The 245,983-nt window shown below is 34.4% G+C and overlaps 27 protein-coding genes, 1 non-coding gene and 2 pseudogenes across 57 annotated transcripts; 17 read left to right on the top strand and 13 right to left on the bottom strand.

The window, feature by feature from the left end:
* Positions 1–10,095: 10,095 nt before the first annotated feature.
* LOC140840006 (protein SUPPRESSOR OF K(+) TRANSPORT GROWTH DEFECT 1-like) lies at positions 10,096–15,583 on the top strand. Of its 2 annotated transcripts, XM_073207071.1 has the most exons (8): positions 10,107–10,739; positions 11,663–11,768; positions 12,847–13,045; positions 13,698–13,766; positions 13,868–13,942; positions 14,038–14,136; positions 14,230–14,385; positions 15,122–15,583. In XM_073207071.1, the coding sequence occupies exons 1-8, from the start codon at positions 10,268–10,270 to the stop codon at positions 15,245–15,247; spliced, it is 1,302 nt and encodes a 433-aa protein (XP_073063172.1). In that variant the 5' UTR covers positions 10,107–10,267; the 3' UTR covers positions 15,248–15,583. The 2 variants fall into 2 exon arrangements, with proteins under 2 accessions (XP_073063174.1, XP_073063172.1); XM_073207073.1 differs by lacking the exons at positions 13,698–13,766; positions 13,868–13,942; positions 14,038–14,136; positions 14,230–14,385; positions 15,122–15,583 and having other exon boundaries at positions 10,096–10,739; positions 12,761–12,892.
* A 3,001-nt stretch (positions 15,584–18,584) lies between these two features.
* On the top strand, positions 18,585–22,860 carry LOC140839307 (subtilisin-like serine-protease S; annotated as a pseudogene).
* Positions 21,785–27,389, bottom strand: LOC140840004 (pentatricopeptide repeat-containing protein At2g27610-like). 9 transcript variants are annotated; one of them, XR_012119828.1, is made up of 5 exons: positions 24,463–27,389; positions 24,073–24,150; positions 23,719–23,794; positions 22,870–22,933; positions 21,793–21,905 (listed from the first exon to the last, which is right to left on the bottom strand). XR_012119828.1 is itself a non-coding variant. In XM_073207070.1 (1 exon), exon 1 carries the CDS (start codon positions 27,167–27,169, stop codon positions 24,545–24,547), a length of 2,625 nt encoding a protein of 874 aa, XP_073063171.1. In that variant the 5' UTR covers positions 27,170–27,389; the 3' UTR covers positions 24,423–24,544. The 9 variants fall into 9 exon arrangements, 1 of the variants encoding a protein (XP_073063171.1); XR_012119827.1 differs by having other exon boundaries at positions 23,719–24,150; XR_012119829.1 differs by lacking the exon at positions 23,719–23,794.
* Positions 27,390–31,189: 3,800 nt separating this feature from the next.
* LOC140840003 (serine/threonine-protein kinase AGC1-5-like) lies at positions 31,190–34,702 on the bottom strand. Its single transcript, XM_073207069.1, has 2 exons — positions 34,001–34,702; positions 31,190–32,092 (listed from the first exon to the last, which is right to left on the bottom strand). The coding sequence occupies exons 1-2, from the start codon at positions 34,603–34,605 to the stop codon at positions 31,294–31,296; spliced, it is 1,404 nt and encodes a 467-aa protein (XP_073063170.1). The 5' UTR covers positions 34,606–34,702; the 3' UTR covers positions 31,190–31,293.
* A 5,507-nt stretch (positions 34,703–40,209) lies between these two features.
* LOC140840002 (serine/threonine-protein kinase D6PK-like) lies at positions 40,210–44,465 on the top strand. 4 transcript variants are annotated; one of them, XM_073207068.1, is made up of 4 exons: positions 40,210–40,637; positions 41,455–42,070; positions 42,356–43,086; positions 43,483–44,465. In XM_073207068.1, the coding sequence occupies exons 2-4, from the start codon at positions 41,627–41,629 to the stop codon at positions 44,300–44,302; spliced, it is 1,995 nt and encodes a 664-aa protein (XP_073063169.1). In that variant the 5' UTR covers positions 40,210–40,637; positions 41,455–41,626; the 3' UTR covers positions 44,303–44,465. The 4 variants fall into 4 exon arrangements, with proteins under 4 accessions (XP_073063169.1, XP_073063166.1, XP_073063168.1 ...); XM_073207065.1 differs by having other exon boundaries at positions 41,455–43,086; XM_073207067.1 differs by lacking the exon at positions 40,210–40,637 and adding an exon at positions 40,656–40,974 and having other exon boundaries at positions 41,455–43,086.
* A 2,847-nt stretch (positions 44,466–47,312) lies between these two features.
* LOC140840001 (histone deacetylase 9-like) lies at positions 47,313–54,027 on the bottom strand. Of its 4 annotated transcripts, XM_073207060.1 has the most exons (15): positions 53,959–54,027; positions 53,791–53,858; positions 53,591–53,703; positions 53,388–53,505; positions 52,054–52,128; positions 51,755–51,974; positions 50,924–50,987; positions 50,168–50,260; positions 49,976–50,084; positions 49,768–49,817; positions 49,599–49,689; positions 48,506–48,576; positions 48,182–48,280; positions 47,565–47,631; positions 47,313–47,441 (listed from the first exon to the last, which is right to left on the bottom strand). In XM_073207060.1, the coding sequence occupies exons 2-15, from the start codon at positions 53,825–53,827 to the stop codon at positions 47,356–47,358; spliced, it is 1,293 nt and encodes a 430-aa protein (XP_073063161.1). In that variant the 5' UTR covers positions 53,828–53,858; positions 53,959–54,027; the 3' UTR covers positions 47,313–47,355. The 4 variants fall into 4 exon arrangements, with proteins under 4 accessions (XP_073063161.1, XP_073063160.1, XP_073063164.1 ...); XM_073207059.1 differs by having other exon boundaries at positions 53,791–54,023; XM_073207063.1 differs by having other exon boundaries at positions 53,647–53,703; positions 53,791–54,023.
* Positions 54,028–61,364: 7,337 nt separating this feature from the next.
* LOC140840000 (pleiotropic drug resistance protein 2-like) lies at positions 61,365–68,361 on the top strand. The gene is made up of 19 exons (XM_073207058.1): positions 61,365–61,973; positions 62,251–62,371; positions 62,473–62,561; positions 62,656–62,740; positions 62,826–63,116; positions 63,200–63,290; positions 63,393–64,293; positions 64,468–64,628; positions 64,743–64,846; positions 64,926–65,082; positions 65,181–65,362; positions 65,742–66,074; positions 66,158–66,448; positions 66,534–66,617; positions 66,708–66,841; positions 66,954–67,181; positions 67,261–67,432; positions 67,520–67,774; positions 67,861–68,361. Exons 1-19 carry the CDS (start codon positions 61,603–61,605, stop codon positions 68,131–68,133), a joined length of 4,323 nt encoding a protein of 1,440 aa, XP_073063159.1. The 5' UTR covers positions 61,365–61,602; the 3' UTR covers positions 68,134–68,361.
* Positions 68,362–69,895: 1,534 nt separating this feature from the next.
* Positions 69,896–70,348, bottom strand: LOC140839306 (uncharacterized). Its single transcript, XM_073205945.1, has one exon. It carries the CDS (start codon positions 70,346–70,348, stop codon positions 69,896–69,898), a length of 453 nt encoding a protein of 150 aa, XP_073062046.1.
* A 779-nt stretch (positions 70,349–71,127) lies between these two features.
* On the bottom strand, positions 71,128–72,641 carry LOC140839305 (uncharacterized). The gene is made up of 3 exons (XM_073205943.1): positions 72,509–72,641; positions 71,597–71,992; positions 71,128–71,471 (listed from the first exon to the last, which is right to left on the bottom strand). Exons 1-3 carry the CDS (start codon positions 72,639–72,641, stop codon positions 71,128–71,130), a joined length of 873 nt encoding a protein of 290 aa, XP_073062044.1.
* A 7,369-nt stretch (positions 72,642–80,010) lies between these two features.
* On the bottom strand, positions 80,011–80,640 carry LOC140839304 (ethylene-responsive transcription factor ERF024-like). Its single transcript, XM_073205942.1, has one exon. It carries the CDS (start codon positions 80,638–80,640, stop codon positions 80,011–80,013), a length of 630 nt encoding a protein of 209 aa, XP_073062043.1.
* Positions 80,641–85,425: 4,785 nt separating this feature from the next.
* On the bottom strand, positions 85,426–86,337 carry LOC140839303 (uncharacterized). The gene has a single exon (XM_073205941.1). It carries the CDS (start codon positions 86,335–86,337, stop codon positions 85,426–85,428), a length of 912 nt encoding a protein of 303 aa, XP_073062042.1.
* Positions 86,338–95,534: 9,197 nt separating this feature from the next.
* LOC140839999 (arogenate dehydratase 3-like) lies at positions 95,535–97,234 on the top strand. The gene has a single exon (XM_073207057.1). The coding sequence runs from the start codon at positions 95,623–95,625 to the stop codon at positions 96,940–96,942; it is 1,320 nt and encodes a 439-aa protein (XP_073063158.1). The 5' UTR covers positions 95,535–95,622; the 3' UTR covers positions 96,943–97,234.
* Positions 97,235–110,199: 12,965 nt separating this feature from the next.
* On the bottom strand, positions 110,200–111,301 carry LOC140839997 (uncharacterized). Its single transcript, XM_073207056.1, has one exon. The coding sequence runs from the start codon at positions 111,221–111,223 to the stop codon at positions 110,312–110,314; it is 912 nt and encodes a 303-aa protein (XP_073063157.1). The 5' UTR covers positions 111,224–111,301; the 3' UTR covers positions 110,200–110,311.
* A 1,308-nt stretch (positions 111,302–112,609) lies between these two features.
* Positions 112,610–113,664, top strand: LOC140838041 (uncharacterized). The gene is made up of 2 exons (XM_073204124.1): positions 112,610–113,184; positions 113,285–113,664. The coding sequence occupies exons 1-2, from the start codon at positions 112,776–112,778 to the stop codon at positions 113,467–113,469; spliced, it is 594 nt and encodes a 197-aa protein (XP_073060225.1). The 5' UTR covers positions 112,610–112,775; the 3' UTR covers positions 113,470–113,664.
* Positions 113,665–115,590: 1,926 nt separating this feature from the next.
* LOC140839996 (splicing factor U2af small subunit B-like) lies at positions 115,591–119,734 on the bottom strand. 3 transcript variants are annotated; one of them, XM_073207054.1, is made up of 6 exons: positions 119,386–119,734; positions 118,029–118,115; positions 117,867–117,948; positions 117,573–117,699; positions 117,044–117,479; positions 115,591–116,929 (listed from the first exon to the last, which is right to left on the bottom strand). In XM_073207054.1, the coding sequence occupies exons 1-5, from the start codon at positions 119,620–119,622 to the stop codon at positions 117,092–117,094; spliced, it is 921 nt and encodes a 306-aa protein (XP_073063155.1). In that variant the 5' UTR covers positions 119,623–119,734; the 3' UTR covers positions 115,591–116,929; positions 117,044–117,091. The 3 variants fall into 3 exon arrangements, with proteins under 3 accessions (XP_073063155.1, XP_073063156.1, XP_073063154.1); XM_073207055.1 differs by having other exon boundaries at positions 115,591–115,923; XM_073207053.1 differs by having other exon boundaries at positions 115,591–117,479.
* A 103-nt stretch (positions 119,735–119,837) lies between these two features.
* Positions 119,838–119,920, top strand: TRNAL-UAA (transfer RNA leucine (anticodon UAA)). The gene has a single exon. It is a non-coding gene; the product is annotated as a tRNA-Leu (tRNA).
* A 7,908-nt stretch (positions 119,921–127,828) lies between these two features.
* Positions 127,829–132,750, bottom strand: LOC140839995 (glucomannan 4-beta-mannosyltransferase 2-like). Its single transcript, XM_073207052.1, has 9 exons — positions 132,090–132,750; positions 131,870–131,968; positions 130,919–131,171; positions 129,426–129,536; positions 128,963–129,099; positions 128,767–128,880; positions 128,472–128,671; positions 128,163–128,366; positions 127,829–128,045 (listed from the first exon to the last, which is right to left on the bottom strand). Exons 1-9 carry the CDS (start codon positions 132,417–132,419, stop codon positions 127,886–127,888), a joined length of 1,608 nt encoding a protein of 535 aa, XP_073063153.1. The 5' UTR covers positions 132,420–132,750; the 3' UTR covers positions 127,829–127,885.
* A 3,533-nt stretch (positions 132,751–136,283) lies between these two features.
* On the top strand, positions 136,284–137,237 carry LOC140839302 (uncharacterized). The gene is made up of 2 exons (XM_073205939.1): positions 136,284–136,577; positions 136,794–137,237. Exons 1-2 carry the CDS (start codon positions 136,284–136,286, stop codon positions 137,235–137,237), a joined length of 738 nt encoding a protein of 245 aa, XP_073062040.1.
* A 5,642-nt stretch (positions 137,238–142,879) lies between these two features.
* Positions 142,880–152,552, top strand: LOC140839994 (DDT domain-containing protein PTM-like). Of its 4 annotated transcripts, none has more exons than XM_073207051.1 (10): positions 142,880–144,293; positions 144,673–145,371; positions 145,562–146,741; positions 147,129–147,420; positions 147,569–147,693; positions 147,822–148,273; positions 148,362–148,390; positions 150,371–150,847; positions 150,968–151,167; positions 151,225–152,552. In XM_073207051.1, exons 1-10 carry the CDS (start codon positions 143,446–143,448, stop codon positions 152,023–152,025), a joined length of 5,103 nt encoding a protein of 1,700 aa, XP_073063152.1. In that variant the 5' UTR covers positions 142,880–143,445; the 3' UTR covers positions 152,026–152,552. The 4 variants fall into 4 exon arrangements, with proteins under 4 accessions (XP_073063152.1, XP_073063151.1, XP_073063150.1 ...); XM_073207050.1 differs by having other exon boundaries at positions 142,881–143,069; positions 143,231–144,293; positions 150,968–152,552; XM_073207049.1 differs by having other exon boundaries at positions 142,881–143,079; positions 143,231–144,293; positions 150,968–152,552.
* A 3,240-nt stretch (positions 152,553–155,792) lies between these two features.
* LOC140839993 (putative phospholipid:diacylglycerol acyltransferase 2) lies at positions 155,793–159,567 on the top strand. The gene is made up of 6 exons (XM_073207046.1): positions 155,793–156,658; positions 157,037–157,259; positions 157,579–157,862; positions 157,943–158,276; positions 158,410–158,684; positions 158,881–159,567. Exons 1-6 carry the CDS (start codon positions 156,231–156,233, stop codon positions 159,362–159,364), a joined length of 2,028 nt encoding a protein of 675 aa, XP_073063147.1. The 5' UTR covers positions 155,793–156,230; the 3' UTR covers positions 159,365–159,567.
* A 1,350-nt stretch (positions 159,568–160,917) lies between these two features.
* Positions 160,918–167,809, top strand: LOC140839992 (magnesium transporter MRS2-11, chloroplastic). 2 transcript variants are annotated; one of them, XM_073207044.1, is made up of 14 exons: positions 160,918–161,355; positions 161,484–161,556; positions 162,447–162,558; positions 162,906–162,991; positions 163,090–163,175; positions 163,408–163,476; positions 164,019–164,099; positions 164,194–164,356; positions 164,464–164,509; positions 164,953–165,033; positions 165,649–165,731; positions 166,791–166,834; positions 166,929–167,040; positions 167,390–167,809. In XM_073207044.1, the coding sequence occupies exons 1-13, from the start codon at positions 161,005–161,007 to the stop codon at positions 167,022–167,024; spliced, it is 1,371 nt and encodes a 456-aa protein (XP_073063145.1). In that variant the 5' UTR covers positions 160,918–161,004; the 3' UTR covers positions 167,025–167,040; positions 167,390–167,809. The 2 variants fall into 2 exon arrangements, with proteins under 2 accessions (XP_073063145.1, XP_073063146.1); XM_073207045.1 differs by having other exon boundaries at positions 160,920–161,355; positions 162,447–162,517; positions 163,085–163,175.
* A 489-nt stretch (positions 167,810–168,298) lies between these two features.
* LOC140839990 (uncharacterized) lies at positions 168,299–173,090 on the bottom strand. Of its 2 annotated transcripts, XM_073207043.1 has the most exons (4): positions 172,640–173,089; positions 170,515–171,489; positions 169,319–169,366; positions 168,299–169,171 (listed from the first exon to the last, which is right to left on the bottom strand). In XM_073207043.1, exons 1-4 carry the CDS (start codon positions 172,859–172,861, stop codon positions 168,659–168,661), a joined length of 1,758 nt encoding a protein of 585 aa, XP_073063144.1. In that variant the 5' UTR covers positions 172,862–173,089; the 3' UTR covers positions 168,299–168,658. The 2 variants fall into 2 exon arrangements, with proteins under 2 accessions (XP_073063144.1, XP_073063143.1); XM_073207042.1 differs by having other exon boundaries at positions 168,299–169,366; positions 172,640–173,090.
* Positions 173,091–175,413: 2,323 nt separating this feature from the next.
* Positions 175,414–177,993, bottom strand: LOC140839989 (uncharacterized). 4 transcript variants are annotated; one of them, XM_073207039.1, is made up of 7 exons: positions 177,804–177,993; positions 177,594–177,665; positions 177,419–177,482; positions 177,101–177,289; positions 176,382–176,453; positions 175,876–176,054; positions 175,414–175,770 (listed from the first exon to the last, which is right to left on the bottom strand). In XM_073207039.1, the coding sequence occupies exons 1-7, from the start codon at positions 177,902–177,904 to the stop codon at positions 175,653–175,655; spliced, it is 795 nt and encodes a 264-aa protein (XP_073063140.1). In that variant the 5' UTR covers positions 177,905–177,993; the 3' UTR covers positions 175,414–175,652. The 4 variants fall into 4 exon arrangements, with proteins under 4 accessions (XP_073063140.1, XP_073063139.1, XP_073063141.1 ...); XM_073207038.1 differs by having other exon boundaries at positions 177,594–177,634; XM_073207040.1 differs by having other exon boundaries at positions 177,419–177,487; positions 177,594–177,634; positions 177,804–177,963.
* A 1,134-nt stretch (positions 177,994–179,127) lies between these two features.
* Positions 179,128–195,914, top strand: LOC140839988 (uncharacterized). Its single transcript, XM_073207037.1, has 25 exons — positions 179,128–179,561; positions 180,910–181,071; positions 181,776–181,850; positions 182,288–182,366; positions 182,983–183,047; positions 183,659–183,748; positions 184,697–184,786; positions 184,918–185,004; positions 185,134–185,217; positions 185,833–185,952; positions 187,387–187,418; positions 187,575–187,707; positions 188,517–189,053; positions 190,408–190,949; positions 191,037–191,100; positions 191,234–191,336; positions 191,476–191,648; positions 192,070–192,195; positions 192,546–192,616; positions 193,218–193,280; positions 194,171–194,243; positions 194,976–195,095; positions 195,187–195,264; positions 195,419–195,469; positions 195,556–195,914. The coding sequence occupies exons 1-25, from the start codon at positions 179,310–179,312 to the stop codon at positions 195,655–195,657; spliced, it is 3,372 nt and encodes a 1,123-aa protein (XP_073063138.1). The 5' UTR covers positions 179,128–179,309; the 3' UTR covers positions 195,658–195,914.
* Positions 195,915–203,275: 7,361 nt separating this feature from the next.
* On the top strand, positions 203,276–204,260 carry LOC140838040 (uncharacterized). The gene has a single exon (XM_073204123.1). It carries the CDS (start codon positions 203,333–203,335, stop codon positions 204,089–204,091), a length of 759 nt encoding a protein of 252 aa, XP_073060224.1. The 5' UTR covers positions 203,276–203,332; the 3' UTR covers positions 204,092–204,260.
* Positions 204,261–205,852: 1,592 nt separating this feature from the next.
* LOC140839987 (uncharacterized) lies at positions 205,853–212,465 on the top strand. 3 transcript variants are annotated; one of them, XM_073207033.1, is made up of 15 exons: positions 205,853–205,985; positions 206,669–206,859; positions 206,966–207,077; positions 207,149–207,259; positions 207,728–207,832; positions 208,288–208,371; positions 208,462–208,577; positions 209,295–209,396; positions 209,490–209,603; positions 209,708–209,761; positions 210,023–210,089; positions 210,232–210,285; positions 210,480–210,554; positions 211,823–211,858; positions 212,140–212,465. In XM_073207033.1, the coding sequence occupies exons 2-15, from the start codon at positions 206,840–206,842 to the stop codon at positions 212,230–212,232; spliced, it is 1,143 nt and encodes a 380-aa protein (XP_073063134.1). In that variant the 5' UTR covers positions 205,853–205,985; positions 206,669–206,839; the 3' UTR covers positions 212,233–212,465. The 3 variants fall into 3 exon arrangements, with proteins under 3 accessions (XP_073063134.1, XP_073063137.1, XP_073063135.1); XM_073207036.1 differs by having other exon boundaries at positions 205,876–205,995; XM_073207034.1 differs by lacking the exon at positions 205,853–205,985 and having other exon boundaries at positions 206,024–206,859.
* Positions 212,466–214,297: 1,832 nt separating this feature from the next.
* On the top strand, positions 214,298–222,757 carry LOC140839986 (uncharacterized). Of its 3 annotated transcripts, none has more exons than XR_012119825.1 (4): positions 214,298–214,670; positions 215,089–215,153; positions 215,491–215,630; positions 222,341–222,757. XR_012119825.1 is itself a non-coding variant. In XM_073207032.1 (4 exons), the coding sequence occupies exons 2-4, from the start codon at positions 215,127–215,129 to the stop codon at positions 222,527–222,529; spliced, it is 363 nt and encodes a 120-aa protein (XP_073063133.1). In that variant the 5' UTR covers positions 214,298–214,670; positions 215,089–215,126; the 3' UTR covers positions 222,530–222,757. The 3 variants fall into 3 exon arrangements, 1 of the variants encoding a protein (XP_073063133.1); XM_073207032.1 differs by having other exon boundaries at positions 215,089–215,160; XR_012119826.1 differs by lacking the exon at positions 215,491–215,630.
* Positions 222,758–225,454: 2,697 nt separating this feature from the next.
* LOC140838038 (uncharacterized) lies at positions 225,455–226,532 on the top strand. Its single transcript, XM_073204122.1, has 2 exons — positions 225,455–225,585; positions 225,716–226,532. Exons 1-2 carry the CDS (start codon positions 225,529–225,531, stop codon positions 226,409–226,411), a joined length of 753 nt encoding a protein of 250 aa, XP_073060223.1. The 5' UTR covers positions 225,455–225,528; the 3' UTR covers positions 226,412–226,532.
* Positions 226,533–229,330: 2,798 nt separating this feature from the next.
* Positions 229,331–233,435, bottom strand: LOC140839985 (DNA ligase 1-like; annotated as a pseudogene).
* A 3,064-nt stretch (positions 233,436–236,499) lies between these two features.
* LOC140839984 (protein SOSEKI 3-like) lies at positions 236,500–240,747 on the top strand. The gene is made up of 6 exons (XM_073207031.1): positions 236,500–237,248; positions 237,451–237,520; positions 237,625–237,740; positions 238,087–238,999; positions 239,880–240,182; positions 240,294–240,747. The coding sequence occupies exons 1-6, from the start codon at positions 237,038–237,040 to the stop codon at positions 240,358–240,360; spliced, it is 1,680 nt and encodes a 559-aa protein (XP_073063132.1). The 5' UTR covers positions 236,500–237,037; the 3' UTR covers positions 240,361–240,747.
* Positions 240,748–245,983: the final 5,236 nt, after the last annotated feature.

The following is a 245,983-nucleotide window of genomic DNA, read 5'->3' as shown; positions in this document are numbered from 1 at the left end:
CAATTCATGGGCTCGTCCTTAAAAAAAACACACACACTCTCCTGCATTCATTTTGATATTTTCGAAGCTTTGCTTTGCTTGGTTGTTCCGTTGTATCCTGAAAAACAAGACATCCGAGTTCATCCTCGGAACACATACTGGAGGGGACAAATCTGTTTTAAGGATATTGTATTTAATACAAGCCTCGATTTGCTTTATTTTAAACATTGTGCTACTATTTTGTTCACAATACTAGCTCGCTGTTTTTTCCGTGTACCTTTCTGTTTTCACATATATTTTGTAACAGATAAAATATATTAACTGCAGCTACAAAATATATCTTGTAATAATTGGAGGGGAAAAAGCAATTTCTATCCTATTTACGATAAACACGCTTAAATTAGATTTTACCCTTTAATTGTAATTTGGCTGAAAATTCAAAAGAAGATTTATCTTATCCGCAAACCCATTTTAGCAGCCAGACCTTTCGATACTGTTTATTTGATCAATTATTCTCTCCCACAATCGCAATGTAAGAATTTGGTTCGGCAATAATTTAATAGGAGAGGTTAGGATTTATACAAGAAAAAAAATAAATTTATTGGATATATAATCATTACTAGATGATATTTTCGTATTTACATGTTTCTAGTTGTATGCTATCAGTCAAGCCAGACAACCTTATATTCAAGATTTTTGCTGGACTTGGCTGCATTTATACTACTAGATCAAACTGCTTCCAAGACTGCAACCAAACTAAACAAAAAAACTCAAGTTGAAGTTTAATCTCTAGCTGATATTTTTGCACAACAAGTCGTCATTATGTGTACATATCATATAGCGCATTTACCCGAGCCACTACTAAACAGACTAATAAACATACAATATTAAACTTAATAACAACAATTAAACAGCGGAAACCAAATACTTAATCATCTTACAACCCAAACGAAAACAAAACAATAACGACAGTCTTAAACATTAATACAACCATAACGAAAACATAATTCTGAATGAGATAACGATAAACCACAGAAAACCTCCACTGGATCACCACCGAAAACCCAACGTAACTACCTTAGCCACAGCCCTGGTCGTCCGAACCGTCCAACCTAAGACATGCCCCGTGCAATGGGGTGCCCAAGATGAAAATAAGGACGTGAGCGACAATCGCCCAATACGAGAATGTACGAGTATACAAACTGATATGATGCATGCAAAATGCAATATGCTCACACTACAAGAAAAATGATTTTCCGCAGCACGTCATCAACAGCGTGCATTAAAAGCACGCTGCGAATACTACTTTTCACGGCGTGCACCCATATGTGCGCTGTTAATAGTGTTGCACTTGATACTATTAACGGCGTGCATTAAAAGCACGCTGCAGATATTACTATCGACGGCGTGCATTCAAAGCACGCTGTGGATACTAACTTCATACTATTAACGGCGTGTATTAAAAGAACGCTGATGATATTACTATCCGCAGCGTTCATTCAAAGCACGCTGCGGATATTACTATGGACGGCATGCATTCAAAGCACGCTGCAGATACTAACTTGATACTATTAACGGTGTGCGTTAAAGCACGCTGCAGATATTACTATCGACGGCGTGCATTGAAAGCACGCTGCGGATAGTAAATCATTTTTTAAAAAAAATCGTGTTAAGACATTAACGGCGTACATTAATCGCACGCTGTCAATAATATTATTCACGGCATGCATATTATTAGCACGCTGTGGAAAAAGAGTTCAAATTTTTTAAATTAGCGACGGTTTGTAACTAAACCCGTCGCTAATTAAAAAAAGTGACGATTTTGACGTCAAATTTAGCGACGGTTTAAAGAAAGTCGTCGCCGATCCAAATCGGCGACAGTTATCAGTAACCGTCGCTAATAAACATACATCGGCGACGTTTTATTATAAAACCGTCGCTAAAAAAATCGCATATTCACTATTTATATCCGTTCCTCCCACCACTTCAAACACTTAAAATTTTCTCTACTTATACGATTTTAGTTTCGATTTAGATACATGTTTTTGTTTTAATTTTTTGTTAATTTTTTCATTGTTAATTATAATCATTAGTATTATTATTATAGTTGTATGGTACATTTTATAAAAAATTATTAAATTATTAAAGTAAATTTTTTTTTATTTTTACGCAAAATTTAGCGACGGTTTAGTAACCGTCGCGAAATTATTAAAGATCACTAAATTTAAAGACCGTCGCTAAATTAGCGACGGTTTGGTGGATTTTATTCGTCGCCAATAAGCGACAATTTATCGAAAACCGTCGCTAATATTTTATTTTTTTATGCCTATTAACGGCGTACATTGCACGCTGCGAAAAGTTGTATTAACAGCGTACACATGCACGCTGTTGATAATAGTATAAACAGCGTGCACGTGCACGCTGCGGATAATCCTGAACTTTTAACGGCTTGGAACTTTGCAGCTTGCAATGTGCGCTGCGGAAAGCCTATATGCGCGCTGCGGAAAGCCGTTTTTGTTGTAGTGTCAGACATCAAGGATCAAGTCAAGAATCTCATGCTCAGTCTAGAGGCGCCTGAGTGTGTAGTCTTTGATCTGTTCTAGGCATGTTTTGGCTCTCACACTCATCATCAAGACGTGGACCTGCAATGTCCAGGTCATCAGAGCCCGCGGGTCCCGTCGGACACTGTAGCTCTCGATGACCAATCGTCCACAATACAGAATAGGGCTGAGCGGCTCCAAAAAACGAGGTATATCTCAAAAGATATCAGGCTCAACATGATATGTCATGTATAATATGCCAAAGCAGTAAAACATATATCATGCAACAGATAAATATGCATCATATAAGTGTATATACTACGCTTGGATATCTCAGTCAGTACATCACGTACCTCACTAAAACAATCTGACAGAAAGCTCTGAACCTATACAATACCAACATAATGAAATCACTAACAAACCAGATCAAACATACTACAAAGATCTCCCTAATGATCCTTAAATCACTATCTAAGGATTTAGGATTATACCTGCGTCCGTCGTCAGCCCGCTGATGATGTCTTGACCTCAGTTCACCGACCCTCCTCGAGTCGACACTAGCTCCGAAACTTCCCGACACCAAAAGTGCCCTAGAAACTGGCTAGAAAATCTAAGGTACAACTAGAATTCTCTCTGAAGAATGCGGTGAAGGAAACAAAAGAATTGGCTTCCATTTATAGGGTGCATCCGGACTATTTCAGAAAATCCGAACCAATCTTATCTGCCACGTGTCAGAATCTCATTTGTCTAGTTGGATTTCTCGAGATAATGTAATCTGAAGTAGATCGGTTTATCCTCTTTTAAATTCGGTGGATACCAACAACTTGATCTCGATTTATCAATTCCTTAAAACTTAATTAACAACTCATTAATTAATACTTCATTCAAAACAAGGATTCGGGTCATTACATATCAACACGGCATTTTAGAAAATCTTTTGAACAATCACTGAAAGTTATCCGACATCTCCAATTTCCCAATAATGTATCATAAAAAGACCAGGATATGCGCATGTTTTTTCTATATAACGAATCGACATTTCACAAAGTTGTTTATTGTAATTACATGCCAAGGTGCATTAATTGTGATATACTATGAAGAGAAATGAGACAAAATGCAGTTTGTTTTTATGTCGGCTATCAGTGCAAGTATCCATTTTGTTGAAGATCTTATGGTTGAAGGAGTTTGGATAATTAAATGCATGATTCAAGAGTGACGAGACTATTGAAGCATTCACAATATGTATTTCAAGCACTCGTTATTATATTATCTTCAAGTTGCTTTATAACAAACACATGTTGTTCATATATGTTCATTAATGATTAAATTGTGATGCCTTACTAAGTCTAATTGTTCAAGCTATTGGTCGAAGAGTAGTATTTGTATATGTCTTAGCTTAAGATTCAATAGACAGTTTGTGATCGCATTTGTCTAGAAAATATTTTAATCGTTTCAGTACAGAAATAATTGGATAAATCCTAACTGAAGTGTGTTGTTACAAGTTATTGTAAAACAAAAATCTTTTGGTGGATTCATTCTTTAAATAATAAAAGGGGAGACGTAGAATGATATAATACTAGTCTATTACTCTATTATATAATCCATATTCTTTGCCTGTGAAAAATCATTTTCAGTGGTCTAGCTGCATCTAGCCATCAAAAAATATGCATTAACAACTGACAGCTATTACAAGTTCAAAAGAAAATTTTAAAGAGTTTATGCACTTCTCTCTAAACTATATCTTAGATTCCAACACTTTCGAATTTTGGTTATGAGTTTTCTAATTTTTTTTATATGTATGGATAAATTTATGGAATTTATAAATTAGGTTGAAATCTATGTACGTAATTGATTGGAACGAAACCATATTATAATATAAATTTGATCTAAAGTTTTGTGTTTTGTAATAAATAAAAATAAAAAGAATTAATTGGTCTAATACAACGTACTACAAACGAGATATAGTCAATAAATCGTCGAGAACGTACTTTTTTTCTTGTCCGAACAAATTGTGTTTGTATTCTTTTTTACACAACAAAATATTTTTATGCTCTCTCGAACCACATTTTGCCTCGTATAAAATTTGGTATAAAACTTTAAAAATATATATTAATATATGATATTTAAATATCAAATATTTCAAATATGAAACTAATATATAATTTTTGAGTACTCAAACATATTTGACAAATATTGTTATTAATAAGTAATAACTCATGTTTTTTCCGATATAATATTTTAGTACCAATGTTTCATATATAACACTAACATATAACTTTTTTAATACCAAACAATTATTGATATCAATGACATGCATCTTTTCTCTCATGAAATTCGATACAAAACATATGAAATGTGATATTATTATATAACATCAAATCTTTCAAATCCGGTATCAAAATTTTCAAATCTGATATAAATGAGTACAAAAACAAGTGTAACAAATGTTGTATTTATATAGATCCTCCAATTTTACAATCAAAATCTTATCTTTTGTCCTAGATTTAAAATAATTAATACTCAAATATCATTTATTAGTTGCGATCGGTTTCACTTCTACTCTTAATAGCGTAACCACAAATTCGATGTATAGAAAACCATTCCTTATCCGATGACAAATTTTTCCAATATAGTGATGCTAAAGTCATTTTGAAAATATTAATTTAATTCGTTTCGTAGCTTGACTTGGACTAAAACAGCTCGTACCTTGAATTTGATACAATTTTGGCTAAAAGAAGATTTATCCTTCCCATTTGAATATTTTTTTTATCACTGCAAGTAAACTTTTTATAATAGAGACGAAGTACACGTAAAAATAAACAATGGACAAGTTAAATAGCTAACACGGAAAAAAATCAAGACTAATGTTTAGTGTTTACCTATAAAAAGGGTTTCCATTTGAATTCTTTGAAATGTGCTATTTTTATTAATAACTTAGTTGCTGTAATTAGTTGAAAAATCAACGTAATCATTCATTTTATGATAGACATAATTTGAACCTGGTCATTTATTATTTTAAAAAAAAATTGTAATCAAATTGGAATTTGATTGTGCAATTGGTGACGTGTGTCTTGACTTTTGGTAATTAACAAGTAAAAAAGTACATTTTTTCCTTGTAACTTTCAATTTTCATTTTATTCATGATTTTGGTCTAATGTTTTGTATCGACTAAGTTCGTGAGTTGAAGACTTTCTTTCTTTAATTTCCTTTCTTTTTTTTAAATAAATTATAAAAAAAATAGAATGTAAATAGCAGCAGTCAAATACTTTTAAATGAGACTAATCATGGAAAAATTGATTTGGTTTTCTCGAAATCAGCAAATCCCTCTCTATTTATGGTGAGCTAATTGACCGAACCCTTTCCACTGCAGTTGGGTGGGACCTAGATGGCTGGTGGATAAACGATGAGTCGTTCAACCAAGGATTTAAGCCCTTTCTTTGTTTGCATTTCAGGTTGGTTGGAAAAATGGAATTAGACGATGTAATAGTCTGATAGGCCCTCTTGTCCGATTACTCGTTAAGACAATTCCTCGCACATAATTAAGGGAGACATTGAAAGGATATTTTTTTTCCCTATAACTTGCATTTTCCATTTCATTCCTAATTTTGGTCTACTGACTCACCATTTTTTTTCTTCGATTTTAATCATTTTTTTATCGAATGCTGATGTGCTATCGATCAGACACATAAGCAATATGCTCGTCGCCACGTCATTATTTTCTAATGATATGTTAGCTTTTCGATTGAAAAAAATTAAAACTCGAAAAAATGCACATTAGTTGATTAAGACCGTAAATTGACTTACATCAGTAAAAAAAAAAAACCGGTAAGTTATTGCAATTTTCCACTTAAAAATAAATTTCAATTCAAGCTATTATCAAATTAAAAGCGAAATAGTGTCGCTTGATTTTTATTCCACTCACTTGTAATAAAAACTCCCAATTCGAGAAGTAGTTTTATCTTTATCAAATGACAATCTTCTTCTTCTTCTTTTTCCTTTTTTTTTCAAATTTCGTGATAAAATTCATTAAAAATATAATTTTAATCTTTAAATCACATTAAAACCAAATAATTTAACTGAAAATTCAGGAGAAGAAAACAAGATTTAATTTATCTTAGACGCAATCCACTTTGAATAATTTAAAAAAAAGGATTTTTTTCCATAACGACGTAGAGAAACCAATATTTGAGGGGGAATATTTCTGTCTAAAGTGTTATTTTTTAAGGTCCATTTATTTTTATTATGATTTTCAATGATGGATAGATAACTAATTAAGTGATGTATTTATTACTCGAGCATCATTAGGATAACTCATTTTACAGACATAATTTGAACCTTAACCATTGATTATTTTCAAACAATTTGTAATCAAATGCAAATTAGATTGTAAGATCGGGACACATTTCTTACTTTTGAATTTTCTTCTTAAGAAGTAAATTTCAGTTCAAACTGTAATCAAACTTGAACCAAAATTTGTATCTATATGATTCTATTTAATTTTTCAAGAACTCTCAATTCCAAAAGCAGCCTACATTTAGTATAGAAAATTTCAAATTATAAATATTTCAACTTGTTAAGATCAAACTTGGATCTATGTTATTGTATGATTGTTAGGGATATGCAACAGTCAGTTCGATTCTGTTCGGTTCTATTTTTTACAATATGATTTGGTTCAATATGGTTTGAGAAACAAATTTAGTCATATATCAAGTTTTATATTTTACTAATGATGAATTACATATAAAAATTTCAATACTCTTTTAAAATATCTAAAAATATCGAAGTTTTAAAAATTAAATAAAATAAGTAATTTAAAACAAATATAATCAAAATTCATAATCCATAATCAAATATCAAGCTTGTAATTTATCTCACAAAACATCCGATTAATATCTTCCATTAACTCCATCTCATCTCATGAACATTTTGAATAGACAACGACATATTATTATATTAAAACATACTACCTAATACGATAGAAAACCAAAAATTCACAGTCTAAAAATATAAATTATCATATGGGAAACATTAAAAATATCAAAAGAAATATGAGTTTGAATAGTTTATGATGGACGTGGAAAATCTAATTAAAAATATTTTTGACTATTTATTATTTATTATATATAAAACGGTTATTTCGATTTTTACGATTTTTTAATTTTGAAAATGAACGTAGAATGGTACTTGTCGAAAACTTAAAACAGAAACCAATCGAAAAACCTTTTAAATCGAACCATAAAAACCGATATTTACGATCATATCGGTTTTTTCCGGTTTTAATGAATATCCCTAACGATTGTTTCACTTGAGACTCATATTTTTTGTCTAGGTATCACAAAGTATTTGTACTCTGCATTTTAATAATACAATTCCAATGGCTGCTTTCGTCTTTTTTCTAAAACAAAAATAGCAAAAGGTTAGGCTAATAATTCGGACAGGCCTCCCTCTAAAGTCTGGTAGATATCATTTTATTTATGTGGGCATTATTTTCACATCATATCAATATGTAAGATCTTGACACACCTACAATTTTTCAAAAAAAAAGTGAGTCCTATATATGCATGGGCAAATCTTGGTTATCCATCCTATAATGAGTACAATGTCCACATGAGTAGGATGAAATAAACCCTAAAGTCTGGGAAATGGTTACTTTCGTCTTTTTCTAAAAGTTAGGATAATAATTATGATTGACCTCCCTCTAGGGTTAAAATCATATATATATATATATATATATATATATATATATATATATATATATATATATATATATGAATCTTGTCCATCCAAACCATGTGAGGACAGTGGCCCCACGTAGCATCGAACGAACCACTCTGGACCGTGGCAAGAGGGCCTGAAAAAACGACGTGTGTTCACTTTGAAAAACAAGTTTGGTCCTAGAGGCCCATGATAAAGGAAACAAAATCACATTATTGGGCCTCCAAAAATAAATCGATCACGAGGCGGAAGTATCCAAACATCAAAATAATGGCCCGTTAGAGCTCCAACCATGGGCTGGTGCTATTTGCTGCACTGCAGCTGCTTCAATTCTATATTGCATTAGTACAACATAATTTTCCTTTTTTTCTATTTTTTGGGTTTTTTTTTTTACTTGATTAGATTGAAACTAAGGAAAATTTGAAATTTTCCATTCTGGATATTGTTAATTAATTTACTTTCTATCTTTTGATTTTTTTTCAATGTTAGTTGTATTTCATCGGGAGAAGTGATATAAAAATATACACATGAAGTGTCATGTTGATATCAGGTTAGCAACCGTAAGGGAAAAACCGAAATCGTAAAAAAAAAAAAATTTGATTAAGATTGAAGTATGACAATGTAACCAAAATTGTAAGAGACCAATTTATCATATCAAATGTGTGATTTTTTATTAAAAGTAAGTGAGCAAGTCTGATTTAAGAAAATTTCGCGGAGCTATATCTATGAGACGAATCGACTCGATTTATATTGGAGCGATAAGTAATATATTTTGCGTAAAAAAATTAAATTTGTATGTGCAACGAGTTGGGTAGGATATCATTTTCACAAAATTAACATATGAGACGGAATTATATAAATTTTTGTGAAAGTAAGTTAAACAATAATTTATATTATTTTATAAATAATAATTATTTTTGATAAAATTATTATTTTAATTATCTGTGATATATTTGTACATGGTATTTGAAGTATTAATATTTTTAATAACTACGAAGGAAATAAAGTAAATATTATATCATTTAACTATTTTTAATCAACATGAAATAAATAAAATAACTAATATTTTTAATAACTATGAAGGAAATAAAGTAAATATTATATCATTTAACTATTTTTAATCAACATGAAATAAATAAAAATGTTATTTGTATTCCCTTTCCTATATTTTATACATCCGACACTTATTTTTTTTATCAAACGTAAAAATTATAACATGTTTATTTATTTATTTCATGGAAATTATGGATAACTTATATTTCAATGTCAATTCACAATGCTTATAGGATAATGTTAGGCAATGGTCTCGCATCTATTTAATTCTTATATTATAAGAGTGGGTCTCATGTGAGACCGTCTCACGGATCAAAATCTGTGAGACGGGTCAACCCTACCCATATTTATAATAAAAAATAATACTTTTAGCATAAAAAGTAAAACTTTTTCATGGGTGACCCAAATAAGAGACCCGTCTCACAAATACGACCCGTGAGACCGTCTCACACAAGTTTTTGTCATATTATAAAACATAATAACAAGCATAAGTCAGATGATGATAGAGGCTATGACTATGTGTGCCGGAACCACGTCGTATTTTTCAATATAAAACATAATATTGGTCGTCTTTTTTACATGTTTTTAGATCCATATGCTTCAAATTTTCCTAATTTCAAGATTTTTTTATTGTTTTTATTTCAGTGATTAAATAAATAAAACCAAATTTATCAAGGAATCTTAAACATTCATTATTTTAAAGGTCAAAATTGGTTCAATTTCAATAGGTAAAAAAAGGTAATATAAACAAAAATGGAAATACTTGACTCTTACGAAGCCACAAAAGCGCTTTTGTATTTCCGGTCCTCAAGCAGAATCGTGTCAATATACAATTCAATTTCAACCTCAAACAAAAATTGAAATCCGCGACTGGATCAAAAATATCAACCCTAAAAGTCTCGATTTTCTTCCGATCCACGAATTCCAGCGGAAGAACGTGAAATCATACGTACGTGGTCAGATATTCATGATCGGAGACGATGTATAGCAATTTCAAAGAACAAGCAATCGAGTATGTGCGGCAGGCAGTGGCGGAAGACAATGCAGGAAACTATGCCAAAGCCTTCCCTTTGTATATGAACGCTTTAGAGTATTTCAAAACCCATCTGAAGTACGAGAAGAATCCTAAAATTAAGGAAGCCATCACGCAGAAGTTTACGGAGTACTTGCGGCGGGCCGAGGAGATACGGGCCGTGCTCGACGAGGGCGGGTCGGGCCCGATATCGAACGGTGATTCTGCTGTGGCGACCCGGCCGAAGACCAAGAAAGATGGGAAAGATGGGAATGATGGGGAGGATGGGGATAAGGAGAAGCTGCGAGCTGGGTTGAGTTCTGCTATTATTAGGGAGAAGCCGAATGTTAAGTGGAATGATGTTGCGGGATTGGAGAGCGCGAAGCAGGCTTTGCAGGAGGCTGTGATTCTTCCTGTGAAGTTCCCACAATTCTTTACCGGTATAATTTACATTTTTTTCCACCTTTCTTTGGTTTGGGGGATTTTTTATTAGCTTTTGTGCTTTCGTGTTCTCCTTTTTTTTGTGTAGATTGAAAAAATTTGGTATGTGTTGAAGTTGATTTCTCTGTGGTATGGTTTTTATTGTTAGTGATTGAGGTTAAGTTTCAACTTTGTTTAGAATGACTGATATATTTCGATTCCAGTCTCGTATCTCTTGTCATGCTGATGGGAATGGAAATAAAATTAACTTGCTGAGCCTGAAATAGAGTTGCAGGGCAGCAGGAATTGTGAGACATGCCTATGTTTCCTTCATTCAGTGCATGATTGGATGCCTATTGCTTGGTGGTTTTGCGTTTCCAGGGCATTTTCCTTTTGCTGCTGAGATATATGGACTTTTTCACCAACATCGTTTTTTTATTTGGATTATTGATGTGTTTGTGCTGTAACTATGTGGATTAGTTTTAATAATTGATGTGAATACTTGACTTCAAAATGGGCTTTGTTGTGATTGCTGATGCAATCTCATGTTCAAACTTCTAAGTTCTAACATTATTTAAGTTGTCACTTGAAAAGATTTCCTAATATAACTTTAACTAGATGATCATGACCTAGAAAGTAGCTAGTTCTTCGAAGTGAGAAGTTGATAAGAGTAATGGTTGGAAATGTGTTGGTGTGACCTCATTGACACTTTCTATAATAAGAATCTGCAAATATATTGTTTGTTTGGTGCCAAATGCAACAAATGTAAAAGTTTTGGTTACAGGATGCTCATTTTTATAATCTTCTTCTTTTCGTTGCTTATTTTAAGTTGGGGCTTTGAATGTAAGCGAATTAAAGATACAATGTGAGGAACCAAAAAAGTTTGTGGTGGTTATGTCATTTCATACTTCAGTTTGTATACAAATTAATGTCTCTTTTTTAGGCAAGAGGCGCCCATGGAGGGCTTTTCTTTTATATGGTCCACCTGGAACAGGAAAGTCATACTTGGCCAAGGCTGTTGCAACTGAAGCTGATTCAACCTTTTTCAGGTTACTCTTCTATCTTTATGGCTCTAATTTTTTGTAAATATGAATTTAATTCCTTCAACTGTAGTAAATTCTTGTAGAGAAACCTACCGTTTTATTGATTATGCGATCTTCCAGTCGTCTGATGTAAAAATGTCAATATACTTTCTGCCTGTTGGATATCATTTCCCTGGAATGGGGTCTACTGTTTCATTTTTGCATTTGTTTGATATGCCTCTTGATTGTATTGTTATGTGTTGCTTTTCTAACTTTGAAGAATATGTTGGGAGTTCATTTGAAAAAATTGTTGTCTTACTTTTTTATTTTGATCTGTATTCTGTTTGAGATCTCTTTATAATGTCTTTCACTAATACAAGTATGTCCTCAATGGATGAATAGCTGAATAGTTAAATCTACTCGGGTTACTAGAACTTAATTTGATCGACATTCGGCTCGAGAGATTTTTGCATTTTTGCTAGACCTCAGTTTTCTAACATAATGATCCGAGCCTGAGCAATTTAATCGTTTGATAATTTGATGATTTAAGATTGCCCAGATGAGCCAAGAAAAAAGAACATGATATTGAAAACTATATGATTCTCAAGCTTGTCTCATGTTCGATCCTTCGAAATTTGTTACTCAGTTAAAAGTTAACCAATTTTAAAGATCAAACACAATTTAGAATTTAGTAATCTCGGAACTTCAACGGTCTTTGAGCTCCACATAATAGGTCTTGTGTGAAAAACAGATATGAAGTGCTGTATGGTCACTGGTCAGGAATGACGACAGTTACTTTATTGAACAACACTCCTGAAAAAATTATTTGGTGATCAATTATGTCATTAATAATATCAATTTCCAAGGATCAAAGCTGAAAATAGTTATTTAAACCACTGTTTTATGTAAGGATGGTTTCTCGCTGCTCTCTGCTTTCAGTTTATGTTGTTTGTGAGGATAATATTAGACTTCACAAATTTATTATCACTCTAGAACAAGGCAATATTTTTATCATGCAGATTTAATATGCTACCTTCCATATATCATTTTTAATTATTGAGTACCGGGGCCTTAAAGTTGGTGAGTTCCAATTGCTGTTTCCCAGCATTTCTTCTTCAGACTTGGTTTCGAAGTGGATGGGTGAAAGTGAGAAACTTGTCTCCAATCTTTTCCAAATGGCTCGTGAAAGTGCTCCCTCTATCATATTTGTTGATGAAATAGATTCCTTGTGTGGCCAACGTGGAGAAGGAAATGAGAGTGAAGCTTCAAGGCGTATTAAAACAGAATTGTTGGTGCAGATGCAGGTAATTATTGTTGCAAACTATGGGACCACGGCTTAATTTCTTTTGTGACTTGAAGAAATTTGTGTAGTAGAATACACCCTTGTAATTGGATTTTAATGTCATGCTCCAAAACTTATTGTCCAATTTCTTTTGTGACTTGAAGAAAAGTTATGTTTCGAAGTTATGTGTAGTAGAATACACCCCTGCATTTCTACAACAGACCAATTTGGTTTGTATAATCAATCACCAGATTAGACTATACCCTCCAAAATTGATCGATTTTCGTGTTAAAGATTTACCAAAGTGGATAGAATTCACCCTTGTAATTGAATTTTAATGTCATGCTCGCCTTATATTTTGCCTGGTTTATTTAGTCACAGTTGCCTTTGTGATACCTGTTTCATTACAAATATAATTGTGTAGAAATATTTTTTTATTAAAAAATTAAATACGATCCACCACTTGAAACATAGCTTAAATATTACTTCAATAGCTTTTTAGTTTGTAATCATGGGACTACCATTAACATTTAGGTATCGAAATATTTTATCTTTTCATCCCTGGTCCTTGTTTTTTTCCATGTGCTTGGTGTCACTGGACACTGATATTTCTTCTCTGATGGAGAGAACTTGGATAGCTTACCACTTTACTACTATCTAATACCAATTATCAGGGTGTAGGCCACAATGATGATAAAGTTCTTGTTCTTGCTGCCACAAATACTCCTTATGCTCTTGATCAGGTAACATTCAGTGCCAAGTGGGCAGAATTTTGTCTGATAAATGTACACTAACTATGAATTTTGACTGATGAATGTACATTAACTCTGAATTTTATATGTAGGCTGTTAGGCGACGATTTGATAAGCGCATACATATACCTCTCCCAGATCTGAAGGCACGACAACACATGTTCAAAGTAGGGAATTTATTTTTTTCTTTTGTCCGGAGAAAGAATTGAATAAAAAAATGCCATAGTAATGTCGTCTCATATGTATTACCACACTTGTGCAGGTGCATTTAGGAGATACTCCTCATAACTTGACTGAAAGTGACTTTGAATTCCTAGCTCGTAAAACTGAAGGCTTCTCTGGTTCAGATATTTCTGTCTGTGTAAGTGCAATTGCTTTATCAACTGAATTTTCATGATTAAATTGCACATTCTGGCTCCTTCACACTTCTCATCTTTTTCATGAATTTAAATAGGTTAAGGATGTTTTATTTGAGCCTGTACGTAAAACACAAGATGCCATGTTCTTCATTAAAGCTTCTAATGGTACATGGATGCCATGTGGACCCAAGCAACCAGGCGCTGTACAGATATCCATGCAGGAGCTTGCTGCACAAGGACTTGCTGCAAAGGTATTAATTTGGTCTCACACAGATTCTTTGTATTCTTAACACGGAATATGAAGTTGACGTTTTTTACCTTTGAAGTTTTTTTTTATTTTTTTACCATGCGTCTCTTAGTAATCTGCTTTGATAATTACTGTTCTACTCTGGGTTCACGAAGCAAACATTTAGCTTTTGTATGGGAATGAGGAGTTAGTGACTTGAGATTTCGTATCCTGTGTAGTCAAATATATGTAACAGAAATCGGAGATAGAAATTAATGCACGAGTTGTAAGTAGACGAGGGCATAATTCCATTGGAGTTTATTGAGCACATAATCAATCTTGTGTAAAATGCCTCGTTACTGAATAGACGAGAAGCAACTGTCATATATGGCATTTGGAGAGTTAAGGATGATATAAAGAATGATGACACGCTGAAGTAATCTTTACGCCAGTGAGTGGGAACAAAGAAGAGCCAAATGATAAGCTCTTATATTAGAAGGGGCTGAGGTATCTCGGTCTCAAGTAATCTATAGCTTTTGTGTTTAATGCTCCATATTAAAACCCAACTGTAGTTTTGATACAGGATAGAACAACGAGTTCGATAGTGTCTTTTTACAGAGATTCGTAATTAAAAACTTAGCACGTCCCTACCTGATAGATACCTGTATAGAGATTAGCAACAAGTGCGTCATAGTTCTGATTGATTCCTTTGTAAACATTAGCAACTGATTGCTTCGTACTTCCGATTCCTGCTTTTGTAGATCATCCCTCCTCCCATTTCGAAAACAGATTTTGACAAGGTTCTGGCGAGACAGAGACCAACAGTTAGTAAATCTGATCTCGAAGTGCATGAACGATTCACAAAGGAGTTTGGTGAAGAAGGTTGATGAACTTGATATGCGGACTATTCGAGGTGTTGGTGTAATTTGCTTGTGTTGTTTCTTCATGGGCTGTCATAAACCCCATTAAGCAGGATGGAATTCGACACGCTATCGATCATCGATATTTGGCAGAAAATTAGCTACACTTTCAAATTTCATGTAATTTATAGTGCTCACTACATGAAAACGATGTTCAGAAAAGCTGTTATTATATTGTGTATTCCGTGTGCAATGCTTATTGCATTGAAGTTTTACCTAACCTTTGCTTCATTGCAACTTTAATTTGCTTAGAGAAATTATGATTTTAGTCATGTTATATTTGAGGATTTGCGATTCGATCTACTATGTTGTCAAACATTATTCTTTATTATTATTATTATTATTATTATTATTATTATTATTATTATTATTATTTTGCTATTTTAGTCAATTTTTTGGATATGGTGCGGACGTGTGTGGTGTTATGTAGGTATTTTTGCGAGAAAACGATTGATTTTGTAAATATACATGGTGAAAATTGAAATTTCACAAGATAGAAAGGACCAAATTGTGAAGAACCAAACATGTAGAAATTTGCTTACGTATTTGGGGTGGCATTCTGCTATATTTCACACGTAAATTATTTTTAAAATTAGCATTAGATACAAAATTGGTGACCACTTATTAATTAATTATGTATGACCTATCAATTAATAATGTGCAACTTTTGAGATACTAAAAAATAAGTTCTTTACACATAGGTTAAGAAATTCATTGAAATTGTCAATTATATAAACCATTTTTAAATTTTACCTTTGTTTGATGTCTATTTATATAATGGTTTGTTATCTTTCCAATAGTTAGTTAATTACAATACCCTAAATTAAATAAAGTTATATTAGTAAAGAGTAGAAAAAATATTGTTAAATGTGTTATGTGGTTATATATTTAGGATAAACAAAAAATAATACATGACCAATATAATTTGACAGAACGAGTAATTTGAAAATCGACATATCTATATGTATTTGTTTATATAAATAAAAAATTTTGTAATGAGGAAATCAGTTTTCATATTACAAAGCTCATTGGTCCTATCAATTTTTTTGAGATAAATATTGCATACATTATAACTTTTTAAATTGTACCTGATTAATTAATTTAATACAATTATTTCATAATTACTGTTTATATTTTTTCATATATATAAGTACCTTTTTTTTCATGATATGAGAATCGCAGTCGCAATCTTTCGGCGTTTATTGGGTAAATCCTGAACTAACGCAATAGTCTGAAAGTCACGTTAATCAAGTAAACCACATTAGATAAATAAGCTTTGTTTGTTCAATCTGTGCAGTAATGAAGATATTCTCTACGCCGTAGATGCTGCGATACATGATGATGCATATATTATATCTCTCTCTCGGGGTACCAGGTCTTCCCTGCCTTCATACTTCAAAAATGCTATTTCAATTGGAAGTTTCCATGCATTTAAAAAAGGAGTCGCCGTCTCTGCATCTGCTGGGAACATTTTTTGCCAAACACTGCAACAAATGTTGCTCCTTGGATCCTTACGGTGGCAGCAAGCACCATAGATCGAGACATCCGATCTAATATTTATCTAGGAAATTCAAAAATCATGCCGGCATGATTATTGGAGCTCTCTTAGTAGAAAAACTTTTCACACATAATACAGTCTCTTATGATTTGAGGACTTGAGTTCTGCAGGGCTTCAGGATAAACCTAACCAATATGGAGCGTTTTTACGTATTAATTGCTGGAAGTGCCGCCGCAGCCCCTAACATAACCTCAGGAAATTCAGGCAATTTATTTCATACTAAATAGAATTCAATCATGTTCTGAATAACATTATATGTGAACATTCCATTTTATCAATCTCTCCATATCATGTCAGTTAGACTCTATGTTTTTCATATCATTCGTGAAATCATAAACTGCAAATCTTTTACAATTACTAATCAAATAACAGATACGCGTGCTCCCTTATCTTCTTGGCACTGTCCTTCACCGTAAACACCATGTTTCAGGATAACATAACTATATCTTGTAATGATAAAAAAAAAAGTGACTCAAATTTAAATATAACTGCTTCCTTAAATAAGAATTATTACACATTTGAGCCTCGCCTTCTTGTTTCAGCCTGATATAACCATCCTAGGAGTGAACGTTCTGGCAGCATGGTCACCGTTGGCCACTGATTTCACTGCTGGAAGATCGATTGACTATTACACACTATCAGGAACTTCCATGTCATGTTCCCATGTTGCTGGAATAGCTGACATTGTTAAAGCATCTCATCCTTCGTGGAGTCCAGCAGCCATCAAGTCTGCTATAATAACAATAAGTAACTTTCATTCGATAAAATACATCAGAATTTATTAACATTTTCCCTAATTGCTATATATGTGCTTATGTTCAGCAACAATCCACAACAACAATAAAAACGCAATGGTTTGACTTCCGAATGGTACTCAAACTTCACCTTTTGACTACGGTTCCGGGCATGTAAATTCAGCTGCAGCAACTGACCCTGGACTAATATATAATTTTGATACAAGTGACATAATTGATTTCTTCTGCAGCACTGGTGAAATGTTACATATGTTCAAGTGATCAAGCATTAATTTCAGCTAGAGGTCTAACATCGAACAAAAGAATTTTAATGAAGGGGACTACTCCAAAAAGATGCAATTTGCAGAAAAGTAACAGATCACACAAGTTATATACATTTATCTTTTTCTTCGAGACAGAAACGTGATTCTGAGCTGTGCAAACTTCTCTCAAAAAATGCTCACTGATCATTTGAATGAATCTGTCAGGGACGCAATCCATGGGGACAACCCAACTCAAACAAGAATCCAGCAGCAAAAATCAAAGATGTGCTATATCAAAGGTTTACACATGGAAAGTTTAGGAAATAAGGGATGAGATTGATTGAATTCTGTGTACTTTCCTTTAACAAATGCTAGAATCTAGAGCTTAGATAGAGGAATAATGGGCATAATTCTTGGATGCCAATTTAATGCTTATCTTGTATTTAAGGGGTTGCTGATCAAAGAAATAAAGCATTCAGTTTTCCTCAAAAATATAGCTAATATTGAGATCGAGAGGTTCTCTCAAACGAGCCTCGAACATCCAACAAAATAGGTAGACAAGGTAGAAGAAGCTACAAACAAATCTCAGAATTAAACGATCAACCCCTTCACCGACCCATAACACGATCCTTTACCCGTACTCATAACAGAATCATGAGGTTGAGTTGCAAGAAATTGCTATCATACACCAATCAGTTTGAACACAGAGAGATAGTAAGACATGAAAATGTGTATTTTGCTAATTTATTACAAGGATACCAAGAGACTTAACTCTGAAGTTTGATTGTTTTTCTTTGAATGTGGGAGGTGACTCTGTTCTGTCTTTTTTTGAGAGCAAGCCAAATGTGATCCATACAACACATTCATGGGAATTTCTGGGCCTAAACAACATGCAACAATATGAGCAGCCATCAACATCCAACATAATTGTTGGTGCCATTGACAATGGTAAACATTTAACAGATATGTTTTCTAAAATCTTCCACCAATCTTATTCCCATGTGTGAACTAATTATATAACCACCGTAATCATCTATACTTCAGGAGTTTGGCCTAAATCCAAGAGCTTCAAGGATGAAGACCTCAGTCCCGAGCCATCCAAATTCAAGGGCGAATGTTTGACTGGAGAGAACTATACATTGTCAAATTGTAACAGGTAGCAACTCCAGCTCCTGACTCACTCTCTACCAAATTACTTCAAAAGATACACACACTATACAACCACATGATTATTACTTCTAGAATGTAGATGACGCCGTTTGAATCCAAATCACAGAAAAATTGTAGGAGCTAGATCTTACCATAAAGGGTTTGAAGCAGACCTTGGGCCTATTGAAACATGGAATAGAACATATTCCTTATCACCACAAGATACCTATGGTCATAGAAACCACAATGCATCCATAATTGCTGGCTCAATGGTCCCCGATGTTAGCTTATATGGAATAGGAAAAGGCACTGCAAGAGGAGGTGCACCGGAGCCAGACTTGCAATATACAAAGCTTGTTGGTTCTACATCTGCAGAGACACAGACATTCTCTCGGTCTTGGATGACGCGCTATATGACAATGAAGATACCATATCTATGTCCCTTGGATCAGGTCCTCCCGAGCTTTAGTGCTTCGATCATGCAATTGCAATTGGAAGTTTCCAGACATCTAAAAAGAGTTTGTCATTTCTGCATCTGCTGGGAACAGGTTTTTGCCCAAAAACTGTGACAAATGTTGCTCCTTTGATCTTTACAGTGTCAGCAAGCACCATAGATCGAGACTTCCAAACTAAAATTTATCTAGGAAATTCAAAAAATCATACAGGCAATTGTTGGAAGCTCTCCGAGTTCAAAACATTATCATATAACATATTTTCTCTTGTGATTTGAGGACTGACTTACTGCAGGGCTTCAGCATAAACCCAACAAATATGGAGGGTTTCTATGGGTTAATTGCTGGAAGTGCCGCCGCAGCCCCAAACATAACCTCAGGAAATGCTAGGTATTTTATTTAACATTAAAAATAATTCATTTACATTCTAAGTAACATTCAATGTGTTGATGTTTCATTTCATCAATCTCTCCTTACAATGCCCACTGGATTCTATTTTTCTCATTTCATTTGATAAATCATAAACATCAAATATTTCTATTCACTGATTACAGAACAGCTATTCATGTTCTTGCATCTGCTTGGCAACATCCATTCCACCAAAAACACCATGATTAAGTAAAACTTGCAAAATCTTCTATTGAATATTTCTCTCTAGACATGAAACTTAAATGGCTTGGTTCAAATTCGAAATCGGACAGAATTGTCTTTCAAGCTGGGTGTGACTGTTAAAAAACCAAGGTTAAAACACACTTTAATGGAGGCAAACACGAGTCAAGCGGGCATAGCTTGATAATTGGAGCATCCTCAGTCTGTCCAGTTCATCATGAACCATCATGAATCTCAAGTATATCGATTAGCTTTTAACCTCACTCAGAATTTCCAGTATTGATAAATTATGCAAGTTAGTATTCAAACCTTCAAAGTGACTCGGCTTCAAAACTGACGAGAAATTTAATGAGCGATTGAGAATCCCTGAATTTCTTTTAATACTGTAGTATTTATTATTTCTCGGCAGCAAAGTTATTTTTTATTACCGAGTGTTCTTAAATAAACAGACACAAGATCCTTTATTTGAGTTGGTACAATCTAACATTTTATGTTAATGCCAGGGAACTTGTCAAACCTCAGATCATGAATCCATCTTACATATTTAGCTATCCATCTAGACATTTAAATGGACTTTCACATATGATCAACACTACAACTTAATCACTTCATTCTGAAATTTTCAACTCACCGTTTCTATTATGAAAACTCTCTTTCAGAAACTATACTTTTATTCTCACTTTACACACACTCACAATTGCTACAATGTTATCGGCTTGTTATAAAATTTTCAACTCTTTGTTTTTTATCCGTCAGCATTCGTAAAAGAAATACCTTATATTCCACTTTGATTAATGGAAACATCGTCATCTGCTCACTTGAGGAGATCCTTGGTGACCGTAGAGGACAAGCCATTTCCGTACAGGATGATGGTGGTGTGGGAATTATTCTGGTTGATCCACTTGCCAAAGATATCGGGTTTCAGTCCGTGCTACCAGCCACGGCAATTGACCTTGAAGAAACTTAAGAGCTATATACATATATGGAATCAGAAAAGTATGTAGGAACTTCTGGTAAAATTTACAAGAAAAAGTTAACATAACATCAGGGATTCCAGTGCCAAATATTAACTTCACCTGGCAGTTGCACGAACCCAGTGGCTAGAATATCCCAGGCAACGACAATTATACCCTCTAAACCAGTAGATACTGCTTCCTTCTCATCAATGGGTCCAAAGGCCATCAGTCCAGATATAGTTAAAGTATCAGAGAACTAAATTTCAGAAAATGATTTCTTGTGGAGTGTTTATGTGGAATGCAACTACTAAATTTATATAGCACACACGAACTGTAAAATGATAAATAAAAAAAAATGAAAGTGAATTCAAAATAAGTACAACTGCTTCTATAAACAAGAATGATTACACATTTGGGCCTCACCTTTTTTTCAGCTTGATATAACCGCCCCAGGAGTAAATATTCTGGCAGCATGGTCACCATTGGCCACTGACATCACTGCTGGAAGATCAACTGACTATAACATAGCATCAGGAACTTCCATGTCATGTCTACATGTTTCTGGAATAGCTGCCATTGTAAAAGCATCTCATCCTTCGTGGAGCCCAGCAGCCATCGAGTCTGCCATAATGACAACAGGTGATTTTGAATTAATAAACATTCCAAAATTTACCAACATTTCCCCTAGTTGTTTTCTGGATGCTTATATGTTTGACACAGGAACAATCCACGAAAACAATAAAACTTTAATTGTCAGAAATCTGAACGGCACTCAAAGCTCGCCTTTTGACTGGTTCCGAGGAATGTGAATCCAGCTGCAGCAACTGATCTTGGATTAATATATGATTTTGACACAAGTGAAATAATTGATTTCCTCTGCAGCACTGGAGAAACCCCTGTTCAACTGAAATACATCACCATTAAAATGATATATTGTAAGAATACCCTTCCACCCTCCAATGATTTCAACTATCCTTCAATCAGAGTCTCAAGTTTGAGAAGAAGAGTATCAGTGCGTAGAACAGTGACATATTATGGAGAAGGGCCCACTGTTTACAAGGCACAAGTAGACCGCCCTGCTGGTGCAAATGTTTCAATTGCTCCAGCTGAGCTATGTTTTGAAAAGATAGATGATAAAAAATCATTTAAAATTCATCTAAATCCTTATAAAACCAGTAAAGGAAGTTTCGTCTTCGGGGCATTGACATGGACGGACAGAATCCATGTGGTAAGGAGTCCAATCGGTCTCAATGTAGTTTCCTTGTAGGAATCATTTTATGCGGGAGGGGTATTCAAAGAATCACAATTCACAAGTACATAACAAATCATGATACATGAATCACTTCATGCCAAAACTTTTAGTTCACATCACAATATCGCATCTTATGGCACTCAGCAAATGGTTCATTACTATGATGAATAAGATATTTCCAACTGATTACTGCTGGCTTCTTATATTTGTATTTGTAATTTCCTAAAATTGTTCATATTTGTCAAACTAGAGAAAACCTCAGACTCCACATCATCGTTGACCTAACTGGCACAGTTGCTTGGTTTTTTCATTTCTGATTCACAATTTTTCTATGTTGGAAGTATACACATTAATCCAGCAGTGTGTGCCTATTTTGATAATAACATTTATTTTAATTTGACATGAAATCGAATGGATAAAACATCTAGTTAGCCTAATTAATTCATGAGAAAACAGCCTCTAATAATTTTTCGTTGTTTTATTGCATTCTTAAACTTAAAAGATTGTACTTACGACGACAGGATCAAATTGATGATAAATTGCAAAATTATTAAAATTAAAGACCACATCTTGTTTTGTAAGAGTGAAGAACAACTCAACTAATGATGTGCAGTACCTTCATTTTGTTACTCTATGCATAAATTTTCCTCATTTCAACGGCTCAAATTTGTCCGAGGAACCTTCTTATGTCATGTGATTAAGGAGGTCAATAGCGGGAACGAAAAGTTAATATTATTGAATAAAACTGAATTTTCAGTTACGGTATACCCCCTTAGACTTAGAGTTCCAAGTAAAAAAAACAGAAACTATGAGAAACAGATTTTGGAACCAAAAATGTGAAACTAGATTAAATTGCGTTTTGAGAAACGGCAAGGAAAATGAGATAAAAATGGCTTAGTTACATTTTGGGTATAACATTAAAGTTGCCAAGAATAGTAAAATGTGAAACTAGATTAAAATGCATTTGGAGAAAGAATATTGAAAAGCTGATAAAAATTGGTTGATTTTTTTTTTCAAATCTAGGCTATATATAAGCATGAAAATGAGATAGGAGATCTTTGGAATACCTAATACATACTGCACCCACAGATTTCTCATATAACATATTAAAAGTAAAATGAAGATTTTTTAATCCAAAGTTCCTAATTCCTGTTTCTTTTTGTCTATATAATTATTTATTATTATTTATTTTACAATAATTTTTGTTCGTATTTTTTTACAAGAAAAAATAAAACAATTCGTTTGTTAATTAAATAATATAATGACATTACTTCCATTTAATAACTGGTAAAAGCAAAAATTCAAAGGACAATGGTGTCTTTTAGCATTGAATGCTCGTTCCAAAATCTTGAACTCTTTGTTTCTATCATTGATCAGCTTTCATTGTAGCAATACCTTAGAATTGACTTTGACCAAGAAAGATGTATGCACCCTTGAGAAAATCAATGCTCACTGTCAGGTTTACCTGGTATGCGTGATTTACAGACTACTGCACATATCCGAGCTCTACCTAGTGCATACCCAAAGGGTAGTTGCGGTTCCTTTGCATGAGAAATTAGGTATCATATCAACCTTAAAGGAGCAAATCGAGTTTCATATATCTTATATTTTGAAATTACTCCCCTATCATAAGGCCCTAACATAATCAAAGCAATTGATGGAAAATATAACGAATGCTTTGAATCAAAGAAGATAATATCCTAATCAGTAAAAATCTTTTCTCAAAACAGCCCACTCATTGTTGCAAATAAGTATAATAGGACTTTTCAGAGCATTCTTGAATATCATTTTTATCATTACTAATGGAAACTGGTCTCACCCATTTATGCAAAGTTCAAGCCATCCAACGAAACATAGGCCTCTGTACATAACTCTGGTGAGCATCCTGATTCCTGAACTGTAAGCATGAAGAAATTCTCTTTACATCGAATTTGATTAAATTTACCAAGATTCGGTAAAAGCACGGAATGAAATACACAGGCATCTAAAATATGAAACCTTCAATGTACTTATAAAAATCAAAAAAGTTAAAACACACAACTAATGCCCCAGATACATATGAAAGCTGTCAGTCGCCGTGCGAATGTAATTTTTCACTGGCTGTCATCATTTGGGATTCAATTTTGGTCTTGCCGAAGGAAACCAAAATTAACAGAACCACCCTTCATGTTTCTCATCGATAAATATTAGAATTATACTTGCCACTTACATTTACATGGCTTTCTAGTTCAGGATCAAAAGACTCTCCCTTTTCTGTAGAATGAAAACTTGATCGCTCACAATTTAACATGCTACCAGTAATCCTTACAAGAGCATAAGCCTTCTTTAAAGTGATGGAATCGATTTGAATCTCGAACAATAATTTCTCTTCCTTCCATTTTTGATATGATCTTGATAACAGTGTGGCAGTCAACACAGACTCTAATATTTTTTATGATCTGTATGGGAATTCCTTCAGGTACAGAAATCAATCCAAATGCAATTGCCAGTCTCTCACTGTGACGAGAAAGGATGGCTTCTTTTTGTTCCTCTTCAATATCATGGAGAACATAGTTTGTGTCTGGCTGATATCCAGCATCCCTCAAACGAACACTTAATTCTTCCAGCTTCATATAAATGTGATCTGATAAAGGATGTGAAACATCACCAGCCATGAATGTGTAGGTCTTGTTCTTCACTTCAATCCAGCTAAAACCTGTTTCCTTTTTAACTTGTCTATCATCCATCAATTTCCTCACTTTCGCCCTGTCTCTCCACTGACCAGATGCAGCATATAAATTAGCGAGCAAGACATAGGCGGCTGAATCCTGGGGTTGATGTGAGATTAGCTTTTTGGCGGCAAATTCACCTAGCTCTAAGTTTCGATGAACTCTACATGCAGCCAAGAGAGTACGCCAAACAGTTGCACTGGGAGGAAAGAGCATTCTGTTGATAAGAGCCATAGCTTTGTCCAGCATCCCAGCTCGGCCATATAGGTCAACCATGCACGAATAGATCTCCATTGTTGGAAGGATTTGAAGATTATGTACCATCATGTCAAAGAATATTTGACCTTCACGTACTAGTCCGGCATGAGTACAGGCAGAAATAACACCGATAAACGTAATTTCATCCATTTCCAAGTTTCTACTTTGCATTTCCTCAAATACCTTTAATGCTTTTTCCCCATAACCATGTTGTGCGTACCCTGAGATCATTGAGTTCCAAGAGATTAAGTCTCTTTCCTGCTGCCTCTTGAAGACTTCATTAGCACTCTCAATATCTCCCTTTTTTGCATACATGGTTACCAGGGCACTACTGACAATCATGGCATTATTACAGCAAAGTTTAATTGAGCTTGCATGAAACTGTTTACCTTGTTGTGCTGCTGCTCTGGGCATACCGCATGCATTGACTATGCTAGAGAAGGTAAACTCATTTGGCCTGATACCATCCCTGGCTAACTGGAGAAAAATTGTTACAGCTCCCTTGATATCCTCTTCTTGTGCATATCCAGCTAACATTGCAGACCAAGCAACAACATCCTTCTTTTCTATTTGTTCAAACACTTTTGCCGCTTCACTGTTCTTTTGTATCTTAACATAAGCATCAAGCAAAGCTGTTCCAACTGGAGGCGAATTTTCATAATTGGATTTGATAATAACAGCATGAACTTGAAACAAAGCGGTAGTGGAAAGAGCTGCTAGTATTGTTGAATAAGTGAAATGATTTGGTCTAACACCTTGTCTTCTCATTTGGTGAAATAGATCTATCCCTTGTGACGCCTTACCATTCTGCAAGTATCCTCCAATAATTGCAGTCCATGAAACCACAGTCTGAACTACATCCTCAGCTGAGAATATCTTAAATGCATCATCCACTTTACAAACTTTCATATAGGAAACTGTAAGAGCAGTTCTAATATAATCATGAAACTCAAAGCCACTCTTGACAACTTGAGAATGGATCTGTCTTAAAAAACCCAGTTCTTTGAGACTAGCACACAACTTAATCGCTGTGGCAAAAGTCGATTCCGTGAAATTTACACATGCAAGCCTCATCCTATAGAGCATCTGAAGAGATTCTAACTCAAACCCATTCACAAAAAGAGCTGAAATCATCACATTCCAAGAAACCGCATCTCTGTACTCCATACCATCAAACACATGTTTAGCCTCCCTAAATAAACCACATTTATTATAGAGATTGACCAATGAGTTTTCAACAACTCTGCTTGTATCAAAACCATGCTTAAAAACCAAAGCATGCATTTGAGCTCCACACTCTACCACCCCCTCATCCGCTAAAGCTCCAAATATAGTTGCAAATGTACAAGGGTTCGGCTCAATTCCCTCTAAATTCATTAAGCCAAAAACTTCCATGATCTTGTAAATCATCCCTTTCTGTGCATAACCTGTTAGTAATGAAGTCCAAGTAACTACATTTCTATCTCTGATATCATCGAACACTTTCTTCCCGTCATCCAAATTCCCACTCTTAACATACATATCAACAACTGCAGTTCCAACGCTAACATCCTCAAAAAACCCATTTTTAACACACTGACAATGTATTTGCTTACCAAAAACACAATTGCCCAAGCTAGCAGAAACTTTCAATATACAAGAAAGGCTACATCCATCTACTAAAACACCTGAGCGATTAATAACACCGTAAATATTCACGGCTTCTCGATTCAAACCGTTGCGAGAATATCTAAACAGAAAATGGTTGTAATATGCGATATCCTTGCACGTAAATTCATCGAACAGGTTGTACGCGTTATGCTGATGAGCTAAACTTAGAGGCTCACACTCATCACTGATTTCAGGATTGAATGCAACCGCAGAAGAATACCAGCACCCAAAGACCTGAAATGGGCTCCAAAAATTGGACAGATATCTGTGGTTTCTTACAGTACATCTTGGAACGAGCATCGTGGATTCTGCGGATTTCTAACATGCATCATGCTCCAATAGCACACAAATGATTTAAAACACAAACACAAAAAGAATGATAACTCTTTCTCGATAACAGCTCTCGTAACATTTTTGCGAAGAATTATGCCGGGAAATCTTTGTATGGTTGCAAATTTTACTGCATAACTGAAATTTAATTTTGGTGCCAACCCAAAAGCTTCCATGCGAGTCCGTCAGAGATTTGCTTATGTTTAATTTAATATTTTTTAATAATTTCGTATCAATTAATTTTTTATTATTATTATTATTATTATTATTATTATTATTATTATTATTATTATTAATTTCCCATCAAATAATTTAGCAGCTGCAACATTCGAAATTATTATTATTATTATATTCGCATCAAATAATATTTTTGTGCTTTGTCCTTTTACTGAGAGTTGTTCGTAAATTTTCAATTTTGTATGTGTTATTATAATACAAATATAATAGACTAATCAAGTACATAAATGTTTCTATTACAAATTACATTTAAAAAAAAAAAAGAGGAAAAATAAACTAATATTACACTAAATTAATAAAACTACAAATACGATTATAAATCAAATATGTAGATTTCAAATCAAAACATTTAACAAAGACCCGAATATTGTGTTCATTCTCTTTATTTTTCTATTTATTTGTTCGAGATATTCTTTTTGGTTCTCGACTAATAAGTTTATAACTACATGAAAACCCTGATTGGCGTAAATAGTCACGAATATTGTGATTTCATAATTGACAATAAAATTTCTTTGAGATCGTGTAACGATCAATTTTGTAATACGGGTATGTTATCCTACCCAACACATAGAAAAATATTATTTTTAACATAATATGCTATTTTTCCTTACCCTATTTATCGGGTACCCCAACTAAAATTACCCGAATCTAACATCTATACATGTGATAAGTCAACTTGTATCTCTAATTTCCTCACAGCTAATTGCTATGTATTAGGACGCGAGAGAGGGGCGGCGGCATTAATTTAAGATTTCAATACATCGATACGGATTATAAATGGACGATAAATTTTTGATTGATATGGAAATTTAACATTACAAAATATAAAAAATATTATTTTTATGTAAGTTTTTACTTGAGAGAGGGGATAACTTTGTCGTATATATATGTAATAGGTACATTATAACTTCAAATAAGTACTTACTCTTATTCTATTATGAGTGAGGAACTATTATTTTAAAAAAAAAAAATTAAATGATATAAAAAGTCATCTTAATATTTTTTGCATGCAAAGACTAACAATGATTGAATTTATATCGATCGTTCGAAGATAGATTATTTTCTTAAAAATTTGGATATTCAAATAGTCAAATCAAATGTTGAAACCCCGAAATATGTATTTTTTAGGTCAGAATATGTACTTTTTTCTTATTCCATGATAAGGGATGAAGTATGTTTTTTTTAAAAAAATAAATGACATAAATAAGACGTCTTAATGTATTTTCAATGAAAAAACCAAAAATGATTGAACTTATGATAATCCTCGAAAATCCAGTATTTTTTGCTTGTTTGGAGTATTCAAATATCTAAATCAAATATATGGAACTCCAAAATAAATATTTTGCGAGTCAAAATAAGTACCTACTCTTATTCCATTGTAAAATGACAAAAGATGGCAAAAATTTAAACTTAAATTTGTGTGGAGTTAAAAATAAAATTATGACATTGTTAGGTACTGATTTATAAAATATTATACCTAGTACTGAATCTTAATTTAAAGATGGAAAAATATATTTTACTCAAATTTACCTTTAATTAGTTCATAAATAAATAAATATTTTATTAAAAATAAATAATAAAGCTGAGAAAAACCCATATCATAGTTTTTAGTCAACCCAATCTTATAGGAAAATAAGGCCCGAATAAGGGCCCCAGCCTCCCAAATGGGTCCACACCTTCAAGCCCAAAATCTATCGAAGGTATGCTCACAATTCCACTCATCTCTTGGTTTTTGAGTAAATTTCCAGATGTGATCACTGAATTGAGCATTGAAAAGTTTTGTCAGACATCTCTCGACACCTCTAACGTTGTCCATGGCACAGAGAACAATCTGCAAAGCTTGCTTGCTTCTTAGGAGCATGGAAGTGTCAAGTGTATCCCTGAACTAATCGACCACCCGAGTTGATTATCTATCCAAACTCTTTCATTTCAGTAATTTTATCACATCCCAAATAAATAATTGAGATGTAGATTTGATAGCACACAATGATAGTCGACTCCTTCTAACAGGATGATGTTGCTCCCTGTTAGCATTAAAGACTGCACCGATCTGGATCCTTAAGGGAAAGAGACTAAAATCTCTGTGAATTCCCTTTAAGCTCGCTAAAAGCTTGGTCCAAATATCAAACCCACACCAATAAACTTAGTAAATTGAGTCTCCGGGGGGATCGCCACTACTATTGACATAAGTATAATTTTCTGTTACCTTCAGAAGTCATTTTATTTTTCTACTATATAAATCAGCTGATATCGAGACCCGACTCGACCCGACCCGACCCGACCCATCATCATCTAGAATAAACGACCAAAACACAAGAGGATGTTCGAAAAACCAACGAACCCCAATTTCTATTATTGCAAAATTTTTAGAATGGAGTCGATGAAGACAACTGAACCCCACATGCATTCTTCCTTCAAATGTACCCCGAATCACGTGGGGGTGGGATAGCTTGCTTTCCGCCATAGGATCTGTAATGCCATGGATGTTGGCTTGATTGTTTACATGTGTATTGTCGAGATCTCTTAAACTAACTGTAAGGCATTGACTTTTGAGGGATAAGAAGCTGAAACTTATGGCTTTAAATCAGTCCCATTAGGAAACTTTCTCTTGTCCCCCCAACCTTTATTATTATTGCAAGAAAGCAGCATTGGCTACCAAACAATTTTATATTTTATACCATTTCCGGTGGATGGACTCACCCCAAATAGTGACAGATTTAATGCGTTCACGAACTTTGATATCAGATGATACGAATGTTTCGATCATAAGATTTGTAACTTTGAAACTACGCGTTAAAGATTACGTAGAAAATGATCAAACGAAAACGCTTGAGTTATGCCATTTGCTTAATGGGATGTTTGGGTTCATTTTCATCGTTGGCTTGACATATTTGTCCACAAGTATCTGTGAAAGCTCTCACGTGAATTTCGTTTTGATAGCCTATCCAAAAGAAAACGCATGGTGGAGCCATGGCCTTATTGCCGAACATTTATTATGTATGTCGTTCTATGCTATATCGATCGGGTGTTACTGTAAAAATATAATGGATGGTGCAGTTTATACGTATACGTGTATGCATGTCAATTGAGAATCATAAAGACTAAACTGAGTAAAAATGTTATATGACTTCACAAATTTGGATTTAATTTAGGACAATAATGAGAAAATACATTATAGAATGATAAAACAATTTCTAACTAATATTTCCAAAAATCAATGGTCTTAGGAGGAAAATTTTCAAAATATTTTGTTTTTCTAGCAATCTTATTTTTTAGTAGAAAACATTTTGTTTTTAGAGAACGGTAATCAACGCGAGAAACAAGGTCTATCTTGTATTTGTTTGTTGGTTATTTTATTTTAAAAATGTTAAACTAATTTCATGCTGAACATCGTACCAAATTAAAATTTCAGCATTTTTATTTTATTTATTTTGAATCAATTCTTCTTTATTATGAATAGACAAATAGTATAATTTTTTTGCGCAAAACCTTATGTGAAACAGTCTCACGGATCGTTTTTTTTTTTGTGAGACGGATCTCTTATTTGGGTCATCCATGAAAAAGTATTATTTTTTATTGTAAGAATATTACTTTTTATTGTGAATATCGGTAGGGCTGACTCATCTTACAGATAAAGATTCGTGAGACCGTCTCACAAGAAAATGAAAATTTTATATATCGATCAGTGACAGTGATTAATGGGAAGACGTTTTTTCTTATTTTGTTTTATTTTATAAATAAAAGTAATTTTATTTATAAACACACATTTACATATTTGAAGAAAAACATCTCCCCATGGAGTATGATAAATTTTTTTAAAAAAATCTCCTCAAAAAGCATAATTACATTCAATTTGACTAGTAATAGTCCACAGGAGGTTCAGTGCAACATTCATCAGATAGAAAATCTTTGCTAAATGGAGGAGGAACAAAAGGTGGACTTGTGCATCTCAACAATGCCCAATTCACTCCTTGGAAAAATGGGTGGTGTTTGATGGCTGATGCACCCATGGTTGATCCAGTTCGTCGCACCGGATCCTTTACGAGCAATTGCGATATCAAGTCCTTGGCCGCAGCTGGAATCGCCACCTCTTTCGGGAACTCGAGCGCTCGAGCGATGATATTAGCCAGTGTTATCTCGTGGTCCATCCCACGGAAAGGCGTCACACCGTAAAACAACTCAAATATGAATATCCCTAGCGTCCACCAGTCCACTGCACTACCATGCCCTTCTCCCGAAACTATCTCCGGTGCCAGGTACTCGTGCGTCCCGACAAAAGACATCGAGCGAACATCAATGGGCTCAGCCACGAACTCGGGACCCATGTGGCGGGTCGACTTCTTCTTGCGCTTGCGCTTAAGATGGAAGCATGATGCAGCGGGGACAATACAACTGGGAAGAATGCAGGAGGTCGAGCTGAAGGGAGGCGGGTCGAGGGTGTACTCATTCGACGGTGGGGCATTGGGCGGATTTTGGCTGGAAAATACTTGAGCAGGGGTGGACGTCGAGTCGTCGCATCTAAGCGAAAGGTCGAAATCGGTGAGCATTATATGGCCATCCGATCGAACTAACACATTTTCCGGCTTAAGATCGCGATATACGATCCCCATCATGTGAAGGTACTCTAGAGCTACCACAACCTCAGATGCATAAAACCTGTTGACACCATCAAGTTATACTCGGAGTTCTTGATAGCTAATATTAGAAATTTGTATACGTATAACTTGTGTTTTTAACTAAATCGGCTAAACTTTTTCATGGATTGAAATTTGGCACTCGTGAATCTTTACGTAACTGATTTGAGTTAAAATAACAAGCAAGATCCATGAATTACGTTCCATCATCCTCCTTAAATTCCTATTTTTTGTCCTAATATTTTTCAATTTCTATATTGACAACTACTTCCCTAGGCTTAAGTTATCAAGAAAACGAATCGGGTAGGGACACAAGGAGAATGGTGAAAAAGTAGGTCAATTTCAAGAATCCCCAAATTCCGCATAAGTTAACGGAACACATTTTATGGGATTTTTCTGTCATCTTGTAATAATATAATAATAATGTTTATAAATATATATATAATATATATATATTTATATATATTATTAATAATCATATAAATGTGTATTATGTAACGACAAAAATAGGAAGAAAAAAAAAAGGCCCACGAAACTTTCTACCAAAAATGACTGCCTAGTGATTAGTAGAAAAGGAGCATACTCGAGAAATAATCACAGGCCACGTGCATTAGATGCATCCTACAAGGTCAACCATAATATATATGACAACAATAATATTTCCATTTTTTTTTTACATTTGTTATATTTGACTGTAACTACCTTTTATCAAACAAAAAAATTATAATATATCGTGAAGATAAGTGTCAAGTTTAATAATATATTTTCACATTTGCATAATATAATCATAAATACAATAATAATAATAATAAAAAAGTTCAAAAACAAGGAAAGTCCTTAAATGAAGCCATTGTATAAACCAATAATACGTTGTATTATTAAAATAACTATTTTTGTTAGTTTTTTAATGTCCTGTATATTTTATAAAGTATACCTCTCCCAAAATGTATAAAATAATAGATATATACTGTTTTTAAGCGACAATTAAAAATAAGATATATTATATTAGGCAAATACTTATATACAAATAAGCTGGTGCCTTATAGGACGGTGATATAATTGTTTATTCGTGAGACAGATCAATATTGTTCATATTTATAATAATAAGTAATATTTTTTTCATGGATGATCTAAATAGAAAATATATCTCACAAAATTGACTCGTGATATCGTCTCACTAACAGTTTGTGTATACTAAAATCATATATGTAAAGGATCATTGAAATTTCTCATAATAATTATCCATCTATGTCTAGACATATTTCCCACAAAATGCATATTACTATGATGTTGACTTAATATATTAATATTAATTAATATGAACTAAATGCACGTAACATGTGCTCTTAAATCTTAATGTACGATGCGGTTGCATGTAGAAACTCAATTAAAAATTAATTCATTTCGCAAAAATAGTTTTACAATATTTCGATATATTTTTATAGTATTTAAAAATGGAAACAAAGTTTAGAGAAAAAAAATGAAAATATAATATTTCTAATAAAAAAACATTTATTGATATTTTAATAATAATACTATCAAGATGGACAGAGATTGAGAGTCTCTTACCAACCGAACAGAAATACAGTAAATTTCAGTTTCTCCATTAATTTAAAGACTGTGAACGCATCAATGGAAGATAGAAAAGGTCCCCCATTAATGGCCAACGTCTCCGCCAGGTGTTGGCCCCACCTCTCAAGTCTCAACCATCACCCGTCACTCTCTCAACTTTCAATTTCAAACTCAAACTCGAAACTTTTTGAAACATCCCACTCATTAATGGCGACTGGACTGGATAGACAAATCTTGGTGTGTTTTTAGAGTAATTAAGGATCCAGCTTGGATTGGATTGGATTTTATCATTGGATGAATCTGTGATAAGTGCATGTTTGCAGGGATTGATGCAGTAATGGAGAATATAGTGGCGTACCTTACGGCGGATTCGGGGAAGCGTTTGCACGGTTGGAGCTGGCGGAGGACGTGGAGATCTCCGCCGGGGCAGAATTCCGTTAGCAGGCACGACCATTTCAGAGACTCGATGGCGGAGTAGAGCGTCGGCAGAAATGGATGGTCCAACATTTCGAGGATTTCCTTCTCCGTCCTCGCTCGGCCCTCCTTATTACGGCTCGCAATCTCCCTCTTGTCCATCACTTTCGCTGCGAAGAGCGCCGTGGATTTGGGTTTCGTAGTCTCCGCCCCGGATGATGCCGGCGGCGGCGGCGGCGGCGGAGTATATGGAGACTTCAGCTCGGCTAAGTACACCGAGCCGATATCTCCCGCGCCGAGGCGATGGAGGAATCGGAGGTCGGAGAGGGAGAGACACGGGAAGCGGCGGACGGATTCCCAGCAGGGGTCCCCGGAAGGTGCCGTGGAGGATGAATGGAGTCTGACGGCGGTGGAGGGAGGGAAATGGGCAGAGGCGGAGGTCCAGTCGGAGCCGGAGCTGGTGGAGCGATGAATATCGGTGGCGGTGGTGGTGGAGTTGAAGCTCATGCTCTGGAGGTCGTCGGAGATGTCGTCCACCCATGGCTCCATTAAGAGTGGCTAATTGGTTCAGTGTGGGGGAAGGGAAGAAGTAGAAGAGTTCATTGGGTAACGTGGGGCTTTGTTCATTGGGTATTGAGGACGATTGACTTGGAAATATAAAAGGGTGCATTGAGCCCGGAATTCATGTTTTAAAATCTTCTTGGACTTGCAAAAGCACAGGCCCAAATTGTACTTAAAATTAAGAAAAATCAAAGAATAATTCAGTGATAAATAATTGACTAACTTGACTTAATAAATTAAAACTAAACAAAAAATATGAAATAATGTATAGTTTATTTCTATTAACAAATATTAATGATTTTAAAATTAAATATTGTATTATCAATAATAATATTTTAACTATTAACAATTTTTTAATATCGTTTTTATGAGATTGAATTTTTTTTTTTGCTTAAAATTTTTACATACCAACAAATTTCTAAATATCAAATTTAAGCAATAAATGTGTGATGTTAGTGGTCGTTCTACCGATATTTTCAATAAGGAGCTGCATTTGAAAAAATACACTTTTATGAACCTCGTGAAACAAGATTCTTGTTCTCATCTGATCTAATTTGAAAAAAAAAAAAAGTGATATGGACATTTATTTCTAGCATGATACAAGACAGAAAAAGAACAAATGAACATTCTGTTAAGGTACAAAACTAATAGCATATAGACATTAACCATAAATCACTACTTCATTTATTTGAGAAATGAATAAAATCTACAAAAAGTACGAGGAAGCGAGCTCTATGGCTAATCCAACAGCAATAACGGAAGCAACAAAAATCAGCGAATTCATGATAACTTCCTCCTATCAATAAAAAAAATGATTAATAATACATTCAACCAACAGATTGACAAATTAAAATGTATTCAGAATTTCTGATAAAACAATTTTGCAAGGTTTTTCAAAAGCTTTACTGCACACTCGTCTCATCTGGATTTTAGCACTTGGCATGTCAAAAATCACATATAATTTCTCACTTAAAAAAATACGCTTCGTTAAAACATAATTTACTTGTCCGATGCATCGGTGCTTTTACGAAACTCTTTGGCACAAATGCATTGCTAAAGTCCAACTACTATTACGTAACTCTTTGGCACAAATTCATTACTAATGTCCAACGTACTATTTAGCTTTGATTCAGGTTTTGGGTATGTAACATTACTGCATCACTTCTCTTAAAAACAGCACAAGTATAAGATATGTTTAGACGTAAATTCGGCATATCCAAAATATAGTTTATTGAGTAAAAAAAATTATTCGTACATTTTGAGCATTCATTTCAATTAAAGGTATTATATCTTAAAAAAAACTACTCAAGAACATGTTTTAGATATATCTCAATTGAAATCCATATTTTCAAGAGAATATTAGAGATGATGAAAATACATATTATAATAAACATTTTCATATTTTTTTTTTCGTTTTAATGGAATTCTTAAATGGTATCGACTTTTTCACACCAATTCTTCTCATGAATCCTTTTCCTTATATCATGGAAGGTCATATTGAAGATGTCCTGATACAACCATTGTTATCTTGGGTCACTTCTGTCAAACGCATTTCCATAACCTATTTAGTTGGATTACACAATGAATTATGCACCGAAGGGAAAGTTGACGGGTGGACAGATGCCTCGGTGGCCAGCCTTACGAGCATCATATAAAATTTTCTATATCGTAATGTATTTTCTAGTTTAACATCTTCTCCGACTTCATTGTCCATATAGTCGTGTACAACTCCATCTAAATATCAACCCAACATATTCAACTTATTTCTCACAGAACTAATTAACATCAGCATATTCTTGGAGGTTTTTGGATAATAATACTTTTCGGTCAACTCTTCTGGTTCGACATAATCCATTGTTGAGGATATTAGATATGTTTGAACACGAAAATCCTGCAGAAATTCCCAAACCGATCCCCCCTCCTGGACAGTGTAATGTCATATTAGCCACAGTATACACAAACTCAACATCATTAATTGCTCACGTGCATTGAATTTTCAAGAAATCCTTTCATGAAAGAAATGAAATTTGTACAGTTGATGGACATCGTCGCATACAAGCTTTCAAATGCTAAATTGATCGCCAAACACGAACTCCATAACCACATAAAAACTCGGTTATTTGTTATAAAACTAGTCAGAAACAACACTGAAAGGAAATATATGTTCGTGTCCGTTATCAGTCATATGAAAAATTGGCATATATACAATTAACACGAGTCAGAAAACTCACATCTGCAACCAAATATAGTAGCACGAGCCACAAATCCGCCAGCCATTTTATTAAGAATGTAACATGCTAGAAGAAGAAAGGAAGCTGATCAACAGTTTCCTGCCCTGATCGATTGTGACTCGTGAAAGAAGAAAAAGGCGGAGAAATGTTGGCAGATGCCGCACCATCTTAAAATTGGACTGTTGCGTATATGGGCTTGTTTGTCCTCTAAGAAGATATGTGGGCCTATTACAATGGGGCCTGGATTGTTTCATATACGGGCTTCATTTTTATATAAAAAAATTCGGTCCTCCCATTGCTGGAAAAAAAATTGTAAAATAGACAATTTGCATGCACATGATAGATTATAGATTGTGCAAGGTTAATAGCTGTCGAGTTAATAACTTACATTAGGAGTAAAGTGAGCAGCCAAAAAAACATTTGACAAATTAATCAATCATTGAAATGATATAATAATAAATATTATCATATTTAATCATTAAAGTGTGTATATATATATATGTTTGAGGCAAAAATTTGTGTGAGACTGTCTCACGGTCGTATTTTGTGAAACGGATCTCTTATTTGAATCACTCATGAAAAAATATTGTTTTTTATACTAAGGCCGCGTTTGGTTCGGATGATTAGCCGGGATAGATTATTTTATCCTACCTAGTCAGCTGTTTGGTACGCGTGATTATTTAACCAAGTCAATCCCTCCTATGAATGATTAGGTTATATTAGGTAGGTTAAAATAATACCTCATCATCCCCTAGGATTATTTATCCAACTCTTAATACCTCCTATTTTTCCAATTTTACCCTTCTCTTATATTCAAACTCACCACCACTTCCCGCCACCGGCCGACCGCCGGCCGAGCCCCGGCCGACTGCCGCCGCCGCCGACTATTTCCGGCGCCGATCGACATTTCCGGCCGGCCGTTTCTGGCCGCCGCCTCCCGCCTGCCGTTCGTCGCCGCCATCGCGAAGGGGAAGGTCAATTTTGTCTTTTCATTAAAAAATTCAAAATTATCCTACACTTAAAAATCTTACCAAACATAATATTATTTTACACCATATATTACAATCCTACCACCATCTATTTATTTATCATTTACATATTAATCGTTAGTTTATCCTATCCTTCTAACCAAACGCAGTCTAAGAATATTACTTTTTATTGTGAATATATTTAGGATTGACTCGTCTCATAGATAAAAATTCGTGAGACCGTCTCACAAGAAACCTACTCTATGTTTGAATATGTTTTTCTTCCAACCATATTTGAGAAGGTATTTTTTCACTTCCCTCCTTAAAATTCCCTGATAGGGTGAAATTTGGTCGATTTAGGTACAAAAATGGACCATTCCACAATTTAAGAATGCCTTTGGCTTTAAAAAGTTATTATAATAATAATGTTAATTATTAATAATCTATTTGAAATCATTACATAATTTAACAACATAATTACATTCCCACTACATAATTCAAACATTTTCCATTCTGATATTTTTTTGAATTTTGCAAAATTAAACTATTTTCTTACTATGTTTTAGGAAAGTATCGAAAATAATTTTTTTTTTTTTTAACATGAAAATATGTTAAGTATACACAACTCCTCAAAAAGACGTAAAAAACGAAAAATCAACATGTATGAGACGTGAATTTGAAACTTTTCTAAATTAAATTCAATCAATTGAGTTCGAATGAATTTGACGGTCCACGATTTCAAAATTTTCAGTCCAAACATGATTCTAAGAGTTTGAAAACTCGATTCACCTCAACTTCGATTGCTCATATAATCGTGTTCGAGACTGATTGCAACAATCTTCGTGCTTGGGGCAAAAAACCATCAAAATTATAATAATACTAACTGAAAATTTAGGGTCCGATTCCAGCAAGTGACATTAGCCTAAACGCAGGTTTCGAATTTGTCCTGAGCCTGAAATCACTAAGTAGGCCATTAGAAGGGGGACATGAAGGTGTCCCGGCATAACCCTCCGATGTTCAAGTCAGAGACTGAGGATATAAAAGGGAGCAATTAAGAGTGCTGCTGAAAAATAATATAGTGAATAAATCAGTTACACATCTGAACCTGGTATTTATAGAAGAATATTTGGATATGTGATGGACCTGTCTTCCATTTAGATTAGAGATAGGCCAGTGATAGTAGGTCATCCATAGGGTATGACATAAGTTTAGGAGTTGGGACTTTTTTAAGAATAAAAAACAAGATGTGCCAAAATAATAAAAATCAAAAAATATGATGAAAAATAAGGCATTATCCATGATTAATAATATTTATTCTATAATTTTTCAATGGAAACATTAAAGTGAACCAACCCCCAACCAACACCACAAACACCCAAAAAAAAAAAGGAAATTAATCTTTTTTTTTAAGAAAATAAAAGGTTATTCAAGAAGGAAGAGAAGAAGGTATGCCATCAACATAAGTGGTGTCATCTCAATTCAATGAGCGTGCTCAAAGTAAAGCTACCCGTTTGATTTTTAGAGCCTAAATTTATTTATTTTAAATAATAATTACAACTTAATATTAATTAATGTTATTTAGATAATCAACATCAAGTTAGTAAAATTAACTCAATATTAAAGTAGAATAGTCGACCAAAAAATTGAGCTTATTTTTATATTGAAAATAATATAATTTCCTTATGAACTTAAAGTATTAATCTATTTTATTCGATCGTATTTATCAATGTGATATCACTCACTTATTAGATGTATAATTAGATAGATACGCTTACTTCATCATATCTCATTGATAGGACGGTAAAAGGACAAAATATCAAAATTATATATATACTCATGTGAATGTGAGTTGACAAAATACATGTCTTATATCATGTGGGATCGTATTAATAAATCTTATGGATGAGACATGTTTCAAAATGGTAAATTTCGTTTTTAATTGGTTTGAATGACATTATTTTGGTCTTATCTTGTATGAAATGTGTCAAAACATCCATGGATTTATAAATTTCAAGATGTTTTTTTTAATCCACGATGTTTAATTTATTGCCAACAGCTAAGGGAAAAAGACAACATGCAGAACCCTGCAAAAATGGTCTCGTTGGAATTAGTTTTTAATGATGAATCAGTGTCGAGAACCAAAAACATCTAAATTTTATGAGTCGGGTGACCTTTCTTATGTACTAAAAGCAGTTTCAAAATATGATCTCAGAAGATCATGGAGAAAAAAAATTAGAGTAAGATCAAGAATAAAAAAAAAGACTGTAAATATTTAAATAACGTACTTATACAAAAAAAAAAAAAAAATTGTGAATTATATTTTTTTTTATATATTATTTTCAAAACAGGAAGACCAGAAAATCTATTTGGAGTAACCTATACATGGCTGACACAAGTCTTGATTGATTAGCGACCATTTTTCAACTCGACTTTTGCGCCAATATGGTGCCAACACAGCACATCGAGACCATCCTCAGTTCACCAAATTCATTCATCAAACAGGAACAAAGAAAAAGAAACAGTGCCGCTTCTCGTGATCTACCTCAAGAAATCCTCAACGCTCTTGTTGATTTTCCCTCTGCTTTACAGATTACACTGCTTTCTACTCTCTGTTTTCTTTTTTTTTTCTAATTTGCTTCACTTTCTCGTGTTCTTTTATTTGAAGTGAAAATCACGATCTTTTTCGATTCTCGGTCTCTTGTTTGTTTTGTTTGTTTGTCCTCTGTTCTTCAGTTTTATTTCAGTTTCAAATCATGTAGAGAAAAGGGATACGTGGAGAAAGGTTGAATCTTGGTTCTTGATCCTTCAATCCCTTTAGAAGGTACCTTCTCCTGTTCTTTTTTGTATGTTATTATTGGTCTATTTTGGTGCATGTTCGTTTGTTTTTGGTGTATACGGTAGATTTTGTTTGGATTTTCTTGTTTAGTTTCTTGCTTATTTTGTTTTTTCCCTTTTGTTTTTGATAGTTGTGGGACAAGTGGTCCACGTTTCTTGATTTATCAGTGTTAGTGGTCTGGTAGTGAAGGAGACTACATGAAATAAATTCGACCGATTAGTTTCTTTCTTCCTTTTTCTGTTTTATGACGAAGTATGAAAAATAATTTAGATGGGCTCGCTGTCATGTTTAGATTTTCAATACTCTTTTTTAATCAACGGAGGTATCTTTTCTTATATGTCTCAGATTTATTTATTATTATGATTTTGTTTTTGGGTTTTGATAGATTTCTGTTGATTTTCTTGAACTGCGCTTGTTCTCGGCTTAGTTCACTTAAGGATTCTTGAATTTTTGTTGTAGCAAAAATTCATTTTTGAGCTAGGGGATGGGTGTTTACTGTTCTAGACCTCTCCCATATTTGCCAGAGGCGCTGCCTTTCATCAAAGTTCTTAGATTTGTTCAATACGTATCGGGAACAAAGTTGAATCCTTTTATCTGAAAGTATGAAGTCTAGATTCTAAGTATCCATGGAGAACTGCGGTTGCTATTCTTATATTCATGTCTTAACAATAAAATTTTCTTGATGGTGGAGTGTTCTATTACTTCTGCTTTTCTAATCTTAGTCTAGTTGTGAAGGTAAAGTCACTTCCATGTAAAAAAATTTTTACTTCACTTAATCGATTGTTCTGTGAAATGAATTCAGCTGACAAAAAATTGCTACACCGTGGACTTTATCCTCTGCAATGCGTGATTAAGGAATCTCGTGGGCATGTTTGTTTGGCTTCCATGGCTGGATCTCTTCGTCTTGTGTCCATGTCAGAGAACCGGTTAAGATAATAAGCTTTTACTGCTGCATCAGATTTTTACTGGCGTAGATGTCTCTTACCCATGGTGTGTCGCCTATTAGCCATGAAATAGTAGAGCTGACAGAAATATACGATTCCGATTCTAGAACCAGCGAAAATGTTGAAAAACATAATGCAGGGAAGGGTTTAAAGAAGTATTCTATCGCGGATGACATCAACAAACTTTTTGAATCTATAAATATTGGGAGTTCTCTTCAAGATTTAGGTCCAGACGAGCGAAGATCTAGAGATACTTTGCACAAAAGTGCTATGAAAAGACCAATGAGAGTAAGCCCTTCTCGAGTTGTGGGTATTGGAATTACAGAACCGGTGAGTTTGAAACAGGCTCTGAGAGGATTATGCATCTCTCAAGCATCTGAGATGGCAGCAGTGAAGAAACGAATATTTAGACCATCAGCTTCGCCGGGCCAACCACTTGATGATGCAAAAGGGAATTCAGTGGCGATATCTTTAGTACCTGAAATTAGACATGAATCTGCAATTAAAATTTCAAAAGCTGAATTGGAGCAGAACGGGAAATTGGATTTGCCATATTCATCGACCAGGACCAGATTTAAGAATAAACTCTCAGATGAGAGTATGGTTATGGAGAGGGGAAAGCACAAGGTGCATCAAGACAAGCTACAACATTTTTCTTTATCATCAAACTTCAATGAGGAAAGCAAGCTCATCAAACCTTTGGACCAAGGTTTTGGTTTTAGCAAACAAGGTTCAAGAAGCCAGATCTTTGTCAAAAAGAAGACTGTGAATGAGACAACTTTGGTCAGCAAGATTCGCAAGGCCGATTCTATGCTGGAAAACGGGTGTGAAGAATTGGACAGAGTAAGAGCAGAATCAAGTAGTAATGCAAACCCGGTATTTGGTGCAATATCTGTGGACTCTAACAAAAACAAGAATGACTCTAATCCTCGTATCTTTCGGAAACGAAAGATTGTAGTGAGAAAAGCTGATGAAAAATCAAAGTCAAAGGATAAAGGAGAGACTTCTCAAAGCTCCAAAAGTAGCCTCGGGGAATATAGCAGCACAACTAGTCATAGTGAAGACAGCTATATAAGTGCATCTAGTCGCAGTGGCTATCGACCTCACATGTCACGGGACATGAGATGGGAAGCCATAAACTTGTTTCAAAATCAGCACGGAAGCTTGGGATTGAGTCACTTCAAGTTGCTGAAGAAGCTTGGAGGGGGCGACATTGGCATTGTATACCTTTCTGAGCTAATCGGTACAAGCTGCCTCTTTGCAGTGAAAATAATGAATTTTGATGCTTTGGCTAGCAGAAAAAAAATTTTGAGGGCTCAAACAGAAAAGGAGATACTGGAGATTCTGGATCACCCGTTCCTTCCTACTCTTTATGCTCATTTTACTACCAATAAATTTTCGTGTTTGATTATGGAACATTGCCCCGGTGGTGATCTTCATGTTCTCCGTCAAAAACAGCCGACCAAGAGCTATCCCGAGGAATCCGCAAGGTAAAGTTTTGAACTCCTTCGGGTGAATCAGCTTCTTGCCTAAGTGAATGCGCGATATTTATCTGATAGAAAGAGTTTTTGTGCATATTTGTATTGAGATGTAATCTGTCACTTAATCCAAACTTCAGGAGGCACACTTTAGAAATCCAAATGGAGAAATGGTTAGAGAAGGTTATGTCAAACAGTTCTTTTAACACGGCTGTTTTATCACCTTTTCGAAATTCGACTTCGTAAATACACAACACATCTTACCCTTACATAAGCTGAATGGTTCGAAATTTTATGGAGTTTAAACATAATATTTCTCCTGTTAATTAATGTTGAATTAGGTGTTAAATACTTAAATCATGATCGTAGTTATAATTTGAATCATATAAAGAAGTGTATCGTATACAGGTTCTATGTTGCTGAAGTCCTTCTCGCACTGGAGTACCTTCACATGCTTGGAGTAGTGTACAGAGACTTGAAACCCGAAAACATTTTGATTCGAGAAGACGGCCATATCATGCTCTCTGATTTTGACTTGTCTCTCAGATGCAATGTTAATCCAATGCTACTCGAGTCATCTTCCCCAATAATTGAACCGCCAAAGAAAACACCGACTCCACTCTCAGCTTCCAGCTGCATCGACCCTTTTTGCCTCCACCCGAACTTGCAACTTTCTTGTTTTACTCCGAATTTTTTCTCAACAGTGGCCACAACCCGAAAACTAAAATCCGAACTAAAGTCCCAGATCATTCCTCTGCCACAACTTGTAGTTGAGCCCACTGATGCGCGATCCAATTCCTTTGTAGGAACTCATGAGTACCTGGCTCCCGAAATTATCAAGGGGGAAGGTCATGGAAGTGCCGTGGATTGGTGGATGTTCGGAATCTTGCTCTACGAGCTATTATACGGTAAGACACCCTTCAAAGGATCAAGCAATGCGGATACTATATCAAATGTGGTGTCCCGATGCCTGAAGTTTCCCGACTATCCAACTATCAGTACTCATGCTCAAGATTTGATCACACGGTTGTTGAAGAAGGAACCGGAAAGTCGGCTCGGCTCGGTAAAGGGTGCACTTGAGATTAAGCACCATCCATTCTTTGAGGACCAAAACTGGGCTTTGGTAAGATGTGCAACACCTCCAGAGGTGCCTAAGTTGTTTGATTTGGGAGGCTCGGTTCTTGACAGCAAGAAGATCAAGTATGAGACAGAATTTGAGATGTTTTAACTGTGGGAGACAAATAAATAGCTTAGATATTCTTTTTTAATGATATATAACATGTGTAAATGTATTAGGATCATGTAAACACTGAGAAATTGTTGAGAGACGTGAAAATCGAGGAAATTTGTAAAATAAACACTCGAAGAGTTCATTTTTTTTAAATAAATAATTGATCAAGGATAAAAAAACAAAATATTCCCGTGAAAATCTCAAAGTGATCGTCCAAAAGTTTCAACATATTCGAACTATATTATTGTTAAACATATAATTCTTGTAACTTATGTCTCGATTAGTGGGAGAAGTGAAATGTATCACCATTTGCCAAGTACAACAATTTGGAATTGATTGATGTCCTTCAAATTCTCCTCCATGCAAACATTTATTCCTTGGCATGTAATTTTTACCCTCTTTTGTATCTTTTTTTAAAAATATATAATAGATAATTCTTATGGTGAACATTGACATTTTGATAAGATTTTTTTTATAGTGTTTGTTTAATTATATTAAGATGGGTTTTGTATAAACAAATTATTGGAGTTTAGTTAGTCTAAAATTGAAATATATATGTTTTTTTTTGTATTTATTTCTATCGTAACGAATAATGATGAGATTTGCTAATGAGATAATACAACGAAAGTTTTGCACACATTACATGTCAAATGCGAATCATCGATAAAACATATGGATTCATGATTGAACAACAATTTTTTGAAACAATGATGATTGTTATATCTACTCAAGACAGGTTGAAATCAACCAATGAGATTATGCTTTTTTACGGAATAACAGTCATAATTGTATTGATTTTGGAAAGTGTGAATTAAATTTGGGAAGACTCATCCAAATTGTAAGAGTATTAATCTAATGAGCTAATTTGTGGTTTCGACTTGTATTAATTTTTATGTAAAATCAATGTTTATTTTAATAATATTTTACGGTTTTATCAAATTCTGTGATTTATTTATTTGTTAATCATGCAAGCTTGCAGAAATAAAGTCAATGAATATACAGAAAGTAACACAAGGTTCGCATCTCAACGTAAGATCATGAAACTCATTATGAATCATATTGTATATTCTAAACATGTTCCTAATCGATTCAGTCGCCTAAAATAAGGATAAAAGTCATTTGAGCTTAAGATTAATATATGTGATGTAAACATCATGTTTCATTGATAAGGACATTAAGATGTTCATTCATACATATGTGTGATCATTTGATGATACAGTAAAAAACCATCACTCAGACTTTCCAAGTGTTATCACTCATCGAGTGAAATAATCTGTGGTTATTGTTGTACAACATTAGTCATTTGACTCGAGTCAACGTGGGTCGTGGAGACTCTACGTACTAGCATTCACTTTGATCCGTTGAGGGCCATTAGGTGGCAATGTTGAATGTAGTTTCGAAATACTTAGATTCAATGCATCGTGGTCAGAGATTCACCACTTACCGACGAATGAAGATACATATATGATCTAATGAATTAATAATACAAAAAATCTCCGGTCAGAATAAGACATTTGCATTTTGGAAAGTATTTCCTCAGTTTCACATATCATGTCACTGTTATTACTAAAAAATACATCACATTATTGTCGAATTTATTTGCAACTCTCGATACATCAACCATAACTTAATGTTCTTGCAGGCACTGTTAGTGATACCTAGGGATCACGAGTCGATGTTACTAAATGCTCTTACCATGATCCAATAAATGCAACCAGACTTCAGTTCTGACGTTCTTGATCAAGTGATTGATAAAAAGAATGAGGCTAATTAGAATAAGTTCGAATATGAACAAATGTTGTTCTAGATCACATGAATTTGTGAACTCACGGCTAGCTATATCCCTAAACCATTAAGGGTAACACAAGTATTGGATCTACACAAATTTTTTAAACTCTCGTTGTTCCTTAGTTGCGAGAAAATGATACACCAATAATAAAAACAACTTTTAAGACATAATTTTAGATTCAATTCAAAATATAGAAGGGAAGGCGAAAAGTAACATAATCTTTTATAAGTTATAATCATAATATAATGTTACATCTAATTATTTATCAAACAATTAATTATAAATTTTATTCTTATGCAATCAAATATATATTAGATTTAATCATTCTATTTTATTTTTTTCAGAAACGTATTCGGAACGATCGAGAATTGATCTACGGGTACGGTTCGAAAGCCCATCAAAAATCGTTTTACCAGTCAAACTGATCAAGAATCGATCGAACCTATTTTGAACAGATAAACAGATTAAAAATCAGTTAGACCGGTTCACAATTTTTTATTGGTTTTTAAAATATTATTTTTTGTTGTATTTATGATTATTTAGATTTTGAATTTTTTAAAAAATATTAGAGTCTATTTGATTTTTTAAACATTGATAGATATATACTTTTATTATTTATACATTTAAGATTTTAGAATTTAAATATATTATTTATTATATTATATTATTATTTTATATAATATAACAATGTTTCGAACCGCAATAAAACCAAGTGAACTCATATTTTAAGATAAACAGATTGATCACCTATCAGATTATGAAACCATTTGATTCATCTTTCCACTAACGCAATCCACGAGTACTGCCATTTTCAATGAATCTAGATCGATCTTTTTCACAGAATAAAATCTCGTAGTTACTGACAAGACCCATCAAACATAATACTTTTACCACTGAGACCCAACGTATGTCCGTTGACGAAGTGAGGCCCTCGATTTATCATAGAATCCCGTTGTGATGTTCGAGTCATCTAATATTTTGTTTGATATAACATTTGAAAATACATTTCCTAGCATTTGGTGCTGTTTTGACCAAAGACTTTGGTAACATAATTTGGACTATAGACATCACATTTAATTTGACAGTTCTGTTAATGCAAACGTGAACACCACAAGATGCATAAATTCTGTTCTACTTCTACAGTAACTAATTGTGGATGAAATACCCACAAGGAGAGTTATGGCAGAAAATGTCTATACACTATAAATTGGGACATAGCACTCTCAATGCATAAAAATCATCAGAACCGGCGTTACGCTTCTCATGTATCATCCATTGTCTGATCATTGTCATTGTCGCCTTCATAATATTCATCATCTCGCCGGATTTGCTTGTCTCGTGTTTGTTCTAGAACGACATTACAGTCCAGCAGAACGGTGCCACTTAGTATGTTGATAAAATTATATTAATACAAGATTAAAAAAAACGAATGACTATACTCTATTTTCCAACATTACAGCAATTACTTACGATGTATACGTTCATCGGGATTCTGCTCATCTTCATTGATATCAGGGATGTAAAAATCAGGCGGCACCTACAACAGGTCATACAGATTTCAGTTTCCAATCCTCGAATGATTAAACAGTCGTAGCAAATACCATTCATATTTTAAATGGTTCAAAATGCAGTTATATTCATCACGCATCAGGTGCTTCTATGATCTAAAAAATGAAGATGGTTTGGAAACTGCAACCATAGATAACCATGCTTGTCAGATAAAGACAGACACTACATTGAATATTAAAATCTATAACTATTTCGCAGTCAGCCAGAATGTGACATCTCACCCTAGTTAATAAATAATTACTACAAAATGCGGCTATTAAATACAAAAAACGTCTAATAGAAGTAACGAGGTAGTCAAAGAAACAAATCACATATTCTAGTTAAGAAAGAAATAGCAAAAGTTACGAGCATAATGTGCTCTTCAACATATAATTACATTAAGAATTGGATGTTACTAACACCAGTAAAATCATTTGTGCAAATCAACAGCATTCAGTATCCAAGCATGTTAAAAAAATAAATTTACCTTGAAAAACTAACAGTAGTTTTGAGTTCGAAGATATTGTTAGCCTGCTTACCTCGTGCATCTGTACACCAGGAGCATGTTGGATGGAGCTGAGATTTTCACAAACTTGCTGTCTGATTGAGTTGAGATAAGATTTGGTGTTCATATTCTCCTGTTCAATCAAAAATTTTCATATAAGATATTAAAAACCACAATGTCATTGCTTCCTTATTCGAACCCCAACGCACATTTCTTGTGATCAACAAAAACATGGTTGAAACAGTATATAAAACAAACTTAAAGGTTATATCCATTAAAGCTTCGTGTATTAGCTGGTACAAGTTGATCAAGTAAGTAGCAAGGTATATGAATTAATTAGAACAGCCGGTTTACTTACCATGTGCCCACTTGGAGATTTCAATGAGTAATCTGGAGCAAAATATTTTATATAATCATTTTCTGGGATCTCTGTAAAATTGAAATTACGTTATTTTGTAAAAGATGAACAAAGAAGTTCTGCCCAGCAGTAAAAGACAAGATAATGATGGCTCAGTGAACAATGTCCCGCAAATGCTTACGTATTTCAGAGGCTAGTCATGCTACAATAACATATATTAGCATAAAGCAGTAGACTAAACAAGAAAATAGGCATGGAGTCCTTATAAATAAGAAGGAATTATTAGTCTCATTAAAGTGACCAAAGCTCATCAAAAGATGCCTAAATGATGTTTCTTCAAAACAAACAAATATAATTTCCATGTGGTAAATGAAGCAAGTATGTTGCATTTGTGAGATTAGCAAGTCAAATTTACAGAATTCCACGTATAGCATGGCTACTTGCCTGCGAACCAAGACATTGTCAAGAATCAAGATACAACTAGGGAGAAACACATCAGCATATGCCCAGCGGAGGAAGAGAAAGAATGGACACTTGACATATCAAATTTGGCAAAAGAAACAAGAACATGAATAAACTGGGTCATTGCGTTATTGCTACAGTAAGAAAACCCATCCCTCAAACTTGAGAACTATAGTGATATTTATAGAACAGTGATGCCACAGAAGAACATGATGGCATTTGGTTGCACTTTCAACTCAATTCAACTACATTCAATTTCAAAGTTGTGTAACTTTTTCTCGGTATTTTGATATAAAGTTTAGACGTCCATTTGATATGTAATCAAGCAATATTGCTTTAACGATTGAGTGAAAAAGGCTAAATAAAAGACTCATTGCTTGGAATAATATGTGATTGTGTATGAACAGTATTTTGACTAATTGATTTATAGTCTGAGATTCTGAAATAATAATTTGATACATCATTTTGAAAAAAAAAATTGCGTGAAACTATGACGAAGGTAAAACTTAAAAAATCTAGTTTTGAATTCATCAGTGTTGGATGGCCGTGAGGGTCCAAGGGGTCATATGCACTTCAAAAATACAAGTAACCAAATACACAAAGTAAAATAAAACAAAATCCATAGACATACCATTAGGGAGCTCCACGCCTAGAAGAGCTCCCGTCTCCACAGTCCAACATCTAGCAACATTCTCTTTAGTGTATCCTCCACCTCCAGTTACCTGTGAAAAGAAAACAATTTTATATTCAACCTGAAGTCCCTGCAGAACCATTAATTTTATTTTAAGCAACAAACCTACCAGCAAAGGCAAATTGAGCTGCTTCACAAACTTAACACAAGCTGCATGGCCTGTTGAAATAATTCCATACAACTAGTAAATACCCAAATAAATTGCCAATTTCGCGAGGAAAATGGGTGATTCATAAGACAGAGCACATAACAAAATGATAAATGACAATAAACAAAACAGGTAAGAACAAAAACTGTTTCAATTACAAGCAGAGCACCATCAATCGAAAGGTTGAAGCAGCCCAATCGATCCCCAGCAAGTGAATCTGCTCCACATTGAAGAACAATTGCTCCAGGAACATAGCAGTCCATAACCTTCGTTATAACCTGTAGCACTACAGATTAGGAACCCAAAATTTATCGATTCCTAATAAGGAACTTCTCATTACTAAAGTTTACAAAAATGTTACCGTCTTGAAGAGACGTAAAAAGCTGCCATCATCTATTCCATCCTTGAGAGGGACATTTATAGCATAAAATTTGCCTTCTCTCTCCCCTACATCCTTCGAAATTATGTCAACAAATGCATTAAACTTCTTTAATAACAGCATACAAGTCTTAAATTGGCTAAAGGAATCACTGAAAGCATCCTAAAAGCTTTTAAAGCCATCTATGGACTACTAAGCCAATGGATTTAAATAATAAGAGTGTAAAAAAACTACATTTATACACAACACAGACTACAGCTTCCAGCTTCCACGAGTCACATTGGGGTAATTCATTTGATACTCGAAGTTAATTTTCCAATTCAAACCTGAGGATAATACACATTCAGGACACCTTAATGACATAAATATTTTTACTATAGGATACCGTTAGAGATTCCGCAGACAAGCATGGAAAAGACACATTTTACATTTAATCTGCAAGAGTGTGGGTGTGTATTAAATAGAGAAGGCATATTTCATTTTATCAATGCTGGTCAGGCTCGCACCCAAGATTTCATCGTGGTAGACAACAGATGAAAATGTGCAACTGCTGAAAGTAGCCAGGTATTTAGAGTACTCGAGACACTGAATATATGAAGAATGAATGGAAAGATCTTCTGTGGAACTAAATTATCAAAATTTTCAAAATACATCGCATTCAGTATACTGTATATTCTGCTGAACAAAATGTCTGCACATGAAAGGGAATACCCAAAGCTCAAACCCTAGAGGAAGTACCTTAACATCACCTGTTCCAGGAAAGAACAAATCTCCATATTTATGAAAACTGACAGTCATTACCCTGCATGTGCAAGTGTAATTGAAATACCAAAAATTGGCAATGAGACAAATCACAGGTCATATCTATATTGGTGCATTAAGTTTCCCAAAAATGAAAGGTTTACATCAAAGTTGGATACGCGTCATATTATGGAAATAGTAGTTTCCAAAAGCATAAGTGTGCTCAAACAGAAATCAATGTCAGGCCCTTTAACAGTTTAAAGAAACACCCAAAAATTTGGAACACCCAAAAATTCGGACCTATTTACTAAAGAATAACAAATCACAGCAGAAGCAAAGAAAATAGAACTCATCAGGAGAACGTTTCCATTCTCATTTCTTTCCTCATCCCCCTCGCATTAATCTTAAGTATCATGTAATCCACCTTCTGTAGTTCAGTTCAATATCTGCTAATGTGTAATTTTAACCAATTTTGATAATATTATCAAGTAAGAATAAACGTAGCCATGTTATGTTAACTTTAACACTGTTTTCCCTGTTTCGTAGGATAAGTTGGAAGACACGACACACACGGACGTTAGCTCAGCTTCCCTCAATTCACAAGGCATGTACTATTCATAAAAAATGTATACTTTTTCCCAGGGCCAACATGCTACATTGGCGCCAACAGCATTAATGGCATGGCACTCGTCCATCAATTAAAAAAATCTCCTCATGAGGTCATCTTCTCTCCGACTGAATTATGCATGAAATATTCAACATTCATAATATGGACATGTTGTCAGCATCTTCATTTGTAACGTTTACAAGACTGTCTTAGTCTTAAACCTGTCAGTAAAATAAAAGGCGTCTTCAACCCCGTCACCATGATGCACATCGATATCAATATACAGCACGCGAGCATGATACTTCAACAGCTCCAAAATTCCCAAAACTAAGTCATTGATGTAACAAAATCCAGAGGCCTCACACTTTTTGGCATGGTGCAATCCACCAGCCCAATTTACCGCAACGTCACAGAGCTGGTTATTTAATCTCCGGGCAGCATCTGCCACAAAAATCAACCAGGATCAGTGAGGTTTGTTCGACCTCAAACTCTAGGTGGAAGACAATTACATCCTGATTACCTATAGTTCCACCCGCATAAATTTGGCAAAACTCAAAAAGGTTGTCAAAGACTGGACAATCTTCTCCAAGATTATCTACAAGAGAGAAAAAAGTAAAAGTCAGAAAAATTCATATTAAGCAAATCTATTTTAACAATTAAAATCAGGCAGAAAACTTGTGATCTGAAAGGTAAGCAATTATCCAGAAGTTTTTGTTCCAGGAGTTAGGAAATCAAAGAGTGTGTTCGCTTGTTTAAGTTAAGTATTTGTTTTCTGTTGCCATCCTCCCAACATAAAAGCAATAAGTGATATCTCGTTTTTATTTCCTCGAATAAATTTTCCCTTCTTTCAACATTTTCAGCATCATCATTACTTTTAACTGAATTTTCCATCACTAAATATTCTATAACATATAAAATTTGAAATATTATGATTTATCAGATAAGGTCTGACATGACTTGATACAATAACAAGTCTATTCCTATTTCCTCCGAAACAAAATGAAATTTTGTTTCCCCCAAATATTTCCCCAACAATCAGGAAACAAACCTGTTATGTCCTAGCCTCAAAAACCAGCTACAGTAAATAATAATTGTGCAGCAGTTATCCAACTATGATAGTACGAAAAATTCCGGCAGTGGACATTAAGAATTCTAGATAGAGGATACGAAATCTAAAACTCAACTTTTCAGCAGTGTTTAAAATATCAATATATTTGTTGATTTCAGAAGTATTTTCATTGAAGATAAATGATATGAATCCAATATAAGTGTTCCTAAACATGGATTATAACACCTCTCCAATTAACCTTATCTCAAACCCTCCCTAAAAAGAAAAACCATGAAAAAAGTTTTGCATCTCATAATGCAATTTACTCTGATGCTTATAATCATACGCATAAAAAAAATATACCACATGCATCCAACGTCTGTCAATTTACTTGATCTCTCACAAATGCAAAGTAGAAGATGACATTAAAATTAAGGAAAAATAAAAAAAAAGTTGTTAATATGACTCATAGACGAGCACATCAGTTCCAAATATATGATGGAGAAATTAGAAATACAATGCATTTAAAGAATAAAACATTAAAACACGAGAAATATGGTGTGTCCGTGTGAGTCTAAAAGCAATAACACAAACAAAACGCACATGTAACTTATATTTCCTAAACTCATGACTTATGTGAAGTAACTCAACCTGAAATATGTGTGTAAAATCCCACTTCCTAAGATTTCCTCAAATACAAATAAGACAGCATAGTTTTCGTATCCACAAAATGATGATGTCTTTCGACTATTTCAAGGTCTGCTACATTCGCATGCGGTAAAATCAATACAAATCTAAATATTCACATTTTGTCATCTCATTCGAGAACAAATTCTGAGTGTCTGGGGTGATTCGCTGAAGAAACTCCACATAATCCGGAGAATGAAACTGAGCTAGCTCTACTGGGTATGCTTTATGAGGCCTCTGAATATTAAAACAAGATTTGATCAATATAAACCAATAAAATAACATATAAAAGCTAAAAGTTAGTGGAAATGTTGCCACGAACATAAATTTCCATCTTCTTATGGAGCTCATAAGCGAGAACCAAATGGTGAGTCATACATAACCGGTGCGGCTTCATTGGGTGATTCGTCCCAAAGTACACGTTCCCCACATCCCCTGCAGTTCAAATGAGTACATTTCACTTCTTTTATAACAAATACACATCAAAGCATGAAAGAAGAAAATGAGAAAAGAAACAGAAACCGTCGTAGAAGTAGGAGATTTTGTCCTTGCTGCGCATGCTAGAAGTGAGGCCTGATCACCGCTGAACACTGATTGAAGAGTGATGTTTTTATTCACCGAGATTTCTTTAACAAAAAGTATAATTCGCCACTTCTATGGCAGAACGTTCAAGAGAAATTCGTAACTCACTTGTGCAAAAACGAAACCCTAGTTGTTTTGGGAATTAGGTTTTCGGCAAGTGTATCCATTATAGAGAAAATATATAAACTAGCGGTAACTGCTTGATGCGTTCATATTTTCATATATTTATTTGATTTAATTTAATTGATTAATCAATTGAGATTAGGAAAATTTAAATGGTTTAAATTGATTTCATACTTTTTAATCATGATTTTTCAGTCGTACATTATCGAAAGTGATGAAATCGAGTTACAACGTTGTAAAAAAAGTTAATTTGGATGAGTCCGTCATAATCTTTAATTTCAAAGATGTTGATCGTAAATTATAATATTGATTACGTAAAAAATACACATACATAACAACTATATAAAAATAAGAATAATTTCGAAATTGTTTCAAGCAGACACTCATAATATTAAGAATGAGTAGTTCAATAAGACAGTTTGGATCAAATAGGTTTCGACGATCAGCGAATGTAGTTGTACACTCGATCGCTTCTTTTGTTATTTCTTCCTCCTCTCATTTTGTGTGGGAGATTGTAGATTTTCTTATTTGGTTTATTCGTCTCGCAACAAATGACATTTTAGATTTTCAATAAAGTACAAACATTGACCTTAAAAAAAATCCAAAAGGGAGACTCATTGCTTAAAATAAATAAAGAGTATTGCTACTAAGCTTATCTATTTGGGCCTAATAGCCCGAATAGCAATGTTTACCACGTGCGACATTGATCAAAATATTTCGTGTTTGTTTGTTTGTTTTAAAAAATAAATTAAAATATTGCATTTATGGAGGGAATATTTAGAATATAATATTATATTTTTAAGTAAAAATAATAATAAAATGTTATGAATTTTTTTTTACAAATACAAAATTGTCTCTTTCTCTTAAATATCGATACAAATTATAGGTTCATCCACGTTTGTGAGAATTTTGGAATCCCTGGATAATTGAAGGACAACATTAAAGTAATTAATGATTTTAGCTTGACTAAACGCACTCATAAAAGTTACGCTTTTATGGGGACCGCATTTAATTCATAACTAAAGAATTCAATTTTAAAAGTTTACACAGTTACATAACCGAAAACCCACTATATTTCAAGCCAAAAAGATAAAAACATGTGTGATACGGTCTCGCGAGTCGTATTTTATAAGACATATATCTTATTTAGGTCCTTCATAAAAAAATATTACTTTGTATGCTAAGGCATAGTTTGGTACACATGATATGATAAACATGTGATAAATAATATAAGGATAAGTTAATGATAAATAAGATGTATGATATTATATTTAATGTTTAGTATGATTTTAATAAGAGTGATTAAATTTATTTATTAGATTGTAATGACAAAATTAATCTTATCATAATAAATTTTATAACTTCAAAGTTGTTGCTTGAGTTCATATTTCTTATATGTTCATGTACCGACAGTGTTGTATGATTTATTAATTTTTACCTAATTTTATATATTATATAATATGATAATTATATAATATATAAAAAAATTAAATGCATTTAAAAAAATTTAAATAAATAGATATCAAACAACCAAACCAAATTTATTTGTCGACAAAAATATCATATATAAAAAACCAAAATATGGAATCTAGTATACAAGTCTATGAAAAAGCTCACCAAAATAAGGAGGGACATTTGTAGTGTATTTTATCATTATATTAAAATTTCACACCTAATAAAAGAAATATTTTATCCTACTAAAAAATTATTTATCAAATGCCCATGATATTATCATAGGCTTTTTAAAATGGTACCAAACGTGGGATAAAGAGGATTATTTATCAATTTTTCCCTTATCTCATGTACCAAACTATGCCTAAGAGTATTACTTTTTATTATGAATATTGATAGGGTTGATCTCATCTCACGAATCGAGACCGTCTCACAAGAAACTTACTCAGCTAAAAAAGTAATTTGAATAAAATCCAATTTATTTAAATTAATTCTTGAGTGAAATACTTGAGATATCATAATATTAACTATTCTTTTTATGGAAAAATATTTAGAGTTCATCGTTATGCTAAAAATATTGCAAATGTTTTTTTAATAATCAATAAAATGATTCTGACTTGAAATTTTTAATAAAATATTTAAATTTACTGCATTAATTAAATCAATTTTGTATGAATAGTTTGTTTTATTCTATTTGGAAAAGAGAAAGTTCCATGTAATTTGAATTTTGTTAATAACCATGAGTTTTGATACACGAGATCGATGACGTATCACCTACCGATGTTCATAAATATATTTTTGGAATTCGAAATGAATATTTAATGTAAATATTTATATATAAGTATTTATAGTCAGCACACAAATTAGATATTATAATGTAAAAATAAAATGTTATATGTGTTATACGTGATGTGTAACTAGGGGTGCAAACGAACTGAATCGAGCCGAATAATAGTAAAAAAGTCAGGCTCGAATTCGGCTCGAAATAGGTATATTCGAGTTCGAGCTCGATTCGAAGTTCGATAATTTCAAATATTTGGGCTCGAGCTCGGCTCGAAATGAAGTTCGAGTTCGAGTTCGGCTCGAAATATTCGAATATATTCGTGAACTATTCGAATTATTGCTCGGATATTAAGGTTTGAAAGCTCGAAATGCTCGAAATATTCGAAATGTATATATATATATATATATATATATATATATATATATATATATATATATATATATATATATATATATATATATTATATTAATAAAATATTAAGGCTCGCGAACTATTCGCGAGCTATCGAACAAAATAATTTGGGCTCGAGTTCGGCTCGAAAAAAAGTTCGAACGTGTTCGAGTTCGGCTCAAATTCGATAAGTTCGAATACGAATCGAATATTTATCGAGCCGGCTCGAAAAACTCGCGAACATGTTCGGTTCGTTTGCAGCCCTATGTGTAATGGCCTAATTAAATTGGCCAATGATGAGTTACAACCCAAATTTCTTACAAAGGCAAGCGTTAGATAGTCGTTAAAAATTTTATAAATAGAGAAAGACTATCGTTATTCGATGTACACTCTCATTTTTCTTACTTGAGCTCTCAAACTTTCGAAAAATATATTTGAATTTTTTTTTGATTCGAGTGTTGAAATGTTTACGTCAGATATTTATTCGTGGGCAAAAACTTGTGTGAGACGGTCTCACGGGTTATATTTGTGAGACGGATCTCTTATTTGGATCATCCATTAAAAAGTATTACTTTTTATGCTAAAAGTATTACTTTTTATTGTGAATATGGGTGGGGTTGACCCGTCTCACGGATTAAGATCCGTGAGACGGTCTCACATGAGATCTACTCTTATTCGTGACGTATATGACAACTCACAATAATATCTGTTGTTCACTGGACACTCAAATCCGTTTATATATTTCCATGTTGGTCTAAAAGCAACCTGAGCAATTACATTTGTTTTTGCTACATCAATATGTAAATAATATTAAACCTAAAATTTTAAATTTTGAAAGAATTCCACGGAAGTTTTTATTATTAAAATCATGATAAAATTCAGAAAAATATATCGAATTCTAACCACTTATCGGTTGACTAAGAAAAATTAGTGATTTAGTTTTCATGATTTTTTTAACAAAAGCACAAAATATATAAAATAATTTTTTTTAATAATTTTTCAAAAAATATACGGATCGAACGTTTGTCATTTTATAAATAATTATAATTATTGATATTAATCCAACTAAATAATTTAAATCATAAAACAACACAAACATTATATTTCAATTGTTTTCGCACTGAAAGTTGAAATTGGTTACGAATCCAAATTTATTTTAAAATAATTGCAAAAAAATCTCGATTTCATGATTGATATTGACCGGCCAACTTGCTAGTGACACATCGCCAAACTAAATGGGAGGATCGTGGATTCTTATCACCACAAAATCTAACCAAATTGCCAGGAAATCATCAACTTCTCGCCAATTAAGATATTGAATTGAAATATCCACGCGTTGTGCTTTTTCAGTATTCGTGCAATATAAAGTATATGCTATACAAATAGATCCATACTAAATAATCTGATTATATATATGATATTCACTGAAAATCTGGTTTGGACCTGATCTTAATGGACTTATTCTTGAAGTATCAATCTAGTTAAAACTAATCATTGTCAAAATTTCCCAAAACCATACACACACATATAGATTATATGTGAAATGCATGACAATCAACTCGTGATGTGTGACCATTTTTTGGTAGACGAAATCACACAAAAATTGAATAAATCAGGCCATCCAGAAGAACAAAGAAAAAGAATATAAATCCTTCATCTATTGTCTACCCACCAATGCCGTCACGCTTCTGAATGCCGTTACGCTCTAACTTTGCTATCCAGTTATGTATCTCACATTTTTTTATATTTTATTTTCATATATTTCAATTACAATTTTAAAAATTACTAACTTTTATTTTAAAATTTTAAAATAAATAAATTTCATTCACTAATTTTTTTTATGAAACACATATATCGCGTGTGTCACGATTTACTAGTATACATTATATGAGATCGGCTAGATTAATTCGCTGCCTGAATGAGTTTTTTTTTTTACCTTAACCTTATTGGTCGTTATATAAGTAGTAAACATGGATGGGAGGCTGGCTTTTGGTTCTTGTGAAGTCAAATAATTTGACAATGTTTTATATATATATATATATGTATTGTCGTGTCAACTATTCTTCGAGGAAAGAAGACTTTGTATTTGTTGTGAGGCATATGAATTGTCAAACTCGAGATTGAAAATCTATTCGTATCATCTACTTACTATGTTAAATTTTGAGGATTAAAATAAGTAAAGACAAAAGTTTGAAAGAAAGTAAAAAAAAAAGACTTGTCATAAATATTTCACTTCTTTAGTTTTGGGTACATTCGAATCTGATCATATACTATCAAAGTTTTGAAATTCTTGATTTCAAATTTCATCTGATTTGGTTGTATGCAATTAAGGTGAATTATCAACTTTACCTTTTTTATTACAAGGAAAAAAATAAACTTCGTCGGTTAAGTTGACTTGATCATCGAATTGGTCAATTAATTTATTTTTTTAACATTAAATTTTTTTTTCTTTGCACTTTTAGGTTTTTTTCTTCAACACTACTGGAATTAGGTTTATTTATTTTTTTGATAAAAAAATATTCTACTTCCTTCCACGGATATCAACAATGCTTCAAGTAATTGGATAACAATAATGTCACTCTTTTTTACTTACTTTTTGGAATGTCGAGTTATTATTTGTTAAAGAACGAATGCTTAATTAATGGCCAAGGTTGAAACATATTAATTAAAGAACTATTATAATCATTATTTAAATTTATGAATTTGAGATATACGAATTTAAATCCTATTGAAATAAGAGCATGTATAACGTCAGACGTATCACTGATCTTTAATCGTGAGACGAGTCAACTCTATTTATACTTACAATAAAAAAATAATATTTTTCATGGGTGAGTGTATGACTTAAATAGCAAATTTGTCTCACAAAATTGACTCGTGAGACCGTCTCACATGATTTTTTGTGTTGAAATAAATCCCCTCGTATTTTTATTTATTGTGTGTTCCGACTAAAATACTTTATCTCTTGTTAATTAGTTAATGTTCAAGAAAATTAGAAAATATATATAATAAATAGTAATGGAACAAAATTAGTGTAATCGAATAAATATGTTGTAGAATAAAAAGTAATTTGTATCAAACAATCAATGCTTAAATATAGTTAAGTAAATCAGAGAAACATAACTAAAAGTAGTATTGTTATTTACGAAATGAGTGAGTCTCATGTGAGACCGTCTCACGGATTATAATATATGAGACGGGTCAACCCTACCCATATTCACAATAAAAAGTAATACTCTTAGTATAAAAAGTGATATTTTTTCATGGGTGACCCAAATAAAAGATCCGTCTCACAAATAATACCCGTGAAACCGTCTCACACAAGTTGTTGCCTTACGAAATAAAAACTAATATGTCACATAAACCACATAATTTATTTTTTTTTATTATAAACAGAGCTATTATTTATGAAATAAAAAATTATTTAATTTCTTATATTAATAGTTGCATTCGATTTTAAATTCATGTCTACCAATATTTGATATAGGAGGAGCCATTTTATTTATACTAATATTCTAATTTCAAAAATAAAATAGCTCCTTCAAACCTTGAAAGCACTAAATACTAAGTGCAAATCTTGGAATAAAATTTGTCCTAGATTTTTTGTTTAAAAATAAAAATAAAATATTGAAGAATCAGGCACGTTTGAATTGAATTGGGATAGGTTCTATTTTAGGTGAAAGTACCATAGTTGACTATATAATATGTTAGACGCATTATTTATAAGCTAAAAATTTATGTTAGAAGCATTATTTATAAGTCAAAAATTTGTGTTAGACGGTCTCACGAGTCGTATTTTGTGAGACTGATCTTTTATTTGGTAAGAGTATTACTTTTTATTGTAAATATCAGTACGGTTAAGCCGTCTTACAGATAAAGATTTATGAGACCGTCTCACAAAATACTTATTCTATTTATAAATATTCTCATTTGAGGTCTCTACTCGAAAACAAGTCTATATGATCACATAATCATATAAAAATTTGTTTTGATAAGTCTTCAAAAAAGGGTTGGCAAGCGATTAATTAAATTAAAAGATTTAAAAGGTTGGCAAGAGGGAGAGCAAACGAAAGTGCGACACGCGCCGCTGTCTGTGTGAACATGCAAGAGGGTGGGCCACGCGCCACCGAACATTTGACGAAACAAAAAAACAATATGGAACAAAAAGTAGGTGAAAATGAAGTCAAATGGTCAGCTAAATACCGCCACAAATCCAATCTCTCATTACAGCAAATTTATGTATTTATTGGTCAAAAATTATAAATTTTCGAGGTTTTCACTTTAAATAATTTACCCCTCCTTCATCTAGTATTAATTAATTATTGAGTAAAAAGTCTAGAAATTATGTTTTTCCTTAATAAGACTTTTTAATATAGTTCATTAATATTTTTAAATTAATGTTTTCTAGTGATTATTTAATTTTGTTAAATCTGGATTCTAAAGTTTCGAAGCTACATAATAAAATTTATATTATATTAATTCCGAAGTGGAACATTATTTATTTCAAAATCTTCCATCTATCCGAATCAACGTCCCAGAATTTCTCAACCCATTACCGCATCCGAATTCCGATCACTCACCACCTTCTGAATATTTAAACTTCACTTTTCTCCTATATTTTTAACCTCGCAACCGCAACCTCTGCGTTGGCTGCCTAATTTTGACCACCATTGAACCCTTTTAACACTAGCCCACATTAATTAATCAAATGAAACTTTTATATATATATATATATATATATTATATCCGTGTGTGTGTACATAAATGTAAATGATGTCCAGACCAAGAAAATTTGTACGCGCCAGCCATGTTCATCACTTTCAACGAAATTGAATGATTTTGAAGCTACAAACAGTCATCATTCCGTTATTTCATTTTTATTGATTTATTATTATATTTATAAGAACCATCTTTATGCTGAAACAAGAAAAGGGCTGCTGCAGAAGGAGCTAAAATTCAAGAAAATATTTGAAAGATATAGCAGCAGTTAAATATTGATCACCATGGCTGCGGCGGCGTTGGCTGGGGATGATCTGTCCCGGACAATGAGCAGCACGCGGAGCTGGAGGTCGCAAAGCATAAGGGAAGTGTGGCAGGGGCCGCCGGATGTGTTCTCAAGGAACAGCACGAGGCGGCAGGCGTTGGACGACGAGGAGGAGCTGAAATGGGCAGCAATCGAGCGGCTTCCGACGTACGATCGGCTGAGAAAAGGGATGCTGCAGCAGGTGATGAGCAATGGGAAGGTGGTGCATGCGGAGGTGGATGTGGCGAATCTTGGTGTGCAAGATAAGAAGGTGTTGATGGAGAGTATTCTTAAAGTTGTCGAAGAGGATAATGAAAAGTTTCTTCAGAGGCTGAGAAATAGGACAGACAGGTGCACGTTTACACATGTGCCTTAATCTAAGTAAAATATAGTGAATTTTGCTTTCTATGTCACGAAAAATTTGAATTTTCCGTTGGCTTCTCATCCGTTTTTCAAGTTTCTTGATCTTCAGATGAGAGAAAGGCCTGTAAGTTGGTTAAGATTTCGAATAAAAAACCATGGTTACTCTAAAACTTGGTTATTTCAAGAGATTTCTATAGTGTTTTTCTGAGTTGATTGATCATGTTTTCAAGAAATCTGACAAAATAAACTGATCATCTTTCAACAGGGTAGGAGTTGAGATTCCAAAGATTGAGGTGAGGTTTCAGAATCTATCCATAGAGGGAGATGCTTATGTTGGAACAAGAGCCCTACCAACTCTGCTCAATTCAACACTCAATACAATCGAGGTATTGATCTATTTATTTAATATCTTTCAAGATTCTTAATTAGAAAAGACTGTTATCGATAGATCTAAGGATTAGCTTATAATACTTCATGATTCCAATAGGGAACTCTTGGAATGATTGGCCTTTCTCCATCAAAAAAAAGAGTTGTTCAAATACTTAAAGAAGTTAGTGGAATTATAAGACCATCAAGGTATGCTCGTACATCCTTCATATATCCCCATTTGATTCAGTATATAATTTTTTCACTGCTGGTTTTATGTAAATTTTTTGGTGTTTCATTTCAGGATGACCCTTCTGCTTGGGCCACCGGGTTCGGGGAAAACAACACTTCTAAAAGCACTTGCAGGAAAAGCTGATGATGATATGAGGGTATATGTTCAAATCATCGTTTCCAAGATCCTGCCACAGTTTTTTCTTACTTAACATGATTCTGACCTTGAGTGTATCATGGCAGGTGACTGGAAAAATCACATATTGTGGGCACGAGTTTCATGAATTTGTCCCTCAAAGAACCTGTGCTTATATCAGCCAGCACGATCTTCATTACGGTGAAATGACAGTTCGTGAGACATTGGATTTCTCGGGCCGATGCTTAGGAGTTGGAACAAGGTATGATTTGCTGACAGAGTTATCAAGAAGAGAGAAAGAATCAGGTATTAGACCAGATCCTGAGATTGATGCTTTCATGAAAGCCACAGCTATGGTTGGTCAAGAAACAAGCTTGATTACTGATTATGTGCTAAAGGTCCGTCGTTTCACCCCCTTTCATTGCATCCAAAGTTTGTTCTTTATATTAGCAGAAATGGTTAACATACGATTTTTCAACAGATTCTTGGATTGGATATTTGTGCTGACATTATGGTAGGAGACGAAATGAGAAGGGGAATTTCAGGCGGACAAAAGAAACGTGTTACCACTGGTACGTGATTCCACAACAATTTTTTGGTGAAAGAGTTGCTGTTTTTGTTGTCTTATATTGATGAAAAGTCGGTTCTTTATTCGATTTTTTGGCGAAATTTAGGTGAAATGTTGGTAGGACCGGCAAAAGCATTCTTCATGGATGAAATATCAACAGGACTGGATAGCTCCACAACTTTCCAAATCGTCAAGTTTATGAAACAAATGGTTCATATCAATGATGTAACCATGGTCATATCTTTATTGCAGCCGGCTCCGGAAACATATGAACTATTCGATGATGTTATCCTTATTTCAGATGGTCAGATAGTTTATCAGGGTCCTCGTGAAGATGTACTCAATTTTTTCGAGTTCATGGGATTCAAATGTCCTGAAAGAAAGGGAGTTGCTGATTTTCTACAAGAAGTTACTTCAAAGAAGGATCAAGCTCAGTACTGGTGCAGAAACAATCAACCTTATCATTATATCTCCGTACCCGAGTTTTCACAGGCGTTCGCTTCTTTTCGAACTGGGCAACAACTTGTTGAAGAACTCAGAACTCCTTATGATAAATCATCAGCTCATCCAGCAGCTTTGGTAAAACAGAAATATGGAATCTCGAACTGGGAGCTTTTCAGGGCTTGTTTCTCCAGGGAATGGCTTTTGATGAAGCGTAGCTCATTTGTATATATATTTAAAACTACTCAAATAACGATAATGGCGACCATAGCCTTGACGGTGTTCTTAAGAACGGAGATGAAAGCTGGAACAATGGCAGATTCTTCAAAATTTTTGGGAGCACTGTTCTTCAGTCTTATTAATGTCATGTTTAATGGGATGCAAGAGCTCGCAATGACGGTTTTCAGACTTCCTGTATTTTTCAAACAAAGGGATTCATTATTTTACCCGGCTTGGGCTTTTGCCTTGCCAATTGGGGTTCTTCGAGTTCCGATATCAGTGATGGAGTCTGGTTTGTGGATCATCTTGACGTACTACTCTATCGGCTTTGCACCCTCACCGGCAAGGTAAGCACAAGTTCACAAGTGATTGGCTTATGTTTCTACTAAAAAATTTGCATTGCATCTTTACTATCAGAGAGATTTTGATGGTGTGGCTCACTCTGTCCAACTGTACACGTTGACGAGTACTAGATCTTTTTAAGTGATGTTTTGAATAAATTTTTATCAATTTTTTTTCAGATTTTTCAAGCAATTCCTGGCATTTATCGGGGTACACCAGATGGCGCTTTCTTTGTTCCGTTTCATCGCAGCAGCTGGAAGAACTCAAGTTGTTGCAAACACACTCGGATCCTTCACTTTATTATTGGTCTTTGTGCTAGGAGGCTTTGTCGTTGCGAAAGGTTGGTGATTCATCAATCCATCAATGATTTATATAAGTTCTTGAATAATATTTCCTATGTTGGCTGAGAAATCAAGAATCTAGTGATAAAATGCAATGTTTTCATGCCTTGTAGACGACATTCAAGATTGGATGATATGGGGATACTACATTTCTCCAATGATGTACGGCCAAAACGCCATTGCCATCAACGAGTTTCTCTCTGAGAGATGGAGCACAGTAAGTTCTCCACGATGTTCGGTTGCAATTCTTGCACATTATGTAACCTTTGATGGTTTTTATGATCATTTTGTCTCAGCCTACAAATGGAACCGAACCAACTGTGGGGAAAACTCTTCTTAAGGACAGAGGTTTATTTAGAACTGAAAGTTGGTACTGGATCTGCATCTTTGCTCTTTTCGGGTTCACTGTTCTGTTCAACGTTCTATTTATTGCAGCTTTGACATACTTAAACCGTAAGTCGGACACTTAAATTTAATCGTAAGTGAAGTTCTATGCTATAGTAAATGATCATTAACCCCCTACCTTATCTGTATTGTGTATTCAATCTCAGCTCTGGGTGATAATAAAGCTGTCATAGCAGACGATGATGAGGAAAGAAAGAACACACGACAAACAACGTCTAACATTGAAATGGCTTCAAGAAACAATGAAGCAAGAAGAGGGATGATTTTACCTTTCCAGCCACTTTCCCTCGCATTCAACAATGTTAATTATTATGTCGACATGCCTGCTGTAAGTTTCTGTGTCTTCAAGATCTTATGCTGCATATATTGCACTTTTACGACTAGCCGCACGTTGCTTTACCTAAAACTACATCTAGTGTTGCAATGATGTAAGTCAAGTCTTTTGAACTATAACATAATGCCGAGGTAGGGTGTTTTGCATCTGAACAAAACTTTTGATTTTTTTATGACATAAGACCAAAATTTAGTTTTTGTCAAGCATTTTGAAACTTTGCATCCTCGATTCTCGGATCTTGGCTCTGCCATTGTTATACGGCAACCTAATTACTGTGTTTTATTGTTGTGTCACACAAGTAACCACATAAGATAGGGCAGCTGTTGTTGCTGCTAAAATATTGAACTTCTAATTGTAGAACTGTTTCGTATAGGAAATGAAGACTCAAGGAGTTACTGAGGAAAGGCTTCAGTTACTACGAGACGTCAGCGGTGCTTTCAGGCCCGGTGTTTTAACCGCGTTGGTAGGTGTTAGTGGCGCTGGGAAGACAACCTTGATGGATGTTTTGGCCGGTAGGAAAACGGGAGGATATATCGAAGGAACCATAAACATTTCGGGTTACCCAAAAAACCAGGAAACATTTGCTCGAGTCAGTGGTTACTGCGAACAAAACGATATCCATTCACCTTATGTTACTATATACGAATCACTCCTCTATTCTGCTTGGCTACGCCTTTCTGCTGATGTAAATACAGAAGCACGGAAGGCAAGTACCCAATACAACCACTTTAAACTTACACTACTCGATAATACTATCGAGTTTGAATGAATTTGCTTTTCATGTTTCAGATGTTTGTGGAGGAGGTAATGGATTTAGTTGAGCTTAAGTCTTTGAGAAATGCTCTTGTTGGGCTTCCAGAAGTCGATGGCCTTTCGACAGAACAGAGGAAGAGGCTCACTATTGCCGTCGAGTTAGTTTCGAATCCTTCTATAATCTTTATGGATGAACCAACGTCTGGGCTTGATGCAAGAGCCGCTGCCATTGTCATGCGTACAGTGAGAAATACAGTGGATACAGGCCGAACCGTTGTCTGCACAATTCATCAACCTAGTATAGACATTTTCGAAGCTTTTGATGAGGTATAATCTATCACTGAAGACAATTTTCGTAATTTAATGGCATCTTTATCTGGTTTAACGATTTTGCAATGACTATTCCTTTCAGCTCCTGCTGATGAAAAGAGGTGGACAGGTGATTTATTGTGGACCCCTAGGCCACCATTCTCACAAACTTGTTGAATATTTTGAGGCAAGTTTTTGTTTTAATAGTCGTTTCTTGGTTTACACACAAAAAATCAACATAAATGAGAAAATATATGGATGCCATTTGATCAAACAGGCCATACAAGGCGTTCCGAAGATTAAAGAGGGTACTAATCCAGCTACTTGGATGTTGGATGTCAGCTCCGCTACTGTTGAAGCTCAACTTGGTGTTGATTTTGCAGAAATTTACTCCAAATCCGACCTTTATCGGTAAACAAATAAACATCCCAACTCCCTAAAACAGAGTGTCTGTACACGTTCTCTTCAAGAAACTATGAAATGGTGTGGCTTATGTTTCTTTAATTCGCTGAACAATTTTCAGGAGGAACCAAGATTTGATAAAGGAACTAAGCATACCAGCACCAGGGTCTAAAGACCTATTCTTCCCTACTCAATATTCACAATCTTTTCTAACTCAATGCAAGGCGTGCTTCTGGAAGCAACACTGGTCATACTGGAGAAACTCACAGTATAACGTCATTCGTTTTTTCACAACCATCGTCATCGGCATTATGTTTGGAGTTATATTTTGGCAAAAGGGTGACAAAATGTAAGCAAAAATCTCTTCGAGAAAGCACAGTGCGAAACATTTGGTCTAACTAAAATTCCGTTCATTTTCCTCATTACAGAAGCCAACAACAAGACTTGCTTAATCTGCTCGGAGCTACATATGCTGCAGTCATGTTCTTGGGAGCTGGCAATGCTTCGGCTGTTCAATCAGTAGTTGCGATCGAGAGAACAGTGTTTTACCGTGAAAGGGCCGCCGGAATGTATTCGGAGTTACCATATGCCTTTGCTCAGGTAAGAATGGCCATACTTTTCCGACTTTTTCGGATTGGAATACTTCGTATAGTTCGAAATAAATCTGACATATTTGTGTTCTTGTAGGTGGCAATAGAGACTATCTACGTCGTAGTTCAGACCCTTATTTACTCTCTACTTCTTTACTCCATGATTGGATACCACTGGACAGGGGAAAAGTTCTTTTACTTCTACTACTTCATATTCATGTGCTTCACTTACTTCTCAATGTATGGTATGATGGTTGTCGCGCTGACTCCCGGTCACCAAATCGCTGCCATTGTCATGTCATTCTTCCTCAGCTTCTGGAACTTATTCTCCGGTTTTCTCGTTCCTCGTCCTGTAAGTATACTCAACTCTTCGCTGCATCGGTATTAGAAATCATTCTTCCCAAAACACAAACTTATTGATGCTTGATCATTATGCAGCTTATTCCAGTATGGTGGAGATGGTATTACTGGGCCTCTCCGGTTGCTTGGACGATATATGGTGTTTTCACATCCCAACTAGGCGATGTGACCAGTGATCTGGAACTAGCAGGCGGCCTTGGAAAGACGACGGTGAAGGACTTCCTGAAAGATAGCTTGGGCTATGATCATGACTTCCTTATTCCTGTTGTTTTCGCGCACGTAGGTTGGGTTCTTATCTTCTTCTTCGTATTCGCCTATGGCATCAAGTTCCTTAACTTCCAAAGGAGATAGAAATTTAAGGAACTTGTCATGCTTGTAGATAGTAACCAAATAGACTCTCCCCTTTTGTTTCAAATATTTTGGTTTTGGGTTAGTTTGTTTTGAAGATGTATAATATTTTTGTCTGAATTTTTGTGTTGTTTTGCGTAATAGTAATTTAACGGAAGTTGCATGCCCCTTCAGACATTTTCATATTATCTGTAATTCTTGATTAAATAATTTTATCTCCCCCTCGAATACTGTCACGCCCCGAAACTCGGGTTTGACACCGGCGTCGCTCATCAATCACAAAATCGAAAAACGACCAGCCTCGTAGCACAGTATAAACCGAAACCAGTTTATTTCATAAATTCGCCAAAAATAATCATTGTCTTTACAACTGAATAAATTAAATAAATTGCGGAAGCGTTTACAATGAAAATAAACCTACTAAAATTCTTAAATCCTTGCAGCATAATTCTCGATGTTTAAATAATTTCACTATCCCCAAAATTGATCCGACTCTTCATGCTCAACTTGTTCCTCTGATTTCTCTTCGGATTTATCTGGGAATGTGTAAGGGGTGAGTATTTGGGGAAATACTCAGCAAGTGGGGGCCGTTCGAGTACAATAAAAACAACATGCAATTTTCGGAATATACATACCATGCAAACATAATTCATACCACGTGCGCATCATTAACCCGACACTGAGATTCATCTACTTTCAATGGTTTACTGATATCAGTCCCTAATTTTTACTCCTCTAAGGGGGCGAGGCCGTATAGCGGTTATGTCCCCCACCGCGTAAGGGTACGTCATGGTTGGGATTCCCACCCATATCGAGTTGAATTCTCACAGTGTCAAAACATTTACATCATGCCAAAAACATCGTAACCAGAAGGGTGTAGAAGAAGAATTGTACTCGCCCGAATTTTTCAAAAACGAAAATACATGCATAACGAATTTTAATCTTTAAAACAAGCCCACTTACCTTAAACTTCTTGAAGAAAAACGTGAAAACTCCGGTGGCTGGACTGCGGCAGCGCTTCGCTGTGCTCGAAAAATCCTAAGAACTAGAGGGGGAAATTCTCGAAAATAAGAGAGTAAAAATGGTGTGATTTTCGAGACACTGAGCCCTCCTATTTATAGGGGTTGGCTGCTATCCTGATCGTGTACCAAATCGCGTTTGATTCTGAATCAAATCTTTATCTAAAATCGTGATCAAATCTACATTTATTCTCTATCCTAAATTTCGAAATATATATATATATATCCCAAGGTAATTTTCGAAATTATGCCTTGCCCAGTCTGTAAAATTTCGACTTTTGTGCCTAATTCCCAATATTCGGTAGATTTTTGACTTCCTAAAATAATAAAAATTATATTTCTTAAATCCCATAAATTTGCTTACTTAAATCCGAAATTATTGGTATTTTTCCACAAATAATATTTGGATTATTTTTCCTAAAATCCCGGTAGTTGAACTTTTTTCTCAGTCTGTAATTATCGCGTAGACTTCTAATGATTTTCGAAAATCCCTAATAATCCTTCCAATATTTCGAAAATCCCATGATAAAATCCTCAAGATTTGATTGGGTTATCTTCTTGCTTAAATCTTTATCCAGGTGTATCAAATCTTAGATCTATATCCGGTAAAATTCTGCATATCTCAAAATCTGAAAAATAATATACACGGTATTATTTAAATTCTTGAGAAAAATTTATTGTACACGGTAGAATTATCCAATCTAAAAATTACAACCACTATCACGATAAAATCGAGATCTCGGATTTTACATTCCTCCCTCCTTATGAGAAGTTTCGTCCTCGAAACTTTGGTTGGCTTGGTCTAGGAAGAGGTACGGGTATTGGTTCCTCATCCTTTCTTCTAACTCCCACGTGGCTTCTCTTTCAGTGTGGTTAGACCATTGCACCTTGACGTATGGAATGACTCGTCGCCTTAGTACTTGGTCCTTGGAGTCCACGATTCTGATGGGGACTTCTTCGTACTTTAGCTCTTCTCCCAAGTTACTTTCGATCATGAGTGGCTCTAATTCCAACACGTGGCTCGGATCCGAGATGTATTTCCGTAGTTGGGACACGTGGAAGACGTTATGAATTCTGGACATGTTTGGCGGCAGCGCCAATCTGTATGCTAGTGTGCCCACTCTTTCAAAAATTTCAAAGGGTCCCACATAGCGGGGGTTCAGCTTCCCAGCTTTACTGAATCGGACAACTCCTTTCATAGGCGAGACCTTTACGTAGGCCTTATCGCCAACGTTGAATTCCACTGGTCTTCTTTTCAGATCTGCCTAGCTCTTTTGTCAGTCTTGAGCTGCCTTGAGTTTCTCTCGGACCACTGTAACCTTGTCTACTGTCATCTGTACGAGATCGGGTCCTACTACTGTCTTTTCTCCCACTTCATCCCAATATAAGGGTGACCGACATTTTCTTCCACACAGAGCTTCATATGGAGCCATCCCAATACTGCTGTGATAGCTGTTATTATAATCAAACTCGATCATTGGTAGATGATTGCTCCAATTGCTACTGAATTCTAGGCCACATGTTCGCAGCATGTCTTCTAGGGTTTGAATTGTTCTCTCGGTTTGGCCATCGATTTGAGTGTGATAGGCCGTGTTAAGAGTAACTTTCGTTCCCATGGCCCCTTGGAAGCTCTTCCAAAAACGTGAGACAAACCTTGGGTCTCTATCAGATAGGATGCTCACTGGTACTCCATGCAGTCGTACAATATTGTCCATATACAGTGTAGCTAACTTGTCCAGATTGTAGTTCATACGGACGGGTAGGAAGTGTGCAGATTTTGTAAGTCTATCTACAATTACCCATATTCCGTCTTGACCTTGCCTCGACTTTGGTATTCCTACCACAAAGTCCATGGAAATGTGCTCCCATTTTTACTCGGGTATCTCCAAAGGTTGCAATAATCCTCCAGGTCGCTGGTGCTCTGCTTTGACCTGTTGACACACTTGGCATTTTGAGACAAATTCTGCCACATCTCTTTTCATTCCATTCCACCAAAAATTACCCTTAAGGTCTCTGTACATTTTTTACTTCCTGGATGGACTGAAAATTTGGACTTGTGTGCTTCTGATAATATTTCTTGGCGGAGGTTATCGCTGTCTGGTACCCACAGTCGTCCTTTCATCCAAACGACTCCCTTGTCATCAATTTGCAAATCTTGAGACTTACCGCTTTCGACTTGTTCCTTAAGTTTCTTTAGCTCGGGGTCTCGGTCCTGATTTAACTTGACGGTCTCTTGCAGACATGGCCGAGCGGAGAGTGAAGCTAGAGTGATCTTGCCTCCATTTTTCCGACTCAGAGCATCGGCCACTTTGTTCGCTTTACCTGGATGGTAACTTATAGTCAAGTCGTAAACCTTCAGTAGTTCGATTCATCGCCTTTGCCTCATATTCAGTTCTTTTTGGGTGAACAAGTACTTGAGGCTTTGGTGATCCGTGAAAATTTCACACTTGGCGCCATAGAGGTAGTGTCTCCAAATTTTTTTAAGGCGAAGACAATTGCTGCTAACTCAAGATCATGCGTAGGGTAGTTCTTTTCGTGCGATTTCAACTGCCTTGACGCACACGCAATCACTCTTCCCTCTTGCATGAGTACGCATCCCAGACCTTCCTTAGATGTGTCACTGTAGATGGTGAATCCCTTATCTTCAGTAGGTAAGATTAGCACTGGCGTGGATGCGAGCTTTTCTTTTAACGTCTGAAAACTTTTCTCGCAACCTTCGTCCCAGACGAACTTGGTATTCTTCTGAGTGAATTTAGTCAGTGGTATGTCGATTGAGGAAAACCTTCGACAAACTTTCTGTAATAACCTGCCAGTCCAAGAAAGCTCCTGATGTCTGTGGCGTTCTGTAGCCGAAACTCACTACTATTGAACTGGAATAAAATTTCCTCTCCATTGACCTATGAAAAGTGAGATATTATTTCTTTGGTCTTCTTCACTTGGTAAGAAAATGAAGATCTCCTCAGTGAACAACGCTAAAAAAAATTGTCAAGTAATGGCTTGAACCCCTTTTTCCGAAGGCTGTTTTGGGAAAATCTTCAGCCCTGATCTTCAATTGTAGTAGTCTTTTCTCAGGCCGAGTTTGGAAAAGTTGTAATTTCTTTAAGTTGATCGAAAAAATCGTCTATCATTGGAAGAAGATATTTATTCTCGATTGTGATCTTATTGAGTTCTCTATAATCTATACACGATCTCATACTTATATCTTCCTTATTCACAAACAGTACTGGAGTTCCTTATGGAGACGTACTCAGTTGGAATTGCTTCTTTTCTAGCAATTCTTCGAGTTGTTCTTTTGGCTCTTGGAGTTCAGTTGGCATCATTCGGTATGGTGCTATTGAAATTGATGCAGCACTGAGAACCACATTGATTTGAAATCAACCTCGTGGTCTGAGAATATCTTGAGAATTCTTCCAGAAAAACGTTCTGGAATTCTCGCATCATTAGGGTATCTTCCAGCTTGAGCTCAATTTCTTCTTGCACTTTGTTCACCATTTCTAGGCAAACTTCTTTGCCTGATTTTTATGGCTTTCCAATTCTGGGAAGCAGAAATAATGTATTTCTGTCTCTTGGCATTGCCATGATACCTGATTTCTTCTTGGTTCACGGTTTGGATCTTGAAATTCTTACTCCGGCAATCTGCTATTGCACAACTCTTAGATTACCAAACCATCCATATGATGACATCGAAATCTTACCAAAGTACTTGGAATCAAGTCGGCACGGAATATACGCGAATAGATGATGATTTTATTCTATCTTGAAATTATCACGATTACTATCTCAAAACATATATAAAATCTTGGAACTTAACTCAATATCAATCTATACCCTATTGATTTAAATCCCAAAAATTATAATTCAATCGTCATAAAATAAAATCTTATTCAACCTCGAACAAATGAAATAAATCCTCAATTAATTCTTTTGTTAAATCTTACTTGCACTAAACCTTACTTTCCTCGAGACCATTAGCTTAGAGATCTCTAACACAAACTGTTTTTATTGAATGTCTTTATCCTCGAATAATTCTTAATACCTTAACGAAATTCGAAACTTATTATGATGTATTTTCCTCAATATCCAGCAATAATCTCATAACTTATTTTACATAAAGTCGTAATCTACTGGTTATCCCAAAGTAATATAAATTACTAAACCTTAAGATATTGTCTCCCAATTCATTTAAACAAGATAACCCAAAATCATGCATATTTAATTAACGTTTAGCATTCTTAAGAACCCAAATTAATGTTTACACATTAACTATTGCCCAAAATCAATTTACATCTTGTAATATCCAAAACTTATTATAACTCTTATCTCAGATTTTCACATACTAGTTTTTTTTTTTCTTCTCATAAATAATTTATTGTCCCAAATCAAAAATTTCACCTTAAGTCGGAATCTTAAGTCAACTTATCTCAAATAAGTACAATCCCAACAATATAGGTCAATACTAATTGTTTCCTTAATAAAATTCCGTAAAAATCCGATAAGCACTACAAGAAACGCGTTGAACGAGATTTTTCGAGATATTTACCAAAAATAGAAAGTCTAGGGATTAACATATGGATTGAAAGATTACGTCGAGAGGGTTCCAGAACAATTGACAGAACCGAATTCTGAGTTTCCTACGAAAAAAATCGAAGAAAACATGCTGGCGGGTTGACTCGTTGACTCGGCCGAGTTGACTCGCCTCGTTGACTCGCCGGAGTACGGTCGGAGTAAAGGCACATGTCGGCGACAGGGTAAGGGTCACGGAACCGGTGATGGCACGGCCAGAATCGGTCGGGAAGTTACCTAATTTCGCCGGAGAAATCGCGCAACTCGCTAACTAAACTTGAATTTGGGTGTTTACGATCGGTTGATCAAATTCCAAAATTGATTGGAGCTAAACGTGACCCATGGATTGCGTATCTTTTGGGTAAAATTAATTTAAAATCGGAGTAGGATTGGTAGAGTAATTGGACGAACTTATTTTCGGAATTTTAGGGTTTATGCCCAAATTCTTTGATCTGAAATTACGGCTTCCCCCGAATAAAATATCTGAAATTGGTTGAGGGCTTTTATTCGTTTCGTCGAGACGATTCCAGAAAAGGTCGCCGATCGAAAAACAACTACCGGACACGGCCGGAATCGGCGAAAAACGCGGCGGCGCGCTAAGGCTCTGTTTGGCCGAAAATTTCCGAAAAATTTTCGAATTTTTTTTTGAAACTCGATTTTTCCCACTCGGATTATGAACCTGGCGGCTCTGATACCACTAAAATGTCACGCCCCGAAACTCGGGTTTGACACCGGCGTCGCTCATCAATCACAAAATCGAAAAACGACCAGCCTCGTAGCACAGTATAAACCGAAACCAGTTTATTTCATAAATTCGCCAAAAATAATCATTGTCTTTACAACTGAATAAATTAAATAAATTGCGGAAGCGTTTACAATGAAAATAAACCTACTAAAATTCTTAAATCCTTGCAGCATAATTCTCGATGTTTAAATAATTTCACTATCCCCAAAATTGATCCGACTCTTCATGCTCAACTTGTTCCTCTGATTTCTCTTCGGATTTATCTGGGAATGTGTAAGGGGTGAGTATTTGGGGAAATACTCAGCAAGTGGGGGCCGTTCGAGTACAATAAAAACAACATGCAATTTTCGGAATATACATACCATGCAAACATAATTCATACCACGTGCGCATCATTAACCCGACACTGAGATTCATCTACTTTCAATGGTTTACTGATATCAGTCCCTAATTTTTACTCCTCTAAGGGGGCGAGGCCGTATAGCGGTTATGTCCCCCACCGCGTAAGGGTACGTCATGGTTGGGATTCCCACCCATATCGAGTTGAATTCTCACAGTGTCAAAACATTTACATCATGCCAAAAACATCGTAACCAGAAGGGTGTAGAAGAAGAATTGTACTCGCCCGAATTTTTCAAAAACGAAAATACATGCATAACGAATTTTAATCTTTAAAACAAGCCCACTTACCTTAAACTTCTTGAAGAAAAACGTGAAAACTCCGGTGGCTGGACTGCGGCAGCGCTTCGCTGTGCTCGAAAAATCCTAAGAACTAGAGGGGGAAATTCTCGAAAATAAGAGAGTAAAAATGGTGTGATTTTCGAGACACTGAGCCCTCCTATTTATAGGGGTTGGCTGTTATCCTGATCGTGTACCAAATCGCGTTTGATTCTGAATCAAATCTTTATCTAAAATCGTGATCAAATCTACATTTATTCTCTATCCTAAATTTCGAAATATATATATATATCCCAAGGTAATTTTCGAAATTATGCCTTGCCCAGTCTGTAAAATTTCGACTTTTGTGCCTAATTCTCAATATTCGGTAGATTTTTGACTTCCTAAAATAATAAAAATTATATTTCTTAAATCCCATAAATTTGCTTACTTAAATCCGAAATTATTGGTATTTTTCCACAAATAATATTTGGATTATTTTTCCTAAAATCCCGGTAGTTGAACTTTTTTCCCAGTCTGTAATTATCGCGTAGACTTCTAATGATTTTCGAAAATCCCTAATAATCCTTCCAATATTTCGAAAATCCCATGATAAAATCCTCAAGATTTGATTGGGTTATCTTCTTGCTTAAATCTTTATCCAGGTGTATCAAATCTTAGATCTATATCCGGTAAAATTCTGCATATCTCAAAATCTGAAAAATAATATACACGGTATTATTTAAATTCTTGAGAAAAATTTATTGTACACGGTAGAATTATCCAATCTAAAAATTACAACCACTATCACGATAAAATCGAGATCTCGGATTTTACAAATACAACCCTTTGTTTTCCGAATTTCTAGAATTTTAACTAAAATTCCCGTTTATCTCATTTAAAGGTCTCGTATTTGGATCCCATGTCAATTTAACTAGAGATGGTCCCCGAAAAAGCCACGAAATTTGCCAAAAATGTCTAAATCAAATACCGAAACCTTCGACCAATCGAGTTACTAAATCGAGAATGAGTGAGATTTTTTATGCGTTGTCATATCGGTACTTCAATCGCCACATGCCATCGATTTTTTTCCTAAAGTTTTGTCTTTTCATGATCTATAACTTTCACATTCAAAACTTTCATCAATTCTAATGGAGATATATATTTACTTATAATATTTTGATCAATGTGATAAACAGAAATTTAGTTATATATTTGAGATGGCAATTATTTATTATAATATATTTTAAATAAATATAATTTGTTTCAAAAAAAATTAATCAAGGAAATAGTTGATTTTATCAAAGGGAATTGGGTTTAAAAAAATTTAGGTTAAAAGTAAAACTGATTTTTTACTTGATCATGTACCGATTTATCGATTTATAAATAATTTATAAAATGAATTTTACTCTTTTTTTTAATATGATTGTCATCTTTACATTTTTTACCCCATAAAATGATAGTTAAATTTTATTTTTAAAAAATGACTCTAATCAAGTTTATTTGACTACTTCAAATACAGAGGAAAACATTTTTTTTTTGAAAAAATATTTGATCAAGATTATTTTACGAACTACCCCTAAAATAACACATGCATCACACGATATCGTGCATTAATACACGGTCACAAATTTCTGTCAACATAATTATATATCATCACGATGCCATTAAGTACAGTGTCATTGTTTATAAATATTGATATTTAAAACTTATTGATATTTTCATTTTTATTTTGATTAAATTGTTAATTATTGTAATTATTTATTATACCATGAACACATAACTCACTAACACCTTTATTTTTTATTTTATTTTTTTTCGTTATACGGGAAAACATAATTCACCACCCCATTCAATACCAATGTAAAAACCGAAAAGAACGTAAAATCTGATCATGTGAAAAATAAAGCAAAAATTTGTGTGAGACAGTCTCATGGGTCGTATTTTGTGAGATTGGTCTCTTATTTGGGTCATCCATGAAAAAGAATTATTTTTTATGCTAAGAGTATTATTTTTTATTGTGAATATCTGTAGGGTTGACTCGTCTCATAGATAAAGATTCGTCAGACCGTCTCACAAGAGACCTCCTCGAAAAATAAATGATCATATATAACCCTATTTTATTAAAATTTAAGCAAAACCCCTCGCCTTTCTTTTTCATATCCACGTGCATGGAATTACAAATACAACCAGAAACGAGTGAACTATTGTAAGACTATTGACCAATCGAATATTGATTTTTATTTGTTTGTTTATCAACCCGATTTTTTGTTCAAAAAAGAATAATGATAAATTGGTAAAAAAAAATTACTTTTTTTGAATTTTTATTAAGTTAAACTTGTTGTTGTTATTTAAATTTTTATAAAAATATAAATTATTTTTATTTACTTTTGTTTCACTTGTTTAAACAAAATTTGGGTCATATGCAAACAAAAAAAGAAAGGGTTTTTTTTTTGCTTAAATTTTAGGAAAAAAGAGTTGTATATGATTATTTATTTTTTAAAGGGGGATTATTATGCTCTTTTCAGTTTTCACATATATGATAAAAAAAAATATTTTCGCTATTTATACAGGATTTGTATGTGAAAACTGTTTATTCTCAAATAAACACCAATTTATTTATTTTTCGAGAAAACAAAAGCACACTAATTTCTATATATAAAACATAAAAAAAAATACACTGGTTTATTTTCAAAATATATTTTTAATTTTTAACGAGTGATATTGTATATATAATAATGGGAGAAAAAGTAGATAAAGAAACGTGTGCTTCTGTAAAGTAAAGTAAAGTCTCTAATGAATAAAATGCTCCATTGTATCACCGACCATTATATATATTATTCGAGTAATACTTAATGATTAAAGAGAAAGATGTTCAAGTAAAACTATATTCGAAAAATTTAGGGTTTAAAGTGAGTGTGCATACAGTTGTAGATTAAAAACTCACTCCAAAAAGTTTAAAATTTTAATTGTTTTATTAAAATATAAAAATGGTTTTGACGTTTGGATAAATGTTAAAAAGTGCTTTTTCTTTTTCTAATTTAAAAAGAAATAGAAGTAAAATCCAAAGTGTCACGCCCCGAGACGGGGGTTAGTTGACACCGGCGTTGCTCTCAAATATTCATTCGAAAACAACAAGCCTCAGAAGTACAGAATTTCAGAAAACTAGTCTTTTATTCATAATAATCGTTGTCTGTTACAACTCAAGGATAAATATTTTACAGCAGAAATGTAAAACCATAAAATTACAATGTCTGACGGAATATAAAACATAAATCAGAACTAAGAACAATGATCTTCATCACCAGCCCCAAAACTGACGTTGCTCCTCTTATCCTATCGACTCTTCCTCGTTCTTATCTGAGATGGGTTTGGTGGGTGAGTGATATGATTGTCACTCAGTAAGCAGGGGCGGGAATAACTCCCAGTTTTCGAAATCGTTTTCAACAGAAACAGAAATACAATAATATACTGAAAACTCGTATTTCATAACAGAAATCAGAATTCAGAATTTGCAGGTTTCAGAACAGAATTCAGAATTAGTAAGCACTGAACATGTTAGTGAATTTCATGGCCAAACTGATATCAGTCCCCTATATGTTCTCTCCTCTAAGGGGTGAGGCAAGAATCAGAATCAGAATTCAGAAATGTTCAGAATATATATTCCTACCATTAGTTCACTAGGGAGTTTCAGTGCTTCAAAATCATATATCAGAAATCATACAGAAACTGAACTTTAAAACAGAATTATCAAACGGATTTCAAGATATTTATACATAAGCCCACTTACTGTAATTTGCTAAAAGTATTTCGGTTGAAATCTGAAGTCTGCTTGTTCTTGCTACTGGTTTCTGCTGCTCGAAAATCAGCACTCTCTTAGCTCAAATATTTCAAGTGACAACTCAAGATTTTGGTAAACCAATTCAGGTATTTGAGGGTGATATTTATATGCAATGTTTCTGACTGTTAGACTCTCAATTAATGGCCATAATCTGCCATTAACAGCCTTTATTCCATGTTAATGCTTCAGTTACAAGTCTAAGCTGAATCAGTAACTGTCTGCTGGAATCTTGCGCTGCTGAATTCTTCTGCTGCTGGATTCTATATGCTGGAATTGTGTCTGCTGGAATTGTGTCTGCTGGAAAAATATCATCTTCTGAATTATTGACTGCTGCTGGAATTGTTAGCTTCTACTGAAATTTTCCATTGCTACTGAATAATGCTGCTGGAAATTCGGGTTCTCACACAAAGTCATAAATTTCAAGTTCTAAGTCGTGACCAATCATTATATTTAATATATATATATTTTTTTCTAAAGAAAGTGTTTTTAACACGTGAGTTTCTTTAACCAAACATGCTCTTAATATATTGTAGAAAATGGCATGCTCGAAACAAATAAAACCTAGTGAATATAAGTGGAGAAATTTCCAAAATTTGTTATATACATCCCGCCTAGACAGATTTTTAGTCCTTTAATGAGCCAAATTTTGATCTTGATGCTATAAATTATTTTCATTTTGTACGTTTGTTCTAATTTTCATGGAGTGATAAATGACACCGGACATTGCTGACATGCTTAGTGGTGCCGGAATTTCCCTTCCCATATTGTAGCTTAGGCGGACTTTGTATTTATTTTTTTCCCCCTTATTTGAGGTCGATGTGAAGTGCAACCCATGGAGACGATTTTTCATTAATTTCAGAAACCCGTGTGCCAATTCAAGAGACCGAAAACCATTGTCTATTTTGATGTTATATGACATATAAATCCTTAATTAACATCTGCTGCTTCTTTTTTTCCCGAGAAAAATATAAAAATATCATTCCACAAATTAGTGGTATAATTATTAATTTCAAGAATTTAAGATATAGAATGTTTAAAATAGAATGAGCTAGGGTTTATAAATTTCCCCACAAATCCAAGTAAGTGTAAGCATCATCTATATCATCCCATTTGAATCCTCTTTTCATAGCCGGTGGAGTCAGCAGCATTCCCTCCGCCATGCTATTCACCAAATCCGGCATGCTAAACACCATCTCCTCGTCCACGAATCCGATATTCCCGTGATCACAACCAACTTTACTTCCCCACAAATCCATCATCCAATCATTCGAAATCTTGTCTACAGGAGCAGGTTTTTCTGTAAGGAATTCACTCATAATACAACTAGAAGAACTAGAACACGAGGAATATCTAGCAGCATTTTGAATATCATCGGCGCAAGCCTCCACCCCAGGGGGGCAGATAGAAGTAGAGAAATCCAGCAGCGGGACCTTACCACGCAGCGTCACGGCTGCCATGTCATGTGCGACCACCGCCATCTCAGGGTTACCGGAGGATATTGTTGATTTCTTGTTGGGATCACGCAATTCAGAGAGCCTCCTGTTTATTTTCCGTCCACCCCTTTTCTTGTGCGTGGATGCAATGCTCGATTTCTCATCAGGGTCTGCTTCCGCAACAAGCGCGTGATCATGATCAACTGATGAAGAAGATGGATTCCACCGCTGGTTTTCTTGATCAAAATCCATGACTAAGCTCTTTGTAGAGACTTGATTTTAGTTCTGCATGCAACTATATACACACACACGCACAAATTTATACACATGCACGCATTAATTATGCTGATAAGATCATGGCCTATAGGGAAATGGAACATGTTCATCATAGGACAACCCGATTGGCTACTTTGACATGTCTTAGCAAGCAGCACGTGTCTCTAGGAAAGGGATTAGTGCACGTGGGAATTAGTTAGGTTTTATGTAGTGACGGTGGATTGATTCAGAGTGGGCCTTTTTGTTTTTCGTTTGTTTTTTTTTATAAATTTATGAAAGATCCATAGTGGGATTTTATGTCGAAAAAAAAAACCGAAGCACAGAACGTTGACTGGCTCCAAGCTTTGACTTTTGACTCATTCCAAATTATCTATTATATTATATATGAAAAATGGATGTACTTTCAGTTCTTTTTAGAAATTTATTGATCATATTCGACTTCTAGTTAAAATTTGGCATGCAGTTTTGGAGGTATTTGGGTGGAGAGTTTGGATATTTACATCATTTTAAATGAAAAAGAATATTCTTAGTTTTATAAGTTTTAGTTTCAACTCCTAAATATGTATTTAACAAATCAATTTTGCTACGTCGTATCTTCATTCTCATTAAATTTCGGTTCTGAATATATTTAAAATCAATTGAATTTAATTTAGCCCATTTGTTATCTTTCCCATCCAATTAAGTTATTTTGATGTTCTAAAGGATAGAATAAATGACCGATTGATCAATAATGACGAGTATGATTCTTTACCAACATTCTTCAGCGAGCTTATCATACATGGTTTTCCAACATGATTTAATTTATCTGACTAATATAATTTGCGTAATATGCGTAAGGTCTGATCAGGGTTTATCTAGTGTAATAGCGGCTGCAGTTAAAAGAGAGATAATTTGAAAAGGAAAACATCAATTTGTATTGTGACAACATGAAATAGAACAAATATCAAATTACTGATTTTTGTTCTCTTATGGCCCAAAGATAAATACTTAAATAAGTATCGACTTTTTATATGTATTAAACAAAAAACATGTAAAATTACGCGCGAATAGAAAACGTACAAACCCTTTTCCAAGAATAGAAAAATTTACAGGATCAATGTATCCAAACTATCACTTTCTCAAAATTTTTAAACGTTCAAAATAATATTCTCTCTTTATCTATATTTTGAATTTATATAAAAATATAGGATAAATATATTTCAATTTTATTCATAATAAATAAAAAATTAAACTTTAAAACATAAATTCATTGGAAAATTTATGATGACGAAATTAAAACGAGAAACATGCTCGTGCACCTAATTTTTAAAACCACATTTTACAATCAGAATTATTTATTTATCAAGATTTAATTCCAACATACCAAGAAATTGACGTATAAAATTAAAATACAAATCCGATTTATATAATTTTAAAAATTAAAAATTTTAATTTGATCTATGAATAAATGCACATGTTGAAGGAATAATAGGAATAATTTTTTTTTTATTGGGACATAATGGTGGAAAATTTAATGGTGATTACTAATTCATTAATATGCACAATAATCATGTGATTCAAATGTATAATATAGACGAATATTCAACCTGAATCGATCAACGAAAATGTATTATTTTATATGTCAAAAATATTATTTTTATTTATAAATATAGTTCAGATCAATCTCATTGATATAAATCTGTGAGATCGTCTCACAAGAGACATAATTTTTATCACTAATAAAATAAATTTAAATATGGATCGTGTCATGCTTGTCAATTATTAATGACAAAAATCATATTCCGGCCATCTGTTTAAGGATTAAGGAAACTATGAGCCGACCTCGAAAAAATACAAGGAATCCACACGATCCTCAAATAAGTTAGAAAGGCAAAGGGGCGGCTCTGGGGGTTGGGGATGTAGACAAGACCAATTAGAAAGTGGCAAGCAATATAAGAATTAATTTAGACCATGCAATTCTAAAAATGTTTTCCGCAACATTGGTTGGTGATTTTGGATCAATAGTTAGTTTGGATTTTAAGTAAAATATGATCATTTGAACACTCCAAATTAATTAATCAAAGTTCCATAAATTTGAATTGTTGTTGTTCATTTGATCGGTGATTGATTAAGATATCGAGATGATTAAGAAGCGGTTTAAATTAATTAGGGTTGAATTAATTGACCATTTAGATTAAATAAAATCTTCAACTCTTGGTTAGATCCCGTGTTCTCAATTAATTTAAGGCAAAAACTTGTGTGAGACGGTCTCACGGGTCGTATTTTGTGAGACAGATCTCTTATTTGGGTCATCCATGAAAAAATATTACTTTTTTATGCTAAGAATATTATTTTTTATTGTGAATATCGATAAAGTTGACCCGTCTCACAGATAAAGATTCGTGATACTGTTTCACAAGAGACCTACTCTTAATTTAATTAAAAGGTTTGTGGAAAACAGTTCTTAAAGTTTTACATCTAATATTTGAGAAGAGCTTTTTTTTATTAAAAAAAAACTCCATCTAATGGTAATAGCCTTCACTAGGTAAGAAGGGTTTGAAAACTTTGGACCACGAGGACAAGTCCATAATTTTAGAAATTAAAGTGGAAACCGAATTCTTAAATTTAGGACGAGATATCGGGTTCGATATCTGATTTTAACAACATCTTCCTCGACTCAAAAAAAGATTGAGGATGTTGTAACCGATTATCAAATCTAAACCTACTATATTCTGTTTTCAAGTGGTGTTTAATTTATTTTGCATTTATTTTTTTTTTATATTTTGTATCTAACGTGCCCACGCATTATTGTCGAGCACAAGTATTTATAGTGTAATTAATCCCAACTTTTCGAATTTATTATATTCATAGACTTCTGACAAAATTCCGAATATGAAATATATGTGCTTGATTTAGCTTTTTCTGAACTCTGTCCTTTATCATAAATATATTTAATGTACAAAGATTTAAAATTTGCCAAAGGAGAACGCTTTAAAAAAACGTGTCTCACTTTTCAAAATAACTTCAATCTCAGTTAAAATTACCAGAAAATATAAATGTTAAGTTTAAAAATCATAAGTGTATCAATATTTGAAACCATTATGTTGAATTATGAGTTTTTTAATACGAATTTATTTTCAAATATTTTCATAGTAAAAATATATAGTATAAACAAAAGTACTAAAATAATTCATTTTATTTTTTTACACACTTAATTACTATGTATTTAGTATAAAAAAAAATGAAACGAAAATCTAAATTTTTACTAACAATAAATGATATTATATATTTAAAAAATGTATTTTGAGTTGTGAAATCGAATTCAATTATTAACCTAGCCGGAATCTAACCGTGCTGCTTGCCCCTACCTCTATGTAAGAAGAGCTAGTGCAGACTGAGGGGTGAAAATAAAATTTAACCCAACAAAATCATGCCATTTTCTGAAGATTCCCCACTTTCTCTTTGCTTTTTCATGTTCACGGCAAACTTTAGTAAATTATATCAGAAGAATATGTTGCAATCTTTCAAAATTCCAAATGATTAATTTTGAGAATATACAGGCAGACTAGCTTTCCTTCTCTGCTTTTTAAACTTTTCAGTTGTGTTTCTCGCAAATATTAAATACTGAAAAATCAGGAATCAATTATATTGTAGAAGGAATCTATGCCATCGAATCAGTTTTTCGGGCATAATTCTCAATGTTCAAATGCAGAAATTTACGCTTAAATTTATTCATTCACCAATATGATAACAAGTCATTGTGTGGTTGTAAGTTTTGTAATTCTTTTCTAAATTTATTTATTTTATTTATGTGTTGATAATTTTGTGTTGGAACCTTTGTACTTTTCCATAAATAAAATACCTTGAATTTGCTCCAATTCAAGTTAAATATGGTCGCGCGGAGGTTCACGATCGTGAAATTAGGGTACTTAATTCAAGGGTTGATGTAATAACGAGCTCATTAAGCTCGTCGAATATTTTCTTGATTTCGGTTTGAGAGATACATGTTGATTAGTATATGAATAAATGTATTGTTACTTAGAGAGGGAGGAGCTCTATTTATCGAAGAGTTCTAACTAGTGTTGAATCGGTATAGTACTATAGGTACTCTTCGACGAGATAAGTGAATAATGAAACTCTTCAATTCTTTTTCCAGATTTTCTTTAGCTGAAAAGAAAAGCGAAAACCAAAATCGAGTTTCAAAACGATATTAATGTTCATATGTGTATAAATCCATAAATCGTTTAGTTCCAAATTTTAATTTGGAGACGTCTTTTTGGTTGATGGACCAAATATTCATGTATAGCAGGGAATATGTAATTGGAATTGGATAGGGACATTATCCACATTTTGAGGCATAATTTCATGGATAGTTTGAATTTCCACCGGTTCAATCTGCGGTTCTTAATTCTTATATTGTTATTATATATTTTAAAGAAACGTAGTATCTATTAGGGAGGAGTGGCGACTCTATTACATTTTTCCTTGGGAGTGATGTGATATTCACTCAATTCATGTAATTAAATTTTGAAAATAAAAACTAAGTTATATTTGTATTGATATTATTTGATAATACTATTAAATAGAAAATAATATAATGAAAAACTAAAATATTGAAATTTGAATGAAAAATAGTGTTGTCTTTTTAAAACTTTGCTAAGAACAAATTATCCTTTTTCATCAGAATTATGCAGAGGAAAAATCGATAGTTACTTTAAATAAAAAAAAAATTATCAGAATAACAAAACAAAATATAACATTAATTTTTTTTTCTTTCTAATTTTACATATTCTTACAGGCTGCAAAGATCATCAGTGAAAATTCTTCCTTTTCATCTTTGTGCAAGATCTTCTCCTCCATCCACAATCTGCTATCCCTTCCACTTCTGGTCCTGAACATAAACACCCCATGTCCAGAATCGGGATTACAGAACCAATCATGAACATTCCACATCAAATCAACAAGCAATCCATCCAAGAAAATCGTCTGGTTTCCCCGGAAATTCCACTGCAGACTCCTCACACGAATCACCGTCTTCTTATCAATGAAAACCGATAGCTCCGAATTCTTCCGACCTTCTAGTTCTCCACTTCTGCGTATCAAAATGTCGTGTGCATCCCCGGTTTCGCAGAATTTAGCCTTGGTTTGGTAATGGGAATTGCCTGAAAAATGTTCATGACGGGTGATTAATGAGAATTTCGCCATCCGAGGACCGGATTTCTCCTGCTTTTGTAGGGTTTCCCGAGCCTTGTCTCCAAGAAAAATGCCAAGTTCGGAGTCAAACGTGATGAAGATATAATAGCCGTCATCCGGCTCGGGTTCGTGCACCGATCGGTACCGGGCTGATGAAAAATCCCAGAAAACTTCAACCTTGCATCCCTGGAATTCAAGTGATTTGCTGCCTTTTAATTTTCTGAATAATCTCGGATTCGTGTTGACCTTGAATGAGATTGATGGATCTTCGCCAATTGTTATGCTCAATCCCTGAGACAAACTACTCTTGCTCCATGTAACTGTGATCAAAATCTTCTTACGAGTGGAAAGGATCGTTCTGTATAAACAAGTGACAGTATTTTGAGTCGAAGGAGTCGAATTCGGAGATATTATACAAGAAACATTTGAGTTTTTTGAACATGAAGTCCTATCAGAGATCTGTATCGCAGATTCACTTAAACAAGATGAGAGGTCTATCATTTTGTATCAAGAATTCTGCGTTGAATTTAATCTTTGTTTCAACAGAGAATTGGGAGTGAATTGAAGAAGAAAAGATAGAAGATAATAGATTATTTGTGGGTTTTTATTTGTTTAATAATCCTTGACAGTTCAGCCGGGGCTGAGATATTGAAGCTCTTTGTTTTAAATGGAAGAGAAACTGTCAAATGTATATTCAATACAAAGAAACATAGACAAATAATAAATGCAGCCATGTAATGACAATAGCTGTCTTGCGTTGTTTATTGTTTAATTAATTTATTTATGATGAGTATTTATTTTTGTTGGTTTATTGGATTTTTGTTAAATTCCATTACCTAGGGATTAATGGTTGACTAATTAAGGTGCGTGTACCATTTTATATTACGTATATTATTTTATTTTTTTTTATAGTTATATTAAGTATATTATGATTATTCATTAAAAAATTATTTATGACAGTCTTACGAATCATTTTCGTGAGAAAATAACATTCCTGGTCAGATATTCAGGTTGTATGTGGAGGATATCTTATTTAACTAATGGGTAAAAAGCGGAACATTGAATTGTTCGACTAGATGGCGTGCTGAATTTTCTACCACAAAATTAAATGACTATTATGGTTTATGTTGCATTTTCTTATCCGCATATATCATTCTAACAAGACAAAACAAAAGACGACTATTGTATGAGCGAGTTGTTATCGTTTTATCAAAAATTATAATCGATGATAATGATGTAATTTAAATATTTTAAATTGTATAACAACTCAAATGTCACTGTTCAATCATTATCCCAGAAAAGACAATTATCATACACCAACAATCTATCTCTTAAGAGTCGTACCCGTTGTAATCAATGAGATTAGAACCTGTGATCTTGACTATGATATCGTTTGTAGAACCGAGCTATAGTCGCTTTATCTAAAGCTATAACTTGTGATAATTGTGCAACTCAAATATTTTAAATTCTATAACAGCTCAAGCTTCATGGTTTGATCGTTATCTCAGGATGGACAATTATTATACCCAAACAACTATTTTACATATTAAATACCTGTTTGGTTTGGAAGATGTGATTATTGAATGATTAATAAGTAGATAATAAAAATGATTGATCATCGATCCCTACTCGTAAATAATGTGCTGTGTTTGCTACCGAAATTATTTTTAGTGTTCTAGTCAAGTCTTAATCCCCTGTTACATTTAGATTCATTTGATCCATCAAATCAAATTAATTTAGAAATTTTTTTTTCATGATTTTGAAAGTTTTTTTTTCCCCAAAACCAAACATACTTTATAAATCCGATTAATATGGCAACAAATAATTTTGAATGTATGTGATTTTTGTAATTATCGATTTGATTATTGTTTCGGTTTTTTCATTGTATAAAGTAACTTTGAAATAGATGGGATTATTCGGTTTTTAGTTATTTCAAATTTTCTATATCCGTATACACAATGTGTCCCTATATTATATATAATATAATATTTCAAAGATCGGGATATTTTATTCGGGGAACATGCGAGCATTTAATGTGAGTCGTGCATTTAAATATCTAGTATAGCCTTTTAAAATATAATATAATATGCTTTTCGTTAAATAATCTTTAAAGAGAAATTGTGGTTATAAATTGTAATTTATCAATTATAAAAATTTAGAGACGATCTCGCAGATCAATTTTGTGAGATATATATTTTATTTATGTCACTCACGAAAAAATATTATCTTTTATTTTAAATATGAATAGAATTTATCAGTCTCACGAATAAAGATTTATGAAATCGATTTCACAATTTCGAAATACAAATATAAAGTGTTTGACCCCCAAACTTTGGCTTACTACACACTTATAGTCGTGAATTGATGTGAAATAAATTAAAAAACAATGACTTCCCCCTTTTTCTTGTAGGTAGCTATTAGCTTTCTTGCACGCGTTTACCACTTATTGTTTCTACTGAAAAGTCATTAAAAATCCATTAAAAGCGTCACAGATTCGGCAATAATTTTTTGTTTTTTTTAGTGGAATAAGATTTTGATTAATGGCTGAACATGTAATGTTTGGTTAAGATCCATAGATTATAATAAACTCATCATTTAACTATTTATTATCTTTCGTATCAAGTGAGACACACACATATATAGGGTTTTATCTTCATTAAAACGAGTATTTTTGTGTGCGAAATAGTGTTTATAATATTGTGGGGGAAATGAGAATAATTTCGAAATATTGATTATGGATTAACCAATACATACCGATCCTGCAGAAATAAAACTAAAAGAAAACAAAACCAAACTGAAACATGTAATATGTTACAGTTCCCATAAAACATATTTGTCCATTCTTATGGTGCTCCGAGATTCACTGTGAAAGGTTGTTTACTAGGATACAACGGTGATATTAGCTGCAACAATTTAACACAAAGTCTGATGTAGACGAACTGAACAGTACTTGATCGACTTTATCACAATTTAGAAGAAATAAGAGCGACAAAAGCCGAGAGAAAGGAGAAAGTTTTGAAAGTTATTCATTTTGAAAATGTGAACGACGTATATATATAGGTTTCAGAAAAATAAATGTCGTTTAACCTTTTAAAAGAAATGTTATTTGATTTTTCAGAAAACCAAAGTCATTTGACATTTAAAAGAGCAAAAATTATTTAATCTTTCAAAAAAAAAAAAAAGTTATTTGACATTACAAAATACCAAAGATCATTTGATCTTTCAGAAAACCAATAAGCATTTGAAACTGACTTTATAAATATACATATCATTTAATTAAAATTGATATAGTCCAAAACCCACTTACATGGATTCATTTCAAATCATTCTCCCAAATATTTCCTCCAATGGAGAAGGGCACGGCCAGCTTCCTCCAGAATAAGATACTTTCCTGAATATGATAATTACAAATTTTTCATCTAAATTATTTAAGATTAAAACAATTTCGATCCATTTTTTTTTAAGATCACAGCAATTTTATCATTATTCCATTAGTTTTTAACGATTAATTAACCTCAGGTATCAAATTAAACACTTCTAAAATTAAACAATCTAAGAACAACACGACATAATATTTTAATTACGTGCCATGCAACATCAATATTTGAAAATTATAAGAAAATTTATATATAAAAAAGCAATGAATTAATTCATTTATTTAAGCAGAAATGCGAAATCTTGGAGGAGTAAGTATGATCATTAATTTTATTAAATGTAAAAAATGTTGAAAGCTTTAAATAGTTAAAAGTTTTTTACATTTGCAGCTTTCTATATTCGAGGACCACGAAACCTTTCGGCAATAATTAATACTAATTTATCCTAAATGTTTAATAATAAAAAATAATAATTAAATGAAAACTAGGAATTATTTATTACATAGGCCTCATCTGATCATCCCATGTTCCCTAATAATAAATGAGGGGATTGTAATAAATGACATTACCTATAACTCCACTCGATTCGTTTCTTATTGAATTAACTGATCGATATGCTGTCAAACACTTATCATGAATTCAAAGTATTTTAATCAAATAAGGTTCAAAGTCGGTTAATGAGATCCTACCTATGTGGGCACTATCCTCAATTCATTTCAATGGGTAAGATCTTGTCAAACATACAATTTCAAAAAAAAAAGTGAGTCTTATATATGCATGGACAAATCTTGGCCATCCATCCTGTCATGAGGACAATTCCTATATGGGTAGGATGAAATAAACCTTCAAAATCCAAGGTCGAGCTTCGTTCTTTCCTTTCACGCATTACACTTTTCATCTACTGATAGGAGGGAGACGAGATGCTACCTTAAGAGTAGTCGTCATTAGATTTAAGGTTAGGATAATACTTTTAAGGTAGCTTGAACTTAACCCTAAGAGAAAATGGATTTTCTTTGTTTCCTAATTGAATTTGAGTGTAAACAGGCTGAAAATGGCCCAAATTGATACAATTTCACCTACTCAAATTTAAAATTGTGATTGGGCTTAAGATCCGGTTCATTTTGGGCTCACAATTTCTTTTTCTTTACAATTATAAATTTGTCAGCTCAGATGACAAGTTGGGCTCTCTCTAGGCTCTTCAATTTTACCATGTAGATTAAACCCAAAATAAATAAATATATATAAATATTATACGTATAAAAAATATATGTGTGTGGAAATTAAAGATTGTATTAGTTATTTTATATAATTTCAAAATTTATTGAGTAAATTACCCTTTTGTTTTATTATTCTTAATATTTCGAATTATAAGCGAGAGAATTTCAAGTTGGTTCACACGATTTATTCGTACAAGACAAATTTTATTTAAACTTAATATTAAATAATCAAAAGAATCAATTGCCCTAGTTGCTTTCTTTTACTTTCAAATTATTTATTTATTTTATTTGAGTTATCGACATTTCGCGTAATAAACATTTAAATTAATCATTATGTTTATGTAATTAAAATATATTTATTTTATGTGCCCTTAATGATGATGGTCTGAAGCCAAAAATAGTCTAAAAGTGTGGTGGCTAAATTAAAAGCGTCGCACGCACTTTTGTTGTTGCAGTACGCTTTAATGACTTGTCAAGTACTTTACCAAATTAAAGACAATTAATAATATGGAATGGAAGAAGTCTGGGAGAGCAATTAAAGGGATTATAATAATAATAATAATAATAATAATAATAATAATAATAATAATAATAATAATAATAATAATTCCAGTGAATTGCAGTGTTTCGTCCTAATCATCAGTCAATTTCAAAATAGAATTCAAGCCGATTCTTAAGTTTTACAAATATTTCGATTGGTTTAGTAATATTAATATGAAGTTTCAGTTTGACTCGCATAAAGTTTGTTCAAGGAAATACAAGGTAACATATAATTCAGAATTTCGGATAGTTTTTTTAAAAGATGTTTAACTGATCTATTTATATACTTCATCTGCAATTATAATTTGTTTAAATCACATATCAGTTTTCAAATACAGATATCGTTGTTGGCATGTTATTGCTGTTTCTGATATATTATGTTAATGCGCATGAATTCTGACATTATGTTGAGACTCAATAACTGTTGGTAAGAAAAATTTTATCTGATATTTCAGCTGGACTTTGATTCTTAATCACTGAGTATACTGATATTATTAAAAAAATGTTAGGATTTGAACGGACTGATCATCTGAAATAAACTATCAGTTACGCTCCATCAATGTTAACTTAGATCAATTTTTCTATAAGTATCCCTATTAAACTATTAGTTTGACTCGGTAGTCAGTTGGTCTCTTAGAAAACTTTTGATCGTAAATTTTTAGTTTTTTTCATGAATTCAGTTAAGTTAGGCTCTGTAATCATTTGTTAGATCAGCAGCTTCAATACTAGGAACTGTGACAAAATCTATGCGTGTCCACAAAAAATTAAAATAAATTAAATAGAGTTTTATAAAACTATATAATTTAGTATACTTTTTGTGTTTACCTATCTTATTTCCTATATAAAAATAGGTTAAGAAAATAAAATCAATAAAATGATACAATAATGATTATATATGTAAATTTAATTTAATGTCACAAAGTCACAATAAATTTTAAAACAAAACCAAACATACTCGAATATTATTTATCCATCTCCAAAATCTTCCAACTTTCTGCCCAACATATACTTAAAAAAGAACGATACAACATATTATATTTCTTTGTTATATTATAAATACAACACGTATATATATATATATATATATATATATATATATATATTGGGAATTCAATTCATCAAATCTCCGAAATTAAATATTACGACTAGTCAAATGAGAGTAGCCGATCATTAACAAAACCTGAACATACGATTTATTCCAAAATTGAAATAAATGTACTCGAACGACACGTTTTTCAGTAGTTTCAGAACATTCACATTTATTTCACAAATAATTTTTCTCTAAAAAAATTAATGATTTTATATGCATCTATATATATAATTTATATAAAATAATTAAGCGTCGTATCTTCACGATAACTAACTTTCTAATTATTAATTATAAATTTTTTATTTAATACAAATCTGTTTTAATAAATTTTTAATCCATCTACAGCTAATATATTCCACCTTTTGAAATGTTCAACTATCATTATCCATATTTTTAGAATAATAAAAAGACAGAATACATCATTCTTAATTATTTTTTTTACAAGGGCGGAATTATTTTTAATTTTCAATATTATTTAAAAATCTCTAAAAACATGGACATATACTTCTCTGAACTGACTTATAATATAAGTCATAATAATATGGATTTATTCTATCATTATGAATTATAATTTTAACTAATCATAAATATTATTTGTGGATAATGTTTTTTTTGCTATGTTTCGCATGGAAATAAAAGAAATGCGTGACACATTCACGGGATGATTTTCCAAGAACACAGCAGGAAACTTCATTACAACCAGAAACAAATTAATGTAAATTCAGTTATATGTTTTTTAAGAAATTTGGCATTATTGTAAGAATTGTTGATTCTTCGTCAATTTCTTTATTCGCTTTTGTTGACTCAAAAGTCAAGAGTATCACGTCGACATATATATACATACATGCAGAATCAAGCATGCATGTACGTCTCAGTATATATATAATTATATATGTAAGTATTGTTTCCTTAAGTATATGAAACAGATTAAAAAATATTATTAGAAATAAATATTTGAAGTGAGACGACAATTTAATTTTTTGGGAATAAATATTGTTTCGATTTTTCTCTTTCACTTTTAAAATTGCGTGGAAACAGAGGGGAAAATACACGTAAATTATTCACAATACAACTTTCCAAGCTACGAATTGAACTGGAATATTCACTCATCCCGCTTCCCCACACGTTGAATTCAATGACAAATTATTCATCACTTTTAGACTCTAGCTAACTTAAATTTGGAATTTCATTCGCATCAAAACAAGGATAAGGATTTATATTTTATTGTTATAATATCTGTAAACAATAAGTACGAGAAATGTGAAAATTAAACGGAAGGCATACAAATTACAAGAATTTGTTTTAGAGATTTAAAGATTAAATGTCTATTCGATCAGTTTCTTATCCGAGTTAAACTCGCATCTCTTTTCAATTCTCAAATAAAAATAATCACCACGTCAAAATTACTCTACACCTCGTATTTATCTGTAATTTTTGCACATGCAAGTTGCAACACATGTACTTCGACCGCTAGTATATATATGTGTGTGTTGTGTTTGTGTTACAGTACTCCAAGTATAGTCCAAAGGTTTGGTTGTTGCAGCGTCTATTAAACCTCATTTAACATATTTTTTCGGACATAAAAAAATTGAATGTTATTAGATTAGAATTAACCAGTTTCTTACCATTAAAATATGTCATAATTCTCTAATTAACTCTTGTTTTAGCTTCAGTAGTGGTAAGGCACGTGGGGTGGAACCAGCTTCGCACAATTGTGCCTTACTTACCCTATTCAAACATTTCATCTTGAACCGCAAATTTTTTAAATATTTAGATTTTTAGAATAAATAATAATATTAATAATAATAAATTACCTATTTTAGTTAGAACTTCAAGAATCATATAAAAAATTCATAAATTAGACAAATGACAAAGTTAAATATTTGGAATCCTTAATATTCCATCAAACTAATTAAATTAATCTTGGTCTCAATTTCACCATTCAAATAAAGGCACAGATAAAGATTCGTGAGACATTCCCACAAGAGATTTACTCTCAAATAAATGCCCGCCTCATTGAGTAAAAAATCTTATAGCTAAGATTATAGTAACTCATTAGTAATAATAACAATGAAATATTTAGATTAATATTGTAAACCAGCTGCGAGTCACCAAAAACTTATACGTATGTTTATGGGATTTTCATTTTACTTAAGGGGGAAAATTATCCACTTAATCATGATTTGTCCTTAATCTGCACCTACTCGATTAACTAATTCAATGAATTCGGCTTAGAATTGTCTGGTCAATTTAATATTAAGCTGGTAGGTTGTGTCATTAACTCGTTTAAATTTGGCAATAATTATATATCTTTCCTATATATAATTCCCAGAATTTATAAGATATAACTGATGCTTTCTAACCTTTCAGATATTAATAAAATTTGTATGATCTTAAAATATATATAAGTTGTACGTCATCACCACTTGAATGAAGCGACATAAATATCTCTTGTTCGAAGAAGACAGGTGAACGCAAGCGTAAAGGAAAACATTTTCGCTCACTAACTAATTCTAAGTATGTCAAAAGTCCGGTGATCAACGGCATTTACGGCAGGCCGGCTCCGAATTCCGACGGGTTGAGACATCGCAATAAATGAAACAAAAGTCATAATCTCAAAGCATATGAGAAAAGTTAAGAGTTGTTCTTAAGGTGTCCCACGTGATTAATGGGTTGTTATCTCACCAACCATGATGTGGGAAGAAATATATAGAACTTACTGTAATTTTAAAGCTTTAAACATTTATAATCGTTTTACCAACTGGCCCATCTAGTCTCTCTAAATAGTAAATACTCCCATTGGAATAATTGTAACATGGTAAAATTGCAGATTTAAACTTGTAAATTGACATGATTTGAGTTTTAATCGTATAATTTGTTCAAGTTTGCTTTTTATATAGTAATTTAGAATTTTTGTCATTTTTTTCTCGAAACCACTAAGCTCACCGTATATTACTTATTTGATACTGACGTTCTTTTAAATAGCTAATGTAATAAGAATGAATCTTATATTATACATTTTAAAATATATCTAAACACAAATAAAGAGAAACGAAAAAAATTTCAGCACATTTTGAAGTATTGGGTCTTTTTTATTTATATTTCTTTTTTTATTAGATGAATTTAGTGTGAGTAATAGATGTTTTGTTCTCGCCACTTGTATCATATAGGAGGAGATTAATATCAAATAAAGTTTATTCAATAGATTTAGTGGTTTTGAAGAAAAAAAAACTTTAAAAAAATCCAAAATTAATGTATGAAATTAAATTTTGATAAATTGTAGAACGAAAATATAAAATAAATATATATATAAAAAACAAGACTATACTGTTTCGATTTTAGAAAAAAATAAAGAGAAATTAAAATTTTGACTGGCGGTCGGTAGAAGGTAGACTGAAGCAATTTTCTTGCACCTTGAAGAATATATTATATATAAATACCCCAACTTCTCTCTTTTCTTCTCAGCTTAAACGTTCCCTTCTTACGGAACTAAAAGCGATCTCTTTTCCTTCTTTTCTTTCTTTTCTCTCCCATTTCTCTTTGAATTTTCTGAATCTTGATTGTCATGGTGTCTCTGAGTTCTCCCTGTACACGTCCCGATCTGAATTCTCTGTTCCGGACAGCAGATACTAGTCTGAACCACCACCGGGTCGGGTTGGAGAGGTACGTCATCCAATGTGTTTCGAGGTTTGATTCTTCGAATCCGAATTCGGCTGCAGCTTCGATTTATACAGGCTTCAGTTTTGGCGCTGGGTTGGTTGGAAGGAGCCGGTTTGAGTGGCAGAGTTCTTGCGCCATTCTTTCAAGCAAAGTGATGTCCCTGGAGCAAGATACTGAGAAAAGTAATGGTGGCGGCGATGGTATCGCAGCCGTAAATGGTCACCCGACATTAGACCTTGTACCGATCAAGAATCAGTCTGTTTCAACGGCGTTGCTGCCTCGGCCGTTGAGTATTTCCGACCTGTCTCCGGCGCCGATGCATGGTTCACAGCTCCGGGTAGCGTATCAGGGTGTTCCCGGAGCTTATAGCGAAGCCGCTGCCGGCAAGGCGTATCCCAATTGCGAAGCTATTCCCTGTGACCAATTTGAAGTGGCGTTCCAGGCGGTTGAGCTTTGGATAGCCGACAGAGCCGTCCTCCCCGTGGAAAACTCCCTCGGCGGCTCCATCCACCGCAACTACGATCTGCTCCTCCGCCACCGCCTCCACATTGTCGGAGAAGTCCATCTTCCCGTGCACCACTGCCTCCTGGCACTCCCCGGAGTCCGTAAAGAGTATCTCACCCGCGTGATCAGCCACCCACAGGCCTTGTCCCAATGCGAGCACACGCTCTCCAAAATGGACCTCAACGTCATCCGGGAAGCGGTCGATGACACGGCCGGAGCTGCCGAATACATCGCCGCCAACAACCTCCTCAACACCGCCGCAATCGCCTCCGCACGAGCATCCGAGCTATACGGCCTAAGCATACTCGCGAGCGGGATCCAAGACGACTCAAGCAACGTAACACGATTTGTCATGCTTGCGAGGGAACCGATAATCCCTCGCACCGATAGGCCATTCAAAACAAGCATCGTATTCGCGCACGAAAAGGGCACAAGCGTGCTATTCAAAGTCCTATCCGCCTTTGCTTTCAGGAACATCAGTTTGACAAACATCGAGTCCCGGCCCCGCCGGAACTCCCCGATCAGATCGGTGGACGACGCGGAGACGGGGACGGCCAAGCACTTCGAATACATGTTTTACATAGATTTCGAGGCGTCGTTGGCCGAGGTGCGGGCGCAAAATGCCTTAGCGGAGGTGCAAGAATATACTTCTTTTCTGAGAATCCTAGGAAGCTACCCCATGGACATGACTCCATTGACTCCATCTTCCCCGCAACACTAAATTACTTCCAAAGTTATAAAAATCTATAATTTCAACCATTTAAGTTCCAATATAATCAATGTATATTGTAATCTATGTTAATTACTTATGGATTCATGTATCACCATATGAAACTCGGGATCAAGTGCGCAAATTTTCACTTTCCCGACTTTCTTTTTCTTTCAAAATGTGGGTAAATATGTGTTCGATGTCATTGAAATGACAGTGTTAATGGAGATTACTTGTGAAATTAAAAGGAAAATATAGTTGAGAGTAAAGGTGTGAATACATTATATGGTTACATGGGTTACACTCTCTTGTTCCCGTGAATAAGTCTTTTGTGAGACGGTCTCACGAATCTTTATCTGTAACAAGAGTCAACATTATTGATATTCACAATAAAAAGTAACACTCTTAGCATAAAAAGTAATATTTTTTTCATGGATGATCCAAATAAGAGATCTGTCTCACAAAATACGACCCGTGAAACCGTCTCAAACAAATTTTTTATTATTCCAATATAATTAAATCATATGGATTCTTCACATTTTTTTTAATGGAAATTGACATATATGTTAATATCTAAATACTAATATTTGACTACATCATAAGAGGAAAAATATTTCAAATATATCATATAATAATCCGGTTATATTGTCCACCAAAACCTTTGAACAATTTCAGTTTTATATGATAAAAGAATTGAAATTGACCATTTCAACATTACATTAATTTTTAGTACAAAATTGAATAGCATCTAAATTATTGATTATCAAAATTCTTCCCTTCTACCAAAATAGACTCTGAATTTTTTTCCTTAGAACCATTAATATATTAATCTTTGTTCTTCTCAATACACCTATTACTTCTAAATTTATCGAGAAGAGCATATGCTAACTTTTTGTTATTTTTATATAGATTTCCTTTAATGAATTGTGTTTTAAATATTTGATATTTCTTTATTGATATAGATAATATTTTAAAATAAAATAGTTGATAAGGTGTTTTGGTTTATCAGTGTCCCAACTTATGGAAAAAATAATCTCTCATTGTTTTTTGGAAAAAGGTTCAAATAAAAATTAAATAGAAAAAAAAAATCAGTTCAACATAATCATATTTTATATCAAATTACTATACTTTAAATTGTATTTTATATTAAAATCTAATAGACATACAAACATTATATACCAATATTTTTCTTCGCATACCAATCCACATATTTTATTCAATTAATTCTATCTTCAACTACGTACGAATTTCATTTAATTTAAACTCCAATGTCCAATCACATAGTTATATACAATTATTATTTATCTAATTTTGATTTAATACTAATTAATTACCGCTAGATCTTGATTAGGGCCAAGATGCCAGAGAAAGATTCACCTTTGGATGCATGCTGACAAATATAAATATTTAAATTAGCTAGATGGCCTATTTAAATTAAATTATTTTAACAATTTTTAAGAGGCAAACACAGAAATAAAAAATGTAGACCTGTAAGCGATTTAGATCTAAATCCTTTGTAATAGTATATATATAAAGTCATGGGTTATAGTGCACTAAATTTGGTTCAGTATTCAGCACAATAAATCGAATCCATTTTCCTTTTAATTATGACAAAAATTTGTGTTAGACGGTCTCACGGGTCGTATTTGTGAGACGGATCTCTTATTTGAGTCATCCATATAAGAACTTCATATATGTATTATGTAAACTTCATATATGTATTATGTAAACTATTTGTTTACTAGTATGTAAAAACTTGCCAAATATACAAGACAAAACATTGTATATATGTGCTCTATATAATTATTATGAAAAAAACGAAATAACGAATAAGAATATATGCTATAGTAGAGCAAATTGAAGGATAGAAAATAAAACAAAAAACAAAAAAAAAAACCTTGAATTTTGGTTGTAGATGGACAAGGACAACAGTCTCATGTTTGCTTACAACAACAATAGTAATGATTAATTAAGGGGAAAAAACATATTTTGGGAGTGCTAAGGAAAATTAGGGGTGACGGTCGAACCGGTTTTGTGGGGTAGGTGAAGGTGGGCAGGTCTGGTTTGTTGGTGATTGAAAGCAACTCGCCCCCCACAAATGCTGCAAACTTTATTATATTTAATTATTTATACATTAAATTACCTGTTATTACAATTGATGTGAGTCGAATCCGGAATTTTTTTTTAAAATAAATTGTTTGTATATATCACTAAATTAATTTATTTATTAACTAATCATGTACTAAAAATGAACCGGGCATACATATATATACATACATACACATAACCGGGCATACCTATATATATATATATATACATACATACACATATATATAGTAATTTCACCATCATTTGACTTTTTCTTGACCAAGTTAGGTTTCTGTTAAGGATGTTAGAACGGCCAAAATTTGTGTGAGACGGTCTCACGGGTCGTATTTTGTGAGATGGATATTTTATTTTGGTCATCCATGAAAAAATATTACTTTTTATGCTAATAGTGTTATCGGTAATTATTGTGAATATCGGTAGGGTCACCCATATCACAGATAAAGATTTGTGAGATCGTCTCACAAGAAACGTACTCTTTTATAAATAACATGGTTATGAATTATGACATTTACATTTCTATAGTGGAAAATGGAAATAAAGTGAGGAATTAGATTATGACTCGCTTAAACGAAAATTAACATCGATAGAAATTATGAAAGACCGCAGATTTTGCTAATTCTTAACCCACTTATAAAGTGCAATGTGTCATGGGTCCACTTAGTAAATTCCTTGGATTTCCTGTTGGGCTTTACCCTGGGCCATATTTTAATTCTTTTGTGCCAACACAAGTTAATTAAATTTTTGTTCATCTAAGAGATTCATTGTATATTACATGGATTATCATCTGTTTTAAACTTGTAGTAAATTGCACGCTAGCATTTGTAGGTCATGTGATATTTCTATGTATCCAGTCCAAGGCTGCTTTACTTTTACTCGTATATGGAATAAAAGTCCAGCCTATGCGCTTATGCATGGAATCACATGATTTGTGTATCTTAGAGTGTCGTTTCCCATGTTTATAATTCTTTATTTGTCCTATGAGAACATCTAATGTCCTCTTGTAGGACTGATACTTTGATAATGTGTCATCCATCACACGAACTTATTCAGGGCCGATAAGTTGGAGCATGCGAGGATATGGCACATCATAGCACTATTTCTTGGTAATTTGTTGTGACGATGAAATTTTTTAGCAGAAAGTAATTTGGAGTCTGTTCTATTATTTGGAGCTCGATTCTCAAGTCTATACCAGCAGAAAGTCCCAAAACATTGAAAACTTGTAGATTCATCAAACTCAAACACCACGAGCACGATATGCACGATGTAATAGTCTCCAACCACGCACACACCATCACCAAATTCAGTCGTTCTTGGCAGCCTTCTTTTTCCCAACACAAAGGACAATCGCAGTAAGAAACTTAATTAACCAGTGGAGTCAAAAAACCGAGATATATTCTTGTACGGAAAATATATATTATTAATGTGTTCAATGTCACATCAATATTTCAATGAATAACGATGAAAAATGAAAAAAAATTGTAATGAGACAGAACTTTTAAAGATTATATGAATTAACTAAAATATGTGACAACTTTAGCATAAGTCGAAGAGGTACTGTTTCTTTATTATTATTTTTTGTACGATAATAAACTATGGATGTGTCTGAAACTGGCAAGACATAAATAAATACATAAAAGATTAATGGTTTTTTGACATTACAAAATCTCAATAGTCTTTACATGGATTCTCTTATTCTCAGGTGTCAATTTAAATAGTACTATATGAGAACAAATCCTGCAAAAAGAGAGGGAAATATCTCCACTTGGATCGGGTGGAGTTGCCACTATATCTCGTATGTTGCCCCTTTTAAGCTTTTTATGCCATGTTTTTAAACTAATTAACTTTTGGAGAGTTAGGTCCTTGTGATGAGTTTCAAGCTAATTGTGCCTCTAATTTTTTTGAAATTTTAATTTCAACTAAGCAATCATGTCCACAAAATGTGTCTAAATTAGATTTTTTTTTAAATTTATTGTGTTTTATATAATATTTTGAATTTTTGTTCAAGGGTAATATGATTCTTTTGATCGAGATGATTACTCTACATTATCATATATATATAGATAGTATATATAGGACAAATTCGTTTTCAAATTCAAAGCAAGAAAAATTCTTTTACAGTTGCATTAATTTTATACCAATACGGAGTAGGTCTCTTTTGAGACGGTCTCACGATTATTTATCTGTGAGACGGGTCAACCCTGCTGATATTCACAATAAAAAGTATACTCTTATGATAAAAAATAATATTTTTTCACGGATGACCCAAATAAGAGATCTGTATCATAAAATACAGTCCATAACACAAGTTTTTGTCTTTTGGTTTTTTAAAGAATTTTTTCAATCCATGTAAAAAAGACAAACAAATTTATATATTTAGGAAGGATGAAGACATGAATTATTTGTTTATGTCATATTTAATAAAGGATTTATAATTGTGTACTTTGTGAAAATAATCTTATGTACTCTTATGTTTTCATTCAATTGAAAGAGATGTGGATAATTAAAATTTAAAAGTAAAATATGTCCAAAAGGTTGACTTTAATCTAGTGTCAATTAAAGTGTGCATAGATTTTTTGGTCTGAGTTGGACTTTTAGCTGGACCATTACATTGACAACGACAAAAGCAAATAAAAGCTTTAATTTGTTTCCCATCTCACCAGATGAATAATTTGGTATAAATATTACCAAAATCTCTTATTATATGAATCCACCACAACTCATGTTTCAAGTGACTTAATAAAGGAGCTTGACCTATCGCGACGAGCTCGTATATTTTATGGTCATTTTACAAAAGTTATCTATAAAATTTTTCATTTTGTTTCGTTAAAATAATTAATATGGCCAACTTTCTCTCTTCTTTACCTTGTTCATCGACATGAATCGAATTTTGATACTTTAATTAGTCAACTTAAGTATCGGTACAATAACTTGATTTCTTTTACCGTTTTCATCGTTTTTTCTGGAATGCTGGAAGCGATTATCAACACACCAACAATGTCCGATGGTCACGATCGACATCATATCATCAATATTTAGCATCCCTATCTATGGAAAATTTTGATACATGGTTTTGATTCAATGTTGGATTGAAATCCAAGCTAGATCAATTTAATTATCTTCTCAAGACCTAATCGTTATCAAGAACTCTTCATGACCACACACATTTCGATAATATACTAGTATATATAGAACATAGATAATGAACCTAACTTCCAACTCCTGCTTGCATGTATTTATAGTAAGGCATATGTGCACTTCTAACCCCTCAACTTCCAACAAGAGCCATTTCACCCTTTCACACTCCCACTCACTTTACAACTTCACGTATACCCTAATTTATTAGAGCTAATTAAACTCTAGAATATACAACCAAAAACTAAACCATGAATCAACATTTTTACACGATTGCTCTTATTTTCTTCTTCCTTTCCTTTACCACCATCCCCAAGTATTCTGCAAGAGAATTGACATCCAAACAAGGTAAAAATGTTTACAATTTATTTAAAATCTCTATAAATTTTAACATTTTTTTACTATAAGAATTTATGGGTTCACTAAGCTGAGTTTCATTTCCTCTCACGTAGGAAAAAAAATGAAAGAAAAATGTGTATCTTGTACAGGAGGAGTAGATGTGAAGATAAACAGCATGGAGAGCCAAGAATCTGACACAGAAATGAAAGGCTTCGATTCTTTTAATGTAATCTCTCCTCAATTTTTCTCCTTCGGGCTCCTTTTTTTTTTTTCCTGCCTCACAAATGTTTCATTAATCTTTCCAGTTTTTGCTTCCATATATGTTAACAGAAATTGATGGGTCTCGAAGAAGACAACTCATGTGAAGGAGGATTAGATGAAGAGCCCTGTTTGAAGAGAAGGGACATGCTTGAGGCGCACCTTGACTACATCTACACTCAGAAACATAAACCTTAAAAATAATTTCTTTTTTTCCTGGTCAGATTTTGAATGAATAAGGTTTGGTGCAGGAAAGTTGCAATAATTAATGATTGTTATTTTAAGCAATGTTCTTGCTGAGTTGTGTCATATACCATAAAGTATATATATAGTAGCAAACCTAAGTATATAAATATATTAGGTGTAATGTATACACCACATATTATAAAGTACGTATATATATAGCTTCATATATTAATACTTTTATCGATGTATAACGTCAGAGTTGGTGTTTGTAAGTCAATTGTTAGCTGATTTTTATTATTTATTTGTAACATTTTTATTTCGCATATTAGTATAATTATTTTGGTACCTTTCCCTGTATGCTGATGCTTGTTATAATTCATGTAAAATGTGATCATAATTGAAAAAAGGGGAAATAGTTTTTTTTTTCATTTACTTGTTCAATTTTAAGTTTTGGTCCATTAAATTCTCATATTTTGGTTTTGACGTACTAATTTTTAATTTTCGACTATTTTGATCTAATTGCTTTTGTATCATTGGAAAATGATGTCGTGACTTCAGAAAATGATGACTTGTCGAGCTGCCACGTTAACAATTTGAGCAAAATAACCGAAAATTAAAGGTCGGTGTACCAAATTAAACTTTGAAAAATTAATGAACCAAAGACAAAAATGAACTAGTTAATATACCAAAAAAAAACATTTTTCCTTGAAAAAAACTAAAACATAATTCAAAGAAAAATCATCAACTCTCCTTTGAGTAACTCATGAAAATTAGGTGGTTTAATCAGTAAACTAGAAGATACCATGCCAGATGTTTCGTTCAAAAGAAAAACGTAAATAGCAGAAATTTAACTTGTAGACTCGAAGAAATGAGACAGATTCTTGCAAATTTTTCGAATCGTGGAGATTGCCTCTACCTGTCTCATCGAGTCTGCCACCAAATTACAGTTAACAAAAGTGTGGAAAGAAATAAAACACGCTGAAAATACCCATGGCCTATGCATAAAAAAATCTTAATATTTGAAGTAAAACTTTACATTTCTTTTGTTTGATAATATTAACCAGAAAAAATCATCCTAGATAAAGGGACTGCTTTTCTACAACTTTACTATGGGTGCCTGCAACTTAAGTTTCAGGAGAAGCGGCTGGATATGTACACTAATGATCTCCCGACTTATGTTATCACAAGAATAGAAATAGGTATCACTCAAAAGTCACGAATTATGTCTGAGAATGCTTCAAAATTTTGTTACTTGTCGCCTCTACCAGCCTTGTTTTGCAGATATGAAATCTCCTTGCAAGTGGTTTTGATGCCCGAGTCACCCTGTCAGTTGCTCTTACACAGATTAATCCTGCCAGCAATTTCAAAGACTCGTTAATAGCAGTAATCCAATCAGACAACCCAGTGGGGTATAGTTGCAGGTTTTCGTGAGACAATGAATTTGAGTTCGAGTAGCATTTGATGCAAGAGTGAATAAAAGGACTCATTACTAGTAGCTTAAAATAAAACCCATGTTCTTTTTAGTTCTTGAACATTTTCTGAGGTTATATCTGCAAATTTACGTGTCCACATTAAACTCCAAAAGCAACATCAACGTATTCTGAAAGTTTCAGCACTGCTTCTAGTGTTGTTCATTGTGAGCATCAGCACAAAGTTAAGACTTGTTATCTCTCCAGAAACAATATTGTATCTCATCTGTTGTCATGCCTATCTAGCAGAGAGAATTTCATAAATCAAGATGTAAAATTCAGTTTCAGGGGTCACTCAACTTGGAATCAAAAAACAAATTGGTCTCTTTTACCTCTAAATCATGTTGATGTCGTGGGATGTTCCACAATACTATGACCTTCTCCGTAAATTCCAAATCCATTTTCTTGGAACAGGCATTGGCCGATGGCTGGATTCATGATCTGCAAAAACCTGAAACAAATACAAGAGCCAATGCCTGAGGTACCCGACTTCTGCATAAAATAGATTCTCAAAACATAATGGTGGAACACAAATTCTTTTACCTCGTTGACCTGAAAATATGTTCCATTCAGAGGAAAGGACCCCTATTTGCAGTCCGGCATGGTATCTGCTTGTGGAAGTTATTGGGTCAATTTTCAGGCGAATCATTTCCTTTGAAATACGTAAGTGAGGGTGAGTTGAACACGTAAACAGATAAAACACTTCATTAAACACCCTTTAAAATAAAAGGGTGTATAGTTTCCAATTTGATATGACAGTAAAAACACAAACAGTAAGAGCTACATTTTCCAGCCTTTTGATTTCAACTTTAAGTGCTTTCAAAAGTTTAAAAGGTCAAATCGAACATCAGTCCTCACTTCAAATAAAATTTTCAAATTGGCTTGTCTACCCAAACAGACTCTCAGTTGGCTCAACAAAAACAATTCAATTAGATTTCAAATACCATCACACACAACGGATTAAGTGCAAATCTTAATCTAGAATAAACATATAATTAGCAGAAAAAGAAGAGCTAATCTGCCACTAGCTAACCTAGTATATGCACTTGCAAAATGCCTGCATTGTCCTCTCATTGGACACCCATGTAAAACCACGGTACGTACAGCAGAATTCTCACTGGTACGTAGTTGAGAAAAGGTAGTTGAACTTTTACAGAAAGAGGAATCTTGTATTCCCTGGGCTGCATCTGTATAACTTCTTTCATCTCCACTGAGAGTCTTAGTTACGGGGCAAACACAAATTTATCTCGTATCTTGCTCAGTTGAACATGAGCATGGTTTCTCATTATTCCTATCCGTAGATTGATCACAAGCAATCTCATTATTATCAACTGATTCTTGATGGTCCACATTATTCTTGTTGGAATTACGTTGTTTAGTCACAGATGGAGGAAATTTTGCAGCAAGAGGCATAAAAGCAGAACTGCGAGGCAACAAATTCAAAACAGGTTGCATATTTTAAAACATGTGAATTTTCTTGCAACTATTTATATAAAATTCTCGTTTACCTCGAAAGATGGTCGCTGACATTCTGAGTTAGGAAAACTCCAGTCACCAAGTCAACAACTGACCCTTTCCATGGAAAGAGTCATCTGTCCCCTGGAACTATTATACAGAAAAATAATATTATAACAATATCAATCATAGGTGTCACAACATCAAAAGTGAATCAACGTAATAGTTATAAATCATGCACCACATTTCCTTAGTTTAATTATCATTTGTCTGGGGAAAAAACAATGAAAGGAATGAAGTCAAGGAATTATCAGAAACTTAAATAAATTTTGCTTTTCCATTATTAGGTGCAGTTCACTCTATCTTCATCCAGATCAATTGTCTTTTAAAACTCTAGAAACATTTTTTCACAGATATCTCCAATCATGAGGACCAGTACTACTGATATCAGTATCATCCGCATCCTCGCTTTTTTTAAACACACATTCAAACTGAGCTCTCAATTTCCCCAGGTTAATTTTTTTCATGTAAGAGACTGTTGTGTTTATAATTATGCTAATATGGATGCTATGGTAACTTTTATTTCTAACTGGTCTAGCAGACTGAGTTATTGGTTTAATTTTTATTTTGAGATGACTGATCACCTTTAATGGAAAACATAAATGTTTTAACAAAATTTCACCACATTTAGGAATATCTTCAAAGATAGATTTCATAAAAGAAATGAATCTACAAAGTGGTGCTTCGAAAAGTAATCTTATGTGCATTTAATTTTCTTTCGCGGAAGAACCTATTGCATGTCTTTTTAATTGATCAAACAAATAAAATTAGAATTCATTAATCTAATTCTATCTAAACAGGATATTACTTTGAACATACGCTAAAAGTAATTAAAATTATATTATATTAGCTTTGAGTTAAATACTACATGTTATTGAGTTTGAAGAATCACTCAGCCAGAAAGAAAAATACAAACGGTCTTTATGTCATCAGAAGAAGTCACTAAAATAATTTTTAGAATTAAGAGCTAAAATATCAGCTCTTTCTCAATTGAAAGAAAACAAGTTATCACTGTCATCATCACATTATTATTTAGTATAACACAGAAGCAAAGAAATACTAGTTATTATGGTGGTCAATACAATGTCAAACATAAAGAAGACTTTTGAACAGTGCTTTATCAAAAAGTGTAATAATGAAGTTAGATATACCTTGTATACGATGCATGCAAGAAATAAATGAGTCTATTCGTCCACGAAATAGTTCTCTGGTACTATCCCATATTTATTTGGTTTCATTGTCTACTTCTCCAATGTCTTCACTCCCATCAGCAAATTCCAAACCCTCAATGTCTCAGCATCAATATCAACTTTTGGCAGTTGTTTCCGACTCTTTGAAGGATCAAATTTCCCTTTGTAAGGAAGAATTGCACCGCTGATTTTTTGATTCCGTACCACAAGTTGGTTATTGACATCTGATATACATAGTCTCTCAAACATCTGGCTAATATAATCAGTTATACCTTGGACTTCATCCGCTGAAAGAAGAACCAAACACATAAACTACAGCTCGTCAATCCTTATAAAGAATGATGTTAACCCAAACTAACACTGTCTTTTGTACTAACCGATTAGGTTCGGAAACATATGTTTTAGGTCAAGATGTTGGCTCACAAAAATCGGAGTTTCAGACAAACTCTGTGTATCCATATATGGAATGTACTTGATCGAAATCTCTGCACAATCTTCAACATTTTCCTGTCCAGTGTCTTGGGTTACAGCACTAAGGGCCTTCAAAGGAAAAGCTGTTGGAACCAGACACGAGGGTGATAAATCAAGACTTTGAGCAGACATATTCGAATGTTTCCTTTTATATTGGACTGACCGAGTTAAAGGAAAAGTACATCCTTGTAACTCTGGATGTTTCATTTCCTCGTCCATACGGCCATACCCCAAAATTTAGTCTTTCGACTACAAGTCCGACGTCTCTTTTTTTCTAAAATTTGTCATAGGGCACAAGCTCCAAACACAGCTAAAAGACTTGGATCTTTCATTGCCTCCATTATCTGTCTTTGGCTGGGCTGAATCACCCTTAAATTATACCCTTTTATTGTGAAGTTGGACGACAATTCGTTATTCATGACTCTTTTCTGACTTGTCCCATCAGCTTATCTCGTAGACGGACATCTTTTTTGGACAGTTTATGATATTTACTTCTTTTCTTGGAAGTTACTTTACGTCTAATGCATGGATCCAGTTTTTTCCAAAAACATAGTTGCTCTTCATTGTTTCATTCTTTTTTTCTTGAACATTCTTGGAAAGTTTGTTCCAAGTTTCCTGCTGTTCTTTAGACACTCGTTTGGTCGGAGTATCCTTTTATAGACTTTAAGTAGTTTAAAAGATGGTAATTCACTGAACCAAATAGTGAGCAGCATTTTGTGTTATATTTTATGTTATATATATTATAGAAACATTTTGAGTTAACATTTCTTTTTTTATTTGTTTTTTCATTTACTGAAATCCAAACAAATGCTTTGGTTCTGTGCTAACTATATCTAAGAAAAAAAATTAAAATTTCCATCTGTTATGACTATAAATTATACTACTTAGAAATTTGGAAAGCATTTATAAATTAATACGTAGAAATGCATGCTCTTTTAAATAAATAGAAATTTATGTTTCGGTCGGTTGTATGATTTTATCATTCATTTTTTATTAAAGAAACTGGACACATTGTTATATGAAATAACCAATTTTCATGTGTCTTGAACAATATAAATGAGTCGAAGCATCTCTAAAAGCAACTATTAATTGTCTTATAAAATACATATAAAAATTTAAAAAGTGAGGGAAAAAAAACATTTCTTGAGGCATAACGCAAAACACAAGTTAGATCAAATTGAAGGAGATTACAAAATATTAAAATTTATTTGTACCCATAGACAGAATATAAGGTTAAGAAAAATGGAGCCCTCTTATTTTTGAAATTGTTAGGCTTGGATAGTACATAATTTAAAAAAATTGGGCATTTATTTGAAGTTAGATGAATAAAATATCACACTACTAAGTATTTAAAAAAAAAAAAAAAAAACTGGACCCCCTTTCGGACGTGGACCTCGGGGGGAAATTATTCCCCCACCGGGTGTGTTAAAGGTTGATTCCGGTGCAGCATAGAATTTCACGGCCTTAAGGCCGTTTCATGTGCTCACTCATTCATATAACAGAACTGAATTCACACAGAGTTTTTATAACGTTTAAAATATTTCCGCAGTTTGAAAATTTATGGGATGACAAATGTTGCATGAATTAATATGTGGCCAACAATGGAAACCCGAAACTTATTTTCTTCCAGTAGCAAAATCCTCTATAAATATAGAAGAATTTTCATCAGTACAAGGTCTAGCAATGATGAGTGGAGGAATCTGGAATCCTCAGCCCGTCTTCATATTTCACAGCACAAGAACTTGCGTTCTCCTGGGGCAATGCATTTTCCTCTCTAAGTTTAGCAGAATTTTCTCTCACTGGTACAAGGTCCAGAAATGGTAGTTGAACATTTATGAAACGAGCGATGCATTTTCTAACACCTGGAAAACCTTCTCCCTAAGTACAGCAGAATTATCACTGATGCAAGGTATAGAAATGGTACCAGAACTTTTACAAGAAATGGAATCTGCACATACATCTCCAAATTTCATATCAACGATGCTTTGATCACATGAAATTCTATTGATTGTTAATTTGCTGGTGTGGTGCTTTTTCCCTCCCCATGTAAAACCTCCCTAAGTACAGCAGAGTTCTTACTGGTACACAGTAGGGAAAAGGTAGTCAAACCTCTACAGGGAGAGGAATCTTGAAAGAAGTTTATTTAAGGGTGATTCTGCCCAGCCAAAGACAGATAATGGAGGCAATGGCTGATCCCAAGTCTTTAACTAGCACGGAGCTTGTGCCCTATGGAAAATTTTAGGAAATGAGATCTCGGACTCGTAGTCGAAAGACTAATTTTTGGGGTATGCACGAGGAAATGGAACGTCCAGAACCACACGGATGTACTTTTCTTTTAACTTGGTCGGTCCATTTTGAATAAAAGGAAATGATCGAATATGTCTGCTCGAAGTCGTGATTTATCATCCTTGTGTCTGGTTCCAACAGTTTTTCTTTGAAAGCCCTTAGTGTTGTAACCCAAGACACTGGACAGAAAAATGTTGAAGATTGTGCAGAGATTTCGGTCAAGTATTATTGTCATAGAGTTTCTCTCTCCCAACTCCTCTGTTGCACGTATTTCACAAACATCTAGCAATACATATTAACCCAGAGAACAAATCTACAAGCAGTAACTATGTTAACAAAACAAACATATACCATTATTGTTTTTGTTGCTAAGTCGAGAAAACAAAAACAACAAAGTAAACCAAACATACGATCACATAGCCAAAATCATTTCCGCAGTTTGAGGATTGCGGAGTATATTTTCCTCCGGGAACCTACGGCATTTATCCCCATATCTTTGAGATCCTCTAACGTTAACATTGGCAAAACCTCATCATCCACCTCGTGTATTTCGAATACCGGCACATATCTCCCCAAACCCAGTCCAGTTAACCACTCTCGGGCCCCGATATTCCCTTCGTTACGCTGCTGCTCCGGTGAGTTAACCTCCTCGTGAAGTACTCCATTGGTCTCTGAAACTCGAACTCCGCCGCCTCTCCTCTGGTGATCCCAATAGTCGATTCCCATATTCTCCGCAGAATTGACTGGACTATGATCTTTTAACAAAGGACTCTCCGAGCCCTTCATCTCGAAATCTTCCAACTCTTCGTTATTATCGTTGTGGTAAGTTTCTTCTTGAAAAGCATTTGAGGTTTCAATTATTGCCCCCTCTCTGCCACCGCCATTGGCAATGGTGGTAGAGTCGAATTTATTCCAATTCGTGCGAACCCTTTTGGTGGGTTTATTGCTTTTCGGCTTGCGGTACGTGAAGTCAACAAAATTCTCGGAGGGCCCAGGGAAATCTTGGAAATTAAGGTCGCCGCCGTTAATGAGGTTGGTTAGGGGGCGAGTTTTGGAGGTTTTGGCCGCGAAAGATGGGTCTTTGTGAAATCGCCAGGCTTTGGCGGATCGGCGGCGGTGATAATCTAAAGGTGGGTCGCCGCCTATCTCCCCCAGGCGAACGCTGGGGCGGCGCTGCCGCTTGGGGGGATTATTTGGGACTTTGGGAGCGATGGGCTCGTTGGCGGTGGTGGGATGGTGGTCCAATGGATTAAGGTCTGAAGACAAGGCGAAAGAGGTGACGTTCGGAGAGGTGGAAGAAACTAGGACATCCGGAGGCGGCGCTGGCTCCGATGCCATGTGTGTGTGTCTGTGTGTGTGTGGACGGTGGTGAGAAATGGGAAATTGAGCGTGCCTTCAGAGTGGAGAATCAACCGGGTGTGGTCGGATTATTCAGGGATTTTGGGTTGGGCTTCTTCGTGTTGGGCCTGTTGTGAAAATAAACTAGCAATTCAGATGCTTACCAATGGGCTTTTTTCATATCAAAAAAAGTCTAAATCTGAACTACTTACTCTTTTCTTCTACCACATACCAATATCAAATGTCCAACATATATCCAAGTACTTGATCATTAAACAAAAATGTAATAACTATAAAAAGTGGGATAAATTTTTAGTTTCAAAAAACATGTATTAAAAAACAAAATAATTAAGAAAAAATATGTTTAAACAATATATACACACATATGTTTTATATAAAATCATAGTTTTATTTTTATTTTATTTTTTTGAGTTATACCCAAGTTATAAAAGTTTCCCCGCATCGCTAAAGAATTAATTTGGGCAATTAATTTTTTTTAGTTTTAGAAAATAAATTATACAAAATAATACACTAAAGCATCTAAATTTCATTAAAAAAATATTTCCATATTGGTTCATGACAAAGGGTTACATCACGACTCTAGCTAGTGGATATATTAAATATTATACATTATTTTATCTGAACAATTAATATTGTTGCTGCATGCCCTAGTCCACAGAACTTCCACTCATTTTCTTCCATCTTTATTGTCAATTTAATATTTCGAAATTAATTTTTTCCATATAAAAGTTATTTAATATGGTTTGGTTGTATTTGGATTGAAAGATTTAATTTGAAAGAAAGAGATTTAATTTGAGAAATAATCCAAAGAAATTATTTCAGATTAGTATCAAACTTATTTTAAGTTTTCTCGATAAAACTTAACCACACAAGTATAATATAATATATTTAAAAACATGCATTTGGAATTCATGATTTCAAATAACTCATCGAATACATCCTTAAGAAATCAGAGTACTACATAAGTAGGAACCATAGTTTTCTCTGTACATATATATATATATATATACATATATATATACATATATATATATATATATATAGACACACACACACACACACACACGATTGGGAATTAATGAAAACAAAACCGTCACGACTCACATGCAAACGTGGTGACTCATGAAGCATCCTCTGTTGACCAAGTTAGCTGACTTTGCCTACAGTGGTAGACTAGTCACTCATAATTGACCCAATCAAAAGACATGCTTCGTCTTCTTATATAACAGTATATTATTTATTTTTAAAATTACTTAATTTACAAAATTAAATAAATAAATAAATAAATAATCCACTTCTGAAATGAATTTTCCCCGAAATCAATCCTAGAAATATCGGCCCTAAGTATATATAGATAGACTCACTCCTCCACCGCTCTACCATAGACACCACTTTCTCTACAACGTTAGGATACGGTATCAAGCTTATGTGCGCCGCCGCTCACCGGAAAACTTAGTGCCTTGTTTCCCCTTACGATCGGCGCCGCCGTCTTGGTTAATCTTTTGTTCAAGGTACTGTATATATATTTCGAATGGGGTCAACGAAGAATCAGCGGGAAGCTGCAGGAGGCCACAAGAAGAACAGGACAGGGAGATTGGCGGAGAAAGCTTCGTCGTTTCACGGCAGAGGTGGCGAGGTAGTTGCGGAGATGCTTCCCAGGCCGATGACGGTGCCGGAATTGTTTTCCGGTGCGAGGACTGGTGGAAACAAGGCTGATGAGATGGTGATGAGAGGAAGGCCGTCGAAGCTGACGAAGTTTCTGTTAAACGTGACGGTGCAGAGGAGTCTAGGCCCAGTGCAGGTGTTGATCTCACTGGAGGCCACGGTGGAGGATTTGATCGCGGCGGCGCTGTGCCAGTATGCGAAAGAAGCACGGCGGCCGATTCTTTCGTCCGATGCTTCAGCCTTTGACCTCCATTACTCACAGTTTAGCTTAGAAAGTAAGATTTATTCTTTGAATACTTCCACTGTGTGATTCAATAATGAACTTATCATTCGATAAATCGAAAAAGGCTAAATATAAATCTGGTTTCCCTACAGGTTTAGATCGGGCGGCGAAGATACAGGAATTGGGATCAAGAAACTTCTTCCTCTGTCCAAAAATGGCGGCGGTGGAGAGTGCAGGCGGCGCTGTAATGACGTCAGGTTCGAGCTATACAATTGAAGCCGGTCTGGATAGGAAAAAGGCGATGCCATGGCTCAAATTCATGGATTTTTTGCCGTAAAAATCCTCGATTACAGCCAGAATTTTCGAATTTATTACAAATATTCTCAATCTTGTAAATCGGTTAGATTCAGTTGGTAGTTTAGAACATTGTTATAACTCGGTTTTTCCGTAGTAGGAAAATATCAGTCTAATATAATGTGGCAGCGTGTATAAATTACATAAAAAAAATATATATGCAAGTTGTTGTGGAAAATAGATGATTAATTATTTATTATAGTTTTTTTTGTTTGGAATAAACATTCATTTACTTTGCATTTACTTCTACTTTGATTTTTTTTCCCTAGCCTGCTAATCCTTTAATAAATTATTTTACTATATATTTCAGCAACTGACTCTTCCATTTATTTAACAAACACCAATATAGACACTTAGATTTATTCCTGGATTATTATGTAAATTCTTTTATTAAATATTGTGATAATACCGACATAACCTACGTATATTAATATTTAATAAAATTAACAATGTCGAATACATGTTTAATTTTCTCGTCCCAACTTAGCCTAAAAGGATAAATAACAATGAATTTCAACATGATAAAAACGAGTACTCGATGTTGATATTTTAATTCGCTTAATAAATTAAAATAATAAATAACACTTGAATTTTTACTTGATCAACCGTACATGCATAAAATAATAAATCATTAATTTACTGTTTCGTTAATGCATTTTTGTCAATACTATTTTTTGGTTTATCCATAACAAAAGAGTAATAATTATACTGTATACATGCACAATTAATCATAGCTTCAGTGACAAGAACGACAATTGTTTGGTCACGAACCGTTAATTCATAGAGGCACAATAATTAAATTTCATGAGGTCTATATCAACTCGCATGTCACGTCTTGAAGTTTGCTCAAGAATTCAATCTTTGCTGACAATAATTGAACTACCCCCCATAAATCATAACCATAACCATAATATTTCTGAAAAATTAATATATGTGAGTGATAAAAATACTCAAAACATAAATTAGAGTTCTTTCTTTTCGGCCTCTGTAGCACGTTACTTGTGGGGATGGTCGAAGCACGTTTGTTTGCTGGCATGAGAATAAAGGGATTTAAATCACAGAATAATCAAGTGTAGCAATTAGATTTTAGAGATCAAAGAGGACAACATTAGTGAATGAATATGTAACTATCAAATTCAACAGTAATATGTATTAAATATGTCCTGATCCAATTTGGTTAGAAAACACACAAATTCACGACAACCATCTTCCTCGAAGTCCCCGTTTTGCAGCTCAAATATGACAAAACTTAGCATCTAACAACCTGGCTCAAGTATGACAAACCTTGGTATCTAATTGCTCCTATATCTTCTTGAGATTATAGCTTTATATCGAAAAATCGAACCTCACTGCAGTTCCAAATTTCCAGCATTTTTTTAAAATTTAATCTCCAGCATATTTCGACTGACAAATGCATGGTAAATTCAACCTTTTTTTTCTTGAGAAGGATTTATCTTAGGTGTTTCAGTTGCTCTAATCTATGTTTACACCCCAATAGCCTTATTTTTGTCACAACACGTTATGGAAGACGGCGTTTATTTTTACCAGTGTTATAATACACGTTATAATACACGTTCAACACGTTATGGAAGACGGCGTTTATTTTTATTTGGGTTTCAGGTAAGCAATTGAACGTGTATTATTAATACACGTTATAATACACGTTCAACACGTTATGGAAGACGGCGTTTATTTTTATTTGGGTTTCAGGTAAGCAATTGAACGTGTATTATAACACGGTTTAAACTTCAGACTGACCCCATATTGTGTTGAAAACTTGACAGGTATAGAACCTCGTAGATGACACGGTTTTGTACATAACTGCGCTTGGAGCAAGTCTGAAAAAGGTGAAGCTGTCAAGGAAATAGATGATGCAATAAAAGGAGAGAAGGTGAACAAGAATTGGAGCAAAGAAGAAAATGTTGTTCAGACTTCCGACCTGCATGCCTATGAAGAAACTTTCACCCCGACCTAAAAAAATACAAAACAGTGTGACAAACCGGACATAGGTCTCGTGCTCAATGGCTTTCCTTGATTCGAGATCAAAACCAGTATCGTTTCACCTTTGATAGGACATTTCTAAATGAGAAATAATACCCATTCATGAGGACGCCACATTTTTTAACAAGAGCCAAAAGAGGGTCTTATCCAACAACATTATGCTTCAACAGAAGAACTTTACCGTCAAGAATTCATACCAATGTTTTACATGCTAAGTATCATGCCAACTGTCTCACCAAATTGACAGAATACAACCACTAGGAAAAAATACCAAGTTTTGAAACATAATCTTACTAAATTAAACATGAAAAGTTGGACGCCTCTAGAATAAAATTTTACGCCTTCAATAGAATCCTTGACTCACTCACCCCTCGACCTGCCAATTCCAGCTCGATCAGAAGTGTTGAGCCAAATTCCGACTACAAACAGAAAGTACCTGTGCAAATTGCATCATAAGCTTTTGTTAAAACAAATTGTCAGTCTTTACAATCAGGCACCTAACCTGCACCTGCAAAACTAGTTAATCGAGTGAGTTTCATAGAACTTCTTGAAATTTATTGAAAAGATATTGGAAAGGTAAGTAAAAACTCACAAGCCTGGTATGTAATGTGGTTACTAAGAATACCTGACTGCAAATACAAAAACCCAAGCACTAGCAGATAAAACGAAAACAATCAAACATGCATTTGATGATTATTTACAGTAACCTGATGACAGTTCGCTCTTTAATCATGATGGTTGGTTTTAAAAAGAGATTTCTCATGATACAAACCTACAGTGCAAGTGGGAAGTCATATAGTAAGCCTACTGAACTCAACAGAAGTCATGAACCCAAGAAAGTCGAAGCCTAAGTGGGGGGCAAATCTATATTCACATGCTTTATAGACAATCAGCTGCACTTTCATATTTATCAGATCAAGTCTGCACTCAATAATTGATTGATACCTAGTATAGTCGAGTAATAAATCCCTGGCGCATATGTCCAGAAAACAGCAACTATATGATACTAATATAAATCGTGTGCGCAGGATAAAAATGAGCTATGAATTTTTTTTGAGAAAAAATTCATGAAACAGACTGACGGAAAAAGAAGTATCTTGAGAGGAAAAGATACGGGTGTGCTCAAACATAAGGTTGGCCTGGAATTTAGCAAATATCAATGCGTAAGTGAGGAGCAAGTTCCACATCGAAAACGCAGGGTGGCAGAAGGAAAAGGAGAGAAGTACAGAAATGGAAGAGTAACATACTAAGATTCGTTACCAGAACATGCAAAATTGGAAGAATGTAGCGAACATGCGGAACAATTAACTACTCAGGAGTCAAGTCACAAAATCATGCACATGAAACATGCATGTTGATCAGAATTCAGCAGTAAAAGAAAAACGAAAGAAAAATAGGTATCATAATATTCCAAATGACAGGATGGTAAGCCTGCACACCGCCTGCACAGTGGAAAATGCGCAGTAAGCTTTATTTCAGGACTGGTGTCCTCTCTTAGTAGAACTTTTAAGCAAAAGAAAAAAGAAGCTGATAATTGACTGAGAAAAAGCACAAACCTTTGTGAAATAATCAATAACCAAGTACATTTTTAGCAGCTCCTGGTCTTAATGAGCTCCAATTTTCTCATTGCCATGGTGGTGGTTGGCTTTTCGATCATCAGCGAGTCCATCATTAGTCTTGTTGGCATGTTCTGCTTCTTCTCTTTCCCTATTCCATTGCTGTATTTTAGCTCGTCTCTCTTCACTTCCTTCCCTAATAGGACTGCGATCCCTCCTGCCATCTGAGCTCCTGTTTCTGCCACTCCTATGGCTGGGACTTGTGCTCCTGCGCCTCCTGCTATGGCTATCACGGTAATCTCGATCATCATCCCTTCTACTATGACTGCGACCTCCTTGAAGACGCTCTTCATGGCTACGGTGTCTGTAGGGGCTTCTGCTACGGCTCCGGCTACGCCTTCTCCGAGATCTCCCAAACAACTGCCGTCTCAATTCCCTATATAATGTCGTGTTTAATACAATTAAACAATTCCGCCCAGCTTAACTATGCTTTACTTGGTTTTGTTTGATGAAAACCTCACTGACTTACCTGCCTATCCTCTTCAGATGCATAAAGTTACAGTAACCACCACGGTTGCAGGTATTTTCCTCATACTGCCTACAGGTTGCCTCACGAAAATCAGTCACTGGAGAAAAATCGACAATTATGGGCCGTCCTGCAAATGTGGTCATTCAGAAACAAACTCACATTCAGTGAAAAATCACGATAAACTGTCTACTGTAGTCCTATGATTTGATAAGTCATTAGGAAACATCAGAAGTCTGAAGAGCCCAATTAAGTAAACTGACTGGGTATATAAAAAAAATATAAAATTAATATGACCAGCATAAAATCTTCCTGTCAGACTGTTCAAAGCATTCGCAGCTTGCTCTTCCTCTCTAAACTGGACATAAACATTGCCAACCTGTCACAAAATTTCAATTAATACACACAAGATCCGATGGAAAATAAGACAGATTTCAACAAATGAATTAGAAGAAATACCATATGGTCGGCCAGATTGTCACAAATATTCAGGCTTTCAATTTCTCCATACTTGTTCAGCTCCTCAAAAAGGTCTTCATAGAAATCCTGCAGCACATGACAGGGAATATGCATCTCAATAACTCAGAAGTAAGAGGCTACAACACAATTAATAAAAATGCAGGTATAGTAAATCCACTTTAATGACTCATAATTGGTGTGCATAGGCTCGAGGCTATAATTGGTGTGCATAGGCTCGAGGTTAAGACACAATAATTATAAATAAAAATAATTAAACGCCATAATTGGTGTGCATAGGCTCGAGGCTCAGTAATGCTCAAGCCTTTGCACCCAGCCACAAGCGAAGGTGCAGCCATTCAATAAGGTGTGTGCCTTAAAGTTAAAGCCCCGTCCTTGGTGAGCTTTTTCAGGCTCAAGGTGCTCTATAACCACACTTCAAATTTAAAAATAGTAAAACTGAAATTAAATGTAACACAATAGCAATTTAGTTTTGCTCACAGATTAATGACTATTTGTTCTATTGTTGAATAATAACTAATGATGTATATATTTAATTGAAAATTATGAGATATTCAGATTCTAGCATATCATTTTTGGCCACATCGATTCCATAAGCATGTGCCTAGCCTCGTTCCTTGAGTTTAGGTTCTACTATGCGGACGCACTTAAGAACATTTCCATTAACTATCATAAATATGTTGCAATATGATAGCATTTATAGAAAGACAAATATAACAAGTGATAGAACACAATGATCTCTCAAAATGAAAATTAAGCTCCAAATAAGGTCGAATTCAGAAGCTCCATCGCCCAACAATTAGTATAAAGGAATATAAAAATATGCAGGCACGTCTTAAAAAATTATTCGTCCAGAATTTAAAAACTTCCTCTATCCCTTAGTAGGGAAGACATACATATTCCTTCGACCTTTGACTTAAAACTCTTTTATCTCTTAAAGCCTTAGATAGGAGACAAATTATGGGTTGAACTCGTAATGTGAAATCCCAAATTTATTCCCTTGTGCATAAGAAGTGAAAAACCAAGTCATCACTAGATTGGTGAGGGAGGATAGTCCGCCATCATCTCTACCTTTCCGAACGGGGCAATGCATCCCAAGCATATCATTAATCACGGATAAGAAAATTTAAAACAAATGGAACGTGATCAGCAGAATTTATTGCTCAAACTTTCTTCAACAAACAAGCAGAAATTAAATCCAGAAAATACAAAATACAAAATAAAAAACGCATCCGTCCAATATTAAAATCCAGCAAACTGAAATTTCAAGCATAACTAATCTATAAATCCATTTCCAGATATGATTATAACTTGAGAAGAAAAATTGAAAAAGGGCTACCTCGAAATGTTCCTGCATCTTCTCAGGGTCGATGGGTTGACCCTGAGAATCAACTCCAGGGGTAATCATATCAGGACGCTGGTACATGTTGGATAGCAACAGCGTGGGGCTTATGCTGGGTTTCGTGTGCAGACGCGAGCAGCGGTCACCGTGTCTGCAAGCTCCGATTTTGAAGTAAAAAGGGCAGTTCACCCTGTCCTTCTCTGTCCCGAAAATCGACGCCAAATGTTCTGCCATTAACGCTTAATTCGAACAAATCTAACTACAATACTCAGGAGGCTTTGATTTAGGGTTTTTGGGTGCCCCGATATGGAATTGAAACTAGAGATTGAGATTCGAGGAAGATTAGAGGTGCTTAAAAGAGGCTTCCAGATTAATCTATCGGAATACGACGACGTTTTTTTAGACAAACAGTTTATAAATATAATATAATATCACAAAGTGACAGTTAAGGTGGTTTGCCCGAGAGGTTAAGGGGGAAGACTTAAGATCTTCTGCACATAAGTGCGCGTGGGTTCGAACCCCACAGCCACCATAGTTTTGTGGAAACACAGCATAAAATCGAAATCTTCTCATTTTCTATTTATACTGATATATCAACTTAAATACAAATTTAAAATAATTTTTCAAATATTTTATATTTTTAAACATATATTATTTTTATTATTATTATAATTATTTAGAAAGTTACTGGGAAAAAAACGATATATCTTGGTAATTTCACAATTGACATAGAATTAGAGACTTATGCAACTTCGTTTCTTATTTATATTAATTAATTATTAAATATTATCGAATATTGTTGATTCAAAAGAGAAACCAACATTTTTGTGCAAGGGCACTGATATATTACCTTGGAATGAATATAAATAAGAAGGTTATCGACATTTCCGTCGTTATTTTTCGAATCGCACACACAATACATATGTGCTTGATTTATGACTAAAATTTTCTATATTACCTATTAGAATATCTTTGTTACTAATAAATATATTTTATCTATTAATTCTTGATATTGAATGTTTCTCTAGTCGATTTTCCCAAGTGATTAAGTACTTTTAGCTTCTATCTGAATTGAGTGATGACTTCAATATTCCAAGAATTTGAAATTCATTGTGATTAGTATAGTTTAGCATAAATAGATTATTTGAAATTTTTTTGTGTAAGTTATCTAAATAATAAAAATCTATTAGGTTTCAAATTATTTCATCCAAACACAGCGTTAACAAATTTAATATTTCTCTCTTTGTTCTTAGGGTCAAGCTAGAGAAATCATAAATACTATGAGTGTAGTAGCACAAACAATGCATGTGATCCGAAAAAATAAGTGGTTTTTTTGTTAATTTTACGATGAATTGTTTTAAAAAAATGAAAATGGTATGACAGAAAATAAGATTGGAAGAAGAAAAATGAAAAATATAGTTTCTTAATTACTGACAAAAAAAAAAAAAAATTGGTTTTTTCATGTGGAATCGATCTCGTTATTGTTCGTCAAAGATGAAATTACTCGAAGGACAAATGCTGAAATGATGCATAAAATTTGAGAGACAATTACCCTGTCAAGTTCAATTCGCATATCAACAGCCCATGCCTCCATGTCTTAGAAGACATTGCTAAGGTCTGAAAGTCTGTCCTGTCGTTTGGTCATTCTAATAAAGAAGATCAGACAAAGCTACAACAAAGCATACCCATAATTCAAAGAAATTTTACGACAAAGTTCCAATACCAGTTGTATAGATGCAAATTATCATGTGAAAATGTGTTTTTTTGGTCAAAAACCACTTTGCCGACGACCACCAACCAAAAATAAATTAAGGTGATGGTGGCAGCTCATTTAACAGTTTGATCGTCCCCTGATGATGCAAAGTATCGAGGGTGTTGTGACTTTTTTTTTCATCTTCCGCAATTTCAAGCACCTCACTAAACACAAAAGACAGATATGACATGAAAACTTTCCGAGTTAAAGGCCCCGTAGTTTTTTTGTCTTCTTCGGCTTCCAGGGCTTGGAAAACACGTGCCCCTGAAAAAATTCAAGCACATAAATCAACATAAAAATGTGGTTATCCGAAATTTCTTGTAGCAATCATATCCAGCTCAAATCATGGTTCATATCTACAGCCATGCTTCATGTAAAGTGGATTTGTTCGATCGTCCCCTGATGATGCAAAGTATCAAGGGTGTTGTGGCTTCTTTTTCTTACATCTTCCGCAATTCCAAGCACCTCACCAAACACAAAAAACAGTGAAATGATGTTTCCATCGGTATTACATCAAACTACAAAAGTCTTTTGTCCACAATTTGTTGATCACAAGAGAATATCTGACATTATTAGTTGCTAAGTTGGCCAACCGATGATATTATCGTCGCACAATTTGTGACCGCTATGTTCACAGCGTGCTCTCCATTCTCTCCATTCTTGAATAGACATAGCGGTCCACTTGTTCACAGCGTGCAAGATCGATCGTATTCTGTAAAAAAAACATCAACATCACCTGAGGTAATTTCATGCACCTCAGTACGAAAATTAGAAAACACGAAAAATAGCTACAAAACGTTTTCGTCACTGTAGACAGACAAGTAACCAAAATCTTATGTGAGACAATTTATTGGTCACAAGAGAGCATCAACATGATGCAACCGCTTGCTAAATAAATCACCAAAAATATTATCAGTGGCACAATTTTGCAACAAACATTATGGTATCAGTCTTTTTCTCCAGCTAACGGCGTAGCTCTCCAATTCTTGAATAGATAAGTTCGAGGGTGTTGGTAGCTTTTACCTTACATCTTCCGCAATTTTCAAGCACCTCGCCAAAACAAACAAAAAAACACAAATAGTGAAACGATGTTTTCATCGCTATTCCGTCAATGAGCTAGCAACGAAAGTCCTCTGTCGAAATTTGTTGGTAACAAGAGAATCAATCTGACGTAACTAACTGCTCTGTTGGCCAACTGATAATATTATCTGTCGCACAATTTGTGACCGATCTTGAATAGACTTGTTCTCAAAATCCCTCATTGTGTTTGTCTGAGGATATGCAAGATCGATCGTATTCTGTAAAAAAAAACATCAACATCACCTGAGGTAATTTCATGCACCTCAGTACGAAAATTAGAAAACACGAAAAATAGCTACAAAACGTTTCCGTCACTGTAGACAGACAAGTAACCAAAATCTTATGTCAGACAATTCATTGGTCACAAGAGAACATCAACATGATGCAACCGCTTGCTAAATAAATCACCGAAAATATTATCAGTGGCACAATTTTGCAACAAACATTATGGTATCAGTCTTTTGCTCTCCAATTCTTGAACAGACAAGTTCGAGGGTGTTGGTAGCTTTTACATTACATCTTCCGCAATTTTCAAGCACCTCGCAAAAAACAAACAAAAAAACACAAATAGTGAAACGATGTTTTCATCGCTATTCCGTCAATGAGCTAGCAACGAAAGTCATCTGTCGAAATTTGTTGGTAACAAGAGAATCAATCTGACGTAAATAATTGCTGTGTTAGCCAACTGATAATATTATCTGTCGCACAATTTGTGACCGACATTAACAGTGGTCCTCTTGTTCACAGCTTGCTCTCCGTTCTTGAATAGACTTGTTCTCAAAATTCCTCATTTTGTTTGTCTGAGGAGGATTGCAAAATCGATCATATTCGGGAAAAAAAAAAACATCATCATCGGAGGTAACTACTGTTGCCCAACAGAAGTTCTTGTTAATTGTGAAAAATAGCATCTTTCTCATCTAACATGCATTAGAATCAAAATCCAACTTTGGCCATGACAAGAGAATGAAATCAGTAACTGATCAACTAAGACGTAAAATACCTGTCAAGTTAAAACTTGTCCCCTATTGTTCAACTATGTTTCACCGTGAAAAAAAAAATTCATGCACATAGCAAACGAACAAAAGTGAGTACGGGTTTAATGGAAATAATATGGAATTTACAAATTGTTATGGCTACACAGATTTTGTAGTTATCACACCCACCTCAAATCATGGTTCATATCTACAACAACTGTGGGTTCTTGTAGCTTCTTATCTCATATCTTGGGATAATTTCATGTACCTCACTACGAAAAATAGAAAACACAAGACATAAAGTTTCCGTCACTATCCGGTCGACGGACTAGTAACGAAAATCTTCTGTCGGCAATTTATTAGTCAAAGAGAACATCAATATGATAGAACCAGTTGCTAGATGAGCCACCAAAAAATTATCTGTGGCACGATTTGCGACAAACATCAACCGAGTGGTCTTCTCAATCCAACTAACAGTGTAGCTCTCCAATTCTTGAACAAACAAGTTTTTATTTCGGCGAAATAACCTTCTTCTTATCTGATTATGTGCCAGAATAAAAAAGATTTAAAGAATCGAGTTGAGGCACCAACGAACTTATTGGGTGGGAGGAACACAAAAATAAGACAGAATGCACTTTCGAAAAGTTAATCAACAAAGCAAAGAATTGAAAATTTAATCAACAAAATTAAACGATTTTGTTGAAAAATTAATCAACCAAGTAAAGAATTGAAAAACCAATCAACGCTAAAATAATACAAGAATCAGAAAAAGAAAAACGCCAAAAAAGAATACAAGAATCTGAAAATGAATAGAAGCGACAGTACAAGAATCAAAACATGGAAAACGCCGAAGAAACACCGAGAAATAAAGAAAACAAAAAAAATATACTAAAAGAGATATAACCTGATCAATGAATCAAAAGGGGATTATCTATTAATAACATAAAAATATAAACATGATAGAAATACAAAAACCTACTAAAAGGATACAAGAACCTGAAAACGAATAGAAGCGACAATACAAGAATCAAAACATGAAAAACGCCGAAGAAACACAAAAATAAAAATTGAACAAAAGGGTTTCATCCAAAACACAAAACCACCGAAAAATAAAGAAAACGAAAAATCTACTCAAATCACCTGATCAACGAATCAAAAGGAGATTATCTATTGATAACATAAAAATACAAAAGTGATAGAAATACAAAAACCTATGACATCATCGGATCGATTAAAATGCGCAGAACAAAGAGAAACTAATATTGAAAAAAACGGCAATAAAAAATGTAACAGAGAAAAACACCGCAAAAATATTAAAGAAAACCAAGAATCTATCAAAAAAGATATCACCTAACCCTGAATCAAGAAACAAAGGGTTTCTCTGTTATGACATCAATTTGTTGAAGCGATGAAAACATAGAATTCTTTCACATATATACGGTTTCTGTGAAAGTTGAAGAAGATAATCCCAGAGGGGCGAAGAAAAAAGATTTTACCGTTCGAAATAAGATAGGATTTTGAGTGATCGATTTAAATAATTTTGCAAAATATTTTTAAACGTTGAATTCGATCTTCAATAAAATGAGGCGTCACACAAAAACAGGCTCTCGTTCTTTTGACCGTTAGAGATTCGGGTGCAAATATGGGCTTTTCGGCACTTCCAACTTGTGGGCTCGTTCAAGCCCAATCCAATCCATCAGATTTCGTTGGAGATTCGGGGTGCAGCAAAGGGCTTTTCGGCAACTTCCAAATTGTGGGCTCGTTATAGCCCTATCCGATCCATCAGATTTTTATCATTACCAATATTCCTTGATTTATATATATTAGTCACGGACAAGAGACACCTGTTGTGTTTGTGTATACATAATTTTTTTTAAAATAAAAATAAAAGATTTAGATATAGTTATTTTATTCATCTCAAAAAATTTTGTGAGACAATCTCACGATTTTTTTATTGGATCTCTTATTTGTGTCACCCATAAAAAAATATTATTTTTTATATCAAAAAAATATTACTTATATAATAAATATAGAGTGAGTCTCATGTGAGACCGTCTCACGGATCATAATCTGTGAGACGGGTCAACTCTACCCATATTCACAATAAAAAGTAATACTCTTAGCATAAAAAGTAATACTTTTTCATGGGTGACCCAAATAAGAGATCCGTCTCACAAATACGACCCGTGAGACCGTCTCACACAAGTTTTTGCCATAAAGAGTGAGTCTCATGTGAGACCGTCTCACAGATCATAATCTGTGAGACGGGTCAACCCTACCCATATTCACAATAGAAAGTAATACTCTCAGCATAAAAAGTAATACTTTTTAATGGGTGACCCAAATAAGAGATCCGTCTCACAAATATGACCCATGAGACCGTCTCACACAAGTTTTTGCCTATATAAACAAAATTGACTTCTCTCAATAATAAAAAAACATGTGAGACTATTTATAGATATATACAAACAAGATGCGTGTGACCTAAAAAATAGAGATAAGTGAAGTGTTTATTTTTTTAATATTAAAGTTACCCATTTTTGAAAAATATCCAATAAAAAATATTTAAAATTTATGATCATATTGTTAAATTTCCATCAAAATTCAGAATAGTCCCAGAAGGTGCATGATGCCAAATAATGTCATCATTGGGTTCAGATGTTCCCCACATTTATTTTACGATTGAAGTGAGTTGTCACTCATTGATTGAGTCGTTGCATTTATTTCTTAGTTTATTTGATTTGGACTCAGAGATAGAGCAGTTTTGAGAGGACACTTCAACTAATCCAATTTCGCGTGTTATTTTGATATTTTGCAATATAAATTCGGGCGGGGGCCCTTTCTGCCTCTGGTGAGCACACTTCGTTACAAATTTTTTATAATTTTTGGTAAAATTACATTTCATTCATTCTTAAAATTAGAATTATGTGTTTGATTCTCAATTGTCATTTCTTGGGTGAGAGCGTTTATTTATGTTGAAAGAACTATCAAACATCGCGATTGGATTACGTGTTTAAAAGTTGTATGCAACTGTATATTATCATAGTCGATAATTATAATTTTTGATAAAATGATAAATGATAGATCATGTAATCCAATACACTTCAATTTTGGCCAGTTTCATAAAAAACTTATTTTTCATTAATCTTATAATATTTGAGTAAGTTTTAAATTTTGTGATACGATCTTACGTATATTTAGTGACTAATATTTTAGCAATAAAAAAAAATAATTTTTCACGAGTGACCCAAATAAGATATTCGTCTCACAAAATTGTTGTGTTTTTTAATAAGACCGGAATGAAATTTTATGTTAAAATGGTAGGAGCCCATTCGAATTTAAGGATATGGTCACAAAATCAAAATAATTGATGTCAATCTGTACTCTGATTCGATACGCCGACGCAGTAATGTGCTTGCTCGTGCTGGGCACAGCTCTCTGGTTGTATATCCTCCATTCATTCTCGACTTGTGGACATTTTGCATAGGCCCATAAAATTAAATTAAATTAAATTTGAAAATTATTTTTGGCAAATTTTTTTATTGACATAATTGAGACACCGCCAACTAAAATATAAATCATAATGATATTTAAGCTAGATTTGGGTCATCCTTTAATATTAGGAAAAAAGTTATTCAAGGGAGAAAAGACAAAGCTGGTGTAGAATTTGTTACCCGAGTCCTCGTCTCCGTCTCGAATATGGTCATTTGTCGTCGGCAAGAAAAATCAAGATGGTGACGACTGGCATTATAACCTTGTTTCTTTCCATCAAATTATTTCATATCGCGACAGATTCTTAGTGATTTTTCATATATTTCTACCAAATGGCTATTAATTCTTTTACGTAAATACTATTGTTTCTTATGTAGGATGGTAAACGAACTGAATAGTTTCGAAAATATTTGATTTGTAGCTGAATTTATTGAATTTGAGCTGAACTCGAACATACTAGAAATTTTTCGAGCCTAATTTGAACACAAATTATTTTGTTCGATAGTTTGCGAGTCGCTCGTGATTCTTAATATTTTATTAATATACAGTATTTATTTTTGAACAATAGTCCGAATAGTTCGCGAACATGTTCGAATCATTCGAATCAAGTTCGAGCTTTAAATTCGAATCGAATTTGAAAAAAAAAAAAATTAATTTTAAAATTTCGAATCCGAATTCGAACTTTAAAATTTTCGTCGTTTTAGTTTGTTTACACCCTGCTCATATAAAATGCATATGCCCAAATTTTACCCTTAAAATCGAGTTTTAAATGAGAATTGAGTATTTTCATGAATATCCTATTTTATTTAAAAAATTCTACGCCGTATGGTAAATAGATTTTATATCATGTTATAATTCACCATTTTCTGTCAAAATCTCCAAAAAAAATAGGCTTAAATTTATATTATATATAATAATGATATACGATGTCACACAAACTACAAATCCTATAAATAAATTATAAAAGAAATAACATTATTTTTCCTAACTCTATCAGTACATAAATATGAAACTTATTCCAACTCTTTCTTGACGTATTACACACTGATGCTTTTTGCCCAATTCGCTGGCAGTAAGCAAGACATTTTCAGATCAATTGAACTCTTCAATTTCCCTTTTCAGTATATAAATTTTTTACGGGTCGGGTCAATGCCGAACGGAGATCGACGACGTTCACCCAAAGTAACATGGACATGAATTAACTTGGGACTATGGTGCCGATATAGCCGAACCCGGCGATGGTGAAGGTGATGACTTGAAGGAATAGGTATATGAAGTAGCAGTTCTTTCCATATAGGAAGTCATAGCATCCGCAAATGAAAAGAAACAATGCGAACCCTAGCTCGTGTACTTGTATTCTGGATAAAGGGCGAAATAATATTTGAGTCAATAAATTGCAACATTTATGGTACAAAATAGACACGAGTAAGGAAATTAAAGCCTAAACAAACTTTCTTTTAGCGTAATTTTTTTACCTGTCTCCGAGAAACTTGAACAGTTGCTTCTTTGGGGAAACATTCTTCGTGTTGGATTTGTTCTTAAGAGCATCTCCAAGTTTTTCAGTCACCACCCATTCATTAACTCTCTTCGCCTCGAGCAAACCGATGAACGTTGCCTTTGTACGATGAAACGACATCACGTTCTCGAACAGAACCCAGTAGAACAACAGATGGAATGACCTGAAAGTTTAAAATCAGACACACGATGGCATCATACCTCAAGAACAAACAGACTTGACCAAAATATCAAAATATTGGAATCTTCGTTTGTGAGTATATATATACCTCGGAGTCCCGACTGAATTAAGAGCGGTAATGATGCAAGGAATGTAAATGGCTCCCCATTTGGGGACGTCAACTTCCGGGATCAGTATAGAAAATGGCAGGACGACGCAATAGAAGAAGAAAGTGAACATGTGGGCTATAATCTTTCGGACAAAGAAGAAGCTGTATATCACATAAAACTTCTTGTACAGGGAAACTTTCTGCAAACAAAAATTTAAAAAATTCAACTAGTTCTAATAAAGTAACATGAAATTTAAACAGTATAGTAGAGACAATATTCTTGTTTAAAAAAAACCTTGTTTCGAACAATATCTAGGAACATTTTTCTGAATAAATTGGCAGGCCCGCAAGACCATCGGTGTTGCTGGAATCGGAAAGCTTTAAAAGTACTAGGAAGTTCACTCTTCACCTGCTCAAAAAGAACATTTCTTGATCAAATTCATTGGGCGCTGGTAATTGACTATATAATATGTATGTACACACACATATACCTGGAGGTCACCTAAGTATATAAATTTCCAACCCTTGAGACCAGCTCGAATAGCGAGATCCATATCCTCTACCGTGGTTCTGTCGTTCCATCCTCCGGCCTCGTTGATCGCTGAGATTCTCCATATCCCACCAGTTCCTGGAGATCATGCTACTAAGTGAATTGTACTACATGCATGGCTAATGTTGTAAGACAGAGCAACGTTAAAAACTTCAACAAAATATGATGGAAGGCGCATTTGATTCATCAAGCAACTCATTCATGATCCTGGAATGTGTGCGGGATATATCATACAAAGTAACATCGAGTCATACGCGTACGATGACATCTGTCTGAACATCTCTACTGACTTCATATATGATTTTTCATAGATTCGAGAATAATTTATCGCAGGACGATCGAGCGTAGATTGTCATAGAATTCATTAGTCATATTGATTGTATCAATAGCTATTGTTGATTTACCATTAAAGCCGAAGAAAGCATGAGTGGACGATCCAACTTCTTGTTCGACTTTGAAATGGTAGTCTAGTGACATCTCTTGCATTCTTGTCAGGAAGCATTCATTCGCATTCACTGCAAAATAATAATATATCATGTTTCCCAACAATTACAGTATATCAAAATCATTTTTTTTTTCGGCGTCGCGGTTTCTGCAGTTATCACCATTAATTTATTTTGACAGTAGAACTCAATTTTTCTCCCAACTTGAAAACCTTGGGACAAATTTCGGAGTCTCTCCAACGTACGAGGATGATTAAAACGTAGCACTTGGGAAAAAACATCGGATTCTTAACTGGTCGATTTGTATTTCGAGACAAGTTGGAAGTTTATCAAAAGTTTTAGTACCAAAAGACAAGAATCATCTCCCTATCAAGATCGGAGTTCTTGTCACATGCTCAAATTATAAAAGAACAAAGGAAAGTTCACAAGAATTTTGTTAGAGAAGTTATGTTTTAGGGTAACACTGGTAGATATAAATCTAACAATATTTTACGTACGGTAGGAAGTAAAAAGGGGGCAGAAAGGTGGTCCAATTCATATATTTCAGATGCCACGTGACTTAACAATTTAAAGTAGGGTCACGAAAGAACAACCTGTAAATTACCGCTTTAAAATTAATTTATATCGAAGTTGTCGGTACCAAACACTCTAAGAGCCAAAAAATGGTAAGATTGCCAGCTCTTGCACCTACTTTAAAGTTTGAACAAATTAAATTCAAAAATATGATATTACAACAAAACTCTTATGAAATCGTCTAATAAGTATTTTTAAAATACGAATCTCATATTTTATCCGACCTATAAAAAATATGATGTATTATGTCAAAATTATTACTTTTGACTCGAGGTATGGGTTCAGTCGACATAACTCATAGATATAGATTCATTAAATCGTCTCACAAGATATCGATTATAAAATTATCGATTTTATTGGGATTATTTTAATTCATATATATATCCTTCTGAGACCACCGACAGTCTCGGATTTATGTGCTCAGGCATTCTTCACTCGTCATTCTTATCCTAGTGATAATTACATTACTTAGGAAACATTTAATGATTAGTTAAATATTTAATGCCCAATCATATGTATGACCAATTATAATAATTAATATATGTGATTGTAATTAATTAATAACGACATGTATAATTTAGTTATGATGATTCCATCAATTATATATTGGCCAAGTACAGAATTCGTGCAGTTTTATTAACACATGCACGAATCGTTAAAAGCTTGAATTCATTGTGTGGATCCAGAGATTCTAAAATTCATTTTTTAAACAAATATATATATGATTATATTATATGGGTCATATTATAATTTTCTTCGGGTCAATAATTATTCTTATCGAAAGATTAGCATTCCATAAATTTTTGGTTAACATCATATTTCGTTTTTCTTTGTCAACTTAATTAAATTCACGACTTGTCAATATTTATTTAGAGACTTACCGAACCTCCAACGAGCTTGCACCAGGGCGACGTCTGAGTTATGGATCAGAAACGGAACGGCTCGCCGGAGAAAGTCCGGTTCGGGTCGGAAATCGGCATCGAAGATGACGACGTAGTCGCATCCCTTGACATAATCGTGTTTCAAACCCTCCTTAAGCGCACCAGCTTTGTAGCCACCCCTTGTTTCTCGAATTTGGTAGACTACGTTAATGCCCTTACTTGCCCACCTTAAACACTCCTTTTCAACCATTTCCTACAACGTTAACAAACGTATTTAGTGACCAAATCAATCCCAACTAACTCATTTACTTCTTATTTTCTATTATTAATTATTTTTTCAGAACTATTTTGTGACTTCAAAAAAAAAAAAAGTTTATAGCAACAAATTAACACCGAGGACCAGAAACGTCAGATATTCATAAGTCGATGGAACATTTTAGCACATTATAAATAAGAGGGACCAAACTGATTTTGGCTCGCAAGTCAATGACCCAGGACCCCAACTTTCAGGATAAATAATTTCGATATTTTAAAATTTACGATGATAATTTTTAAAAGGGGATCAATTATTATATATCATGGTCATAAAATCCCAGTTGTCCTTCCTTGGATTCTCATTGCGTTCTGTAATGAATGTACTGCATGGAAGTGAGTCATTAATGAAAAGAACTTGCACTATTTATGGCAGTTCTTGTGAGTAATAAATGTGGATTATTATATGTAAAAAGGTAAAATTATATACTAATGATTGGAAAAAAGTGAGAACTTGAAGCAGAAAACAACCTTGACTTGTGCTAATTGCATATCACAAGACGACTTAAAATTTCCACAAAGTACATTCACCTTTTAATCGTTTTTTTGCCCAAAAAAAGAGGCCTTTTTGAGAAATTAAAACAGTGTGAATTCTTAATCTAATTTCAAGAAACTAATAAAAATGGATTATTTAGATACCTTAATGACAAGATCAGTGGAATCATCCAATACTTGTATCACCAGCCTATTGGTCGGCCATGAAAGATTACAAGCTGCACCAATGGAGATCTTGTAAACCTGCCAAAACCCACAAAATAAAAACAAAAATAAATCTCTTTACTCGTTCATAAAGAACAATGGAGCCAGTGTGTGGAAAAAACAGAAACAAAAGAACAGAGCAATAACAATGAAAACACACCTCCTTTTCATTGAACATAGGGATCTGAACAAGAACCATTGGAAAAGCCCCATTTCCCATCTCCAAATCGTCTTTCATCGGCTCCCATTTGTACCTTTTTTCAGGCTTTTTCCAGAAGAGCTTCACCAGGATGATAACGACCCCCATGTAAAGCCTTTCTATGAACACCATGATTGACATTGCCAAGCAAACGTACACGCAGATTCTCAGCAGTGGGACGATCAATGGTGCCCTGATTAGCTCCCACAGGAGACCAATCTGCCCCGCCACATCTGCCGTGTACCCGGGAAATGACTCGGGTATAAACGTCTGCGCAGAAACTTCGGCCATAGCTTGATCAAGAAACCGCTAGCGTAAACTGAAAATAGTCCACTTTCTGTGAGTGCTTTCTGAATCAACCGACAGATCCGCTGGCTTGTGAACCCCGTTTGAAACCCGATATTTAGAACTCGAGTTTACGCAAAGATCGAGAAAAAAAAGTGCTTGAAAACTTGCAAGATACTTTCTTTACACCCCTTTTTCTGTTGTTTCTACGACCGGTTTGGGGCAATCAATGCTTTTTATTTCGTCCCATTTGATGTAAACAGGGGAGAGATATTATAGCACAGTGGCATTGTGAACAGACGGAAGAGAAGAGAGGAGAAGATGGGCAGCGGAGATTGTGAGCAATGGGGAAAATAAACGGAAGAGATTATATAATCATTTTTTGGTCAAGTTTTGACTTGACTGTTGCCGGTAACTTTTTCGAGGCAAATTTCTATTAGGTGTTAAAATTTTAGTTATAGATATATTCAATTAATATCGCATTTGCCATCACAATTTTAAGTTTTGGTAATTAAAAAATATCGTTAATATTTAATATATAATAATAACAATGGAAATCTGATACTCTGATAAAGAAAATTTAATATAATTTTAGAAACCAAATTATTAAAATTTTAGAAACCAAATTTTTATTATATTTGGTTTTATCATTTAATAATATATGTGTGTGTGTGTGTATATACACACAGAGATAATTATTGTGTGTTTTGTTGATTTTAATCTTAAATTTTAAATTTTAAATCAATGTGCTATATAATCAATAATATGAAGTATGTTGGAGCAATAATATGAAGTATGTATTTTAAAAAATCGGAAAAACAGCCCAAAAAATGAAAGGTGGTTAATTGTATAAAGTATTATTGGAAAAGTAAATAAAACACATCAGAAGATTAGATTATTTATTCTATATATATATATCTTAATAAATATCATAGTAAATATCGGTTAGTGAATGAGATATTCAACAGATATTTATGTATATTTATATTTATATTGAGTATCAAGTAAATAATGTGCTTGTTATATATATTTGATGTATGACATATTACCCTGTCCAATTTAAAATAATATGTTTTGTTTACATTACTATATAGTAATTTTATAATGACAAAAATTTGTGTGAGACGGTCTCACGGTTCGTATTTGTGAGACGGATATCTTATTTGGATCATCCATTAAAAAGTATTACTTTTTATGCTAAGAGTATTACTTTTTATTGTGAATATGAGTATGGTTGACCCGTCTCACAGATTAAAATCCGTGAGACGGTCTCATATGAAACACACTCTTTAATAATATATCAGAGGATTGGTTGCAAAATGATTTTGATTTTATACTGTAACTTTTGGGGTTTCTTAATAGTAAAACAAGCACATAAGTGATTTTTGACAAATTAGCAGTTGTGTGAATTCTTTTCAAATTTATTTTATATATTATTATAAACTAGAGATTAACATGATTAAATATACTGTTCGAAAATATAACGTGTGTATCAGATTCTATTAATTGAGCTTTGAAGTTATCTATCTTCCACATCAACATAGAATAAATCATCTTATAAGTAGGAAATAAATCTAAAATATGTTTATGGTATATATTATGTATTATATTCTTAATCTATCTGAGGACTATATATATATATAACATAAGTAGTCTTCAATTCATAATAACATACTTAATTGGATTGGATTTCTACGCGGTGGATCATACCAATTTATTTAATATTATGGAAACTCATAATGAATTAAATCACTTTATTTAGTCTTTTATTAGAAGCGAGTTCATATACAATTAATTAAATTATATGAATCCATAAAATAGTTCACAATCGATTCATTGGGATTTCAGTAACCTCGATTCCATGGACACAACTGGTTTTAATTTACTGCAGAATGCGATGCGATGTTACAATTTCTTTGATTTATTTTTGTGGCAGTAGTACGTTTTGACATGCATGCATGTTATCTTGTTAATGGAAATTGTCGATTATTATGAAAATAATGAAATTTTTATGAATGTTATTAAATTGAAACGAGATGACTTTGAAATCTTCTTAGAAATTTTGCCACATAGCCATAAATCGTGGCCTTGCAATCCACGATTTCTTCTAATATATAACTGCGCGAAAAAAATGATAGCTGATGGTAACAATGCAATTCAAATCTTTTAAACTGTATAGTATCTCAAACGCAATTATTTGGTCGATCTGCCCAAAGATAATTATTACATATCAACAATCTTTTTTTTCATAATTGCATTCCTTGCAATCAACGTGAATCGAACTCATAATCTCCGATTTTAGGACCGAGCAATTGTGGACAACATGAGATCTGAACCCATAATCCATTAAAAGCAGTTTTAATGGACACATGAGATCTGAAACTTTATGCCATCCACTTCCTCCAAATTAATGTTGTGCTCATGATGATAAGCTTCAACCGTTCCAACAGCTATTGTGATTTGCCTTTTTATCCAAATGAACATAACCAACCAAAAAACGACCTAGAGTTCCGGCCACGGGAAATCGGTTTTCCGGCATGGAAATGGGATACAAAAAAATGGAAGTTGTGTCTTAACAAAAGACAAGCGGCTAAAAAAATATGGCATTCTATGACTTAATATTGATTATCGATACAAAAAAAAGAAAAGAAAAGTGGATGTCGTCATAAAATTATATTCGTACTAAAAAAAGTGAAATTAGCTCATGATTTATTCGATCTTATCCACATATCAACTAATCAATGATTTTGAGATAGTATCCACATGTATAATTTTTAAAAAATATATATGTTCATCTGTCCGAATACCTATATCTAATCAATATTCCCATATATAAAAATCATGGATTCAATCGTGTGAACGAGTCAGTCATTCCTCGGAAATAGAGGTGAGGTTGGCGCCACGTAGATCGAACATCGAGCGATGGTTGAATCCTAACTGATGTAATCTTAACTTCATTATTACATCATTAAATTTTGTCACTTTCATTGAATTGAAAACGTCACAAATGTTTGACAAACGAAAGTTTCGCAGCATTTAATTACAATTAGTGAGGAGATGTAAGATAAACGACTATGATTATTAAAACAAAAATTGTACCAAATTTGAGGCGTAAAATTAGCCCGACTAATCTGGAGAATTTATAAGGATACCTACATGCACCAATGTGGGTGTAGAAGTTATTAATTTTGGGTGACATGACAGCCAAAGAATTCGTGAGAATGAACGGCATTATTTCGCAAATAGCGACGATTTTTCGTAAACCGTCGCAACTTGAAAATCGTCGTTACTTGCGGATGTTTTTTAATGAAAGTCGCTACTTGCGACGGTTTTTTAACAATCAAAAACCGTCTCTAATTAAGGCATGTTCTGAAGAAAATCTCCCGAACGGAATCACCAACGGCTCTTTTCAAATGGCAAAATTATTCACCAACGGCTCTTTTGAAAATTAAATACTACATATGATATTTACTAAAATTTATTCACTATATATAATAATCAATTTCTACAAATTCATCCCAAAACATTTATCTTTACTAATCACACTCAATATCTCTTCTATATCTTCTCACACTATCAATTTCAATTTCATCATTTCTTTGTTGAATCATAATTTTTAGCCAAATGGGTGACAATAGTCAGAACTCACAAAATCGACCTCGATTTATTTCTTCTACACAATATCCACCACAATTTCTGAATTGGCCGTTTGTTTCAAATTTCCAAGGTTATGAAAATCGTTCGAATCATCCAAATTACACCTCCCGAGCTCCGTATCAACCGCCTACACCTGAATATTGGCAAAGTATAGGCAACCCAAATTTCATGCCGCCTTATTTTTATGGATTATATAATCCACAATACACCGTTATGCCAATCGAAAACGAACCGCCAACTCCTACGTCTGTCCCAGAGACTCAGTTGTCCGACCGTGAAACACGAGTTGATCTCGAAAATGTGCAAAATGCTGATGTAGATGTTGAGGGTACGAAGAAGCGAATAATATGGAAAAAGGAGGAAGACGAGCTACTAGCGAGATCGTATGTCACAATGAGTGATGACCCAGTCATCGGCAATGATCAGAAGGGGAATGATTTCTGGAGACGTGTTGCAAGCTACTACAATGACAATCGTCCCGCTAATTCATTTCGGAGAGCTTTAATCGTGATTCGATCTCATTGGCACAATACCGTCCAAAAAAGGTAAATCGCTTCAACGCAAATTATAATAGTGTTTACAATACTTATCGAAGCGGCCATAGTGATGAAGACATATTGCGGTTTGCATATGAAAAATATCGTGATGAAAATAATGGAGTTGCATTTAATCTGGAGCATGTGTGGAGAATCATGAAAACACGTCCACTTGTTTACTGCACAGTCCGATGATCACTTGGTTGGTACAAAGAAAGCGAGAATCTCAGAGTCGGGAGCTAGCAACACGTCATCGAACAAAGATGCGAGTGTTGATTTAGATATAAATGAAGAAGAGATTCGTCCAATTGGTCAAAAAGCCGCAAAAGGAAAAGGTAAAAACAAAGCAAAATCATCGATGGAGGATTTGACAACAAGATACGACAGTATGTTCGAAAGTTTTACTCAGTATACAGACATAAAGAAGAACGAATCTGAATGGAAACAAAAAGAACTTACAATAGAGGAGATGAAAGCAAAAGCGGATTTGAACAAATCTGAAGCTAAAAAGAGCAAATATTTGCTTAAGAAATACGAAATCCTTTCGAAAGACACTTCACAAATGACGCCGGAGCAGCTTATAGCTCATGAACATCTGTGTGACCAAATTAGAGAGAAATGGAATATGTAATTTTCGATTGATGTAATTCTCTTTTCAATTATCGTAATTCATTTTCACTGTATTTTGTGTTTTTTTTAAAGAGATTGTGTTGAATCTGCATTTTTGAAAACAGTGAATCTGACGGCTAGTTACATTAGTGTTACTAATTTTATTAAAAATTTATCTCAAACATACAACACATACTTTCACTAATGTTTATACCAAACGGCTAGTTATTATCCAATGTCTAGTTTTAATCTCCAACATTTTTTTCATTTCTTAATAATATTTTAATGAATATTGGAATTAAGTTATTTTTAAAATAATAATACTATTTATTTTAGTAAAATTTGTTGTAAAATTTTAAAAATATTAGAAAGATATTGAAATAATTAAAAATGAGTAAGTGGGCAGTGGGACCCATAAATAATGAAAGTTGATATTAAATGAATGTGAATGTGTGTTAATAATGGGAAAATGTTAGTGTAATGAATATGTGGCTCGTGGACCCCATAATTTTTGAGGAGATGGAGAGTTATTAACATAGATTAATGAGAACGGATTGCGAAATGAAAAACTATAACGATCGGGAAATATGAAGAATGCAAATTTCCCTAGCCTTGATATAGAAATATGAAAGATATTATTAATTTGGCACAACCAGTATATAATAAATTAAATAAGTAGACTTTATTTTGCAACCAGCTAGAATTACGTGTTCACATGCTTAGTTTCCATCTATGCAATTAAAAAAAAATTATTTTATTTTGCGTTTTAAACCTTCTCGTTCATGTCAACTCTTTATTCTTCGGTCCAAGAATTTCAAAGAATGATAACGAATTTCGAGAGATATTACAATTTTAAACATCGATATGTACCCCTTCAAATCCAATTCGATCTGAGTCAACTTTCAACGAATTTGAGGTTTAAAAAAAAGTACTTGAATTCCCATGTTCGACCTGATTTTGTAAAATGCATCAAAATTAAGTCGTCAGCATCATTATATTATCATAATTTGACTTGCCCGTCTTATGTGCTTAAGATTTGATTTGCTTTATATGCATGTGATCATATGTAATTCTTGACGTCTAATGAGTAAATAACCCCACAAGAAAAAGTTGTCGATTTGGCAATTTTTTTCCTTTTTCAGATTAAAAATTTATTGCTTTTATCCCTTTTCAAATCTTTGTCTCTATACATAAAAAATTGTTTAATTCAAAAGTAAAATAAATCGGCTGAAGCGCACAAAACTGCGAGATTTGCTATTGGCATGCAAATTTTAATAAATTTTCTTTCATGGGTCATCTCTGCCCAATTTTCCAATTTATTCTGTTGGGTTGTGAAAATGACTCTCACGATTATTAATTAATAATTTTGTATAATTGCCTTAATATCCGCCTATGTTATAGTTTTGGAAAATTAAATATAAGGTGGCTAATGTTTGACAAACCAACATGAAGTCCATGTTTTCTGCTAAGATTCAATCTTAGCAGAGTGATCGATATGTGTACGTGGATAATAATTTTTTAAAAATTAAAATAAAAAGACAAATTATTATTATTTTAGATCGTTTGTTTTAATATTGATCAACCCAAGGTCGGAAAAAAGGAGGGTGGAAATTCGTGGGCAAAGATTTAGCTATGTAGGGGGCAAAATAGGGCTATTTCCACTAGAGAATTTTCATGTATAAATTTGAACATATCATGTAATATATAGGGCTTAAAAGCCCACTAGGATTTGAAGAGTAACCATTCGACCAAGTAAGGCTATTTTTTATTCCTATGATTTTATAGAAGATGGTCAATTTAGGTAGAAATAGAGAATTTGTGCTTTTTTTAAAAAATTTTATAAATTTTGTTTGGCATCAAGGCTGGGACACCTCACTAGTAGCATTGGTGATGTAGTTGTATGAATTTCTCCCAACAGAGATGAAATGTGGGTTCGAACTCCCGTTTAAGCAAAATACCTTGGTATCGTATAAAAAAGAAGATTGAGATACCACGAAAGATAAGGTTTGTTCAGATGTAAAGTGATTCACTTTTGGATTTTCGCTAATATTTTTGATAGTTTGCGTTTGCTCTCATCTCGTTTTGTAACAATTGACATGACAACTTCGATATCGTCGATGTCATATTATATGTATATTTTTAATTATATTATATTCATCAATCGTGTCGTCATATCTACGTGTCTATCAATTAGGTGACATTAATTTATCTATTTAATGTGATGAAACATATCTAAATTGTGCATTTAATAGATAATTGTGAATTTCGAAGAAACACGATGTATGAACAACATATTTATAAGAAATTACGATTGGAGTATGAAACCAAAATGCAACATGACGACGCTAAGATTTCATGGGGTCCCTCTGAATTCGAAAGAAAACGATTTCATTACTAATTAATAAAAAAAATTGAACCTGACAGGAATATGGTTCGTATCCATGTTTAGTGCCGCACAAGAATATTAGATTGTGATTAATTGATAGAAAGTAATATTATAAAAATTAATATCAAATTATCAACCTTTTTTTTCCAAGGTATTATTGACACTTCGTATACTTAGTTTTACTCTTTTGAAGGTTTTTCTATACCTAAATTCGTGATTAATTAAGATATGTGACCAATAATATTTAAAATTTTTATTTGGTCCAGCTTATGAATTCGATTCGACTTACTTATTTTTATTATTTGAACAAGATATGTAAATATTGGATGGATATATAAAATTTCATTTAAAAAAAATATATTTTGCACTTGATTACTGTGATGGCATCTAGCTATAATACATGTTAGGATTATTAAATGGTAGCACATGCTACCTTTAACTTATTACTCATATCTCTAATCCATCCCCCTCAATAACATACTCAATAACCAACTAGACCAATAACTTTTTTTTACTCGAGCCAATAGTTTGTTATAATGGAATCTCGAACTCAACCTCATCTCAAACTTAGGTTTATGAGGTATAAACTATCGCGACCAAAAATTTTTTTTATACAGCAAGAAATAACATTTTAGGTTATGTACAAACTGGTTTATCTTAAATATATTTTATATCAGATAAATAATGACTCGGGTGGTTAAAAAACGTACGGGTCAATATTTTGTTATTCATAGGCAAAATTTTCTGCTGTTAAAACAATTGCAGCTACCGATTTTTGTTCTTAAATAAATTATGTGTGGGGCTTCTGGGCCTATTGTTAGGTAGTTTTAATGAGTCCCATTAGAATTATACGGACTTCCTAAAAGTAGAGTTTATTGCGACAATTCTTTAAATAAGCGATACAATAAAACTGTTAGCCCATTAATTAAGATTTAATTTGTATCTTGAGTTTGAATAATTATTCAAATGTTTAAAAATAATAATATCTGCCCAATTAATAAGTTTCTTTCGATGTGCTAAATTTGAAGTTATGATTTTATAGATTTTTAATTACTCTTTGGATTTATTTCCCCGTGGAAATTTGATTTGAGTTCATTGAAAAGCTTATGTGTCTTAAAATTACACGGTGATCTCAAATAATATAACATGTAAATATACAACCCAAGTTTCTCCAACTTCATAAAGTTTTCGCTCTATTTTTTTGTTTTTTGGATCGTTTATTTTTTAAAAATTGAAATTCCAAACAACATCTCTAGCGAAAATTTCACACAATATCAAATATTTTGATATTCCCAAATTAAAAATCTAACTTTGATGTACAGCATAAAAAATTGCACACGTACCTCATATTTCAGTAATCTCAAATTAATATCCTAAATATAAAAAAAAACATTTCAAGTTGAGTCACTTATAAAATGTTTGGGTTTACCTTTTGTATCATTAACTCCATTCGCGCCAATTTCTCCGGACAGTGCTTGGGTTTAACTTTTTGTATTTTTAATTATTAGTAAATAAATATACTCTTACAATGTCAGAGCCGAAATCGGGTACATCCCGGGAACTCACCTCATTCGGGTCGACCCCATAGATATCGACCCATTTCCTTTTATTTATATTTTCAATTATTATAAATATAATTATTTAGAAATAACCAATTAAACTATCTACTGTTAGTTTAATCATCACTTACGTGACACTCATTTATTAGATGTAATGAATAATATGATTCATTACATCTAATGAGTGACTGACACCTAATCGATAATCACATGTGTGTGTACAGTAGATGTGCATTATATCAAAACTGTCAAGTGACATACATATATGTATATATATTAAATCTTAAAATAGACTACCAGTCTATGTAAATAATTTCTTTTTAAAAAAATAAAACATTGTTGTTTGGCAGTATTTTTGCTTGAAATATGATATTCCAGTTTGTATTTTATTATATTATATATTTTTTAGTTGTTATTGGTGGACATTTGATTATGATTTATTGGCAAGTAATGTTATATATATATATATATATACATATATATATTTGAAAATATTTCATAATCAAGTGTACAATTTTTTATGATTAACATATCTATGTTAAATTAACGAAATAGTATTTCTATATTTAAGAAGCTACAATTAAAAAGTGTTTTTTTTTTAAAAAAAGTGCTTTTTTAATTTTTAACTTGTTTGGGTGGGCTTCTAGTACTTAAAAAAGCACTTATTTAAGTTGAAATTAGAGATTTTTTAAAAGTCCTATTTTAGAGCTTTTTCCACTAGCTTTTTCAATAACCTAAAAAAAACATCCACCAGTAGCCTCTTCTCAATCTTTTCTCCATTCATCTACAAGGTACAATTTTTTTTTTCCGTCGAGGTTTTTGTTCGTTCATTTTTTTTCTGCTTTCTTTTTGCTGCAGAATCTACACTCCCTATTGTTTTTTTATTTTTATTTTTTGAATATAGAATGTATTCGAAGTTAGCTCCTAAACGAGGATTATCAAATCCAAGTCAATTAATTAGATATACGGTTGAGACTGTTGAACCTGGATTTGTTGATGATGGGAATAATAAGGCGGATTGAACTGATCAGAATACCGAAATATTTTTAAAAATTTGTGAGGAAGAAATTGAATCCGGCAATAAGCCTACCAAACATTTAAACAAAACAGGGTACACAAATTTAGTTTCAAAATTTCATGAGAGAACGAGACTCTCTTCGAATAAAAAACAATTCAAAAATAAATGGGATTCTATGAGAAAATATTTTGCACTGTGGGCACAACTTATTGGAAATAATGAGACTGGCCTTGGTTGGGATCATAACAAGATGATCGTGCAAGCTGATAATTATGGTTTTTAAGATTTCAATATTTTATTGTTTTGGTATGGATTTAATTATTTATATTTATACATCACATTTGTTTAGAAATCCGTTATAAAATATATATATAAATTAATGAGTTAAAAAAACACTTTAATGATATGTATCCAAACACATTTATTAATTTAAAAAGTGCTTTTTATCTATTTATCCAAACACAATATTAACATAACTTTTACTTAAAAAAACACTTTTAAAAGCCAACTTAAAAAACATATTTTTTAATCAAAAAACTTTTGATACCGAACGGGCTCTTAATTCCCACTCTCCCACGAAACACAATTAATTAATTGATGAACATTTAATTCAGTTATATATAATATCGAACAAAAAAAAAATTTAATAGATATGGGCCGGACCCATTTTTCGAAGTCGGGTCCAATATATGGGGGTAAAGCGGGTCAAGTATAATGGTCGTCCATGCCGGTTTGACACGAAGCACAGAAGAGCGACGAAGCCCCTTTTGGTTAGGGCTCCTTTACCATTATCCCATATCCACATCAACGCGTACCACACCCTCTCGATTTTCATTTGTTCTCTCCGATTTTTTCTTCAATGGCGGTGTTCCATTAGCTTGAGGAGGAAAAGTACCGTAAAGTAATTTCTTTTTTTTTATCTTTATTTTTTTTCATATCGTTCTGAAAACGCACAGTTGTACATTTTTTATTTTTCATCTGTGTCAGAATCCAATCGATTAACTGAATTTTTCGTTTATTGTTTTTTTTGACGTTCTGATTTTAATTTGCAGCCTTTTTTGTTGGGGGATCTTAAAAAGGTTCTATAATTCGTATTTGGTTTGCCTGTAGTTAGATTTTGCTGCATAATTTTGTATAGCGTGTGTTGATGGAATTTGATAGGTTTGGTGAGAGCGGCTTCTGTTTACTGGTGTTCTAACTGCAGAGCAATTCTGGCAATTTTGGAGAATATTTAGGGGTTGGTATTGAATTACCGTCGGTGATTGGAATGGAGTCTGAGATGGTTGTGCCTCCGCCTCCAAAGCGGAGGGGAAGAAAAAGGAAGATAATTGATGTACAGGATGTGACTGTGGATTGTGAGGGCAAGAAGGTTTTGCAGACTAGGTCACTAAAGTTAATTGGTAGATATGTGCTGAAAGAGTTTCAGGGAAGTGGTTTGTTTTTGGGAAAAATTGTTTCTTATGCTTCAGGTTTGTATAGGATAAGCTATGACGATGGGGATTGTGAGGATTTGAATAGTGGTGAACTCAGGTCTTGTTTGGTTGAAGACGGTGATTTGATTGGTAAATGGTCGGAGAGGAAAGAGAAGTTGGACAATTTGCTAAGTAAAGAAGTCACTCCAGAGGTTTTGAAAGTTGAAAACATGGTGACAGAATGTGCTGATCAGGTTGATTTATCGATTCCAGTTGAATCAAGAAATAGTGAAACTGGTAATTATGAAGTACAAGAGGTTCACACTGATGCTGATGCTGATGCTGATGCTGATGCTGATGCTGATGCTTCAAGTGATTCATGTGAGAATACTCGATATCAGGATTCTATTCTAGACATGGAAGTGCCACTTGTTCCACCACCTGAATTGCCTCCTTCCTCTGGACACATTGGTGTTCCTGAGGAGTATGTTTCACACCTTCTCTCTGTCTACACATTCCTTCGTTCATTTAGTGTGCGACTCTTTCTTTATCCCTTTGGATTAGATGAATTTGTGGGGGCACTTAATTGTTCTGTTGCAAATACATTGTTGGATTCTGTCAACGTTGCTCTAATGCTTGTCCTGAAGCGCCATTTTGAGAGGCTCTCGTCAGAGGGTTCAGAACTTGCATTAAAATGTCTGAGGTACTTTTAAAAATGTTCTCTACAACTTTTTATTTCTTTTTGAGTAGTAATATGTAATCATGGAAATCTTTGATGTGACAATTTTTCTAGTAACTTTGCATACACTATCAGTGAGACAGTTGGCGAGGCAAGTTATCCGACTTTGCCTGATTGTTGTTCTCATGTTTTGTTAAATCTCAAGTCTTCGAGTTTGTTCTGGTTTGCGTTATTATGAAAATAATACTGCAATGACAGTTTAGGTAGGACAACCTTTTCTTTTTCCAAATTGACAATTGTTTATGGAAAATGGTCACTTGTGCTTATCTTTCAGCATTAGCCATTTTTTAGCATCGATTTTTGTTTGTAGTGATATAGAACTTTATCATCCTTCTGCATTTAGGTGCCTGGACTGGAGCTTGCTTGATGCTTTAACTTGGCCTGTTTATGTGGTCCACTATCTACTGGTGATGGGTTATACAAATGGACCTGACTGGAAAGGTTTCCATACCCATTCTCTGGAGAGAGATTATTACACTTTGTCAGCTGGAAGGAAGTTGATGGTTTTGCAGATATTATGTGACGATGTTTTGGATTCTGAAGAGCTAAGAGCAGAAATGGATGCTCGCGAGGAATCTGAAGTTGGAATAGACGTTGATAGAAGTGCGGTATTTGCTTCCACTGGTGTTCCTAGAAGAGTGCATCCTAGATACTCTAAAACTTCTACCTGCGATGACAGACAAGCCACACAAGGTATCACAGAGCATCATGAGATACAATCTTTTATCAGCCACTCAATGGGATCTCAAGTAGGTGAACCAGTGGAAAGTTCTGCTGACAAGGATGGTAATGGTGATGAATGCCGTCTTTGTGGAATGGATGGATTTCTGCTCTGCTGTGATGGCTGCCCGTCATCTTACCACGCAAGATGCTTAGGACTGAACAAGATGCATATAGCAGAGGGCTCCTGGTACTGTCCTGAGTGTAAAATAAACGCAACTGAACCTAAAATTTCACGCGGAACGGATTTGAGAGGAGGAAATATTTGCGGTATCGATCCATATGAACAAGTTTTTGTTGCTACGTGCGACCATTTGCTTGTGTATGTTTCTAATTTCTCTTCACCTTTGTATTATAATATTAGTTCTTTCCTTAAATAAGATGTATCTGCCAGTTGGCTTTCGTTCCCTCCTGCTTAACGTTGAGTTGTTTATACTTATGTCATCTTGTAATTTTAGATTCTCCGAACTTCAATAATTCTTTCTGGTTCTTTGTTGCCTGTAATTTTGCAGATTGAAAGCCTCGATTGACTCTTGGACCTGCCTTAGATACTACAGCAGGCATGACATTCCCAAAGTTCTCTATGCTTTTTATTCAAAAGCAGAACATGTCAATTTGTATTCAGAAATATGCAGAGAGATAATGCATTGTTGGGAACTGCCAGGAAACATTTTACCACATTATGAGGTTTCTGAAACTGGCTTGCAGTTTGCAGATGGGGAAATTAGTGGTGAATGTACTGGTCAGTCCCTTAATTTATTGAATAAGTTGGTCCAAGACATGACTGTGATTGATAATGTCGGAAGCTGCATTACTGGTATTAATTCAGCAGAGATGTCTAACTCAGATGATACGAAAAGTGTTCAAAAACCTGTTTTATGTGATAATATTTTGTATACGCTTACGTATGACAAGCTAGAGACAACTGACCCGACTTTATTCAGTGTTTCAACCGTCCGGCCTGCTAATCCTTGTGAGTTTAATCAACAAAGCACTTCAAGCATGACAGAAACTTTTACTCACACCACAAATAATAATAATGGTTCTGCAATTGGTAATTCTTTGATTGGCATGCCTTGTACTCGTCGGGAACTTGATAACTGCGTTGGCGGAAACATGTATGGAAGACAACATGATGGTTGCTTATACACGGGATCTTCATTCAACTCAACTGATTATATAAATTATTATTTGCATGGAGATTTCGCTGCTTCTGCAGCTGCTAGTTTGGCCACTCTTTCATCTGAGGAAAATCAAGTTCCCGAGTCTCGCCACTTATATAACCGTCGTAAGGGTTTATCTGACAGTGTTTCGCTTCAGCTGAAAGCATTCTCCATGGCAGCTATGCGATTCTTCTGGCCAAACACCGAGAAAAAGCTTGTGGAAGTCCCAAGAGAACGGTGTAGCTGGTGCTTTTCTTGTAAGGCTCCTGTGTCAAGCAGGAGAGGATGCTTGTTAAATGCAGCTGTTTCAAATTCCATTAAAGGGGCTATCAAGGTACTTCCTGGTGTTCGTCCTATGAACAATGGGGATGGGAGGCTTCCTGGTATAACAACATACATATTGTTTATGGAGGAGAGCTTAAGAGGTCTTTTAGTTGGTCCCTTCCTTAATGATGCTTTCAGAATGCGATGGCGCAAACAAGTGGAACGGGCTTCCACTTGCAATGCAATAAAGATCGTTTTACTTGAAGTAAGTGTTTAGTTACTATTGGTTGTCTTGTTATCTCGAGGCAATTGATTATCCATCTAAGCAGTTGTTTATGTAGTTAATATTGTTCGTCAATGTTCTGTTGTCTTTTGTGGTGCATGGCTCTATTCTACCTATCCACAGTTTATTTTGTACTATAATGCATGCGTGCTTTTTTTTCTTTTCATTGTAAACCCATGGTTGCACGTAAAAGTACAAGAATGTAGGACAATGTGATTCATCTACTTAATCTGGTGTGCGCTGATGGTTAAATCTCTAACTTGTGTCGTTTGTGCTGATTCAGATCATTTGTTATTTGAAACTCTTTGTGGTTGTGAGTTGTGATGTTATTTGTACATGGTGTTGCATTAACGTGGTTTCTATTTGCAGCTTGAGGAAAATATACGTCAAATTGCACTTTCAGAAGATTGGATGAGGCTCTTTGATGGTATTTCAAGCCAACCTTCCACTTCTCAAGTGGCAGTGAGTGTTACTGGATCAACTCAGAAGCGCCGACCTGGGAGGCGTGGCCGGAAACCCTCTATCGTGGTCGATGTTGCGGTTGATGGTTGTCAGGATGAGCCGTCTGATTTCACCTGGTGGCGTGGGGGTTCATTGTCGAAGCTTGTACTCCAGAGAGGGTTTCTTCCACGTTCAGTGATTAGAAAAGCAGCTCGGCAAGGTGAGATGGATTCACACCCCTTTTCTCGTTCTTCAGTGAAGCTGAAAGCTTATTTTCTTCTTTGTCTATTGAACAATTATGATGCACTTTTTTGTGATTATTATTTACTGAAATTCAGATGTATTTTTCTGACAAATAAACATAGCAGGTTGTTCAAAGAAAATACCTGGAATTTATTATCTTGGAGGGCAAGAAACTCCTAAAAGAACCCAACAGCTTGTTTGGCGGTCAGCGGTTGAAATGAGCAGAAGCGCAGCACAGCTCGCACATCAGGTGCTTGTTATTTATTGATCATATAACCTGGAATCCTTGTATTTTTGACAAAAAAATATTGAAGTAGCAATCAGCTTTTGTTTTATATGAGTGTATTTTTCTAATGTGTACACATGGATTTACATCAGGTCAGATGCCTAGATTTTCATGTGAGGTGGAGTGATCTTGTTCGTCCAGAACAGGTTGCCTATGATGGAAAAGGTCCTGAGACAGAAGCTTCTGCTTTCAGAAATGCTTTCGTCAGTGATAAGAAAATTGTAGAGCATGAAATCAGATACTGTGTCGCTTTTGGTAATCAGAAGCACCTTCCATCTCGAGTCATGAAGAACATTGCAGAAACTGAGCAAATGACAAATGATGGAAAGGAAAGATATTGGTTTTCAGAGACACGAATTCCTTTATATCTTATCAAAGAATACGAAGAAAAAGCAGAGAAAGACAATCCTATGGATGAGTTTTTCAAACTTCAGAGGAAGCAGTTGAATGCTTTCCATAAAAACATATTTGCATATCTCTCTCTGAAGCGAGATAACATGGAAAGGGATTATTGTTGTTCTTGCAATCTAGATCTCTTGTATAGGTATTTTGTATTACACATCTTCCAATAATCTCTCTGAGCTCACTCAACCTTTTCCATTCATTAATATTTTGGATGTTTTGAATGTCAGGAATGCTGTCCAATGCAATGCATGCCAAGGTAATGTGATAATTGACCATATTCTTGTTTTGCTTTATATTTTTTAGCTCAACTGCTTCTTATATATGTTGAAAAGTAGATGTTCCATTATTTTAGGAAAAAATAGTCTCAATCAAGAAGGAGTCCTGGTGTAGTTCAGTGGGTAAAACATATGGAGTCTTTCTAATAGTTACTAGTCTTCATTAAATTGTCTAATAGTTTCACCGCTTGTTTTTCTTCACTTTTTCATATTTCAAAGTCAATTGTCTTTGGTAATAACTAATACAACAATTAACCCCCTTGTTATTGATGAAATGTGAACTCCAATTTTTGTTGTCATTTTATGATATCAAAAATGACAAGAAAATACATCTGCTCTTTTTAGTGAACTCGACCAAGTTCTCTCTTTTTCACCACAAAGGTGTTATATTCTTAGCCTGAACAGATTTGTCATTTATGTGAGACAGGTACGAACTGTTATTCACAAGTTATACTAGGATGGGGTTGGTGGTGGTGGTGGTGGTGGTGGTGTTGACTTGTTAATTTCCTTCGAGTTTTTTTGTCGCTTCCAGTAATTTTTAAGCAACTTTTTATTTGTACAAGTCTACCTTCCTTGCAATTTTTTTAACGAACATCATTATTGTCCTTAGGGTTTCGTAGGCTTTGAGCATTCATGTTTATGGATAGAATGCATAAGTAAATCTTTGTAGCGCAGCTTGTTTTGCCAGTGTGTCAATTATCATGTGTTAAAATTAAGTCATGGTCTTTCTTTTAAAAAAAGGAATAACCGCTCAGTGATCAAGGCGTAGTTGTTAAAAGCATGGGACATGCTAAGGCAAGTTGGTGTGGTAAAGTCTATGCCCGAGGTGTGAGGTATCCACACAATTTGATGAAAGAAAGTGTCCTAAAGGAGAACATTAATATAAATATTTGAAAATAGTTTCATCACATATAATCTAATTTATAATTACAAACTATTAAATAACAATAAAATAAGTACTCACTCTTCATTTATAGCAAAACCAATGACTATTTACTTGCGTTTCATCTTGGACTTCGTAACCCAACATTTAATGTCCGCCTAAAAGGTTGTTAGAGCTCTTAAAAGCGTGGCAAGGTTGGGGCTTTATGGTTAAGGCGTGCTCTTCATTAAAAGCTACTCCGTAGACGCATAAAGGCTGATTCTAATTCGGCCTCGAGTCTTATGCTCATGAATTGTGAGCTTTTGATAACCTAGGATAGGGATGTGGGCGCATTATTATTTGAAGCGTTACCCACAGAGGCGCCTAGTAATAATAGTCTTGGTATAAAATGCAAGGCAAGGCATGTGGTTTATGGAAATGAAGCTCCCAAACGATATTATTCTAGAATCTAAATATTTAAAGAGAATATTTAACTTTATTATTATTATAAGAATATACATTGTTAGCTATTAAACGACAATAAAACAATTGGTCATTATTCTACAAGGGAACATGAAATGTTGTTTTCTTGCATTTTATTTTGGATTGGCAGTATCTACTGAGACTTAAAAGCGCGGCAAGGGTGGGGTTTCATTCTCAAGGAGCACACATTATCAAAGAAGCTGTGTTTTAGTTTGTGTCGAGGATCGCATGTTGAGCTTTATATATCCATTTTGACCGCAACACGGGTTGAGCTTTATTGTCCCTGATGATTTGGTGCATGCCTTAGGAACTTTAATAACTATGGACTTGCATGGTATAATTGTGAATTTGCATATTCACCACCACTTTCAATCCATATATCTATCTGTACAATATCGGACACCAAAGACTGGACTCCATCCAAATTAATCTAATGGGAATCAATCATTATCAATGAAACGTGCACTAGGTTTTTTTTATCACCTTCCACATCGTGGTTATGCCATGGTCTGGTTCTTGAGTGTAACCGGGGCTAATATTTGCATTTCGTTCAATGTGTCTAAAGATATGGCGTATATCAATTAATAATTTAACTTATCAAGGTTTCTCTGGCCAGGTTTTTGTCACGGTCAGTGTGCTTCCAGTTCAACAGTTAATGTGAACGAAGAGGTTGAGTTTTTTATCACATGCAAGCGGTGCTGTGAGACTCAGGTGGGCACACAAGTTGAAAGTAGCAATGGGTCGCCTACAAGTCCTCTGCTCCTTCATGGACAAGACATTAGAAAAGCTGCCACCACCATAAAAGTTGGAAAGTTAGCAGGATATAAAGGATCATCAGCATCTGTGAGAACTGTGGAGCATTTTTCTGAGGTTAAATCTGTCAATCGCTCTTCAGTTGCCAAGAAAAGTAAAATAAAAAACTGGGGTTTGATATGGGGGAAGAAGAATTGTGAGGTTGCGAGCAGTGATTTTAGGTTGAAAAACATTCTTTTCAGAGGCAGTCCACATATGAACTTGATACAGCCTTCCTGCCGGCTTTGCAATCAGCCATGCAACAGTGACCTAATGTACATTCGCTGTGAAACATGCAAATGTAAGTGTTTTTTCAGGACCACATCTTAAATTTGATCTTTTCTGCATGTGTTTATAGTTTGAACTGCTTTTTTAGCGTCTGTGCAAGAGTGATTAATGTGTTTCTTTGTGCCTATTTCAGGTTGGTTTCACGCTGAGTCCTTAGAACTGGATGAGTCTAAGATTTTTTCTTTGATTGGATTCAAATGCTGCAAGTGTCGGAGGATAAGATCTCCCGTGTGTCCATACATGGATACTGAAAAAAAGAAGGCTTTGGAGGACAAAATAGAGCAAAAACAGCCTTCAAAGCAGGAGATTTCGGAAATGGAATCTGACTCTAGTGTAATTGCCGAGCATTACAAGGAAGATTTACTGGCTTATTCTACATTACCCGCCAAGGCCGAAATTAGTCCCTTAAGAGCTGATGATCAGCTTCTTTTTTCTCTTTCTGAAGTTGAGCAATTAACTGAGCACAAGTTAGAAGTGGAACCCAGATGGAATAATGCCTCTGTATCTGTGCCCGGACCCCGGAAACTACCAGTCAGAAGACATGTCAGACAAGAAAATCAAGTAGATTATCCTTGTCCTGGAAATCCATTTCAGGTCAAATCAAATGTGGCAAACTCTACAGAAAAACTACCCTTCAGAAGACAAATAACACAAGAAAACAACTTAGACTGTAACTCGTTTACCAATTCCTTTCAATTGGAAGCATCCGAAAAATTGGAAGCAAATGGTATGAGCTATATGCAGGAATCATCACCCCCTCAAGTTGAATGGATTGTTTCTAATGATAACTTCGATGATGGTATAACTTTGGAATATGATTCCCTTGGATGTGACGATATGGCCTTCGAACCTCAGACCTACTTCTCTTTCAATGAGTTACTTGCATCTGATGACGACGTTCACGCAAATGGCAATGAATCCTTGGAAAAAGTTACGGAAAATTGGGGAAGGTCTCCCCTTCCAGAAAACGGATCCCTCGGAATATCTTATGATCAGGAAGAACCCACCTTATCTGTAGAAACATTGGATCACCTTGTTCCTTGTAAGATTTGTTCTCATACCGAACCATACCCAGATCTTTCTTGCCAGGCATGTGGTGTGTGGATACACGGCCATTGTTCGCCCTGGGTCGAGTCGTCATCTTGGGAGAATGGCTGGAAGTGTGGCCATTGCCGTGAGTCGAGATGGTAAAATTTTATGTTTTCTATGTTCGAATAATGTGCACCGTAAGAACTGGGGATGAATTGGATATGCACGAAGCCTGCTTTGAGCAGAAAATGACAAGTCAGCTCGTTACATCTCTCTGAGATTGGAAAAGTCTGGTTTCAGTTGATGGATGCATGATGGTATGGGCAACCACCTGTTCGAGTCGTACCATGTTTGTGCGAGGAAACATTTAAAAAAATCAATAGTAAAGCTTTATTTCTGGGAGAAATCGTGATCGCCATGGATTACGCTCCAATCTTGATGGATAAGCTAGATTTTTTGGGTGCTTATCAAATTGCATCGCTTGTAGGAAGTATCGCATTGTGTTCACAATAGGTAGCCTTCATTTTTTCTGTGATGAGCGACTTTGTTGAGCCTTTTAATTCCTTAGCCAATTTGATCTTTTTATGCCCTTCCAATTCGAAACATTGAAAATATAATATACGGTTTGTTTGGAGAATGGAAAGACGAACACGCGGAGACCTCTGCTTGTCCCATTATGGCTTCTATAGTGATTTTACTTCCATTCTCAACTAGTTGTAATTGATACTTGAATCTCCATGTTTCTCTCCTTTATTTATTTAAATTTATATCAACGTAATGAGATAAGCATAGATCGCCCGTGTTTGTCCTTCCATTCTTCGAACAAACTATGCATTACAACTCATGTATCTCAATCGGATACTGCTATAATATTATGAATTTTTAATTATATTGGTAATATAATCTCTTGATGCATTTTGTATATCATAGGATACCTATTAATTAACAAAAAATATATATTATACATAAAATATAATTTATCTACTATATTGCTATGTACCATATAAGAAATTAACGATGTTTTAGGTTTCTTGGCGTTTTATATTTTAATTTACCAAAAAAATGACTGAAGCAACAAAAATGACATCAGAGACCGGATTTTTATCGGATTCTATGGCAAGCGATGGTTCGAGAGCAAAACAGCTCGTTGACGACGAAACTCGATAGTATTGAAGAACTAGCGACAAATGTTTGATCATAAAAAAGTAATATATCAAAACTAGTAATGGAGTTAACGTCACTTGTTCGATCGTATGGATTGCGAAAAGTGTAAATGTGCAATATGAAAAAAATGAATGGTTGAAATCTTCGCTACGTACGTAAATGATCGACAGACGGTTGTTAGTTTGTTGTTAGGAATTATGTCGCACATCATCTATGTTAATAATTTTAATAATTGATTTTATACATTTAAAACATGAGTATTTATAATGATTGTTATTTTCCACGATGTTTGACCATTCAATTAATTATCCCGTATCTGGTTAGCAGATCACAAGAGTCCATACAAATGTCATCATAGCATGCCATCTCCTAAAACACCGTGCCCCCAAAACAATTTTGCACATGCCCTGCTTCTATCCTATTTGTATCTTTAAATTACTATTGACGTACTACAACTAATAATTTTTTTCTATATATATATATATTTTTTTTTCCATCTAAAATAACATGGTTTAAATCATATCAGTCAAATTCATCATTTGTATCAAATCTATCGAACCATTATGATTTTTCTAAACAAAAATTATTCAATCGAAATTCAACCATCTAGACATAATTCAAGTGATTTTTGTTGGATTAAATATATTGGGTTGTGAAGTTTATGGGCTTTCCATGTGAGTGAATCGAAATTTGAAAATGTGAGTTTGTCTTCCATCGGAAAAATAAAATGATATAAATACGTTTATATTTTGTTACACTTTATGAAAATATAACACTGATTAGTCAAGATACTCTCTCTCGCGCACACCGACACAGGAGTGCAAATCATCAGCCCGATTTGAAATATTAAAAAAACAATACTAGTAGTTCTTGACACCCGATCTGTACATGATCTCGTATAAACAAAATTTTATAAAATAAATAATATATTTCTATTGAAGTACTTTTTTCCCCATCAAGTCGTGAATTCTAAATTTCATGACTATATTTCATCTTTAATAAAATGAAATCATTTCAGATAGTATTTTGAGAATTTTTTTGAGATATTTTAGATACCAAAACTAGTTTCTATTCTATACATCTCTTGTGTACATAATTTATCTATAATTTTTGCGATCCATTAGTAAATATCGATAATATGTTAAATGAAATGGGATGATGGTTGGCAGAATATTTTGCTCGGCGGTGAAAGGGAAAACTCCTATCCGGCGTCTCCATCGCAATGATAGAAGACTTGGGTATTTGTGTTTTTCGTAGTGTGTGCTATTTTTTCCGATCGATGATTGTGTATGCGTGGGGGTGTTCCCTTGGATTCTAATCCTTTTTTTCACGTACAAACACATTTGATTTTATTTTAATCTACGCAAAGAGCACTACCGTACAACTTTTCGCCATTCTCCAACATTGCTCCCATACCTGGGGACTACATATACCATATTTTCACACCAAATCAACGTATCTATTTCGCTGGTTTAATTTAAAACATAGCGATTTGGAACAACGGTTAAAGTCATGAATTGTTGGTATTGATTAGAGTTTTAATATGGTGAACATTTATCATGAGTAACTATGTAAACATTAGTTGAATTGACGTCCACCTATTAGATTTATAAGATGTTACTACCTCAGCCGATGTTCAATAATATCAAAACTCGAATGTATTAAACGTAGTTATTAAGAAAAAAACACGACTGTTTTATTTTTAATCTATATATTTCGAATTCGGATGTGATAGTGACTATGCTGCATGCCTCTGGAGTTTTGTGGGAGTAAATCTCAATAAAGGGATCCAAAGACTATGATACATCGAGATTTTTGTGTGTACCCGCGACGATTGGGGCACAAAGTAGGTGACTAGTTACTTTCCACACGCACCGCGTGTGTATAATTTTTTTATAATTATCGAAGGATTAAAGTGAAATTTGACAAATTATTAAAGGACTAAATATCTATTTGAATTGCTTGTAATTACAAAAAAAATAAAAACAAAAGTATTTGTTGAGATTAAAAATAAAAATAAAACAAAAGTTTAATAAAAATATAATATAAGGACAAAATTGGAAGACACTTTTTTGTCTTTATTATAGAAATTCTTAAGATATTCTTCAAAATTCATAGCATATAAAAATAATTTATGACAATCACTTTGATTATATGCAAAATAAATTATCAAAAATAATTTTACTACAAGTAAATTATAGTATGTACCCGCGGACGTAGTGCTGGCACAAAGTTGGTAAGTCCGTTAGTTCTTGGAAGTTCATCGCATGTCAAAATAAATTTATGACCACCACTTCGATTATAAGCAAAATAAATTATCAAAATAGAAATAATTTTCAGTATCATGAATTCTCATATATATATATATATTATGAAAATGTTACGTAGTTTTAGAGAATTCATGATACTGAAAATTATTTCTATTTTGATAATTTATTTTGCTTATAATCGAAGTGGTGGTCATAAATTTATTTTGACATGCGATGAACTTCCAAGAACTAACGGACTTACCAACTTTTTTTTTACACAAATACATGTTTGGAAATTTGATTTGGTCCCAGATTACTGATTTTATTTTGTTATCTAAAAATATAGAAATTTTATTTCTCTTTTTTTTTTTTCCCTTCTAATTTAAAGGTAAAATCTATGATATAATATGACAGATTTCAGAGAGGAAAACTACATGCAAACTAGGTTTATAAATAAAGGTGTGTGCCCATTTCGCCTAGGCATCATCTTCAGTTCGTACGTCACCTTGAATAAGTTAAAAACCCTCTTGCGAAAACCATGTAATCTTCTAACACTAACATGCTAAATCTCTCTCGTAGATTAATCTCATAATCTACCAATTTCCCATCTGTTTGTTTCGTGGTGCGTCAACTGGCACCTCCATCTCTTCTTCTTCTCCACGTGGTTTTGCGTTCCCTGCCACCCTCCATAGCCCGAATAATTTGTTAAAAGAAAAGCCCGATTTCTTGGTTGTTTTTTCCCAATGATTTTCTCTTTTTATGGAGCTCTTTTTGTTCATTTGTTTACCCTTTCTAGCAAGTTCCTATCTGGGTTTATTTTTTTTTTCCTTTTATTCAATAATCATCTGAAATAATGTTTTTTTTTCAGTAGACAAGGCCCAAGCCATTCTGTTTTGCTCATTGATGGGTTTTGAACAATTTGTAGTGAAAGTGTAGAATCTTGATTTTGAGGCGATGGCTTCAAATATTCGGTGGCGGAAGCTCATTTTTCTGGAACCTGTGAAATTGTCTTCGGATAATGAGAAAACGAAAATTGATAATACCGATGTGAAGGAAGAGAAATTGAAAAGGAATAAGCAGAAGAGACCTCACAAGCAATGGAGGTGTATAGATTCCTGTTTCTGGAGTATTGGATACTTGTGTACTACTTGGTGGCTGTTACTGTTCCTGTACAATTGTTTGCCTGCAAATTTGCCGGGGCTTAAGGTCCCGGAAGCACCGGGGGTGAGGCTGAGAAGCGGCGGCACCGCCGCGCTTCATCCTGTGGTTTTGGTCCCGGGAATTGTCACCGGCGGCCTCGAGCTTTGGGAAGGTAGGCCGTGCTCGGATGGCCTCTTTCGCAGGCGGCTGTGGGGCGGCAGCTTTACAGAAATTTTGAAGAGGTTTGAGATTCAAGATGTGATTTTATTTTCATGTTTGGGAAATAAATATTTCATTTTAGTAATAACGTGATGTGACATTTTGAATTTCTTTTATTTTTACCAGATCTTTCTATTTTCCATCAAAATGTCCAAATTCAGACATTTGACATGAGTTACTAAAATTATAATTATGGGAATTTTTGTGGTTTAAAACCGAACTTTCCATTTTAGTTCTTCAATGATTATCCTAACCAAATGTCATACAATAATATATTGGAGTTTGGAAGATTTTTGTATATTTAGTCGGAATGCCTAAATTTGATAGTCACAAATAAACTTTATTTGGGTTTGTTTTGTGATTTGATATGTGTGCATTGCATTTCTTGATGGAATTTGTAGGCCTATGTGTTGGTTGGAGCATTTATCTTTGGACAATGAAACAGGGCTTGATCCACCAGGCATTCGGGTTCGATCTGTGCCGGGGCTTGTTGCGGCCGACTATTTCGCTCCGGGGTACTTTGTTTGGGCGGTTCTGATCAAGAACTTGGCGCATCTTGGCTATGAGGGAAAAAATTTGTATATGGCAGCTTATGATTGGAGACTATCTTTTCAAAATACGGAGGTACTATGCTAATGTCGTAGGATTAGTTTCAAATGTTTGAGTCTTGGTTCTTTTTTAGATGTCATTTACAAATTACACATGGAAATTAATGTTACTTGCGATTATTCCTTGTAGGTCTTCAATTCAGATGATTGAATTATTGAGCATTTAATGCAAACATGGGACTAATATTTAATGTCCCAAAATTCCTTTTTTGTCAACTTAAAATGTAAAAAATGGAACTCCCTTCATGCATTGAAATTGAACTGTTCTTTGATCAGTTGATGGATCTTTTAATGTGACGAATTTCCTCTAAATACTATGATAATTGGATGAGCAGACGAGGGACCAAACGCTTAGTCGATTGAAGAGCAAAATCGAGCTTATGCATGTAACAAACGGCAAGAAGAAAGTGGTGGTGGTGCCTCATTCAATGGGTGTAATCTATTTTCTCCACTTCATGAAATGGGTCGAAGCCCCTGCCCCTATGGGAGGCGGGGGTGGCCCTGATTGGTGTTCCAAGCACATAAAAGCGATAATGAATATCGGCCCAGCGTTTCTTGGGGTTCCAAAAACTGTCGGTAGTATATTGTCTGCCGAGAGCAAGGACGTCGCCCTTATAAGGTAAGACAAAGTAAAGTTTCATTGTTAAGAAGTTGCATAAAAATTTACGGGGGCAAAAACTTTGGATTTTGTTCTTGCAGAGCTATGGCTCCTGGTCTCTTAGATTCTAAAATCCTCGGCTTTCAAACTCTAGAGCATGTCATGCGCGTATCTCGAACATGGGATTCGATAATTTCTTTGTTACCGAAAGGAGGAGAAACTATATGGGGTAACATGGATTGGTCTCCTGAAGAAGACTACGTTTGTGATTCAGCAAAGAAAAGGCATCCAGCACAATTTGAAACAAAAGGAAACAACACCGATGGGCAGAACATTTTTCAAGTATCGGAGTCGACAAACTATGGAAGGATAATCTCTTTTGGAAAGTCAGCATCAGAGTTACATTCGTCAGAGCTCATTACCATTGGCTCTCAGGTATCCAAAAATGTAGATCCCTCTTTTTATAGATTGCGTGTGTGACATGTTTCCAGTAATTTCAGTAGTCAGAATAGAAATTTAATGTTTGAACTCTTTTCTTTTGTTCACCGGCTCAACAACAAACATATAGAAACAAGTGTCGTTGCCGAATGATACGTCCCCACAATCCAATGCAGCTTCGTGTGGGGAAGTATGGACCGAATACGATGAAGTAAGCCGCGAAAATGTCTACCAAATCTCGGAAAACAAAGTATATACTGCAAAAACTTTGTTGGATCTGCTCCGTGCCATTGCTCCGAAGATGATGAAACGGGCCGAAGCTCACTTCTCACACGGCATAGCTGATGATCTTGATGATCCGAAGTATGGCCATTACAAGTACTGGTCAAATCCACTTGAGACCAAGTAAGTTATCGATTCCACAAGCGTATTTGCTATTAAATTCTTTATGCAATAAAATTCAATGTGTGTCAATGAGCGAGGGGAGAATTATAAGCGAGCAAAATAGTGAATCTTGACAGTACAAGAATAACTAACCTTTGAGACAGGGCTTTTGAGCATTACTTTTAAAATGACACAGAATTTGAAACTCCACTTCCAGATTGCCCAATGCTCCGGATATGGAGATTTACTGTCTCTATGGAGTAGGAATTCCAACAGAGAGATCCTATGTCTACAAGCTCTCGCCCTCGAGCAGATGTCGAAGCATCCCTCTCCAAATCGACAGCTCCGCCGATGGAGGCCACAATGGTTGCTTGAAAGGCGGAGTCTACTTCGTGGATGGAGACAGCACTGTACCTGTTTTGAGTTCCGGTTTCACGTGTGCCAAATTGTGGCGAGGAAAGACACGATTCAACCCCTCCGGCATAGCTACTTACTTGAGAGAGTACAAGCATAAAGCACCCGCCAACTTACTCGAGGGGAGGGGTGTAGAGAGCGGTGCACATGTTGACATCATGGGAAACGTTGCCTTGATCGAGGACGTACTCCGTGTGGCAGCCGGGGCGTCCGGTGTGGAGCTGGGAGGGGATAGGATCTACTCTGATATCATGAAAATGTCCGAGACGATAAATATTCGGGTTTGATTCGGATGTTGACAGAGAAGTTGAGGAATCTAACATTTGCTAGAGGAATCTGAATAACTTGAAATTTCTGTTTAGCTAAGGGACATGAATACATTCTTGGTAAGAGTTGATGAGGTGACTCACTTTCTAATAATCGAGTGTAATTCTAATTGGTAGTGCAATAATAGTCTCAAATCCTGTAATAAAATGGAATAAACTTTTTTGATCTATTTTATGAAATTCCATAAATTCTTATTCCGTTGTATTTTATAGATAATTTTGAAACGATAATCGAATGTGAATAACGAAAAAAAGCTTAAATAGTTCAAGGATTAGTTTAACCATAGAAATAAAATTCAAGATACGAGAACCTAAGTCCTGGTACGACAAAAACTTGTGTGAGACGGTCTCACGGGTCGTATTTGTGAGACGGATCTCTTATTTGGGTCACCCATGAAAAAGTATTACCTTTTATGCTAAGAGTATTATTTTTTATTGTGAATATGGGTAGGGTTGACCCGTCTCACATATTATTATCCGTGAAACGGTCTCACATAAGATTCACTCTTGGCACGAGAAATTATAAATTTTTTATGTGCAGTAGTTATATGTTTAAAATACCACTTCAATCATATAATGAATATGTGTAATAAAAATATATGAATTTGGTTAAAATTCATATATCTTTTTAAATTGTGCTATCAGGTAAAATCCATATCAATAACTAAACTTAAGTTCTAAAGAGGGGCTAATTTATGAAACATACTCGGAAAACTGTCTATCTATTTATAAAACAATATAGCATCAATAATTTTTTTTAAAACGCTATTACATATATATTTTTGTGAGAAAGGTCGAGTTGATGTATATTTAAACTCAAAATTAATATTTTTGCATAAAAAAATATTTTTTTATGAATCAAATTAGATAAAAATCCGTTTCACGAAACAGATTAGTAATTATGTCTCATTAGTTTTTGTGATATAATATCAAATGACGTTTTTGGCAAAACATTTTTTAAAAATATTTTTCCCAAGTGAAAAATATCCTCCCCTACCTTTCAAAAAAAGAGTATGTTTCTTGTGATACGGTCTCACAAATCTTTATCTGTGAGACGGGTCAACCATACTGATATTCACAATAAAAAGTAATATTCTTAGCATAAAAAGTAATATTTTTCATGAATGACCCAAATAAAAAATCCGTCTCACAAAATACGAACCATGAGACCATCTCACACAAATTGTTGTCTTCAAAAAAATGAGTGACTCTCATGTGAGACCGTCTCACGGATCTTAATCTGTGAGACGGGTCAATCCTACCCATATTCACAATAAAAAGTAATATTCTTAGCATAAAAAATAATTCTTTTTCATGGATGACCCAAATAAAAGATCCGTCTCACAAATACGACACGTGAGACCATCTCACACAAGTTTTTGCCCAAAAAAATATATCCTCCCCTAATTTTTTCTTTTTTCTATTTTATTATATATAAAATAACCCCACTAGTTTCATATTTTTTCTCAACTAATTTCCAATTAAATATGTATATTTATTGAGCGGGAAGGCCCACATCCACAAGCCACTTACAAACCATGGACAGCCACTCATTTCCGAGAATCATTCTCCAATGCAGTATCTGAATCGATGTGAATTCAATGGCGGCTTCACTTCCTTTCTCTTCTCCGAATTACATAAATTTGCCCCTTCATTTCGCTCAGTTTCCTGTGATCTTTCCAGGCGGAATTTCATTTTCGAGATGTAAGTACGAGTTAATTTCTAGAAAATTGCTGGTGTTGGAGAGGAGCTGGGTTCCCCGGAACCATATCAGGTGCTTTGCGGAGGAGGAAGGCGCGGGGGAAATTGTGAGCAGAGATGGGGATGATGAGGACGTCCCTATTGCGGAGGTGATTGATAAGGAATTCTCCAATGGCGCTGTTGGTTCGCAGAGGATTGTGAACGCCGGGGACTCCTCCCTCTCCCTTGGAATTCGGGATCCTATTTATGAGGTCCTTTTCTTGATTTTGTTTCTGTTAGCTATGGCAAGAGTTTTGATCGTTTTAACTTTATATGAGCCTATTTAATTGTATTATATACGTAGGATGATTTTTTTTTTTTTTTTTATATCTATAAACAGGTTGTGGAAGTGAGGTCTAATGGGATAGTATCTACAAGGAAAATTAATAGAAGAAACTTGTTAAAATCGAGTGGTGAGTAAACTTGATACGTATATATGACGCAACTTAACTCCTAACACTGAACTTTTCCTGTGAATGGTGATCGAGTGATTTACCTATAGCATTCCTGGTCTACTTACAGACATGAAGTGAAGCCTTTGTTTCGTGGCAGGAGTGAAAGATTTATATTTTCCTCGAGGGATATGATATGATCTTCCCAAATATCATTTCAGATGTTTAGCTGTGTTATCCTGAATCTAATGTTCCCTCCCTTCTCTTCCTTACTTGGGCTCTGTGATATATCTGAATTCCCTTGGATTCTGAGGGATATTCCCTGGGTTTACCGGACTCACATTCACCGAACTTTTTAGGAGCAAGAAATAACAAGCGTCTGCCGAATTGTTGTACTAGCACCACAGCTTGGGTTGGACTTAATATTCATATGCTCTCTACTATTAACTAGGGAAGTTAGGTCCTCAGCTATGTTGAGCCGTATTAGCTCAGCAGATCTGGTCTTCGGCTATTTGTTATGTACTACCAGCTGAGAACATCGAGGTGTCAGCTTTAAGTTAGATGATTTATTGTTTTCTAACCAAGTAATGGCTATACGCCGACGTGTGCAAACTAAGATGTATTGATGTGGAGTCCCAGGTATCAGGTGTTCATTCTTGGGGATGGGATGGTAACAACTTTGCAGTTATGGTGCTTGTTTATAAGATATACAAATCAAAACCTGTAAAACTCTGTTAATATTTTCACTTGAAGACGTTTTCTTTACCAGTTCATTTCAAGACTCATGGTCATTTTTTAAACTGGCTAATGCAATATCTATTGAACTGGTGTTTTTCTATTCAACTTGTGTTTTTAACTTGTGTTTCTCTTGTTAATATATTTTGGTTTCTTCTCTATGGCATTGCTGACAGGTCTCCGACCTCGAGATATTAGGAGTGTGGATCCATCATTGTGGTTGACCAACTCAATGCCTTCATTGCTGGTAGAAACATTGAATCACTACCAACTACTGTTGGATTTAAAGTACAATTTAATTCGTGTTCGTCATTCATTCTCAGACAGTCAGATGGATGTACATGTGTGTTTTAGGATATTTCAAAATCTCCAAGACTGTTTTCTATTGTGGCAATCTTTCTGTTCGCCTTCAGATTCTATAAAATGAAAATTCAACTGATGACTTGCTTCTGAAGAATTTTAATTATGAGATTTCTGTATCACAAACTGAAGTGTTGATGCTTATCCTATCGACAATATCGACAAGAATTTCGTGTTAGTTAAACCATGAGAGAAACGTAGAAGACTTATCTGAAATTTTCGCTGCATGTTTTCTTAGATACTGATATATTTTTATTTTGTGAACCTCATCCAAGGTACGGGAGTATGCAATTTTACTTAATTTGGGATCTTTGCGGGCGATTGCGATGCAAGAACGTGTTTATATATTTAATTATAACCGGTAAGTATCCCTCACTATTTGTGAAGATTTTTTTCCTACATGTGTTCATCACATGGTCGCAATAGATTAATATTTAGTTATTGTTTCTCTTAGTAAAGGGGGAAAGGCTTTTATTGACGCACTGTTGCCCCGCTTAAATCCTAAGAATGTAAATGGAGGGCCCTCGATGCCATTTGTGCTTGAGGTTGGTATTTCATGAATCTTTTCACTATTATAGTAAAGCAGCTAATTATTTTTGTTCTTCCATCTTTGTATCACAGTTCAGTATTCAGAATAACTTGTTTTTCGTGAGTTATTTTGATATGTTACTACCAAAGTTTTCTACTGCTTCTTGACTGCCATTTTTCCCATAAAAGTAGGCCTTGAAGTATTTGGTTGTATAAATAGTTCAACAGGCGAATAATCTAACATTTCAGGTGGTTGAGGCAGCGCTACATTCTCGAATACAACGCCTGGAGCGGAGATTAATGGATTTAGAACCAAGTGTGAGTATGAGAACATAGTGAGTATATGTTTTTCTGTTCCTCTGCTCCATGTTCATTCTGGTGTTCTCAATAATTTTGTGATTGTAATAATTGAGTAGAAAGGTGTTCTGTGAGGTTCAGTTGGTCTCCTCAGAAATATTGCTAAGTATTTTATTTATGCTGCACATTCTTTTGTAAGATAAAATAGGTAAAGATAAATAGATCATAAAATTGAGGAAAGGAGTTGTTTTCTGAATGAATCCAACGTGTTTCTTGAAACAATGAATGGACATTTCTAGAAAAAGAATCCCTCTCAAACCTTTGTAGGCGGCTTTGCATTCAGAACACATTTTCTTAGTAGATTCTCATGTTTGTAGTATGCGCTATCTAGTTTCTAGTGTAGAAATTTGAAGAGAATCATCAATTAAAGTTATATCTGTTAAGCTGCCTTTCACCCTAATATGACCAAATTCTAAATAAGCAAAATATATGAAAAGCTATTGCTTATGCAACACACCTATGTATTATAAAAGAGATTCAAGCTTGGTTTACTCTTGTTGCAGGTCCAAGCTTTACTTGAGGTTCTTCCCAACCGGTTAACTGGGATCATATTGGAGGAACTTCGGACTAGCAAGCAGACATTGGTATGCTTCCTCCCTCATCTGTATGCAGACATTCTGATACCCCCTAATGATAATGCAGCTACCTATATGTATTCTTGTAACTTTTTTATAAAAGGTTGAACTGGGGTCAAGGGCTGGAGCTCTTAAACAAATGCTGCTTGACATCCTTGAAGACACTCATGAAATACGGCGTATTTGTGTTCTTGGAAGAAACTGCACTCTAAAGAAAAATGATGAGATCGAATGTGCAGTTCCATCTGAAAAGGAGATAGCTGAGGGTGAGTCATTAAAATATTGATTCAATATGGAGGTGAATCACATTTTGAAATCGTGTGTTCTTTATGATATATGTGTCTCATTCTGGCTAATAATATGTTTTTCACAGAAGAGGAGGAAGAAATTGAAATGCTTCTAGAAAATTATCTCCAAAGGTAGTTGTGTCACATACTTTCAATTCAATACAAATCATCATATCTAATCGATTGGAATCCTTATATCTACAAGGATTATTGCTTTGAATTCCTGCTATGTACTTTACCTGAAACTCTGGATGAAGCAACAGTAGCTCCATCCCTGAGTTTGTCTGAGATACCTGCCCCACCCCTTTCTTCCAGAATTTGTTATAAACAAAAGGCTTATGCTTATCAAAGTGTTATCATTATAACATGGTGGAAATGAAACATTGAATTTCCATGAAATATATCAAGCTGCCAGTTTATTCTCTTTGAATGTTAAATTTCATAGCATATTGGCTGCATCAGAATTTACCTACATCAGTAAATTATCCCATTGGGAAATTTTTCTGCCCCTATTCATGTGTATTTTTACTTACTTTTAACGTAGTCGGTCTATGTTTCATTTCATGTAATGGCAGATGTGAATCATGTCATGGTCAAGCAGAACGGCTTCTTGATTCAGCAAAGGAAATGGAAGATTCAATTGCTGTGAACCTTAGGTTTGTTACTTTCTAACCATTCCTTTTTCATTAGTCTGCAAAGGTGCTGTGTGTTTGAACATGCTCTTTTAGCTGCATCAAGGATTTTCATTTTGGAGTGTGATTTGGCTTTTGGAATTATTGTTTGTATTGTAATCTTGATAGTGTTTCTACCATGTTAATCCCACGGTAATGTTTCTACCTTGTGAAATATGGATTATGAAGCTATTTTGGATACCACTTGTTAGAAATGGTACTAGATGTGATTATAATTCCTAACACAGGATTCCAACAATCTCCCTTTTGGCAGATATCTAACATATATACCACCAAATTAACAACTTGAATGTTTTTGCTTACTTTATTATCAAATATATTTTCTCTGTGTCAACAGCTCGTTGTTAAAGAATTTTTTCCATCAAGACTAATAAAGCCAGAGGTTTTAAATCTTTTATTTTTGATGCCTATGAGTTTTAAAACATGATTGAATGGGCATGTTTCAAGGCAGTTTCCTTGAGAAAATTAATCACGTGCTGCTGTTAGATTTTAAGCAAAGAAAATTAGAGGAACGTTTGGATATTTTTTTCCAGTTCACTAATCATTGAGTAGCTAAAAGACATCATTTTCCGTCATCAGCTCTCGGAGGCTTGAGGTCAGTAGAGTGGAACTTCTTCTTCAGGTTGGGACATTTTGTGTTGCGATTGGTGCCCTAATTGCAGGTAATTTGGTTATGTTGAAACGAGAGTAACTAACTATTTTTCTTTAACACTGGCCATCTCTAGCTACACGCCATTGTGTTAGTACCTTAAATATGTAATTTGACAGGGGTGATTCGAGGAGCTACAACCTCCAGAAAAATAAAGAGAAGATTAATTTTTTGGCAATTAGCTTTCTTGCCACTTTTTTAGACTCTATTATTGTATTTATTAGGTGAATACAACAAATGAGGAAAACATGAACCCAGAAAACTAACCGGAATAGCTTTCAAGCCTATTAGTCACACTGTCCAATTGCTTATGGAGCCAACTTTGGATTACAACATTGCTTACCCCTTGAGAAACTGAGACTCTTGACAGCTTTCATTTACCTATCAGTATGAAGCAACATGAATTCTAATCCAACCTAATATAAACAAGAGCCACATTATCGATACTGACTCAATGATAGACCTTTCTCGAGGCATTTCTTTTGTTGTGTCGATTATCAATGAGAGCACAAACTTTAGGCCATAAGCCCAAGAGGAATAGGCCAAACATGAAGTACTAGCCTTCTAGTAGGGAGAGCTCGTCAAGCTTATTTCCCACTCCATGTTTTTTAAGTAATCCAGAAACTGTTTGTATTCAATAAAGTGAAATTAAGATTTCAAATGCATGAAAACGCAATGGAAAAACGTTTCAAGATTTCTTTCCATAGATATTCATACAACTTTAAAAATTAAAATCATTGCTCTCCAGACAGAAGAAACATGGCATCACTGAAGCCTGCTAAAATTTTTGTTGTCTAATTGGTGTTAACCATTAACTTCTACAATATATTTATCACCATTTAATCCTTTATAAAGTCAGAAATGCTATTTCATTAGGCAAAATGAACAGGGAGTATAAGAAAGTTTATTCATCATAACTTGTAAATATTCACTTATGTGCTTCTATAATAAAGAAATCTGTTGAAATGCTTCGATTTATCGTCTATGTCATAACATGACATAATTTTTCATGTAGATTTTCCTATTTGTTGAGTTTTTGGAGCTCATTCTAACGTTGATAACAACTTGGCAGGTATATTTGGCATGAACTTGAGGTCGTATCTTGAAGAACATGTGGTGTGCCTCTCTTCGTTTTCTATGCCATTTAAAAGCCATTTGGTAAACATGCAAGTTTTTACAATTTCATTTGATTAATTTTCTCTACGTGCAGTTTGCTTTTTGGTTAACGACAGGTGGAATATTTGTGGGTGCTGTGATTGGATTTTTCCTCGTGTACTCGTATCTCAAAAAAAGAAAAATTTTATGAGCAAACACAGCAATCCGTAAGTAATTACTGCATTGAACAAGCTTAAGCTACTTATGATATTCATGACTTTTATTAATCAATTTTTAATCTCGGAAGACACTGTTTTAATCTTCAGTACATGACTTGTACACCGAGATCGTCCTAATTTTATAGCAATTGATTCACATCCCTTTCGTTGCGAAAAATAATAAGTTATGGAAGTTTATCGAAAATCATTATATATGATTTCCTACTTCTCGTTAACCTACATGGATCTTTACGCTTTTTCTACTGCTTATAGTACATTTTCATTTGATTCATTCCTACGATGTTTGATCGTTTTTTATATATTTTTCATTCTGGGACTCAAACGAAAACATTTCTAGGAAGCTGGGTCACCGTTACTGGATCAGAGACAGAATGAGGAGAAACCGTATCATTAAATCTTTGCATGAAGTTGATTTCTGCTGTACAAGGCATGAAATCAATCAGCAGATTGCAGCCAAATTCACAAGCATCGTCTGCAACATAATCGTGCCAGTCGTAAGGGTTTTATAACTTGCACCAAGCTTCAAATACGTCATGTTACATGGAGGGGAGCATTTGTCATATTTCCATCTAATTTTTCACCTATATTAATGGTGTTACTAGAGAGTGATTCGACTTGTTTGGAGAGTGAAGTCAGATATTTGAACTTTATTTTGTCTGGTTCGTGGTGATGGCTAAATTAGTGTGGTTTGTACAGATTTGTTTGTATAATCAAAAGAATTAACACTATGGAGGAGTTTTGCATGACAGCAATCTCATCTTGGTTCTGAGCAAACAATTTAGGGTCCAACAAAATAGGAGTGTCAATTTGATTTAAGCTAAAGATGTTATTTTCTTAATTAAATAGTTGACCTAAGTAAAGAACAAAATATCCTTAATTGTGGGCATATTGCATTACTAGGACATTTTTTTCAGTTATATATACTATATACCAGAACTTTTATTAGCCACCTGTTTGAAAAGTAAAATCGATACGAGCCGTAGTGGCATTTCATTCATCAGTCTAAAGCAGAAACCCAGGTTAAAATCTTGCTCGGTTACAAGTTAAAGCCATGCTCCAGCCAAAAAGGTTCATTTTTTTAGCTTGAAATCGTCCTCAACCAAACAATCCAAGTTTAAGGCCGAATGTTAAAAGATGAGTCGCATTTGTTTTTATTTGGCTCATTTGCTGCTCCAAACCTTTAATTATATCATTGACGGACAACCGGGCCAACACAGTACAAAGAAAACATACGAATGTTAAAGAGTAGATGGTAATCAAGGTTCGACTGCGAATCCATGTTTTCCATCATAAAAATGTCAAGCTCTGGTACAAACAGATGAAGAAAAGAATATTGTATAGAGATATACAAGTCGATCTTTTCAAGAATGACAATGTCACATTTATACTCGTGCTCTAGAATTGTACGTCAAATTTAGTAACAAGTAATGATAAAATATTATCCCAGTCTCCATGCTCCAGCTAGAATTCAATGTCAAAAGAATCGAGAACAGCAGCATCCTCAGCATGATCATTTGTAAAGAGCAAATGGAAGCTTACGTAAGCTTCAAGAAAGAAGAAACCGGCTTCTATTGAAAGCAAATGAGAGACAATACCCGAAAATATTTTACATTTGTTTGGGAGGGCTTGGTGTAGATGTAGGATCTTTTACAGATTTTGTTACTCCATCAATAGCCATGTTTCCCATTCTCATCTCCATAGTCTCTGTCTCGTCCTTCTCCATCTTTTTGATTGAACGAGTATTTTCTGTTGCTCTTCTCTCGTTCTTCTCACACTTATTGTCCAAATCACCATCACCATTCTCCCTTGCCTCCCTCCCACACTTCTCTTTGTTCTGGTCGGAACCACCATTCTCAAGTTGAGAAACGGAAGGGGCAAGTTTTCGCAGGCCTCCACTAATCCATGGGTGGTTAAGACATTGAGCAGCTGTCAGTCTTTTCTCAGGTACAAAATCTAGTATCTGAACAAGGAAATCTGCCATCTCACTAGCATCTTGCTCACAGAAATCGTACTTTTCCATAAGCACCTTACTAAGAGGCCAGAATCTTAATCTTCTGATATGTCTCAAATCTCCAAATCTGTTAAAAAAGTCTCGTGAATAACGCCCACCCAAAGCAACCTGCAGACTATGTTTGTTAAGCCGGGAAGAAGACTCCCCATGGTAATACAAAAGGTGGAAACATTTTTTAGTGTACAAATCTAAGATTTTAGTTTGGGCCCAATGGTAGGAATCTTTCCTACTCAACAGGCACGAAATACTACTCACCTTGCGTGGCATCATTCCAAGAAGCTCCATCATCAGGGCCAAATGATCCTTCACATCAAAATAAAGCATAACTGAATAATAAGTTTATTTAAACCATTGACGAAAATTGTGAACATGAAATGTCACAAAATATGAATGTTTTGAAACAACGCTACGGCGAGATTAAGGAAGAGATTCATCACCACCAACAGTGCAAATGTTTATACAAAACACACAAGGTGCATTGAAGTAGTAGTATTTCAAATATAAATTTCCTCTAACTGTATTCCTTAGCTCAGCCTCATTCCAAATCTGAAGTAGGAATGTAGGAGCTCTCGAGTTAGAAGGTAAAGAAGAGATACCCAAGGGAAATAATAAAAATTGCAATGAATTTTAAAAGGATACAACAAAAAAAAAAGAATTCATCTACTTCACCCAAAGTCAAACAATCAGTTGTGAACCACCTACCTAAAATGGTTATTGTGTATCGAAATTGACAGCTAGTCAAGGGAATGACAAAGATCAGTCATTGACTATGGCTAAGCGAACGTAACAAATAACAACGTGAATAAGTTGCACGGTGACTTAGATTAAAGCATGTTTCAAGGTCCGAGCTCATAGGACTTTCATGTAGAGAAGAAACTGCTTTGCAATTTTTTTTTTGATAGAAAACTAGAATATTATATATTAATAATGATTTGGTTTACAATTGATCGCGGATAAGAAATCCGCTGTCAACTAACTCCATCGTCATCATATTCTAAACTGTAAGGCCTTGAAAACTAATGGCCCGACCTAACAAACTTCCAATCTCTAACTACATCTGTTACACATAAATGACCGAATTTTTGCAAGCTCGTCGTCCATATTGCAATTCTGAATTTTACTTTGTCCCATACATGATCGACCGACTCTTCTTCATCTTCAAATATTCTTCTATTTCTTTCCAACCATAAGGACCAAAAAATAATAAAACATAAGTTTACAGGCAACAAACAATCAAATAACAAATATTTGTGGCTTGCAAACTTAAATCGACCAAAAATCAATTGTTAAACACCACAAAAAGAGAGTCTGTAGCAAGTACAGGGAGGTCCCATTCATGGACTTAATGTGCAAATGCATACCAAACAAATTATACAGACCAAGGATAGATCACCCATGCAGCAGCATAGCAGAAACATATGCACTAAATGTTAAAGTATGAACACCTATACCTCATCACGATCGTAGTTTTCTCCACTATGTGGATCAAACAGAACATCTCCACCAGCCAGCTCAAAGCAAATGCAAGCAAATGACCACATATCAGCTGATGTTGTGTACTTAGATCCCAAAATAACCTCTGGACATCTATACTGTCTAGTTTGAATATCGCTTGTGAATTGTTTGTATGTCCAACAGGCATTTCCAAAATCAACTATTTTGCACTTCCTTTCAATATCAGCCACGAGCTTACGCCTTGCTAATCGACTCCCTTTCTTATGACCCTTAATTTTTTCGCTTTCATCATTCGTATTATCATTAACTTCCGAAGCAACAGAAGTGTTGGTCTGATCTTCAAAATGATCTCCATTGGATTTACGATCTTGACGAGAATCCTCAGGACTACTTGCCTCCTTATCTGGCTCAACTTCCTCGAAAGTTTCCTTACCAACACATTTCTGAGCTGTTCTCTTGGCCTTTCTTCGGACTTTCTTTTTCTGGTTCCTGGTCAGATCACCATATGAACCGTTGGCATCATTAGAAGGTTCAGCTTTGGAGGCAATCTTGCCTTTACTTGACGGAGAATAAGGGGTGGCACTTGACTTTGCTGGATCTTTAGCAGGATCTATCATCGACAGAAGCAGTATGTTCTCTGGCTTCAAATCTGTGTGTATTATTGATAGTTGACGATGCAGATAATCTAACCCCACTAAAATGTGAAAGCAAATTTCTTTAACCATATGAAGAGGAACACCTCTGTAGTCTGAATACTTGATTAGGGTCAAAAGATTGTCTCCCAAGTATTCGAACACCATACAGACATGCTGTCCATTTGGCCCTGAATGCTTAAAGTGATCCAAAAGTTTAACAACATATTTATTGTCATCCGGGTCACCATCAGCAATCTGTTTTAAAATTGTAATCTCGTCCATTGCTGCTTCTGTGTAGTGCTGCGCACTTTTTTGAACTTTCAGGGCAACAAATATCTATAGCCAAAAACGACAACAAAAAAAAAAAAACAGAATGAGAACATCAATCCCTCATTGATTACTGCATCTGACCAATTTACTAATTCTAATATGCTACACTTATGCAGGTACTCTATCCTTCCATTCTATTGGATTTTAACAACTGACTCCCAACTTCGACCTTCATCCTCTCCATGTGTGTTAAGCCAGTGTTCATACATGTCCTTTCTTAAAGTATTTTGGAGGCAGAATGAAGCTTTTGAAGAGATAGGAACATATATTACAAAAGGTAATTTTTGCCACATTTCCCAATCCAAAAAATTCATTTTCCTAAAACAAGACAACATAGAATTGATATAATAAAGCGCAAAACGATAATCACATTTATATCCATCGTAATAAATATGTAAACATCCCCCTTGCTATAAACTATAATGAACGAAGCCTGGGGTGTGAAAAATGCGTAATCTCTTGGAGGTATGTACTTGTTTCTAGAATAGGCATAAAGGGACAATTAGAAAACAGCAAACAAAACCTAAATTTTAAAGTAAACAAGATGGATTTCCAAACAACAAAAGGCAATGAGATAAAGCATCCGAAGCGCTTGATTCCAGGAATTATATACATAAAACAAAATGCATACAACTAACTAGATCATATTTAGAAAAAAGTCAAAATATGTCAAACAAAAATAAATATATGCTTTTCATATCACTTGTTTTTATTCTCAACGCACAAAATTGGACATATAAGCATCCAAACAACACAGAACCACATACACATTGCAATGCATACAAAAAAGCTCGCAGATTAATGCATTACATCAAACAAATAAATCTATATTAAAAGTTAAACCCCTAGAGGAACTAATTTTTATTAATTAAATTTAAAACCCTAAAGTAACCAACTTCTAGTATTTGGGTGAAGCCCTTTTAAGATTCCAGAAATATCCATTGTATCTTTTTCTAAAGCCAACATATATTCCAAATTTAATTAATCCTTCCCCCGATTGTTGTCAATTTTCCTAACCAAACTAAACTACAACTACTTTTTCAATTCCAAGCCGGGTTTATAGTTAATTTTGCACAAGTATCATGTGTGATTTGACTGCTATGACACATTACAGCTAAGGAAATGAAAAAAAAGGAAATATGAACGACAACATTACAGATTTTTTCGTATCCCAAGCTAGCCAGACGGTGGAGAAATGACCCCAGCCGAGCTTTCTCTGAACAACATAACGACCATGCTTGAATGTGTCGCCGATTCGTACGGCGTGATACCCGCCACGCCTGTAATCCTCGGTGCCCTCATCTTCCGAAGTGTAATCGCTCGTCTCACTCCGATCATCGCCGTTCCTGTCCACTGCATCCGCTGCCGCCTCCGCCATCGATCGAGTCAACGAATAATGTCCACTGCATCCGCTGCCGCCTCCGCCACCGATCGATTCCACGAATATGATAAGGTGAAACCACTCAAAACAGAGATTTTGAGAGATTTAAGTAGGTTGGAGACCGAGATCTTGAGAATACTTGCAGCGCGTTCTACACTTTTACTGTTGCAGAGGAGTAAAATTAGGGTTTATTTTCATAATTTGAGTAAAAAGTGAACTGTTCTTGTTTTTGTATCAAGATTTATTTATAGCAAAAACTCTCGCGCAAGAATTGATTCGTGAGAGCCAACATGAATTCAAAATATATATATATTTTTTATATTAAAAATATTTTTTTATGATAGATATAGATTCGGTACACAACTTTATTTTTTTAACAATTATATAATTTTATTGATGAAATCTTTTTATTCTCGTTAAAGATCCGTCTCACAAAATGTGACCCGTGAGACCGTCTCACACAAATATTTACCTTGAGTAAATTTGGGTTTGCTTAAAAAACATTTTATCTTAGCAACAATTCGTTATCTTTATCTATGTTTTGGAATTTCATGTTATTAAAATTTGTGTCCGAAGTGTTGACAAATAATATTTATGTTATTATTATTACATACACATGTTGTTAGATTTGATCAAATGCATGGTGAAATATCAAATATTGTATGCATTAATAATTATTATCTTTTATTCATGTTGTTAGGATCGGTTAGGGGGGTAATCGTTGAGCTACAATAGCTCGGTTCTTGAAATATTGAACACCGATTAATTAAATCGAGTTTGGTTAAAAACCAAGCGGAAGATACTCGAAATAATCCTTCGTAGAAACCGATTAAATCTTTTGTAAACCATTTAAGATATATGCAAGTTGAATGAGTAAAAAGATTTTCTGTTGAAGCATTTTATCAAACACTTGGTATGCAATATTTTGGTATTTGAAGAACACATAAAAATGCTTCGACAATGCATCTTTAAACTATGAAAATGATAAGTAATGCAATAAAAAAATAGACACGAATTTGTTTATGGATGTTCGGAGATTCAAACACTCCTACGTCACCCCTCTTCCCATTGGGAAGGATTCACTAAGAAGACTTTGATTTATACAACACCTTGTACAAACCCATTCAGCTAGGACTTACACCACTGCCTAAACTGAACTCCTAGCACTCAAGATTGTAGCAGCACCTCACAATCAGCATATTATTAATGTCTCATATGCAAAGACTACATACATAAGTTTTACGTCTTTGTGCAAGACTCACTCAACTAATCTTTGAATTTCAACTCTCTTGTATATGTGTGAGTGATTGTGTGTGAGGAATTTAACATTTACAGTGTATATCTCAAGTGTATCCTCACACAAGGGCTTGTGCTCTCAACTAGCTGATTTCTTCATGCTAACTGCTCATACTTTGAATCCTTTTCCAAAGCTCTTGTTTGATCTTCAAGATGTTGTATTTATAGGCTCCAACACTGATATATACGTTAGACACAAGAATATGACCGTTTGGAAAGTTTCTGTACTGTTTCGGGAATTGCAACGGTCAAATTCAGCTTACTGGGCATTTTCCCGACTGGTCAACTCTGGTCAACTGGTCAACTCTGGTCAACTCAACTGATCGTTCAGTTCAACTGGTCAGTAGGTCAGCAGCTGGTTCAGTTCAGCAGGTCATCAGCTGGTTCAGTTCAACAGGTCTGGTTCAGTTGAGTTTCAACTGGTTTGCTGAAATCAGTCTAACTGATTTCAGTTGGTGCAGAACCAGTAGCTTCATCGCCATTTATCAGCATCTTAAGCTTCGATTCAGACTTTGACTTCTCATAATGATTTGTAGATCTTTGTCTTATTTTTCCAACTATACGAATCGCTCATTTCGATAACGAGTGAAGATATGACCAAAATACCACAGCTGCTCAACACAACTGTGCTGTTTCGTTGATCAGCGGTATTGAGCGACAGTTAGACCTTATAACATCGATTTGCCCAACTGCTGAAATACACTAAATGATTTTCTGATCATCGAATTGGCGGATTGTTTTGGATCATTCATTAGTACTTCAAAGCACCGAAGCTTGCCGAAATAGTTGTGCAAATTCAGTTCAGCTTGCTTTTGTGTTTGACTTCACCTTGAGTATAATATTAGAAACACATAACAAGTTTTTACATCAAATCAAGATTGCGAACATGAAATATTCCAACACATGTTATTGTGTGTTTTTTTTTTTATATATAAAATTCATTATCATAGCTACTATTAATATATATATTATATTTGAATTTGTAATGTTCTTTTGAAATATCTCCGACTCAAACTCTAAAACTTAGAACACATCTACACAAGGTATTATCTCAAAATATTAGTTCTACGCGATTTAATTATTTGCTTTTTGAATCAGAGTCGTTATAGGGAAGCTTTCCCATCATCTGTCTGCCCCATGCTTTTATAGACAATAACTTATCCGTCGCTCACATATATTTATAATTAAGAAAGTTCCTCCGCAACCCAAAGGGGATGATGACCAGAAAACATGTCCACACATGGAAGATCAAGTAAACTCGAGATTACATCAAAATTAAAACCACTTGGTGTGAATTTCTCTGGACAAGTCATTGACATTTATATTTAAAAGTCTCAGCAAAAAGAAAATATATGTTGACAGTGAAATGTAACATAAAACGTCGCAAATTGAACCGAGACATGAATATCACAAGAAATTAACTGCTCACTCATTTCATTCGCTCAATTCGAGCATAATTGGTTTATGATTGTTCGATCAGTGTGATCGTTCCTCATTTTTCGTCAAGCAGAAGGGACGTGCAGGAAAGAAGAGATGACAATTCTTCTTGTTCTGCTGAACCAAAACCTTGCCATCTTATTCTACCCATTTTGTCTAGCAAAAATATGTAACTGCACAACATCAGTCACGGATGATTAGAATGAAAATATACTTCGAAATTATTTTATCCTTAAAAAACGAGATATGATGAAAGAACAAGCAAAAATTCCACGTACCCAGTAAGAAGGTTTAATATTCTAAGCTCTTTCCTGAAGTAATAGTTATCACCAAATGAATAAACTATCTGCCTTTGCAAAACGTCTTTCGGTCCTTCAGGTTTTGGCTTCCTCATAATTTTAAGCAGTAGTTTCTTTATAGGATTACGACTCAACAGCCAGGAATCTATCAAGGATATCTGCAAAGAGATATTCATAAAAAGATGAAAATTACTCCTCAGATTAAATTTTACATTTAAAGAAAAATAAGGTATGGGTTATCAGATACTGCCAAATATGAGAGAGATTTAATGGGATGAGACAGATACGACCATGCCAATTATTTCATATTTGGATAAATAGCCAAAGTTTTTCCTGTTATTTTCTGAAAGAAGATTGGGAAAAATCAAGTAACACGCATTAAACAAATGAGAAGTTAAATTACTAATTTAGTGGGAAAATATTTTTCTTCGCTTTAACATTTGATTATTGGACAAACAAAAGTATCAAAAGATTAACTGTAATACCTCGTATAACTGAACATCAGCGGAATGACCAAAAGTATCAAGAAAAGGTGAGCTCCAAGAATCTACCATAGTCTGTCAAAACCAAAAAAGAGAAATCTAAATAAATAGCAAACAAAATTAGCAGCGCTCTCACAAATCTAATCTCAAAATATTGTAACAAATCTTTAACCATTGCCTAGGCAAAGTTAGTCTCCCAGCTTACAGCTATACATGTGTAATCTTCTACTTGCTTCATTTTTCTGAAAAGAAGGATTTTTCTTTCTTTTCTTCTTCACAAACAACTTAAAACTAACTACAATCAAAGAGTCAAAATCACGACCTAGTAGCTTCTCTAATCTTATTGTAGTGACTCAATTCGTAAACAGGAGCCAGGAGCAAATATTAACTTCAGAAATAACATGCATTTCAAATGTCAAATAGCAGGTCGCACTTAAATTCATTCCAATTTAGAAGTTATGAACAAGCTATAATGCTTGCACAAAGTGGGAAAATTTGAAGCAGAAACGTGAACACAAGAACTTATTCCAGTCGATTCATATTTTCTGCTCTTTTTTAGTGGCTATGCTCAACTAATATTTGACCCTTTCCTTTGCACAACGAGAACAAGAAATATGTACCAGGACAGATGAAAACCACGACAGATAAAACATAGTTATATAACATTCAAATCTTCCAGCTGAACTGGGTGGCTCAACAAAATCTATCTAAAGTTCTCTCACCTGTGAGCTGGCACGAAATGATAAACACAATAACGTCGCTTTAGGTACATTCAATTTGGGCGTATTCACATCCTTTCCAGCAGAGGTTATAGGCAGCTTAAGGCTAGAACCATTGGAGTAGCACACTTCCAACATAGGAAATTTTGCAGCTGCACTTGCAGGAATTACGATCTTATTTGCCATTGCTATCTGCATGACACCACGCACGACATTTCACCTTAGCAATCCAACATCCAATATATAAACTATTCAACTCTCTCCTCAAAAATATTCATCAACAATATAACCAACACAGATGTCCAGGACTAGATACCATACCTTCCCATCATGCTGCTTCATCTCGGCCATGTCCGCAAAGTATCCCCTATTCATCTCATCTTTACTGTCCTAAATTACAAATAAAACCATTCACACTTAACCAAATGCAACTTCACAACACATGAAGCTTTAAGAAAATGAAAAAAAAAAGTAAGCTTGATATCAAATTACTCACAGCCGAGCACGTTCTTTCTCAATTGCCTCCTTATTTCCAATCTGCGGTCCAAATAACCAAAAGTGGATACTCCTTAAACAACATCAATACAATTCCATCAACCAAATCAACCAAAACAAATTCAAAACTAATCCATCTAATCGTGATCCAAAATCAAATCTTGAAGGGTATAAGAATAACATGAATCCAATCTTTATGATGTCAACAGACCTGGTAAATGTCGAGGAAGCGGCAGGAGCTCCGTTGAGATGGATTCTGAAAAGGGAGAACTGGGAACAGCTTACTTTGTTCTTTGATACATTTTCTAGCATAAAAACTTGTTGCTGATATCCCCCGCAGACACTTCAACCTCAACATCGCAGAGATTTTCTTTTGCGTGTGTGAATGAATTCTTCCTGAAATCTTCGGAATGTGTAACACAGTAACAGATCCATAAGTTGGGCTTATAAACAGAAGTAGCCCAGACATTTGACGCCCACGTAATAGCCCAAAAAGCACGGTGTGTAGACAGACCATTTACAAAATCTAAGTGAAAACCGTATTTTTAGTTTTATATTATTATATATTAATCTGATTTTGATTTTTTATATTGTTAAGTTTTAATTTTAATTAAAAAATATATTAGAACTCATTCGGAAACGTCTAACATCAATTCTTCAAATTATAGTTTTTCGATTCAATTATTTTCGTTATTATTCTAAATTCTAGTACTTTTCATATTTTCTTTCCAAATTTCAACGTAATAGTATTATTGTTTGTCACGAAATTAGCGGGTGTGTCAGACCCGTGTTTGTGCCAAAATTATAGTATTTTGACAATTCCGCTATACTAATCTCAGGTATTGTTATGAAAAACTGAGTATGGAACTTGCGTTCCATGTAATGCCAAGGCATGATAGAATTCCGAAGCAGTTTGGCATACCAAGTAAACAGCAGTACTAGTCAATGAATTGTATCTTCTTCTATAAATTTTTAGTATGTCCATTCACGTTTCATGTAAAAGCTTTCTTCGAATTTATAACAGCATAATGAATGTTGATGTTGTTTATGAATTCCCCTTTAATTTCATTATATTCTTCATTCCGTGTTCATTTTTTAGGAGCTATTCGAGGGAATTAGAACGAACGATCAAATCGAGAGTGGTAACGTTTGATAAAGAAGTTAGGTTATTCTACAATTTTGGCACAAACATATGCCTGGCACTCCCACAAATTTCGTGACAAACAATTATATTTTCCAGAGTTTGTAATTTTCTACTGATTATATATACATGATCATGTTGAGATTTTATTTATTCAAATTTCGTTGTCGTTCGCTTTAATTTTAGCGTCATATTTTATTAAAATAATAAAACTAACAATCAAATTAAAAATCTACAATCTTTGTGTGTTTTTAGAAATTAAATTTTTATTATTTTTCGTTCAATTCACCTGACGCCCTCATTATCGAGAGATTGTGCTAAACATTAGTATAATTATTATATTTATTTATTTATTAACTCCAGCGGACCAGACTTGTACTTATAACGTGTTATATTTATCGTCGTCAAGTCTACTTCCGAACTTGAATCTCAATACCTAATCAACATAGTCTTCACAATTCGATCGGAGTAAGCCCCCGCGAAAATTTAGCTGAATTTTTAACATCTCCGATCTGATCTGGGGATAATGCGGCGGTGCGATTCGGCCATCCGCGACGGCAGCGGAGAGTAACTGAAATGCAGCGGAATACGGATTTACAAGCACTTGGATTTCCACTGAGTCCGTTTCTGCTGCTAAATGCAGTTGGTGGCTTTGGGGATTTAGGACGGGGAGGGTTTGAATTGTCGACGTATTTATTTCTGGGATCACTGCTCTTCTCCCGAGAAGGAGGCGGTATGGACTTGTCCAAGGTTGGAGAGAAGATCATTAGTTCCGTTCGCTCTGCTCGTTCTCTCGGTCTTCTTCCATCTCAATCGGATCGCCCCGAGGTACTCAGATTTTAGTGAAGTTCTAATTGAGTATGATGATACTTTATGCACGTTATGAATTGCTTTTGGTGGATTAAATAACACCTATAACGATGGTTGGAGGGAGGGTGAAATATAGGTTTTTTTTTTGGAGGGTGAAATATAGTTGATTATCAGAAGTATTTATAGTTTCCATGATTGTGCGCTCTTGTTGAATGATGATCGTGCATGCTTGGGTTATAGTATCCTTATCTCAGAGTTAATGTACAGTGCTTTGTTGGGCCTATATGCTCGGAGTGAGCGTGACTCTTTGTGTGGATGCCTGAGCATGTAGATAACGGTAAAATATCTTGATACTTACATAGTCAAGAAAATGCGCGATCACTTTTTTGAGAAAATTCCCCATCACTTTTTTTGAGTCCACTGAACAACTTCAAATCCTAAACACCAATATATCCCTTCATGAGATCAAGACCACTTCATAAACCATGTAACTAAACGAATTTCATGCATGCATTTGATCTAATTTACCGTTGATATTACTGGTACTTACAATCTCAGAAAAGTGTTCGGGCTTTTTCTTGGCTATGTAAATATCACAATGTTTTACCATCACCTACATGCTCTGGCATCTACGCAAAGATTCACACTCGCCTCAAGCAAGGTCCTCGTGTTCCTCATGGTTGGAGAGGAACATGAGGACTTTTGACAATTTAGAAGACTTACTTGAAGAATGCACGGCACAAGATTAAATTTAGAGTTTAATGTTGGATTTCGAAGAGTGGGGAGTTTAAATTGTTCTCAATTACAGATTTGTATAAGAATTGGAGTCTAATATTATGTTAATTCGACTCCAGTCTTACTTCATCTTGCGTGGACCCCTCCTCGGCTTTTTGTAATTAAGTATTTTGATTAATATAATATCATTTCATATTAAAAAAAAGGCTGGTAACCTTTACTCAGTGCTTATTACTCTGATTATGCTTCATTTTCTTTATTTAAGGGAAAAAAATCTTCACCGAGAATGTCTCGAGTAAGTTACAGCCAAACTGATCATATTCTCAGTTGATTAGGACATTGAATATATTTTCTGAGAGATATTTCATTTCAAGGTTCTGCCTCACTGTGCAAAGATGTCCATGAAAATTTAAATGGTTACATGTTTTTGGTTGATATAAATTGACTTGACTAGAGTTTAATTTATTAGTTGTGGTGGGATCATGTTGTCTTTTTCCAAGTTCTCGGTATATTTGTTGACAGTTCCCTTTATAAAAAGTGTATGAGTATATTGTTGACTAGAAGCATGCAGGGTAATTTGATAGTCATTGCCTTATTCCCGACTTGCTACATTTGAAAATTCTGTTTTCAGGTTCCAGCACGAGCAGCCGCAGCTGCAGCTGTTGCCCGGGTTCTTGCTGGACTACCTCCACATCAGAGGCATACTTTATCCTCGAGCTCGGAAGAGTTAAGTTCTATATATGGATGCAGACCTCAAGCCGTGGATGAGCTTGAGGAAGAATTCTTCAAGGAGGTTATCAAATATTGTTTAGTGCCTTTTTTTTATTGACTTTAAATTACTATTTAATAAGAAAAAATCTGTCAATAGATCTTAATGAGATGTATATATGCTGTTTAGATACAAAAATACTAACAACGTCATCTATGATTACATGCATTAAGTGATTTCATTCATATCTCTATGGCATTTTTATCATTATCCATAGAGGAAGCAAACTGTTGATATTTTTGTGTGCCCGGAACAGTTTTGATAAAGATACGATTCTGGGTGATATGTAAAAAGAGTATTATTACTTATAATGAGTGGCCTTTGAAGCGCTCTTGCCCAATAGTGCAAGCATTTCTTGTAAATCACTTCTATATGTAACTTTACCCGTGAAACTGTATGGTGCTATATTTATTTTCATAATATATTATAGCTTATACATAATTCAATGGAGAAAAATTGTTTTGAGAATGATTTCGGATGTCACGAATTATTTTTTATGATGCCTTATTTGTTGAAAATGGAAATGATTTGGTTGATGGTTTCTTTTATGGGAGGACATGCAAAACATCTGTTAAGTTTTTCTTTCTTAGTTTGATTTTGAATATCCACTTCTATGACTGATACTCATGTTTTACATAGATTGTGGTATGCCTATTTTCCTTGACTACAATTCGCACTTTTGTCTTACTCAAGCCATTCCATTGATAAAGCTGTTGTATTTGTTTTAGGAGTTTGATCCTGTTAGATATATTTTGGAACAAATTCCCTCTGAAGAGATTGAACCTTCATATTTTGAGGAAAAGGTATTTGTCTTTGCTACATTCACGTCTTGCCTCTACCCCATTTACTGAAATTGGTACCTGAGTTGCTTTGCTTAATGGAGTTGTGAATGAGGGTTTGGTTTATTTTATTTTATATTATTTTCTTTTTCTTGCCCATGTTGCTTTTGTGACCTCTATCACTTCTAGCTTGCTTTATATGTATAGCTTATTCTAAGGGTCTCTTCTCTGGGTGTGTGCCCATAATGTGCTAGTTGATTTGCTTAATGGATTATGCATTGATTTCATGATTTCAAATTTCTCTCTCTCTATTATGCATTGATTTCATGAATGCACCCAAATTGTAAATTATGCTGTTGTGTATATGCTTGATACTAATTACATTTTTTATTAAATATTTTCCTCTCTCTCTCTGGCAAAATATTTCATTTAGATGCATTATGCATTGCATGCTTTTACAGGCCACTCTCCGCCTTGCACAACTGGATAAAATTTCCGAGCGTCTATCACGTCATGTCATGGAACATCATGAAGAAATGGGTGGGTTTCATCTTTCTTGTGTTCTGGACAACAGGAAAGCTCTTGTTGCATTTTTACCGGAGTTATTATTGTTTATTTGGCATTGTTACCAGTCCGTTAAGTTTATAATTATGCTCTGATTTTGTTCTCACATTTTACACTGAATAATAACTCCAGTGCATGGCCTATCAATGGACTAATTAGGACCAGATTCAACTTTTACAAATCTGAGTCAGATTTCTGGAAGATGAGATGCATGTCATTATAGACGTGATTCCTGTTCCTTTATGATTATGAACGAGTTTTCGAAGACTATTTTGACTCTGATATTTCTTTGCTTTGGTGCATGGAGTTGATTGAATGCTTACTGTTTTGATTTCAGTCACATTCTTGTCTTGATGATGCAAGGAGTTTACTTATTTTTTATTTTTATTTCACCTCCAAATCCTTGGTCTTGGAACTTGGCAGATTTTTTTTTGGTCTTGTTTATATTCATTACTTTTAATGCATCGGATTGATTGGTAATATTTCATTTCCCATGGCATATCAGACATCATTCCGGTCTTCTGTTAATGAACTAGCGGTACCTTATGAAATTTCTTCGTAGACTATTATATCAAATAGATACTTGTTTCAGTGAAGGGTATGAATCTGGTGAGGGAACTGGAGAAGGACCTGAAGATTGCAAATGTTATTTGCATGGTAAGCAGGTGACTCTTTTGCCTTTCAGCATTGAATATTCACATGTACTAGTGTTCCCTATGTTTTCCCCCATTATTGGAAGGTCATATGACAAACATCCGGATGCGATTTCCAGAACAAAAAATTGTACCTAAAGTCCATCACATAATCTGTTAATTAATCAATTTTCGTTTTATTTTTTCACGTTCTTCTCTTTCTTATTAATTTTTAATTTCCACTTTTAACAAGTTAGTAAGAACAAAATAGAGTTACCAATACGAGATATCATGCGAAATATTTGGATACCTTTGAACATGTTTTTAGTTAAATTTTGTGCTTTTGCTAATGGGAGTGATCAAGGGGGAGGTATATTCTATTTTGCTGGAATTTTGAATGGAGATTTCAAAGAGCCCTCCACATGTTTGTTTTAGAAACTTTTGAATTTAATATAGTCTTTTCAATTTTTTTATTGAACACGTCATTTAGGTTTCACATTAATTATTCAAGCTATATCTTTTTTGCTCTAAAGTTTCTGCCTTTCTCTATTTTGTTTACTTTTTTGGAAAGACGGCTTCTTATTATTCAAAAATTTCCCTACTTTCAACCAGTTACTGTACTTTTGATCTGTGCAGAATGGGCGAAGACACCTTACCTCTTCAAGGAATGAAGTGTCTAGGGATCTCATTGTGACAACAAATTCCAAAAAGAAACAAGCACTTCTGGTAATATCTCTCCTGGGAGTTTAGACAAGTTATTATCCTTGCAACTTATTGTTTCTTCTCCTGCCCATTTAAGCATCAACCATAGTCTGATGCATCCAGATCATATTTGAAAATAGATTGACCTAGTTTGATTTCACTGTTCCTCATTTGTTTATTTGAAATTTGTTCATTGTTGACAGTTTTGGATTTTTATAATCTATATTTGCAGTGCTTTTGATTTTCTTCAGGACCTTATATTATACTAATCCAATGTTTAAAAATAGAGATATTTTAAGCCAAGATTGCTCATTTGAGTTCTTGACTGGCTATCCATAGTAACTGGTCACTGAATCTTTTCTTTCTTACTAGTCACCCATCCACATCATTCTAGTATTTGACATATTTTAGCTCAATTCTTCCCAAATTTATAAAAACGAATGTTGATGAAACAGATGCTAATGGTACCTTTCCTCTTCTCAACACAAATCAATTCTGAATTATTTTTTCTGAAGAAACTACAAAATTTATTAGAAAAGAATAAATAAATAGATTTGAAAAGCAATAAAGCCAGTTACAACGATTGTATTTTTTGCATGATAGTCAAACATGTAGCATCGCCATTTTAACCACATTTTACTGTTACTTTTTATAATCAATCAAACAAACCCGTTGCTATAAAAATACTTGCGACAAGAAACATTAAAACATTTACACATGAAATTAAAAAATACTTTTTTTATAATTATAATAGTAATCGGTTTGTTTGGATTTTTTTGCATCTAAATTTTGAACCAAACCAAGTTTTTCAGTTTGGATGATCATAGAAATCGATCCATTGACAAAATCTTCGCCTGTGATTTACTCATTTTAAACTAGTAGACAAATTGAGCATTGTTGTCATACTGGTTTAATTATCGAATTACAAACTTTATATTTTAGTTATCTAAATTATTGTTTTATAAATTGCAGGACTTGCTCCCCATTCTTACTGAGATGGGCAATGTAGTGAATATGCAAGAGGCTCTTGAAACTCTTGTTGGGGAAGGAAATTTTTCCAAGGTATTATTCACCTTGCAGGTTCCTTTATTTTTTATTTTTCTTCAAGCAATTTTTTTTTGTCTTCACTTCAATTCTGTATATTTGTGGATATTTAATTTTTTTTTGCTAAGAACGTGACTCGTCCATTTCAGGCATTCCAAATACTATCTGAATATTTGCAACTTCTTGATAGTTTGTCCGGTCTTTCAGTAGTGAAAGAGATGACCAGTGGTGTTGAGGTGAATTAAGCAATTGCATTTATGTTTTAAAGCACATAAAGTTCTCCAGTGGTGTTAATCCATCTTATTCTGCCCTTCTGTTATGGATCACTTTGTTCATTTTCCTTTTTCTGTTTTAATTGAATGCAGGTATGGCTTGGAAAAACTCTTCAGAAGCTGGATTCACTTCTATTAAAAGTGTGCCAGGACTTCAAAGAGGATGACTATATAACTGTTAGTGCTGCATTTGCCGCATTTTCTTTATATAAATTATTTAGAATTGAAATTCATAAAGTGCAATTTATTGGTTGGCCAACTATTTTTTTTAATCAAATATCCATTTCCTCTTCATTTAACGTGATCAATAGTTAGGATTGGTTAGTACCTTTATAACTGGTGTTTTACTTAATGACTGATTTTGTATTTGTGGGCACATCATGTTATGTTTGATGAGTGTCAACATCTTTCATTCTCTTACGGCAGTGTACGTTCCCAATGAAGGTGGTCCCATTCTTTCCATTGTAACTGTCTATACAAATAAATCCATTGAGTCCCATCATGTTTAATGTAGTATTTTGGTCTCGATATTTCTAGTCAAGAATGTAAAGGATATGTCCTACTAGCATGGGTGTGTATTTGGCTTCAATCTTTGTACATTTTCCTGTGAGATAAGGGCTTCTATCCTAGTTGATTTCTTGTCAGAAATTAGTATGCGTTTCTTCATCATATTAAGAGGAAAGAAGTTAGCAACCCACAAATGAAGTTTCTCGTACTTTGACCGTTTCTGGTTCATGCAAACATGCATCAGATCAAATATAATCTTGATTTATGTTTTCTTCTTTAATGCAGGTGATCGATGCTTATGCATTAATTGGTGATGTCTCTGGTTTAGCTGAAAAGATACAAAGTTTTTTTATGCAGGAGGCTCTAACAGAAAGCCACTCTGCTTTGAGGGTCATTGTGCTGGAGGTACCTTTTACATAACATATCATTATTCAAGCGCCTGTGAATTATTGAACATAGTTATGGTTTTAACTCGGAACAATTGATTGAAGTACACAATTCAAGAAAGAAATTTATCATATTATCATTTACCCAGTGGGCATCATCATGGAACACTACTTTCATGAAACTATTTCGGTCAAAATGTAGCTCAGTGGATTGGATTCCTGGAGAACCCACATGGTTGATAAACAACTATAATCTGCTGTACCTAAAGTAAATGGAAATGCCCCCTACTTCCTCTCCGTAACTCGCAGGATTGATTAACTACTATATTTTGCTGTACCCCGAAATAAATGAAAATTTCCCCTACTTCCTCTCCATATCTCTGAGTAATTATTTCTTGCAATTGTTGCATATGATATATTGTGGCAACAATGATGATTGATTCATTTTTTTACAAACTTTTGGGAGATACCTCTACCATTTGGCGTTCTGCACTTAAACATGTGCCATGTTAGTGTTGGATAATTTTTCCTACACTGTTCCTTCCCCCTTCCCCTACCTCCAGTGTTGATGTTGGTACTTTGGTTATTAGTTCTGTCAACTCCCCTTCTCTCACGTCCTACAAGGAAGCACATTCCTTCTTTCTGTCCTGGACATCTTTGTATGTGAGTTATTGCTGGAACTATTCTCTAATGTACAAGAACATCTCCAGGAATGATTTCAGCAAGTTTTCTACTTATTGACATGCAAAGGCATGTTAGGGACACACCCGATGCAAGTTAAAGACTCGCTGAAGGATTTGTATATTGAATATATAGTTCTTAATGCTAGAAAATTGGTGAATGTACGTACGACAACTTAAGGTCCAGGAAAAAGAAAAATAGGAAAATATTGGGATATGCTAAGGAAGAAAGCAAACAGACTGGTCACTCAAAAGATCATGGAGATCGAAAATATCTGTCGCAGTCCTATATTTTTGCTTGTCATGTGCTGTATTGAAGACCAGGTGAAAATATTTGAATAAACCGGAAAAATTATGTAAATTAACCAAGTAATCACTTAATGCTTACTGAAATAAATTGCTTCTGTCATTTTTAGCAAGGTTACTTATAATGTGTCTTGCTGAACTCTGGGACTCTCCTTTATTTCTTTACTAATATGGCAGATATTATTTAGTCTTAACATATGTTAATAAGTTTGTAATCTTCAAGGTTTTTTAACGGTGTGTAATAAATGTGTTGTTTGTTACTTATTTACTTAAATACCATATGGATATTGAATTTTCGTTGTTTTGGACTTATTTACTAGGGATAAAGAATTTAGTGGGTATGTGGGATCCTTGCTAGATTATTATTTTGTTATGGATGTCCAAAAATAATCTTCAACTCCTGAACTGACTGTCCTGGCTGTGGATGTTATGTTCATGCTAGCAGCTAACGGTTTAACTTACTGCAGGATGTGGAAGATTCCAACATGCAGAACATGAGGTATAACCTGTTTTTTGTCTATTATTTGGGAAAAAATATGGACCTTGATATTCGGGACACCTCTCTATTTTTATGTTTGTGAGAGATTTCTTTCGCTTTGAAGTAGCCATCGTGATTATATGCATTTCATGATTTTTGTTTTTTAATCCTGGTCAGGCTTACATACAGTGATTTGTGTTTACGGATACCTGAATCCAAGTTCAGACAGTGTTTGCTAGCAACACTCTCCGTTCTCTTTAAGCAGATGTGTTCATATTATTCGATAACGAGCTTCCAACTAGACGAGAACGTAAGTTTTTTGTTATATGTTGTCACCTTTTTGTCCATTATTTTCTTCTCCTCCGTTGTTGAGAATCTATTCTGGAAAGAAATCAAATTATTACTTTATGATTTTTGGAAATACGATGCATTTATCATATTCGATTAATATCTTTGGCATACTTCATCGTAACCATATCATCAATTATATCCACTTTATTTTGTGTATTCATCTTATATGCAACTTCTCTTCGAAGCTACAACCTATCTTGGAAAAATATGTTCTCTATATGTTTATCATTCTTTTTGTTTGTCTAATGTCTATTACGTCTCTAAACTGTAACATCTTGGAGGATATTGCTTGTACTCCCTTTCAAAATATTCTGATGTGGACGGTTATATCTTTCTTAGGACTTCTTGCCTCAAAAATCTTATTTGTAAAGTTAACTTCAAACATTAATTGATTATTGTCGAATATTGTATGCTCGCGGAAGCGGATGTGATTGAATAGTTTCAACTTTACTAACTCATATGAGAGGTTATACTGTATGCAATTACCACAATATGTTGTCTTACCTCTTTGTGTGGCTTTCACAATGTTATAATAGCATTGTTTCCTCATGCAAGTTTATGATTAGAATTAAATTCCGAATTCCTTGTGTAATTCTTACCTTAGGTTATTATGTTGAGGATGATGCATCTCACGTTGCTTCATTTTCTTTTGTTCATATTAGTACTTTGCAGATAAGAATATAGTAGACATCTTCAGAAATCACAATGTGACTTTATGTTAATTACTTGTGACTGAGAGTAATCAATTTCTTATACATGGTCTGACAGGTTTCATCCTTCCATTCTCCCAGTGTGAAGCAACATAGTAACTTATCTGGGATCTCGCATGATTCTAAGAGGGAAGCTTCTTCCACTTTTCCAGCAGAAGAATGTTCACTCCTTTCAACTGCAAGAGGATTTTCTTTAACATCAATCGATGAGCCACCTGAATATTCTGCATCTTCTGACGGTTCCAAGTCTGTATATCATCCAAATGATGAGGGACGAGATAATGGAAGCGCGGCATCAAGTAGTGGATCCCCATGGTTTCTCCTGCGAAAAGATGCTACACTGATTGTTTCACATACCTTACAGAGGGGTCAGAAGAACCTGTGGCAACTTATGACAAGCCGGATAGCAGTTTTGCTTTCTTCTTCTGCTGTTACTTCGAGTAGCATTCATCAATTTTTAAGAAATTATGAAGACCTAAGTATCTTCATTCTGGCTGGGGAAGCTTTTTGCGGAATAGAAGCTGTTGAATTCCGACAGAAACTCAAATCCATTTGTGAAGGTTATTTTGTTGCTTTCCATCGGCAGAATATTTATGTAAGTCTTAAAACTGCGATATTTTGCTTTGCAGCAAAGCATCCATACAATAATTTATTGGATGCAATATGTATTTCAATATTTTGTTTTTTTGCCGCATCTCCTTTATTGATGGTGTGCATAAGTAACTGCGTCGTTTATGTGATTTAATTTAATTCATGAAGTCAATCAAAATATGTACAGTCCTTTCTCATTGGATTCCTTTGTCTGAACAATGAGTCTCGAGTACAAATTGTTACTGAGCTATTGCTATACGAAATAGAAGAACAATGAAAAAATAAGGAAAAAAATTTTGAAAGACAATAAAATACAGAGGAAGAAAATTTGAGATGCATCACATGTGTCTCCCCACCCTTCACTCTAAATTTTCCTTACCTTGTTATTCACTGCTTGCAATACTAAAATTCAGAGCCTCCTTGAATACATCAATCTATGTGAAGGTACTAAGATGTAATCTCTTATCCGTTTGCTAAGAGTTCCAACCTGAGGTTTGCTGTTTGCACCTGTCCATGCCTTCATGCCTATGTTTGAGACTTCGAGAAGTTCAAGATCGACGGAACAAACTTTTCATTATTGTTCTTACCTAATTAAGATTCAGGAAGGTTCTCATCCGCACATAATATGTAATCTTTATTTATTCTAATGAAAATAGTTTCCTATCAAAAAAAATTAAGATTCAGGAAGGAAACTTTCTGACTAGTGTCTTGGTCTATATGACTGTTTGGGTTTTAAGTAGAATTTGGACTTCTTTCTGTGCATGCGCTCAGAAAACCCAGATGCCAGTAGCTTGGGCTCCCAGTGATAATCCTTAGGGAGTTGGGAGGAGCTGGAGTGGTTGTAGCCTGTAGGTTTGTTTTGAATTGGGATCTTAACTGTGAACATTGACATTCTAGGGTTTTCAAAAATGTGGATGAAGGTGGCAAGGGAAGGGGGTGGGGGGCAGGGGAAGCTGGTGAAATGGCATAGTAGTTTGTCAAAGTTTGGTGGTTGTGTCAATGGAAAGATCAGAACACCATAACTTTTTTTCTGGAAAGCAACATGCTAATGTTTGAGAAGCACTGCAGTAATATCCGAGAATGTAGAATTGGTGGGTTTCAGGGATGTCTCTTCTACTACTTGAATTTATTTTAAATATTCTTTCAAATTTTATGATGGTTATAGAAACTTCATCTATAAAATCCTTTATAACCATATGCTTTTTTGCAACAAATGATTTATATGTGTCCAAATATTGATATGTCTATTCTATTCCTGTCGAAACCATCATTGAATAAAAATAAATAAATGATAAGTTTCTCTCTTGATGTACTTTCTATGCATTTACTATAACATTTTGATTTCATTTGGCTTCCAGGCTTTGAAAATGGTGATGGAAAAGGAGAACTGGCATATAATGCCTCCCGAAACAATTCAAGTAGTTAGTTTTGCGGGACTTGTTGGTGATGGAGCTGCCCTTATAATTTCACCCGATGGTTCTCCCAGCGCGAGATTACTTCATGCCAATCGATCAGTTGTTTCAGTTGTAAGTGAATCAAAGAGGAGCGGATTTTCATATTGGCTGGAGTGTGGAAACCCATTCTTGTTGAAACAGAATGTTAATTCCCTGGAGTATTCTGATTCCTTTAATCTCAATGGCGTGACTACTCATGGAGAATCTGGAAATGTCAATGGGAAGCTCCGGCATATTAAAATTTCTCCAGAAAGTGGCGATGCAAACCATATTAATGGGAGCTCTGTTTCAGAAGATGAAAATGATGATCTCCACGCAGATTTTATTGACGAAGATAGCCAGCTTCCTAGTCGTATCTCCAGACCAAATCATTCAAGGCATCAGTTGTCTTATGGATATGATGAAGATTCAATCGCGCAAACAGGATCATCACTTAGTCTTTTGAGGTATAATTAGGGTCTTATTTTCTGATTGTATAAGATACCGCGTGCATTCACAAAAATCATTCAACTTTGTTTCTGTTCATTCATCAGGTTGATGGATAAGTATGCACGATTGATGCAGAAATTAGAGATCATCAATGTTGAATTTTTTAAGGTAGGCGTGTTACTATCTCGGGTAGATGTTTTTTGTTCTTCTCCCCCTCCCTATTGTCCTGTTGTGCCTTTATATTTGTATTCTTCTCTATTCTCTTTTTTATGTTATGACTGAATAATCCCCCTTTTAACAGGGAATTTGCCAGTTGTTTGGGATTTTTTTCCGCTTTGTATTTGAGACATTCTGCCAGCGTGGTATTCCCCCTGGTGGAAAGGGCTTTAATCACTCTCTTCCTCGTATGTTTTGTTTATTTCTTGTTCATATTCTATATTGTTTGGTTACCCTTTGATGTGTTATGCCAAATCATAGTTCTGTTGTCTTCAATATGGTGAATATACATTGTTTTTGGAGTAATCTGATCACCATTTTTTTCAGACAAGCTAAAGACTGCACTGTCGAGGATCACACAAGACTATGACCAGTGGGTAAAACCTCAGTCTTCACCATTTTCTTCTTCATCCCCTGCGTCCTTGACTTCATTATCTCATAAAGATGTCACTCCTACCAGTCCTCCCACTCACTTGAATAGCATATCTTCTGGTTTGAAGGTACTTACGAGTTACGCCAAAGAAGTAATTCTGCTATTAATTTGTGAATATTTGGTTCTCTACTAACATCGGTTTCTCTAGTAGCTGGCATGGTAATTACACTACTCTTTATTTTCTTATTCATTTAGGTTACTCATAACAAGGATATATAATTCACATTTTATGATGATTTCTCTAGAATTTACGACCATATTACGCTTTGTGTTTCCTTAGAATCTGAACTAGGAAACATGTCTAGAGTATGTAATTCTCGAGAAGCTTTTCCTTTTTCATCTTGCAGCATGCTTTGCCTTACCTTGGTCATGAAGTATATAGATTACATTGCAAAGGGTTATATTTCTGTTATGCTGGTTAGTTGTTCCGATTTGGTGGTAACAGTTTGACTTTTATTTGAGTGATTTGGATTAACATTATGCTGCAGGAAAGATGTGCTGGTGCTGACACACTATCTCTTGTTGCTAAATTGTTGCATAGATCTAAAGCCCATCTTCAATCAAGGCTTCTGCAGAATAATGGAGCTGTAGTTGAGGACTTTTATGTGCATTTGGTATGTCCTGCAACTACATTTAGGCCAGCATGCTGACATAAAACTTTATCAGTTTGGTATAGCTATCGACAGTTCTCAATAATTTGTAATCTTCAACAACACACATCAAATCATAAAAGTTGACAAAAGACTATCATTTTGACAAAGTTGTATATGATTCTATAATTACTGGTTAATCTAATAGTTGGAGTTACTTTCTCTTTGCTGATAATTTTTTGTTAACCATTGTTGCTCTAATGCCATCTCACACATTCTTGAGACAATGATGATATTGTTAGTCGAGTTGTCTTTATCAGGCATTTTTTTCCTGAGTTAATCTTGCCTTTATTTTATGTGGAATTCAATTATAGGTGGATGCTGTTCCCGAACTTACTCAGCAAATTCACAGGACTACTGCGAGATTGCTACTTCATGTTGATGGGTGAGATATGATGAGATATTAGTCAGTCAATCATTGGTTGTACATTCCTTTGGTTATGAAAAATTTCCATAAGTAGATGGATGCACTTAAAAGTTACTTGGTCAATTATTATGTGTAACATTTCCCACTCATGCATTTCTCTCTTTAAATTTAAATTGTCGTTTAGGTGAAAATCTATCCACTCATTGTTGATATTAATCTAGTCTGAAGAACTTTCTGAAAGGGTCTTTGTTTGAATTTGGAGTGATATTTTCCATTATATGTGTTGAAATCAAGCTATCACTCACTTTGGTTTCTTCCCTGATCTGATAGGAGAAGCTGCTTGGATGGGTTTTTGTGTTTTAGTTTCCTGGCTTATTTTTTTGGTGGGTTATTTAGAGTTTCCTAGGTTTTTTTTTGGTTGGTCTCCAGAGACAAGACTGGACTCTCTTCTCTCGGGGTGGTCTGACTGACAGATATACAGTGAATTGACAGTTGCTCTTTGCATTTTTAACTTAGACATCAGTAAACTGTAAACCCCATATCATGTTTTCCTTCTTGCAGCGTCTTTAATAATTGCTTAGCCGTATTGTTGTGGTATTGACTGGAGAAAATTGAGCAGGTATGTTGATCGCATTGCCAATGCTAAATGGGAGGTGAAGGAACTTGGGTTAGAGCATAATGGGTAGGTTCCCTATCATCATTTTGGACGTCCTGTATTACCGAGTAAAATTCCTTTAGATTGCGCGTGTTGATGGATTTCAAATTCTTTAGTTGGTTTAGATGGACAAAATTCAATTGAATTTCAAATACACTCTATATATTATACATCAAATTAAACAATTCCAATAACAAATACAATTTATACCCAAGATGAGTGTCATTTGAAGTCATTTCTCAAATCATTCCACAAATCAAATCATTTCTCCAGAAAGTTTATCAATTTTATCGATCCAAATGCAACTTTAATGGCATCATATAAAAGCATTATTTTAAAAAAAAAAATCTACAAAAAACGAATTATCTAGAAATTAGATCACATAACATTATTTGATAGGGGTCAAACTCGTAAAAAAATGTGAAGGAAGCATCAGCTGCTAAAGAATATTGAGATTTGAAAGTCCGTAGGTGTTCAATAAGCATGAAGCAGAAATTTGGAAGTCGGAAGGTGTTCTGTAAAATTTAACGATTTCTTTTTAAAAATTATAAGTGACAGTGGTCCGAAAAGAACAAGTTTGTGATATGGTGTTGGCATGTTGTGTTTGAAAAGGAATGAACAAATTTATGAAACACAGTCTCAAATGCATTGCAAGACTGTGATATGGTGTTGGCATGTATAGCTTTCGGAGCCTTTACCTCTTCTATAAGCTTCAACCCTCGTCACACATCTCCCATGCAGTATAGTTAAATTTATTATAGATCTTAAACCTAGGTTATTATGTCTCAACTTATTCTTGTGAGTCCAAGAATTGTGTATTTCATGAATTGGCTCCTTTGTGCATTACTTCTAGTAAATAGAATATGTCATTATTTGTTGCTGGAGGATTTAAGGACCTTATATAATTGTTTTAACAGGTATGTTGATTTATTGCTGGGAGAATTTAAACACTACAAAACAAGGCTTGCTCATGGGGGTGTACGAAAGGAGGTAAAGATTGCTATAAGATACTCATATAAGCTTACGACTTGGATTCTAATAAGAATTTTATATCGTGTGAAACTATGGGATTCTTTTTGGCTGGTTGACATTCTCAATGGACCAGCATTTTTTGCTATATGGTTATTAAATAGTGGTGGTAGTTGGGTGGTTTTAGTTTTTCAGTAACTTTTCATTTGAATGTGCTAGGCGCTGTTGTTTGCCTGCTATGACTGTATGCTGCATCTGATTCCCTTCTGTGCTTTTGACCATGTAGATGGTGATATTCTCTTCATTGATACATATTTAATAATCCTAGCAATGCGTGAGAAAATAGGAACTTGTCAGATCTCAATATTTATGGGATATCCGAACGAAATAGAAAATTAATAAAATCAATCTGATTCTAGTGATTCAGATTGTTATATATATCTCCAAGTTAGCTAGTAGCTAATATACATATATACAAGTTATTATTGTATCTTCCCATACTCTCCCCCTCCTCAGGATACTATTCTGAAGCTGTACCACTTTACACTTTGATAAGTGCATTCACAAGTTGGCCGTGTGTAGACACGTACAGGTCTCCAATTTCTCTCAGACAACGTATCCGACAATTTTAACATGTTTCATTATTATGTTTCCTGCATTTATTTATTGGGCTTGATTTAATTTTTGGCTAAGCAGAGTCAAAGTTAATAAAGGTATATATATTTCTTCTCCCTGCTATTTACTTGATTCCAGGTTCAAGATCTCCTCTTAGAATATGGTCTTGAAAATATTGCTGAAACCCTCATTGAAGGCCTATCTAGGGTGAAACGATGCACGGATGAAGGGAGAGCACTCATGTCACTGGATCTTCAGGTTTTTCTTAACTTGTGTTTGAATGATGCGTTTTCTTTCCCTTCTTTTACTTTTACCGTTTTTGGATTTCATTGAACCTCCCTGTTCTCAGGTTTTGATAAATGGCCTAAAGCACTTCGTCTCAATTGAAGTTGGACCCAAATTGCAGGCGGTTGAAACTTTTATCAAGGTAAATACTGCATTTAGTGACTTTTCAAATGGGTAAAACTTGCTGATTCTCATAATCGAAACGTGACTTTACACTCCAAGTGTGTTTTGGAAACGTATAAATCAGCATCCCAGCTGCAACATCTGATATTTACACTCTTGTCACTTGTAAACAGGCCTTCTACCTTCCAGAAACTGAATATGAACACTGGTCACGTGCTCATCCGGTATGAATATCACACTTCAATCAACCCAATAATATTTGTTTGAAACATCCACCGCTTTGTTTGTGATACGTCTTCGTCACTTGCAGGAATATAGTAAGACCCAAATTATTGGGTTGGTCAACCTGGTCGCAACAATGAAAGGCTGGAAAAGAAAAACCCGGTTGGAAATGTTGGAAAAAATTGAATGACCCCATGCTTATACAACCCAGGGACTTGAAATAAGTTTTGTGTGTCCATTTTTCTCCCATTTCTCCTATTTATAGTATACTATCCGTGTAAATTGGATCCTTGCTTCCATTTTTTAAAAGGTGTCTCACTTGTAATCTATCATATTCCTATAACAATAGTAAAATACCATCGGCTGTACCTTTTCGAATCAGTTTCATATAGATGAATAATTGAGGTTTAGTAACGAATAAGGTACTCTCTCAATCTGCTTTTCTTCCTTTTTTACATTGAACTGATTTTTTTTTTTAATGGAACATTGAACCGAATTTTTAGTGAACTCACGTCTCCAATAACTTGCCTATAATTTTCCTGCATTCAAGGTACAAATTTAGATAACTTCTAAAATATCAAACCAGTTGAATTTTCGGTTCGGTCGTTAGTATTGGTTCAAACCAGTTGAATTCACCTAAAGAATACTCCTTGAATATATACTTACATAACGTGAAAACTAGGATTTAATTAAAAAAAATAAAATATTTAAATAAAAAAATTTATATTTAAAGTTACTATAATCTTTATCTTTAATAAAATTAATACAAAAATAGGAAATTCTTATATTTGAATATTATAATTTAATGCGTAATATCATAAAAATAAAAATAATTAAAAAATAAATTATGTGGCATGTTTCCTTTCACAATTATTCTATTACTATTAATATTAAGGATTGTTGAAAATATAATATTAAAATATGTATGTTGAATGTTGAATGTTGAAAATTAGGTAAAATTAGGTGTTGAATATTGAAAATTAGTGTGTGATGATGTATGTAATGAGGTAATTTATTTTGGAATATTTGTATATGAAACTCTATAAATAGAGCACTCATTTGTGAATGAAATAACAATTGAGTTGAGAGAAAAATATTATAAAGTGTGTAGTTTGATAATTTTGAGAGTTTGAGATTTTTACTTTTTACCGTAAATTTTTACTTTTTCACAACACGTTATCAGCACGAAGCTCTAAAAGTCCTACATACTTTTCCAAGCTCCAAACAGAAGAAAAGGTAACAAAAGTAATTATATTTATTTTACTGTTATTTATTTATTGTGTATTTATTTAATATACAATATAATGTTATTATTAGAAATAATAAAATAAATTTTTCATAAACTTGTTATAAATCCTGGGAGGATGTTAAGACGACATCCCACACTCCCGGCAAGGGATACGACAAGTATAAAAGCCTATAAGGTTTTTAAACAAAATAAATTATGACAGTCGTTATAATATTATGATATGATATATATAATTATTTAAACATGTCTAATATTATATATACCATATTATTACCATAAAATTATACAAATACATACATTTATTCTTTTATTCACCAACGGTCATAAACGGTAACAAAACGGCTAGTTTTTGCCCTATAAATATGATCTCTCAAACTCATTCAATCACCCCAACTTTCTCTTCTTCTCTAAAAATTATTCTTCATCAAATTTTCGGAGAAAAAAGAAGATGGCTTTCGCAAGATTATTTTTAATTATTTTAGTTATCATACTCACGAGTCTTGTATTTATCGGAGAATATCCTCCTCGTGTGTTTTCTTTATTTTTACGAATACTTGTACTTGTTGTTTATCCATTACTTTGTATTGCAATATTCATTAACTAATAAAATGCATCGTGATTTTTAGTACCACCATGGCAAACTTGACAAAGCTCGAATTCATCGCTCTTGACATTACTGGAAAAAATTATATGCCATGGACTCTAGATGTAGAAATGCATCTCGAGTCATTGGGTCTAAGCGAGACCATTAAAGAAAATGGCATATGCACGTCACAAGAAAAGGCAAGAGCCATAATATTTTTACGTCGACATCTCGACGATGGATTGAAATGTGAATATCTGACTGAAAAAAATCCCATGGCTTTGTGGAAGGGATTAAAAGAAATATTTGAACATATAAGAGAAGTTATACTTCCGACCGCCCGGGATGAATGGAATACATTAAGATTCCAAGACTTTAAAAAAGTCAGTGATTACAATTCGGCGATGTATAGAATAATCTCGCAATTGAAATTTTGTGGCCATGAGATTACTGAATCTGAGATGCTTGAAAAAACATTTTCCACATTTCATGCATCAAATATTACTCTACAGCAACAATATAGAGTACGTGGATTTGCCAGATATTCTGAACTCATCGCCTGTCTTCTTGTGGCGGAAAAGAACAACGAGCTTCTAGTGAGAAATCATCAGTCCCGACCCACTGGATCAACAGCATTTCCCGAAGTAAATGCTGTAAATAAAAATGAATTTAAACCTCGGAACCAAAATCAAATTCAAAGACAAGATTTTGGTCGAGGTCGAGGTCGAGGTCGTGGACGTGGACGTGGACGTGGATTTGGCCGTGGTCGTGGTCGAGGCCGTGGTTTTGAAAATAATAGAGATAGTTATTTTTATAACTCATCTCAAAAGAGCGTCCCAAACCATCCACAGAAAAGGCATCATGAGAATACAAGTGTTAATGAGAATCACTCAAAAAGATATGAAAGTTCTTGTTACAGATGTGGTACTCCAGGACATTGGTCCAAAGTTTGTCGAGCCCCTGAGCACCTTTGTAAACTTTATAAAGAATCATTAAAGGGGAAAGAAAAGGAGACCAACTTCACTGAACGCAGTGACCGTTTGAGTGATTCAACTCATCTTGATGCTGGTGATTTTATGAATGATTTCTCTGGAAATGATCAACATGTTGGTGGGATAGAAATGAACAATTTTGATGCTGCAGATTTTCTCAATGATTTTTCTGAAAATGAACAATATAGTGGTAGAATATAAATGTACAATAATTTGTTTTTCATGTATTCATAAAATAATGTTTTATTGTATAATTATGATATGTGTTATATTTAAATATATATTGCCAGTAATTTATTTCATTGCATATTTTTTTGAAGTTCAAATATGGAAAATGCTATGAGCAAAGCTGAAGTTTGCATACCCGATAGTGGTACAACGCACACTATCCTCCGAGATAAAAGATATTTCTTGGAACTAAAACCAACAAAAACAACGGTGAATACAATATCAGGTCCTGTAGACTTGATTAAAGGATGTGGTAAAGCACAATTTTTGTTACCTAATGGTACAAAATTTTTGATCAATGATGCTTTATATTCACCACAATCGAAAAGAAATTTGTTGAGTTTTAATGATATATATTCCCATGGGTATGATACTCAAACAATGAATGAAGGGAATGAGAAATATATGTGTCTTATCACATATAAATCAGGAAAGAAATATGTGATTGAAAAATTACCAATGCTCCCTACTGGATTGCATTATACACATATAAGTCCCATTGAATCAAACATGGTAGTTGATAATTCTTCGATATTAACCAATTGGCATGATCGATTGGGACATCCTGGTTCAACAATGATGCGAAGAATTATAGAAAATACACATGGTCATCCGTTGAAAGACCAGAAGATCTTTCAGAATAATAAGTTTCAATGTAAAGCTTGTTCTCTCGGAAAACTTATTATAAGACCATCACCAGGCAAAATCCAAACTGAATCACCAATGTTTCTTGAACGTATTCAGGGTGATATTTGTGGACCAATCCATCCACCATGTGGTCCATTCAGATACTTTATGGTATTGATTGATGCCTCCAGCAGATGGTCACATGTATGTTTATTGTCAACTCGAAATGTTGCATTTGCAAGATTACTTGCTCAAATAATAAAATTGAGGAATCAATTTCCCGATTATACAATCAAGAAAATTAGACTTGATAATGCTGGTGAATTTACTTCCCAGACTTTCAATGATTATTGTATGTCTATGGGAATCATTGTTGAGCATCCTGTTGCTCATGTACATACACAGAATGGATTGGCTGAATCATTGATTAAACGTCTGCAAATGATTGCTAGACCAATGATTATGAAAACAAAACTCCCTATTTCTATATGGGGACATGCAATTTTACATGCCGCTGCATTAATTCGCATCAGACCAAGTGCATATCATAAATACTCCCCATTACAGCTTGCATTTGGTCAAGAACCAGACATTTCTCATCTGAGAATTTTTGGATGTATGGTGTATGTGCCTATTGCACCACCGCAACGAAAGAAAATGGGACCTCAAAGAAAGGTTGGAATTTATATCGGTTATGATAGTCCATCAATCATTCGATATCTTGAACCTCAGACAGGAGACGTGTTCACAGCACGTTTTGCTGATTGTCATTTTAATGAGGAAATCTTCCCAATGTTAGGGGGAGAACAGAAACATACCGAAAAGGAAATTTCGTGGTATGTATCATCATTGTTACATATGGATCCAAGAACAAAACAATGTGAAAAAGATGTACAGCAAATTGTGCACTTGCAAAGAATAGCAAATCAAATACCAGATGCATTTGCAGACACAAAAGGGGTAACTAAATCATATATACATGCTGCAAATGCCCCTGCTCGAATTGAAATTCCAAAGAAACAAATGGAAGATACTCATGATGTCATTAAACGCCTGAAGCGTGGAAGGCCAGTCGGTTCCAAGGATAAAAATCCTCGAAAAAGAAAATTCATAGAGAAACACGATGATCACAAAATAAAGAATGATGTTTCTGAAGAAACACATGATGATCACAAAATAGAGAATGGTGTTCCTGAAGAAACACATGATGATGAAAATGTTCTGTCAGAACCACAAACTGACGAGAATCATGAAATCTCTATCAATTACATTAATACTGGAAAAATATGGAACCGAAAAGATATAGATGAAATTGATGATATATTTTCTTATAATGTGGCAATCGACATCATAAATGATAACGAAGATCATGAACCAAAATCTTTTGGTGAATGTAAAAATCGGCAGGATTGGATAAAATGGAAAGATGCCATCCAGGTTGAATTAGATTCGCTAAATAAACGTAATGTTTTTGGACCTATAGTCCTTACACCTGAAGGTGTAAAACCTGTTGGATACAAATGGGTTTTTATTCGAAAGCGAAATGAGAAAAATGAAATAGTAAGATTTAAAGCTCGACTTGTTGCACAAGGTTTTTCTCAAAGGCCTGGAATTGATTATGAAGAAACGTATTCTCCTGTGATGGATGCAATTACGTTTCGGTATTTGATTAGCTTGGCGGTATCTGAAAATTTAGAAATGCGTCTTATGGATGTTGTTACAGCTTACTTATATGGATCACTTGATAGTAATATATATATGAAAATCCCTGAAGGATTTAAGATGCCTGAAGCACAAAGTTCAAAACCCAGAGAATGTTATTCTGTGAAATTACAAAGATCGTTATATGGGTTAAAGCAATCAGGTCGAATGTGGTATAATCGACTAAGTGATCATTTGATGAAAAAGGGATATGTAAACAATTCAATATGCCCTTGTGTTTTCATTAAGAAAACAACATCCGGATGCGTAATTATTGCTGTATATGTTGACGATTTAAACATCATTGGAACGAGTAAGGAAATTCAAGAAGTTGTGTCATACTTGAAGGAAGAATTTGAAATGAAGGATCTTGGAAAAACCAAGTATTGTCTGGGTTTGCAAATCGAACAAAAAGAATGTGGAATGTTTGTTCACCAGACAAATTATACAGAAAAGATTCTTAAACGTTTTAATATGGATAAAGCAAATCCTTTAAGTACTCCAATGGTTGTTAGATCATTAAACATAGAAAAAGATCCATTCCGTCCATGTGAAGATGATGAATATATTCTTGGTCCAGAAGTACCATATCTAAGTGCCATCGGTGCCCTTATGTACCTTACAAATTGTACAAGGCCTGATATATCTTTTGCCGTGAACCTGTTGGCAAGATTTAGCACATATCCAACAAAGAGACACTGGAACGGAATTAAACATATATTCCGTTATCTACGAGGAACGACAGACTTGGGACTTTTGTATTCAAAAGATGCTAATCCAAGTATAATTGGTTATGCTGATGCTGGATACTTATCTGATCCACACAAGGCACGTTCCCAAACTGGATATGTATTTACTCGTGGAGGCACTGCAATTTCTTGGCGTTCACAGAAACAAACACTAGTAACAACTTCATCAAATCATGCCGAGATTATTGCACTACATGAAGCAAGCCGAGAATGTGTGTAGTTAAAATCAATGACCCAACATATCCAAATCTCATGCGGATTATCATTCGACGAGAAACCTGTAATACTATATGAAGATAATGCTGCATGTGTTGCTCAAATGAAAGAAGGATACATAAAAAGCGACAGAACTAAACATATTCCTCCTAAGTTCTTCGCATTCACCAAGGAGCTTGAGAAGAATAAATGTATTGATGTTCGTCACATTCGATCAAGTGAAAACTCATCAGATCTCTTCACAAAGGCACTTCCTACGTCAATATTCAGAAAGCACATATATAATATTGGGATGCGCAATCTACGAAATTTGTGAAGAACTGTTCATGTCAACATCAGGGGGAGTTTACGTGACTGCACTCTTTTTCCCTTACTATGGTTTTTATCCCAATGGGTTTTTCCAAGTAAGGTTTTTAACGAGGCAGTATAAAAACACGTAATGAAGACAATCATTATGATCATCATCACAAGGGGGAGTGTTGAAAATATAATATTAAAATATGTATGTTGAATGTTGAATGTTGAAAATTAGGTAAAATTAGGTGTTGAATATTGAAAATTAGTGTGTGATGATGTATGTAATGAGGTAATTTATTTTGGAATATTTGTATATGAAACTCTATAAATAGAGCACTCATTTGTGAATGAAATAACAATTGAGTTGAGAGAAAAATATTATAAAGTGTGTAGTTTGATAATTTTGAGAGTTTGAGATTTTTACTTTTTACCGTAAATTTTTACTTTTTCACAACAAGGATTAAATTGTATAGATTTGGGCCATTATTATTTTAATTTGGGGCTCCACGAAAAAACACACAAAAATTTATCCTAATTAGTACACCGACGCACGCGTTGCGTGCTTGTACAATATGTTTTTATAATTTATTTGGTTTATATTTAAATGAGGATCAAAATATATTTATAAGAAATAATGAGTGGCTACATTGTAATTTTGATATATGAACTAAAAAAAAGACTCAAATAAGAATTGAACCCACAACCTCATGACAAAGAAACATAAGCTTTATCCACTAAACTATTAAATTTTTAATACTTTATTAATATATATAATTAGTAAAACAGACTAAGATATCAAAAGTTAGTTATTCTAGATGTCTCTTACTTAATAATATAGTATAATAATATAGTATAGAAGTATAGATAGTATAGAAATATAGATTACTCAACATCTTGATTCCACCTCCATCCATAGGTTCGTTATGTTTTGTGGTCAATTAATCAAAGAACTATTTACTTAAAATAGTTTATTTATTATTTGAAATTATATTTTTTCTCCCAAAGTTTGTCTTTACTTTGGACACACGAGGAACTATTAGGATTTTTGCCTTCCAGAGTTTTCGTCTTTTAACCACGTTGCATTAAACTGAAATACCTCGACACGTGTCCACACGTGGCAACTTTTCACCGAATGAATTATGGAAAGTTTATAAAACTGTCAATAGATTGCTGCAACTACATTCCGCTGTAAAAAATATAGTAATAACAAGAGGATAAAAAGAATGGCACCCAAGAAACGGCCGAATAGGGCGGTGAAAGCGGTGGTGACGTCCAAGAAAGTGGTGGAAGAAACCGTCGAAGTGGTGGTCACGCCGCAAGGGAATGGACAGAATGATAAAGTGGAGCTAATCTCTAGTTCCACCAAACAGAATATTCATGAAAATGTGGAGATTCTCCCTCCATCTCCGGTCAAATCCTCCGCACTAAAAACCATTCCCGTTCAAGAAAAATCAAAGCCAGCCGCCGAGAAAGAAAAAATTCCCGTTCAAGAAAAGCCACTTACCCAACCGGACGAAGACGAAACACAGCCAGCCTCCGAGCCGGAAGACGTGATCCACACGCCGCCACAAAACGAAGCCCCCACGCCGCCGCCACCTCTTAAAGAGAAGAAAAAAGAAACAAAGAGAAAACGCGGGGACGGAGAGAAAATGAAGCTGCGGAGGAAGAGAGGGCGGGCGGCCGGAGAGGGCCGTGGAGGGTACAAGATGTACGTGTTGAAGGTGATGAAACAGGTTCATCCGGACATGGGCATTTCATCCAAAGCCATGACGATCATAAACAACATGATGTCGGATATGTTCGAGAGGTTGGCGGAGGCGGCGGCGAGGCTGAAGGATTACTCCGGGCGCAGCACAATGTCGTCGAGGGAGATTCAGGGGGCGGTGAAGCTGGTGCTGCCGGGGGAGCTAGGGAAGCATGCAATCGCCGAGGGGACCAAAGCGGTGTCAAATTATGTTTCCTATCTCCCCAGTAAAAACTAGTCGTAGGTTTTTGTGTGTGTGTGTGTGTGTAATATGAAAGTATATAAACCTACGTCACTCATGGTCTTATTAATTTTTGTAATCTGACGAAAGAGTGCGATGTTTCACTTGATGATCCAAATGCTAGTTTCAACGACGGTGACATATTTTCGCTTGATTTTGAATTAAATATTTATCTTCTTTTTTTATTTTTTAATAACAAAATTAAATATTAAATATTTTAATTAATTTATTGTAATATTTAGTATATTATATTCTATTTTTCCGTTTGGAAAAAAATTTAAAAATCGTCCATTTTCAACAAATATTTTCGAGCATGTTTGAAAAAGTTGTGAATTGGCTCCGATTTGTTTGTGGCCCTAACTGGCATTGCGAAGCCCGAAGACATAACGATAGATACTCGATCTCCGCTTATGCTTTTGCAACATACGAAATAAATTAGCACTAAATCATGTTGCCTTAAAATTAAAGGAGCGTACGTATGATCTAAAGTTGAACAAGCGTGTGTGGTATGTCTGCTAAAATTTTATGCGAGACAGTCTCATAGGTAGTATGTTTTCAGACAGATTTTTTATTCGAGTCATCTATGAAAAAATATTATTTTTTGTGTGAAATGGTCTTACAGATCGTATTTTATGAGACATACCTCTTATTTGGTGTATCTATAAATATATATATATGTGTGTGTGAAAGATTCCAAATAAATTCAATGCCTAAAAAAAGAAGCCAATCCGAGTCAAACATTTTAACGTCCAAACAAATTCATTGGTGCACTACTTCAAACAGAATAAATAGGACAAGTGGTGAACATAATAAATTCAAAAAATTACGTGACAAGGATGGATGTGTACATTAAAGCTCGAGACTTTGGATTCCAGACACACCATATTCCACCACGTTTCAAACAACTCGAAGTGGATAAAGCCTTTAAAAAAGTGATGCTTTTTTCCCCTTTTTTTTTAAAGAAAAATATCTTTTAAGATGTCATACTATAGTTTAATTATCTTTTCATATGTTTTCTAAATACGTATCCAACGTCATAATTATGGTAAACATGGAGCACATTATCATATCAAATCACGTGTTTAGTTACCATGACTTACACAACAGTATAAATGTCAGACGGTTTCACGGGTTATATTTTGTGAGACGGATTTTTATTTGGATAATCAATGAAAAAGTATTACTTTTTATGCTAATAGTATTACTTTTTATTGTGAATATGCGTATGGTTGACCCGTCTCACATATTGTGATCCGTGAGACGGTCTCACATGAGACCTACTCTAAAATATTTGAATCATACTAATTGTTAGTAGTGTTACTAGTTAAAAGATTTGAATCATAATAATTGTTTGTGGTGAAACTTCGGGGGTAATAAAATTTTATCATGAGTAGGTCTATTGTGAGATGATCTTACAAATTTTTATCTGTAAGATGGGTCAATCTTACCGATATCTATAATAAAAATTAATATTCTTAGCATAAAATTAAGTAATAATTTTTCATAGATGACACAAATAAGATATATGTCTCACAAAATACGATTTGTGAGATTGTCTCATACGAGTTTTTGTCATTTATCGTATAATTATTCAACGATCAAATTCAAAATTAAATATAATATATTATGTTAATGATTTTAGGGAATGAAATAAAATCTGGAAATAATTTTGTTGGAAAACACCTTTTAAATCAAATTAAGATACTGAAGCTGCTCAAATATAATCTTCATATATTTTGTTATTTATACCTTACTTATATATATACGTAAATACATATACACCTCGTTACCATATGAAAAACTCTCATTTCCATTCCAGGATTGGTGTGTAAACAGCAGATATCCGTCAAGAACACGCAATTGGCTCTCATCAATTTCCTGAACGCGGCAGGTGAGAAATCGTAAGAATCGCTAACCTGTAAATTCATCTTCCTGCAATACCTGGATTTTAAATTTTTGATTTTGTTTTTTTTATAGAAAAACACAAATTTATTATTCAAAACTTTTATGTTTGCATTTTTTCACATTTTACGTTCGGGGACTGTGGCGATCGATCTTTCAGATGGGGCATGAATTATAAATGCATTTTTTTGCTGTTGTTTAATCTGGGATATTCAGATTGTGAATTAAATTCGTAAACTTGATTCTGGCGCTTCATATTGATGATTTTTGTTTATTTTTTTCCCCTCTGTTTTATGATTTGTGCATGCATTAATCGCTGCATTTTTTCAAGTTTTTGACGTGTCGAGGAATAAGTTATTTCGATTCCTTTTGAGTTGGAAGGTGTTTTCAGATTTTGGTAGGTGGTGGTGGTTGCTTACATGATAATTGATTTTCTACTTTATTCTGAATTTGTTTACGTTCATTGTTCATCATGGAGATATTGTAAATAAGTGTAGAATGATAATAGTAAGAGTTGGCTTTATCTTTTCACAAGAAAGCTGTGTTGATTGCTTTGAATAATTAATGAAGCTCATCTTATTGAATTATCGATCGAGCGATGAGGATACGATGGTTGAGTAATGGAGGGGTCGTTTTGCTCTAAAAATAGTGTCTGTTTATTGTGTTCTACAGGTCATTTTTTTGTGCTGCAGAGTTCATTTATGATAGTGACAGATGTAATATTGTGTTGTTTTGTGCCCTGCGGTGTAAAGTTTTGAAAGTGACAGATGCGGTGTAGAGTTGTTCATGTATATTGATCTCTTCCTAGTCTGATATTTGAGTAGAGCAGCTTTCTTTATCCTGATGGGAACCCCAAATCGCAGGTTTGAAAAGCTGCCTCTTTTGATTTACAAAATAAAGTGAATCATTGTTGATAGGCTGGTAGTTTGCTTACCTTTTATTTTCATTCTCTTCATTATATATGTGCAGTGGGTTTGCGAAGAAGTCAAACGGTAGTTCCCGGCTCGTGATAACAACCATAATGGGAATGGTGCTTGGATATTTTGTAGGTGTTTTATTTCCATCAGTTTCTTTATCGAAGGTAAGCCTCAGGTCCTCCATAACTAATCTCTAAGGAGGATGTTTATCATGATTTCTATTTTTTGTTGGCAGATTAATCTCCCCTCAAGTTTAAGGTCCTCTATTGATGTAGCGCTTGGTGATCGTTTTTCTGCTACTCGTAGTTTTCCGAAAAATCTTGGTAGTACTCCTTTAACACCCAAGGTACTGCATTTTTCTTTTGCGTGTAGCTGTTGTAAAAAATTTCCATCATTTTCACCATCAATCAATGATCAGTGGTGCAATTTTTTGTGATATGAAAGGAAGAGCACAGTTATTTTGAAGGGTTTCAAATGAATGCTTTTTCGGCAGATATTGGTTTAAATTCTCATTTAAAATGGCCACAGATTAACAGTTATATAAGGATTTTTAGCTTTGCAGATGTATTGATTCTGGGCATATTCCCATGCCATTTTGTGCTTTCATTTATATCTTACAAGTGGAACTTGTTTGCTGCATGCTTACCCTTAATAGGAAGTTTGGTGTATTTTGTCTTTCTTGATCAAGTATTTGTCCTGATTGGTGGCCCTATTACAATGTACCTAATATATGGGGTTTTGTTGGTTTTGTTTGACGTGAGTTACAGTCATCTGTTAATCGTACGTGTCATTTTTCATGTTTTTGGTATTTCAGATCCATATTCCTACAAATCCTCGTGGTGCGGAGTCCTTACCACCTGGAATTGTTGTCTCAGAATCAGACCTTTATCTGAGAAGATTATGGGGTGACCCTAGTAAGGTAAGGTTTGAAGAGAGTTGAAATGGTTATAGCTATGGGACCAACAAAAGGTTTATCTTTAGAGAATATCACTTTTTTATGCTGTATCAATTTTCACAGTAATATGTTAATGATAGATATCATTCATTCGCTCTCGTTTACAAATTGTTTATTCATTATTCGTATTTGTGTACATCTATTACATGTAGGTTGTTTTTGAGTTGATCGTGAAAGTACTTCATTGTAATGGTTTCGTGCTCATAGTATATATTATTATTGGTTGGTTGGAATCACTCTTTTCATCTTTTCTCAGATGTGAATTATGCTTCATTGTTTCTGTGGATATGTTCATTATCATTTATAAACATTATTATAGAAGTCAGCATATATCAGACAGCCAAAGACTCTAGTCGTCAGAAATTTAATGGAGTTTATGGTATTGGGCGTTGCTTATTGGTACAATCTGGAACTTTCAGGATCTGAAAAGGAAGCCAAAGTACCTAGTAACTTTTACGGTTGGTTTGAATCAAAAGAACAATATAGATGCAGCTGTGAAAAAGGTTAAGACTGATTATAATTCTGTTAACACGTATATAGATTTTCTTTCTTGAAGTTTCATTGCACTTATATTGATTTCGCTTATTTTGTAGTTTTCTGAGGATTTTCAGATTTTACTTTTCCATTATGATGGCCAGACAAGTGAATGGGATCAATTTGAGTGGTCACGAGATGCCATACATGTCAGTGTTAGAAAACAAACAAAATGGTATAGTTCAATTATTCTTATCAGCGACTAGCCATCTTTTATTTTCTATGCCTTAATTGTAACAAGAGCTGAGAAAGCACGATGCTTTGTGATTCAAAACTTCTTACTGTTAAAATTTTGATGGTCACAAACTAAAACTAGAATACATGGGCATATACCTGTTAACCTTTCATGTACTATTTATTCTTCATTTATTCCTTCTGGACAGACTCTAGGGAAAAAAATCCAGGACCAGGACCGTTCCATGCATAATGAAGATGAGAATTAACTATTAAGAGACAAAATAGAGAATAATGAACTTCTGGACTGAAAATGAGAATACAATGTATCCATTCTATATCAGCTATTGACAAAGTATCGTGTAATATTTAGGTTCAATTTTGGCAATTAGTGAGTATAGAAGTCTTTGGAGCTTGATCTTTTGGCTTCATTGTGACATAGTAGCCATGTAATGGGGATCCCGTAGCACATTCGTTGAACCTCAGGGGAGATGGTTTACTACTTGGAAACTTCAAAGAAACTATTCTTTTTAACCTGATTCCTGAAGGACCAAACAAAACTATCATAACGAGCTAACACTCAATATCATTAATATAACTCCAATAAAAGAATCATCCTTCAAATGTATATAGGTCTCAACTTGTGAGTGATCTTATTTTTACGAGTAATATTTCCTTTCCCTTATTTGATGACTTGCCCTTGTTGCTGGTTTCGTAGGTGGTATGCAAAGAGATTTTTGCAGCCAGATGTTGTTGCTGCTTATGATTACATTTTCATTTGGGATGAAGATCTTGGAGTTGAACACTTTAATGCTGAGAAGTATATCTGTTTTTTAGCCACTGACAGTTTTCTGTTTTTATTTTGTAAATTGCTTATTTCCCCTAACTGGTTCGGGCCTTCTTTACTTGGCAGGTATATCGAACTGGTTAAGAAACATGGTTTGGAAATTTCTCAACCTGGTCTCGAGCCCAATAATGGATTGACATGGCAAATGACAAAGAAAAGAGGTGATGGAGAAGTACACAAGTAGGTTTATTGGCTGATTATCGTAAGACATCCTACCACCACCCACACCCATTTCATTTGTAAATTGAGTTGTAAATAAGAGATGGGTTGATGTTGATAAGCAGGGATGCAGAGGAATCTGGCTGGTGTAATGATCCATATTTGCCTCCATGCGCAGCGTAAAATCTCTTTTCTCATTTAGAAATTTTCATTTTGTGTGGGTCTGTCTATTTAAATTATTTTTTAAGTTCTATAATATAGACTGTAGAGAATCAATGTTTGGGAACATAGAGCTACAAAGTTCTTCTGAGAGTTAAATTTACCTCTAGATTGATAAACACTCACATTTGGATGTTAATATTGTGGTAAATCTGAAATTTTGTTCCTCTCTCCTGCCTAGCGCACAATAATTATTTCTTCCTCTTTCTGGTTTGACTCAGCTTTGTGGAAATTATGGCTCCTGTGTTTTCTCGTAAAGCTTGGAGATGCGTTTGGCATATGATTCAGGTATCTGTCTCATTTTGCTTTACTCTGCTTTCGTTTTTGCGTGCCTTGCTTCATTTATTAACTTCACTACTTTGTTGCTTTCCTTGTGAGTTATGTTTCAGCCTGTTGTTCATCAATGACTTTTTTATTTGCCTGTTTGCAGAATGATTTGATTCATGGATGGGGATTGGACTTCGCATTAAGAAGATGTGTGGAAGTCAGTGTCTCTCTCCCTCTCACGCGTCAACTTCCCCCCCACCCCCCCAACTCTCCCCAAAAACATTGAGGAGACGATATGGAAAAGAATTTCATTTCAAGTTTTCAAGCATATTGCTTATTTATTACTATTTCTTGGAGACCCATGGTGTCATTGGGGAACTTCTAATCATCAGTGTTTGTTTGTCCCTGTAGCCTTCGCATGAAAAAATCGGGGTTGTTGATGCGCAATGGATTGTACACCAAACTATTCCATCACTCGGAAGTCAGGTTAGTAATCACTAGCTGTATTTGCTGCATACCTTTTTTCATAGTTTTCTGAATGCATGATTCATCAAGCTGTAGTCATGCTCCATATTGCTCATTTTATTGTGGGTTTGGGGATTGAAACCTAGGTTTTTTACTTTATTTGCACATAAGATTATTGAAATAAAAAAGCTCATCCATGCAGCTTTTAGTCACGTTCAATTTAAGGACTAAATCTGCACGTGTCTTGGTGTTATTTATTGGATTGTCAAATTCTGAAGAACATCAACAATAGATAAGGGATCATCTTTTGGTGGGGTGATCGAATGGATTACTAGGTGTGAAACTCGCAATTTCTCTTTTTGAGGGAGGTTGCTGGTTTGTTTGCTCAATCCACTCTTAATACCAGGGCTCTGCTACTATTTGACAGGCATAGGATTGTCTACCATGTAATTTGTTCATTCTAATGGCAAAGAATTATCCTGAGTACATTTTTTCCTTTAATTTTTTGCTCATTAGAACTTCCATGGCGCATCTTGCTCCTGATTTCTTTTAATTCAATTCAAAATTCGATTGCCATTGTATCCTGGGTACAATGTTTTTGCTCATTAGAATTTCCCATGGCACATCTTGCTCCTGATTTTTTTTTTCAATCCAAAATTCAATTTCCATTGTGTTTATGGCAATGACTCAATGTACAGCATCACACAATGTCCTCAAATTCGCTGAAGCCTGCGCCGTACCCAGAATACAGTAAACAATTTATTTCCACTGTCCCTTTGGTGCCATATGGCTTCCCACTATAAATTCATGTTTCACATCCGGCCAGATCAAGCACAGCAGGCAACACTGTTCCTTTTTTCTTCCATTATATTATCACCTTGAAACATCCATTGATTTTTAAAAAGTTCTTTTGACGAATCAAATGCATCATGGGAAAACTAGTTATCAGTATTCTTCTTTATATAAGGTTAGTAATTTTCGTTCAATTTTTCTGTTTGTTTTTCCTGTTAATTTTTCGCTCTGATGCCATTACTGCTTTCCCCTTTGCTAGGTTATTTTTTTAAAAATAGTACCATGTTATCCCTCAAGTCATCTCGTAGCATCTTCCTTACTGTTTTTGTTCGACAAGTAGATTACATTATGGTCATGGAATTATATTACACATAATTATATATGTTATTGTTTTCGTTCCAAGTTTCTTTCCTATCCACTATTTGCTTGTTTTTCTTGTGGACTAAATTTTCTGCTGAATTTTTTCACTAAATCCAAACTTCCTCATAAATTCCCAGGGAAAGTCTGATCGTGGGAAAGCTCCATGGCAAGGGGTATGTATATCCTGAATTATGACTCATCTTTCTGCAGTGTCATTTTTTTTTCATTTTCCTCTTATCTATGTTACTTAGCAAGACTATCTCATCTAATGTCGTATTAACATAGTAAATTAGTAATTTTGTAACCTTGTCTACATCCTTCAACTTTTGATAACTCGTTTATACCCATTTGAAACCTACATATGATAGTCTAAAAAACACAGGAAACATGTTGATTTTGGTTTCGGGTGTATAGATTTTGTATGTCTTGGCTGATATATTTGTCTTTTTGGTAGGTACGAGAGAGATGCAAGAAGGAATGGGCTTTGTTTCAAGATCGCCTTGCTGATGCGGAGAAGGCATATTTTGCACATCACGAAAAAAGTTAAATTATGGTCTGATAATGATTTTTCTCTTTACATTTCTTGGCTTCTCCTACATCTTCTTCAGATTTCCTCATATTGGCTCGAGCAGTGTTTGGGCTTTATGTAGGTCAATTTAGTTACAAGTAGTGTACAAATGCAGTTAGATGCTATTGTAGGTTTTTTGTTAGGAAAATACTTACAGGCTCACTCAGGTTTTGTGTTCCCTGATGAACATGATAACTAACTAGATTTCCCCATTTTTTGGTTCCGTTTACATAGTTATACATCTTCAAATTCAGATGCCAGAATTTTTGGTTGAAGTTACATAGTTATACATCTTCAAATTCAGATGCCAGAATTTTTGGTTCGTCCAGCTTAATTTTTGAGATCTGTATCCAATCGTATACTATATCATATTGATTAGTACAATTCATTATAACTAGATTAGTATGTCAAAACGAGTTAACAGAGAGGGCCGGTCCGCAACCCCCTGTCATTAGGCAGGGCTTTTCCCGACCACCAAAAAAACAAGGCGGGGTGGCTCGATGGGCCTAGCCAAATTTGGAGGGTTGGGGTGGGCCGACCCGCCACCGCTGCAAGTCAACCCACCATTAGGCCGACGGGTTGAAATTGCTAGCCCAAATAGTCGGGACTCGCCTATATCATTTCAACATCTTTACAATAATTTATAATTTGTAAAAGTATAACCCGTAATTAGGCATATAATATGACTTTGGGGGGATCTTTTGATATTATTATTGATCTCAACTTGCATTTTCTATTGAATGTTATAATATGATTATATATTTTGTATCTCAATGCACACAATACACCATTGCATCTTTTTTATCTGTAGATACAGATAGGATTCCATCGTTGAAAGTTCATCGATTTAGCTCTACTGATCAACAAAGGACCCACACACGGCTACTACCGAAAACATGACACAGTGCTAGCACCTGCTGACCTGCATGCGGCATATTCATGACCAATCTGTGTATAACCTCGAGATTTACTGTCTTGTTCGTGGATACATGCATGTACATGTACGCGGTTCGTGGTTATACGGGCCAACTCAAGAAACAGAGCAACGGGATTGAGTCACTTACATGACAGATCGCGGGGCCACAACATGCATACGGCTCGAAACATGAATCCCAAACGCATGCATGCATGGTCTAGCAATGTCAAAACTAGACCAACAAGGCAAAACCACCACGGCTCCCAACTATTACAATGGTATTATGTAGTCAACCCAAAACGCTGTCGGAGGAGGCACGAAAGAATCGAAATTCATGCGGGATAGTCCTTGGCATACATGGGCTTGACACAGATATCCGTGGGTGTGCGTATGCCCAAAATTCCATATTTTTTCAGGTGGTAAATCTCCAACACGAATTTAAATATTCACATAAACTGTTGACTTTTCATACGATATACTTTAATTATTTTGAATTCAATATAATACAACAAAATTTCACTATAATTATTCGAGGCATTAAGAACATGTCAGCAACATAACGGCATTGCAATAAATTTTGCTTGTGCTTCTTTCGCACATCGGTTATATGTAATTAAAGTCTTGTAAAAATTTAAATTGATATAAATTTTAAAACTTTATCCTAAGACTGTCTGCACGAGTTGGATCAACAAAACCTTATTTCAAACATCTGTTATATATAATTAAAGTCTTGTTAAATTTAAGTTGATGTAAAATTTTAAAACTTTATCCTAAGAGCAAATTTTCAAATCGAATTTATATTACGATTAAACTTTTTGTGAGAAGTATCTCTTATTTGGGTATCCATGAAAAAATATTACTTTTTATGCTAATAGTATTACTTTTTAGAGTACGTCTCTTGTGAGACGGTCTCACGAATCTTTATCTGTGAGATGTGTCAACCCTATCGATATTCACAATAAAAAGTAATACTCTTAGCATAAAAAGGTAATATTTTTTCATGGATGATCCAAATAAGATATATGTTTCACAAAATACGACCATGAGACAGTCTCACACAAATTTTTGTCTATTTTTATTATAAATACCGATAGGGTTACCGATCTTTCAGATATAGATTGAGCGTATGCATGTATTCAAAAAAATTACGATAATGGCTTACAAATAAACGCCGATCAAGTCAAACGGGATCGGTCCCACTAGCAATCAATCACCTGGTACAGACAGACAAAAATAATTGGAAGAGCGTAGAATTTGGAGCAGCGTTGAATTTAATCTGCAGCCATGGATACTCTTCGTTTACTCTTCATTTCATTCATTGTCACCGCATCTTTTTCATCTGGGTTCTCGTCTACTATGAGACCCTTTGCCACTATTGTTCCAATTTATCGTTAATTACCTGTTCGAGATCTTCGAGTCCGACCTTGCTTCAATCACCGATCTGAAGCTCATCCCATATGGCAACGCTAAAATCAGTCCAAATGGAACCATCATTTGCCAGGTTTTTATTCTTTACTTTGGCTTATGGTTTCCATTTTATAATTTTGGGGCAGTGTCCTGTTCTTTTATTTTTATCTTCTTATTATTATTATGGTTATGTTTTCCTTTTCTTTTTCTTGTTTTGTTATTGTTTTATGGAAGAGGTAGGCAGCCAAGTAGGAAACTTGATAGGAAAGGGATTGCATTTGGTTTCCCTGATCATTTCATTGTTTTAAACTCTAGTAAATTTTATTTAAATTCTGCCCTTTGTTGCTGTTATGCATCAATTATAAACCAAACAGCTGGAAAAACCACCCGATGTTGCTTGCCTTGGATAAATGAACGAACTTTTTACGAAAACACTGGAAGCTGGCTTTCACTGGATATCATCTTGTATATGACTTAGGCGCTTTACTGACGCGACTTTTTTGTGGTCGCAGCATGGAATAAATGATTGCATGCTGAACTTTGTCGAGGCATGCCAATCTATGCCTGGCCGGATGTGGTTACTGGTTAGTACTGTTTGGTCAAGATTTAGAACCTCTTATTATGTTTGCTGCCCTTCTAGTGAACACGGGGATCCTCTATAATTTTTCCTGCGATGTATGTTGAATTCGCAAATAGCCTTTGTTAAAGTGTTGTTGGTGTCATGACTAGCCTGTGCGCCAAGTAGTCTACTTCATTTGATCAATCTTGAACCATGGCCTTGTTCAATGTTTTCTATTTTGAAAGACGTTGTTTTATTTTCAAAATTTTAGTAAATATTGGCCCTTGGACTTGATATTCAAAATGTAATATGGTTTTGATGTCTTGTTTTCATATTCTTCCCATCTGTGATGCAGAAAGATCATTTCCCATTTATCTACTGTGTGGAAAGTCTGGCGTACCACATAAATTACATCCATTGGGAAACATGATTCCAGAAATTAATTTGGATGCGTCTGCTGTGGCATCTTGTTATGTAGGCGAGCGCGGGAAAGAGGTTAGTTCTCCTGCTTGCAGGATCTGAATAGTCACTTACATTTTTTAAAGTTGAACATTTTAGTGTTATATTATGATAACGATTTTCAATTATTACTATCTACATCCGTCAAGGTTAGCACATTTAATCCTAATGCATGCCCATATCTACCAATGATAATAAATAGAGTTAACAAATAAAAGAAATGGTATATTAAATTATCTTAATACATTATATATACATCCAGGATATATAAACGCCAAGTCATTATCGATTTTCCTATATACATTACATTGCATATTTCGCGGTGCAATAATGCTAAAGCTGCACTCCCTCAACTTTAGGATTTCATCCTATCGATATCTCAGAGTAGCTGCAAAACATAAGTTTGGCGGACTGTCACGACCAGCCCACTCCCAACAAATACCGAGCCCAACCCAACGGCTATGAAGGATATTGTTTATCAAAGGCACACTCATGGGAAATACAAGAGGATAGATTAGATCATAGGATCACAGGATTCTATGTTTATCTTGTTTTTAAATAAGAGGTTATCTCATTTAGTTGGTTTGGATTAGATAGGGTTGTTTATTAGTTAGGAAGATATCTTCTAGGAAGATATCGATGGGATTAGATTGGGATTCTTATCCCTTAGTTTGGTTTGTCAAATTCTGTATATATAGCTATCAGAAGTGACGAAATAAAGATATGAAATTTGTGTTGCTTCTACTAAGTCTGAGATCGTGAGGTTCTCTCTTCAACGAGCCTCAATTCCCAATTATCAAAAATAGCGAGACGTGGGCGGAAATCCCAGAAACACGCTCACACCCTTGCGAGTGGTGAATTCTCACTTAATCGCCCCATAACTAGATCCATTACCCGTGAACGTAACAACTTGGTATCAGAGCCAGCCGCTATGGGGGATTTGCTTTCCATGCACAGGCAGCTCGAAGCCTTCATAAACATGTACAAGGAGGACAGAACGGCGAGTAACCAGCGACAACAAGAGAACGACCAGCGACACCGGGATCTTGCCACACGCCTGGAAGAATTATCGATCCAAGTCGCAGCCACCAAAACAGAAACAGCGCCTGACCTGGGCGGTGACAACAACCACGTGGATTCTCGTGATACGTACTCCACTGGCCCACGCATGCGGGAAGGGAAAGACAACTCGTTTGTCATACCTAGATATACCAGGTTAGACTTTCCGTGTTACGATGGAAAATCAGACCCCCTGACGTGGCTCAATCGTTGCGAGCATTTCTTCGACCACCAACACACACATGAGGCAGACAAAGTGGGGTTAGCATCCTTCCATCTCGAAGGCAAGGCTCAGCTGTGGTTTAGCAAATTGAAACGGGATCAGCCCGATATTTTGTGGATGGACTTCGCGGAACAATGTGATCTCAGATTCGGCCCACCCCTTCGAGGAGATACCTTTGGCGATCTTGCCAAACTACGTCAGACAAACTCGGTGAATGATTATCAGGAACACTTCGAAGAATTGCTGGCCCGTTCGGGTCCCATAACATCGAGACAAGAGACACAATTGTTCATTAGTGGATTGCGAAGAAACATCGCTATAGAAGTTCAAATCCATCGCCCAAAAAACCTCACCTCGGCTATGAATCTAGCACGATTATATGAGAAACGGAACGACTATCCGAGAGAGGAAACACGAGCACCGTTACGTAGCACCAACAACCAACAACAGCCCCAAACTCCTAGGATCAAACGATTGAGTCGACTGGAGCTGGAAGAGCGGCGTTCTAAGGGGCTCTGCTACAATTGTGATGAACGATACACACCAGGGCATCGATGCAAACGGTTATTTTTGTTGGAAGGAATAGAAGATGACACGTACGACGATAAGGACCCTACGGAAGAAGAAGAACCACAAGAATTTGGAGCCTCTATACATGCAATGGCGGGCCCCCATGGTGCGAAAACCATGCAGATTTGGGGGAAAATACAAGACTGCCACGTAAGGGTCCTGATCGATTCGGGAAGCACGCATTGCTTCGTGGATACACGGGAGGCCGCCAAGCTGGGATTGTCCGTGGAAACCTAGTGTCTGTGGCCAACGGCGAACAACTCCAATGTTCAGGGGTATGCCGCGGGGTACAGGTTGTTCTGGGAGGAGCTCGATTCTATGTGGATCTGTTTTTGATACCACTGGGAAACTTTAGTGTGGTCTTGGGGGTGAATTGGTTGTGCACGTTGGGCGCCATCAATTGGGACTTCACACACAGGGTCATGAATTTCCCACATGAAGGTAACCCGGTCAGCCTACAAGGAGACGATTTTGATGCAAGTTCAGGCCCTTTTGCATTCACCATTACAGAAACTAACGGCAGGGACCTGCCTAGCCTTCAGGCGCTGCTGCTGGACTTTGAAGAGATCTTTAGGGACCCTAAGGGGCTGCCACCACGACGACAACATACACACAAAATTATATTAACCCAAGGGACAGATCCTGTAGTGGTTCGACCTTACCGCTATCCCCACGCGCAAAAAGACGAGATTGAAAGACAGTGCGCCGAGATGTTAAAACAAGGAATTATCCGACCCAGTACTTCACCCTTTTCATCACCCGTACTATTAGTCAGCAAGGCCGATAAATCATGGCGTTTCTGTATCGACTACCGGGCTTTGAATGCACGAACTGTGAAGGACAAGTTTCCAATCCCAGTGATTGAGGAACTGTTGGAAGAGCTTAATGGGGCCCAATTCTTTACCAAGCTGGATCTCCGAGCAGGATACCACCAAGTCCTGATGGATCCAACATGCATTCCCATGACCGCATTCAGGACACATCATGGTCACTTCGAATTCTTGGTTATGCCCTTCGGGCTAACAAATGCTCCCTCCACTTTTCAGGCCATCATGAACACTATCTTCGGGGATTACCTACGCAAATTTGTCCTTGTCTTCTTCGACGATATTTTGGTTTACAGCAAATCTTGGGAGGAACACTTGAAACACTTACGCCTGGTCTTCTCCACGATCAAGGCACAACAGTTTTTTCTGAAGCGATCCAAATGTTCTCTAGCTCAAACAGAAGTAGCATATCTCGGCCATCGAGTGACGCAATCGGGGGTCACAGTCGATGGCGATAAAATTGCTGCCATCGCTAACTGGCCGGCCCCCTCCTCTATCCGCGCCCTTCGCGGGTTCCTAGGCCTTGCGGGGTACTATCGCAAATTCGTCAAGAACTACGGAATTATTGCCGCACCCCTGACCGGCCTCCTTCGCAAGAATTCCTTCGTCTGGTCACAAGAAGCTACTCGATCCTTCGAGGAATTGAAGAAGGCTATGACATCCACACCCGTCCTTGCCCTCCCGAATTTTTCAGAACCATTTGTGATCGAATGTGACGCATCTGAAAGTGGATTAGGAGCTGTTCTTCTCCAAAATGGCCGCCCTATTGCATTCTATAGCCAGGCCTTGGCTCTGCTCCACCGAAATTTACCGGCATACGAAAAGGAGTTGATTGGGTTGGCTAAAGCCATCCGCCACTGGCGAACATACCTATGGGGGGTTTCTTTCTTGGTGCACACCGATCATTACAGTCTCAAATTTCTGTTGGAACAGCGTATCACAACTTCACCTCAGCAACGATGGATTAGTAAGCTGTTAGGATTTGAATTCAAGGTGGAATACAAACCAGGCAAATCCAATGTGGTCGCCGACGCCCTCTCAAGAAGGGATGAACCCGACAGTAGCTCTATTTGTGCTCTATCAATCCCACGGCTGGAATGGTTGGACAAAATCAGAAGCGAACTCGTCTCTAGACGCGAGTTACAGACCTTGATCGATAAGGTGAAGGCGGGAGAAGCTCTTGGACCCTGGGATTTCTCTGATGATCTCCTTTGGTATAATCAGAGGGTTTTCGTACCTCCAGATTCGAATTTGACAGGTACCATCATCACTTATGTTCATAGCTCGTGCCATGAAGGATATTTGAAGACTATGCATCGCGTCCAGCGGGACTTCTACTGGCCACGCATGCGCGGCGACATAAAAACATTTGTGGCAGAATGTGAGGTTTGCCAACGCAATAAGACTGAAAATTTGAAGCCTGCCGGGCTGTTACAGCCCCTTCCAGTTCCTCACCACGTATGGACGGACATCTCGATGGATTTTATCGAGGGACTTCCCCTATCACAAGGGAAAAATGTTCTCTTGGTTGTGGTTGACAGATTTTCAAAATATGCGCATTTTGTTGCCCTCTCACACCCTTATACAGCAGTTATGGTCGCGCGGATTTTTTTTGAGAATATTTTCAAGCTTCACGGGTTGCCCGAGTCTATTGTTTGCGACCGAGATGTCACATTTACCAGTGGATTTTGGAAGGAACTATTCCGCTTGAGTGGTACACAACTTTGTTTTACGTCGGCTTACCATCCTCAATCGGATGGCCAAACGGAGGTGGTTAACCGTATCGTGGAGATGTACCTTCGCTGCTTTTCAGGTGACTTCCCAAAAAAATGGACCACATGGCTTGCATGGGCTGAATTTTGCTATAACACCAGCTTTCATTCATCCTTACGTTCGTCACCATTTGAAGTTGTCTACGGCCGACCACCACCGCGTCTTCTATCATACTGCCCAGGGGTCGCGAAATTAGAGGCCGTCGACAAAGAATTACAGGCCAGAGACGAAGTCCTAACACATCTCCGGCAACGCCTCCTGCACGCCCAGAACCTCATGAAGACCCAATATGACTCCTCTCACCGGGATGTCCAATTCTCCATCGGGGACATGGTTCTGGTACGCTTACAACAGTACCGCCAATCGAGTGTGGAAAAGCGGGTGAACAAGAAACTCTCCCCACGTTACTTTGGCCCATTCGAAGTTATCGCACGCATTGGTCAAGTAGCATACAAACTCAAGCTTCCTGACTCCTCCTTGATCCACCCAGTCTTCCATGTCTCCTCTCTGAAGACATTTAGGGGCAACATTCCCCACAGCGCAGACCTGCCAACGCTTAACCAAGACGAACCACCGCAGCCACTGGCCGTTCTCGATTCCAGATTCCGCCAGGGACGTCGTGAGCTGCTGATTCACTGGGCCGGCCTCTCACCCACCGAGGCTTCGTGGCAGGATGCTTCCACCTTGGCCGTAGAGTTTCCCTCATTTGTGATCGTGGACGATCACGTGTCTCCACAGGGGTGTAATGTCACGACCAGCCCACTCCCAACAAATACCGAGCCCAACCCAACGGCTATGAAGGATATTGTTTATCAAAGGCACACTCATGGGAAATACAAGAGGATAGATTAGATCATAGGATCACAGGATTCTATGTTTATCTTGTTTTTAAATAAGAGGTTATCTCATTTAGTTGGTTTGGATTAGATAGGGTTGTTTATTAGTTAGGAAGATATCTTCTAGGAAGATATCGATGGGATTAGATTGGGATTCTTATCCCTTAGTTTGGTTTGTCAAATTCTGTATATATAGCTATCAGAAGTGACGAAATAAAGATATGAAATTTGTGTTGCTTCTACTAAGTCTGAGATCGTGAGGTTCTCTCTTCAACGAGCCTCAATTCCCAATTATCAAAAATAGCGAGACGTGGGCGGAAATCCCAGAAACACGCTCACACCCTTGCGAGTGGTGAATTCTCACTTAATCGCCCCATAACTAGATCCATTACCCGTGAACGTAACACGGACACTCTTTAATAATTCGGAAACATAATTTGAACCATCTATGCTACACAACGAATATATTTTATGATATACATCTGATCTCTCGTCATGATAAGTCTAGATTTTCAATGATAGCCTAAAACCCTAATGGATCATAAGTGGCCATTTTTTCCCAACAATTCGAGATATATTAGCTACCATTCTTCCACTGTGTGCGGGTCATCTATTCCGATCACTGTCTCACCATCAATTTTTAGGCCCTAAATAATTGAAACATCTTGTAAGGTGATCGATGTTTCACCACATCTGAAGCATAGTCTATGTGTCTTACGTTGTGACCGCTCAACAAAAGCGATAATGAGATAATTATCAAGAACCACATTGCGACACTGTATTTTCCAATTTCATAAAAGTTATCGAGAGAACTTGCTCTTTAATTTAAAAAGCTGACTGGCAAGCTTAGAAGAAAATCATATTTTTCTAAAACTTGATGTCGGGGATAATTTGGCTCAGGCTTAGCATTAGAATACGGTTTAATGGAGGAAGGTAAGTCTCCATCAAAGGAGTGAAATTTATTCTGAAATGACAAAAACCTGCTATAGAGTGTAGACACGGATTATATATGTTTGATACTTGTAAACATTTTTATGGTGATTGAGGTAGATATCCATAGGTTACTGTAGATGGGCAGCCGCTCTATGATGTAAGTATCTTTTAAATTCCTTCCAAAACATAGATATATACATGTATGTATATGTATACATGTATGTATATAATATATATTCTAGCATTACCGATGCTAGTGCTGCTGCTTCATAAAATTGATGCATCTATGCTCTTACCATAGTGATTAACATAATACAATGCTGTATCATACATCTAAAGCATTCAAGTCGTGTTAAAGGCACATCAGGAAAAGGTATTGTTCTTTTTAGGCGAGGAAATATTTTGTATTTCATCACAGTTGAAGATGTTTGATGATGCTTGATATGTTAACTGCTACATGGGATGATGAGATTGAATAATTGTTGTGTTTATTTCCTACAATTTACGTTCTCCATGTTGCTGCAGGACTATCGAAACTTAACAAGCTACATCTGCAATGCAAATAAAGGAACCACCAAACCATCTCCTTGCAGTACTGAATCATCAATGAGGAGAAGCATTCGAAAGGTGAAGATGGACCTGATGCCATCTCTCTATACAGAAGTAACATCCAAGTCAAAGATGTCTCAAATCAGGCAATATACACTGAATTGATTGGACCAAGTAATCGAATGGTAGCTTCATCACCAGCTTTACCAAGCTTAGTAATACTCCTCCGTTGCTGTTTTTAGTTTTAACATGAAGGCCAATTCTTATCAGCAGCTGTGTTGAAGCTTATTCATCATGTTATGTTTTGTAACGTGTGTGTTTATATATGGATATGTACACATACATGCATATATATATAATTACAACAGTATATTCGATATTTCAGAACTTAAATGTGTAGTCTTTCCGGGATTAGTCATTTTAGCATGGTGGACTGTTAAAAAAGGGCACTAGTCAACTTTTAAAGTAGGCCTCTTAATCAAAATCTCCCTTATAGCATACCATATGACAATGAGCTTGAAAGTAGAAAAGGGTATATATGAAACTAAATTTGGAACACCAAATATATAATATAGATATAACCTTCAACTGACACATGAATAATGACAGAATGCAGTAATTGTTTAACTCAAAACTGCATGTGAGCAACCAAACGAAAACCGTTGTATTTCTTTTAAAGAGTAAACAGTTTCATTCCCAAATAAATCGAAAGGATGTAGAAAGGGAGAATTGTTTCGTGATCGTCCGAATGAGGTCGATGAATGTTTTCTGGCACAAGAAGCTCCCCGGGAGAATGCAAACTGTTATGGCTTCAGATCACTTGTCATGAAAACGGGTTTTCATATGGTGGCCTCGCTTGCACCGACCAAAGTTTTCGAGCTACTAAATATGGAGTTTTGGTAAAATCTTCAGCAACACCTTAAATACCCACATGGACACAAGTACACCAAAAAACGGCTGATGACGGCGGTTGTTCCCGGCTTCGGTGAATGCTGTCTCCTTGCTTAGCTTTGCCAGTTTTGCATCAAAACAGCCTAGCTGATTGCTCGTGACTTGGAGCTGGTGGTGTTTTGATTTAAGTTTTACTAAGCATTTTCTTAAGCCTTTATCTAAGGAAATAACCATTTTCACAACCACTCCTTGTTTTATTCCAGTAAACTAATCTTGCATGTGAAGATGTAAGTATCATATTATACATATATATCTTTAAAATTATTTAAAATTTCCGAAAAAAGAAGATTTATCGAATAATAGAGACGATTTCTGAAAATGTACAAGTGACTGGTAGAAACAGAAGTCAACTTTATAATTTTTCCATCTCTTTTTTTATTATTTAATAATTTTTTTCGAGTGGACTTTGGATACTCAATCGTTATCGTTATTTTTTACCGAATGTAATTAATACGAGCGGACCAAAAACTTAATGCGACAGCAATAAATAGCGTACACACAAAAAGTTAGATTGTAAATTTAATGCACTCCATACTATATTCTTCATTTAATAAAAACACATATATCATTTATTAATTTGGAATTTTCGAAAGATCGGTCACATATTACAATAGAGAGAAGACCCTCTGTGGTCGACAACGTTTCTTTTCTAATAATTTCTTTAATGAATATTAAAGTGATTTTTTCAAAGAAATGTGAAAAATAAATCATAACTCTATATATAAATTGAATATATATATATATATATATATATATATATATATATATATATTCACATTAACTGTAATTCCTGGCTTGCTAAGTACAAGATTAAAAATGGGCAAGGGTATATCAAATATTTTAATTTTTTTTCATAAAATAAAATATTAACAAAAAGGACTGGATCTCTTTTACTCCCAGTCAATATTAGATATATGCTGTACAGTCTTGGCTTGTTCTGCTTTAGTCCAACAAGCCAACCTACAAAGAGAAACAATAAATAGACGACAAATTCAGTGGATGTTTTAATTTCATTAAATTCAAAAAAAAAGTTATTTTAATATATAGTTGATTATAAATTATGAAAATAATGCGATGTATAAATACGCGAAAATTATGACATTATATGGAAAAGTTAAAATAAAGAGGACTAATAGCTTATTAGAAAGGTGACAAAAACATTAATTAATTTTTTTGACAAATTTAAATAATCGTTTAATCTTTCCCAAAAATGTGATTGAACTTGTAAGTGGAGAAATTTGACTCAACAAGAAAACACGTTTTTGTATGCTTTTCTTTTCTTTTCTTTTTTTTTTTTGTTTCTGTTTTTCTGAGACTTAAGTTAATAATTTTGTTAAAACATTTTTGTTACATAAGAGCAGTGTGTATTAGTAATTCCATAAGATCTATTATTGTATTTACTATCATAAATCTAATTCCCACTTGTATTTCATAATTCCATCTTTATGAGCATCAGAAATACATACAAATGGTATTATATTTACATATACATACAAATATAAAGACACTGAAAGATATTACGTCGAATTTTGCTTGAAACTTCTACCTCGAACGATGTAGACTCGAATCATGACACTTTGAATTAAAATCGATGTTTGTTTTTCAAATCATATCGCTTTGAGCACACTATTGATATACAATAACGTAATAAATTTTATTTTGTCGATCATTTAACAATGAAATGTTAGTCCAATGCTTTTGTCCATACGTATGTAAATTAGTTTTTTTTTTGTCAAATATTTTCATATGTAAAGTAATTTTGTGTAAGAATATCTCATAATTAAAAACCTTATAGAATTATTTTATAAGATTTTTTGAGAAATTAACTAAAATAATCGATTGAACAAGATGATTGTTGTTCTTCTGACAATCTATAATGTGTTATGATGATATTTCCTTACTTTTTATGTTAGAGATGAAATGGTGTAGATCATGACATCAAGATAACCATCTATTATAAAATAATAATAATAAAAATAGCATAAATAAATATGTAAAATTGTTTTAAATTATATAGTGTAAAACAATTTGTTATAATTAATTTTTACGAATAAAATATTCTTATTTAAAAAAAAAAGAATTGAGTGTGAATACTAAACAAACGAATATATAAGGGTTAATGGAGGGAAGCTAACAGTTGCTAAAAAAGTCCTATATAAAAAAAAGTACACACTAACTCCCTCCTCCTCACTCCAATTATATACATTTTGTTAATGGATGTTCAAAAAGGCCTCCTTCCTCTAAATTGGACTTATTTTCACCAAGAAAAGGTAATGAGAACTTCTCGCTTGAATCTCTACACATTCTTCACGATCAAGAATCATGTAAAATTCTGTCAAATTTACTTCTTTTTCAAGAATTTACGGTCTTAATTTAAGCAACATTTGGTTCTTGAAACAGAGTATGGACGATTGGAGGCAATCTTTGCTGCTGAACATGGAGCTGGAGGAAGAGCTCAGAATCAGAGATGAACAAATTGCCCAACTCCGAGAAATGCTACACGTAGCCATTAAAGAGAGAGACGAAGCTCAAGAAAAGTGCCAAAATGTGTTCTTTGAGAAGATTTTGATCCAGCAGAAGTTGAACCAATCTGCTCCGAATTCTGGGATTTCGAGCATTGAAGAAGATGATCCCAGAAAAGGGATTGAATTCAGTAATGTTTTCTCTTCCTCAGATTGCGACGAGAGTATTGTTTCGTCTCCACCCCACTTCCAGCCGCCACCAGCGCCACCGCAGCCAGCAGAAGAGGTGGAAGCAGAGCTTCCCATCTTACTCGACAGGCCATTGCCAGAAAAGGGGAAGCTTTTGCAAGCAGTGATGAAAGCGGGGCCCCTTCTACAAACCCTCCTCCTCGCCGGGCCTCTCCCGCGGTGGCGCCAGCCTCCACCGCCCCTTGACACCAACCAGATCCCGCCGCCGCCGGTGGTGATCCCATCATCACCAACGCCTCTTCCAACTCTATTGTCCAGTCAATCATCATCACAAAACAACATTTTGAAGGTAAATAGGAAGAGGGGTCTGTCTGAAAACCCCGATTCTTCACCCATTGAGCTGAAATACCAGAAGGGATTTCTCCAATCGCCATTAATGAGCTAAATTAATTAGCTTTTAGTGCTGTATTTTATGTTTTTCAACTTCTGCAATATCTTCTAGTGATTAGCTTAACAGTAGTTTGGATGAAGTGAAGCTGGACAAAATTGAAGATTTTGGTGTCTGCTTTTTTGGCCTGTAATCTGGTTGGAGCACTGTCTTTTTTGTAACTTACAAAGTAGTGTTGCCATATCAAAAGATTTTAGTTTTATTTGCTTTCCACCATTAGAAGCACAGTGAATCGCAGTTCCATCAGAAAATGAAGCCAAGTAGATTTTTTTTGGGAATGAATGTCACTTTTAAATCATAAAAACACTAAAGTACTGTTTGAACAATCTTATTTGGGGTCGGGGGTATTAGAAACTGGTTGTTTCTGTCTATTTTAGTTAACAGATTACTTGAGAGTACTCCTTTATCAAGAAACAATTACTAGAAATTGGATTTTTTTTTGAAGTCGTTGGATTTTGAACTTGGTTGAGAGACTTTGAAACCTTTTATAAGATGAGTTATGAGTTATTGACAAAATTATTCTATTTTTATTATTTTAATTATCTTATCCAAATTATTTAATTCTTTATTCATAAACATGATTCTGATTAAATGTGTACTGATATAAAATTTACCACTTTAATTACAAAATAAAGTATTTTAATTCTTTCATTTAAAAGAACCATAAATTTAAAAATTAATTTTAAAAACCATACTTTTCATTCATTTCAATAATAAAAAACTATTTTTGACTAATGTGCACACTTATATACTCGTTTCTGTTTATAATATACAGTCAAACCCACTTTCAACACTCAAACAGAAATCTAATTATTTATTCTTCGAAAAACAAAAAAGAAACTATTATATAAAATGAATGTTTGAGTTTATATATGAATATAATAAATCTTTGAATGGAGAGACGGCCAAGACTACAACGTGTGAAAGGCACGGTTTGGCTGCTCGAGTAGGTTCCTACATATCAAATTTGGGATCCACCTCCAAATCCTTTTTTAAAAAAGCAATTTCTTTAATTGGTAATTTTATCTTACATCAAATACTTTAATTTAAATTTTACCTTCTCGAATGATTAAATCTTCCAAAAGCTACGCAAAAATTATTTTGCACGTTCTACGAGACGTGACTACTAATTACACAAGTTTTTCAATAAAAGTGCATAAACAAGGACAATTGTATTATTTACCCCTCAAACACTCCATTCACCCCTAGATTTTCAAATTTATGATTTCTCCAAGAGCATATTGATATTTATACAAACATCCTTTTAATATATAATTTTTGTATAGCAGAATTATGTGTGTATGAATGCTACTTTTCAAGAGAATAACATAGATTCACTCAAGTTCAATGTTCTAAAAAGTAATAAGTTGTAGACGGGTAGTCATTCATCGGTCTAGCACATAAGCTACATTTTTTTTATCTAAATATTTCTTTTTTTTTTGTTTATCGCCATATTTATCTAATAATTCTTCTATATCATATTCAAACTCAAAATCAATGTCATATTTTTCCTCTCTATCTAATACAAATTGATAAAAAAAATATGATAAACAACCTTTAAAAAACAAAATAAAAAATCTACATATTGAATTAAACGACTGTCTAGGCTGTGACTAGACAATCTAGATGACTGGTTTTTTAACAGAATCCAGAGAAATCACCTTTCTAAAATCAGGTTGATAAACTTAGACGATCCTAAACGACGTCTTGTAGAACATTGATAAAGTTACAAACATTGCACATGTTATCATGGCTGAAGCGCCGGTTTTTATTAAAAAGGATTGAGTACAGAAAAACAGAATGAAGTCAATGTGAACTCTATTCCATTTTTTTAGCTTCATTGATATTAATTTTGCTACTAAAAAAATATTCCAATTTTCTCCTACTGAATAATAAATATGTATGTGCGGGCAAAGATTGGCAGAAATTTGGCGCGAGAGGCGGTTGGAATTATAGGCAACCGAACCCCAATAAAACAAATCAACATTGGTCCACACGGTAAGATAAAGAGAAGAAAAAGAAAGAAAAACCCATTGAAATTCAATGCCCGGATCACATTTTCTCGACTCCAACATTCTTCTACCCCTAATTTCAACAAATCACAGCACTCACACTCATACTATACATGGACCCGCCAGCCATGCGACCAATAATCATCTCATCCCGCTCTCAAACAGTTGTTCGAGTTATGAAGTTGATGAGTAATTGACCATTGATCAAGAATCGATTCTTTCTATCAATACAAGGTTTGTCTAGTGTGATTTGTGTAGCTAACATAATTTGCACACTATTACATTAGTCTCCTGATTTACCCAGTCCACACCAAAAGATAGCTACAACGTTTCTCACGTGGTATAAAAATAATAATAATTGTCTCATCCCAAACGAAAAAAATTATAAAATTGTCAAAGAAAAATATGTGATTTCTCTAAAATTTCAAATTCGATCATCAGATATATGAGGGCGGTTATCTTACGTGGCATTCCGAATACGCCTCATGAATCCATAGATTCACCAACTCATATGGCAAATATTCAAACATGCCAACCCAAACAAACAATCAACGGATTGCTAACAGCTATAGTCCACAGCACGTTCTTTGTCTCTTTTTTTGTAGATTGGACAAAAAGGATGGATAATCACATGCAGGTGTATTCTGTCTGTATGTCATTTTCTTTTTCCGCGTGAAAGCCACCAACAAACACACCCAATTATGGATTTATATGAAAACTGGCAATCGAGAATTTGAAAATATACAATAGACATGAGAATGTAAGAACGAGAGTCAACTTAACTGACAACTAATATGAATTATGCAGCGGGTTATGTTAGCACAACTGAAAATCTTACTAGGAAATGAACACTAAAATCCCTAGCGTGAGCTGCCAATTCTGTAACATGGCTGCCATCCTGCAGATTAAACAAGTCAAAAATGTTATTAAGTTCCAAGTTTCTTACACTTAAAATCGAAGTTGAGTTACCCCTATATAACGCACAAAAATAGGAGTTCATAAAATAACTTAAGTGAGAGGTGGAGAAAGTGTCCCTACCAACATTCCTCAGGATTCGCTACTGCGATTATTGTAGCTGTGGTGGATAAATTTGGTTCAAATAGCTTTAAGGAAGCATGCAACATGGGTCGAACTGCAGTATAATAGACATTTTTTCAGTGTTTTGATGGGTGAAACACATATAATTTCACTGGCAATAACATATATATTGCAAAAAGAAACCAGCTTGCATTCTTTTGAATGAAGGAACCAGCTCCATACATCCAGTAGAGAGGCATTCTTTTCCCTATCTCAATCATCCTCGTTGTAATCTTGATTATCTCGTTGATTGTGTTTCTGAGCATTATACATATCAGCAACCTGATTTACCAAAGAAAAGCTTAGATTTAACACCTTGCCAGCTTCAGACAAAAAATGAAAAAGAAGCTCGACTGAAACCAAGAAACTGTAATATTCATTTACCATATCAGATGACGATGCCTGCTCTGGATTCTTACACGCAATAAGCGTGGAAATCGTAGAGAAATTCCCTAACGAAAACAAATTTAAAGAGAAAACAAAAGAGATGGGATGTCATCCATTCGGTTCATAGCACAAATAAATTAACATATGAAACCTAGAACTTGTGAATTTTGTGATGGTACATTCTCAGGATTTACAGTACCAATTGCAGCACGATGAACAGAGCTGATAGTTAGATCTGCAGCTTTCACCTCCCAAACCTAAATGAGAACGCAACTGATACACTTAATCATAAATATATAGAAACATTTAAATCTGACACAGTGGGCCTAAAGGAATTACATTTCCTAAAAAGAGGATAAATCTATATAAAGGTAAAAAAATTGGAAATCTTTTTTGATCACCCCTGTCAGAGTTCTCGTCTTCAACAGAAAAGTTTAATATTAACGACAGGAACACTTTCAGTTCTTTGCTGCTATTAGTCAAGGATGTAACTGTGCATGTAAATTATAGAATACATGAAAATAGTACGTAAAGCACACATAAAGCAAAAGACGCAATTGCTACCTCAGTTGGTTCGAACCACACATCTGGACTTAATGAATCTGAATACCTGTAACACGACTGGAGATTGCATACACATCAAGCATATAAAGAAATTAATTAATACAGAAAAAAACACATTCATTCCGATTCATAAATATTTGAATTAAACAAACCTTTGGCTTGGGAATTACTTTAGAGCGAAGACTGGCAGAACGTTCTTCAAGCAAAAGACAGTGCCTAAAGAGACAAGTTTCAGTGTTTTTTAGTCAAAAAGAATGGAAGCTAGCAGATAAGTTATAACTAGCCATCCAGTGACGCCAATATGTTGGCTGATAATAGCTAGAAGCAGAATTTACCGAGTTTGCAAATGCTTTGAAACTCCTCTTTGTTGTTATCGTAACAAGCAAGGCGAAAGGCGCCATACACACCTATAAGAAAACCAAAACAGCCGATAATTCGAGAAGTAACTAAAATTAACTGTAATCTCAAATCTAAAACAATCACATTTTGTAAGCAAGAAAATGCATTAAAATGGATACATGCATATATGGCATCAACACATATTTGATCTCAACTGAAGGAAGTATATATGTGAATTACCGATACATTTTCCCCTTCCATGGAATGCAGCATTGGGAACCAGATCCAAAGAATCACCAATACTGCAAAGCATAACTATTAACTGTAACCTGGCACATATGCAGTACAAATTCAGAGGTAAGCCCTACCTCTCCATATTGTCCTTTTTCAATTTTAACCATTTATTAGACCGTTTTGACAGCTCGTACGTCGCATCTCTATTCAAGGTTTTGATAATCAACCATTCAGAGCTGAAAAGAAGAATTATTGAGTATCATGAAAAAGGAAATATGTCAATAGTTGAGAGCTTTTACGTGGACAAAGGAATTTTGAACTTTGAACAAAATACATGAACAGCAAACAAACCTTAATTTTGAATGTAGTGTGCATCTCAAATTTATCATGACATAAAACCATAAAAATTAGAATCACCTAGAACTAACAGCATCTTCAAGAAATTTTTGTATTTCCTCGAGATCATTTGATGTTAGTGCAGTGACAAACTGAAAAAATCCAACTTCCTCCTGAAATGACTCGTAAAGATTCTGCATATATACACACTCAAGTGAGTAATAAAACACTATACATCATAAAGAATTTTTTTTAAAAAAAAAGATACAAAATAATAAAGAAAAAGGATTCTGATCGAAAGATTATAATTTATAAACATCAAAAATAAAGTTGAGTAAAAGAATAATTATTGTGACAGAGACAAATTTCATATATCTATTATCAGATACTTATGATACGTAAAATATCATTAGAAGTTGTTAAAGTAAATTAGAGAATAGTAACTGCAAATCACCCGGTTGAAGATTCAGTATTTTATACAATAAGCTTATCACATAGCAAAAGAAACATCTGTGTCTTGAATTCATTTGTTACTCATAGCAAAACACATAAAAGCTAGAACAAACCAAAAGTTGACTGGGAGCACAATCAACCAGATGATCGGCCACTCAAACAGCATAAAAACATCACCTGCATTTGGATGAACTACGTGCATACCACTACAATCACATTCTTCACTCCTGAACTGATTTTTTCATTGCATATATGTCTGCCATCATGTAGCTAATCTTATTAGAAAGTCTCATATGTTTACTCGTTTCAAAGTATTTTTGCCAATAAAATTAGAAGTGTTGTTGGCAGACAGGTGCATCTGAAATTTAAGGAATACAGAAATATTTCAGACCTTTTGTTGATGATACAGAAAGTAATTCTCAATAAAAATAAAATAAGCTTTCCTCTTAGCTTTAAACTGCATCTGCATTAATTTTCATTATAAACTCATGTTTAATTAAAATCCATGCTTCCTAATGACCACAACGAAGATTATGCAATTTAAAAAAGAAAATAAAAGTTTCAAAACTTTCAATTACACTCCAACAATCATCTAGAATAAACTCATCACATTGTATTGCTTCTTAATATGTGCTTCTTTTGCCCCACAAGCCTCTGCAAGGGCCTTGACAATTGAGGCGTCCCCAATTCCTAGCTCCAACCTCTCATGCGCGGATGAAATCCTATTGGCCAAGAGGTACACACACAGGCACTAAATCATCCGGTGTGGTCTCGATCACAGTCCTAAGCATATTGTACACGATCTTAGTAACAGCAAGTCTCCCGGATTCCTTTGATATAGCATCAAAAGCCTTAACTACGAACATAAAAGGTACCCTCTCTCCCACTGCCCAATATGATGCCCTATTCACATTGAAGTTCGCAGCTTTTTTCTTCAACTCCACTAAGCTCTCGTCAGGACTAATAGACAACCTGGGCTTCTTCACCACCATGGAGTCTTTATCCGAATCAGCAGTTCCGGACCCACCCTTTTTGGACATTAATTCTATATTTTTAATCTTCTCCTGTTTCGAGCTCCCCGATGCACGGGTATCTTCAGCTACGGTTGGACTAATTGCAACTTGTTGGCCATCTTTTGACAAAGTCTCAACAAGAGCATTTCCAGTTTGGTCTAAATTTGAGCTCTTGGGGCTCAATTGGCCATTCTCCACAGCACTTTTGATCGGTTTAGTAACGGAACTACCTGAATCACTAGCATTAAGATTCAAACCAGAAGTTTGTGAAATGCCAGCGGGGCTTTTGCCCTTTCTGGGAGATTGCTGTGGCTTTCTGCTGCTGTGACTGATTTTTCTTGGAAGCATTGGACATGAGGACATCGAATGCAGAGGGGCGAGAGGTGGAAATGGTCTTGCATCTAGGGTTTGACCTGGCAAAGAGGAGCGAAGTTTTCGAGGAAAATGAGACGAACAGTTTGATCGGGAGTAGTTTCACGGGGAGATTGAGATATCGATGGAGCAACAGAGTCATGAACCGGGTGAAAGCATCAACCGGCGGTTGGAGGAGGCGGCGAATGATGAAATGGCGGGAGATTCTGAGAGTCGTAATTTGATTAGAATCCCAAACCCCTTAAAAACTCCAAATACGAAAAATTTGACTTAAATATAAAAAATTAAAAATGAAAATAGACTCAAATAACAGATTAATTTTCCAAACACGTGAATTGTTATTGTTTTAACAATAAGAACACTTTTAAATGTTCAAAATTTATCTCCCTCATATATTTATGTCTTTTAACTTAGAATTATTGATTTTATCATGTATTCAACTCTATTCATCTTTATTTATTTGTGACGTGAGAATCCATAACAATGCATTAAGTAAATACTCGTATTAATACAATAACTTGCCAATCACGTTAATAAGATAAACCACATCACGAAGACATGTGTGACAAGATCATCCGAAAAGATGTTGATAAAGATAATCGAACTATTAATTATTAATCAAACATTTATATATTTCATTAACTCGAACACCTCGTCAAAGACAATACTTGTTGCGATCATTGATCATATCACATACAGATATGACATGTTCTCATTGAACTATATGTCACGATCTTTGATCATAACACAAGATGGGGAAATTTGATCCTACAAATGGGGAATTACCTTATTTGTATTACCTACTATGTAAAATCAATTATCAAGATTTCATGTGAAACTCACATAAAAATAATATATGATCAAATCTATATCATTCTCCCACAATGTAGTATTATCTCATGATAGGTCCCCACAAGCATATATGACATGTTCTCACCGAACCATAACGGATAACAATAATATATCATTTACAAGTTATTGTAATTTGGCCTTCCATTTTCGAATTATCGTAGAACCAGGGCTCTTATTTAAAAAAATTGTATTGGCGAAACCAGAACTCTATTTTTATTTAAAAATAAATAAATGGTTAAGCTGGATCATCATCATTATTCTTAAACACTCTTTAATTGGTGCAATCATCAATTGTTTGGCTCAATGCTACAGAATCTTAGAATCATAATTGTGTCATATCTTTCATTATTCTATTGAACGTTGGCTTATTGTATTACAATAATAAGTTATTGATAAAAACTACATGGGTATTTTCAAATTATTATTAAATTTTCTTGCACTAAAATGTCTATTTCAGCAAGGGGCGGAGCCAGAAATATGGCTCCGTCTGGGCTAGAATTTTAAACTCTAGAATTTTTTAATATTTTAAATTGATGTATCCGGACTAATATCATATTATTCTAAAATTATACAAAATTTACCTATAAATTTTTTCAAAAAAATTTGAGCCACCCGGTGTCACGCACCGGGACGGGGGTTGGTTGACACCGACGTTGCTCTCAAATTTACATTCGAAAACAACAAGCCTCAGAAGTACAAAATTCAGAAAACAGACTTTTCATTCATAATACGAAATAATTCATTGTCTGATACAAATTCGAATCATTAATGTTTTACAGCGGAAATGTAAAACAGATAAAACATTGCTTCTACAGATGCAGCGGGAAACATAATTTGAAACTGAGAATAACAGTCTTCTTCTTCACCATCCCAAAACAGATTCTGCTCATTTTCTTCTAACATTTCTTCATCGTTCTTATCTGAGATGTTATGGTGGGTGAGTGATATGTTTGTCACTCAGTAAGCGGGAGCGGGAATAACTCTCAGTTTTCGAAATCATTTTTATACAGAACAGTAATACGAAAATATACAGAAATTCTTATTTTCATAACGGAAATCAGTGTTCAGAAATCAGTAATCAGTATTCAGTAATCAGAAATCAGAAGTTTATCAAATAAGCACTGAGCACCTTCGTGAATTTCATGGCTAAACTGATATCAGTCCCCTATATGTTCTCTCCTCTAAGGGGTGAGGCCAGTAATCAGTAATCAGTAATGTTCAGAATATATATTCCTACCATTAGTTCACTAAGTTTCAGTGCTTCAAAATCAGATATCAGAAATCAAGAGTACTTTGCTTTAAATCAGAAATCATCAAACGAGTTTCAAGATATTTATACATAAACCCACTTACAGTAATTTGCTAAAGAATTTCGGTTGAAGTCTGGAAATCTGCTTGCCTTGCTACTGGATTTTACAGCTTCGAAAATACACTCTCTTAGCTCTAATTTCAAGTGATAACTCAAGATTTTGGTAAACCAATTCAGATGTTTGAGGGTGATATTTATAGGTGAAATTCTGACTGTTGGCCTCCCAATTAAGGCTCATAATCTGACATTAATAATTTTTATTTCGTGTTAAATGCTTCAGTTACAAGTCTAAGCTGAATTCGTAACTGTCTGCTGCTTCATCGCTCTTCTTCTGCTGTTGCTTTCTCACTCTTCTGCTGCTGGATTCTGTCTGCTGGAAAATATATGTCTGCTGGAAAAATACCAACTTCTGAAATATGAGTTGCTGCTGAAATTCAGGTTCTCACACTCGGGCTAAGCCCACATAGGTCCGCCCCTGATTTCAGCCCATCTTTACGACAACTAGGCCTACCAATTTTAGTTTAAATACAAACCGTATAGAGAAAAGAGTCAAAATTATGTTTGGCCGGCCAAGCTGGAGGATATAGTATATTTTTTAGCTAATTTGTTAATATGATAGTTGAGATATCCTCAAAATTGAATTTTGATGTAAATCGAATGGCGCATTTCTGTTTGTTGTGTGAATAACAATGTAGTTTGTGGAAAGAAGTAAAGAAAAATAAATTTACTAATTTGGAGCAAGGAATATATTTGTAGAGGGCAAAGATTTGTCTGCGACGGTCTCACATGTCGTATTTTATGAGACATATATTTTATTTGGATCATCGATGAAAAATATTAATTTTTGTGCTAAGAGTATTACTTTTTATTGTGAATATCGATAAGGTTGACTCGTCTCACATATATACATTCTTGAAACTGTCTCCTAATATTTAGAGATTAAAAATATTTGTTAGTTAATTATAATAATTTATTCTTTTTCTTATTTTATCACGTTGGTTAAGGAAATCATGCTTCAAAGATTTCGTCGGTTTCATATTATACCAAGATTTTATTATAATAATAATGTAGTCAAATTTCAAAAACCTAAACCAATAATTCAGTTACCGTAAAAAGACAATAATCAAAAGATACAAAATACATGCAATATTAGGCAAATAACAAAATCTATACTCCAAATAAGCGGCTCCTTCCATGACCGTTCACCTGTCCCTTTCTTCCTCCACTCTTTGCTTTCTTCTACCTCTACTCAATCATTCCCAAGGTCTGATGTCCTTCGCCAGCGCACTGTGGTTGCTTGTGGTGGGGAAGAGGATAAACTACTGATGGCTTGATGCATTTAATGCGGGCGTGTCCCAATTTGAATTTTTTTTAGATTTTGCGTTTCTGTCAAGCTTAGAGGAACATAAGCCACATATTTTTCTTTAATTTGGGGTCCCGTGTTGTCGTTCTGCAACTGGGTTTGGTTACAGTTGTTCTTAATATTTGGTCTGGTTTGTGTTTTCTGGTACGTACATGTATGCGTTGACTGTGGGGAGAGATTAAGCTATTTCAGATCATCGTTAGATCTTGCTTGAACTTCAGCGTGTATGGATGGGAGAAAAATCGAAAAGGCTTTGTTGGGTTTTCTTTAAAAATTTATGATAATTAAGAGCTTTCGAAGTTGATTTCTGAAATGGAGGGTAGAACGAGTAGACAAAGGCAGGTGAGCCCAGAAAGAGCTATTCTATGGAGTGAAAAATCCCCCAAATACCGCTACAACCATCAGCATCCACAGCAGAAGGCCAAAGTTCCGGTAGTTTACTACCTATGCAGGAATTCACAGCTCGAGCATCCGCATTTTATCGAAGTTCCACTTACCTCCCCTGATGGTCTTTACTTGCGAGGTATCAAAAAATGCAGTTTGATTGTGGATATTTGTTTAATTTCAAGCAATCGATGTCTGAGATTTTCTTGAATTTCCACTACTTCTGCGTAAGTTTCGAAAATGCGGCTGAGAGCTTAATTGGTTGAATTTTGAATTTCGTGTTTTAATTTGGAGATGTGACTGAAATTCTTGATAGCTTGCATTCTGTGTTTGTTTTGAAGATGTGATCGAAAGGCTTAATTGGTTGAGAGGCAGAGGCATTGCCTCAATGTATTCTTGGTCTTGCAAGAGGTAAAATGGATCCAATGAACTTTTTATCGTTTGACTTGGAATTCACATTTATTTGTCTTTAGGAGAGCGTGCTAAAAGATTTTAGTGTAAATTTGTGAATGCAGGAGTTATAAGAATGGTTTTGTGTGGCATGATCTTTGTGCTGATGATCTAATCCTTCCTGCTCGTGGGAATGAATATGTTCTCAAGGGCTCAGAGTTCTTTGAAGAATCCAATTCTGGTATGCAGGATTTTTTGTTCTAGCATAATGTGCAAGCTTTTTAGTACAGCACGGTGTAATTGCATACGCTCTGTGGCATTGTTTTGTTGGTGTATTGTAAAGTGGTGGGAGAAGTTAGACCTGTGGTTGATACGTAGTTATGAAGTTTATGTATATTGGGATTGGCCAAGGCATTGCTCTTGTCCTAAACAATTTGAGAAAGCAACACCATAAAACTGTACGTTTGGAATTTGCAAAAAGAATAATGCCATATTTATCTCATACATTTTTATACTCCTGAGAGGGGGATTGATGCAGAAATATATTCACTTTATGCAAAATATGAGTTAGCCCTATTGTTTTATAGGCCGCTTTAGTCCTGCTGGAGCTGTCATATTAGAGAATCAAAAAGCATTACCAGAACCACCTTCTGTCAGAAGTCAGGAGGAATCGTCTTCTTCATCTAGCTTGAATGGGAGAGCTACAAAGAATTCTCAAGATGATGAAATATCTCCCCCACTTCAACGTCCTTGCTCGTTTGCCTTGTCTCCAGAGTCTAGCACCGGGAAAAACTCGCCTTGGAATGGTTCTTTGAGCCTAACAGAGTACAAGATTTACGCAAATGATGGTCTTGCCGATGCTTCAACCCAAACAGAGGAGAATGCCAGCAGAGCTAGTCGAGTTCGAGATACTTGTACAAGAGGTGTTTCAACTGATGATGGGACGTTAGATACTGAACCCAACGATACTCATCAAAGACAGATAGTTCCTACAAAAGGAACTGAGGAAATTTGCAGAGATGTTGTTTTGCCAACTCCTTCCACATCCAGTGCATCATCAAGTGGTAGGGTAAATTCTAGCGGTAGAGTAAACTTGAGTGGTAGGGTAAATACCTTAGAGGCTCTCATTAGAGCTGATGCTATGAAGATCAACAGCTTTAGCATTCTTGAAGAGGAGGAATTTCGAATGCCATCCAATGTGAGACACAGGGCTTCAAATATAATAATGCAATTAATTTCTTGCGGTTCATTTGCAATGAAAGATCATAGCTTTGGCCTCATTCCAACTTACAAGCCAAGTTTTTCACATTCCAAATTTTCCTCCCCGTTGTTCTCAACTTCATCAATGTTGGGAGATCTTGATTGCCTTGCAGAGAATCCTCGTATAAAGAGCACGAAATTGGAAGATAAAGGATACTTTAGTGGCAGCTTTGTTGAAATGAGTATGTACAAGGAGGGAATACCCACCCAACAACGATCTTTATCAGACAAAGCTGACAGGTCCGTTTATCTTCTCTGTTCAGCTTTACATTCGGTTGGCAACCCAACTGGTGGTGGGTGAGGTAGCAGGCAGGTGCTATTGGTCCTGCCCTACCCTACACTTTTACATGTACATACATATTTTTTCTATTAGGATCTAAGAAATATTGACTAATAGAAAAGGAAGACGGATTTATTTAATATGAAATATAATCTAAGAAATATCTCAGCCAAGGTTAGAATCCTTTTACAAGAAAACTACACTCACTCTCCTTACCCATAGCACAAGCTAGTAAATACTCAGAAAGGACAAATTAACAGAATGCCTCTAACTTGCTACGACTCCCCATTTTATTCTACTTCTCTCACACATCTAGATTCTTCCATGGGCATTGAGACTCTTGGGCCTATGTCCAATATATTAGGGTCCATAATAATATAGTCCCTAACATTTGCCTATGGTGTATATGACAAAACATAAGGATCTTCCACCCTCCACGAAATAAAATGGTCTAAAAATTTGACTTTTTACTTCGGCACTAATTCTAACTCCTGCCGGTGGGCAATCTCATGGCTGAGGCTTCAGAAACTTTTTCTTTTTCATGCGATCCCATGATTACTCGATGCCATGAGTTGAATGTTTTACAATGTCGTGCTCAATATATATCTCTCTTTATGGCTTAGTGAATTGATATGTTAGGTAGTAATAATCCCCATACTCACAAAACTTATAGATGTTCGCTATGTTATAAAGATTATTGGGTCATGAAATTGCTGTGCAGACTTATTAAAAACGTGAAATGATCTCTTGCTTCGAGGATTTTACCATTACCCTTTCAAACCAACGTTTTCTTAAATACTTGTATCTTCTCTGAGATGAATAAAATCATTTGCCAAGCAGAAGTATTCAACAAATTGATCTTGTTGATTACAAGGAAGAAGCAAGTTCCTTTCAATTAAAGTGCATTCCAAGATCCATCAAGGCTTCTTTAACTACCAAGCCAAAAAACGAATCTACGAGATCTCCTCTTTCCGATGTATCTAGAATCTCATCTGATGCAACTGAAATTTCAAAAAGCATTACATCTGGAACATCCGACGATGGGAGCAAGAGAAGCATCGAGCCTCTCATGGGACAAAAACAATCAATGAAACCAGAATCCTGCAGAAATGGAGAGGAAAATGTGATCAAAATCGAAGAAAGTTAAGTTCCAACTCGTCTCAATCTTTAGTTCTTGCTCTCAAACTTATTAGTTAACTACCTTTTTTTTATTCATATAGCTTGAGATTTTTGCTTTCTCGTTTTGTGAAACAGGCTTGCTTCTGGAGCTCGGGTTATAATACAATCCAAAGCATCGTACGAGGGCGAATGCAACTCTTAGGGGGCATGTATGATGATTTAGGAGGTAGAAATTTGTGCAGAGTCCATGGAGGTGGTGTCGCTACCTTGTTCTATCCAATGGCTCTCTCCGTTTGTTGTCGAATTTCTTGTGAGTCTGTCGCCTACGAACATGGGTTACAAGCTGTGGAAACTGGAGGAGTTTGCATTGGTGCATGATTTTTGAACCCATACTTATGGTTGGATCTAATGGTTTCAAGTGGATCTTTTATTTAATTCAGAAGCAATGGTAGCTTTAGCATTTACAAGATTGGATAGAAATAATAGATCGAATCGATCTAGTTCAGAAAATTGGCTTTGACTTATTTTGTAATTTGGTTTCTGACTTTGGAAATATCAGTTTAATTGATCCAATATTCGTTAATTTTTTCCCCTGAAAAAATACACACATAGATTAAATCCAATCACAAGGATATATTTTTCTGAGATCAAATGATAAGATAATTTTAAATATATTTATTTTATTTTTCACGAATAATTTATGGAAAAAATAATATCATTCCATACATGTATTAATATTTTCTAAACAATTTAGCTCGTTTGACTTTTATTAATTTTCGTTTTTAAGAAATTATGATGTCTTCGTTATTTTGATTTATTGTAAAATTGATTTGTTTGAAAACAGAATCAATGGATTGAGTACTCCGATTTATGTGTGATATTTTTGACCTTGTTTAATAGGATTTTGAGTTAGGCGACGAATTTTTCTCATATCACAACATTATATTAAGTTTTCACAGAAGAGTCCGGGAAAAAAGCTATTTAATGAGTAGGTCTCTTGTGAGACGGTCTTACGAATCTTTATCCGTGAGATGGTCAACCTTATCGATATTCACAATAAAAAGTAATATTCTTAGCATAAAAATTAATATTTTTTTATGGATGACCCAATAAAAGATCCGTCTCACAAATACGACCCGTGAGACCGTCTCACACAAATTTTTGTCTAATAAAAAACTACTCCTCCGCATTACAATGATAGTTAAGAGGAAATCACTTCAGATATAACATAGAAAAATCAAGAGGATTTCAACATATTCATCAAAAAGGTCTCCAACTGTAGTTTACATGAGTAGATCCTATCTTAATTTCTTTATATTCCGAAAAATCAACAATTTTGCTTCCAACACAAATATAGAATGTGGTTGTCCTTCATTCTCGACATATTTTTTCTTGGTACCAACAATTACAACTCCCAACAAGAAAATAATTTCAAAGAAATTAAAATATTAGTTTAATATATATATATATATATATATATATATATATATATATATATATATATATATATATATCAGTTTTGTTATCCTGCACACCCACCGTGCACACCTCCGTGAGCACCTATGAGGTGTCACTCACCTATTGGATGTGATGGAATATAGAAAAATTGCGCATCCAATGGGTGAGTGACACCTCATAGGTGCTCACGGAGGTGTGCACGGTGGGTGTGCAGGATAACAAAACTGTATATATATATATATATATATATATATAGCTTTGTGGAACCAGTTGTGAGTGGACCTATATTAGCTGCCCATATGTTATTCTTATCCTGGCACCATCATCAGAATCAGAGTGAAATTTTAGTCTATGTTTTGTTTATATTAATTCATTATATTAAGGTGTTTTTTAAAACTTATTATAACTCAAACGCCTATTTTAACCACTAACATAAAGTTGTTAAATAAGAAAAGATTGATATGAAATGACATTAAGCCCATAAAGGGTTTTCTTCTTCTTCTTCCCTTCTCCATTAGTTCTACTCAGAAATCGAATTTTCCAGCACAAAATTAGGTTTTAAAGGCTCTTGTATTATTATTATTATCGTCAACGTCGCCGTCGTCATCATCATTTATATTTTTCTTTATTAAACTTCAGTCATAGATAGTTATTGATTTGATCCGCCAATAAAGTATTACTTTTTATACTAATCGTATTTGTGAGACGGATCTCTTATTTGGGTCACCCATGAAAAAGTATTACTTTTTATACTGAGAATATTACTTTTTATTGTGAATATCGGTCTCATATGAGACTCACTCAACAAAAAATTTGATGATATAATTTTACAAATTAATTTTATGTGATATATATTTTATTAAAGTCATCTATATAAAAATATTATTTTTTATATAAAAAATATTACTTATTATTATAAATATAAGTATAATTGATTCATCTAAATAATAAGAATATATGAGACCATATTAGTAACCCCAGAAATTTAATATAGGAACTCCAACATGTTTACCATTATTCAATAAAAATATAATCATTCACTTAAATATAACAATGAAATAATAATATTGAATCGTAAGAGCTTGGAAAATAGATATAAGAGAAGTCAAAAATTATGTGGAAGAATTTTTTGATTGTATAAATCTATATTTATTATTATTTCTTAAGATATATAAAATTGAAATATATAAATATATATATATATATATATATATATATATATATATATATATATATATATATATATATATATATATATATATATATATATATATATATTTCAATAGAAGTTGAAATATATATATATATATAGAAGTTTTGAGGCCAGCATCGTCCGATGACTTGGAGCATGAGAAATCGACGGATTGCGCTTTTATGACCTTTCATTTTACAAGTTTTAAAATTACATTGAACAAATTTAATAGAAGTTGACTAATTTATATTTATATAGTACAGAGATTGAATCACGTAATTAACAATCTGTAATAATTCAACATTATTCATGCCGCACATTGAATTTGGCCAATTCATTTGTATGGCAGTATAGCGACTAGCAAGAAACTAGTCTATCACCAAAGCATTTTCTTTTCGAAATACTGCAACCGAAAATAATAGCAAAATATAAGGGTAATTTGTAGAAAAATACATCTGTGCAAGATTAATTTAAGATTCAGTACCCAACAGTTTTTTTTTTAAATTTAGTACCTGACAAAACACCAACTTAGCTTTTACTACATATTTCATGCATTTTTACATTTTTACCCTTTCAATTAATAAAAAAAGTATATAAATACTTATTTTGGTTGCACATCTTCTCTTTCCACTCATCAATCCCGATTCATTTGGATGACTTGTATATTTAATTTAAATATTTTTTATTAAAAAAAAAACAAATTCACAACTAATTGAATTTTTTGAAATACTTAGTTTTACTTATGAAATACTTAATTTCAATTTTAAAATACTTGATTTAATAAATGAAATACTCAGAATGTGTATTAAAAAGCTGGATATTCGAATATGCATTTAAAAAAAAATCGTAACAAACTGAATTTTTTGAAATACTTAGTTTTACTTGGGAAATACTTACTTTTAATTTTAAAACTACTTGATTTAGAAAATGAAATACTCAGAATGTGTATTAAAAACTGGATATTCGAATATGCATTTTAAAAAAAAAAACAAATTCGCAACTAATTGAATTTTTGAAATACTTAGTTTTACTTATGAAATACTTAATTTTAATTTTAAAATACTTGATTTATTAAATGAAATACTCAGAATGTGTATTAAAAAGCTGGATATTCGAATATGCATTTAAAAAACAAAAACAAATTCGCAACTAATTTTGAAATACTTAGTTTTATTTGTGAAATACTTAATTTAAATTTTAAAATACTTGATTTAGTAAATGAAATACTCACAATGTGTATTAAAAAGCTGGATATTCGAATATGCATTTTAAAAAAAAATCGTAACTAACTGAATTTTTTGAAATACTTAGTTTTACTTGTGAAATACTTACTTTTAATTTTAAAACTACTTGATTTAGAAAATGAAATACTCAGAATGTGTATTAAAAACTGGATATTCAAATATGCATTTAAAAAAAAACAAATTCGCAATTAATTGAATTTTTGAAATACTTAGTTTTACTTATGAAATACTTAATTTTAATTTTAAAATATTTGATTTATTAAATGAAATACTCAGAATGTGTATTAAAAAGCTGGATATTCGAATATGCATTTAAAAAACAAAAATAAATTCGTAACTAATTGAATTTTTTGAAATACTTAGTTTTATTTGTGAAATACTTAATTGTAATTTTAAAATACTTGATTTAGTAAATGAAATACTCAGAATGTGTATTAAAAAACTGGATATTCGAATAAACATTTAAAAAAAAAATCGCAACTAATTGAATTTTTTGAAATACTTAGTTTTACTTGTGAAATACTTAATTTTAATTTTAAAATACTTGATTTAGTAAATGAAATACTCAGAATGTGTATTAAAAAGCTAGATATTCGAATATGCATTTAAAAAAAAAAAAACAAATTCGCAACTAATTGAATTTTTTGAAATACTTAGTTTTACTTGTGAAATAATTAATTTCAATTTTAAAATACTTGATTTTGTAAATGAAATACTCAGAATGTGTATTAAAAAACTGGATATTCGAATATACAACGCAAGTTCACCAAATGCTCGCATTTCCATCCAAGATTCATTTGGATGAAATGTTTATTTCATTTAATTATTTTTTTTTGTTAAAAATCAAATTCGCAACTAAGCATTGAACTTTTTCAAGTACCTAGTTTTACTTGCGAAATACCTAATTTCAATTTTAAAATACTTGATTTGGTAAATGAGATACTCAGAATGAGTATTAAAATACTGAAAATTCGAATATGCAACGTAAGTTCACCAAATGCTCGCATTCTATCCAATATGCATTTGGATGACATGTTCATTTTATTTATATATTTTCTTTATTTTTTTAAAAAAAAATTCGCAACTAAGTATGGAACTTTTTCAAGTACTTAGTTTTATCTGCGAAATAATTAATTTCAGTTTTAAAATACTTGATTTGGTAGATGAGATACTCATAATGAGTATTAAAATACTGGATATTCGAATATGTAGCGTAAATTCACCAAGTGCTCACGTTTCCATCCAAGATGCATTTGGATGACATGTTCAAGGACTTTTCAGCAGCCACAAAGCTTTGAAAAAGAAAAAAGGCTTAGAGCGAAGATTTGAAGATTTCCGGACAATGTTCTTTAAGAGAATATCCCGTGATAGGAACAAGTAACTTAATCCGTGTATTTAAAATTTACAGATAAATATGAAGTCGGATATACGTCGATAGTCATAGTTCAGTAGGTCGAAAGCTAGTGGATTTAATAAAACGACATGCAATTCACCCTTGATAAATAATTAAAGAGATTTAATTACTTCACTGAGTTGAATTAGTTTGGCATAGCTTGAGAGGGCGTGTTCAATTGGATATGAAATCTCGTCGAAAGCATAGATCATTGTCGAACCAATTAAGTAGTTTAGCGAAGGGTAAATGAAATACTTAGAATGTTGCATTAAAATACTGGATATTCGAATATGTAACGTAAGTTCACCAAATGCTCGCATTTCCTTTCAAGATACATTTGGATGACATGTTCATTTCATTTTAAAATACTTGATTTAGTAAATGAAATACTCAGAATGTGTATTAAAAAATTGGATATTCGAATATGCATTTAAAAAAAAAATTCGCAACTAATTGAATTTTTTAAATACTTAGTTTTACTTGTGAAATACTTAATTTTAATTTTAAAATACTTGATTTAGTAGATGAAATACTCATA

This window comes from Primulina eburnea, chromosome 8 (genome assembly GCF_022965805.1).
Source record: "Primulina eburnea isolate SZY01 chromosome 8, ASM2296580v1, whole genome shotgun sequence".
Taxonomy (NCBI): Eukaryota; Viridiplantae; Streptophyta; class Magnoliopsida; order Lamiales; family Gesneriaceae; genus Primulina; species Primulina eburnea.
Note: the sequence above shows the minus strand (reverse complement) of the source record. Positions and strands in the feature narration are given on the sequence as shown.

Bases quoted from the DNA above. Each gene is read 5' to 3' on its own strand.
- LOC140840006 (XM_073207071.1), top strand. From the start codon at position 10,268: ATGTATAGCAATTTCAAAGAACAAGCAATCGAGTATGTGCGGCAGGCA. The intron at 13,943-14,037 runs GTAGGGAATTTA...ACACTTGTGCAG, and splicing joins CACGACAACACATGTTCAAA to GTGCATTTAGGAGATACTCC. The intron at 14,137-14,229 runs GTAAGTGCAATT...GAATTTAAATAG, and splicing joins GTTCAGATATTTCTGTCTGT to GTTAAGGATGTTTTATTTGA.
- LOC140840004 (XM_073207070.1), bottom strand. From the start codon at position 27,169: ATGCTCGTTCCAAGATGTACTGTAAGAAACCACAGATATCTGTCCAAT.
- LOC140840003 (XM_073207069.1), bottom strand. From the start codon at position 34,605: ATGGAGCCATGGGTGGACGACATCTCCGACGACCTCCAGAGCATGAGC. The intron at 32,093-34,000 runs GTACGCCACTAT...TGGTGTCAACAG, and splicing joins TTCCCCGAATCCGCCGTAAG to GTTTTATGCATCTGAGGTTG.
- LOC140840002 (XM_073207065.1), top strand. From the start codon at position 41,627: ATGTCTCTTACCCATGGTGTGTCGCCTATTAGCCATGAAATAGTAGAG. The intron at 43,087-43,482 runs GTAAAGTTTTGA...TATCGTATACAG, and splicing joins TATCCCGAGGAATCCGCAAG to GTTCTATGTTGCTGAAGTCC.
- LOC140840001 (XM_073207060.1), bottom strand. From the start codon at position 53,827: ATGCGCAGCAAGGACAAAATCTCCTACTTCTACGACG. The intron at 51,975-52,053 runs GTAATCAGGATG...TTTTTGTGGCAG, and splicing joins TTATGCGGGTGGAACTATAG to ATGCTGCCCGGAGATTAAAT. The intron at 50,085-50,167 runs GTAACATTTTTG...GTAGTGCTACAG, and splicing joins TTTTACGTCTCTTCAAGACG to GTTATAACGAAGGTTATGGA.
- LOC140840000 (XM_073207058.1), top strand. From the start codon at position 61,603: ATGGCTGCGGCGGCGTTGGCTGGGGATGATCTGTCCCGGACAATGAGC. The intron at 63,291-63,392 runs GTACGTGATTCC...GGCGAAATTTAG, and splicing joins AAAGAAACGTGTTACCACTG to GTGAAATGTTGGTAGGACCG. The intron at 64,629-64,742 runs GTTGGTGATTCA...CATGCCTTGTAG, and splicing joins AGGCTTTGTCGTTGCGAAAG to ACGACATTCAAGATTGGATG.
- LOC140839306 (XM_073205945.1), bottom strand. From the start codon at position 70,348: ATGAAAGGAGTTGTCCGATTCAGTAAAGCTGGGAAGCTGAACCCCCGC.
- LOC140839305 (XM_073205943.1), bottom strand. From the start codon at position 72,641: ATGGTGAACAAAGTGCAAGAAGAAATTGAGCTCAAGCTGGAAGATACC. The intron at 71,993-72,508 runs GTTCTCAGTGCT...TTTCGGCTACAG, and splicing joins GTTGATTTCAAATCAATGTG to AACGCCACAGACATCAGGAG. The intron at 71,472-71,596 runs GTGTGAAATTTT...GTTACCATCCAG, and splicing joins CACTACCTCTATGGCGCCAA to GTAAAGCGAACAAAGTGGCC.
- LOC140839304 (XM_073205942.1), bottom strand. From the start codon at position 80,640: ATGGATTTTGATCAAGAAAACCAGCGGTGGAATCCATCTTCTTCATCA.
- LOC140839303 (XM_073205941.1), bottom strand. From the start codon at position 86,337: ATGATAGACCTCTCATCTTGTTTAAGTGAATCTGCGATACAGATCTCT.
- LOC140839999 (XM_073207057.1), top strand. From the start codon at position 95,623: ATGGTGTCTCTGAGTTCTCCCTGTACACGTCCCGATCTGAATTCTCTG.
- LOC140839997 (XM_073207056.1), bottom strand. From the start codon at position 111,223: ATGGCATCGGAGCCAGCGCCGCCTCCGGATGTCCTAGTTTCTTCCACC.
- LOC140838041 (XM_073204124.1), top strand. From the start codon at position 112,776: ATGGGGTCAACGAAGAATCAGCGGGAAGCTGCAGGAGGCCACAAGAAG. The intron at 113,185-113,284 runs GTAAGATTTATT...GTTTCCCTACAG, and splicing joins CTCACAGTTTAGCTTAGAAA to GTTTAGATCGGGCGGCGAAG.
- LOC140839996 (XM_073207053.1), bottom strand. From the start codon at position 119,622: ATGGCAGAACATTTGGCGTCGATTTTCGGGACAGAGAAGGACAGGGTG. The intron at 118,116-119,385 runs GTAGCCCTTTTT...CATGTGCTGCAG, and splicing joins AGATGCAGGAACATTTCGAG to GATTTCTATGAAGACCTTTT. The intron at 117,480-117,572 runs GTAAGTCAGTGA...GACATTATATAG, and splicing joins CATCTGAAGAGGATAGGCAG to GGAATTGAGACGGCAGTTGT.
- LOC140839995 (XM_073207052.1), bottom strand. From the start codon at position 132,419: ATGGCCGAAGTTTCTGCGCAGACGTTTATACCCGAGTCATTTCCCGGG. The intron at 131,969-132,089 runs GTGTGTTTTCAT...GGGTTTTGGCAG, and splicing joins CTATGTTCAATGAAAAGGAG to GTTTACAAGATCTCCATTGG. The intron at 129,100-129,425 runs GTAAATCAACAA...CATGATCTCCAG, and splicing joins TGCTTTCTTCGGCTTTAATG to GAACTGGTGGGATATGGAGA.
- LOC140839302 (XM_073205939.1), top strand. From the start codon at position 136,284: ATGCCAATCGAAAACGAACCGCCAACTCCTACGTCTGTCCCAGAGACT. The intron at 136,578-136,793 runs GTGATTCGATCT...TTTACTGCACAG, and splicing joins CATTTCGGAGAGCTTTAATC to TCCGATGATCACTTGGTTGG.
- LOC140839994 (XM_073207050.1), top strand. From the start codon at position 143,446: ATGGAGTCTGAGATGGTTGTGCCTCCGCCTCCAAAGCGGAGGGGAAGA. The intron at 147,421-147,568 runs GTGAGATGGATT...TAAACATAGCAG, and splicing joins TAGAAAAGCAGCTCGGCAAG to GTTGTTCAAAGAAAATACCT. The intron at 148,274-148,361 runs GTATTTTGTATT...TTTGAATGTCAG, and splicing joins AATCTAGATCTCTTGTATAG to GAATGCTGTCCAATGCAATG.
- LOC140839993 (XM_073207046.1), top strand. From the start codon at position 156,231: ATGGCTTCAAATATTCGGTGGCGGAAGCTCATTTTTCTGGAACCTGTG. The intron at 158,277-158,409 runs GTATCCAAAAAT...ACAAACATATAG, and splicing joins TCATTACCATTGGCTCTCAG to AAACAAGTGTCGTTGCCGAA. The intron at 158,685-158,880 runs GTAAGTTATCGA...CTCCACTTCCAG, and splicing joins TCAAATCCACTTGAGACCAA to ATTGCCCAATGCTCCGGATA.
- LOC140839992 (XM_073207044.1), top strand. From the start codon at position 161,005: ATGGCGGCTTCACTTCCTTTCTCTTCTCCGAATTACATAAATTTGCCC. The intron at 162,559-162,905 runs GTACAATTTAAT...ACCTCATCCAAG, and splicing joins CAACTACTGTTGGATTTAAA to GTACGGGAGTATGCAATTTT. The intron at 164,100-164,193 runs GTATGCTTCCTC...TTTTTATAAAAG, and splicing joins GGACTAGCAAGCAGACATTG to GTTGAACTGGGGTCAAGGGC.
- LOC140839990 (XM_073207042.1), bottom strand. From the start codon at position 172,861: ATGGCGGAGGCGGCAGCGGATGCAGTGGACAGGAACGGCGATGATCGG. The intron at 171,490-172,639 runs GTAATGTTGTCG...TTTTGGCTATAG, and splicing joins CTTGGGATACGAAAAAATCT to ATATTTGTTGCCCTGAAAGT. The intron at 169,367-170,514 runs GTATAGGTGTTC...TTTGATGTGAAG, and splicing joins AAAACTACGATCGTGATGAG to GATCATTTGGCCCTGATGAT.
- LOC140839989 (XM_073207038.1), bottom strand. From the start codon at position 177,950: ATGTTGAGGTTGAAGTGTCTGCGGGGGATATCAGCAACAAGTTTTTAT. The intron at 177,483-177,593 runs GTGAGTAATTTG...AATTTAGGACAG, and splicing joins GAGAAAGAACGTGCTCGGCT to TAAAGATGAGATGAATAGGG. The intron at 175,771-175,875 runs GTACGTGGAATT...GATGTTGTGCAG, and splicing joins ATATTAAACCTTCTTACTGG to TTACATATTTTTGCTAGACA.
- LOC140839988 (XM_073207037.1), top strand. From the start codon at position 179,310: ATGCAGCGGAATACGGATTTACAAGCACTTGGATTTCCACTGAGTCCG. The intron at 185,005-185,133 runs GTGAATTAAGCA...AATTGAATGCAG, and splicing joins AGATGACCAGTGGTGTTGAG to GTATGGCTTGGAAAAACTCT. The intron at 194,244-194,975 runs GTAAAGATTGCT...ACTTGATTCCAG, and splicing joins ATGGGGGTGTACGAAAGGAG to GTTCAAGATCTCCTCTTAGA.
- LOC140838040 (XM_073204123.1), top strand. From the start codon at position 203,333: ATGGCACCCAAGAAACGGCCGAATAGGGCGGTGAAAGCGGTGGTGACG.
- LOC140839987 (XM_073207033.1), top strand. From the start codon at position 206,840: ATGGGAACCCCAAATCGCAG. The intron at 208,372-208,461 runs GTTAAGACTGAT...CTTATTTTGTAG, and splicing joins TAGATGCAGCTGTGAAAAAG to TTTTCTGAGGATTTTCAGAT. The intron at 211,859-212,139 runs GTATGTATATCC...TCTTTTTGGTAG, and splicing joins GGAAAGCTCCATGGCAAGGG to GTACGAGAGAGATGCAAGAA.
- LOC140839986 (XM_073207032.1), top strand. From the start codon at position 215,127: ATGCCAATCTATGCCTGGCCGGATGTGGTTACTG. The intron at 215,161-215,490 runs GTTAGTACTGTT...TCTGTGATGCAG, and splicing joins CTGGCCGGATGTGGTTACTG to AAAGATCATTTCCCATTTAT. The intron at 215,631-222,340 runs GTTAGTTCTCCT...ATGTTGCTGCAG, and splicing joins TAGGCGAGCGCGGGAAAGAG to GACTATCGAAACTTAACAAG.
- LOC140838038 (XM_073204122.1), top strand. From the start codon at position 225,529: ATGGATGTTCAAAAAGGCCTCCTTCCTCTAAATTGGACTTATTTTCAC. The intron at 225,586-225,715 runs GTAATGAGAACT...TTCTTGAAACAG, and splicing joins CTTATTTTCACCAAGAAAAG to AGTATGGACGATTGGAGGCA.
- LOC140839984 (XM_073207031.1), top strand. From the start codon at position 237,038: ATGGAGGGTAGAACGAGTAGACAAAGGCAGGTGAGCCCAGAAAGAGCT. The intron at 237,521-237,624 runs GTAAAATGGATC...TTGTGAATGCAG, and splicing joins TATTCTTGGTCTTGCAAGAG to GAGTTATAAGAATGGTTTTG. The intron at 240,183-240,293 runs TTAAGTTCCAAC...TTTGTGAAACAG, and splicing joins GTGATCAAAATCGAAGAAAG to GCTTGCTTCTGGAGCTCGGG.